At 39.4% G+C, this 267,804-nt stretch overlaps 3 protein-coding genes across 7 annotated transcripts; 1 reads left to right on the top strand and 2 right to left on the bottom strand.

Annotated features, from left to right (window-relative positions):
* Positions 1–55,750: 55,750 nt before the first annotated feature.
* LOC120537125 (long-chain-fatty-acid--CoA ligase 4-like) lies at positions 55,751–135,330 on the bottom strand. Its single transcript, XM_039765803.1, has 15 exons — positions 135,256–135,330; positions 103,278–103,511; positions 98,650–98,827; positions 97,784–97,893; positions 91,683–91,821; positions 85,776–85,926; positions 79,952–80,075; positions 77,374–77,445; positions 73,959–74,098; positions 71,199–71,371; positions 68,138–68,212; positions 62,167–62,355; positions 59,212–59,326; positions 58,903–59,060; positions 55,751–56,079 (listed from the first exon to the last, which is right to left on the bottom strand). Exons 1-15 carry the CDS (start codon positions 135,259–135,261, stop codon positions 55,916–55,918), a joined length of 2,028 nt encoding a protein of 675 aa, XP_039621737.1. The 5' UTR covers positions 135,262–135,330; the 3' UTR covers positions 55,751–55,915.
* A 2,464-nt stretch (positions 135,331–137,794) lies between these two features.
* Positions 137,795–145,032, bottom strand: pin4 (protein (peptidylprolyl cis/trans isomerase) NIMA-interacting, 4 (parvulin)). Its single transcript, XM_039765802.1, has 4 exons — positions 144,907–145,032; positions 144,252–144,322; positions 139,131–139,250; positions 137,795–138,263 (listed from the first exon to the last, which is right to left on the bottom strand). Exons 1-4 carry the CDS (start codon positions 144,944–144,946, stop codon positions 138,105–138,107), a joined length of 390 nt encoding a protein of 129 aa, XP_039621736.1. The 5' UTR covers positions 144,947–145,032; the 3' UTR covers positions 137,795–138,104.
* A 23,465-nt stretch (positions 145,033–168,497) lies between these two features.
* Positions 168,498–204,871, top strand: nek12 (NIMA-related kinase 12). 5 transcript variants are annotated; one of them, XM_039765798.1, is made up of 5 exons: positions 168,498–169,068; positions 182,249–182,396; positions 185,150–186,344; positions 196,164–196,361; positions 204,005–204,871. In XM_039765798.1, exons 3-5 carry the CDS (start codon positions 185,180–185,182, stop codon positions 204,157–204,159), a joined length of 1,518 nt encoding a protein of 505 aa, XP_039621732.1. In that variant the 5' UTR covers positions 168,498–169,068; positions 182,249–182,396; positions 185,150–185,179; the 3' UTR covers positions 204,160–204,871. The 5 variants fall into 5 exon arrangements, with proteins under 5 accessions (XP_039621732.1, XP_039621735.1, XP_039621733.1 ...); XM_039765799.1 differs by lacking the exon at positions 168,498–169,068 and adding an exon at positions 169,075–169,248; XM_039765797.1 differs by lacking the exon at positions 168,498–169,068 and adding an exon at positions 169,075–169,695.
* The last annotated feature ends 62,933 nt before the right edge of the window (positions 204,872–267,804 follow it).

Raw genomic sequence — 267,804 nt, 5'->3', positions numbered from 1 at the left:
TCCCAGAAGTACTCCAGGTGGTGTGAAATAACGAGTCTCAACACACTAAAAAAGGTTTGGGGCAGCCACCCGTATATTGTTCCTAGCTGCAGAAGGATTTAAAGTGAACAACTGATGTTGCTTGTTTGAGTTCCCAGTATGAACTACCCTTGGTTTGGCAATATGGAGGATTTATAGTCTGTAACCCAGAAGTGAAGTCAGTCTGGGAGCCGGAACCAGAAGTGACGTCAGTCTGGGAGCCGGAAATGGCGTCAAATCAGGCAGGTTTTCCCGTATTTGATCTGCAGAATTAACAGAAACAGGTTTAGAGCACCCCACCCCACCCTGGCCTGGTGGGTAATCCCCTCCACTTGGTCCATTCAGCTAGCTCCTAGTCGCACGTGTGTGGCAGTGGTAATTGGCCTAATCAGACTGCACTTCCGGGTGTGGCTGCATTCCAGCCCACAGAGGCTTGTTAAGCCATGCAGCTCCTCCGGGTGGTGGCCATGGAGCCCAACAGGTCTGAGTCCTGAAGTCCCACACCTGTGGCCCCGATGTAACCCAGGAGGGCTGCCACCAAGCATTCCAGGGGACGTAGCGTGCATCTCATGGCTGCTCCCCCGGATCCAGTGTTGAAGGGACGTCTCGGCCAGGCATGGGACCCAGCCGCCCGTCACACTCTGTTTTGTCTTTGTGCCAAACGAGTGGTTGCTCATGGAGTCCCAAATGAGACACATTACCTGCATTGTGAGGGAATGTCAGTCACAGTGCTACAGCCATGTGGCATGATTCCCAAGGGTGATCTGGCTTGCAGGGTCCTTATTGTTGAGGACCTGAGCGGCTAGACCAGGCCAAGGGGCTTCCACATAACACCTGGCTGCAGCAGATAGATGGTAATTTCCAGAGTGTAGGCCTGGATTCTGTGTCTCCCTGAGGGGTTGCCAACCGGGATCCTAGGCTGTTTGTTGTATGATCGGTACGGCAACACACTGTACCAGTGCATGCTCCCCAACCTGACCTGACCTGATCTAGGTGCTTATCTGAAGGAAATCAATCTTTAGGATTTATGAGACATTATTTCATATTGGACATGTATGACAAAGTCTGCCATTAAAAAGAATTATACTGTACAACTGGAAAGAGCTTGCTTAAATTAATGCACAAAATATGAATATATGAGTTAAACTATATTTACTGAGGTATTAAGCATGTTGTGTTTTATTACAAAGAGAAATGCAAAGTACAGACATATCACTTATAATATAACCACGGATTTATTAATAAAATTATAAAAAAGAATCAGTGAATTCATACTTATGTTTTTTATATTTACATAGTCAATGTTTTTATTCTGCCATAGTCTGCTAATCCCAGTACTAGAATTTAAATTTAAACATACTGCAAAGAAACTGTGTCAAATGTATGAGTCTGAACAATGCACAGATGTCCTTTTCCACATCATTTGGAGGTTTATGTTGCCTGCCCATTGATGTAAGTGGTACATCAGATCACAAATCACAAGAGGGACCCAATAGATTTCATTACTCTTGGACCAAATGTAAGTCTTACAGGGACCTTGAGGATGCATAAATATTACTTGCACATCTTGTTCCTCCTCTGATGTTGCACAGATGTTGCTTAACCTCCACGGTTCGTCACAGACACACAAAGCATACTTCCCAGGAATTGTGTCTGTGAGAATGACTCCTGATTTCACAGCAGTTTGATCCATTGCTTTGGGATAATTCCTACTCAAATCCACAATAAAACATAGGACCACCTGACACCCTGCTGACCCGCAGATGGTTTGGCATGTGTGGAACAAATGAGTGTGGAACAAATGAATGGTTGTCTCTTGTTCCAGAAATGATGGCTGACCTAGAAAATCTTGTTTGCCATTTTGTCACTCATTAACACTTCCTCTTTACTAATCCAGATGAAATGGATATTTTTGATGGTTTGGTTCAAAGTCCCAATTTCATATTTTTTGCATTTACTAATTAAACCATGCTTGTTTTAGTGGTATAATTCTTTTAGAACTTCTTTTATGTATGGGCTATATGAATTTGTAATATAGGAGTGATTTTTTTACATTTTTAATGCCTCATAAATCAGAATGGTTGATTTCTTTCAGACAGGCACCTAAGTTGCTAAAGAAGAGCTATAACATGAGTCAAAATCTGAAAGAATTCTAGAGATAGAGATCAAAAAAAGCAAAGTTGTACTCGAGAAGTAAACTTTTTCTGAAATCACCAATCAACTTTGTGTTACATGGTTCTGAAACACTAAAGTAAAACATACTGCAATTCAGATTAAACAGCACCCACACAAACAAGCAAAGAAGATGATGAATTTAAAAAAAATCCTCTTTAAAAGTATCTAAATGAGATACAGTAACAATTTATCTAACTAAACAAGCTTCAGGAATTGAATAGTCTTCTCTCATTTGTGAAACTTGTTATGGTCTAAGAAGACCTGACTTTAGTTTACATAATAATTTGCATCATCCTCACAAGTAACGTAAAAATTCACACGCATGTAAAAACAAAAATATAATATAAGCCATTGTCAACATGTATGTAAACTATTTCAAGACCATTGGTTTTATGAGAGACAATGGCCTATCTGTTAATGGTTGTTTTGCATGTAATAAAAAGTCTAGCAAAATTACACCTTTCATTGGCTAACTAAAAAACTTTACTTTGAATGAAATTATTGGCAAGTGTGATGCAGGCCATTGTATGTCAATATGTAAACTAGGTTACCACCATTAGTTTTGAGAGTGCAAATGAGCTGTTTATTAATGGTTGCTTTGCTTTTCCAAACAATGGGTGAAAACAGGTGTACAAGTGTAATTCAGGTGTACAAAATTAAAAATTGTAACATAAAAATACAAAAATAGTAACATAAATTTTAGCACTTATTAGCTGACTTTCCTGTGATCTGTATTTCCTTTACAGCATTCTCATGTGAACACAAGCACTTCTTCAAAGCCTCCCCATCCTTTTTACTGATTCTGCCTCCTGCTTCTGTAAAAGAATTGAATAGCACAGCAAAATCACCTTCTTTTCTAACATACACTGCTTAACTGGAGAGGCAGAGAAAATTTTCATCTATAAAGGTTATATATTTACATATAAGAGAGTATTTGTGTGGGGTGGAGGTCACTGTCCGATGAAGCCAATAGAACCACGTCATCCGCAAATAGCAGAGACTAGATTCTGAGGTCACTGAACAAGACCCCCTCCCCTCCTTGGCTGCACCTAGAAATTCTGTCCATATAACTTTTGAACAGAATCGGTGACAAAGGGCAGCCCTGGTAGAGTTCAACCTCTAATGTGGACCAAGCTCCTGCTCCTCCTGTACAGGGACTGGATGGCTCATAACAACGAGCCTTGTAACACCGTACTCTTGGAGCACACCCCACAGGATGCTTCGAGGGACATGGTCGAATGCCTTCTCCAAATCCACAAAACACATGTGGACTGGTTCGGCAAACTCCCATGTCCCCTCCAGGATTCTGGACAGGGTGTAAAGCTGGTTCAGTGTTCCACGGCCAGGACAGAATCCGCATTGTTCCTCTTGAATCCGAGATTTGACCATCAACCGAACTCTCTTCTTCAGCACCCCTGAATAGAACTTACCGGGGAGGCTGAGGAGTGTGATCCCCTATAGTTGGAGCACATCCTCCGGTCACCCTTCTTAAAAAGGGGAACCACCACCCCGGTTTACCAATCCAGAGGCACTGCCCCTGATGTCCATGCGATGTTGCAGAGACGTGTCAACCAGGACAGCCCCACAACATCCAGAGCCTTGAGGAACCCAGGGTGAACCTCGTCCACTCCAGGGGCCCTGCCACCTCGGAGCTTTTTAACTACCTCGGTGACCTCAGCCCCAGTTATGGAGTCCTCCAGCTCTGCTTCCTCTAAGGAAGACATGCTGGTGGGATTGAGAAGATCCTCGAAGTATTCCTTCCACCAGTCAATAACGTCTACAGTTGAAGTCAGCAGGGACCTATCTCCATTGTACACAGTGTTGGTGGTGGAGCACTGCTTTCCTTCCTGAGGCGCCTGACGGTTTGCCAGAACCTGCTCGGTGCCGACCGAAAGTCGTTTTCCTTGGCTGCCCCAAACTCCTCCCATGCCTCCGTTCAGCCACAACAGCCAATGCCGCCACACGCTTGGCCTGCCGGTACCCCTCAGCTGCCTCTGGAGTCCCACTGGTCAACCAGACCCGATAGGACTCTTTCTTCAGCTTGACAGCCTCTCAAACCTTAGGTGTCCACCACAGGGTTCGTGGATTCACGGCATGAGAGACACTGACAACCTTGTGGCCACAGCTCCGTTCTGCTGCTTCGACAATGGAGCCTCGGAACATGGCCCATTCAGACTCAATGTCCTTTGCCTCCCTTGGAATGAGGTTGAAGTTCTGCTGGAGGTGGCAGTTAAAGATCTTTCTGACTGGTTCCTCCACCAGAAGTTCCCAGCAAAAAGCCCAGAATATTTGAGTTATATGCATATGGAATTAAGTTGCAAAAGTGACATACTACAAGTGTATACATTTTACTAGCTGTATTGCCCAGCTTTGCATGGGAAATTGCATAAGACAATAGGCATCAGTTATAGTGCTGTTGGTTATCGGAAATAGTATGTTAACTAAGTACTTGTCTTTAAACAATGTTGTTTTTTTTTTTTTTTAGACAAAGGCTAATACTGTTGGCAGACAGTGTTTTGTATTGGTTATGGCTTTGGACCAACGACTTCAAACCACGAGGTTGAGGGCTCAAATCCTGCTACTGACACTGTGTGGCCATGAGCAAGTCACTTCACCTACCTGTGCTCCAATTGGAAAACCAAATGAAATGTAACCAACTGTACCCTAAATGATTATTGGTTAGTGGTGGTATTCATGTGGCCTGTCAATGACTTCTGCTGCATCCTCCATTTGCATAAAGCATGCTCACAGTGCAGCTCAGAGCACATAAGTTAGAATAATATTAATAAATGTTCAAAATTAAAAAAAGCTCATTTTTACACCTAAATATTGATATTTCAAAATTTTCTTTTCAAAATTTCAGCCTTTTAACTACAGGGCAAATAGTGTTTTGTTCATTAAGTGAGTGGGTCAAGTTTGCATTATATATATATATATATATATATATATATATATATATATATATATATATATATATATATATATATATATATATATATATATATATATACAGTGGTGTGAAAACTATTTGCCCCTTCCTGATTTCTTATTCTTTTGCATGTTTGTCACACAAATTGTTTCTGATCATCAAACACATTTAACCATTAGTCAAATATAACACAAGTAAACACAAAATGCAGTTTTTAAATGATGGTTTTATTATTTAGGGAGAAAAAATCCAAACCTACATGGCCCTGTGTGAAAAAGTAATTGCCCCTGAACCTAATAACTGGTTGGGCCACCCTTAGCAGCAATAACTGCAATCAAGCATTTGCGATAACTTGCAATGAGTCTTTTACAGCTCTGGAGGAATTTTGGCCCATTCATCTTTGCAGAATTGTTGTAATTCAGCTTTATTTGAGGGTTTTCTAGCATGAACCGCCTTTTTAAGGTCATGCCATAGCATCTCAATTGGATTCAGGTCAGGACTTTGACTAGGCCCATCCAAAGTCTTCATTTTGTTTTTCTTCAGCCATTCAGAGGTGGATTTGCTGGTGTGTTTTAGGTCATTGTCCTGTTGCAGCACCCAAGATCACTTCAGCTTGAGTTGACGAACAGATGGCCGGACATTCTCCTTCAGGATTTTTTGGTAGACAGTAGAATTCATGGTTCCATCTATCACAACAAGCCTTCCAGGTCCTGAAGCAGCAAAACAACCCCAGACCATCACATTACCACCACCATATTTTACTGTTGGTATGATGTTCTTTTCTGAAATGCTGTGTTCCTTTTATGCCAGATGTAACGGGACATTTGCCTTCCAAAAAGTTCAACTTTTGTCTCATCAGTCCACAAGGTATTTTCCCAAAAGTCTTGGCAATTATTGAGATGTTTCTTAGCAAAATTGAGACGAGCCCTAATGTTCTTTTTGCTTAACAGTGGTTTGCGTCTTGGAAATCTGCCATGCAGGCCGTTTTTGCCCAGTCTGTTTGTTATGGTGGAGTCGTGAACACTGACCTTAATTGAGGCAAGTGAGGCCTGCAGTTCTTTAGACGTTGTCCTGGGGTCTTTTGTGACCTCTCGGATGAGTCGTCTCTGCGCTCTCGGGGTAATTTTGGTCGGCCAGCCATTCCTGGGAAGGTTCACCACTGTTCCATGTTTTTGCCATTTGTGGATAATGGCTCTCACTGTGGTTCGCTGGAGTCCCAAAGCTTTAGAAATGGCTTTATAACCTTTACCAGACTGATAGATCTCAATTACTTCTGTTCTCATTTGTTCCTGAATTTCTTTGGATCTTGGCATGATGTCTAGCTTTTGAGGTGCTTTTGGTCTACTTCTCTGTGTCAGGCAGCTCCTATTTAAGTGATTTCTTGATTGAAACAGGTGTGGCAGTAATCAGGCCTGGGGTGGCTACGGAAATTGAACTCAGGTGTGATACACCACAGTTAGGTTATTTTTTAACAAGGGGGCAATTACTTTTTCACACAGGGCCATGTAGGTTTGGATTTTTTCTCCCTAAATAATAAAACCATCATTTAAAAACTGCATTTTGTGTTTACTTGTGTTATATTTGACTAATGGTTAAATGTGTTTGATGATCAGAAACATTTTGTGTGACAAACATGCAAAAGAATAAGAAATCAGGAAGGCGGCAAATAGTTTTTCACACCACTGTATATATATATATATTGTCAGGGATGCCAGGGGCAACGACCCGGCCGGGACGCCTTGAGGGACCGGAAGAGGCGCGCCACCTTGATCACGTGGGGGCCGCCACCCTGGTTGCTTTGGGGGCCACGGGTTGAGGGCATGGAGGCCCAACCCTGTAGGGGCCCGTGATCACTGCCAGGGGGTGCCCCAATGCCTTGAGAACCCTGAACCTCAGTACTTCCGCCACACCAGGAAGTGCTGGGGGAAGAGAAGCAGGGACACCCGGAGTGTGTCCGGGAGTACAGCCGGCACTTATGCCACACAGGCGCGTGTCGGCGGGGGATTGTCGGGGAGCACCTGGAGCATATCCGGGTGAGGATAAAAGGGGCCGTCTCCCTTCATTTTGGGCTGGAGTCGGGTGAGGAGAGGACGAAGCAGGAGAAGAGAGTGTGGAGGCGGCCCGAAGAAGGGCATTGTGTGTGGCCAGGACTTTGGGGGTTGTGTGAGCACTTATTATCTTGCATATATAATTGTAAATAAACATGTGGTTGGTGAAAAACAACATGTCTGCCTATCTGTGCCTGGGTAAAGTTCACTCGATCACAAAAATCGATCAAGAAATAACAGAGTTATAGTTATAGAAAATAATTAAGTGGCACATTTTTTTGGCCAACGGTGTAGTATGTTGTCGAATAATTCAGTCAACAACAGACCAGCAGCAGTCAGTCTCCCGGCTCCCACGAAGACTGAGCACAGTGGACTGAGAGGAGTCTGCACTCTTCAGCTCACGAATGCCGGGACGGGGCAGACCTCATTGACGTCTGTCAGACAACAGCTTTGAACAGCAACTTGAAATTGCAATGCATCAGTCTGTTGCATCTGCATTATCTGTGCCAACAAACTTGCCATCACAGAATGATGACAAGAAACTGGATGCGTCAGTAAAAGATGAAATGGTGGTGTTTCAGAGCAACAGCAAGCACGGGCGTTGTTTAGAACAAGTGTATCAGTATCTGATGACTGTGTCGCCTACTTCAGTGGAGGCAGAGTGTGCTTTCTTAGCGGCTGGCGTACTCTGCACGAAGGTGCGCTCTCACCTGGACGACCGCACGCTAGACACATTGTGCTTTCTTTGCTCTTATTACCACAACTAACTAGATACATGTACTTATATGACAGCATGAACTGCTTGTAGATAAGGTTAGTCTTGGTGTCAACATATTGCAGTAGTTTTATTAAAAATAAGAGTCAGTCATTCTAAAAACATTCACATGTGAGATGCCCGTGCACTGTTACATCCCTGGGAACCTGGGATTGACATGTGGGATTCCTGAATTCCTGGGAATGGATTCCCTAATAGTAACGGTGCAAGGAAATGATCGTAACTCGAGAGGGAGATTGTGGTGCCAGCTGACAAAAAAAAAACCTCTTTTATTTTCACAAATAATAACAGCAAAATAACGAAAATCGTCACTTTTCTTGTGTTGCTCAAAAAGAAACGAACATCTTTTTCACAAGGCAGGAAACAAAACAGGCTCCAGTATATTTCAGCCGCATCCAGTATATTTCAGTCCACATCAGAATGTGACAATTATCACTGTGGTCACTCTGCTCTTATATGATGAGAACCAGAAGGGGTGAGGCTTCTTTTGGCTCAATGCCCTCGAGGGTATCCCCAGGCTGTTAGGGAAGGAGACAAGTCTTTTAATGGCAGCGCCCCCTCTTGCCCGGGGGTGATATTACTTATTTTAAGTGAGCATGGAAGATGACCATCTGGCACACGTGACTATATATACATACAGTATATGCAGACTATGTAGTATGTACACATAATAATTCACTTGAACCTGTACTTGCTCAATTACAGCTCCAGAGTATTTTTTTTTTTTTGTCCAGGTACTGTGGTTTTGTTCGGCCATCTTGTGCAGTAGATGTGTGTATGAGATTAATTTGGGGCAGTAACACATTTTATATCCAGGTATCAAGTGTATATTTTTCATTAAATCATTCAATTTATGAACCTATTTATTCCAATGTAGCACATGTGGAGCTAGAATGTGTACTGAGAGCACTGATGCAAGGCAAGAACCATCCTGGGACAGAAAGTCACTCCAGACCACAGCATACATATTAACACATGGCCAGAATAGAGCCACCTAATGATCTAAGCTGAGTGTATTCTTATTGAGCAAGGAAACCAGAGCATTTAGAATAAACCCAAAATATAATGATTTGAATATGTAAATATCATCTAGGATGAATGTATTCTTAAGCCACAATACAATATTCCAGGAAATTTACTTAATAACTGAAATTTTAGGAAAATGCACAGATCTCCAAAGCTAATTAGAATGTAACCAAAATTTTAAATTGTAATTAAACCCAACAGTAGAAACAGAAACAGCTGTCATCTACTGTTCTTCATTTTGGAGGTTGCATTGCATGTCCGTGTAAAAAAATATCTTGTTAATGCCCATTGATTGCAGGAGTATGATAATCCATGATCGGTGTGATGTATTTGTACAGGGTGGTCCAGATCTAATTATGCAGATCCAGATCGTCTGGATGACTTTGATTTATGCGGGAATGATTCCAGTTCGGCGCGAAAACAATTCTTCATGTCGTCAGTTTGCACACTTCTCGATGGTCCGGGATTTTTCTGATGATTTTCTATGTAATAAACTTAATAAGTTATAGCATAATGAAAACTGCATAATTAGATCCGGACCACCCTGTACAAGTTAGTCTAGATTGGCTTTTTGGAACTATTTTTTTTATGTTTTTAGCCACTTAATAGTTCAGGGCTGCTTCCTGCCTTGTTTCCATTACTCTCAGGATAAAATGGAGCGTCTTGCATTCTAGACCATGTAGCAGCAGGTTACAGTCAATTTTGAACAAGTGAATCATGCAATTCTATGAAATATTAATACCTGATTATAATTACAATGCTCCTGAAAATATCAAAAAATATGCAAGAGAAATTAATAAAGAAAATAATTATTTTCATAACAGCAACAGTGCCCCCAAATGTATGATTCTGAAAACTCTTCTAATCCATTTTGGAGGTTTCATGCAACATTTTGGTGTAAATACTGCATTAGACAAGTGTAATGATACAGAAATAACATTCCGAAATCTGCTTAATCCAATTCAGGGTGGCAAGGACGAAGACTATCCTGGCAGCACTGAATGCAAGGCACAAATGAACCACAGCAAGGGAGATTAGTCCATCACTGGGCTAAAGACCCACGATCCCATCACCAACTAACCTAACACTTGCCAACTGAAAGATCTTTAAAAAGTCTTACATTTCATAGGCTGCCACACATCTATCCATTTTATAAACCCACTTACCCAAGGCAGGGTTGGGGGGCAGCTGGAGACTAACCCAGTAATCAATGGGTGCAATGCATTAACAATCCTTAGACAGGATGCCAGTCCATTGCAGTGTGACTGCCATATACCAGATGAGAATAAGTCATTCTGAAGGCTACATCAGGTACCCTTTAAGACACACATTTCTCATAAAGAACTCAACATAAATGATTATTATACTGTAGTATTAACTTTCCCTCCTTTTTCTAAGATTATCTCCTGTCTTCTAAATAGTGCAGTTTGTAGGTAAACTTAAATTTTTAAAATATCATTTTCGTTCAACTTTTTAGGAGTAAGCTGAAAATACTCAATAATCACTCTCGGTTAAAGGCTGGACATTGTAATATGAGCAGGTATACGTTCAATCGTAAAAAGCAATATAAAAGGTCTTAAAGTGACTTCACAGTCTAAGCATACTTGGATATAATCTGCTTCCTTTCCGTCTGGCTTTGAGGTTATGACAGTCACACCCTATGTAGCTGATGGTATCAGAGATTCTGTTGACTGCAAGTCTTTGAATCAACATTGCTGATCTCATTAGGATGCATGACACTGGTGACCATTTAGACCTGAGAACAAATGTGCTCATGATCTTTTATGTTATATTAGGTTCGGGTCACCTTTACAGTTTCTAATGCAAATACAGAAAATGCAATTTTTGCCAATACAGTACTCAGTTTTCCAAATACGGGTAGTCCCCAGGTTACGGCCATCCGACCTACGACATACAAACTTGGCCGCAGCTGCGACGCATGCGCCTCAGTAACTGCCGCTTCGTCATCTTCGGCCTGGGGACGTTCCAAGTGGTGGCTGGACGGAGGCTGGAGGGTTGCGATTTCACTGCTCGTGCAGTGTAGTTTCCCTGAAACAGCTCCCGGCGGCAAGCGGTTTCACTGCCCACCCACCACACATGGCTGCCCGTTCATTCTTGGTGGGTGGCTGGTAATGCTGGAAGTGGTGACCCGGTTGTGGCTGAACGGAGGCCATTGAGGGTGAACGGGGTGGTGGGGGGTAGCATTGTAGTGGGCCTCAGATGGCTGCGTGTTGAATGAGGGTGGTGGTGCGGCAGACACTGCAGGCAGCATACTGTAGTGGAGGTGACTGTGAGGTGGGCTGGTGATGAACCGCCCCTCGCTGCCCCCATTCATTTTCAATAGCAAACCTGCTTGTACTGTTACGCACATAGCAGGAAGTTGTCTCTTGTCAGTACAGGGTGGTGCAGATCTAATTTTGCAGATCCAGATCGTCTGGATGACTTTGATTTACATAAGGACGATTCCAGTTTGGCGCGAAGACGATTCTTCATGTCGTCAGTTCGCACACTTCTCGATTTTTCAGGTGATTTTCCATATAATAAACTGAATAAGTTATAGCGTAATGAAAATTGCATAATTAGACCTGGACCACCCTATACATCAGGCATATTGACGACTGCTGCCTTCCTGCTGAGATAACGTGGACAGTGCTGTGCAGAAGAGCTCATCTTAACCTTTTGTCTTCACCCTTCAAGAATGTCTCTGAAACAGAAATCTGATGCAAGTGCTGGTGATATAGTAAAGAAGAGAAAAACAATCACCATTGAAAATAAAGTAGAAATAATAAAAAGGTCAGAGAGAGGTGAAACTCTATCATTCATTGGCAGAGCACTTGGTTACAGTCGGTCAACAATAGCATTAATTAAAATAATGTACCTGTTCCGACTTACTTGCAAATTCAACTGAAGTACAGACCTACAGTCCCTATCTCGTACGTAACCTGGGGACTGCCTGTACCATTTTATGACAGTGACATGCTTTTACTTTCCCGAGACCTGCAGTTTTCCTTACCATGTCTAATGTATAGTTTTTACTTTTATGTTTTTTACAATGCTTTAATACAACTGAAGTTAGACATATATAGTGAAACTTACAGCTATTATTTGTGCTTTTGTTGATTTTTTCATGTCACTGACTACAATTCATAATGGTTAAAGGGTAGAACTTGCTGAAAATACAGACATTTAGGCATATTTCTGGATAATGTCCCCTTGAATTATCACCTTGACTGCTATCACACAGATCCAGTAGGCAGGGTCCATATCCAACTTTGGTTACTCTCCGTGCAAAGTTCTCCCCGTGTCTGCATGGAGTTTCCTACCACATCCCAAAGCCTGCCATGAATCAGATTTGGTTTCTGCCAGGTTAGGATATTGTTCCCTACCCTGCTCATAAATATATTGTGCTATTTATGAAAAACTACCACTTTGTATCAGTAACTATTAAACATCATGTCAATGTGACTTTAGTTTACCAAGGTTTTCACTAATGATGGGAAAGATTGCATAATTTGATACGGTCAGTATTTTTGGAATGAATTGTAACAGAAACTCAAATCAGCTCTTCTCATTTCTGGAGTGAATTTTAATTCAAGGTTAATGAATGTCCTTCTGCAGTGGTGCTTGTTTTAATTTATGACCATTATACCTTTCAATCTGCTTTTTCTAGTAAGGGTCATAATTCCACCACGCCAAGCTGGACTTTCTGTCTGGCTATCCTATCTCCAGCAACTTCTCCCAGCTTCTGCTGGGGAATTCCCAGACAACACTCCAGGTCGGTTGAGAGGTCTAATCCATTCAGTGCATACTGGCTCAGTCTGCCTCTTGGGTTTTTTTCCGACATGCCTAAATCAACTTAACTGGCAGATCCAGTAGATTAGTTCCAGGGACTTCACATGTTGCTGAGCTAATCAGCTTGTTTTTATTCCTTTTTAAACATGTAAGTGTACATTGTGCATTTTATCTTAGGTGCTTTCATTTGTATTACTGCTAGAACACACTAATAAAAGAGATTTTAAATCTCAATTTTTTTTTCTAAATCAATGATTACTGCAAACTGCTTCCCTTTTTTGGTAAATGAGGTAACTGGGTGTTTACAAACTAACTTTGTTCTTCCCCGTAAACAGGATTGCTTGTGGCATACAGCAGTGTGTATGTACATTACACATTGTACTCAAGTAAGCAACTTGATGAATACTTTAAAAGTAACTCAGTGGGACCAATCATTTAGTCCATACATCTCTCAAATCATAAACTTTATCTAGTTCATTGACCAACTAGTGAGTTTTTCCACTACTGGCCACTCAAAAAGTTTTTATTTGTCAGGGCTTTGACCCAAAAGTGTCATATAGTACCTGTCCATGGTTAACTCCAGTGTGTTATATACAGTAGTTGTTGAAAATTAACAATTAGAGGATCTCTGCTCTGAAATGTTTGTTCCACCACATTTCATACCATGTTCTTGGAACCATTTTAGGACTTTTCTAGTATTGACCTGCTAAAAAAAAGAAACAAAAACACGTTTGCAATTTTTTTTAAGAATGCATTTGATCAGTAATAATGCTTAGACATAATGTGGCATTCAGACATTGCTGTGCTGATATTAAGGGACTCAATGTGCCACAAAAACACACCTTACTGTTAAACCATCCTATATTATTGACAGCAGAAACATGGATCCATAGACTCTTAGAGATTGCGTTATATTCTACCATGTTTGTGTTTCTTAGCCCAATGCCATTACTCCTTGGATAGAAGGCTGTATGGATTGAATACTAGCATTTTACTAATTCACATATTTTTTTACAAAAAAGAGAAAAACCTGCACTTTTGACTAAGTATGATATGCCTTTTTTGTCACCGCTGCTCTCAGCTTTTTGCTGCCTGTCTGCCTGTTACTCTCAATTGTTCATATCAACTTTTGTCAACCCATTTTAATCTATAGTTTGTTTCTGACCACAGGAATACTGTTGATTGATTTTTGGTTTTGGTTGTGACCTTTTCACAATATGTATTTGTGATGCTTACGTAGTGACAACCCAAGCAAGGTTGCTGGATCTGAATCATTCACATCAGTTGTTGATTGCTAACCAAGCCATTTGTTTTGGAGATTGGTGCCTGCCTTTTGGGTTTAAAAATCACTCTCTGCTCATTTAAGGCTTCCACTAACTGATTAGACAGTGTGACAGATAGGGGGAGTTTTCATCCTCTTGAACCCTCAGACCAGACGCCAGACACCAGATAAAAGTCCAATAGTTGACTTTATTATAACTAAGTAAGTGCACAAAGCAACCTACACTCCACAATACTCATACAATAATCACTACACAAATCAATAAAATAACCAATCCTCCTCTCCCAGAAGCGTTGCCACCCTTCCTCCCGACTCAGCTCGTCTGTCTGGGATTTCCCATAGTCCTTTTATAGTCCCTGACCTGGAAGTGTTTCTGATCCTCTCAGTCCATGTGATTCTTATCACTTCCGGGTCAGATCAAAACTCTTCTTCTTCATCCCGGATGTACGTCATTTCCCCTGTCCCTGTGACTAAGACATACTTCCGGGTTATAGGGCAAATAATAGTCCCTGAGCCTCCCTACAGCGTCCTCTGGTGGCCCCCAGGGTGTCCAGCAGGGCTGTGAAGGAAAACTCCAATGTCCATGATTCCCTGCTGGCATTCGGGGCACCTCCATGCTGCAGGTAGGGCTCCATCTGGTGGCCTGGGGGTATTGGCCGGGATGACTGGCCGGCCATAGTCCACAACAGTTACATGAGAAGCACAGGTGAACACCTAATAAAGTGGGCATTGATCTATGAAAAAAGGTTACAAACCCAAAGCCATACAATCCAATTCAGGGTTTGAAATAGGGCATGTGGCATTAGCAACCTATCCTGGCAGAAGTGGCTAAAAGTCAGAAACCAGCCCTTGAAAAGGAAGATGGTCTATTGCAGGGCCTATTCAAACGCACAATCACACTCACACAGTGACAGGCTCAGTTGGAATCACCAGTCAACCAAACTTCCATGTCTTTAAGAATATGGGAGCAAATAGGAGCAAAATCAGAGAGCCCAGATGAAAAATCACAGAGACATGGATAGGATGACAAAATCCACATGGACAGTGATTGGGAAAGAGATTTGAACACAGGGCGGTGCAGTGGTAGCACTGCTGCATTGCAGCAACTAAACTGGGATTCACATCCCCAGGTGCCTCCCTGCAGGGAGTTTGCATGTTTTCCCCATGTCCCAGTGGAGTTCCTGCCACAGTCCAAAGCCATACAGGTTAGTTGGATTGGCAATGCTAAACTAGCCCCTGCCAGATGGTGTCTTTGTGTGTTCACCCTGCAGTTGGCTGGCACACTGTCCAGGGATTGCTCCTGCCTCGTGCCCATTGCCTGCTGAGATAGGTTCTAGCTTTCCCGCAAAACTGTTCTGGATAAGTAGCTTTAAAAGATGGATTTAGATTGGATTTGAACACAGAAAGATACAGACCAGTAGGATACTCACTACTGTATTTCCTTTTAAAATACATTGACATGTGAAAACTTTTTTTATATACTTTTTTAATCCAGTATATTGTTCTACGAAACAATACGGTTTATTTTTTTCAGTCTTCATTGTACTTAATTTTTCCAAATAATATTATGCAAAACGTGCATCCCTTTTGAGTTATGTCAGGCTGAGATTTTCATTATTTAAATCAAACCAAAACTCATCTAATTTCTACACATATTCCAAATGTTTTTTTCCCCAAATATGAATATAGGAGACAGAAATATAGCTGACTGAATATAGGAGACAGGAATATAGCATATCCTAACCGCAAAATAAGCATTTACAGTACGTCTGCATTCACATGTTAAGAATTCGGGTACGTTTTATGACTGGTGAAGCCTTCCAGAGTTAAAATTTCTTCCATTCCTTAACCAGTGCAGACAATAATGTCAATTATCTTTCCATTTTTTAAATCTGCATACTGACTGACTGCATATTAAGTAATAGCTAGATGATGGAGACAATTCTGGTTTCTGACTGGATTAGCTACAAGGCAGAAACCTCTGTTGACAAAACTATCACAAGACAATTGAAACCCAATACACACATATCTTTGAATGTTAGAGGCAATGGAATACTCTGAGAAAACCACAGAAATATGGGACAAACATGCAAACTATGGGAAAACTAGGAAATGAATATAGGTTCTTGGAGCTGAAAGACAATAGTGTTAAATGCTGACCACCATACTGCTCATTATGTAAATGAATTAATATTTAAGGAGCAAAACATTTATAACATTATGACTTTGGCAACTGTAATGAAAGCTACAATGTTTGTTTATTATTGGTGTAAAAGACATGGGGTGCCACCGAGCCCCAAAACTCCAGACACACCACACTAAGCAGTTCCAGGTACAAAATAAAGATTTTTATTGCACAAAACACCTTCTTTTACAAATAAATTCCACAACCTTTCAATAAACTACTCCTCCTTTTCCTCCTCCAGGTGAGCTTTGCCTTCTGCCTCCATACAAACACTTACTAGAGGAGGTTGGACAGCTCGCTTTTATGTCAGACCCTTGAATACTTCCAGTAATGGGTCATAGCCTGAGGGAAGCCTCCTGAAACAGGGAGTCCTCCTCCCTAAAGTGCCCCCTGATGGCACCCAAAGACCCAGACAGGACGGGGATTCCCATAAACCCTTGCAGGCATGTTTACTGGATCCACCAGTGGAGCACTGCCTTCTATTGTACTGGGGATGAAATACTTTTCATATCCCAGCGCCTCCATACGGTCTAATGATTTATTCCTTTGCATGGGATGTTGATTCTGCCCCATCTCCACTGTGTTATGCCTTCTTCCATGCTGTCCTTCCATTAAGAGCATCCTGGCCAGGAAAGGGTTCAGCACGGCATTCACATTGGTTTTACAGGCACCACTGTGGCATGGTGCTACCTCACAGCTCCACAAAATTGGGTTTGATTACTGCCTATCTCCTATATTCCGAAAAAATGTGTTAGGTTTAGTATTGGAGTGTACATGAATGTCTAATGTACTGCAATTAACTGTGATTTATCTAGATTTGGCTACTGCCTTGTACCTGATGTTTCCATCAATCCATTACTGAGCCCACTTAATCTAATTCAGAATGGCAAGGGTATGAGCTTATCCCAGCACAATGAGGGTAAATACCAAGGTTCACAAAATGTGCCCACCCAGAATTGTTATAAACCCAACCTGCACATTTTTGGGGTGTAGAAGAACAACTGGACTATCTAGAGAAAACAAACACATTCAAGGAAAACAATGCACTAACTTCACACAGAAGTAGCTAAACTGGGATTCAAATTCAGTCACTGTGCCACCCACCATTACTAATGACTTCATAATCAGAATTATAGTCATATTTACATTTCTATAACAGATTAAACTGTTTACCAGTTCAGCATTTTATGTAAAATGTATTTGCTTATGCAACTCTTTGTCCAGCTGCATAAAAAATGAAAGTGTATTTATCACTTGTACCTGTGTCTGTTCTATCTGACACTTGTACAGAAAACTGTTTAGGAGAGAAGCCCTAGCTAAAACGTTTATTGTTTTAAAATAACATACAAACATTGTAGTGAGAACATACATTTAACACCTAAAATTTTCAAATCTTTGAAATCTCTGATGAATATTATTAATACAAGAATGTATAATTATAATTTTTAGCAAAAACATTAGTAATTAGGTTTGTAAACAGACATGTAATTAAGGGAGTAAAAGAACTCTGGAAATAAAAGTGGTAGTAATGAAATCCTGTGGTCATCAGGGTCATGAAGGTAAAGTTTACCAGGCGGGCTATGGAGAGAAAAGTATACACACACAAAAGGTAGCAAATCTCCTCCAACCATTAAAACTTCAATTGCTGATATCAGACTGGAATATGACATTGGTCTCTAATTTCTATAGCGATGATGAACTGAAAAAATTTTTCCAAAATATAATGGCAGGTATGTCAAAATTAACTTTTTAAAACATACCTAATAACACATTTCTCTTTTGCTTTGAATGGTTTGGGTTTTGCAATATCCCATGAGCAATACAACCTTCTAACTTATAGCTTGTTAATTTTTTTCATTAATTTCTTTGGAATAAATCATGTATCCACTTTCTGAGCACCACTATTCAATCACAGAGTCCTGGGAATTTAGAGACATACTATAGTGACAATAGGCCTGACACATGGACACACTTAGTCATACACCTTCATCAAATATCCAGGTAACATTTCCTTTAAGGAAAAAGACAGGAGATTACCTGGAAAAAATGGGAACAGAGAAGCACAGACAAATTCCACATTGATTGTGCCCAGGCTGTGCATGTTCAGCTTGTATCCATTCATCTTGTATCATCATTATGTTGCGCTTTAAGCACTTTAAGTCACTAAAAAGGTCTACAGTAATAAATTATACAGAGATTTTAATGTACGGAAGCTGGAAATGAATGAATGTTCATCACTTATATCTGTTGCATTTAAGGTAAACCCTGCTTCTATGTTAGACAGGTTGTGCATTCATACACGGCATAAGGTTTGTGCAATGTGCAAGTTATAATAAAAAGAAAAAAAATTATCAATCAGTAGGAAAAAAATAAAACTGACTACTCAAGTTTCTGAAAACAATAGCAATGTCTCCTTTCTCTGAAATTTCCACAATGTAACCAAATCAGCCACACCAGGTATATTTGCACTCTTTTAGTCACATTTGTACTCAAGTGAATGGTTAGGTTTCCAAGAAAGAAATAACACAGAAAATGCTAGATTAGATTGCAGTGACATTATCTCAATCAGGTGGCAACACACCCATGAACTGATAGTAAGCCAGCTTGATGTCAGCAAACAGATCACTATGGTGCTATAAAAGACAATGGAAGTTCAAAAAATAAATAGCATAAAAGTATTTTAGCTAACTACAACGAAGTACTGCATTGATAACACAGTGTCAGTGGACCACATCAGGCCAGATCATTATAGGCAAAAATTTATTACAAGTCTTTAAAAAAAAAAAAAATCACCTGCCGCTTTGCATTTTAGCTAAACCTTCTACATCATATCCAAGGTCAACAATGAAAAAGACAGATGAATGTGGACAAAGTTAAAACTGTGTTCCCTGATCTTATGTAAATGATCCCTTTAAATTCATACTGTGGTTTAGACATAAAATATTGTAGCTTCTTAGGCCTGGTCATCTAGTTCAAAAGTAATCTGTGAAGAGGTGGACCTTCTTGAGCTAATTCAACATAAGAATGCTTGGAGTAGTGTGGCCAACCACCCGTCAGCTCGTTTAACGGTTTGGGGACAAAGCATAAATTTGGGTGGAGCCCTTTGAAGAACTGAATCCATTGCTGTTCATGCTCCTAAAACTTCCTTAAGCCTAAATATAAATGAATACGTTTTTAAGAACTGCTTTAAAAGTTAACTTTGTTTATATTCTTCAACTCGACCATGTATAAACAACTAATTTTAGCGCGGGCAGCTCGCAGTAGTTCATGGGTTCGCTTTCCGAGTCTTCCCAGCGCGGAGAGCGCTTTGAGTAGTGAGAAAAGCGCTGTGTAAATGTAAAAAAATATTAATTTAAAGGATTGTTAGGAATAATCAAAAATAGAATTTTACGCTTTATTTTTAAATTGCAACACACTGTACGTTTTATATATTATACACAATTTAAGTATGAAATGTTCAATTTCATATAAATAACTTAAAATACAAATTAATATTTGAATATAAAATATGATGTATGATTATAGAAAACTGAAAAATACCTGCTGTTCCTCTTATTTTAAAGCTAGCGTTTATGTACATATTTGGTTAAATGCGTTAGAACTGAAATCTATTAAAGATTAAGATTTTCTAAAATTACCCATCGATAACCAAAATAGTACACAAAAACAAGTAGTACAAAAGTAATACCTATGTTTAAAATGAACAGACATTTTAACAAATCAGCAAGCGTAAAAATGATCCCAACAATTTCTCTTTGGTCTTCACTCCCCCGTTTGCCTTCAAGACTGGACGTCCGTTTCTCCAGCTGTTCCCTTCTAGGCTCGATTCCGATTTAGGGGTGCGGTGATGGGCCGAGATTGTACACAGTTGCTGGTACACTATTTGTTTACTGGCTGAAAAGAAGAAACATGTACCGTGTAATGTCGAGCACACAGAGGAGGAGCCCTCGCTGTTCTTTTCGAGTGTCCACCGACGGCGCGGTGTGGCTCAGTCCGCCTCTCCCAGTCAGTTCAGCAGCTGCTCGATCTCCACGCTATCGCGGTCCGACTCGAGCGCTCTGGCTCCCTCGGCCACGTTCCAGTTTTTCTTAATATATATGTGGTAAGGGTCGTTTTTATTCTCGAGCTTCCTAGATTTGATGTAGGCAAGTAGCAGGGCCATGGCGATAGCGGCGTAGAATACAACGATAACAATGATGAATAAATGCGCATTTTTCTCCTTATCGGCGCTCGCAGTCTGTGTTCGGTTGCGGAATTCTTCGAGCAATTCCCTAAAGCAGGGGGCGAGACACGGGCTGACGGTGCAGTTCATCCTCTCGCTAGAAAATATCCGCACAAAAACTGCTGTCTCTCTTGCAAGGGGCTTCGTGAGCAAAGGGTGTCCGTAGCGAGCGGGTGCATTAAGTATAACAGTCGAAGGGGAAAGCCAGCATCCCGGCCACTTCTTCACAAGCACCCCGCGACTCCAGTTGAGTGAAGTGAGGGAAAATAATCCGCCGTAAGTGGTTCTGGGAGCTCTGGGTTTAATTAAAAACCGGACGAAGGGCATCCAGCTTTTGGGAGGTACCCAATTGCAGCACACGGATGCCGTTTTACTTTCTCTATATTTGAAGTATTATTTTCATGGGAAAAACTCGAGTATGTAGCGGAAAAAACACGTTGCGATCTCCCTGGAGCATATTTTGAGTACTGCTGGAAAGAAGCGTGTGTTTCTGGTAACAGAAAAAGTTTGTGGACAGCTTGTACTTGGGAACCGATTGGGTTTGGGGGAATTTTGAATTGTTCCGCTTCGGTCTTTTAAACCACAAGTACTATTTTAAGTCAGATTTGCCCCCGTTTTGTGATTGAAATCAGGAAAAGCATACTAAATGTATTTCTTCTGTTCAGTATGAGCCTTTTTGATTTCCCTCCCATACTTTGTACAACTTCAAAAAAAATGTTTTACCTTGCCAAGTCTTTCGAGTCAGTTTTGGGCAGGGTTGCCAGTTACTACAGTCAAAATCCAACCATCAGCAAATCAGTTTAACACAGTTTCAAGACATATCATATTACATATTATTTAATAATTTACATGCTTAATAGACGCTGTTTCAAAAAACAGAACACTGTTGTAGTGTAAAGAAAAGTCTTGTCACTTGTACAAGTAGATTACCTAACCCGATGGAGAGCTACAAATCTACTAGTCAGTCGTTTTCATAGTCCTGGTCAGGGTGGGGGTGCTGGAGTCTATCCCAGCCAGCATAGGACACAAAGCAGGACTAAACCCTGAATAGGATGCCAGTCCACCTTACGGCGATCACACACCCAGGACAGTTTAGCATGGCCAGTCCACCTAACTTGCATGTTTTTGAGCTATGCAAGGAAACCCATTCAGACACAATGAGGACCTGAGGCACGAACCCTGGACTCCTTGCTGCAAGGCCTGCACCACCATGCCACCCTACAATTTTACTATAATGTTAGGTGGTTTGCCCCTTGCTCGCTTTGTTTGCCAACCCCCCCGGCCTGTGCTATGCACCAACCACTTCATGTTTCTTCCGCTCACATTGTGAAGAGGGGGGCTGAACGAACCCCAAGGAGACGCGATCGCTCCTTTTAAAAGGTGATACAATGGGAAACAAAGTTTTTTAACCTCCTCTTTGCTCGATCAGCTGCTTGGATTGCTGCTACTGCCATGCCATGTGATCTGCATCTCGTGTGGCATTTCGAACATTTAAAAGACTGTACAGGAGCTGTTCTACTCTTTGTCTTTTATTTCCTGCCCCAGGCATGGTTAAATCTCTTGGCACAAAGTCTCGTCTCGCGGGATGTGAGTTCTTGCTATTTTTTTAGTTTATAATTTAAGAAACGGAATAAGAATCTGAAAATTTAACAACATCACATTAAAGTTGGATAAATTCAATTGATACCAAAAATATATACTTAGGTTTTAAAATAAGCCCAAATTTAAAACATGACAAAAAACTTGGCATAAGAATGTCACATAAAATCATTGCACAAAATCGTTGCACTTTTAGGCTTGGGATTTTATAGATGTAGATTATATTTTAAATTATTCTGATGAAACAAAATCCAAATGTCAATTTTTTTCCATTCCACCTGCAAAATCTGCAACCTCAGACTATACTTTCTGAGAAGGTTGGCATCCTTCAACATCTGCAGTAAGATGCTGCAGATGTTCTACCAGACGGTTGTGGCGAGTGCCCTCTTCTACGCAGTGGTGTGCTGGGGTGGCAGCATAAAGATGAAAGATGCCTCACGCCTGGACAAACTTGTTAAGAAGGCAGGCTGTATTGTAGGAGTAAAGTTGGACAGTTTAACATCTGTGGCAGAGCGACGGGCATTAAGCAAACTCCTGTCAATCATGAATAATCCACTGCATCCACTGAACAGTGTCATCTCCAGGCAGAGGAGTAGCTTCAGTGACAGACTTTTGTCACTGTCCTGCTCCACTGACAGACTGAGGAGATCGTTCCTCCCCCACACTATGCGACTCTTCAATTCCACCCCGGGGAGTAAATGCTAACATTAATTTTATTTTTATTTTTTTCATTTTTATTACTATTTAATTTAATATTGTTTCTTTGTATCAGTATACTACTGTTGGATTATGTGAATTTCTCCTTGGGATTAATAAAGTATCTATCTATCTATCTATCTATCTATCTATCTATCTATCTATCTATCTATCTATCTATCTATCTATCTATCTATCTATCTATCTATCTATCTATCTAAAAAAATGGCATGGTTTGGGCACTTTTTGTTATTCAAAACAGGTTTAGTTTTTAACTTGATAAAAAATATTCAATATTCTGTTTAATTATATTACATTTTAATTAACTTGCTGCATAATAAATCTCTAATGGGAACCACCATTGACAAATCATGTAAATGCAGTGTTGTGCTCTGTGACACGAACAGTTTAATTTTCAAATGGAATAACTCAGTATAACCTTTATCCCAGAATGTAATATTTAATCAGTTTCATTTGAAAGACAAACATTTTAGAAAAGCAAAATTACTCTCTCTATATAAAATAAAAAATCCTGGGAGGGATACTAGGGAGATGAGACGTGATCTTCTCGGAACACAATTTGACATCCCGCGAGACTAGGCAGTGAGGAAACATTTAAAACAAGTTCTCGAACATCTAACCTAGCGGTTGTTGGAATGCTTTTGGCAGACAGACATCGTGTGCTCCCAGCTCTTAAAACAGTGACAAGCAGAACACACAGCTCGCCAGCAGCAGCAAGCCAGCAGATGATCCGACTGCAACTCCTTAGCGTGCATTCAGCCCCCATCATAACGCGAGCGGCAGGGACATGAAGTGGCAAAATGACAGCAGCTTTACAGGCTTTTAAATGATCGATGTGCAGCGCAACAAACAGAACACTCAGCTCTCCAGCAGCAGCATAAAGACAGCAGCTGATCTGATGGCATCTCAGCGTGCATTCAAACCAACCCCCTTCACAACACAAGCAGCGTTATACGTCCTGTGAGAAAGATTTAACTATACCCGGGGCCGGAAATAAAGGACAAGTATTGTTTTTACAAAAGTTTTAAAGTAAAAGTGAAAATAATGCATATGTAGCAATTCCCATGAAAATAACAATCTCTTTAAATTGTATATCCGGTAAACCAAAGTTAAATAATAAAGACACTGTTTTATAATCTCTGGTTCTATACTTCATTTACTGATGATTCTCTACCAGTACCTTAATGCGTGTAGGAGCTGCCATTACAAAAAATAATTTTTATAAAAAATATACTCAAAAAATTTTGAGTCTAAACTGGCAAGGTTAATACAATGACTTCACAGAATTCTGAAAGCTAATTCCAGCCATAGGTCTGCTTTCATGTGTAGCTGAAACTCTGAATCTTGTTAATTAAATTAGAAAAATTAACTAGGCAAGGGCTAGGGCGGAATAAGTATGTAACAGTTGTGGCGGGCGGCAGGGGGTTGTGCCTAGCTGGGATGCCTAGAAGGACCGAGAGAGGGACTATGCCTCCCCAGGACCACGAGAGGGCAGCCGCCCTGGCTTGTATGGGGGCCACGGGAATTAAGCATGGAAGCTCAACCCTATAGGAGCCCATGGCCACCACCAGGGGGCACCTGGACGAATGTGGAGCCATGGACGTCAGCACTTATGCCACACCTGGAGTGCTTCCGGGTGCTCATGCAGCACTTCTACCACACTAGGAAGTGCAACAGGAAGTTCATCAAAGGGCACCTGGAGCATGTCCAGGTGGGTTAAAAACAGACCACCTCCCTCCAGTCAATAACCGGAGTCAGGAGGAAGAGGATAAAGCTCGGGAAGGAAGGCGGAGGTGGTAAAGGACCATTGGAAAGCCTGGGAAGAAGGGTGTTTGGTGCAAGAGGACTGTGTGTTGTGCAGGACTATTTGAGACTGTAAATATTGTAAATAAACGTGTGTGTTTGAGCCATCGGTGTTTGCCTGTCTGTGTCCGGACTGAACATCCACACAGTGAGATGGCACTTCAATCCTAAAGTACTCTGACCACTAACCTATCAAACATGAGCATCAAGATGAGTCATGACAGGTGGCTGTTGCGTTGTACAGTATTTTTTTATTGCTGGATGATGCTTTAAATGAGCATTTTGAAATGGAGAAGATATACAGTGGTGTGAAAAACTATTTGCTCCCTTCCTGATTTCTTATTCTTTTGCATGTTTGTCACACAAAATGTTTCTGATCATCAAACACATTTAACCATTAGTCAAATATAACACAAGTAAACACAAAATGCAGTTTTTAAATGATGGTTTTTATTATCTAGGGAGAAAAAAAATCCAAACCTACATGGCCCTGTGTGAAAAAGTAATTGCCCCTTTGTTAAAAAATAACTTAACTGTGGTGTATCACACCTGAGTTCAATTTCCATAGCCACCCCCAGGCCTGATTACTGCCACACCTGTTTCAATCAAGAAATCACTTAAATAGGAGCTGCCTGACACAGAGAAGTAGACCAAAAGCACCTCAAATGCTAGACATCATGCCAAGATCCAAAGAAATTCAGGAACAAATGAGAACAGAAGTAATTGAGATCTATCAGGCTGGTGACTAATGGTTAAATGTGTTTGATGATCAGAAACATTTTGTGTGACAGACATGCAAAAGAATAAGAAATCAGGAAGGGGGCAAATAGTTTTTCACACCACTGTAGAAAGTGTTTCTATAAGAAGGTCATTCACATAACAAAATTCCCCTATCTTGAAGAAATCAATATATTACCCAATAAAATTCTTTTCCCTATTTTTTCTCCCATGGTCCTGATTTCCCCCCAACCTTGCAAGTCTGGTTTTAATTGACTTTAGTGGATTTTCCAGCACATTGAATGGAATTGATTTGTTTGCATCCCTTAATGTCATCTTTTCGGGTCAGAAATGTAAAGGTTTTTGATTAAGTGCCCTAACTTTGCAACAAGCAAATACATTTCCAGATGTCTCATTTTTGTAAAGCTGCTACACATTTTGAACACTGCCATAACCTTTGAGTCAGTTTTGATTCCGGGCTCATATGCAGTACTAGGATTTTACTCTATTTAGGGTACTTTTTTTTTTCAATCCGTAAAATATACTAAATGTTAGCTTTTCTAAAACTTAGAATCATCACTTCTACAGGTTGAGTTGATCAAGCTATAAAATAAAAAAGGTTTGGTGTGTAAAATAGAGTATTTGGGACACATGAAGAGTCAGAATCAAGTAAGTAAAAATACACTTTAGGCACAGTGTTGAGTCAGCATTTGAAGACACTGTAAAGGTTAGAGCTGAAAAGTTTTTAAAAGCAGATACCAACAACAAAACCCACTACTGTCAGTTATTCATAAAATTTGTCTTATCCATTCAGGATTTTGTGTATTCTGAGTTTATATGAAGCTCAAGCTTTGAGCTTTTACAGTTCAAAATGTTCAATGCAGACATCACAGCAGCAAAACTCTTAACTACAAAGAAATATTGATTAGATGTTTTGCCTTTATTAAATTACCACAATGTCTGTTTATTTGTGGCAGGTATTTCCATTTAAAAAAAAAACCAAAAGGTTTTCCTCCATTGAGGTTTCAATTTTATGAATTAGGGGCACTAGTCCTAAGTCCATTTCTGTTGTGTACTTCTTCTTCTACTGGTTTAACATCTTAAATAAAGCAGATCAAGGATAAAAGAATTAATGCAAGATGCATGTGGTTATAGGTGGGATAATTCATTAACCAATTGTTTAAATTTAGGCCAAAAATGTAGGTCAAAACTCTTTGTATTTTTAATATCATAAACTTTTTATTTGATTTTTTAAAAATACTTTCATCTTTAAATATGACAAAAATGTGAAAAATGAACATAGGTGGTATTGCATCTTGCAAACTATACTCATGCTGTAAATATGGAGAAACTCATTTGCTTAGGTTTTTCAGTCAGTAGTTCCTTGAATCTTTTTGCATCAGATCATTTGTGCATTGTATTTAAATTTCCCTTTAAGGTGTCACTCAAATCAAACTCGGATGGTGTATTTTCATATTTTTGATAAAAAATCTTCTATATTCACATCTGTCCTCCCAGCAAATGAAGACTTTTTTGTTGTTGATACTTTAGAAAGCCATTTTAAACATCTCTACTCTTCCACTCTTGATGCTATGGCTCAATTAAAATACAACGCTATACATAATAATAGTGCATCTCACTAGATCAATGACATTTTTTTCTTAAAAGAGACTATAGGTAAGTTGAACATATGTGGAGGAAAACAAAGCTTGGGGTTCAATGTTTACAAAAAAGTTTAATGGTTAAGACTGAGAGAGCTAAATATTTCTCCCCAGTTTAGTTTTTCTTGATAAGCATGATCCAAGAATTTTAATTAATACAATTGGTCATCATTTAAATCTAGTCAATTTAATGTATGTGAATTCTCTACTGAAGAATGTCTTACATTTTAATAACTTTTCAATGATAAGATAAGAAGTATTAGATTCAGGATCTGTGTTTCTTTTTGTGAGGTATCCTGACCCTACGGCACCACATAAAACCACTTTTTGCTTTTTTTATCACTTAATGATTTAATGGTTACTGTCTCAAGCTTAAAAACTTCTTCCAGCTTTGTTGTGGTTATGCATCCCAAATTTCTGGTTGATGTTTTGGATTTAATAGCTACATTTACATTCCTCATTACTATTGTTTTTCTCTGTTCTGGCAATGTCCCAGAATATTTTAAGAGTGCTTGTGTTCAGCAACTTAAAAAAAACAACAAAAACAGGCCTTGACCCACCCACCTGCAATAATTATGGGACAATGTCAAAATTCTGGAAAATTATCTCCTTGATAGAAACCATTAGTGGCAAAAACATTTTTAGAAAATTTCAGTTTGGCTTTCTAAAATATTACAGTACTGAAAATGCTCTGCTTAAAATCACTAATAGTATTTAAATGAATGCTGATGCTGGTAACTCTTCTTTCCTTGTACTGCTTTACCTAAGCGCAGCTTTTGACGCAATTCACTACTTCATATTGAGTGACAGATTATAATGTTAGGTGGGTTTGTTGGGGATTGCATTGCAATGGTTCACTCCTTACTTGACAAATTGTAGTGGTGGTCAGAGTTCATGCTTCCCTTTTCTCAGCATTAACTAAGGTTCAATCCTAGGACCAATCCTTTTATCCATTTATATGATAAAGGGAGGCATTATTTTGCATTCATAGCACCCCAGCTTTGCAAGAGCTTGTTGGCGCAACTCAGGCTTGCTGAATCTTCATTTACTTTCAGATTCCTTCTTTAAATGTAGTTGTTTAATAAGGCTTTTCTGTATTAACCTATTTGTGGTTTGTTATGTGTTTTTCTATTTCTTTCTTGTTGTGTTATAATAATCTGAACCTAATTTGACCTTTTGAGTTTGAATTTATTGTTTTAATACCACTTTAGGATACATATTTGTGAAGCTTTATATCTTACTGTGCTTTTTTAGTTTTTTTCACTGATTGATGTGTGTGAAGCATTTTGCATATTTGTTATCTGGTAAGTGCCCAGTGAATAAGCATTATTATTATTATTAGCAAAATTCAAATTGTCTGCTGGTCATTCCCTTGGCTTATTTTTCAGTAGATAAACATAGACACGTGATATCTTGATACATATATGACCAGCTATTTAACGTGGAAAAGACAGTAATGTATGAAGTGTGGCCTGCAGGGGGTGCGCCATCTCCCCAAACCCAACACAGACAGACTTAGACCCAAGCACAGCAATACACAAGGCTTTTATTCTGCTGTGGGAAATTCTTCCATAAACATTTCCCACCTGCACAGAGTATAGAACAAACAAAGCAGTACACAGCACTCTGTCTTTCCCTTCTTTCTATCTCTTCTTCTTTCTTCCTCTGTCCATCTCCACTCCTTCTCCATCAAGCTTTGTTCTCCATCTCCTGACTCTGGCTCCCGGAATGAAGGCAGCAGGCTTCTTTTATGCCACACCAGGAGTACTTCCAGTGGCCTATTAGCATGGTCTGGAAACACTTTTGAGTGTGACAGAAGTCCAATCAATTTGGACTCTGCAGTCCCAGCAACACCTCCTGGTGGCATTCATAGTACCCATTAGGGCTGTGTTGAACTACAACTTCCATGAAGCCCTGTTGGATCCAAGGGGCCGATGCAACCCAGACGGGCTGCCATCTAATGCTTCGGGGAACATAATGCCATGTGCATTCTCTCCACCAGTCCTTCCTTTACGAAAGTGGCCTGGCAGTCTGCCACAGTAGAAAGAATCTTGTTAACATATTTGTTAAATTGGAGCTATTTGTGTGCTAGTTTACCATAATAAAGAACATTTGAAATTGTTTTTGTTGGGCGTTCATTGTCTGGTCAGACGTTACAAAAAACTAAGTTGGGAAAATGTGGCCAAAAACTGATGTGGATATTTGAGATACTTTCACACTTATACACTGTTGAGAACATAGGTATTTAGACTGACTGGCAGCTTGCCAAAGGGGATGAAGCTTTGAGTTAAAAGAATGAATGATGAAAAATACTGAAATGGAACACAGCATCTTGTTTAACAAAAAGTCAACAACATAGTGGTATATTGTATTTCAGACCAATGAACTTTAACCTGACACAGCTAATCTGAAATGCTTGCCATTCTGGTTCAGGCAAACTTAGTTATATCTGTTCCTCTTGTTCTGAATCTCTCAATATGATGTCATTGTTAAAGTTATATTCAACATGTATAGCTTACTTATTAAATCAAATACATTTAAACTGATTTGCAGAGCGTACCTGATTTGCAACTGTTGATTTCTCTTCATTTGTATCCTTTTAACATGGTGTTAGAATATTATCACCATCCATCCCTCTTGTGTGTTATGAAATTTGGAGAGCATCTGCCTGTCAAAACCACTGCCCCAGTACCCCCAAAATCTGGGCCCCAACTGGGTAAATCCAGAAAATGGCAGTTAAATCAGTGGAGAGAATTTCACTTCATTTGAAATTGGAGCAGATAACTTTTTTCTACACAGCAATCTCTCCAGTGCAGTACAATAGTTAACATCTTATCATTGCCACTTGCGTCTGAAAATCTTCAAAGCTTGTTCCCATTTGTACTGCACAGGAAACAAATGAAAAAAACACATGACGTGTAACGTTATCGTTTCATCTAAGCTTTATCCCATGGGGTGAAAAATGCAAAGCAGGTTTCCGGAGTATGAACAGGCTAGTCAAGAGATATAAGATACCGTTTTGCATTTATTTTTCGAGAAATTGTCAACTGTTTGTTGTGCATGTAAAGAAGATTGTGGTGGTTAGAATGACCAGTGTTGTAAAAAGTTGGGTCCTTATTTAATACTCTCCTATTTATTATGTTGTTTGTTTCCAAAGCAATAAAAAATGCATATGGAAATGTAGGGAGAATGTGCAGATTCCACACAGATAATGTCTGCAGTTCAAGCCCTGGTACTTTGCTACCATTTTCAGTTTAGGCTTTGGGAAAATAAAGATTTTTCAATTAGTATTTTAATATTAATTTGGTAAGAGTAACTGGTAATTTAGGTGTGTTAGGTTAGGTATTAAACAGTTCAACAAGATAATGTTGTATTTTATCTGTATCTGTTAACCATGTTTCCTTTGTTTTGTAGTGTTTTAGCAGTATTTTAGCCCTCTCTTCTGTAATGTTTGTTTTCAGCCATGCCACATTTGCATCTTCTTGCATGATTTGGCCTGGGCTCAACCCAGTGTCATGCCATTTTTGTCTTATACCCATTTGTGCATACTGTAAATAGTTCAATAGATTCTGCTTATTGCTTATGTCATAATATGCGATTTCTTCTTTTAAGTTAGGACTTAAGTGAACTTTAACACTGGTGCACTTGTGATAAATATGGTGCAATCACAAAATGGATAAGCATTGTGCTATATAAGGAAGAGCAGTGCTTGGAAGAATTGCTCATGACATTTATGGTCTGCACACCAACTCCTTGATGCTTTTCTATTTGCAAGCATTACTGCATTTAACTGTGAGCTTCTTTCACTTACAGTATAGGGTTTTGGGAATAACTGGAGTTTTACTCCCTTTTTTGTGTCATGATAGTACTGCTTACCCTTGCTATGATTTGGTTTGCCCTGGACTAGGCTGTTCTCATCCTGTGGTTCTTTTATTTTTAATTAAAATTCCTTGACAATTGAATTATGTTACTGTATTATTAAATTGTAATTACATCATGTTAAAGAATAAAATATGTTGTATGGTGGTGCAGTGGTTGCCACTGCTGCCTTGTGGATCCAACTTCATTGGTTTGAATTATACACTAGCTCTTTGTTGATATGAAATTTGGACTTCCTTCCCATACCTGCGAGAATTTGTCTGTGAGTGCCTCAATTTTCCTCCCATATTCCAAGTATGTTTATGTTGAATGGGCCCTGTAGGAGGGTGAATGTGTGTGTGTGTGTATGAGTGGGTCCTGAGATTAACTGGCTTCCGATCCAGGGTTTCTGCATTGTGCTTAGTGCTGCTGGGATAAGCTTCAGGAGTCCTCACAACCCCAGAACCCCCCAACCACAAATAAGATTAAGCAGGTTTGAGAATATTATGTTAAGGAATATATTTTTTATTTTTATTTGTTGAGCCTTATTTATAACCACTTACCTGGTTAGTTCAAATTATAAATATTCCCAATCTAGGCATTAGAATGCAACTGACTGAGTTTTTACTAAATGACAGCAACGTGTAAAGGCCTTATATTAAGGAGATTGTCACTACATTTTGGTGAACATGGGATTGCTGGATATGTCACAACTGCATTTATCAATTTATTTATTTAATAAATTTATTTATTTATTTATTTATTTATTTATCAATTAGGAACATTCCTCTTTTTGTGTTTACAATAAGGTGAAGCTCAAGTGGCCCTACCTGAAAGTTTTTAATGTGTCATTTTGTCATAAGCAGTATGTTTTTAAAAAGAAAATAAAAGAATTATAAAAAATGACACCTTGTTACTTTGTGGTACTACCACAATTACTTTGCACTGTTTATCAGTAAATGTGATGCATCAACATCTCTTCACTTAACATTTTCAACTCTTCTTAATCCATTTCAGGGTCAAGGGGGTCTTTCAATAAATAATGACAGTACTGGCTGCAAGGCCACTGCACAGCCTCAACATCTCATTTGAAAGCTAAACAAGTAACTGCCAATGAAAATACATTATCTCTGGAGACTTTCTCAATGTCAGGAGACCTTAACTCCTACTTTTTAAGTAGGAAGAACAGTAGGTAAAAAAGTAAGTTCTTGAAAGGTGCTTCTTCACTGGTCCTTAAATATGATGTGAGGCACCACAAAGCATCCGACTGATCAACAAGTTCATTGCAAATTCATATCGGAAATTTAAATTTATTATTCACAAGTTCTGGGAAGGTCATGGAGTAGACATTTCTTTTAGACATGAAGTTACAAAATTTCTTCATTTCTTCCCCTTTTTATTTAACACTTTCCGTGTGATGGTCTAAAGCTGCTTAACTTACAAGATCAGTGGTAAGTACTTTGTAAGCAATATAGAGTTTAGTCTTGCAGACAAACAAAAGATTTCTATGTCCTATATGGCCTAACAGGAACAAAATCCAGCTCAGCAGAAGAAACAAGTTTGATTTGGTCAGCCTTACCTACAACCAAACACATACTACACATTTAGAAATTAAAAAAGGCCTGCAGTTTTCTGAATAAAGAAAGTTTTAAACCATGAGGTTAGACGCTTTAGAAAGAATTTTAAACATCACTTTATAATAAATGGTAACATGAGACCATCCATCAACTTAATTCAAGGTACGCTGTACATTATTCAGTGGTTTTGGCCAAAATGAGTAATGAATCTCTAATTTTCTCCACATATACTGTGTAAGTCAAAATGTCCTCCTATCATCCTTTTATACTGCATGTTTGAAATATTCCCTTACTAGAGATTTAAAAATGCATTGATTGTTGGAATGATAATCAGGATTGCCACACTTCCTAGAAGGTCCTGCTTGTAGAATGGTATATTTGATCTTTGATTATCACCACACTTTCCAATTTGTGTGTTAGTATTCTCATATATTAGTTCACTCTTGTGTAATGGGCTTTTAGAATTTTACCTAGAATTATGCTTTTCATTAATCAGACCAGTCAATCATATGCAGTACTCTTTTGGCTTCATTTTGGATTTTTTTTGGTAGTAAATTCCTAAGTGTTTTACCTTCAGAGAGAGATAACATTAATCATATTCACTGAAAGTAGGGGATCCATTGATTTTCCATGCAATTGGAGTCCATCAACAAAATTTGTTCCTTGTAGAGGTAATACTTTGAACCCAAATAAGGTTAGGCTTTCTGTTACAAAGGCAATAGGTACTTTTTATGTGTTATAATTTCTGTTTTTCATTTTCATTTTTTATTAATGTTTACCATTTTTCATTTTCTTTGATATGTTGCGCAAAGGTTTGTGTAAAATACTTCTTCAAGGCAGCAAATGTATGTATATATATATATATATATATATATATATATATATATATATATATATATATATATATATATATATATACAGAAAACACATTGAATGAGGAGGTGTGTCCAAACTTTTGGCCTGTACTGTATATGTATATATATATATATATATATATATATATATATATACACACTCACCTAAAGGATTATTAGGGACACCATACTAATATGGCGTTTGACCCCCTTTCGCCTTCAGAACTGCCTTAATTCTACGTGGCATTGATTCAACAAGGTGCTGAAAGCAATCTTTAGAAATGTTGGCCCATATTGATAGGATAGCATCTTGCAGTAGATGGAGATTTGTGGCATGCACATCCAGGGCACGAAGCTCCCATTCCACCACATCCCAAAGAAGCTCTATTTAGTTGAGATCTGGTGACTGTGGGGGCCATTTTAGTACAGTGAACTCATTGTCATGTTCAAGAAACCAATTTGAAATGATTTGAGCTTTGTAACATGGTGCATTATCCTGCTGGAAGTAGCCATCAGAGGATGGGTACATGGTGGTCATGAAGGGATGGACATGGTTAGAAACAATGCTCAGGTAGCCCGTGGTATTTAAACGATGCCCAATTGGCACTAAGGGGCCTAAAGTGTGCCAAGAAAACATCCCCCACATCATTAAACCACCATCACCAGCCTGCACAGTGGTAACAAAGCATGATGGATCCATGTTTTCATTCTGTTTACGTCAAATTCTGACTCTACCATTTGAATGTCTCAACAGAAATCGAGACTCATCAGACCAGGTAACATTTTTCCAGTCTTCAACTGTTCAATTTTGGTGAGCTCCCGCAAATTGTAGCCTCTTTTTCCTATTTGTAGTGGAGATGAGTGGTACCCGGTGGGGTCTTCTGCTCTTGTAGCCCATCCGCCTCAAGGTTGTGCGTGTTGTGGCTTCACAATTGCTTTGCTGCATACCTCATTTGTAACAACTGGTTATTTCAGTCAAACTTGCTCTTCTATCAGCTTGAATCAGTCAGCCCATTCTCCTCTGACCTCTAGCATCAACAAGGCATTTTCGCCCACAGGACTGCCGCATACTGGATGTTTTTCCCTTTTCACACCATTCTTTATAAACCCTAGAAATGGTTGTGCGTAAAAATCCCAGTAACTGAGCAGATTGTGAAATACCCGTCTGGCACCAACAACCATGCCACGCTCAAAATTGCTTAAATCACCTTTCTTTCCCATTCTGACATTCAGTTTGGAGTTCAGGAGATTGTTTTGACCAGGACCACACCCCTAAATGCATTGAAACAACTGCCATGTGATTGGTTGATTAGATAATTGCATTAGTGAGAAATTGAACAGGTGTTCCTAATAATCCTTTAGGTGAGTGTATATATATATATATACTGTATATATATATATATATATATATATATATATATATATATATATATATATATATATATATATAAACTGCTCAAAAAAGCACAAAGGAACACTTTGAAAACACATCAGATCTCAATGGGAAAAAGAAATCCTCCTGGATATCTATACTAATATAGACTGGGTAATGTGTTAGGAACGAAAGGATGCCACATCGTTTGATGGAAATGAAAATTATCAACCTACAGAGCCCTGAATTCAAAGACGCCCCAAAAATCAGAGTGAAAAAATTATGTGGCAGGCTACTCCATTTTGCCAAAATTTAATTGCAGCAACTCAAAATTGTACGCAGCACTTTGTATGGCCCCTGTGTTCTTATATACATGCCTGACAACATCGGTGCATGCTTCTAATGAGATGACAGATGGTGTTGTGGGGGATCTCCTCCCAGATCTGGACCAGGGCATCACTGAGCTCCTGGACAGTCTGAGGTGCAACCTGGTGGCATTGGATGGACCAAAACATAATGTCCCAGAGGTGTTCTATTGAATTTAGGTCAGGAAAGTGTGGTGGCCAGTCAATGGTATCAATTGGCCTGCATACTCTCACCACATGAGGCCAGGAATTGTCATGCACCAGGAGCCACTGTACCAGTATAGGGTCTGACAATGGGTCCAAGGATTTCATCCTGATACCTAATGGCAGCCAAGGTGCCTTTGTCAAGCCTGTAGTGGTCTTTTTAATCAGAGTATAGCATAAAGTCAATGAAACTTATGGGATATGAATCTGGTCAATTAAGTAGCAGAGGGGGTTGTTAATCAGTTTCAGCTGCTGTGGTGTTAATGAAATTAACAACAGATGCACTAGAGGGGCAACAATGAGATGACCCCCAAAACAGGAATGGTTTAACAGGTGGAGGCCACTGACATTTTTCCCTCCTCATCTTTTCTGACTGTTTCTTCACTAGTTTTGCATTTGGCTACAGTCAGTGTCACTACTGGTAGCATGAGGCGATACCTGGACCCTACAGAGGTTGCACAGGTAGTCCAACTTCTCCAGGATGGCACATCAATACGTGTCATTGCCAGAAGGTTTGCTGTGTCTCCCTGCACAGTCTCAAGGGCATGGAGGAGATTCTAGGAGACAAGCAGTTACTCTAGGAGAGCTGGAGAGGGCCATAGAAGGTCCATAACCCATCAGCAGGACCAGTATCTGCTCCTTTGGGCAAGGAGGAACAGGATGAGCACTGCCAGAGCCCTACAAAATGACCTCCAGCAGGCCACTGGTGTGAATGTCTCTGACCAAACAACCAGAAAGACTTCATGAGGGTGACCCAAGGGCCCCATGTCCTCTAATGGGCCCTGAGCTCACTGCCCAGCAGCATGCAGCTCAATTGGCATTCACCATAGAATACCAGAATTGGCAGATGCACCACTGGTGCCCTGTGCTTTTTACAGATGAGAGCAGGTTCACCCTGAGCACGTGACAGAAGTGAAAGGGTCTGGAGAAGCCATGGAGAACATTATGCTGCCTGTAACATCATTCAGCATGAGCAGTTTGGTAATGGGTTAATGATTGTCTGGGGAGGCATATCCATGGAGGGTCACACAGACCGCTACAGGCGTGACAAAGGCACCTTGGCTGCCATTAGGTATCAGGATGAAATCCTTGGACCCATTGTCAGACCCTATGCTGGTACAGTGGCTCCTGGTGCACGACAATTCCTGGCCTCATGTGGTGAGAGTATGAAGGCAGTTCCTGGAGGATGAAGGAATTGATACCATTGACTGGACTCCACACTTTCCTGACCTAAATCCAATAGAACACCTTTAGTACATTATGTTTTGGTCCATTCAATGTCACCAGGTTGCACCTCAGACTGTCCAGGAGCTCAGTGATGCCCTGGTCGAGATCTGGGAGGAGATCTCCCACAACACCATCTGTCATCTCATTAGAAGCATGCACCGATGTGTCATGCATGTATACAAGAACACAGGGGCCATACAAAGTGCTGCGTACAATTTTGAGTTGCTGCAATTAAATTTTGGCAAAATGGACTAGCCTGACACATCATTTTTTCACTTTGATTTTTGGGGCGTCTTTGAATTCAGGGCTCTGTAGGTTGATAATTTTCATTTCCATCAAACGATGTGGCATCCTTTCATTCCTAACACATTACCCAGTCTATATCAGTATAGATATCCAGGAGGATTTCTTTTTCCCATTGAGATCTGATGTGTTTTCAAAGTGTTCCTTTAATTTTTTTGAGCAGTTTATATATACTGTATAAATAGTGAAAGGAACTAAAGAAAAACTTCAGAAAGGGTTGGGTTGTCACAAGCTGCCCTGTTTAATAGTAAAGCTGAAGAAAAATAAAAAAAATAAAGCACATGCCTGGTCTCTGAGGTGGTCCACTAATGGCAAGGATTACCTGTATGCATGCTGATTTATAAATGGCAGACTGGTGGTGGGGCTGGCAGTGATGTCACTAGTCTTCTGATTGATCAGAATCTTTTTTAAAATTTTAGTTATTTAAAGAACAGAATACCAGCAAAAACAGCAAAGAAAGTAATATAATCAGGAAAAAATCCATGAAACAGAATACTGAGCTACCACCCAAACCATATGATAAGATAACCCCATTCCTAAAAAATAAAACAGTTCAATGTCATTTTGATCTGAGGGAGTGAGAGGAAAATAGATAAGCTGCTGTGTAACCTTCCCATCGTTATTCCATGTACCCCGCAAAAATGAACCATTCCCACATGAGTAAGTATGTGTAAAGGAATATACTGTAGCACAGTGATTAGCACTCTTGCCTCACAACTCCAGAATCTTAGGTTTGAATCATGTGCTTTGCTATTTTCTGTGTGAATTTTGCAGATCCTGTGCATTTAATATGTGGACTTTTGTTATGGTACTCCATTCTTTTACTCACTCATTCCAAAGACATGTGTTTGTTTAACTGGCAATTATAAATTTCCTCTGTGTAAATGTGAGTGAGGGTCCTGTGGTGGACTGGTGTTCAGTGCTGCTGAGGCTGATGGCCATAAAAGTAAATAAATACATTAGAGAATGTTATATTTATATATATATTGTCACAGTTAGGAGTCCAAAATAAAAGTTGGGGAGCCACCCAGGCAACCCAGTTTAATGTTAGCAAAACAAAAGTATTATTACTGGTTAAAGAAAGAAAAATTGGCCAATCCAGCCTCTAAATTTGAACAGAAATGTTATAATAGGAACAGATTTGCTTCAGGCAGCTCGAGAGCTACTTTCGCATCTACTGTATATCTGGGGTCAGAAGGAGACGTGACATCTCCTTTTATTCGATCCTGACCCGAGGGAACGGGCCTTCTCCAAACTCCTCAATGGCATCACCGGAGTCCATTGCAGTTCTGCAGATGGAAGAGAAATGACAGCAACAGCACCTCCTCCTGGTCTCGGGTGGTTTTGCTTAACTTACTTAAGCCTTGAAGGTAATCCTCAGGTGCACTTGCATGAAAACTTTAGCAATAAAAAAACAAAGTAAGACTAAAAAATCTGGGACTCAAAACAGAAACTCTAAAACTAAACTATAAAAACAAACACTTCCAAAACAACACCTAACCCAGAAACATTTTTCTACTGTATATCTCCAAAAGCCACAGAAAAAATAATTGAGTGCCTAGACGGGTATTAAAATGTCAGGGGTGTGGAGGCTGTTCCGGCATATAAGGGTAACTCATTCTTGAGTTTTGGGGCAACCACTGCAAATGCTCAATCATATTTCTGTATGAAGGGCAAGGTTATTTGTAAGGCTACTAGTGGATACAGGAGGACCAAATAACAGTACCTCTGTCTTATTCTCATTTAACTGGAGGAAGTTATTAGCCACTCAGGACTTAACATCCTTGAGACAGTCAAGCAGATTGGTTATTGAACCTTTGTAGATGCAACTGTGTGCAAATCATAGCAATGAAAAGCAATGCAAGGATGTTAAGCAACTGAACCTGGAGGAAGCCTGTATAGGGTGAAGAGACATGAGGGAGCAGACATGTAATTTACAGTTTTCTTACAGATTTCTTTCCAAATGTTCTGCATGTAGTCCTGTCCCCAATTATAAGAGAAGGAGAACTTCAAAATGTAACATCTAAGGACTCTTTTAGTACAACATTCTGTCCTTCCACGAGATGACCTGACTTTGCACTTCTCCTGCTAATGTTACTATTCCAGGTCCATGTGGCTTGAAAGACCATTTCTCTCACTTTGTCATCTGCAGACAACTGATTTGTAGTTTCTTGTATGTTTAGATTTTCATCTCTGAGCATATTTGCATTGATCTGAGCACATTTTTGTTGCTGCTGTTAATGTCTTTCCTTTTTGAGTTATATCCCTGCCTTACACTAGAAATCATTTCTAGTAAACATTAACAATTTCAGCTTTCTTTCTTGCAGAAGTTCTTACTGATTGTCCTTCAAGAATCAAACCATTTTCAAAGTTACTGAACTTTAGTTTATTATTTATCATGGGTATATGTATCTTTTCTGCATACGTAACTGCTTTACCATTGACAAAGAACAGACACTGCCCAACAAAACTCCAAGATATATTGAACTGACCCAACAACTGTTTTTATACTCATTCTTTGAACATGCAGCATTCCTTGCTTTAGTAATTCAGGAACAATACATACTTTTGTATATGGCTGTATACTGTATACTGTACATGTTGTAACCTATGTATACTTTGTGTGTGAGTGTGTGCGTGTATTTTTTGTTGATATATTATTTATTTATTTTCCTTTTTATATTTTATTTTATTAAAATCAAAAAATATTCCATACATGCAAGTCAAGTTTAACAAAACAGGTTTGTTGGTATTTTTTTAGTGTCAACTGTTCTGAGGAGAAATGCAGGTAAGATAGACCTGATTTTTTAGTCAATAAATTTGTGTGGACACAGAATTCTGAATGTGAGGGAGCCCTGTGGAATCGGAATAATCAGTACATTTTATTTTATTTGGTTCTTACTCTCCTGGTACAGAGAACTGTATAGTGAAATTCTTACTTGCTTGTGCCAATTAACATGTAACACATTGCCAGTCTTCGGCACCTCTCTTCTGTCTTTCTTATCTGAAAAATCTTGGTATATTTGTTATTAACAGGAATATTATTAAAATAGAATTCTATATTTTGTATCTATTATTATAAAACTGATGTGAATTAATCTATCTATATTTATCTATATTAATCTATATTTCCGTGTTCTACATTACCTCAGTCGTCAGCTTACACAAACATGTCATTTGCTCTGTACTGACACCTAGCGGAGAATAAACATATAAACTCTGAACTGACAAAGCTTTATGGTCCTACAGTACTCTGGGAAAGATTAGCATGTTCCCCACAGAACAAAGAATAGAATAAAATCATCTTTGGCAGTTCTGTTGTGTTTTATCAGTCAAGTATCTTTTTTTGTTTGACTCGATACAACTTTCCAGTTTTCAAATCTCATCTGAGACAAATGCTTATTCTGATTGGTCTTCCAGAAACAGTAAATTCAAACTGAGTAAGACATTTTGTTGTGACATGAATGCTTATGAGCTGGAAAAATCCAGAGGTTCAGTTTCTTATTTTAAGTGACAAATGTGTACGTGGAGGGCTGCCAGTCACATTCTTAATGAGCGACTGTTTTATGCTCCTGAGCAGTTTGTTTAATGAGGCCTATCATTTCCTTTTTTCCACAAAGTGTCGGATGCAGAAATGCTGAACAGGTTTGCTTGACCACAGGATTTCATAAATGTGCATCCTGTTTTCACCACCTCAGTGATTTCTAGCCCCTGACTGTTTTTTTTGTTTTTTTTTTGTTTTTGTGTTGCTTACCTCATGTATCTTTAGGCTTTAATCCCACAGACATGCTTATTTGACTAATCTGATTTGGGACAAGTGTGCCCTACAGTGGACTAGTGTTCTGTACAGGCTTGGTTCCTGCCTTGTCTTCTTTGCTGCCATAGGATTCTGCTCTATTGAGTTTTTATTGATATAAATGGATTCAGAAAATTATTGAATGAATGATGGATGAGCCACCTTTAGGTTTTACATTTTTCATTTATTGAACTTATCTAAAGTACAACATAGATCCAACACTCTTTCTGAACACATGTAAAATGCAACAACAACAACAACAACATTTATTTATATAGCACATTTTCATACAAAAAGTAGCTCAAAGTGCTTAGTAATGAAGCATGAAGTAAAAGGAAGACCCTCAGTATGTGACCTGCTGAATGAGTCCAGTCCACTTGATGAAGATTTCTCTCTATTAGTAAAGTGTCTTAAGAATTACCACAGCAATATTAATGCAGAGGCTTGGATTTTAGAGGCCCGATTACACCTGCCACTTAGAAGAAAAAATGTGGAGAAAGCCCAATTAGGTTGTCCACCCTTTCACATTTATTAGACTTTGACTAAATCTCCATGCCCCTAATGGTTTGCTTTCATATGTTGATTTGTTGATCCACACTTCCATTTGTGCAGTTTTTTTCCATCAATCTGCACAGTATTGGGCTGTTGTTTACTTCCGTCACTGTGCCAAATGACTTGGAGGAGAACTTGCCCTTTTCTGTTTAGCCTAGCTAGGTAGCAGCTAAACAGACCTGATAAAAAGGAGAACAGTGTAGACTGTGCTTTTTATGTAAATGTATTTTATTATTTACTAAGAAAATGTTATAGAAGACTCAGAACATTCATGTCTTTGAGGGGGAGGACATGAGCAGCTCACACAAGGTTGCGTTTCAGTAGATGGGCACTAAGGTCACAAACCATAGTGGAAATCATGAAGAGTATGCCAGACCCATATGAATACCTGGTCACACCTGAGGTCAGAATACAAGAAAGGGACTGTCCCTAATCACACACACTGAACGTTAAAGCTCAAAAGGACTGAGTTCTGCACCAAAAGCTTTAATTTAAAAACCCACTGAGAGACCACTCCAGATGTCAAGAGAAGCAGTGAGTCATTATAGTCAGACAGTGAGGAGTTTTGTAAAGTGTTGGGCCTGACCTGTGATAGAAACCCTGCTCAGGGCCCATCTTTATTAAGTATGCTGGAATTACTTCTAGGAAGTGCACTAAAAGTTTACTACCTTAGGGCAGAGTGTGAGAAGTACTGTAGTTATGAAGTATCCTACTCTTACTCCCAGCAACGAGTAAGAGTCCGTGTTTGAGAATGAATGGCATCATTATTATTAGAGCAGCCTGAGCCGCAAAGTGGTACACATGATGACATTTTGTAGTTTCCTTGGAAACCATGATTATGCTTTCTATTTTTCTGATACTAACACTATGGCTTCACCACAAAGATAATAATCATAATAACAATAGAATTAAAAGAAGAAGAAAAATATAATAAGGTAGGATATTGCACTAAGCTGCATATAATTGTTGCCATTTTGAAGCAACATGATAAGTAATACTACAACAAGCACTGAGATGGAATGACTGAGGCACACACACCAAATGAGACTAAAGCCCCACAACGGGCATGTTTATTTAACAATGAATGGTCTGCAGCTGTCCTTTCAGACAAACTACCTTCCCACTGATATGGCCACATTAAACGCCTTGTAAAATAATTATATCGAAAGTAGTGCCACAGCTGTAAGCTGTGTTCACTCTTTCAGTTTACTGTGGCAGAACATGGCCTCTCCATGATTCCCCCTTATTTTCTGTGAGGCTGTATTTATCCAGTGCCTCAGGTGTGTGCACCTGTCTTCATCCATGACCACATGTGTGTTGATAGTGTGACATCGCTAGCCAATCACATATATATGCTTATCGTGATGTGCCGATTTGCATGAATTCAGCTTGCTTTAACATTATTTCTTGTGGACTGGTGGGGAAATGTATGAATCTGCATATTACCTCATGTGTTGTAAGGGTATTCAAAGTTTGGTGCAACATTAAAGAAATAGTTGGTTGTGACATACGCAAATCATCGCTATTTACACATTACGATACTAGCACTTCCACTTTAGCAAACAGTGCATGGCATAGACTGATCACATAACATACAAGAGTTGTTGTGGATGTTATTCCCTCTCTGTCAAATCGATATCTTTTTACAAATTCATTGTTGTCCAGCGTTTCCAGATCATTGCACCTTTCTTGGGATGTGCATGCTGATATCTGCCTGTATGCCATCTTTTGGCAGCTCCTAGCTCACAAGCTGTTCTAAATCTTGATGAAGTTAGGGGTAGTTTCCTAAATTAGGAAAACTGATGAACCAAATTTAAATTTGAATAGAACTAACTCTGATATTTTTTTTTACCAGTTAGGCCTGTTTTATTACTCTAAGATGCTTCATAAATAGGGTCACAGGTGGAGCGTGGAGTGGTCAGATATAAATCTGGCTTGAGTGGCAATGCACAGGGTTACTACAACAAGTACAACAGAAACTACAACACATCACCCTTGGGCCTGGGTGTGGAGCCACCAATGGAATTTCAATCACGCATGGTGCTAGGAAAAGTGTGACTGGTCATGTTTCACATAACACCAGGTGAGCAGTGTAAGGAGGAGCCACTGCTGAGAAAGTACAGAAAAGGGACGAGGAGGATCAGAGCATTATTGAAGAGCAGCTCAGGTAGAAATCGGTGGTCTTAGCTACAGAATAATCAAGGATCCTTTTAAGGGCTATCCACATCTAACATTGCCAAGAGAACAATCTACCCCGAGGTCAATACAATTCAAAGCTTGCTCATCACTGACTGGTGGTAACAATATGCTATGGTTATTCATATTTATAAGGGTAGTCATTTTTTTCTCATAGAATAAATAATGCTATTATCATGATTGTACATATAGGGACTGAGAAATTTACAGACTTCTAAGGACATACTGTACTTGTGAATGAGCGATAAATGTGCAGATGCAAGTCTTTTCTTTTCTGAAAATTATAACAGTTCTTTAAAAAGTTCAAATCCCAAAGTTCAAAGAAGATATTAAGTGGTCATTTTATTTAATGCATAATTTGAATTGAATATAAGTGGAAATACATATAATTTCTAAAGCATACATTCATTCATGCATAAACAATATTAGCTAAATGGGGTTTTCACATCATATAGAGTTGATAATTATTCTTCTACATATGCAGTCATTCCTCACTCAGCTAGGATGAGAACTCAAGATCTCATATGAAAACATGATATATTCAAACTTTGGATTCCCTTAGGCATACTTAATAAAAACATGCTTGATAAAAGTCTCCACTAAACTCATACCAACATCTTATATGCAGTGTTTGAAGTTGAAAAAAATATGTTATGTAACGCTTTGTCCCTAAAATGAAACATCTAAAAAAAACCTGCACCAGTCATGCAGGTTATGTCAACAAACCACAAGAAACATGCAGAGCATAATCCAATTCATGTAAGTTAGATTTTTTTTCCTGACAAGCTGTTACAGCTTTTTGTGTGCTTTTGTTTCTTTGTAAATATTTACAGTATCCTCTTTCTGTACTGCTACAGCAGACAGCGTGCTCAATCCATAACTGACTGTAAGTCAGTAACTTAAACATACTGCATCCTAGTTTATTATTATGAAGTAGCAGCCAGTCCTGCTGCAAGATTTTTGAAATTATCAAGTTGCTTCTTTGTCCAGCAATTTAAACGATCATCTTGCAGACATGGTGTCATGTGGCTTTCAGACTTTTCTGCATCAATACCATTATGAAAGGAGAGAGGAGATGATAAAAGATCTCTAGGGTCTGTGGTAAGTTTGCAGCTTGGCTCTGCTTCTTCAACCTTCTTAAATTTGTTTGAACCATGAAAACACATTTCCATATTTAGAAGCCAACAGTGCATTGCTACATGCATACTGAACAGTTCTATGCATCAAAGAGTTAACCCCAATCATATATTAAATTGACCTATCTCCTCAGGCTTGAACATTATCACAATCTGCCAATCTATGAATTAATGTGTTTTTTTTTCTTACTTATCCTCCACAGATTTGACCCTTAAGCAAGATATATAGCAGCTGACTTTAAAACTACAAGACAGAGAACCAGCACATGGCACATTGGAGCTTAGAAAGTAAAGGGATGCTATGAGAAGCAAGTGGACACTTTTAATTGAGAGAAAAGAATTGGTAATGTCTAGCATAATAAATATTTTGTAGATTGTCTTTATTTAAGTCTCTTTATACTATTTTTTTTAATCCAGTTCATTTATCAGATATGATTTCTGCATGCTTGCAGCCCTAGCTAAAATTCTAAAGGCTAGGACATTAGCAGGTCACCACCTGAATTGGGGAGGGATTGAAGTCTTTACAACAATCTACTTGCAAATGGTTTCACAAAGTAATTTTATATGAGCTCCAAATATCAAAGTTTTGAGAGGGCAGTTTATAAACTATATATGCCCTCTCAAAAAAAAAAAATAATAATAATAATAATGAATAATACATATATATATATATATATATATATATATATATATATATATATATATATATATATATATATACACTCACCTAAAGGATTATTAGGAACACCTGTTCAATTTCTCATTAATGCAATTATCTAATCAACCAATCACATGGCAGTTGTTTCAATGCATTTAGGGGTGTGGTCCTGGTCAAGACAATCTCCTGAACTCCAAACTGAATGTCAGAATGGGAAAGAAAGGTGATTTAAGCAATTTTGAGCGTGGCATGGTTGTTGGTGCCAGACGGGCCGGTCTGAGTATTTCACAATCTGCTCAGTTACTGGGATTTTCATGCACAACCATTTCTAGGGTTTACAAAGAATGGTGTGAAAAGGAAAAACATCCAGTATGCGGCAGTCCTGTGGGCGAAAATGCCTTGTTGATGCTAGAGGTCAGAGGAGAATGGGCTGACTGATTCAAGCTGATAGAAGAGCAAGTTTGACTGGAATAACCACTTGTTACAACCGAGGTATGCAGCAAAGCATTTGTGAAGCCACAACACGCACAACCTTGAGGCGGATGGGCTACAACAGCAGAAGACCCCACCGGGTACCACTCATCTCCACTACAAATAGGAAAAAGAGGCTACAATTTGCGGGAGCTCACCAAAATTGGACAGTTGAAGACTGGAAAAATGTTACCTGGTCTGATGAGTCTCGATTTCTGTTGAGACATTCAAATGGTAGAGTCAGAATTTGACGTAAACAGAATGAGAACATGGATCCATCATGCCTTTTTACCACTGTGCAGGCTGGTGGTGGTGGTTTAATGGTGTGGGGGAATGTTTTCTTGGCACACTTTAGGCCCCTTAGTGCCAATTGGGCATCGTTTAAATGCCATGGGCTACCTGAGCATTGTTTCTAACCATGTCCATCCCTTCATGACCACCATGTACCCATCCTCTGATGGCTACTTCCAGCAGGATAATGCACCATGTCACAAAGCTCAAATCATTTCAAATTGGTTTCTTGAACATGACAATGAGTTCACTGTACTAAAATGGCCCCCACAGTCACCAGATCTCAACCCAATAGAGCATCTTTGGGATGTGGTGGAACGGGAGCTTCGTGCCCTGGATGTGCATCCCACAAATCTCCATCAACTGCAAGATGCTATCCTATCAATATGGGCCAACATTTCTAAAGATTGCTTTCAGCACCTTGTTGAATCAATGCCACATAGAATTAAGGCAGTTCTGAAGGCGAAAGGGGGTCAAACACCGTATTAGTATGGTGTTCCTAATAACGTTTAGGTGAGTGTATATAGTGAAGCCTGGACATGTACAGCCACCTTAACCCCGACACAGACAGGAAGGGGACAGGTTTTTCACCCAGCACATGGTTTATTTATAGTACTGTGCACACAGTAAGCCAGCACCAAGACACACCACAAGTCCCTTGTCTGCCGCCAGTCCATCCGACTCCACTCCTCCTCAGGCTTTGTCCTCTTCCTCCCAACTAATGCCAATGAATGGTGGGGACTGGCCCCTTTTTATAGGGCACCCTGAAGGACTCCAGATGCCCAACGAGCCTCTTCTATCCGCCTCTTCTCCAGGTACTTGCGATAGCAGGCAATTGGGCATACGCTGTTTTCATGCTTTGTCTGGGCTTCTTTTTCCCCATCGAGTGGGAGCGGTCTTCCCACTGGCTTCCATGTCTCTCTTTTTTTTTTTCAGGTGCAACTTCAGAGACTGCCGCTGACAAGCCATGTGTATGTGTGCCATTGTGCTGCCACTGAGGGTTTGTGTCTTTGTGCTACTGTGCTGGGATGGGCCACAATAATTAATTAAGGGGCTCCTGCCAGAAGAAAGCCAGAAGTACCATCTGAGATGCCAAAGTGAAGCCCAGGCGTGTACAGCCACCCTAACCCTGACACAGACAGGCAGGAGACAGGTTTAGCACCCAGCACACGTTTATTTACAATTGGGGAGCATTTTACCCTGCTCTCTACAGCACAGTGCACAAATCACCACACAAGGCTCACAGCCCAACACAGTCTCTTCTTGCCACCAGTCCTTCCTCCTCCACTCCTCCTCAGGCCTTGTCCTCTTTCTCCCAGCTCTGGCCCATAAATGGTGGGGACTGGCCCCTTTTTATAGGGCACCTGGAAGGACTCCAGGTGCCCAACAAGCCTCTTCCTGGAGCAGTTCCGGGTGTGGTGGAAGTGCGGCCAAATAGGGGTCTGCAAATGTCCATGTGTGCCAACAGGGTTGAGCTTCTGTGCTCATGACCTGTGGCCCCGCTGCAAGCCAAGGGGGCTGTCCTCTGTTGGTGAGGGGAAGAAAGGTTCTTAAAAATATACTCTCTCCTGGTCCTTCCATGCTCCGGGCATCCCAGCCGAGTAAGGGCTCCGGCCGTCCGCCACTATATATATATATATATATATAAATATATATCCTTTCTTTCTTGTTTGTCCAAAACTATATTTGTGCATCTTTTTAAACTGGAGAAGGTGCTGGCATTAGGAAAGCATGGGTTGGAATGGAGGCTGAATCTGTCTGAGCTAGGTCACTGGGAACTACACATTCCCTTTTGGGGAGGATGCATTTCATGCAACAAGGCCTGCTAAGGTACGCTTTCTGTCTCTCTTTCTTTCTCTGACATTTGGAGGCCAAGTCATCAGTCACTCCATTCTAATGCCAGCTACAAGCCTGTTATTAAACTGCAACCTATTAGCACCAGGATAGGGTGAAGCCTGGAGGCTGAAATGGCTCTGAATGGCTGCGGGGGAAATGTGCAAGTCACATGGGAGTGTTATTGAGGGACCCAGTCACTTCGTTACAGACTATATTAACTTTTCTGTCAACAATGCTACCCTCAAAAACAATGTGTTGCTTTCTAAACAACAAGTCTTGGGTTACTAAGGAGCTAAAAGGTCTGTTGAATGAGAAAATGAGAGCATTTACAGTAAATCCAGTGACAAAAAGGCTCTGAAGGACACCCAGCGAGTGCTGAAGAAAAAGCTGAGTGAAAGAACTGAAGCTTACAAAGCTAAAATAGAAAACAAATTCATTCAGAATAACAGGGAAGATGTCTGGAATGGACTGGCCATAATTACAGGACTCAAGCAGTCCAGGGCTCAGGTGCTAGAGGGGATGTGGACAAAGCTAATGCCCTGAACCAAGTTTTAATAGATTTTCACTCCTATTGTCACCTTCTTCCAATGACCAGTTCATCCAGCACCATCCCTACTACATCAACAACTCCTACCACTGTCAATAACTGAGGCTATACACAAAAGAAAAAACGCACGGGCCCAGCTGCAGTCAATCCCAGAATTCTTAAGCCCTGTGATGACCAGCTTGGTTTTAGAGGATTAGAGGATGCAATTATCTTTCTGCTCCACATTGCTTGTTTTCACTTGAATAAATCTGGCAGCACTATGAGGCTTATGCTTTTTGATTTCTCCTGTACCTGGAGGTAGATGAACCTAAGGTGTCCTGGATAATGGACTATATGTTGAATAAAGGTGTGATCACTTTGTTCCCAGGACAATGTAGTATTCATGACCAGGATGGACCAGTTCAATGAGGACACAATCAAGTAAGATTGGTGCAAATGTGTAATGTCCTTTTATTCCATATCAAAAATACTGTGCAATAAATGTAGTTCAGTCTTCTTCCATACATAAATGACTAATAAATCTCTCTATATATAAAATCCAACATCTGTCTGTAGGATGAGCCCCGAATCCCTTTGGCCAGTCCTGCTCTCTGGCTGCTCTGCACCTTGGCTCATCTTGATTGTCTGCCTCAGTCCACTGCACTGGCTCAGGCTCCTGATCTTATGCCTTCTCGATTGTCTCTCTTCCATGATTTTAAATTCCCCTGTTCTTTTTCTTTCTGTACAATCTTTCTTCTCCCCTTCTCTGTCCTACTCATGTGCTTTATATTTTGTGGGTACGAGTGTGCCAAACGATCTGCAGAGCTCTAATGAGAGAGAGCTGCACTAACTACCTTTATGTACACTATGTTCAGCGCAGATTAGCAGATTCCCTCATTAAGAACTCTACAGCCGCATAGCTTTACAAAGTCATGCACCCTCACCCACTGAGCCGGAGCCACACTTAAAAATTTAGCAATGGACCCCTAACTTGTTTCACCACAAAAAAAACAAACAGAGGGTGCTGTCAGACTACACAGATATACAAAACAAAATTAGCTGCATGCAGTATGCAGTATACAGTATACAGGGCAGTTTTACACCAACTGGCTGTCCTAGGCCAGTGTCGTCATTATACTACAGTATACATAAATAGTCGTACAGGAACTTACATGCTTGTAAAATCACCTGGCAGCAACCTAAAACTTAATGAAAATTTACATGGAAATTGGGCAAAATGCTACTTTCATGGAAAGATCTGCCATTGGGAATAAAACCCTATCTGTCTTGAGCAAGCAGTAATTCACAGAGCTCCAAAAATTACTAAATGCATCAAGTGGAAGTAATCATTTTGTTCAATATATTCCAGTGCTTTTCTATTATATCTGATGTAATTAAATTGTTTTATTTCACCCTGAATTTAAACTTTAAAAATTTTAGATAAAAGCTATAGATACTAACATTGTATTGCTAATGAAATCATTGAGTCTATTATTACTGTTTTAAGTTAATGTGTGACACAAACATAAAGCACATTTTGTAAATGTCAAACAAGGATGCTGCATTTCAGAACAGACATGGCCAATGCACATTTTTACAGCTATCAGTCTGTTAATGGCTGGTTAATTCATGCCTGTAAATAAACTCCCTGCTTACTTTCTTTACCAATTTCTGGTTTCCACTTTCACTTCTGAAGTGCATGGCTGTGTGACAAGAACTTTTCTATGATACAGAATTATGTTTTCTGGCTTTAACACACCAGTTTTGGTCTAAGCAACCGGTATTAATAACAATTATATAGACATTTTTCAGCTGGAGAATTTTACTTATTAAATTTACTCTCATCAGAAGCAACGCACACTTGTTTGAACTAGATGCTTATCCTTTCTTCTAATGAAATTCTGTACCACCCCGTTCCTGAGTTCAGGAGGTTTACAACTCCACCACATTCCACTGATTTTTCTTTCCTGCCCACTCGCTTCATCAGATAAACTACATTCGTTCTCCTGACCCTTGTGTACTTACTGTACAAAAGTTTCTTCTGTTACATTTTTAAACCTGCAATTCTTCATAAAATTAAGCGATCGTCATGAATTTGTAGTCTCCAGGATGTATCAAGTTGATAAATCAGTACACCCACCCCCTAATTTATTGAAGGAATGGACCTCCAAAAAACAAACCAAACACTCTCTCCCACACAGGTCTTAATCAATTAAGATTATTTTAGTACATATGCTTTAAACAATGGGCCCAATAAAACAATTACAATCTCAATAAAAAGTTTAACTCCTAATAAAGAGTATTGGCAATATAACTATAACTTGCTTGCCCATTAACCCAGGGGTCCAATCAGCCAGGGTTATTAGGATAATTAAATACTTCAATCTAGATACCACCTGACAAGCACATTCTAAGTGAGAGAAAGTGTTTAGTGAAACAGCAAAAAAAAGTACAAAAACACATAAAACACATGTAACAGTAAAAGAAAGCTATCTGAAAACTACAGAAAACACAAAATCCGGTACACTGAAAATACTCACCCCAAAACTAGGCTGCTAGGTGGGTGGGTGCAAAACCCATATTGCCACTTCTAGTATCACCCAATCTAATCAAACATCTCTTGTACAACATTCAAACTAAACATGTGATCAATTTTAAACCCAATAGAACTATTCAAATTTTATTAGCTGCAAAAATAAATAATCCTATCAAACAAGCAATGAAGCAAAAACAGTAATCAAGTTAATAAGCCACAAATAAACAATAGATAAACAGTAATCAGTGCCACTTTTGAGTAGGGTTCAAACCTGCTATAGGTTGCCCAAAAGTTACTTGGTCTTAGACAAGGAGCTGTAGTTCACCGTAAAGAAAATTATATAGCCAACAAAAGAATTAAAACACTAAGAAAATGAGCCACCACATACTGTAGAAGGATCATTTAGTCCAATTACAAGGCCAAACTGTTTCTCCACAGCTCTACCTCCTGGCCTTAAATAGCTGTCATAACCCCCATTAAGATACTCTTGGGTGCTAGTGCCCCTGGGCTACAAAATGTTGCTTTTTTAAAAAATATATATTTTCCTCAAATTAAGGCAATCACATCTTCTCATAAAAAATGTATTTAGAAAAACAAAGAGTGGCAGGCAAAAAGGAAAGAGGGGATACAATTATTCAATGTGGCTAATTGCAGGTGCCAATACTGAAGTTCGCAAATGTCTGCTGTAGCTGTGTCAGTGTGGTGAAATTCCATATTCTGTTGGTCTTACACATTTTCCAAGATTTTCCAGGTTAGGAGGACAGACGTTTTGAGTTAGGGTAGTTATGATCACTAAACATGGCATCAGAGAGTGGTGAGGTGTTTCATACTCTGTGCATGTGACAATAACAACCCTAAATTTCTATATAACCTTAAATGCAGTGAGTTTATAGATTTCTTTAATACTAATCAGATAGCACCAAGACTGTATATTGATCACTTAGCTTCCAAATCACCTATTAAAATGACCACAAGCCGTCACCCAGCACAGTTACAGCCTGTCTCTCGAATCTGTGCAAATAAATTGGTGCCACAACTGAACTATAATACTTAGCATGATGAGACAAGTCACAAAATCAACCGGAATGTTCAAGCAATTTATAGATAAAAATCCAATCTAAATCCGTTAAGTAGTTCTCTCATGAACAGCATTAGATATACAGACGTTGGATTTTATATATAGAGAGATATGTGAAGGAGACAGCAGCATGTTAATATTTATAGTCTGATTTCAAACTTGCTCTTTTTTTAAAGGCTTAAAAACTTGAGTCTGGCAAGTGCTGTCTTTTCTTAAAAACCACACTCACGAAGAGAAATGCCAGGTAGGGTTTCACCCCTGTTGCAACACAGAAATTGTCTTTGTGTTAAATCCGTTCTTATATCCGGTGATGCAGGAAATGTTGCAGTTAGTATGGTTTTATGACTTAAAGGGGAAGTTCAGAATTTTTCACACAGTTTCATGATTACCAGTGTTGCTGTCAATACCCCAATTTTTTTTATGTTTGCTGCTTATAATTTTATGATTTTGGATTTTCCTTCCAAAACACTGCATTTTATTTTAACTACAACACTTTAAAATCTCTAACATGTTTCCTGCTGTTGACAGTGCAATGCAGGTTGGCACTGGAATTACAAAAAAAAGCCGCTGCCTCTCCACAAGGCCAGATCTCATCCAGGCTGTTGAAAGACTCGTCCAGTTTGGTCATCTCATGCTCATCCTTAGCTTTGCTAACACAAGTCCATCTACTGTAGATAGTTTCATTCTCGCCTGAGGCAGGATGTAGCAGCATGGTATAGCACTACGTGGCCCCAAATACTGGTTTGTCATTTCCAGGTAAGCCATCTGGACAAGTAGTCACTGAAACAATTTGAAGGCATATGTGCCATTGTTCAATTTCCAGGGACTTACATAACCATGTAAAGGGGTGCAAACATGAATTTGAATTGTGAGTATATGAGTGCTTTAGGGGTGTAGACAAAACAACAAAGCGACAGATGTGGCATGAAAATGGGCACTCACATATACCTGTCCAGTCAGCAATGACAATATCTTTTACCAGTGCCACTACGAAGTAAAAATGGAAGGGAAAATTTGTAGTGTCACAAATTCAGCTGTCAGTGCACAAGGTAAACCTTCTTGGACTCACTGCTGTCACCTCAGAACTTCTCTACCACTGGTTGTTGGCCACGATGAGAAGTTGATGACCTCATTGGGTTCCCCTCCTTATCAGGATTAGAAGAATCTGTCTGTCTTTGTTGCATAAGCAAACTCTGCAGACACAGAGCAATAGTCCAGAAGCAAATGGTGGAAAATTCTTGTTTTTCTTGAACACTGTTTCTGGTTTCAGGTTTCAGGTTTCAGAATCTATGTAGACATTCTGCTGTACGGACTCCAGAAGACATGTAACCTGGATCTTGGTAAGTCTGCATTATTCAACTATCTTTTACAGAAGCTCTGCATTTCGGTTTATTTATACAGCTTCTATAAAAAGATACATTTCCCCCTGGGAACAAATAAAGCTCTATCTATCTTTCTGGATAATCATTTTGCATTGAAAAGCCTGATTGTGACATAATATTATGCCATATCTGCTTCAAATTGCAGCTGGACTAAGTGAAGAGATCCTATTAGTGATAAGAAATTTGAAATTTGCAGTAAAACATTTTCTGTGAAATAAATTGTGTTCCTCAACTAGTGAAATTCACACCATTTTCATCTCAAAAGCAACCTTTTAATTTCCAGAAGTGTGGAGAATTTTACTCTGTTGCAGAAGGTCAAACTGGGAGTGCAGATAGAAAGCACTTACCCACATGTGTTTCTGGAGTTCTTCTACTCTGCTAAAACCCTATGATTTGGGCACGTGACCACTGGCAAGCCTCAGAAGTGATCCTGGCTTGAATTAGCCTGTAGAGTTGGGGAAAGTGAGTGTAGAGCGGATGGTTTTGCTTCTGACCTAAAATCAGCTGCATGAGGTGGAACTGGTGGCATGAATGTATAGACAGCTAGTGCATGATGAGAGGGCATGGAGCCGCATGGAAGGAGTCATGGAGAATCAGGACAGCAGCAGCAGCAGCAATGGAGGGTGGAAGTGAAAGTAGACAGCTCTTTTAGCTGTGGAATAACCCTTAGAGAACAATATTCTTTGCTTTCTACCCAAAGCACCTTGAATAAACATTTTTGCATGTCAAAATGAATTTTAGAGGCAATATTGAAAAAGCAAAACTCCACAGTTTCATTCCCCTATCCTGCTATATATACAGACTCAGCCTGATGGATATTTGTGCTTCATATTAAATTACTTATTTTTCACTTCTTATTGATAACCTGCCTCTAGTATTTTTCTTGTATCCTGTTTTGGACTAAACAGCATTTTAGCTGTAAGTCACTCTGCTGTAGATATCTTACTTAATTACTCTTAAACAAGCATTGGAGAGTACCATTAGTCTTGGTTTTGTAAATTCCCAATGTTTAATTTACATCGGGAGGTTGAGTTTTGCTGAATAGTGCATTACGATACTCTGCTAATGGCTTCCAGGACATTCTGATTAAACAAAACTTGGTTCAAGTCTTAATCGTTTTCTCCTTTAGAGAATTGTAAAGATCTCTACTTTAAAAGACATCAACATGTCCAATATATAAATGAATGCCCTTTCAGTTCTTCTGAAAATTGTTTAGCTGCCTTTAAAATGTGCACAGTAAGAGGCCAATGACAAGGTTCCAAAAGAAAATGAAAAGGTGCAGCTAGTCAAGGCTTATGGTAAGAGTGCCATGTCCAGAGGTCTGGGGGTGTATGAAAGAGAAAGGAGTATTAGAGAAGTCTTTGAGGGTTATTCAGGATATGTATGAGGCAGTGAGGACTTAAAAGCAGTGTTGGGGTAACAGACAAGATCCCAGTTAGAGCAAGTCTGCACCAGGGGTCTTCTTTAAGTCCTCACCTCTTTGATCTGGTTATGGATGTGTTGAGTCATGGGACAGAAGAACAATCCCCCTGGTGCAGGCCTTTTTGCTGATGGTATTGTGTTTATTGTGTTATGTAGCACCAGAAAAGAGGAACTGGAGAGTAAGTTGGAAGAATGAAGAAGAACCTTGGAAGATAGAGGGTTTAAGATAAATAGGAAGAAGACAAAATATGAGGATTAATGATGATCAGGATTCAGAAATTAGTGTGCAGGGAGAGCTATTGAAAAGAGAGGATTATTTTAAATATCTATGATCAGTGGTAGCTTGAGATGGAAAACCAGATGCAGAGATAACCCATAGAGTTCAGTGTGGATGGAACTACTGGAAGAAGGTACCATTAGTATTGTGTGATCGAAGAAATATGAAAGGTTAAAGATATGGTTTTTAAGACAGTGTGATAGGATCAGCAATTATGTATGGAGCCGAGATATGTGCTGTAAAGGGAGTGTAGGTTAGATGTGGCAGAAATTAGTAGGTTGAGCTGGCTGTGTGGTTTTACAAAAAAGGACAGAATAAGAAATGAGACTATAGGAGGTACAATAAAAGTGCGGGAAAGTAGGTTGCAGTGGTAATGGGTATGCAATGAGGAGAGACAATGAATATGTGGGCAACAGAATGATAACAATGTAAGTACAGGGCAAGATAAAGCAAGGGAAGCCAAAGCGGAGAAAGTTGAATCTGAAGGAAAAGGGGTCTGACTGGAGAGGAGGTGCAGGACTGAGCTGTTTGGAGAAGGTCGATGAAGCATATTGACCTCACACAGAAGTGGGAAAAGATGAAGAGGAAGAAGAAGAATCCTTAGTAGATGCTGAAGTAAAAAATAACCACAATATTATCAAGTTAAAAACTCAATGTGATAAATAAATAAAAAAACAAAATTAATAAAAGAATTGCTTACTTTAGAAAGACAAAATGCAATGGAAAAATATTAAATTAGACTTTTTCAAGGAGCACAAATGTAAATGAGCACAAATATAAACAAGAACACTTAGAATGTGTAGCATTTCTCTGTACATGTGGTTCTGCTTACAAGCTAAAATATTAAAACTAAACAAGTGGATGGCAGCCTTAGTTGTCTCACATCTGATTTATTTGGTACAATTACATGGTGACACCCTTCACACAACAGAACACAATGAAAACAAACCACTTGGACTGGCAAAAGAAACATTAATACAGATTTGAAAATTACCAAGTTGGCTTGGCTTTCTGAAAAACAGCTGAATATATGGGACAGATTTTTTCTCTTAATTTCTTCCATACATTTTTTCAATGTCATTAATAAAATGCTTTTTCAGCTCTTTCCGCTTTAATTTGAATGCATCTGTAACCAGTCCGCTGTCTGGGGTCCATGGCTCAGGACTCAATCGTACCTTCACTGGAGTTTCAAACCGCTCTAGTTTGGCAGCATCTGGGTAGAAAAAATGCAAATTTTTTTTAATTGCATATTGTTTACAAATTTAAGACACTTGATTGTAATCATTCTGTAACAATATAATGGTGCATGCAATGGCCAAACTATTCCAAATACCATAGCTGCTTTAGCAGTTACACTCTTTGCACCAGTCAGAGTAATTAAACTCACTGTATCTGAGTGTGGAATCACAGCTGTACAGCCCTGAAAGACATTTATAGCACAAACTGCTTCAGGAAAGCCACCAGCATCTGCATGGATTCCACTCAGAGCCATGCTCAATCTATTTCAACTTCACCAGTCTGGAAAACCCTTCAGAGCTTTTCCTGCACAGACTGAGGCTCAGAAACAGTTTCATCCCAAGAGCTATAAAGACGCTCAATCAGTACATCAAGTGCTCCCGGTAGAACCGTTTGTACTTATAATTACCTCACTGCAAACTTGCACTACATCTGTAATAATATTGCACAACCTGAGCCACTTTATGAACACCATTTGCACTATCTGCACTATATGTCTGTGAATATTGTACTAATGCTTTCATACTATATATTTTTAATTGTTTTTCATTATATTATTATTGTTATATCATTTTACAGGAAAACAAGTTTTTGAAGAATTTATATATTGAATTTCATTGTACCATACCATTCAATTTAATTCAATAGAAGGGAGCACATATTTACAGATGATGATGACCAGCTTCTAAGTCAATTTAGAGCTATCCTCCTGGCACTGTGTGCTGCTAGAATACTAGCATGTATACTTGATCTAGTTTTTATGATGAAATGCATTAAGAAATGCATTAAAGTATGTATATTGCGTGTTACAGATAAATTGTTAACTTCGTTTAAATAATGTATACTTTTAATAATTAAAGATGTGGGAGCATGGTAGTGCAGCAACAGCAGTGAGTTGGCGCTCCGTCCAAGTATTGTTCCTGTATGCTTGCTGGGACTGATGCAACCCTGGATGGATAGAAGGATGGAATAATTGAAGATTTTTCAATGTTCCTTAAAAGTTCTGAAGAATCGGTGTTCTAAGCTTACAGCTGGTTTTACATTTATTATAGAGCTTACTTGTATATTGTGGCGATTGGTTATGTGGAGAAAAAGAATGTAATAACAGGAATTAGGGGTTGGCATATTTGACAGCGACAGTACTGCTGCAATAGATTTCATCGGGGGTCATGCATGTCCCACCAAGCATCTTGCGGGAGGCAAGAACAATCCCTGGATGGGGCACCAGCTCATCACTACCACTGCACCACAGTGCCCCCCATGCTTTATACATGCTTAAATGCATTTAACAATGAAAATGACATAATGTATACAGTACATCATAGTATTCTAAAATGTTCAGAGAGCTGTAATATTATGAATGTAATGTATTCTATGGGGCAACCGCTGCCTAAGCGCTCCTGTCTACAAAAGAGAAAGCCCATTTAAGAAGCACGTAGTTGATTCACACACGTAGAACACATAGAATACAAAGCATTTTATTTGCTTTTTAGTTACGATGGAATTTGAGAAACTCAAGTTTACAACGTTCTACTTTAATGACAAAATAAAGTACAAGATTAAAATGGAAATTTCAAGATTAAAGTCGACATTTCAATTTTTTTTGTCTTCACTGTTTCCCTAATTTTTTTTTCTTTTCTCTGTGCCCTAATGTACTTCTATATGACACTCAGACGGTGGGCTACGACTTACAGTTTTTCCTTGCTGCCACTTGGCATTAGCTGAAATTCTTCTTTTTCCCCTGTGCTTTTGCCATTGTCTTTCCACAGAATGCTGAATTTAAGAGGCTATTTTTGTTGATTTGCATATTAAAAGAGGCATAATTTTAGGAGGAGTCAGGGTGGCGCAACAGGTGTGTGCACATGTGTTATATTTCACACAGACCAGGATTTATGTAGCGGAAGAATGTGGAAGTTGGTGTACACACATATTTATGCATCTGGATTTTTTTCTGCGAACCCACATTTCTGTTTTTGTCCGTATGCCATGTTTTAGTGTGAATTCTACGCACAGCGTTATACATGTGGCCCCTGGCCTTACAGTATCAGTGTACTTCGGAGCTGAGAATTTAGTGGGCAAGTACTACAGTAAGGAGACATAGCAGTCATAATGCCAGGATAAATAGGAAAAAGAACTGTTAAAGCTTGACGATATCCATATTTGACAATGTGAAATATAAGCTTTATCCTACAGACACAAAGCTGAAATTACATACCTTTATTTTATTGTGATTCATGGCCCTAATTAATTGTTAATCATGTTGAGATATCATATGATGGAGAGTATGAGTTAAGGAAAGAGTAGGAGGACAGAAACAAACAAAACAAAAGTTTGGAATGTAAATAGGATATTTTACACAGTGGAAGGAGGGTATTCACCCTATTTATAGAGAGGTGTATTATACAGGGGTGGCATGGTGGCGCAGTGGTAGCGCTGCTGCCTCGCAGTTAGGAGACCCGGGTTTGCTTCCCGGGTCCTCCCTGCGTGGAGTTTGCATGTTCTCCCCGTGTCTGCGTGGATTTCCTTCCACAGTCCAAAGACATGCCGGTTGGGTGGATTGGCGATTCTAAATTGGCCCTAGTGTGTGCTTGGTGTGTTTGTGTGTGTCCTGCGGTGGGTTGACACCCTGCCCAGGATTAGTTCCTGCCTTGTGCCCTGGGATTGGCTCCAGCAGACTCCTGTGACCCTGTGTTCGGATTCAGTGGGTTGGAAAATAGATGGATGTATTATACAGATTTAGAGCAATTGATTGAATTCTCAAAATGATGTAATCTAGGCTATTAAAAATGTATTTACTTACTGGAAGCTGCTACTTCTATGATTTCCTTAAGCACTTGGGCCTCCACGCAGGGGTGATTGCAGATCTCCTCCCATGACCCTCGAACACCTATCTTGTTTGCCAGGAGAGTAAGTTTATTTTGATTTGGCACCACAAAGCAGATCACGTAATTCTGATCACTACAATAGGGAGAATAGTCATTTACAGAAAAGATCCAGACACCCTATTATTGTTTAGTAATTATTAAGCACCATTTATGTACAGTACCTAAAAGAAAATATCTCAACAGACTTCAAAAATCTCTTCAATGAATGTTAGCTGTTATGTTACCTTTCGGCATAAACACAGATGTTATCTATCAGTGGACACTTCTTTAATGCAGATTCTACTTTTGCCAAGGACACATACTCTCCAGCTTGCAGTTTCACTAAATCCTTTTTACGATCTGTAATCAACATCACAAATATGAATACAAAATATTTTATATGTTAAAATATCTCATAGATGACCATTTTGCAAAGTACAAGAAATCATGTTCTACAAAAAAATCAACTTAACCTGATGTATCTTTTTGTTTGTAAATTTTTAGGTAAAATATCACTGATCTGAAGTAAAGATTCCCACAGTTTGGAGGAGTCTTATATCATCATGCCACCCAATGCAATAAAATATTTGGTTTAAGCCAGAGATAATTTGATTTTCAATTTACCTAACTATATACTACATATCTACTTTGCTTTCTTTTGTTTCTTGGACATTTTTAAACTACACCATTGCATCTCTATACAGTATATACAGTCATGTGAAAACATTAGGACACCCTTTGAAAGCATGTGGTTTTTTGTAACATTTTTAATAAATGGTTATTTCATCTCCGTTTCAACAATACAGAGAGATTAAAGTAATCCAACTAAACAAAGAAAACTGAAGAAAAGTCTTTTCAAGATCTTCTGTAAATGTCATTCTACAAAAATGCCTATTCTAACTGAGGAAAAAGATAGGACACCCTCACATGTATTCCCTCTTAAATTGGCTCAGATCTCACACAGGTATATCACACCAGGTGCACATAATTAGTAGATCGTTACTCTGCATGTTGAATGAGGCTTGCCCTATTTAAACCTCAGACATTTAGTTTGGTGTGCTCCTGACTGTTGAAGTGAGAGTGAGCACCATGGTGAGAACAAAAGAGCTGTCAGAGGACTTCAGAAAAGATTGTAGCAGCCTATGAGTCTGGGAAGGGATTTAAAAAGATCTCAAAAGATTTTGAAATCAGCCATTCCACTGTCCGGAAGATAGTCTACAAGTGGAGGGCTTTCAAAACAACTGCCAACATGCCCAGGACTGGTCGCCCCAGCAAGTTCACCCCAAGAGCAGACCGCAAGATGCTAAAAGAGGTCTCCAAAAACCCTAAAGTGTCATCTCGAGAACTACAGCAGGCTCTGGCTACTGTTGATGTAGAAGTACATGCCTCTACAATCAGAAAGAGACTGTACAAGTTTAACTTGCATGGGAGGTGTGCAAGGAGGAAACCTTTGCTTTCCAAGAGAAACATCGAGGCCAGACTGACATTTGCCAGAGATAAAGTTGACAAAGACCAGGACTTCTGGAATAATGTTCTTTGGACAGATGAGTCCAAAATTGAATTATTTGGACACAACAGCAGAGGACATGTTTGGCGTAAACCAAACACAGCATTCCAAGAAAAGAACCTCATACCAACTGTGAAGCATGGAGGTGGAAGTGTCATGGTTTGGGGCTGCTTTGCTGCAGCAGGACCTGGTCAGCTCACCATCATAGAATCCACGATGAATTCTACTGTGTATCAGAAGGTGCTTGAAGAACATGTGAGACCATCAGTTAGAAAATTAAAGCTGAAGCGGAACTGGACCATGCAACATGACAATGACCCAAAACATACTAGTAAATCAACCAAAGATTGGCTGAAAAAGAAGAAATGGAGAGTCCTGGAATGGCCAAGTCAAAGTCCAGATTTGAATCCCATTGAGATGCTGTGGGGTGACTTGAAAAGGGCTGTACGTGCAAGAAACCCCTCAAACATCTCACAGCTGAAAAAGTTCTGCATTGAGGAGTGGGGTAAAATTTCCTCAGACCGATGTCGAAGACTGGTAGATGGCTACAAGAACCGTCTCACTGCAGTTATTTCAGCCAAAGGAGGTAACACTCGCTATTAGGGGCAAGGGTGTCCTATCTTTTTCCTCAGTTAGAATAGGCATTTTTGTAGAATGACATTTACAGAAGATCTTGAAAAGACTTTTCCTCAGTTTTCTTTGTTTAGTTGGATTACTTTAATCTCTCTGTATTGTTGAAACGGAGATGAAATAACCATTTATTAAAAATGTTACAAAAAACCACATGCTTTCAAAGGGTGTCCTAATGTTTTCACATGACTGTATAAACTTCATGTCCTCCAGACAAATGTTGTCAAGAAATGTAAAAGAATGGTCGATGTTTTTGATATTATTCATTATTATGCCGAATATCCATACTCAGAACACATATGCTGTGCTCCATTTACCTCGGAAGTCGGATACTGGAGCTGGGAATGATGTCACACCCAAGCTGACTGAATTCCTGTTAAACATGGAATATGGATGTGTCCAGAAAACCTTTGTTGTACTTGCTCCATTGAAATAAATTGTAGTTGATAACAATGCATTATGTGGTATTCTGCATATCGAAACGTTGTTGCAACATGCCCACAGGTATAGGTTGAACAGTACTGTGTATACAACTGATTTAATGAGACACAAACTGACAAAGATACTAATGAACAGTATAATACAGCCTTTACTAAAGGTCGCTGTGCATATCGCCATTTTGGATTGACGCCATGACCTTAAGTCAGACAAACTCGAATTTGACAGACTAAACCCAGGTTCCTCAGAAATTTGACTTATGGGGCCATTCCATACTCACTATGATTTCAGAAATTCTGATTTCCCATTTCAAATGGAATACAGTATAACACCAGTACTTAAATATTGGGAAATATTTTCAGAAAATAACAAATACATCACACCATAGGTTGGTCATTTTCTATACATTCTTTAATAAAACAAATTGTGTATTTAATGAATTACATTATTTGTATAGGCAAAGTTTTGTAGTTTAAGCTGAACAGAAAAAGATAATAGAGAAAATAATGTAATTTCAGTCATTTTCAAAGCAAAGCAAAAAAAAAAAAAAAAGAATTTTAACAAATTAGATTTTGAAATACTGCTAGTTAAATTACATTGTAGAGAAGATACCATGACTACTGACCAACAATCTGAAGGCAGCCATCTGGGTGGAATTCTCCAATGTCTCCTGTGCAGAACCATCTCTGTCCACGTTCATCAACAAAATAATCTTTGTTGGCTTCTTCATTTTTATAATAGCCCATTGTTACATTTGGTCCACCAATCAAAATTTCCCCTCGTGGATTTGGTTTGTCCTTTTCAGTGTAGCCACCTAAAAAATTTAGGATAAGGATTACCCCTTTGGAGAAAGCTTCATACAGAAACAATGGTCTTGATGTGATCTGATTAAGTGCCACCTCCTAAATATTATTGGTTATAATACCTTAAAAACAAATTAAATTAAGGTTTCATTTCTATTCATTTTAAATATAAAAACATTGAGGCAATGTTGTGTTCATTGTTATTGCCTCGCTGTGTATATGGGTTTGAACGTCTGAGTGCTGTTATATAAGGAAGGTATGACATTAGATGTGTGTTGCTATTTGATATTCTTCATTTATTCAATGCACTAGTAATGATTTTGCTTATTTATTCATCAACATTCAAGATAAATGCTGTCCCCTGCTCTACCAGAATGAAGGGGTAGGTCTTATAGTAACAGTCTGGCTTCTGCCCCTGCCTCATCCCTTGTCTGTCAGACAACACCTGTTTTTATATGGTGACATATAACATCCAACCTTGCCTACATCTCATCCCATCCAGGAAATTGTTTCCTGTTCATATTATAATAGATCACTACTATTTAGAAGTAAGGTCATGCACATAAATGTAAGCTATTGCTACATGTGCTAACTGGGTTAACTGGGTCTAATGTCACAGCTATTATGGTTCGCTTTTCTACCCCTTATATACTTCAACTTTGAATTTCAAAGAAAAGATCTATGAGCTTGGACAGCCAAGAGGAGATTGTGTTCGAGAACTGGTGGAATGCATATAAAACAGTTGTTATGAGGCTGTGCTTTAACTATGCAGTGCTCTTTTTACCATTATAGTCATTTTTCTGTAATTGAGGCATATGTTGGCAGACAATCTAATGTCTGACTCACCTCACTCCGCTCACCTGGGCTCAGAACCAACTCACATGCAACACTCTCTCCCAAGTCAGTGAGCCAACCTAAGGTCATGGTCCCCATTTGAGAAGGTCAAAATTAATTGCAAGGAGTCTAATAAGCATCAGTTTTGAATTTCTTCCATTTCATACTTTATAATCTCTGAACAGAAGGTCTTCAGTGGTTTGAGGTAACATCTATGGTATCATTTTTAAACACCTGTGTTAGACTGAGAGCACTGTCAATTAAATTATACACAACAGTTATTTAGTGTGTGTTCCTGGGTAAGTACAGTGCCCTGTTATTGAAAATGATTTGACGCTGAATGTTTTTATACCTTCAAACAAAATCTAATATTAGATAAGTCTCCTAAATGAACAATTAACATTTTTAAGTAATTTATTGAATGAACAAAGATATCCAATGCCAACTGCCACTGTATTACACTTAATTATTGTTGGAGCCATCCAAGTTGCAATAACTGCAACTAAACACTTCCTGTAATTCAATATCAGTACTTTAATTCAGGTTTGAAGTATAAGCTGCAAGTCCTACGGCATAATCTCTATTGGGTTTAAATTCTGGACTTTAAACTATACCAGTCCAAAGTTTTAATCTTGTTTCTCTTCAGCCACTGTGATGTGGACTTATTATTGTGTTGTATGGTCTTTAGAAGTTTGTGATACTGAATAGATTTCATGTTTCCTTCAGTTATGGCAATTCATCCAAGTCCTGAGGCAGCAAAGAATCCCCACATCATCACCATATGATGTTCTTACTGTGAAATGCTGTGTTTGCTTTACACCAGTACTAATGGGACCCATGTAGTCCAGAAAAACTCATCTTTCAAAACAACATTGTCCCAAAAGGTTTCAGATCATCAAGGTGTTCCCTGGGAAATTGTCCAATTAAGTCCAATTTCATCCAGGATTTTTCTGATTGTGATGTGATAAACAATATCCTGTGTGTAGGCAGGAGAGGCTTGTAGTTCTCTGTATGTTTTTTTAGGATTCTTTGTGTCTCCCGGGAAGATCTTGAACTAGGATCTTGCAGAGCTTTTGGCAGACTGGACTCTCCTTGGAAGAATCATTCCTGTGTTTTGTTTGGTGATTATGGCTCTCAATCGTGATTTGGTGGAGTTCCAGGGACATAGGAATGGCTTTGTGGCTCTTTCCAGACTAACAGATATGAACATCTCTTCAGAAATTTCAGTTTATCCTAACTTTAGTTTATACAGAGCAGTGATGACTGTGAGCAATCAGATAACTCGAGTTATCCTCTTGATTAGCATGGTATAACTCAGTTGTAATTACTGACAGAGCCAGTTGGTGTTGGTTACCTTTCACTACATCAACTACAGTGGAGGAAATAATTATTTGACCCCTCACTGATTTTGTAAGTTTGTCCAATGACAAAGAAATGAAAAGTCTCAGAACAGTATCATTTCAATGGTAGGTTTATTTCAACAGTGGCAGATTGCACATCAAAAGGAAAATCGAAAAAATAACTTTAAATAAAAGATAGAAATTGATTTGCATTTCATTGAGGGAAATAAGTTTTTGAACTTAATGCGATTAAGTTGTCCTGTGCCCTTAGCAGAAAAACATCCCCAAAGCAAAATGTTTCCACCCCCATGCTTGACGGTGGGGACGGTGTTTTGGGGGTCATAGGCAGCATTTTTCTTCCTCCAAACACAGCGAGTTGAGTTAATGCCAAAGAGCTCTATTTTGGTCTCATCAGACCACAGCACCTTCTCCCAGTCACTCTCTGAATCATTCAGGTCTTCATTGGCAAACTTCAGACGGGCCTGCACATGTGCCTTCTTGAGCAGGGGGACCTTGCGAGCCCTGCAGGATTTTAATCCATTGCGGTGTAATGTGTTTCCAATGGTTTTCTTGGTGACTGTGGTCCCTGCTAATTTGAGGTCATTAACTAACTCCTCCCGTGTAGTTCTAGGATTCTTTTTCACCTTTCTCAGAACCATTGACACCCCACGAGGTGAGATCTTGCGTGGAGCCCCAGAGCGAGGTCGATTGATGGTCATTTTGTGCTCCTTCCATTTTCGAACAATCGCACCAACAGTTGTCACCTTCTCTCCCAGCTTCTTGCTAATGGTTTTGTAGCCCATTCCAGCCTTGTGCAGGTCTACAATTTTGTCTCTGACATCCTTGGACAGCTCTTTGGTCTTTCCCATGTTGTAGAGTGTGGAGTCTGCTTGATTGATTGATTCTGTGGACAGGTGTCTTTTATACAGGTGACTAGTTAAGACAGGTGTCCTTAATGAGGGTGACTAATTGAGTAGAAGTGTCTAACCACTCTGTGGGAGCCAGAACTCTTAATGGTTGGTAGGGGTTCAAAAACTTATTTCCCTCAATGAAATGCAAATCAATTTCTATCTTTTATTTAAAGTTATTTTTTCGATTTTCCTTTTGATGTGCAATCTGCCACTGTTGAAATAAACCTACCATTGAAATGATACTGTTCTGAGACTTTTCATTTCTTTGTCATTGGACAAACTTACAAAATCAGTGAGGGGTCAAATAATTATTTCCTCCACTGTAAATAAGCTTAAAATACATTATTTGTACATTCAAGACCTGAAAACATTTACTGACAAAAATTGGTAGTAATAGAGGAAATCAAGAAGGGGCAAATACTTTCTATAACAGCTTTGTATGTCTTGGTTGACTGGTATTCAGGATGGCAGTACCATCACGGAATTATTTTCACAACTCTGATGCAGTTATAACCAAGTACACATTCTCCCTTACTTTGCTCTGCTATAAGTATCAAGTATCAAAATCAGTGGTAAACATGTAGGTTTTTTAAATATCATTTGAGTATTTCTAGTATGTAGAAGAAAACAGATGTGCTTTGTATTTTTACAAAAGGTGTAAGTCATGCATATATTTAAATTTCAAGAACCATAAACCCATAAATACATATAAATTAATTTTGCAGCTCCAATGAACCTGTTGATTAAAGAACTTCATTATGAAGAACAAGTACAAGTAATCAGGAATCAGAAACATCTGTCTCCATATACAAGGACGAATGATACAATATTTAAAGACATGGACAAATTTGTTGGTGCCCTTATAGCTCATTGAAAAAGTGGAGTATGCTTCCTGAAAAGTGATGAAATGAAAAGCAGTTGTCCCCATGTATACCTGCATGCTTTTGATATTATCATCGAGTAAAGCATAGCAAGCATAAAATGAGATCAAGTATTGCTTATTCTACAAAGATATTTTAAAATGGCCTCAACAAAGAAAAGATCATAGTTAGAATTCTTCTTCAAACTAGATGCATTCTTTGATTAGTATCACAGATGTCTCCAATACCACAATCAGCTATTCAGCGTGTTAAATGGAAAAAAGTAGTCACTCTGTTAATCAGTATCATTGTGTGTCCCAAACTGAACACGGACAAGAGAATGCATAGCAGAGAGTTGTCTGAGGAGATCAGAAAGAAAATTACAGACAAGTACGTTAAAGGAAAAGGCTGAAAAGCCATCTCCAAGCAGGATGATGTTCATGCAGCAACAGTTTCGAATATTAAGAAGAAGTTAAAGGTCCATGGAGCTGTAGCCAACCTCCCTGGATGAAGCCACAAGAGGAAAAATCAACCCCAGAAAGGGCAGAAGGACAGAACGATTAGTAGAGACAAAGCCAGAGAATTTCCAAAGAGATACCAGCTGAACTCCAAGGTCAAGGTCCATCAGTGTCTGTTCACATTATTGCTTTTTGAGAAACAGTGGGATCAGTGGAAGAAGACCACTGTTGAAAGAATTGAACAGACTGGAATTTGCTAAAATGTATGCTGACAAGACACTTCCGGGGGAATGTCTTATGGATAGATGAGACAAAATTGGAGCTTTTTGGCAAGTCACATCAGTTCAGTGTCCACAAATAAAAAAATGAAGCTTTCAAAGTAAAGAACACCATACCCACTGTGAAACATGGAAGAAGCTTGGTTATATTTTATGGCTGCTTTGTCACATCTGGCATAGGGTGCCTTGAGTCTGTGCAGGGAACAATGAAATCTCAGGACTACCATGTTCTGGAGTGAAACGTACTGTCCAGTGACAGAAAGCTCTGTCTTTGTTGAGGGTAATCACTCAAAACACACAACTATAACCACTCAAAAATGGCTAAGAACAGAACATTGGACTATTCTCAAGTGGCCTTCCATGAGCCCTGATTTGAATCCTGTCAAACATCTATGCAAAGAACTGAAACATGAAGTTTGGAGATGGCCCCCTTCAAAACTAACACAGATGGAGCAGCTGGGTCAGGAATACTGGGTAGAACTACCTGTGGACAGGTGCAGAAGTGTCACTGAGAGCTACAGGAATCACGTGTTTTCAGTGATTGCCCCTAAAACTGTGCAACAAAATATTAGGTTAAGGGTGCCATAATTTTTGCCCGTGCTATTTACATTTGTTTTATTATTTTAAATAATCTGTTGAATCAAAGTCTGATTTTTGTTAAAAAGTAAATAAACAATGATGTGTGCGAATTATTTTTGTCAGTTTCAGAGACAAATGTATTTAGAAGATAATACAATGAATGGATAAATAATTATCTTTGGGAAACTAGCAACTAACTGTAGCCAGACTGAAAGGGAAAATACAGTATACAGTCTTTAGGTTGGCATGCTAGCTCCACCTACAGTCCAGCATTAGCATGCCTGCTAAAACTCCTTTCACTACTACAGTACTGACAGCCTGAACGAGAAACATTTCACTTGTTTTGTTTCTTAATTACTACGCTATCCACCTATTGAAATTAAATTATGAAATGACTTGAATAAGTGGCCATCTGTTTTTTATTCATGTTGAAAATGTGCACAATATTTTATTTTTTCTTCTCAGTAAAATTAGTAAGTAAAATGGCACAAAATTCAACTGGAATACCAAAAAGCATTCCATGTTGTTTTTACCTTCAGGCCAGTCTCGAAGAGATATTTCATTGCACATAAGAGGCGCTCCTACTCGACCGACTGTATTATCTGAACCTAAAACATTCAAAAAGGGTACATTAAGATATTAATATTAGCACACTCAGCACCTTACATATATAAACTGAAAGAAAGGAAATATCAGAATATTAAAAGGGGCCATCTTTAGGGAACAACTAATAGGTTACAACTTACAGATGTTTTGCAGCAATTACAGTAAATTAAGCCTTCTAAGTTAAAGCAAACAATTTGCACAGGTGTCTCAACTTCTGTTGATTACTTAAAAACCCTATGTCTGTCTTAAAGCAGAGTTGGAACTGACTGTGTTACTACACCCTGTGAATTACTACTTCAGTCAAGTGCAAATGTTTGTGAACACAGCACACAGGTGCAAATATACGCAAGTATTCAAAAGCAAAATATAAAAGTAAAATAAATGGTAATTCTTTAATTTTGCACAGTGAAATCAGTGAATGAAGTTACATTTGACAATAATGCAGTAACTGTTGGCACCACTACAAGCATTTTTAGTATTTTGTATGTCATCCTTTATTATCGAGTACAAGCAGGCATGGAATGGCAGAGTTGATGACAGTAGTCTTCTATAATCTGTGACTTCTAAACTTGTATGATCTTGTGTTTCAGGTCTTCCAAAAAGGTTGAATTTCAGGATGGGCTTTCTTCATTGTCCCCCATGCATTTTCAATTGGATTGATGTCTGTCAGATTTCCAGGTCATGGATATAACAACTGATACCTAGCCAACGCAAGCTACTGTCTTGCTTGTGTTGACAGGATGTCCCATACTGCTGAAAATAAATTGTACAATGTATTGCAAAATGTGTGAGCTTGTCCTTCAGCACCTACAAATAAATTGGTCCTGCCATTTAAGTGTTTTGTTGGCATTAGCCAGAGGCCTGTACACCTGAATGCTGAGATGGCATCCCAAACCATAGTGTTTTCACACTGTTTGACAGGTGGCACCACATATTTTGCATTGTACCATTGCTCAGCTGGTCTCCACACATGCCCAGTATAATTCTTAAACTGAGTGAAGGTCACGTCATCTGTAAACATCACCTTTTCCCAATCTGTGTTTTTTTGCAGAACTTGATGCGAGCAGCATTGTTTATTGCACTTAAAGCTGGTTTTCTTCCAGGACTTTCATAGTTCTGAATAAAATGGTCTGCAATAACTTGTCCATTTGCTGATTGTTTTAAGATGATCTTGTAAGCGTGATCGCAGCTGGCTTGCACTGACTTGTGGTGATCATTTAATGATCATTACAATTTTTCCATCATCAAGGCTTGTGGATGCACGTGAGCAACCACATCTGGTTCTGGAAGCAAAAAACCCTGTCTCCTGAATCCGTTTCAGGGTCGTATTCAGTACTCCAAGAGAGATCTTTAGGGGATTGACGGTAGGAATCACAGGGGGTTCAGGATGTAAACCATTAGCAATGTTGAATTTTCCACTACAAACCACTTTAATCAGAAAACAATCTGGACAAAAAAATAAATGTACCCATTTCTTAAAGCCATTACTAGTACTACAATGCATGGGTAGTACACAAATAACTTAACATATTACATACTAACAAAATTAATTCTACAATAGTAATAGTTACACACTTGTTTTTTAGTCAAAAATTAATTTTAAGTTTGTTGATAAACAATGTGACATTTATAACAGTAATCAGAACAGCTTAACAGAGTAGCCCAAAATAGCCCAAATGAAGTTGACACTTTATGTCTCATTATATGACGAAAAGGAAATATCAGCTGTGTGTTCACAAACTTTTGCACCTGTCTAATATATATAACTGTTTTATTGTTTTGAGTTTTAGTTGCATTAGAACATTCACAAAGAGTTTACATAAACTACAGACTTATTACTAAGGAATGAGGTTTGATATGTATGAGAGACTACAATTTCTATTGTTTTTTCTTGCAAAATCAAGCAATAGTATGAATTTAGAACTAATGAAAGATTGTGTTTAATATTTGCTTGTAATTTAGGATTTTCTCTGCCCCTTGATTTATCTTGATTTTTAAGAAATCTTTAATTATATGAGCAACACAGTCATGCAGTGGTAGTGCTGCTTTCTCGCAGTAATGAGACCAGGGTTCATTTCCTGGGTCCTCTTTGTATGGAGTTTGCATGTTCTCCTTATGACTGTGTGGGTTTCCTTCGGGTGCTCTGGATTCCTCCCTCAGTCCAAAGACATGTCGGTTAGATGTATTGGTGATAATAAATTGACCAGAGTGTGTGGTTGGTGTGTGTGTGTGTTCAATCAGTGATGGACTGGCACCCTGTCCAGGGTGTGTTCCCTGCCTTGCTCCCTATGCTAGCTGACCCTATTCATGACTAAGCGAGTTAGACAACGACTGACTGACCTTAAGTATATAGAATGTGTATAAAAATTTGTATGACATGTTAAATGTAAGATTAAACATCACCCTGTGTGGAGGTTTGAGCACTTTATTCAGCTGAAGTAAGGTCAATGTGTGATGATGTTATATTTTAAGCCAGGGACCTTTCCCTTGCTTGTGCTGAATGTCAATACTGTTCCATGCTGGTAATTCCAATATTTAGATTACTTTTGGCATGAAGAATATTAATTTGTTTGAATTGGAGAATCCTTGTCTAAAAAATTGAGTTATAAGAACAAACTAAACATTTCTGAATAAATAACACTGTAGGTTTAAAATCAAAAGATGATGGCAACTACTTATTAAATACTCTAAATCCAAACAAACCATAGAAACGTAACTACTACGTAAAATTCTAAATTGTGCCCCACTGAAATTTTTAAATCATTACACTGTGAATTGCAAATATTTTTTATGTTTACTACTTCTATGTAGTAATCTAAAATGTTAGTGTTGTTTTAAAAACAATTTAGAAACAGAAATTCACAGCTACAATATTAATTTTATCAAATGCATAAAATATTCAGACGACAACGCTTACCTGTGTCTCAACCTTCCTTAGCATCCTTATGCCACCATAAACCAGCTTGATGTATTTGTTTTATGACTTACTTTCCATGATTGTCCCTGCTCCACACGTTTCAGTCAGCCCATAACCTTGTCCAACTGGACAGCAGAAGCAGATGTTCATGAAGCGTTGGGTGGTTGGAGAAAGCGGTGCCCCACCTGAGAGCATCAACCGAATGTTTCCGCCCAGTAAGGACTTCACCTTTTTGAAAATAACCCTAATGTGGATCAAACATTACATTTAAGTTACAAAGAACTGTGTTACTTCTGTAACTGAAAGCTAAATATGCCACAACATGTTAACATTACAAACAATAAAAAAAAAAGATCCTTCCACTTCCTAGCCATTGTTACACATGCACGTCAGTGGATCACTCTGTGGGCTCATATAAGGTATGTACTACCACCCTGCGTCAAAAGGGGGCACCGGTGCTAACTGTGTCCCTCTGCTGTTCCCCCCACAGGTGCCCAGTGTGGCATGTGACTCCGCCCCTTTTGGCCCCCCATATATAAATCCCGAGGCTGCAGGAAGGAGGAGCCACTCTGTGTAAAGATCACACCTCAGGCAGGGGCTCCTACCTGGTGACTGACTAAAAACCCTCAACAAAGCCTGGCGGCTCCAGTTTGATTTTAGAGAGCTTTTTCTTCTATTTATGCAGCTGAGCACTTAGTTTTGTTTGGTTTTCTTCATCTGATTAAATAAGAACGACTGGATTGGCACCCTAACATTTCTCCCTTAGGCTTGCTGTTCTTCATTCTACTACACCATGTTTACTCAGTTACAGTAGATTGGAGAGACACAGCCCATCCCAATGGCATCAACAACAGTGGGGGGAACAAAACACCTGTTAAGTGGTCATTCGATAACAGGGCACACCCACAACACTTGCAAATTCACTCCCACCAGGTTAAGTAAGTAACACCAATTAACAGGGCACAGGAGGAAATGGGACAAATGTTGAACGCACATATGGAGAATGTGCAAACACACTAAGCCTGGATTTAAACCAAGGATCCAGGAACTGGAGGAAGTGAAACAGCTCCCTGTATCACCCAAAAAACAAAATATGTGAAAAATAAATAATCCTAAAAAGGAGACTGACTTGTATACAGTATATGGAATATGCTTAATATAACTCTAAAAAACTGAAAAACACTTTCAAAATTCAGCTGCCAGGCTTTTAACTAGAACTCGCAAGCAAGTTCATATTACTCTCAAATTAGCCTCTCTTTGTTGGCTGCCTGTTAGCTTTAGACTTGATTTTCAGCTTTTATTGCTTGTTTAAAAGTCTCCAAATGGTTTGGCACTGGTCTTCCTTACCAGTCTCCTGACCCATATGCCCCGTCTCAGTCTATGAGATCGTCTGACCAGTTGTTACTGCTGACACCTCGGGCAAGGCTGAAGCACAGGGTTGATTGTGCATTTGTGACGGCTGCTCCATGGCTTTGGAACAACTTGCCACTGCAGATTAGACATGCACCTAACTTGAGCATGCTTAAATACAGGCTGAAAACACACCTTTTCTCCCTGGCTTTTCATTCAAATTAAAAGGGTGGCTGGTTTGAATTTTATGCATTGGATAGCCAGTGTATTTCATACAAGATGATAGTAATTAGGGGATATTATTTTATTATATTTTGTTCTTTTACTTATTGTTATTTAATTGTACAGCACTTTGGTAAACATATCTGTGTTTTAATATAAGTGATTTATAAATAAACTTGACTTTATTTTGCAGTTTAGTGAACACAACTAAACTAAGTCAACTGTCTGTATATAACAATAGCTAAAGAAAGAAGGCAGACATTGTGGTGTATCGTTGAAGGCTTTGGACCTCAAACCCTGAGGTTGTGGGTTCAAATCTGCTGACACTGTGTAACCATTAGTAGGACACATGACCTTCCTCTATACCAATTGAAACACCAAAAGAAAAGTAACCAATTTTATCATAAATGTTGTAAGTCGCCTTGGATAAAGGTATCAGCCAACTAAATAAATGTGAAAAGGACTGAGCATTGAAATGCTTCTTGAGCTTGATTTTGTCCTTATTAGTTCGCACAGGCGATCAAGATTCTACCATTGTTAAAACAATGCTACAGCATTCAAAGTCATAAGCTTCTCGGTTCTAGAAAAGTGACAAAGATGTCTGCAAATCACAGCAGTTAGCTGAGTGGCATTTGTTTAAAATGTATTCAAAGCCGATGTAAAAATATCTCTGGAGTGTTTTGGAAACTGATATGATTACCTTCTTGGTTAAGTGCCTCCTTTACAAAGTATAAGTATCTTCTTCTTACTTGTTCAGCTGGCTTCCTCCCACAGTTTAAAGACCAGCATTTATGACGAATCAAAAAGACAACCTGGCACAGTACGCATATTGGGGGTGCATTAGTTCAAACCTGCAAAGTCTGGGGTCACAGTCACGACAGGCTTTTTCGGTTTGTAACTGCTGATTCCAGAATAGAAACTAACTGTCTGCACCTATCCTGGGTGCACCTCATTGAGAACATACACGTCTATCACCATATTAAGGTAAAGCTTTTAACAATTTATTTGATTTTAACACACATTGTTAAGCTCGTTGAAAGAAAATTCTACTATAAAATTCTTCTTCTAGGCCTCGAAATTACTGGATATGACTTGCAATTTATTTATGTTAACAATTTTCTAAAACATTGCTTATACATAAAAAGTTAGCAACATGTAAAATCACACAAAATTTCCCTAATTAAAATCATTGAATTCTTGTTATCATTTTAGAAATAAAGTACAGCTAGTTATTACAGTAAATATTTCTGATTACTTACTTATTACAGAGAGGTGTATCATGGCCATGTTTGATTTTTTCCAGTTTGTAGTTATAGGCGAATTTGAAGATTTTTCTCCGAAAACAGCTCATCTCCTGAACATTGTTCATGACATTATTGTAAATTCTGTCCATTATTTCCTACATAGTAAATAACATTTGAAAACTTTAGCTATGTTCATTTTATTCTATTATTGCAAAAACACAGTGGTCCAACAACAAATTATTTCAATCTTGCCTTTCATTTGAAAGCCAGTTTATATTTCACATTTTTTCATTGAAGAGTTTCTAGAAGTCAGAATTAGGCACAGGACAGAAAGCAATCCTGGAAGGAAAACAGTCAGTGGCACGGCATGCTTATATGCACACATACCTTTACTTACACCAGGCCAATTTAGAAGCTATAAAATCCATTATAAAAGGACTAGCCATGTGCGCCCAACTATGTTGCGCGTGTTAAAGTTGTCTGTGAAGGGTTCCCTGTTTAAATGCGACTGCCAGTCGTGAACTGGGCCCTTCGTCGTACAGCATTATGATTTTTTATAAGGGACACAAAATTACAAAAGAAAACCCTTGGATATTGATTCGACTGTCCAAATCGTAATTAAGTGGTGGTGTAGGAGCACTTCTGCTTCTGTTCGTTCACAGTCCGTCTCGTTTTCACGACGCTGTCGTTTCCTCTCACGATCTCTTCTCAACCTTTCTCCAATCTCGCAGGTTGCTTTGTGGCAATCCAAAGAGTAAGGCAATATACACGGAGCAATGGTTATAAAAGGGGGACACATAGGTATCCAGGCTCTTTAAAGCATAAATAGGGATCACTTCACTGACATGTGAGCAAGCCATGGTACAACTGTGAGACGCGCAGCACTACAACGCAACAATAATAATTTCCAGAACGTGCTGTTATGTTGTCATTCATTTTACCCACTGTCTTTCTTTCATTCATATGTTACATAGGCACGTACCTTTTATCTTCGGCAATCTCATTCTCTAACCAGGCCTCAGGAGCTAACCAGCGTAACACTGTCCACCACGTTATTCCGGCACATTGTTGACATCTGTGGGTAACAACAACGTACTAAACTGGAAGGTGGTCTACGCATGTGTGGAATTCGCGGACAAACAAAGATCAAGATCTAAAAGAAGTTCTCTTTAGTTAATTTAAAGCACAACAATTTGTTTAGTTTGAATGTCTGTGTTTTGAGGTGTGACTGGAGTACTACAGTCTTCAGTAGTATAAGCCTGGAGGAGATTCTTAATACAATGCCTATGTTTTAGCTGTCTCTCTATTGCCATCTAGTGCTTCTTCTTCTAATTCATTCGCGGGCAAAGATCAAGATCCAAATGAAGATTATATATCGAGATACTTGTGTGAGCAAACACCACATTTATTTAATTTACCAATGAATAAAGTGATCAATGCCAAGTGGCACTGTGTAAAAATAATTGCCAATTACTTTATTGTTAAGTGCCAGTGGGTGTTTGATAGCTTAAATAAAATAAACATAAGGAACACATGTATTAGTGCATTTGCTCACTGAGGTGCCATTTATTTAATATTAGATATTGGTGGAAGACCTGAAAATATTTACTGTGAAAAATTTTAAAAACAGAGTAGAATACACTAGTAAATATGTTTAATACACTGTCACACACGTGTGCATGGGAGGCAGCTAAAGGGCTCGAAAGAAGGTAATTCCTGTTCGAATCAGGGGGTGGCAGAGTGCATTGACCTTTTATCTTATTTCCCCGCAGACCAAATGTGGGAAATTCTGCCTGGGCCCTTTAAAATCACTTCTGGTTCCACCCCTGAAGACGTTACTTCCTCCTTACGCCTTTAAAACTCACCCTGTCTGTACTAAACTTCCATTCGGCTTTTGACTCTTGTCTGTAAAGACCACTATTCAGTAACCTCTTTCTTTAATTTTCCATCCATTTCCAAGTATACGGCTACCACAAACCTCTTTTTGTGTCATGGGTTGGGTGGTTATTTATCACAACATATGAGTACATACACACATTGGCGGCACGCTGGTTTCCTCCCACAGTCCAAAAGCATGTAGGTTAGGTGAACTGACGATATGAAATTGGCCCTTGTGTGTGGCTAGGGTGTATGTATGTGTTTGCCCTGTGAAGGACTGGCACCCTGTTTTGCACCCTATGCTAGCTGGGATAAGCTCCATAGGATAGGATTTGTAAGTTAGGAAATGATGGATTGACATACACACATACAATGTATACTGAAAGTCTACACATTCCCCTTGAAATTTAAATTTTTCTTGGATTTAAAAGCTGTAATCCAAAGAAATAATGTCAGAACTTTTTGCCATTAATAAGAACTTGTAACCTTTCAACAGTATTATTATTACCAGCTTTAACAACCATAACTCAGGTTTATCCAAACTTGTTTCCAATAATTGTTCCTTCCATTTTCCATGGTCCTAGCAATCCTTTGTGGTGAAACCCATTCTTTTCCTGTCATCCAACACCATCTCAAACCAAGCCTTTTTTGTCCCCTCTCTTGATCTCATCCCCTCCACCTCAATCTTAGTGCTAACTACTACTCTAATGGAAGTTAGTTTTTCTGCCAAAGGGCTGGAGTTACGTTGATGAGTGTCTGCAGGAAACAGCGAAGCACAATGCAAGTTCCCTGCAGGTCTGGGGCTGCATTTCCATAGACAGACAAACTCGATGGCTGCCTGACTAGTGAAAAGTACAGGCAGTGTCTGATCAGGCCCAACGTCATTCTGCAGTATAATAATGTTCCCAAACACATGGCCAACATCATAAAAAAATGATGTGCAGCGAAAAGGAAGCCAGCAACAGATGTTACGGCCCCTTATGATGTCCTAATATTAACATTTTGAGTCAGTATGGGATGCAAATAAGACAGTCAGACTTTTGTGTCAAGTTCTCCAAGAGGATGAGAAAAACTGACCACAAATATCTTCAGAAACTACATGTATCAAATATTTCCACTTTATAATATTTGTCACATGTTCCTGGGACTTCTGCACGGTATATACATATATTGTAATGACTCTGACAAGTTTTATCAGAGTGGGGATGAGCCACCAACAGAAAAATGAGCAGCTTCACAGCCAGTTGCAGGGGAGCCATTCAAAACAGAAGGAGTAAAAGACACACACCTGAGAAAAGTGATTTGTTTTCTGTTTGTTGTTACAAAAGCAGTGTTAAAGTGTTTGTGTATCATTCTTTATAAATCATATGTGGAAACTGCCCATGGCAATGCAAACATCATCATCGCCAACTTGGTGTTTCACTGGAGGAAAACAACCCCTCTGCACAAAATGCATATGGGAGAGGAGTATAGCAACATTCTAAGGTTTTAACAGTAAAGTGTCTGAAAAATTAAGAGAAAACATTTTCTAACATGCAGACATTTCACCTACCGGTACTGCAGCCATGAGAGTTGGCTTTAGGACAGTGCAGTCTCCTTGAGTTCCTGTTTTGATTTTTGCTGACTGTGAAGTGAAAACATGGAAGAATTTAATAATACGGAAATGGACTATCCACTAAAGTGAATAAACCAAACTTAATGCTCATCCTAAATTGTGTCTTTCTGAACAATAAAAAGAACACATTGCACCAAACCATGACTTACAATACATGCATTTCACTAACTTTAGTATTTTTAGAAGACATAAAAGATACAAAAAAATAAAATAAACTTGCTGTGGTCTGGTTGTGCACCATTTATTTATCCTACTCTGGCTTATTTCTACTTAGGTTTGAATCTTAGTATGGACCCCACTTTACAAATTGTAAACATCAATGTAATTAGAGCTTCTTAGTGGGTTTCAGGCTTTCTGCACTGCAGTTAAAAGGGGTCCAGACAGCAAAGACTGTTGGTTCTAAGCAAGACTTGTTGTCCCTCTGAGGGTTAGTTAAAGGATGAACTTTTTCATGACTTGTTCTTTTAAAATGAAGATAACGAAATCAATGTTTCATTTGATCAAGTTCTGTATTAGAGTTCAATTTGCCTTTCAGACAGTATTTTCTAGGCTTGTGCTTGCCAAGTGACTTTTGTGTTCCTAAAATGTACTTATGAATGCTTTTGTAATCACCTCAGCTGTTTTTTTTTTTATATCTGGTGCTTCCTGACTCATCGGTGAGAGAAAACCTCACCATTTGACTCTTCTTGATGTCTAGTTAATGCAGGATGTCAAGCTTTTTAGGGTTTCCTCCTATTGTTGGCCATCTAGACAAAACAACACCCTCATTTTTAGTCCGTTACTGCACCATATTCATGCAAAAAATTAAACTTATTATGGAGAGTAAACCAATAGTTGTCTTCGGCATTAATGATCAGAGCGTGTTGAAGTTATTTGTGTCAACTGACCCTAGGGGTTCACCCACTAAACGGATATCAGGGGTCAAAGTTACTCCTTTTCATAAAATGTTAAAGAAAAATGGGGAACAGTAATACGGACTTGTGGGGTGTTGGTTTTATGCTATTTTGAGGTTGCTGATCATGAATATATCTTTTGATATTTGATTCTTGCCAGTGGTTTTTCCCTCTATAAGCCACTCCCAGAAGGTTATTAAAAAATGACAAATTTGAAACATAAACATGCGAGATATTATTTTAGACTATTTCAAAGTCAGTGATTATAAATATGATGTTATTTTTGATTTGCGATCCTTTTCTAGGGATCTAGCCCTGCAGGGAACAGTTACACTTGCAGTTAGTTGATATTAGATCACTTTGTTCTTAAAATACATTGTAGTGGTCACATCGAAGAGACTGTGATTTACGATGTATTTATTTATTTTATTTTTTTGCTGGAGATTCCAGGGACGCACCCAGCCTTGGCCCGACCCTCACACACTCACAAGCAGAGACACAGAACCAACAAATGAATAAAAATATAACATATTAAATGAAAACCCAATACAAAACAACAACAATCAGACAAACCTCCCATTTCCCCTGTGGCGATACAGTTATAACATAACAAGCAAAAGCAGGTGAAATGGTATGATGTGAAGATGAAAATCCCAAGAACAGCTTTCATTTTTCATAGAAAATGAGTGAAACAGTCCTAACTGGTAGTCCTGAGTGGTGAGGAGTGAGATTTGCAGGACTGCTCCTTTTGAAGACACATGACAATTAATCCACCACTACACACACGAGAGGCAGGCACGAGACAGTCCATCCATCCTAACAGGAAATGATCCAGGGCACAATTGACTTTTTAGACAACATGTTGGACAGAATACACAAAAACACAGATCACTAGTTTCTATTCCAGGTGTCCCTTTCCTCCCCAGCAGCCCCTACTTCTGTTTCAGACCTCTTATGTGGGTAATCCCCCTTGGGCTGCTGGGAAATGGAGTTATACTCATTGCAGCACTGCTACAACACTAAATATGTTTAAAAACATGTTGTTTGTTCTTTTAGGTGCCCTTTATCTTTTGATTGGGGACGTGAAAACATTCAGGGCCAAAACTTTGCAGCAACAGAGAAAATCAGAATAAATACTTTTTTCAGGGCATTTTACTTAAACATGCTTTCAAATAAAGTTAAACAAATGACTTAAATTAAAACACAGCTAAGTTGCTTGCTAAAAAGGTATATCTTAATTAAACTAAAATGTTTAGGATGGCAGCAGGGCCTCAGTTCATCTCAAATCCCAGCTATCCATTTTCTAAACTTTTTTCTAATGCCTGGTGACAAGGAACTGTAAACACATCCTGGGGGTAACACAGTCAAGACAGGAAATAACTATGGACAGGGTACAGGGTACAAGGTGAAGAGATATACCAGGCCAATAGAATGTTTTTTGTCAACATTTGATTTTTTCTGACCCATGTGAGCAAGGAACTTGCAAATTTCACATAGAACAACATATTTATAATCAGAAAGTACCACTAGCAACATCAAGTTCACATCTTTAGTTCCATAACCATCCAAAATTCAATGACACACCAAAAACATTTTGCACTTGAAGTTGTCTTTAATTTTACCTTGTCTGACAGTGTTAATGGGGATGAATAGCCAATCCTACAGCCATTTGAAAGACAAGACAACTCCGCTGACAGTTCAAGAACATGAGCCAATGGCAAATAACCAATGTATGTGTCTCCTGGTCTGAAAAAAATAAGAAACACAATGACCATATTTTGAAAATTTATCTGTGGTAGTCACATGCACAGGCTTCACGGGACAATTTTAAACAGTTTTTGGGTGTATTTTATGCATTTTGGCCTGCTGATCACAAAACTCATCTGAGAGGTTTCCAGTTACATCCTGTTTAATGTAATCGCCTCTATGATTTCTCATGAGATTTCCTGTTATATAATAAGTATACATGTTCAGTAAAACTACTACAAATGGAATATCTGTGGTGATATAAAAGTAGTGTCACTGCTACTAGGAATGCAGCTCAGATTTACCAAGTTTTTTGCATGCTAAACAATTTCATTATATTAAAAAAATCTGTCGGCTCTATAAGAATTTTTTCTAGGGCAGGAAAGTGTGGCACATAAATGACTTGTTGACCCAACAACATTTGCCTCCTCTTCATGTAAACTTTGACTGTTGAAAAACTTTGTTAAAGCAATGAACAAGGCAGGTGAAGGATTTTGATGCTGGAGGTAGATGTTTCCATGAATAACTGATGCCAAGACTAAGGAAGGCAATTTTGTTGCTCTACAAATCAGATACTTCATCAATGTTAAGTGGTTCAAAGATTTGCTAGTGGAGCCGGTGGAAATCACAACAATGTTTTTGAGAATTTTTCTGGCAACTATAGAGAACCAAGCTAGATCCAGCTGGCTGACAACATGCTTCAGGCATACAAAACTATTAACTGTGACACATCCCTGACAATTCATCTTCTGCTTCCATCCTTAATAACCTGCTGCAGTCAGTGACAAACATGGCGAAAGGTTTCTCTAGGACATTGCAATGATGTAAAAGTTATAAGAGTATGTGGAGTCCATCATTGCTGACAGAGTATTATTGGACACTGAAACGAGAAGCATCAGATGTGGAGTGTAAATGAAAATCAGCAGCAAAATATTTTTAGCTCAGTTGAACAAATGCATTGAGTCAGCAACAATAAGCACTATACATTCCATTTCATTTTGTGCTTCTCCAAATCCCTACATGATGCAGTCAAGCTAAAATTATATTTGTGTTCAGCTTGAAGTCGTCTATCCTAATCAAAAATTTTTAAGAAAAGTTAATGTCCAGTGTAGTTAAACCCACAGATCAAAAATAAATAAATAATTAAAAATCTGAATGATTTAATTTAAAACTTAAGTGATATGGGCTGGTGATATACAGTATTTTTTTTTGGCTCAATCAAGCAACTGTTAAAACATCAAACCCAATGGCTATGATAATTGGACAATTATAGTCATTATAGAGGCAAATCCATCTGGGGAAGGGCACGTGCACAGCTTTACATTTCACTCACTGAGTTTAAAGAATAGGAGGCTCAGCAAGAAGGGTACAGGCAATTGTCTGATAACCACAGAATCAAGCAAAGCCATAATACTGCATCTGACTCAAGCCAAACCAGAAAAAAAAATTAACACATGTATTGCAGTTTCATTTTCAGACTACACATTATGAAAAATATAATCATATACACATCTGAACAAACGATAAATGCTGCTGCAGCTTTCTACAGTCTATTCATAAAAGCACAAGCACTACTACATTGAGAATTCAGTTCATACTCTTCTCTTACTGATTTCACTTGGACTTCTTAAGGTAATATACAGTATTTCTGGTACTTTCTGTAAAAGTTTTTTTTATGTGGGATATCTCTCTGAGTGCATTTCAATTCTTATTTGTCCCACTGGTCTGTTTTGTACTGAAGCAGCCAATTCCTAGTGTCTCTGGCTATCATTTCTACTTTAAATTGTTCTTACACTGAGACAATCTGCAGCGTTTTTTTGGTTTTCTAATAATTAAAATACCACTATTTTTGAGATTCTTTAAGCAACATTTTTTCACAATTAGTATAATGATCTGCTACATGCAAGACGAGTTGTGTAGTTGTCTTGTGATGGTTAGGGTTGACATACCCTTTATTGTACCAGCACTTGTTCAAGAAGTATTCCAGGTAGCTTTCAAATGTGTTTTTTGATTGAAAGACAACAAGAATTAATCTAAAAACAATCTCTGTGAATACTACACTTTTCCCTAATGGTATTCCTCACTTAAATCACAAACTTCAGTTTTGGTCCAATGTGTACTGAGTAATTTATACAATAGGAAGCACTAAAGGCTATGTTACATTAGGCGGCTTTTCCAGCAATTTTCAGTCGTAATATTAATTTACATAATTGTAGGGAGTCGGATCTGATCACCTACTGTGTCATAGCCGGCGACTCAGACCTACTAGTCAGTTACTCTTTCTGATAAAATCAAACATAATTAGCTGTAGGTGTGGACTCGGTTGCACACCAATGAATGCTCATCCAGAAGTATAATGCAGAGACTGTAGTGATGAGGAATAAGAAACATGTGTGTTTTGAACCCCACAAACTGAATACAAGGTTGTCTTTCTGATGTCTCATATTTAACATACTAAAAACAGAATGGAAAAAAGAATAAAGGGCTGAGGCTATGGCTGATCTCGCTATGCCTGTTAACCTTTCATACAGAACCATCTCTGTCGGGTAGCACATTATGTACAAATGCAGTAGATGGTCGGCACTCAGTAAATGTGACATTGGCAGCGATTTACCAGTTTCCTAAATTGGCATGGTCTAGCAACAAGATCAGTGACATATCGCACAGCTAGAAGTCACATACTGTAAGATTAAAGAAGCTTATGGAGACGGCTTATGGAGACTAAAACTATAACCATAGCCATTATTGTTGTTAGTAATGTAAATAATTTTGCCAAGGTTTAAATACTCCCTGAATGGAACACACAGCAAGCAATTATGTAATAAACAGAGCCATATACAGGCCAAGACAGAACAAAAAAAAAATTGAGTAAACTTGGGGAACTTGTTTAAGCAACAGATGAAAATGCAATCCATAACCAAATCTATAATCCTTCACTATTCAGTTCAATAGTATTAATAGTGAAATGTGGGAAATAGCCTTCTCCATATAGTGTCTGGACTTAAAAGATTATTATGGTGGTGTTGATAGGGAACGCTCTGGAGATGTAAGCAAAAAATATCAAGTGCTCAATGTGTTGTAAAGTTCATGTATGATTTTTCATTGCATAATAATAAGTCCTTCTCTATATACAGTGCATCCGGAAAGAATTCACAGCACATCACTTTTTCCACATTTTGTCATGTTACAGCCTTATTCCAGAATGGATTAAGTTAATTTTTTTCCTCAAAATTCTATACACAACACCCCATAATGACAACGTGAAAAAAGTTTTATTAAAAATAAAAAAATGTGAAATCACATGTACATAAGTATTCACAGCCTTTGCTCAAAACTTTGTCGATGCACCTTTGGCAGCAATTACAGCCTCAAGTCTTTTTGAATATGATTCCACAAGCTTGGCATACCTATCCTTGGCCAGTTTCGCCCATTCCTCTTTGCAGCACCTCTCAAGCTCCATCAGGTTGGGTGGGAAGCGTCGGTGCACAGCCGTTTTAAGATCTCTCCAGAGATGTTTAATCGGATTCAAGTCTGGGCTCTGGCTGGGCCACTCAAGGACTGAAGCCACTCCTTTGATATCTTGGTTGTGTGCTTAGGGTCGTTGTCCTGCTGAAAGATGAACCGTCGCCCCAGTCTGAGGTCAAGAGTGCTCTGGAGCAGGTTTTCATCCAGGATGTCTCTGTGCATTGCTGCAGTCATCTTTCCCTTTATCCTGACTAGTCTCCCAGTTCCTGCCACTGAAAAAATCCCCACAGCTTGATGCTGCCACCACCATGCTTCACTGTAGGGACGGTATTGGCCTGGTGATGAGTGGTGCTTGGTTTCCGCCAAACGTGACGCCTGGCATTCACACCAAAGAGTTCAATCTTTGTCTAATCAGACCACAGAATTTTGTTTCTCATGGTCTGAGAGTCCTTCAGGTGCCTTTTGGCAAACTCCAGACGGGCTGCCATGTGCCTTTTACTAAGGAGTGGCTTCCGTCTGGCCACTCTACCATACGGGCCTGATTGGTGGATTGCTGCAGAGATGGTTCTCCTTCTGAAAGGTTCTCCTCTCTCCACAGAGGACCTCTGGAGCTCTGACAGAGTGACCATCAGGTTCTTGGTCACCTCCCTGACTTAGGCCCTTCTCCCCCAATCTCTCAATTTAGATGGCTGTCCAGCTCTAGGAAGAGTCCTGGTGGTTTCAAACTTCTTCCAGTTATGGATGATGGAGGCCACTGTGCTCATTGGGACCTTCAAAGCAGCAGAATTTTTTCTTTAACCTTCCCCAGATTTGTGCCTCGAGACAATCCTGTCTCGGAGGTCTACAGACAATTCCTTTGACTTCATGCTTGGTTTGTGCTTTGACATGAACTGTCAACTGTGGGACCTTATATAGACAGATGTGCGCCTTTCCAAATCATGTCCAATCAACTGAATTTACTACAGGTGGACTCCAATTAAGCTGCAGAAACATCTCAAGGATGATCAGGGAAAACAGGATGCACCTGAGCTCAATTTTGAGCTTCATGGCAAAGGCTGTGAATACTTATGTAAATTTGATTTCTCAATTTTTTTTTATTTTTAATAAATTTGCAAAAACCTCAAGTAAACTTTTTTCACATTGTCATTATGGGGTGTTGTGAGTAGAATTCTGAGGAAAAAAATGAATTTAATCAATTTTGGAATAAGGCTGTAACATAACAAAATGTGGAAAAAGTGACGCACTGTGAATACTTTCCAGATGCACTGTATATAAAATCCAACGTCTATATGTCTTTTTGCTTTTCACTAAAGAACTACTTAACGGATTTAGATCTGGCTTTTTTTTTTTATAAATTTGCTTGAACATTCCGATTGATTTTGAAACTTCTCTCATGACGCTAAGTATCATAGTTCAGTTGCGGCACCGATTTATTCACGCAAATACGAGAGACAGGCTGCAGACCGAGAGAAGGGGGAGGCAGCACCTCAGAAGTAGAGAGCCAGGTGGAGCCATCCTCACTCATGCGCCAGCCTCCATTCGAGTCGCTCGAGTCGCTCTAACTCTCTCCACGTGTTGCAACATACTTTGCCTCTACTTAGCTAGAGATACCTGTTTGCTCAGCAGATGTTACCTAGAGATTGTTAAAGAGTAACGTTTGATGTTTTTGAGAGAGAGATCACAGCTACGTGTGTACCTGCACATTGACAGAGATATCACAGCCACATGCTCTTCTCCCCATGTGGGGGATACTCTCCCATCAGAGCTGAATTCAATCAGATACAGTGGCAGCGTTTGAGGTTGGAGCATACCTACCTTCAGCTTGGCCAGAGATACCTTGCCAACTTTTTACATTTCTGGCAAAGAGATCACAGCTACATTCTCACCCGATAGGAAAACCAAAAATATTGTATATCAAGAGGCCCTCTGATACAAAAGCTATCAATATAAATTCTTCTCAACACAAATTATTACCTTTTTTATCGATTTTTAAAGATTCTCCTGTTTCACTACTACACGGGCGGAGCTGAGGGGGACAACTAGTTAAATATACAGACTTTTTCCTTCACGCATGGATCCTACTTTGTTGGGCCCTTAAGCAAGGCCCTTAACCTGAAAATTGCTCCAATGGTGCTTATAATAGCTGACACTATGCTATAACCACAAAAGGTCATGAGAAAAGACAATTTCCCCTTGGAAATTAATAAAAGTATAAAAAAAAGAGTAGGTCCTTACCCTAGGTTTGGTATCCTTTCACACTGACCAGCCATTCCTGCTACAAGATTACTATGCGCAATCATCACTCCTTTAGGAATGCCAGTAGAACCACTGGTATACATAATAATAGCAAGATCAGATGAGCAAGGATGTGACGGTGGAACACTCGCTGCAAAATAAACAAGACAAAGGTGACACAGTGGTAAGCTTCTCACTTTATTTTGAAAGTCCTCAACTAGAGAACAAAATTAAACACATCTTTATTAAATAAGCCGGTGTTCCTGATTCTTACTTACAGTACTGTTAGTTTCCAGGATGTTGGTTTGGCTCATCTGTTTGGCCTTTGGTGACCAGGTGGAATAAAGTAGGCTAAACTCTAATACATGACTTCATAACCTCTCTTTGGGTGTACTATTTCAGATATATCCCCCTTCTGCATTAAATATGGCTCTTGGCAATCACTTCCTGATATTAAGATTTAATATGTTTACAAATTGCAAATGCGTACAGTGCACAAAGTGGACCAAGTACAAAAAAAGAAAATGTTGCTTCACTGGTGTATGTTCTTTATGTGGAGCATCATCCAGTATTACACCAAGTAATTTTCCCCTTGAACTCCCGTTATTGTCTCTCTCTCTCTTCCCATCTCCTCCACACCATCTATGTCAACTATTGCCTCTATATCCCTCACAAGTGAGCTTTGGGCCATACTCTCCTTCCTATCATCTTCCATTTTACCCAGGGTTAGAGTTGATTTTTTCAGTTATATATAGACACAAGAACTCCTCTTAGTTGTCCCTGGAGTCTTTGCAACTCTGAACCTTAAGCATCTCTTGAAAGTCAGGGGCTCTCAGAATCTGGGCGTCATGTCTAAAATGGACCATGTGCTAACATCTATTGTGCTGAAAGGTGATGGCCTCCTGCCGGTCTTTCCAATGCTCACCACTGAAATAGCAACATGGTCTCAAATCACTTCTCACATTGTCCATTACAAGACAACAAAAGTTATGACCATCTGGCAGACTTTCTTGGACTCAGCCAATTTCTTGTGCTCTCCTACAAACTTTTGCTTGAGCACAAAGTACACCTGCACTGCACATCCTCCCATATTAAACTGTAGAGATGAGCTCTGATTCCCAGTGTGGATTTTATTGGGCTGTGCTGGGTTCTTTCCCTGTACTGTGCCACTTTCACCAATAGTTACACTTTGTACACTGGGATACCCCCGATGTATGTATAGATATAGACTATTTTAGAACAGAGTCTGAAGAAACAAAGAGTGCATACTCATATTCTTTAAGGAAATTCAATTAAATTAACTCTTGTATAGAACTTTCACTGAATGCAAGCTTAAAGTGCATAAAATATATACTTACAATGTCCTGTGTCCACCAGGGGGCTTACAAGTTCCCCAAACACCTTTTAATTAGGTTTGGTAAACACCCTCCTTTCATTCCCACCACCCTCAGCACAGTTACAGTGAGCACAGCACAGCACACAATGCGTTTTCTTTTTTCTTCTCTCCTTTTCTCTTTCTCCTACCACCTCAACTCCGGCAAGCTTTGCCCTCTTCCTCCCGACTCTGGTTCCCTGAGTGAAGTGAGGCGATTCCTTTTATGCAGCACCTGGGAGCACTTCAGGTGTCTCATCAGCTTTATCTGTAGTACTCCCAGGTGTGGTGGAAACCCTAAGTAGGGCTCTGCAACTTCCCCTGCAGCCCCCCACAGAACCCAGCAGGTCTGTGACAAACTTCAAATCCCATGGAGCCCTGCAGGAATCCGAGGTGCTGCTGCAAACCAAGACAAGCTACCATCTAGCGCTGCAAGGCTGGCAGTGTCCTGTGCATATCTGCTCCCCCAGTCCTTCCAGTATATTGTTGTCCCGGCTGTCCATCACACTATACATACATAAACTTGCATAATAAGAAAGTGCAACAGAAATCAGTCTCAAAATTTAAACATTAAAGAGCCATGGTAACATAAAACATTTGGCCGATTGATCACGCAAGAAAACAAATCTGAAAAATTCCCGTTAGAGCCCATTTATAGAAAGCGAGTCAGAGTTTTGATGATTAAGCCAACTGGCGGTTGGCACAACATTGTACAGAGGAGGGAGGTGTTGCCAAAAACAGTGATTCATGCCACTTTCATTACGTTTATGTAACGACTGCAAGGGAAAAAAAAACATTTGTTAAAAAGCCTTACGTTTGTTTAGTCTAAAAATATGTTTTGAACACCAATTCCTGAATACAGCACTGAACTAGCATGCCACATACCATGAAGGATAACGTTGGGTTAGGCTGATCTTACCAACAATCACCCAATGTGTTTTTCTTTCAGAATGCTATTTTTCATCTAAACATAGAATAAATGATAATATAAAATGTTTTGTGTTCTAATTTACTTGGAAGCTACAGAGTTAAAAAAAATACACACTGATGGTCAAGTTGGGGGTCACATAGAAATTCTCAAGTTTTGGATAGAACATAATACCTTTTTATCAAGATACCATTAAACTGATTTAAAAACATAGTCAAATCATTACTAATGTGTATAATGGCTATTTTTACTTGAAATTATTTATTTTTAATGTATTATTCATATATGATTGCAAAGCCCCATTTTCAGTGACAATTCCTTCAGTATTCGAATGGTAAACTCTCTTAGCTTATCCTTCATTCGCCATGATTACAAGCTAATTAGTCATTAGAGAAACTTTTCTGATTGCATTAGCACCACTGAAACCTGTTATTCTTTTCATTTGTGTTACAAGGTACCATCATTTCTAAAGATCAATGGTGCTTTAAATCAGTTTAATGGTATCTTGATAAAAAAGGTATCAATTCCAACCAAAACCATAAAAATTTCTGGATGACCCCAAACCTTTGATTGTTAGTTGTCATGCATGCGCGCCAGTGGATTGCCTTCCAGTCTCACCTATGATATGTGGTACCACCCTGGGATGACAGGGGGCACTGTCACTAACAGTCTTGTCTCATTTTTCACACACAATGCCCAGAAAGTACCTTGAGGGCAATGAGGCCAGTAAAGCTTGCCCCTTCTGGTATGGCCAATATAAAGGTGGTGTCTCATTTAGATCCAAGAGCTTGACTGTAAGAAAAGACTCCAGACCTGTGACAACAGAGAACGCCACTAGAGGGTGATGTATTGTCTTGATAGCGCTATCATGCACCTGTTAAGTTCACTTTGTTTCAATTAAAACAGGGTTTGCCCGGTTGGCACTCCAACTATTATGGGACTCGCCCCCTATGTAGTGTATATAGGAAACATTTTAAACTCTCAAATATATATCTAATACAGGAATGTAAATACAGGATCTAATTTTTAATCAAGATTTTGTTATATTTAAATGATACATTTTTAATATAAACCATAGAAACTCAGTTTTTAGCTTATTTCACAACTCTTAATTAATACAACCATGTACCTTACATTCATTTATATCATTTGTTAGGTTCCCAATTTTAAAAAAGCACCAATGGATACTTCGATATAAAACAATAATGTTTCTGTTAGTTTATTGTGTGTTATAAAATCTGATGCTAAAAGAAAATATTTAATAGACAGAAATTGTATAAATTAAACAGACCTGAATTCACATTTCAGGATGTTCCTGGGAACTATCAGGAAAACATATGAGAAAAATGAGAATTCAAAACAGTATTTTTCTGTTAAAGCAACTTTTTCAGGAAATTTCTACCTAACAGGAAAATATTAACATTTTTCAAATTACCAGACAAAATATCATTATATTTAATTAATATCATTTATTATTGTTACATATGTTTTATGGATATTTTTGATTAAATGTATGTCCTTGCTTTCTACAGGTTTACAGGACGGTAGTGAGACCAGCTATGTTATATGGTCTGGAGACGGTGGCACTGACCAAAAAACAAGAGACAGAGCTGGAGGTGGCAGAGTTAAAGATGCTAAGATTTGCATTGGGTATGATGAGGATGGACAGGATTAGAAATGAGTACATTAGAGGGTCAGCTTAGGTTGGACTGTTGGGAGACAAAGTCAGAGAGGTGAGACTGCATTGGTTTGGACATGTGCAGAGGAGAGATGCTGAGTATATTGGGAGAAGGTTGCTAAGGATAGAGCTGCCAGGTAAGAGGAAAAGAGGAAGGCCTAGGAGAAGGTTTATGGATGTGGTAAGAGAAGACATGCAGGTGATTACTTGAAATAGAACAAGATGCAAAGGACAGAAAGACATGGAAGAAGATGATCCGCTGTGGCAACCCCTAACGATAGCAGCCGAAAGAAGAAGAAGTATGTCGTTGCTTTACAAAGTTACCATTTGAAAAAGTATTCCTCCCTTGAAAGTTTACATGTTTTCTTTATCACACAACATTGAACCTGTGGATTTAGTACAGCTTTTTTTGACACCAACCAACAGAAAAAGACTCTTTACTGTCAAAGTAAAGTGGTTTAAAACAAAAAATAACTGGTTGCACAAGTATTCACCCCTTCAAGCCAGTTTTTAGTTGATGCACCTTTGACAGCCATGACAGCACTTCAGTGTGTGTGTGCACAGGTCTCTGTCAGTTTTGCACATCTGGACATTGTAAATTTTCAAATTTTCCCTGTTCTTCTTTTCAAGGCTGATCAGACTCAGTAAGGCTGCATGGAGATAGTGAATGACCAGATATTTTGAAGCCCATACACAAATTCTCAATTGCACTGAGATCTGGACTACATTGTTGGTTTTATGCCAATCCTGCATAGATAGCTTAGACTTTTGGGGCTATGGTCTTGCTAGGAAACAAATCTTCTCCCTTGGTGCAAGTTTTTTTACAAACTGTGTCAGATTTTTATTCCAGTACTTCCTTATATTTTTCTGCATAATTTTCTCCTGAACCCTTACAAGCCTTCCAGGGCCTGTTGCTATCACCTTGCTTCACGGTTGTGCATTTGTGGTAACGTGGAGTGTTTGATTTACGCCAAACACGCCGTTTAGTCTGGTAGCCACTAGGCTCAGTTTTGGGCTCAACATAACAGAGAACCTTCTTCCAGCTGACTTCAGAGTCTCACAAGTGCCACCTGGAGAACTCTAGTCAAGATTTCATGTGCATTTTGTTTATCAGTGGATTTCTCTTTTTCAATCTCCCATTAAGCTGCAACTGACTGGTGAAGCACCCAAGCAACAGTTGTTATCTGCACAGTCTCTGTAATTTTCTACTGTAGCTTGTAACTTCTTCAAAGATCTTAGAGGTCTCTTTGTGGTTACCCTTCTTATATGATTACTCAGTTTTTATGGACAGCCTGGTCTAGGCAGATTTACAGCTGTGCCATACTTTTCCATTTCTTAATGACTGCTTTAACTGGACTCCACAGTCAACAATCCCCCGACTTGTGCTTTTCAGTCACTTTGTAACTGAGCTCCTTGGAGTGTCCTTTTTTATCTTCATTGTGAAGGCCCTTGACATTAACATACCACAAGTTGGACCTTCCAGATAAGGTGCATTTATACTGCAATCAACTGAACCTCCATGAGAACACACTGGTAATCTCCATTTAATTAATTAGGTGACTTCTGAAACCAGTGAGGATTTGGATGTGTTATATTTAAAGGAAATTTAAATTGCTTATACCAAGATTCTTCATTTTATACAGAACAAAAATTTCTACCATTATTTTTAAGAATAATGTACAAACATATTTTTAATGTATGGCTATGATTCAAAAATAATTTTGAAAATGCAATGCCCAGGGCAGCGTCAGAATGATTTTAAAACAGTGTATGTTGCAATTTTGGTTTGGTGCATATGGTAAAAATCTTTCTAAAGTAGCATTTCTTGGAGATTCTCCTTAAGAAAGGTTGGTATAAGAACACTTAACAATAATTTTGATTTATTTCAAATGATAGACATTGATTTAAATCATATTTTTCATTACTTACAGTGTTCAGGTTTGGCTCCAAGCTCCAGAACAGATTCAAAGCTGTGTATCTGAATTTCCTCAGGATAATCCGCATTATTGATGTTCTTTTTGTCTACATATATGACATGCTTCAAATTAGGAAGTTTAGAAAAGACACCCTGTTTACAGAGAAGAGACGCAATACAAAATATGAAAAACCTAGAGGTACATGAAAATGCTGTATACAAGTAATCAAATACAAAATATAATAAAGCAAGAGGTGCATGAAAATCCCATAGCCAAGCAATCAATGATTAGGGCCCACGATTTACCGCGGCCCGCGTAATTAAACGCCACGCTGCGGAATTTAGGGTTTTGCAGCGGTAAAACGCCAAGACGCGGAATTAACCTGACTGCCGCGGAAATACCAAATCTGAATGAAATCTCACTATTTGAGGCATATTGATATTAGTATGATTAGTTTTGATTACTTCTTTAAGTTCTTTGTTTAGCCTATTGCATCATCTCATTAATATCTCGTTCGTTGCTACAGGAGGCGTGACCACGGGGGGGCTGGGGTAAACACTGCCTAAACCCCCACCCCCGAGACAAGCCGTGCCCACCCTGCGAAATGCTCTGTCTGTCCAAAGAAAACTCTGGAGAAGAATAACATTTTATTTTCAAAGTTCACTTTGCAGCACGTTTTGAACCTGTTGACCGCATTCTTTAATTAAAACAGCGTATACGTTCCATTCTTCTTTAATTTTCTGGTTGGTAACACCAAAGTCTATGCATAGGTGGCTTATTTAAAAGTTGACATCTTCAACCTCTGTCCCTCTGCAAGCTGCTGGCTCCACGGTTGAGCCCAGCACCGCCGTTACCAACACAGAGCACAGCGCACCCACGTCGGGAACTGGCACTCTAAAAGATGTAGATAAGCCTACACAATCCTCCAGCTCTGCGCCTGTGTCAGGTACTCCAAACCTCTGCCTTCAACAAAATATACAGTCCGGTCTGTCTGACTTAAATATGGATAGCCCATCCCAGCCCATTTTAATTAATTATCCCAAGCGCGCATTCGGAAAGACACTCAGTGCAAGCTGGTATCAGTCTCGACCAGGGCTTGAATATTCTGTTGTCCGTGATGCCAGCTTTTGCTTTTCCTGCCACAAATTTAGTACAGTATTTCCAATTCAGACCGCGGAGGACATATTCACCAAACACGGCTACACTAATTGGAAAAAAGCTCTAGAAAGAGACGGTGGTGGCTTCCACAAACACGCGGGATCCACAAACACGCGTCTAGAATCCCGCACGTCAGAGCCATGTCTGCATGGCAAGAGTATCGGCGCCGGGCAGAGACAGGTGAAAGCATAGTTCAACTTCTGGGTCCAACCCAGATAGAAAAGAATAGATATTATGTGAAAAGCATTGGGGAGGCCGTTTAGTTCCTTGCAGTCAATGAACTGGCTCTGCGTGGTCACAATCACGAAGGTGGGGCGGAGGGAGTTTTCCTTAAGTTCTTTGATTACACAATCAAAAAAGATGCCAAACTTGCAGAAATTGTAAAATACATCCCAGAAAATGCAAAAATACACATCCAATGTAATTCAAAATGAAATAATTGAGGCTCTTGCCAAAATGGTGGTAAAAAATATCAGGACCAAATATGAAAAAGCTGACTCTCCTGGACTTTGTATTAAAAGTGATGGTACCAGGGATCGCTGTAACTTTGAGAACTTGTCTGTAGTGATTAGATTTGTCCAGATCTCCATCCCTGAATAACACCTAATTGGCTTAATTGAACTGAATCAGCTTGATGCTGAATATATTTGTAACCAAATTCAGTCACATCTCTCTGAGCTAGGTTACAGCCCAGACAATTTAGTGTGTCAGTGTTTTGATGGTACTTCTGTCATGTCTGGGGCAAGGGGTGGTGTCCAGGCTTTGTTACAAAACAAAGTTGGTAAGTACATTCCATATGTACACTGCTACAACCACCAGCTCCATTTAGCAGTGATACATGCAATGAAATCAGAACCTCTGGCTAAGAAGTTCTTTGACTGGTCAAATTCATTGAACACATTTTGTCACAGACATTATGTTTCACACACATACAATACACCCACACTGAAAAGACTTCTAGAAATACGATGGACCAGTCATTATGATGTCACAAAGTCCATTGTCAACAATGAGGAAGCTATAAGGGGGCTTCTCTCAGAGGTAGCAGAGGCTGACACTGCCCCTTTTGACATTTGCATAGAGGCATGTGGTCTTTTGACCCAATGAAAAAAGCAGAATTTCTTCAATACAGGAAAATTCCTCCTTCACGTGCTTGGTGTGCTGAACCAGCCAATGCAATTCTACAGGCACATGCAGTGGATTTGTGCACAGCTGGGGATGTGGTGACAGCTTCACTGGCCACACTGAAGGAGATGAGAAGCCACTCATTCTGGGAGGAGCATTTCTCTCAGTGTGAAAGTAGGCCTACCAATTTGCTCAAAAGAAAACGGAAAGTTAACTCACAGCTTGATGATAGTAATGTCATGTCTACACTTGGGCATGGTGACTCTGATGAACAAATTGCTCCTAATCAGACTTTTAAAAGGGCTATGTTCAGCATTCTTGATAGAGCTATTGTGGAAATGGAGACAAGATTCAGTCAGAGAAATGTTGAATTATTGAGGGCCACGTCGCTTCTCCTGCCAAAATCAGTATTATTTCGTGATCAATCTCTCTTGAAACCTCAACAGGCACTTGCAGGGACAGAGCAAAACATGAGCTTGCAAAATGAAATTGCTGTGGCAAAAGCAATGTTGATCAATAAACTGCCAGCTGATCCTAATCTCTCTGAAGCATGCAAACGCATTCAGCAGTACAAAGAGGCCTTCCCTATGTTGCATTCGCTATATGTCACAGCATTCATCATTGGTGTGTCTTCAGCTGCATGCAAAAGCTTTTTCTCTACTTTGAACCGCATTCTCACTCCACTCCGCCGAACAATGCTGCATTCAAGTAAAAGAAATTTAGTCATTCTGGCACATGAGAAAAACATCACAGAAAATCTAGACATGAAAGAATTTATTTCAGAATTTGCCAAAAGTAACCGCAGAATGGTCCTGTAGATAATATCCAGGTTAAACACTGGAAACGGATATCCTATAGCCTCCCTAATGACTACAATGAGCCACGTTTCTATTCTTGCTCTCATATGTTGTATACATTTGACTTTATTGATATTTACCTTGTAGATGTAGTTTTATATTTGTTCACAAAAAATAATAATACAAGTTCTACTGCCTCTGTTAATTTTATTGAACAATAGGTTATGATTTATTCCACAATTTTTGCTTTTATATGTTATATAAAACTATGATGTTATTATTATTTGACCCCCCCCTACAAAAATGGGGATGAATGGATGGATATTTTTTAGAACCCCCCCCCCAGACAAGCCAAATGCCCACCCACACATGATGTTCTGGTCACACCTCTGGTTGCTACTGAAATCGAACACAGTGGAGCTACAGTTCAGTTAAAGAATCTGTCGGCGTTGCTGCAAAGTACTGATAAACTTAACGAGCTGAGAGCTGAACTTGAATTTGTATCTGTTCAATGCCAGCCAATTATGAACACTCTGACTTCTTTTGAGGCACAGTCATTCATGGCTGTCGATGTCTACAACAAAGTGTCTGACTTACTGTCTTGCCTGAAATCGTCCGGATTTCCAATTGCAACCAGCAGCTGTGAAGATGTAAAGCTTTGATATACCTATTTGATTAGTATTACGAATTATGATTTATTATTAGGGATTAAGAATAAGAAAAATTGCATTTATATTGCTTGGGTTAAGAATTAGTCTTATGGAGTTCTGGTACTGCATGTGCCGAGCCGTGGTACGCCACGGAATTTAAAAAGACATGCCGCGGAATTTACCATTTCTTGCCACGGTAAATTGTGGGCCCTATCAATGATATACTTGTGTGCAGGCAAGTGGGTCACACCAGACAGACAATTCTGATTTACTTTTACTTACTGAGTATTTTATAGCTGATTGGAATACAAATTAAAATTAATAATTTTCATTCAAGTTTACTTTGCATTAAGGACTATTTTAACTAGTCTGGGTTCTGGACCTTTGACTCGATCATTTTGACAAGAATTTATTAGCATTTTGGGTCATGGTTGCAAGTTATTTTGTCTTCACCTTAATGACTTCTGTGTCCCCAATTGCATAAAATTATAAAACAACTGCATGTTCGGCAGCCACCTTGGCATTCCAAAATATTAGGATCAACAAAACTATCAATCCTCAAATGAAAAGGGTTTTCAGTAGGAAGGAACAGAAGGCTAAATTCTTTTACAACATTATGAAGTACAGTACTGGAGTTTAAAATCCTACAACAAAATTTTAGCCTTTATTGAAATGCCCAATTACTACTCCCGCCTTCACCATTTCCAACGAAAATATAGAAGTGCTGAAACTTTTTGAACATCCTTCGTGTATATATAGGCCTATATTATATAAAATTCATGAGACTCAAAATAACAAAAATAATTGTGCAGATATAATATTTGATATCCCAAACATCCACAAATGCTAAAAAAATCTCCAATTAAAATGTATTCAAAGCAACAAACATTTTTTTAACTTTGTCTGAATTGTAACTTAGTCCACAACTCAATACAAGGCCAGTACATACCCATCATTTTACTTAGCAGTAAGAATGGGATAACCGCAATAATCTGGGGGCATCTAAATCTGTACAGGTGACCCAAGACATAATCTCACTAATGTACCAAATATTCTACTACAGAACAACAACAAAGTGAGTGTAAAATGAGTTGAACTTCATACTCATTCTCTACCTCCATCTTCATGGAAGAAGGTGATGAGGCAGACCTAAAATAAGGACTGGAAAAGGTTGGTTTTAATCTAGAAACAGGCAGTATTTTAAAATCAGTAGGGAGTGCTAATTTATTACACACTGTTCCAAATACTTTTTTTAAAATACTGTATGATACAATATACTGGGTAGTTATAGTTAATTGTGGGGGGAAACTCTCAGATGAGTCGCACCTTTTGTTCTGCTCTCAATTCGAGAGCCAGTCAGCTTTTGTGATTTGCTAATTGTTTGGCAGTTATTGGTGTCTACTTTGGTTTTCTGGAACCATCTCCATGTTTCACATAACATAATGAGGTACAATGCCCAATTTGGTAATTTAGTGTGAAAGCATGAAGACATTCTTTTACTTACTTGGCTGATGCTTTTATCCAAGGTGCTTTACAACATTTATGATACATTTAGTTAAATTTCTTTTGGTTTTCCAATTGGAGCACAGGTAGGTGAAGTGACTTGCTCATGGTCACACAGTGTCAGTAGCAGGATGTGAGCCAACAACCTCAGGCTTTAAAGTCCAAAGCCTTATCCACCACACCACACTACTTTCAAAGAGCAATATTTAATGAGACAAGTGATATAGGACTTATCGTGTAAAATGGCCAAAGGTAAAAAAACACTCAAAATTACCACATATCAAAAATATCTGGTATGGTGACACTGTGTGCCCACACCAAAAAATGGTGATTACAGCCTGAACAAGTTAATTCATTAGGGGCTCCATTTATGAAAGTTAAGGAATGCGTGCCGTAGACATCAAGTGATGCACACTCCATATAGTCCACCTTCGGTACACAGAGTTGAAGGTGTATACCATGCAACATGGTTTTACACCTGACTAAATGTAATAAAATTATGTGCATTTTCTTCTTTGCAAATGATTAAATGAATTGTTAATTGAAAGTGGTTTCCTTCTAAATAGCAATATTCTCATGTAATCCTCTTCTTGTGTTTCAGCACTCTCATGTATTTAAGTGTATTGCTTGAATTAAGTAACACATACTTTTCATAAAGTATTGAAGTCAATAAAACTGACAATCCTAGTCTTTATTTATGTAATGAATATTAAAAAATTGGTTGTATAGCTAGTTATCAATGCAACCCCCATGTTCACTAGTGAGATATCCAGAAAGGGTTAAAGTTCTAAATATTCCAGTTCTATATAACCTAACAGTCTCAAGCCCTGTGATCCCATTAGGGCAATACCGTGGTTCTTCTGTCAAGTTTTACAACTTACCTTGAGTTTGGTATCAAGGAGTTCTACACTAGTAATAAGATGAGTGACACCACAATGATTTAGTCCGTAAACTATTGCATCCTGGCCAAGAGTCGCATAGAGTGTAACCACTGTGGAAAAGAAGTATTTAACTGTTTACAAGACATATATTTTAAAGCACAGTCTTAGACTGAAGGGCAACTTTTTACATTTCAAATAACACATCCAAATAGGCAGCCACCAACACTGGCCAACTCCTCTGATACAAAACATCGCGTTTATAAGGTCTTGGTAATTATTTGCATGTATGTCAACAACTTAAATGGAAAAAAGGTTTATACTGCATTATATCTTGATATACATGCTTTTGGCATCAAGAACAAAGGCAAGATTAATTATTTGTAAATTACTATCCCAAGAGTCAATAAGGTTTATACTGCATTATATCTTGATATACATGCTTTCGGCATCAAGAACAAAGGCAAGGTTAATTATTTGTAAATTACTATCCCAAGAGTCAATGGTAGAAATTGACCCTATGGTTTCTGCAGCTGGTTGACTGTCTTATCTTCATGCAATGCAAAATATGCCTCATCCTGATGCAGCCATTTTAAAATATATAACTATATTTAAAGCAAATCCTGAGCAGCTTTTTTATTAGCTCAGACTAACAACAACTGAAATAAAGAAACTGTTTTTACTAGATTTACTAAAAAATAGGAACCATGCCTGTTAGATGCCTTTTTAGCTTTGTACAACTATGTTATTGATTACAGTCTTTCAATTCTAATACTGCTTTGTCATTAATGGCTACATGTCTATCTAAATCTAAAAAATCAAATATTATTACTTTATGCTCTAAAAAAAGACACCAAAGTGTTACTTACATGGAAAGTTGTACCTGAAACAAGCATTAGCTGAAATCATCCACTCAGCCCTTGTTTCACAGAAAATACAAATTAGGCTTTTCGGCTTTTGGCCAAGTGCAGCCAACCCACTTCCAAAGTGACTGACTTGGATATTCATTTCTTCATAAGTAATCCATTTGTATTCACCCAGGATTAGCTGCAAAACACAATACATTAACATACTGCATTTTCAAAATTAAATATTGAATTCACTATACCTGTATATTTAGAATTGCTTTTTAAGATGCATTGTCCTAAGCTAAAAAATGGCAGAGTGATGATATCTCATATGAGTTTCACAAGCAAAGAATGCCCTGGCCAACTGTTCACATTTTCTGTGGGTTTTAACCTGTAATGTTAAGGGTGTGAAAAAATGCATATATATTCAATTTCTTTATTCACACATTCACTCCCAGTTATTGACTTTTACTGTTCACCACAGAAAGGCACTGTCCTTTAGCTGTTAGAGAATTAAAGCTCTTGCTACAAAATTGACTATTTTCATGAAATACCTTTTTAATTTTTTATTTTTTCAGCCAGTCATCTGAAAAGACTGATATTTAAGGAAAAAATGTCATTTTAAACTTAAGTTGTAAATGTAATTCATCATTTTTGAAGTTAAGTTGTAAACGTAATTGTTTTATATTTCAGTAACAGGGTGGAATGGTGGTGCAGTGGTAGCGCTGCTGACTCGCAGTTAGGAGATCCAGGTTCGCTTCCCGGGTCCTCCCTGTGTGGAGTTTGCATGTTCTCCCTGTGTGGGTTTCCTCCCACAGTCCAAAGACATACAGGTTAGGTGGATTGGCAATTCTAAATTGTCCTGTGGTGGGCTGGTGCCCTGCCCAGGGTTTGTGTCCTGCCTTGTGCCCTGGGACTGGTTCCAGCAGATCCTTGTAGTTAGGATATAGTGGGATGGATTTCAGTAACTCACACATCAGTTTAATATTTTTTACTTGAAACACTCACTTCTGGGATGGCAGCTGGATGAAAGGACCAGGAGAGAGACCACCCACAAGGCACTCACCACCTTCCCCGAGATGCTAGAGGGCAGCACTCCCCTGCAGCTGTGGCACCATGGATTCCCACAGGGCACTCTGGAAATTGGAGCTTGGTACAGCCCTGTTGGGCTCTATCGGGGTCGCCAGAGGGAGCTTTAAAACTCTACTTTGGGTTTCCATCACACCTGGAGTAGTTCCAGTTAATCCTGATGAGCCACATAGAACATAAAAGGAGCTTCCTCACTCCATTAGAGGAGCCAGAGTCGAGAGGAAGAGGGATGAAGCTTGCTGGAGGAGAAGTGGCAGTACAGAAGAGAACGATTATGCTGTAGACTGTGATGCTGGGTCTTGTACTGTACTGTTGTTGGGAGAGAGAGAGAAGAGCTTCCCTACTATAAATTAATGTGTGAGTTGCTGAACTTGTGGGCTCTCTGGCTGTTGTGTCCGGGGTTTGGGGAGCTGTACACCCCCTAGTTTCCACATTTCCTAAAGCAGCTCTAATTTGTGACCTTGGAACACTATATTCCACAGAATGTCACTGGTTACATAGGACTGACTGCTATTCCAAAATACTCTGCTGCCTGTCATCCTGGAAAGACTTGAAAAAAGGTAGCGTCACCTAGTGGCTAAGACTTCTGGCCTCCATGTTCAGAGTAAAGTTGGAGACAAGGAGTCCAAATGGACCCTGTTCAACAGGTCAGTTGTGGAAGTTAAAAGTTGTAGTCTTACGGTAGTTAGGGCATCAGGGTTTCAGAAGATGAAATGAGATAAGAAAAACATTTTCATGAACTATGGGCTCTATCAGTATGTCTGAAACTGGTCATTTCAGTCACTTTGACAGAGTTAACTTTTAAAGTAAGTATAGGAAAACATTTAAAAAAATGTCATTTATTATGGACCTATGCCATTGATGATCATGTTTGTAAATATATATCCATCATTTTTTATACAACTCTTCCCATAAATAAATGTAAGCAATCCACCCAAATATAAATAGCACAAAGAAGGAATCAGTGCTAGGTGGTATGGTAGCCTATGATTTGTGTGCAAATATTCTCATACTAAGTCAGTTATTTAGCATATACATATGGATCAAAATATCAGTTCACGTTAGTTTAGTTTAAACAGCTTCAAATCCAGAGGACAGTCTTAATATGCAAGTGATGATCAACCAGATTTTATTCTGCATGATCACAGTGCTATAATACCCTCCATAGGTATTGGGATAGTGAGGTGAAAAATTGCTTTTTAATTGTGTAGTCAAGTATTTTAAGATGACATCAAGAGCCACCCAGCTGAGATTTCTGGGTTAAGCATGAAATTCCCCTCAACACAATGCTCACTCTTACATGATGATCTTGTTAATAGATGGTGTGGTTGCATGGTGGTCGTGATGTGGCCTTGCAGTAAGGAGATCAGGATTTGTTTCCCAGATCCCAGTGCCCCAAATGCATGGAGCTCACATGTTCTTCCCACGTCTGCAAGGGTTTGCTTTGGGTGCTCTGGTTTCCTCCCACAGTCCAAAGACATGCAGGTTAGGTGGATTGGTGACGCTGAATTGGCCCTTGTGTGTGTGTATGTGTGTGTGTGTGGAGTGTGAGTGTGTTTACCCTGCAATGGAATAGCGCCTTTCGAGGGAATTGTTCTTGCCCAGTGCTCTGTGCTTGCTGGGATAGGTTCCAGGCCCCCGTGACCCTGCTCAGGATTAAGCAGCCTTGGAAACGGCATGGTAAAGTATGGGGTTTATGAATTTTTGCCTGTTTTTTTTTTTAGAATTGCTCCTTTTAGTTTCATCTTAATTTTGTTGCTCATTTTTTAACAGTTACAGTTTTATTTTATCACTAGGCATGTTACCCATCTTCGACTGGGAAACTTCTTTAGTCAATGGGAAACTGCTAAAAGCCAACAATTAATATTGCCTCAGTTCACAGTGGATTTGAATAAATGTCTACCTTCAGAAAAACAAGTTTCTAATTACTTTTACTGTTCTCTTATCATATTCTGAAAAAGAGCGCTGTATATACAGTATATATTTATTCATGATTCCATATTGCTTTCTATACAAACACTCCCATTTTTATAGGGCAGTTGCTTAGTCACAGGTGTCCATTGCTACAGTATATATCCTGGCGGCTGCGTGGCATAATGTCATCAGTGTGCCATCATTTAAACTGGCACAATATATAAAGCATTGTCCATGTTTGTGGATACATTCTTCCTTTTACAAATGCTTTCTTTACCTTTTGCAATTCTCTTTACTGACTTATTGACTGTAGATTTTTGATTTCAAGTTTTGTTGATTACTTAAAAATGTCTCTCTGTCTTAAAGTTGGAACAGACTTTGTTACTACACTCCTTGGGCAATAAACAAAAGCAAATAAAAACTAAGTCAAGATATCATTAATGTACACAATTTTACTCAAATTTTAGATTCATCAAAGTTGCCACTTTTTTGTGATGCAACAGCTAAAATGTGATAACCCTTTCGATTCAGAATGCCAATTATTCTGTACAAGTCACCAACACTGCCTCCAGAAGAAAAAAACCCAGACCATCACACTTCCTTCTTCATGTTTGACATTTGGTTTCAAACACTGAGGAACCATCCTTTCACCAACTTGACGGTGTGCAAACACCCTGCGTGGTAAACTGAAGATTTCAAATGTTGATTCATCTGTCCTTAAGACTTTGTCAAGTCTATGGTAGTCCACAGTCGGTATTTCAAGGGTCTATTTCGTCATTTAAGGAATGGCCTTCTTACTGCCACTTGTCCTATCAAACCTGCAGCACAAAGTCTCCTCTTCACAGTAGAAACTGAGACTTGCTTTTTTTGACTACTGTAAAGCTGTGCTTGAGGCTCTTGTGCTGTGAGGCACCCATCACATAAGCTGATGACCCTTAGAAACTTATCTTCTTATTGGGCTGTGACTTTGGGACTGCTAGATCTTTTTCTATCAGAGTTTCTTCCAGTTTCCAATTGCCTTTGGATTGTATAGGGCTCCATATTGACACTTGGATTTTTTTTTCAATTTCTCTACATGAAAGACCAACACTTCTAAGAGTAATAATGTTTTGTCTCATTTCACTTGTTAATTGCTGACTTCTTGGCATTACTATTAGAATACTGCCCAAATAGTACTAGTAGTAGTGTGTATAAACACAGTCTGTTTCAGGTCTGCTTTAAGACAGAGAGTTTTTAAATAATCAACAGAAGTTGGGATACCTGTGCAAATTGTTTTCTTCAACTTGCAAGACTTAATTTGCTTTATTTGCTGAAGAACATTTGTAGGTTGTAACCTATTAGATGTTTCCTGAGGAAGGCCCATTTGTAATATTCTTATTATTTCCTTTTTTCAGTTTTTGCTAATGTAAACTTCAAATTTAAACCTCTGGCAGTTTACTGCTTACCTCGTCACTATTTTAGGTCATTTGTTTCATTTCAACCGATTAAATTTGAAAAAAAAACTGGAAAAACGGAGGTGATCTAAGATTTTTGACCAGTAGTATACAGCTAACCTATAATTGTTTTGTACATACTATACATTTCCATTGAAAGCTCAAATATTATATTCACCCTAGGTGATATCAACAAACTGAAAGTTTGCTTACCTTTTTAAAGACTTTGCCTGAAGGCTGCATTTCATCTTCTTCACTCAGCAACTCCCTGATCCCTAGGCACTCTAATTTCTCAAACTTTTTAAACACGTGATCAAATAAGTTGTCCAAAGTGTCTATCCCGGGGAAGCCCTGTGTAACTAGAGAGTCAAAGTAATCCACACATCGATATGGGCCACAAGGTTTTCCAGATGTGGATTTAGCTTTTGTCGTATTTGTCATCTTTTTCTGAATATGAAACAGAAAAGGTAAATTATCACAAAAATAAAAAAAACTTGAGTTAAACATTAATACACTGGTAATGATACAAATTTTTCGGAATGTGAATCACATACGACTGCTTGTTTCTAAATACAGACCAAGATGAAGGAAAAGATCAGCTAATTGAACAGTGAGATCAACTGGAGGTACAACTGACTTCACTGACTGTAAAAGCGAATGGAAGAAAAACCTGCAGCCTCAGAGGACCTCTAGATATGAACTTGAGCACAACGGCTCCTTGGGGTGCACTATTATAGAATACAGCAGGGGACAAGAACCACGTATGTTGCTCCGAGTGCTGTAAAAGTCAAAAGGGAGGACTGTAGGTGTAAACACATTTTTAATGTTTTCTCGTATCAGGCTAGCCAGTAAAACAGTAATAATGTGTTAAAAGACATTGTTCTAAGGGCATTATACAGAGTTGAATACCTTAAGGGCATTAGGGCACTACAGTAGTTTTCTGCCTCTGTATGTTGCCTGCTAGTTTGAACTATAACTGAGTTCACTTGGGTTAGTGGTGCAGAATCCAGTATAATAGCAGTGCTTGCGCCTACACAAATTTTCAGATGCCACAGTCATAGGCTGTTTTTAATAATGGACATGAGTCAGTCTACAGGAAGGTAGTGGAGGATTTTGTCTTGTACTGTAAGGACAACAACCTGCAACTCAACATGAGTAAGACAAACAAACTGATGTTGGACTTCTCGGTTTGCCAAGGAGTCTCTGAGACTAGTCACCATACAGAGGGAGAACATGGAAGTGCCTACAGATTCACATAAACAACAAACAGGACTGGCCTGAGAACACAAAGATGCTGTACAAGAAGGTTAAGAGCAGACTGTACTTGCTGAGGAAATTCAGGTCTTTTGATGTGTGCAACAAACTGCTGAAAATGTTCTACCAGCCCATGGTAGCCAATGTGGTGTTCAAAACTGCAGTTTCATGGGGTAGCAACTTGAGCTCAAAAAAAAGCACAATGCCTGAACAAACATATCAGAAAAGGCTGCTCTATCACAGGGTGAACCAGGGGCATAATGGAAGCTGTCGAGGAAAAGAGAATGATGGCAAAACTGAATCTTAAAAAATCCCTTCCATCTGTTCCCTCTCTTGGAGCACTTTTACTCCAGGCTCAAATCACCAGTGTGCTAAGAAGCGTCTCTGGGGGTCTATTCTGCCCATTGTTATCAGGCAATTCAATGCTTCCTTCCGATGAACTCTTTAGTTGAAATTTCTGCACAATATACATTTATTTATTGATTGATTAATTGATTGGATGGATGTATTTTCTGCTGTGACAGTCTGTTTATTTGTTTTTTATGTTTCTGTTGCTGTAGGCATCTGAATTTCCAATTGGGATTAGTAGTAGTAGTAGATCTAATCTAAAACTGCTATTGTATTGTCATGCAGAATGACTGGAGATGTGCAGCATGCAACATTAACAAGTTAGACGTTATAAAAGCCAGCATCAGACATCTTCATATTGTCTAAGACTGTGTTAAGGCTGTGAATACAAATTCTAAAAACAAAGCAAACTGTTAGTTAACTTTGAGATTTGAATTACATATTGAAGCTGATGCTAGACTTTCTGGTTTATACTTTGGCTTTATTTTCTTGCTATACGTCTTTCTCCCAGTCCTTTCTAATTCTGCCCATGTTGTCTGTTATGTTCTTGTCTTGTGGCAGAACCAAACTGTTGATAAAATGTGCATGAATGCCCAGCTATAATTTTTTTTATGGAAAAGGTTAATATTTTACAAAAAGTCAGATACTTTAACAAAAAAACATAATGTCTGTTACTATGAATACAGGGAAATATATAGTTTTGAAATAATTCAGTAAAATTCAGTTTGCTACAGAAGCATTTGTTCATTGCTAACTGATTAGTGTTTGTTTTTTTTAAATTATAATATAAGTCAGTTTTCAAAATCACCCCTTTATCTGCTACATAGACACTACTGCTTAACAAGCCTACCATAGAGTTGTTTGAAAATTATATACAGCTTTCCTCTTAAAATCCTTTAAAACAAAGCTATAATGAACAGCTTATTGGTTGTAATCCAATATAATGAGTGAAATATCATCAGCCATATATCTGCCATATTTAGATAAATGGATGATTCTAAACTGGATCTTCATAAGTGTGTGTGTGCGTTCATAAGTAAGCCCTTTAATGAATTGGTGTCTGACCAGGTTAAGTGCCAAAATGCACCTGATTTTGAAAATAGTTGTAAGTAGGGCGTGACTTGAAAGAATCTCATGGCAAAAGTCTCAGTCTCGTGTGACTTGGTTCCAAAAAGTTTCTTCAAAAAGTCACGTCTTGTTGTGGGATTAGTCTTGTCTCAAGATTTTTTTATTATAATAGAGGGATACTGTAGATAGATAGATAGATAGATAGATAGATAGATAGATAGATAGATAGATAGATAGATAGATAGATATACATTTATTGGTTCTTCTTGAGGAAAATTTGTCTTTTACAGAACCTCATTAAACTTTATCTGCCATGTGCAATGTATTGTCATTTTTTGCATATACCATCTTACAGAGACACACAGGGAGGCTCAGAGAAGCTTGAGTTGAGAGCACAGGGTCAGCTATTACAGTAGCATTACTGGAGTAAAATTGCATGTTAAGGGGCTTGCTCATGGGCCCAATGGTGTAGCATTCCTTCTAGCACTGCCAGTATTCGTACCGGCAAACAAAGTTACCAGTTATCCTTCAAGCAGAGGGCCACTCCTAAAATAGACAAATAAATACATATATACACACACATCCAGAGTGTGTGAAAAAACAGTGTGATGTCGTTCCTAGTGATTTTATACATTGTTTTATTAAGGTAATTGTGGGAGGGACTGCTTTTTGCTTATTACATTGTGTTGTTGTATATTACAAAGCCTACAGAGAGTAACATTCACATCATAGCAGCGTTTTATGCATTGGTCGAGCATGCACACAAGAGTTTCTTTATATTTTGTACACATGACAATAAATCTGAAATGAAATATTTACATTACATTGCATTTTTTATCAAATGCTAAGATTTTTCAAATCATCTTTTAATGTTATTGGAGAAAATGAAAAGCTTCCCCTTTTGTGAAATTTTCTTTAATAAGCATACTTTTCCTTGTGTATCTTTGGCTTCTGTGGTGTCATTTTTGGATATGTTTGGGTCACGAGAACACTCTGTGCCTTTCGCATTTTAAACTGAAAGCATCAAAAAAATAAATGCACTATCATATTTTTAACGTAAACTTGATGAAATCTTGGGAAATTGCTTATTCTAAAATGGGACTGAAGGCACTAAACACCGTTCTGTTGAATGAAATGCACGTGGGATATAGCTAAATGAAATGAAATAACTGCAGGCTGCTACCTTTTACATTTAAATATACAATGGCACTTCATAACCTTATAACCCCATATTTAACAATACTAAGATGTCTATTTTGGCTGCAACTGACATGTTCCAGTCTGTCTTTAATAATTCATACAAAATTAAATCATCTTGCATCCCCAGTAAGATAACACTAAAATATTGCTGATTTATTTTAAACCAAAAGTAAAATTTTAAAAGTACAAGAAAAATGGATCTTCCAAATATTCTATGAAAACCTCAATAATTACATAAGTAAAGAAAGCCAGATTATTATTAAAGTTCTGTGATGTTATTAATACTACGTAAAAAAGACAAAAAGTGTGAATGCTGTAACAAATTCAAAAGCAGCATTTTGTTTATTTATTTTTAATTTCCATACCAACCTGGTATAGTACGATAAAATTCTAGCACAAAATCATAGTATTAAAATGTTAATACAGGAGTATATTTATAGCACATCATAAAGGGTCATAGAATCTACTACACAGTAAAACACTTAGGTCTGTGTGTCCAGTCCCTCTAAGCAATGTGATTGGTCAGGTTGGCTTTGGTGACAAAACGATAGAGGACATGCAAGTGTAAGACGCACACGAGGAGTAACCGTGCAATGCAAAAGAGTCACTGTCAAAGACGACAAGTATAAAACTGAACAGGTGGTGAGAAATGTACCACGAGAATAATGTAATGACAGAGTCTGAGAAGTGAGCTTGAAAAAGGGAGCGCTGGTGAACAAACTTTCACACACACAAATACAGAGGAATGGTGCCAGACTATGGCGTAGCAATGGATTGTGCAAATTGTGCAAAGTACAAGGGCCTACGAGCTTGGGGGGCCTGCTCTGGCCGTCTAGATTAAAAAAAAAAACTAAAAACTAAAACAACGGTAGCACAGTCTCGATATGGCTTCAATGTTCAGTGTCTTGTTACCATCAATTGTGACCTCAATGGCTGACGAGGAATTGTATGCTGCTGCTGATCTTCTCGTTGAATGCTATAGCATTTTACCGGCATTTTCCATTCAATTCTTGTCAATTCATGCATGTTTTCAATCCATCCTGTCAACCAAGTTGACTGTTTTTGAAGTAGCTGAACTGTTGCCGATAGATCACTGTGTGCTGTTGTCTACTTTCAGTGATGTTTGCATGGCTTACATGTTACTGCTGGTCACACCAGTGACTGTTGCTGCATGTGAACAATCATTCTCCAAGTTAAACTCATCAAAAATTACCTCAGAAGCACCATGTAGCAAGACAAACTTAGTGGCTTGGCAGTACTCTTAATCGAAAATGAGCGTGCCAGACAACATGACGTGTCAAACATTGTTGAGACTTTTACACAACAAAAGGCACGCGAGGAAGTATTTTAAGGTACTAGTAATATTAAAGTAATAGGATTTGTGACTTGTCAGTCAGTTATGTTTTTGTAAGCTTTATAATATTTTAACATATTTGTAACTTGTCAGTCAGTTATGTTTTTGTAGGATTTGTGAGTGTGAAGAATTTGTGGGCGTGAATATTTTATGATGTCCATTTTCTCAGAACTTGTGTAAAACAGGTCGATTGCGTAGTAGTATCCTGTCAGCTGGTGTTGTTGTTTTAATTCGTTACAAATTGAAATTGCTTCATTTTTATAGCACTTGTACTTTCTAGATTATGTTACATTTTAATCATCTTCCTACCCAAAGTTGTCTTGAAAAAGTAAGTGGGTCCACGTTTTACACACATTTATGTACTACTACCACTACCTACACCTCCCACATATTACTCCCACTATTTATTTTATTTTTGCTAACTTACAGCAGCTGTAATAAGGCGATTAAAAAACTTATTACAAATTCCAGTTAAAGAGGCGGTTTGTTTGTCACCAGCATGTGATCTGATAGTGATGCGGTCATGAACGCCACTGCTCAGCCAGCCCCTACGATCTAGTTGTAATTTACTAAAAATGAAGCTAGCTAGGAGGGGTCTACTTTCAGGGCGCTGCACAGGGGCCTTCAGCAAGCTAGCTAAGCCACTGGTGCAAGATATTGCAGATAAGATAGATAGATAGATAGATAGATAGATAGATAGATAGATAGATAGATAGATAGATAGATAGATAGATAGATAGATAGATAGATAGATATTTTATCTAACTATTCTATTGCTTGTCTTTGATAGGTACCATGGCTTGTATACAGTACATACTTTGTGATATTTTATCCTAGGTTACCCAAAATAAATGACAAAACCAGACTTACTATTTAAAAAATAGAAATGAAAAAGATTGCTTCTGGATAATTACATCTGACTAACTTTAAATCTACACTGTGTCTTCCATTACTCACCAGGGTTAGAGGAGCCTTATTTTTTTACCAAGTATGATTCTTTTATCAATCGTTATTTAGAGCTATTGAAAGGTTATGAAAGGCTCACATACTTAGACTCTATAAAGAAACTAATTAAATAAGTAAAATAAGTTAAACAATTCAATACGTTATTAAAACAATTTGTTTCCTTTTATTAAAATTGTTTGTAAACACCACAAAGTTCATTTATTGCAGTGACGCTTTCAGCAATTCTGTGATTAAACAATATACCACTATGCAGGCTAAGATAAATAATTAACAGTGCAAATACAGTTAATGTTCCTCCAGAGTAATTCCAGTAAATGATAACATTACATCAACAACTCTTCGGACTGTGACCATACTGTACAGAGCAACAGATCACAGAATAACTAAGAACCTCCCAATGCCAAGAAAGGTGTACGTCATTTCTGATTGTACAGAGAAAGCAAAAACTGCTTAGACTTGTGATTTTCTTTTTACTTTTATTTTTAACATTTTATTAATTTTATTTAAATCAAATAACATCCCATACATGTAAGTCAACTTTAACAAAAATAGGTTTGAAACAAATCGACCCCCACCCATAAGACTTGTGATTTTCAACTAAACAAGACATCAGGCTAAAAATATCTGTGGGATCACTCAGGGATTACTTTTTGGCACAGGATTGTGGGTATCAGCCCCATTATTTAAAAATTCAGCATGGTTTAAATTAATAAAGTGGGAAAATCTCATTGCTCCTTCAAGGAGAAAAAAAGGCATTTGTTATTGCGACTGTTATCCCATTATGGAATTTAGTACTTATAAAAATAAAGAATTCAAGCTTGCCTTGAGATCAGGATGATGTGTCCAGTCAGCTTTGATTTGCAATCATTTTAATTTCATAGTGTTATGTATTTCAATGCTAGTGAAATTAATCACTTTTTAAAATTCAGCACCTTGCATACAGTATCACAAACAAAATACAACCACATTCATCCTCTAAATGTAATAAACACGACTACAGGTGTCCACCCATTTTCAAACTGGCTTGTCTGTATCTGCAGCTAGTTTATAGCAGCAAGTAAATGAGCTTCTCTACAAAACATATTTAATTAGTGTTTCAGAACATCCACGCTGGTGAGCCATTCTTGTGCCTCAGATATTAATGCTTTAAAAAACAAGCCAAATTTCTCTAATCATACATCATGGAACAAATTAAAAGGAATGCATAAATAAGCAATATCTGGATAGCAGATCAAGTTATAGCATCATAATTCACTGCTGAAAATAAATTATTTCTCTGAGTCTGTCAGAGTAGGCCATGTCCTTATGTCCTGGGTTGCACTTGGTTGCTCTCCTCTGCACAGCTATGTCTTCCTTGTACTGTGTTGACCAGAACTGAACATGATACTCCAGATGTAGTTTCATTAGTTAGTATATATATATATATAGTGTATATATATATAATTTGAGTATAACGTCCCTTGACTTATATTCTATAGGTTTAATGATATAGGCTAACATTTTATTTGCCTTTTTAATTGCTTCTGTTCATTGCTTATTTGATGAAAATGCTGTGTCAACACATACCTCTACATCCATTTCAGAGGTTGCTTCTTACATGAGTGTCTCCTATCTTGTGTTTATAGTTGGCATTCCTTTGGCCCACATGTAGTACTTTACACTTTTCTACATGAAACTGCACTCTCCAAGTGTCCACCCACTGTTAGTGAGCACCACAAGCAGTTTTGCAATGTGGTACTCCTTGAACTGAATCCACGACTTTAAGGTTGACGCTGACATGCATACATTTAACATTAACTGTTTTATGCTAATTCCCCATTTCAGTTGTACCCATTTCCATGTTTTAATATATCCTCTGAGATTAAAATTCAAACTATGAATATTTTTAATTACTCTTTGGCTTGTGAAAACTGAGGATCTTTTTCCACTGTCATCTATGGCACTTTCAATTAGAAATATAGGTTATTACGTTTTGAACAAGTTTGGAAATGCAGATATCTTCAACGTGTTTCTATAAAACACATCACATCGAAAATCTGTTTGAAATATCCACAGACATGGACAACAATATTGGTATCTTTATTCTAATATTTCATAGCAGAGCTTTGAAGACATTAACTGTTTTATCAGTGTCACATCACTACTACACTTCTTGACTAGTTCTTTAGCCCACTCTTCCTCAGTTCTCTAAGGGTGTGATGGCCACCTACTCCCAATTGTAACTTTCAGCAGATGACCAGTGGGATTCAAATCAGGACTCATACCAGGCCATCTCAGAATGATCCAATGTTTCTTCTCCTCTATTCTGTGACTGAGACACAGCTTTTTAACACCCTAAAACACCCTAATGGTGTTCTGGCTTTGTTTCAAAGAGACAGCAAAGCAACTTTAGAACATCAGGGTCATCCCCTTGTTTCACAGTAGGGATAGTATTCTTTTTTTTTTTTTTTGAAAGCATTGTTTTTTTTTTGTGAACACAAGAGTTGGTGTGAATTACAAAAAAGTTCTCTTCTGGTTTTGTCTGTGCACAAGGCATTCTCTCAGAAGAACTATGGCTTGTCAACATGCATTGTGGCAAAACCCAGAAGCTTGCTTATGTTTCTGCTTTAGATGCGAGATCTTTTTTAGACGAAGGGTCTCCATCACCGGTCCTGGAGGGTTACTGTGGCTGCAGGTTTTCATTCTAACCCTTTTCTTAATTAGTGACCAGTTCTTGCTGCTAATTAACTTCTTCTCCCTTCATTTTAATTGACTTGGTTTTTACGATTCAGTCCTCTGAATTGCTTCATTTTTTCCCTAAAACAGTACCCAAACAGAAATGAGATGTGAAGTAAGCTGTCAGATGGGCCAGCTAAGTCTGTGTCTCAAACTTCAACGACTTTCACTTCAACCAGTTTCTCAATTAAAAGCCAATTCTTCTTCATTAAATCTGTTAATTTTATTCCATGGTTTGCTCAAATTTCAAAAACTGTTGATTTTCTATTTTCAAAATGTTTTGTGGACCTAAGCAGATCAACGTTTGTGAGACCTTCACCTTCCTTTATTTTCAAATATGTGATGAGCACAGTTTAGCCAGTTATGTGTTAGCTTGTTTTATAACTCTTTATTGTTTGGTTGCTAATTAAGGAAAAAGAAATTATTAAAAGGTCTGACTCTTAAACAGTAAGGCAATTAAAATGAAGGCAAAAAGAGTTCATTAGCAGCAAAAAACAAGTCACCTATTAAGAAAGGGTTAGAAATGAAAACCTGCAGCCACAACAGTGCTTCAGGACCACAGCTGGAAAATTCCTGGTCTAGATCCTCCACCATGCAGCCTGTTTTCATCCTGATGGTGACAATTGCTGCAAATCAAGACTGTTAAAACTTAACCTGTTAAACCTACTGTTAAATCTTGAAGGTTAGCTTGGACCTGTTTTGAAGTTTTTCATGGGTTCTTTCTCCACCATTCACACATGTGTCTCTTCAGTCTTTGGTTAATTTTCCTCATGCAGCCACATGCATGTTGGCTACAGTCACATAGTCCTTAAACTTCATGATAACACCAATAAGAGTGGGCAGAGGAAGATCAAGTTCTGTGGAGATGGTCTTAACACCTTTACACAGACCGTGCTTGGCTGTTACTGCATGTCCTGTCCGCTAATGGCCACACTACTGTGCAATCTAAAATGTAATCAAAGATGACCAGAATTACAATGTTCAAGACTGAAAATGTATAATTGAGAATTAAGACATGATTTTTGAAATCCTCCTCATCTATACTTAAAATTCTGACTAGCTTTTAGCTATTTAGTTTATTTTCACTTAACAGAATGTAATTATGACTACGCAAAGGTAGACAATGAATGTTAAAATGGCTTGCAAACACACCTCTTCTGCTAAAAACTATGACAGAAATAGTTTAAAACAGGAGTACTTGGAAAACAGAAAACAGGGGTTTAAAAAAATAAGTAAAACTGCAGGCACTAAAATGAGGTGCTGTTTTCACACAGTGAATAAAAATGATCACTGCTGAAAAGGACACAAAACACACTCTTAAAAAAAGTGAATACCAAAAATTCATTTTAACATCCTTCAGCCGATTATGTCCAACTGAAATGAAGCTTTCTTTGCTATGCTATAACTTGAAAATTAATAAAAGTCAGAGTTTCAGAAATCTCAAGCCTGCCTAGAGAGTGTAGATTTCTTTAAAGAAAAGCCTGCACAAACCAGGGATTGAAGTGGGCCCATACTCACTAATACAGAGTACCCAAACCTCTTAATTTCTTAAGTGTTGTGTATTGCCACTGCTTTCCAGTGTTAATGGTTCAGTTCACGCTAATCTCAGATGCCCTAATAACACCGAGTTGTGGCTGTTGAACCTCAAGCTGCTCCTTGATCTAGAATTAGTTTATCATGCCACTCGAAACTTCAAGGTGGCTCTTTTATCAACAGTGTGTGTGTTGCTGCATTCAATACTACCACTCTACATAGCCTTAAACATAGGGTATCGGCATTTGCATATATTCACTAAAGGAACTTGTATGAACCTCTTCAGACCAAAATAGTGTTTTTATGTAGTATTTGTTATTTTGTTTTTTCTGCTTTTCAGTAGTACATGGACATCAGAACAACTAGTGTCCATGTATATCAGCGTGAGATGCTAAAAACAAAGAATGATCTGTGGGACAATCTGTGCGACCTTGGTCTGTTCCGAGAACAAGACCTTCAGCCCCCGGCGTTGTTTGATGCCAATGGCCAAGGGAGTAGCACATGGAAGCGGTGCATTAGGAAGCGGAGATGCGGGAAGTGAGCCTGTCGCTCTGATGTCACATGTGATGAAGACAATGGAGCGGCTGTTGCTTCACCATCTGAGGCCACAGGTCCGCCACGCCCTCGACCCTTTGCAGTTTGCATACCAGGAGAAGGTGGGAGCGGAGGATGCCATCATCTACATGCTACACTGATCCCTCTCCCACTTGGACAGAGGCAGTGGTGCAGTAAGAATTATGTTTCTGGACTTCTCTAGCACCTTCAACACCATCCAACCTCTGCTCCTTAGGGACAAGCTGACAGAGATGTGAGTAGATTCATACTTGGTTGCATGGATCGTGGACTATCTTACAGAGAGACCTCAGTATGTGCGTATCGGGAACTGCAGGTCTGACATTGTGGTCAGCAGCACAGGAGTGCCGCAGTGGACTGTACTTTCTCCGGTCCTGTTCAGCCAATATACATCAGACTTCTAATAAAACTCGGAGTCCTGCCACGTGCAAAAATTCGCTGACAACACTGCTATCATGGGCTGCATCAGGAGTGGGCAGGAGGAAGAGTATATGAACCTAATCAAGGACTTTGTTAAAAGGTGCGACTCAAACCACCTACAACTGAACACTAGAAAACCAAGGAACCGGTGGTGGATTTTAGGAAGCCCAGGCCCCTCATGGACCCTGTGATCATCAGAGGTGACTGTGTGCAGAGGGTGCAGACCTATAAATACCTGGGAGTGCAGCTGGATGATAAATTGGACTGGACTGCTAATACTGATGCTCTGTGCAAGAGAGGACGGAGCCGACTATACTTCCTTAAAAGGCTGGCGTCCTTCAACCTGCAATAAGATGCTGCAGATGTTCTATCAGACGGTTGTGGCGAGCGCCCTCTTCTACGTGGTGGTATGCTGGGGAGGCAGCATAAAGAAGAGGGATGCCTCACACCTGGACAAACAGGTGAGGAAGGTAGGCTCTATTGTAGGCACGGAGCTGGACAGTTTGACATCTGTGGCAGAGAGTGATGGGCGCTTCAACATCTGCAATAAGATGCTGCAGATGTCCTATCAGACGGTTGTGGCGAGCGCCCTCTTCTACGTGGTGGTGTGCTGGAGAGGCAGCATAAAGAAGAGGGATGCCTCACACCTGGACAAACTGGTGAGGAAGGCAGGCTCTATTGTAGGCACGGAGCTGGACAGTTTGACATCTGTGGCAGAGCGATGGGTGCTGAGCAGGCTCCTGTCAATCATGGAGAATCCACTACATCCACTGAACAGTATCATCTCCAGACAGAGGAGCAGCTTTAGCAACAGACTGCTGTCACTGTCCTGCTCCACTGACAGACTGAGGATATTGTTCCTCCCCCACACTATTTTTCACCCGGTGGGGTAAATGTTAACATTGTACAGTGTTATTGACTGTTATACCTGCCTTGCACTTTCCACCTTGCATTTTTTAAGTTGCACTGCATTTTTATCACTCTTTAATTAATATTGTTCTTATTAATATGCTGCTGCTGGAGTATGTGAATTTCCTCTTGGGGATTAATAAAGAATCCATCCATCCATCCATTCATCCATCAGCCGGCCATATTACTTTCTAGTGTCTGCTCCCTGGAAAATAAGTTGGATTGCATTTGACTCCAGCGAACTACCCAGCGTGAGCTTAGAGACTGTTGTGTCTTTGTTTTCATGGAGATGTGGCTCAGCGACAGAGTTCCAGACACTGCCATTCAGCTAGATGGGCTAGCCGCATTTCAAGCCAACAGAAATGCTACTCTGAGTGGTAAGACTCGCGGTGGTGGTCTGTGTGTTTATATCAACACGGAATGGTGCAGTAACTGTGCTTGTTTCTAGCTACTGCTCACTGCTAGCGGAGTTTGTGATTGTTAAATGTAGACCTTTTTATTTGCCTTGGGAATTCACCACCATCCACATTATCAGAGTTTACATACCCTCCAGAGCTAATGCCAAGGAAGCGCTCTGGGAACTGTAAAGCGCCATCACAGACATACAAAACACACACCCGGATGGACTGGTTATTGTTGCTGGAGATTTCAATCACGCAAATCTTTAGTCAGTGCTCCCTAAATTCCATCAGTTTGTGGATTTTGCAATGAGAAGGACGAGCATGCTGGATCTTATTTATACAAACATCCCTGCTGTGTACTTCGGAAACTCAGATCACATCTCTGTCATGTTAATTCCAGCATACAGACTGCTCATCAGACGCACCAAACTGGTTCTGAAGCAGGTCAGAACCTGGCCAGCAGAAGCCATCTCTGCTCTTCAAGACTGTTTTGAGTGCACTGACTGGGACATGTTTAGAGATGCTGCAACCAACAGCGACTGTATCAACTTGGAGGAGTACACATCATCAGTGACCAGCTACATCAAGAAGTGCATTGATGACGTTGCTGTCTCCCAAGTACATCACTGCAGGCCCCAACCAGAAAGCGTGGATTACAGAGGAAGTGCGTGTGCTACTGAGGACCCGGGACTCTGCCTTCAGGGAAGGTGATGAAATCGCCCTGAGAACACTGAGGGCCAAACTATCCCGCACCATCAGAACAGCAAAGCGCGCACATGCCCAGAGAATCCATGGACTTTTCCTACATGACAAAGACGCACGGGGCATGTGGAAAGGCATCCAGGCTATCACTAATTACAGGACAACAACACCCACCTGTGACAGTGACGCCTCCCTTCCAGATGTGCTGAATAACTTCTATGCATGGTTTGAAGCAAAAAACAATGTAGTAATGACATTATATAATAAAGACCACCTCTCCTCCAAGCGACCAGGCATTAAATCTGACTGTGGCCGATGTGAGAAATACTCTACAAAGAGTCAACCCACAGAATGTTGCAGGACCAGACAGTATTCCTGGCATAGTACTAAAGGAATGTGGAGACCAGCTGGCAGACATTTTTACTGACATCTTCAACATCTCTCTGAGCACCACCATCGTCCCAACCTGCTTCAAAACAACCACCTTAGTTCCCGTGCCAAAAAAGTCACAAGTGTCCAATCTCAATGACTATCGACCCGTTGTACTCACACCCATCATTATTAAGTGCTTCGAGAAGCTTGTCATGAGGACATCAAAACCCTGCTTCCCTCCTCACTGGACCCCCTGCAGTTTGCTTACTGTCAGAACCATTGAACAGATAATGCAATAGCCACCACTCTCCATCTGGCTCTCGCTCATCTGGATAATAAAGACACATACGTTTGAATGCTGTTTATCGACTTCAACTCAGCATTCAACACGATCATTCCTCAGCAGCTGATGGAAAAGCTGAGCCTGCCGGGACTGAACACCTACCTCTGTACCTGGGTTCTGGACTTCCTGACTGAGAGACCTCAGTCAGTCAGGATTGGAAACAACATTTCCAGAACCACCACACTCAGCACTGGAGCCCCTCAAGGCTGTGTGCTCAGTCCATTACTGTTCACACTGCTGAATCATGACTGTGCAGCAATGCACAGCTCTAATCACATCATAAAATTCGCCAATGACACCACTGTGGTGGGTTTCATCAGCAACAACAATGAGTCAGCATACAGAGAGGAGGTGCAGCGGTTAACAGACTGGTGTAATTAGATGATTGTTGACTTTTGGAAGACTAAGAGTGACCATCTGCCACTGAACATTGACGGCTCAACTGTGGAGGTTGTCAATAGCACCAAGTTCCTGGGTGTCCACCTGGCAGAGAACCTCACCTGGTCCCACAACACCAGCTCTTTAGCCAAGAAAGCTCCGGCAGTGGCTCTGCTTTCTGCGTAGGCTGAGGAAAGCCCATCTTCCACCAGCTATTCTAACAACATTCTACAGAGGAACTATAGAGAGCATCCTGAGCAACTGCATCACTGTCTGGTTTGGAAATTACATGGGGATTGCAAAGCCCTACAACAGATAGTGAAGACAGCTGAGAAGATCATCTGTGTCTCTCTTCCCTCCATCATGGACAGTTACACCACACGCTATATCCGCAAAGCCGAGAAGTAGTGGCTCTATTTTGAGCTTCTCCTGAATGTTTGCCCTTCTCACCCAATCTGTAAGGCTGTGCTCAGACCCCTTGCGAAGGAAACTCTTTTTTGGTACTTGTATCCATGATCTATTTCTTTCAGTCACTACTCAAAGCTTGTGGCCATAGGTGAGGAGCTGGTATTGCTATAACACATTTTTTCAGTTATGTAAACAATACAGAAGAGGTAATGCTTGTCATTCATTATGCACTCAGCTTTTCCTAGTAACTTATTTAATCTAACAGCCACCAAAACATATAAAATTTCTAGTCAGGGACTGGAAAATATTTGTAAAGAATTCCTCAAGAGTGTGAACTTCATAGTAAAGCACAGGGGCTATACAATTCATACTGTGAGAGATCTTGTATCAGATCTGGAGACTACTCAAAAAGATACCTAGCAAACTAGTAGCATCTTTATTTGCACACTGCCTGAGCAGATTGCCAAGCAATTTCTTAATTAGAGACACCAACTCTGTGTCTTTCTACTGAAGATCAATGGTTAAATGTATGTTGATCCATATTTTTCTATTTCTTATACTATGCAATATAAAATATTTTCATTGTTTGTCTTTTTCTGTGGCAATGAACAAAATATATTTAATTCAGCATAATTCAAAATATAAATATAAAATATGGTTTCCATATTTTTAAAGGCATATTTGTGCTTTTTCATTTTCATAACAGTGTGTCTGCTGCATGTGGAATTCATTTTGTAACATTACATATTGTACTAAGTCAATTAAAACTGCCTACAAAGTAATCTAGTAAAATCTGAGAGAAAATATACCAATAATTATTTGTTAAGGATCTCTTTGTATGTCATGTTGTCAGTTCGGCCCTCCAGTTGTAATATGACCAAGCTGTGCGCTGAGCTTACTCTTGAGCATGCAACGTACAGTTGGCCATGTGAAAAGCAGTCTTGCCTCAAATCTCACAGCTTGGATTGCTACTGTCATAATCGGTTTGAGTTTATGGTTTGTTTCAATTACGTTAGTATTTGCAGGACATCTGTCAAACGTAAGCATACAACCGGTTTCATCGATAACTTGTCATCCAGCTTTTGAAGAGTTTAAACATTCATAAACATCAAAGTGTCCATTACTCAAATCGTCACTTGTGAATCTAAGATGTTTAAGAGGCATTGGTACTTGTCCAAAGGTGTAAAATATTTGGCCATTTCGGTACACTTGAAAGCGACAACCGAACAATTCAGCAGTAGCCATCAACTCACATGCAGAACCATAGGTGAAGGCATTTCACTCTTATAATGCTCCTGTGTAGTATAATTATCTCCTGTACCGTCATCAGTCCACACCTTGAACCTGTCCCAGTCATTGAATACATAAGATACAATGTTTCTCCAGATATCAAGAGTGATCCTGATATGGCCGTGCAATATATAGCACAGAGAATGGAAAAGGCAGGCGCCATCTCCGGGCATGGAAACCACACGGTAAGTGACAGTTCTTTGATCGATGGTGATCACCTCGATAAACATGTTAATGGGGGTACGGTTGGAACGATAAAGGAAATGGGTACCTGAACAGTATAAACTAAGTCTAAAATGCCTATACAATAACTATAATTGTAATAAACGAACAATAAAACAGTGCAGAAGCCGTGGATTAAATAAAAATACTGCAGTTATCAGCAGGGAGATGTGAATACCGCGGCGAAGCAAGGAAGGGAATGTAGAGACCGGAGCGACGGACGGTCTTATATAGGCAGGCAGACAACAATGTGGGAGGCATGGAGATGGGGGACCGAACGCTGCCTCACACGGCAACCGAGCTGCAGACTATGGACGTATATATGTACTTAAGTAGGATTCAGTTAGCGTTGGGAACCCGCGTACCAAATTTCTTGAAGATGGGCCCATAGGTAACAAAGACCGTTGGAAAGTGCAATATGGCAGCTGACAGTGGAATCATACAACTGAAATAAGTACGTACATCGGTTTCAGTTAGCGCAGGGAAGCTACCTACCAAATTTCGTGAAGATGGGGCCATAAATAAGAAAGTTTAACATGGCGGACGTTGTCGACCGTTATGACCATTACACGTAGAATTTCTAAATGAAACCTGCTTAACTTTTGTAAGTAAGCTGTAAGGAATGAGCCTGCCAAATTTCAGCCTTCTACCTACACGGGAAGTTGTAGAATTAGTGATGAGTGAGTCAGTGAGGGCAACAAAGACCATTGGAAAGTTCAATATGGCGGCCTACAGTGGCGTCATACCACCGAAATAAGTACGTACATCGGTTTTGGTTAGCGCAGGGAAGTCGCCTACCAAATTTCGTGAAGATGGGGCCATAAATAAGAAAGTTTAACATGGCGAACGTTGTCGACCATTATGACTGTTACCCATAGAATTTTTGAAAAGAAACCTGCTTAACTTTTGTAAGTAACCTGTAAGGAATGAGCCTGCCAAATTTCAGCCTTCTACCTACACGGGAAGTTGGAGAATTAGTGATAAGTGAGTGAGTGAGTCAGTCAGTCAGTCAGTGAGGGCTTTGCCTTTTATTAGTATAGATGAGGGGGTGGGGGAGATCAATAATGTGGGGTTCAGAAGCTACTGGTCATAAAGTCTTTTTTATCATTTAGGTGTTCTTTGTTTTAAGCCTGCATATGTTGGGTTCACGTTCAAATGTCTACTAATGGCGATTACGGTAGCTTTCTGGGACTATTAGTATTATTAGCCTTGAATTTTACTTGCACCGTTTCCCAGTGTCTGGGTGAATTTGTATGTGCGCATAGCAAAGATCGTGGGTCCTTCCTTCTGACAGCGTTGAGATATTCTTGTAAAATTCAAAAACTTTAGAAATACTATGTATACATCACCGTAAATTTTAACTTATTAACCAAAGGTCAACAACCTAGGAGATGAACGTCACTGCTTCATAAGCTACAAGTACGTAGTGCAAACCAAACAGCTGGACCTACTGATTGTGAGGGTCACCTCACAGATGTAGCACTACCAATTTTAAGGGCCTATTCACACTTGGGCATTGTCAATTTCCAGCATTTTACAAGCTTTTTTATGGCTTTCTATAAATGTTTCACAACATTTTTGTGACTTTTTTGGTGCTTTTCATGTGTTTTCAAGTATTTTCAAGCATTTTCAAAGAAATGGTTTTCAGGAAAAAATATCCTGATTTCCATTTTGTAGGCTTTAAGGTGGTTGTTAAGTTTTTGGAATGTCTCTAATGACTTTTGTGCTTTTATTCCTGGTGATCACAATACTGAAGAGAAGGTGTCCTTAGGCCGGGTTTATACTTCATGCCTTGCGATACGTGCTCCAGCAGACGCTGCTTCTACGCAAGCGGTGTACTGTTTATACTTGTGCGTGTACTTTATGCAAATCTGGAAGATGCCACCAGGTTGCAGAGCAAGATATCATCACGGACCTTTAACACATTTCATCATGAAAGTGATATCAAGTATCAAGAGAGTTGGAATATCATAAATTTCATGTGTTCTGTGTGGCAATCGCTGCCTGCTGCTGTGCTGGGTTGTCAGCAGCACATAGCGATTAAAAACTGGGTCGGTTTTAAGATTCCATTTATGACTATCTACTTTAATGACAAAATAAGCTGCAAGATTAAAGTTAAATTTTCCACTTTAATCATGAAATAGATTAAATAGATAGTCACTATTTTTTTTTCTCTGTGGCTCAAATACACTTCTGTACATTCTAATGCTGTTGTGAAGATGCAAAAAAATAAATATATAAATAAATAATAAAAAAAAGATGGCACAGAAGATGGTATGTGAGACCTTTAAAATGATTTGTGTCATTACAATGGGGAACATGCGACCCTTGGCCCTTGAAGAAAAAAGCAGCATTTACTATCTATATGTGACAGAAGATGGATTTGCAAATCCTATGATAGACCAAAGAGGCCATAAATCATATCATTTTCACATAATCTGTTGGTTTACATGTGATCACTACTGGTTTATGAATATTTACTATCGGTTTATGTGCATACTTAATTGGTTTGCGTGTGTACAATACTGGTTCCATTCATATGAACTGTATAGTTTTTTGTCCTTATATTATCGGTTTGTGTGTGAATTATATCCGTTTGTATATGCATATCACTGGTTTGCGGGTGAACTATATTGATTTGTGTGTGTATCACTGGTACCAGCGTGTTTGTTATTGGTTTGTGAGTGAACTGCAATGGTTTACACTCGCATATTTTTGGTTTGCGTATTAACTTTATTGGCTTTTGTTCTGTGCCAGTCTAAGAATGAATTTGTGTTAGCACTGTATTGATTTCATGCACATCTTATACTGCTTTCATGTGGTAACAAGTCGGTTTTGTGCTTGAGCTCTGTTGGCTGTATGATGTGTACTATGTTGGTTTCACGTCCGAAACATACTGGTTATGCACACGCACCCTATTGCAACTTTTGTATGAACTATATCGGTTCTGCATACAAACTATATTGGTAGTTCACATGATCTTCATCAGCAATGGGAGAGGCAAGAAACAGGAACTCAAGGGTCGGCAGAGTCATGGAGTGTGAAGAGAAGCGGGCAGGAGATGGACATGAAATAAAGTGGTGCAGTATTTTCTTTTTCTCACAATACATTTGTGAAAGGACTTGGTGGTAATTACTGCTATTTAACAGAATCTACCCTTGAGTCTGTAATGAACACAAGGCTGAAATTAGGTATGTATTTGGCTATCTTCTTGTTTGCTTCTAGGTCCATGTTTGCTTGCAACCTGCGACTGTACTTTTTCAAACAGCTTTTGCAAACCAGTTACTTATTCTAAAGGAAAATATTCTACTTTTACCACTGATGCCTTTATCCAAACTACAACAATTAGTTACTGCTGATTACATTTCTTATGCCCAGCGACCCACCGAGCCACACAGACAGGTGAAGTGACTTGCTTTTGAAACCAGTTACTTATTCGAAAGGCAAAATATTATACATTTACGACTAATGCCTTAATCTAACATACAATATTTAGATACTACTGGTTGCATTTCTTTTGCCCAGTGCCACCCCCCCCGCACTGCACAGACAGATAAAGTGACTTGCTCACAGTGTCATTATCAGGCCTTTTTTTTTTAATTTTATTGATTTTATTGTAATCATTCCATACAAATAGATCAATTTTTACAAAAAATAGGATTGAAAACAAATCAACCCCCACCCCTGAGAAAGAGAGCATGGCCAACGAAGTAAAACTTAAAGCTTGTAAAAATACATAAATTTATGAGTTTAATAGGTGGATAAAGGTAAATGGGGAAGAAAAAGAAATGGGAAGAAAATTACTTCCTCAGTGATTTAAGAGCTTATTCTAAAATATTATTGATTAGATCCTGCCAGGTTTTGAAAACGTTCTGCACCGATCCTTTAACTGAGAATTAGATTTTTTCCAATTTCAAAGAGTATAAAACATCAGTTACCTACTGATTTAAGAGAGTTAGGATTCTTCCACTTTAGCAAAATACTGTAAGTCTTCGTGCCAATAGTGTAATGAAGGCAATCACAGTTTGTTTGTCCTTCTCCACTGTAAGCCCATCTGGAAGAACACCAAACACAACTGTTAATGGGTTAGAAGGGATTGTGACACCATGGCTGTCTGAGAGGCACTTAAAATTTTTTGTCCAGAATGATGTTAATTTGGTGCAGGCCCAAAACATGTGACCCAGTGAGGCTGGGACAGCGTTCGCAGGTTGGATCTTGCTCTGGAAACATTTTGGACAGTTTTAAGCGAGATAGATGTGCTTGATATATAATTTTGAATTGAATAATTGTATGCTTTGCGCATATGGAGCTCAAGTGAATTCTCTGCATTGCTACCTTCCACTCCTTTTCTGATATGTTGAGTGATAGATCTTTTCCCATTGTCCTCTTGGATCTATATATTGCAGAAATGCTGTCTGAGTCCTCGAAACTGAGCAACATTTTTTCCAGCATAGAGGAGGGTGTCAGATGAGGAAAATCGGGCAGGTTCTCTTTAACAAAGTTCCTAATTTGAAGATAGTGAAAGAAATGTGTTGCTGGAAAGTTAAATTTGGGATGTAATTGTTCATAGGATGCAAAGATGTTGTCTACATAAAGATCTCTAAGCAATTTAATCCCAAATGTTTTCCAGATATTAAAAACTGCATATGTTTGCGAGGGTTGAAAAAGGTGGTTCTCATGCAGAGGTGTCACAGATAAAAAATTCTCCATCTTAAAATGCTTTCTACATTGGTTCCATATTCTGAGTGAATGAAGCACAACTGGGTTATTAGTATATTGGTGATAACTTGCATTTATAGGGACACAAAGCAGGGAATATAAAGAAGTACTGCAGGATTTTAATTCTACTGCGGACCAAGCCTGTGTATGTTCATCTATTTGTGTCCAGGTTTTTATAGCTTGTACGTTTGCTGCCCAGTAATAAAACTGAAAGTTAGGTAGAGCCATGCCACTTTCTGCCTTAGGTCTTTGTAGGGTCGCTCTTTGGATACATGGATGTTTTAAGTTCCAAATAAATTAGGTTATGGTTGAATCTAATTGCTTAAAAATGATTTATTCATGTATATTGGAATGTTTTGAAATACAAAGAGAAGCTTAGGAAGGATATCTTAATAATGTTAATTCTTCCAGCCAGAGTGAGATGAAGGGTTGACCATCTATGCAAGTCTTGTTTAATTTTTTCCATACAGATGGTGAAATTTTGTTGATAAAGAGCTTTATGTTTATTTGTGATGTTTACCCCTGGGTATTTAAACTGATCTGCAATGATAAAAGGGAAGGTGTCCAATCTAATAGTATATGCTTAAAAATTCACTGGAAACAGCACACTTTTATTCAAACTAATTCTGAGACCAGAGATCTTTTGAAATTCTGTAAGTGCTGTTAAGACTGCAGGCACAGTATTTTGTGGGTCTGATATATACAGTACCATATCATTGCATAGAGAAATTTTCTGTTCAAGTCCTTTTCTGATAATCCCCTTTATCTGATAAGCATTTCGACAGTGAACTGCCAGTGGTTCAATGGCGATTGCAAATAGTAGTGGTGACAAGTGGCATCCTTGTCTGGTACCACATTCTAGTTTAAAGTAGTCCGAACAAATGTTGTTAAAACAAACTGAAGCTTCTGGATTGGTATACAGTAGTTTGATCCATGTGCAAATGTTCGGGCCAAACCCAAATTTCTCTAATGTAGTGGAAAGGAAGTTCCATTCAATTATGTCAAATGCTTTTTCTGCATCCAATGATAATAATATCTCTGGGGTGTTTGACTTTGCTGGTGAATATATTACATTAAACAGGTGTCGAAGCTTGGAAGCTGTGTCGTCCTTTAATAAATCCAGTTTGATCTTGTGATATTACCGAAGGCAGCACTTTCTCCATTCTTCTAGCTAGGATTTTTGAGAGTATCTTAACATCATTATTCAGAAGTGAAATTGGTCTGTATGCTGTAATAAGTCCTTATTTTGTTTAGGAAAGATGGGGATTAATGCTTGTCAAAACTTTTGAGGTAGAATTTATTGCCTCTAGCTTCTGTAAATGTTGCTAATAAGAGAGGAGCTAACTGAGTGGAGAATTTCTTATAAAATTCTACAGGGTAGCCATCAGGGCCTGCTGCTTTCCCGCTTTGAGGTGACTTTATAGCATCTAGTAATTCTGATAGCGCTAGAGGTTTATCCAGTTCCTCTGCACTAAAAGTATCTATTTGTGGTAACTGTAATGTATCCAGAAATGCATTAGATTGTATGTTGTCTTCTTTAAACTCAGTAGAATATAAGGATTTATAGTAGTCTCTAAATGTTTGCATTATATTTTTATGGTCAATGATTTTATCTCCGTTCGAGTTGGTGATTGCTGGGATTGCATTGCGAACTTCTTCCTTGTGGATTTGTTAAGCTAAGAGCTTATTAGCTTTCTCTCTGTGTTCATAGTAATAATGTCTTGATTTAAAAATGAGTTGTTCAGTTTCATTGGACTGTTAAGAGGTTGAGCTCTAACTGTAAAGCCTGCCTTGCCCTATGAAGAGCCTCACTTGGACACCTGGCATGTTCTTCATCTATTCTAGTAATTTCGCTGGTTAGCTCTGATACCTTCTTGGTTTCTAATTTATTTTTGTGGGAAAGATATGAAATAATCTGTCCTCTTAAGAAGGCCTTTAGAGTTTCCCAGAGTATTCCTGCAGAGACCTCTCAGGATGTTTTTATCTCTAGGAAGAAACTGATTTGTTTGGATATAAATTCTGTACAGTTCTCGTCTGCTAATAGAAGTGGGTTAAGACGCCATCTGCGAGATGAGTGTTGTGGGGCATAATGATTTTAGCTCCAAGATCAGAGGGGCATGGTTGGAAATAACAATAGCGTCATACCTGCAAGATTTAATCGTAGGCAAGAAATTATTATCTATAAAGAAATAATCAATTCTTCAGTAGCAATGACGCACTGGTGAGTAGAAAGAATATTTTCTGGAGTTTGGGTTTAGAAACCTCTAGGGTTCTGATAGGTTGTGGTCAGTTAAAAACTGTGTAATTGTCTTTGCAGTGTTAGATGTCATCCCCCTGTGACAGGAGATTTATCCAAGAGTGGATTTAAAACACAGTTAAAGTCCCCAGCTATTATAATTTTATGAGTGTTCACATTGGGAATGGATGCAAATACATTTTGCATGAATTCCCTATCATCGATATTGGGTGCATAAACATTTATCAAAATCAATCATTATCAGGACTTGAACCCACAAATTCAGAGTTTAAAAGTGCAAAGTCGTAACCACTATAACACACTGCTTGCAAATATGCAACGTATACATTAATTGGCATAATATAAAAGTTGAGTTTAACATTTTTGACCCGTGCAGGACCAAAATGTGGTATATTTATTTTTTTCAAATAACGGACCAGTTTGTAATTATGCTGATTAATGTACATACTGTAGAATATTTTGCCTTGCTGTTGACATAGAAGATGAAGCAGGTTTGTGAGTAAGTAGGTGACAGCAAGCATATATGTAGCTAGGAGTGAATAAAAAGCCAGCTGAATGTGTACCTAACTTCTGTCCCATAATCATTTCAGATGTTAAAAATAATTACCACCAAGCCCTTTCACAAACATACAGTGGCATGCAAAAGTATTCAATCCAATTGAAAGTCATCATAGTTTTCTGCAAGACAAAAGATCTATACACAAATTCATTTATTCAGCAGTTTTTCTTATGCTGTAACAAACATTTCCAAAGTCAAAACAAACCATTTTCTGTAGATATTTAACTAAGGAAAAAAAACTCCAAAGTTAGTGTCTACACAAGTATTTAAACCTTTGTGCTTTGGAAGCTACATGTTTACACCAATGACAAGTTAATTACATAGGTGATAGACATAATTAAACATAATGAGGTGCTACTTGTGAGTTTTTTATATCTCTATGGATAAAAAAGCTCCCTTTATAACAGTTGTAGCCTTTGACAATCACCACAAAAATGAAGACAAAGGAGCGAGTATTTTACTGATGTGAGAAGCAAAGTTATTGAGATGCACAAGGCAGGGAATGACCATAAAAAATATTAAACAGTTTGAATGTCCCATTGTGCACTATTGGGTCTATCATCAGAAAGAGGAAGGTTCACCACAGCACCCAGACTCTTACTAGAACAGGCCATCCCTCAAAAATAAACATCACAGCAAGAAATCGACTGGTGAGAGAGGCAACTAGAATGCTCTTTGGCTGAAACTGGAGTTGAAAGTGCAGGGGTCCACAATTTCGAGAGCTCTCCATAAAACAGGCCTCTATCGGAAGGTAGCAAGGAAGAAGCCATTCTTTCAGAAGGTCCACATAAAAGCATGTATGGCATTTGCCACAAAGCATGAAAAAACCCAGTTAAGATGTGGGAGAAGGTTTTATGGTCAGATGAGACCAAAATATAACTTTCTGACCAGAATTCAAAGAGGTATGTCTGGCATAAAACGAATACTGCCCATGCCTCAAGAAACACCATACCTATGATGATATAGGTATATATAAATATGGTGGTGGCAGCATCATGCTATGGGGATGATTTTCATGTGTTGGGACTGAGAATCTTGTCAGAGTTGAAGAGATAACGGTTAAGCATTAGGCCAAAGTGACACTGGGATGGCTCAGAAACAGAAAGGTGAATGTTTTGGAAAGTCAAAGTCCTGATCTTAACTTTGTTGAGGATCTGTGTCACTAGTTGAAAACTGCTGCTCAGAGGTGCCACCCCACCAACACAGAGGGTCTCTAGAAATCCTGCCAAGAAGAATGGTGAATAATCATTCCTGAACAATTTGCAGAACTGGGACATACTTACATACCCCAAAATAATGAAGGCTGTTACTGCAGCAAAAGGGTTCTCGACAAAGTATGAATGTATTGGGTTTGAATACTTGCAAACACTCACTCGTATCTACAAAAAAGGGTTTATCTGGACTTTGGAAATGTGTTGCTACAGCACAAGAGATCATAAAAAAAAAACATAATCGCTAAATATGTGGACAAATCTTTTGTCATACAGAAAATTAGGATGACTTTTAAAGGGATTGAAAACTTTTTTATATTACTCTATGTTTGTTAAAGGGCTTGGTGGTAAATTATTTCTAACTGTATTTTCCCTTAATTCTGAAATGATCACAGGGCTGAAGTTAGGTACACATTTGGATGGCTTTTTATTCACTCCTAGCTACATCCAGTATATGCTTGCAGTCAGTTACTTTTTCACACAGCTTTTGCAAACCAGCTTTTTATTATATTTTAACAGCAAGGCAAAATGTTTTATAGCATGTACATTAATCAGCATCATTACAAACTGGTCAATTATTTGAAAAAATAAATATCCCACATTTTGGTCCTGCACTGGTCAAAAATGTTAAACTCAAGTTTAATTTAATAAAGGAATCTGTTAAAGGTGGTCCAACATGATTTAACCCTTTACAGTGCCCATTAAAATATCACAGTAAATCCCATTTATCGGATATTGGATATGGAATACTTTGTCAGTTTCACCCAGGTGCCTACACTGGGCAGGGCAAAACTCAGCTGCGTCTTAAATACGCATCTATCTGCCTTGTCACAAACCTGTGAAAGGTAAGGTAGCCCAATATGATGTAACTCACCCATGCCATGCAGGTCCTAAATGTGAAATATTTAGCTTTTCAAAGAACGGAGATGTTTATATTATGACAAATAATAAACACGTTGTAGATGTGCAAGCATTAGAATATTGTGGTTAGTGCTTTGAACTTTCTACCCTGCATTTGTGAATTCAAGTCCTGATACTGACACTGTGTGACCATGAGCAAGTCACTTCACCTGTCTGTGCGGCTCGGTGGGTCGCTGGCATAAGAAATGTAACCAGCAGTAACTAATTGTATTTTGGATAAAGGCGTCAGTTGTAAATGTAGAATATTTGCCTTTAGAATAAGCTGTGTGAAAAAGTACAGTCGCGGGTTGTAAGCAAGTATGCAGCTGGGAGCGAATAACATACCTAACTTTAGGCTTGTGTTCATTAAAGACTCAAGGGTAGATTCTGTTAAATAGTAATAATTACCACCAAGTCCTTTTGCAAGCATATTGAGTGAAAAAAAAATATTGCGCTGATTTAACGCAGATCTGTCTCCTACCCACTTTTCTTCACACTCCATAACTCTACCAGACCTTAAATTCCTGTTTCTTGTCCCTCGAAGATCACGTGAACAACCAATATAGTTTGCACAGAGAACTGATACAGTTGCACCCCCTTGTGGTCGACAAGTGGCATTCCAGATGGGACTTCCTGACTGTCTGCAGGCAGGAGCCCCATTTTAAAAAATAATTTTCTTGTGGCCAACCCAATGCAGCACTGCCAGTACCAGCACACTAAAAATGTGTCAGCAACCTCGCAGTGCCCATTAAAAAGGCTCACAGACGCAGTGTTCCTACTGATGGGGAAGAAGACTGCTAGGCGTGGTCCAAAGGCTGTGAGCAGCCAAGCACTCACCATCACAGGTATTTCCCTAAGGGGCGGGCAACAAAGAGTGGCCACCCAGGAAAAGGAAGTTCCGGATGATGGGATCTGAGCGGTAGGTGTCGGGCCCAGGGACAGCCTGCCCTGGGAAAATTTTGTGTCTGTTCCATATACCTACTTTATAGATGGTGAATGTTCCACGCCTGTGGCCGAAGGAGTGACAGTGAGGCAAGCAGCGAAGGCATGCTGTACTCTGAATACAGAAGCGAGGAGGATGATTGTCTGGAGTTTTGCAACACCAAAAGGCCGAAGCACTCTTCTTAATACAGGTAAAAGGGTTGATGGTGTATTTCCTTGGATCCTGCTGCGACATGGTTTGGGGGCATTGTTTGCGAACTTCCACCCTAAGACTTTCCCACCCTGAATGCAGCGGCGCAGGAAATGCACAGGCACAGTAGCTCCTGGCCATGGACGGGAATGAACAAAGCCCATATGGGCTGCTGGACAATAAAATGAATGATCTTGGGAGTGTACAGGAGTTGGAAAAAGTGCTCCAGCCCATATGTGATTTGTTACAGATCCTACAACCCCTGAAGAAGGCGATCAACGCGATGGAGCAGATAGCCGAGGCGCCTTTGAAAGTGTTATATCAATGGCTGAGGTGACATGGAACGGGATTCTCCAGCCAACTGGATGCAGCAGTACAGGCAGGTGACGCCTGTACCATACAAGAAACAGGGACGCAGAGCCAAAGGGTCCTGAGATTAACAAGTAGCAGGTACCAAGTAGCCTTGAGCTCTACAATGAATAAGGGTAAAATGACCAATTTTGTGGTAGAAGCAAAAATGTTAGAGGCGTGTAAAAGGAGCTGCGTTGTTGATGCCGTTGCTCAGAATGCCCTGCCTCAAATATCGGCAATGGTCGCATTTAAAAAAACGGAAGCACAGACAGCATGGGGCCTTTCTTATTGCCATAGGGAGACCCAGACTGTTGCTGCACCCAAAAGTAGAAGGAGGACTTGGAAATGAAGGGCCGGGTCTCCGCACAGTGCAGCATGTGAGCCAGGGAGCTTGCATGAGATGGATGATTGCTCTCTACGAGGGTGGAAAGACAAGCCGACGTCAGATGATCGTAAAACTGGGTACAGTTTCCCACAATGCTTTCTTTTCCTCAGGGAACTGATGTGAGGAGGGGAGAAAAGGTGCTATGAATTCTATGTTCTGGGACATGGTTGAAGGTGGTGTCCCAACAGAATGCTGGTAGACGTCACTTGGTTGCATTGGTGCAGCGATTCCCTGTCCTTTTCTTGTTGTTTTATTTCAGGACAGATTTTTGGATTTCCCATCCTGGAGAATGGTAGCCCTTGTGGGACAAGGACGCCTTGCCTCATGGTGCTCAGCTGAGGGAGGAGAACTGTGATGGATGGTCAGGACCATGACCCAGCCAGAATGTTGGCTGGGTGGAAGGACCAAGGCAAAGACCCTCTTTGGGACAGTATCCTCCCCGAGACGCTAAAGAGCAGCTGCTTCACCATTAGTCAGCAAGCCCAACTTTTGGGCTCCGTGGGTGCCACCACGGGGTGCTGTTGCAACAGCTGAAACCTTTGAGCACAATTTCCTCCACTCCCGGAAATGCAGCTGGAAGAAGGTCAAGAAACACTTGGGGCACTTCCACATGCACTATAAAAGGAGCTGATTCACCATCAGTTAGCAATTTCAAATTTGGAGGTGGAGGACAAATTTTGCGGGAGAAGGAATGGAGACAAAGAAAGAAAGAGGAAGAAAAGGACTGCGTTACATATATTTGGTGCTTTATACTGGGATGTGTAGTGGGGAGCAAAAGAAAAACATTTCCCCAATTAAATAAAGATGTGCTGCCTGGCAAGCCTTGTGTCTCAGCCTGTCTATGTCGGGGTTTGGGGAGTGGTATGCCCCCTGGTGGTCTACACAGTTCATACACAAAGTTGCAATAGGGTGTGTATGCATAACCAGTATGTTTTGTAAGAGAAAAAGACACACAAGTGCATACATACAACCAATAGAGTTCAAGTGCAAAACCAACATGTTACCCACATGAAACCAGTATAAGACGTGCATGAAACCAATAAAGTGCATACACTAATCCATTCTTAGAATGGCACAGAATGCACGCAAACAAATTACGAAATTACAGGCGATCGTAAACCTGTGCAGTTCATTCACAAACCAATAACATACATAGTGGAACCAATGATAATACACAAGCAAATCAAAATAGTTCATATGCAAAACAGTGGTATGCATGTACAAACGCAAATCAAAATAGTTCATATGCAAAACAGTAGTATGCATGTACAAACGGATATAGTTCACGCACAAATTGATCATATAAGGACACAAACCAATACAGTTCCTATGAATGAAACCAGTATTGTACACACGCAATCCAATTATGTATGGTGCAAACCGATAGTAAATATTCATAAACCAACAGTGTTCACATGTAAACCAATAGATTACGCACAACAATATATAATTTATGGCCTATTTGGCCCCTCATAGGATCTGCAAAGCCGCCTTCTGTCACACATAGATAGTAAAAAGAGACTCTGACATCATGTTCCAACTTGATCACAATGCGCCGCCTGACTTTTTGGTGGTACTTCAACTCGCGCATGCATTGCGTTAGGGCTTGTTTATACTTCACGCTCAGAATGCATAGTCATCATGGCTGCCACGCGTTTCCAGTGTTCAGTTAATGCGTCCTCTGAGAAGGTCCTCAGAAATAAACACTTTGCATGCACTAGTTGCAATACCAGCAAAAAGTCAGGGGGCACAGTGTGATAAAAGTTGGAATGTGATGTCAGTCTCTGTTTATAATCTTCATGTGACAGAAAGCCTCTATGCGGATCCTACGGGATTGATGTGTGCGCTTTGATATTTGATGAATGGTTTGATGTATGAGGGGTGAAGGAAAATGGCGACATGGAGATGCATTCATAGTGCTTTTATATTCAAGTGTTGCATATTACCGATTGTAATGACATGATACATTTTAAAAGCCTCACATATCATCTTTTGTGTCGTCTTTTTTTTCTGGGGCTTCCTCCTGACCCGACAGCAGCGGCAAATAGCAATAGATCACCACACAGAACACTGTTCTCACTGTGATAATACCTCGCTCTGCCACCTGCTGGATTCCTCCAGATTTCCGTAAAGTATGCACGCAAGCATAATGGTTCGTTTATACTTCATGCTCAGAATTTGTACGCGCACGAGTTGTAGTACCAGCAAAAAGTCAGGGAGCGCAGTGTGATAAAAGTTGGAATGTTATGTCAGAGTCTCTGTTTACTATCTACATGTAACAGAATGCCTCTATGCGGATCCTACGGGATCGATGTGTGTGCTTCGATGTTTGATGAACGGTTCAATGTGGTGAAGCAAAATGCATACAGATGCATCTGTGGTGCTTTTATATTCAAGCGTCGCATATTCCCAATCGTAATGACACAATTCATTTTAAAAGTCTCACATACCATCTTCTGTACCGTCTTTTTTTTTCTGGGGCTTCCTCTTGACCTGACAGCAGCAATCAGAACACATTAAATGTATGATATTCCAACTCTCTGCACATTTAGAATCCTTAGATTTATACTTGATATCACTTTCATAATGAAATGCATTAAAGTATGTATGTTACATTTTACGGATAAATGGTTAATTTTGTTTAAATAATGAATATGGTTAATAATTACACACATGGGGTGACACAGTGGCGGAATGGTAGCACTGTTGTCTCGCAGGTATTCCCTGTCTGGAGTTTACATGTTTTCCTGCTGGGTTTCCACAGTGTGCTCCGGTTTCCTTCCAAAGATATGCAGATTTGATGAAACAAAAATGACGCTTGTGTATGCGAGTGCTTGTATTCACCTTGCCAAGAGCAGATGCCCCGTGTAGGGATTGTTTCTGCCTCCTGCCCAATGCTTGCTGGAATGGACACAGCCCTGGAGTGATGGATTTAATCATTAAACATCCTTTTCTGAGATATTGGGGTAAGGTGTCATCAGAATTTAATGGGTGTTCCAGGCAATTCACAACACAGTGAAGCCGAACCTGTTCTCACCGTAATGGTATCTCCCACTGGCACTTGGTGGATTCTTCCAGATTTACGTAAAATACCCGCGCAAGTATAAGCAGTGAAACGCTGGCGTAGTTGTAGCGTCCGCTGAAGCACGCGTCACGTCGCGTGAAGTATAAACCTGCCCTCATACTTAAGAACTAAACGTGTTTTCTTAATTGAGGACAACCACTGACTTACTCAATCCAGAAAAGCACATGCAAATTAGAAGTGAAGATGAGCACTGCGCTACAACTCTATTTGTTGAAACGTCTGTACCAAAGTTTAACATTTTAAAAACTACGTGTGTTTTATGACTTCTGTCCAGTTGTCGTCACTTGATTATAAGCTACTTTTAATCTGTCTCCCAATAGCTGTCACTAACGGCGTTTTTTCCGCTTCTAGTTCAAGGAGCTGTTTCATTCAGGAAGAGACATTGAGTTCCTATCGAGTTGCTTTCAAACCGTCCTTGTGCGTGTGTGTGTTTTTTTAACCAGTGTTTTACAGTCACTTTCAATGGAACAAGCGTTTGGCCGAAGACGGTCGAAACCTGCTGTATGGTAGAATTTTCTAAACCGATCGCTGCGTGAATGCTTTAAGTGTGGTTAATGTCAAGCGGTTTAGGAGCGTTTCAGTCTAACGCTAGAAACGTGCTTAAGTGAGAAATGGACCCAGACACTCCAGGACTGTGACGTCGGCGGAGGGGTTTATAGATCTTGCGCTAGTTTGGTCAAGACGATACCTTAACTTGCTAAGTGCCGCAAAGATACACTGTCATTTTATAAAACTCGCCTGATCTGCTCATTTGAATCCCCATGTTCAAAAGATCTTCCTAGCGAATATCTTACAATATACGCTACCATTAAATAAAGGCATCATTTAACTAACACGCTTAGCTCCAACACAAGACCCTCGTACTTTTGGCGCCAGTCGTTCAGTTTTATTTTGGGCACTGGTTTGCCTAATGATGTTCTTCTATACTAATACGATAGAGACCACCAAGGATTGTAGTCCACAGTGGGCTCCGGCTCGAAGTTGCCTGATGGCACAGTATACCGATCAAAATTAATAAAACTTAATTCGCTAAATTCATATTTACAGTCACGAATCGCTGAGGAAATAAAAACCTACTAAAAGAAGCTTCATGTTAATGTCTGATTAGTACAAGAATTAAATAAACAATACTTCACCTCCATAGTCGCTCGCTCAACTCGAACTGAGATAAACCAACAGAACCCGAGAATTTTTCCGATCTTGCGGAATGCTCCAACCTGTAATAGGGGTATTCACAGTTAAATAATTAAACAGACTAACTCCGCTTTGAAGAGCACATTAATCATCTATTACTATATTAAACACTGGACATTGTATTGAGCGCAATTTCGACTCTTAAACATGGGAATTCGACCATCACTGAAATTACGTCAAAATAACGGACTATTTAGCGAGACATGAGCGATGTTATAGAAAATAATAAACAAATATAAATATAAAGTACATTATAAATAATTTACATTCTATAAATAAAGCATAAATTAATTACATTATATATGAATTACATTGTAAATAAAAAAACTGGATCGCTTTCAATACCGTCGCCATAGCCGACTTCTAACTAAACACATTAACAGTAAATTAAATAACCAGAAGCAATTAATTAATACATATTCAAACCTATTTCCACTGCAATTATTACTGTAAAAAGTGCAACATATGATTATTATGTAGTTAACTGGTTAAAATAACACAGTATGGTGTACCTCATTATTGATTAAATTGTGCGTGTTATATGCGTATGTGCAAAAAAATAACAGAAAAGCAAGCTAGCGAAGAGGAAAGGACACGAGCCGTGAGGGGCACATATTAATTAACGTTGTTAGCTTTTTTCGCAGTAAGCAAATAAAGGCGCCTGTTGCTTTTATCACGTTGTCTGTCAGCTATTTATGAAAGTGCACACTGAAAGTGATCAAAATAAGCATACAACAGCAATCTCGAATAGTAAACGATTGACGTTTGGAAAACGCTCAGATTCGCCGGGCAGCATTCATTTTAATTTCATTAAATATTGGCTCCTGAGGGTCTGGTGTCGATCTCAACAGCACAGATTATAAGGCAGGAAACAACCCTGGACAGATTGACAACCCATCATGAAGCCCACTCACATACACATCCATTCTCAAACTGGTTTCATTTGTCAGTTAACTTGAGTCTTTGAGATGTGGCAAGAAAACCAGAACACTCAAATGAAAACCCAGCAGAACATGTAAAACCTATACAGACAGCTAGGCGCAGGAGCTAAACTTTGCAAACCGTATATGTGAGGCACCACGACTAACCAGTGTGTAATGCAGACCTATCACCTTTCAAAATATAAAGAAGCTCCTTTTGTTTCCCAATGTAATTAAAACTATACAATCATTACTTTTGGCTCAGAAAATGCACCCTTTACTACCATCAACAAACATATTGCTAGAAAAAGTACAGAAATTGCTGTTCTTTTCCAATATGCATAACAGTCCAAAATTAATTAATTCATAAATCCTCAACTTTTCACTTAATCCTTCACTGTCATCTTGGACCAGTGATCTACATTAGTTTACCTAATTGGTTTTCTTCTGTCGTTTTTTTTTTTTTTACACTTTTGTTTTTTTTTCCCTGTACGTTAGCATTTGTACGTTAATCTATTTTCTAAACTGTGATTATTCTGTCATTGTCAGGCTGACCCAGCAAGCATTGGGTACAAGACAAGAAATATTAGTAGACTGGATAGCAATCTATCATCAACAACCATATGTCGACTTCACATGTAGATATGAAAAATGAGTTTAGCTTATCCTAAAAAGTGACACAGAACACTCTCTGAAACTCTTCTTAATATTCTATGACTTGATGCCCCTCTTAAGTTAAAGCATCTCTCGAATGATAAATCTGAAATTGTCAAAAATCCACACCTGGCCACTTCAGCATCTCATAATTCCGTACCTCATCATGTATTGCTCTCATCTTTGAAATACATCATTTCATCCTTCAAATCCTACATTTGTACAAACGCTAATAATCAGGAATTTATCAGCCTATGACTAATTTGGCTTTGCATTTCTGCTAATCTTCTAATATACAATTAATTCAGATATGTTGAATGCCTCTTTATTTGTAGTAAGGCCAACAATCACATAACATCTGTCCTATATAAAATCCAGAGACTTCCAATTAAATATCAATACGATTACAGTTCTCCTGCCTCTTACAAAACTTTTATGATCTAGCACCCGGGTTTACTGCATCATCTTAAAGATTATATTACATCTGGTTCACTCCATTCTTTCTTCCATCTTTGCTCCATGGACGGCCCAAGTCTTTAGTTCAAGTGCACTTCAAATCTGCAACCCACTCCCTCTTTATATATGAGGTCTTTAGACTGAATTTTATTGAAGAACAAAAAAAACAGAACTTAAAACTCATTTGTTCAAACTTGTTTTCCTTTCTAATATGCACTCTTAATTTCCATTTCTGTTATAAGAGTGTTTGCTTTAACCATTTTATTCTGTTTATACTTGAAGCCCACATATGTATTTTAGTATTTTACATAATGTCTTGAGAGGTACCATCACAAAATATGTAAGTTTATCAAATAAATGGTTCAAGTTAGCTTTAAATTATTTGGAATGTTAGTCTGTTAAAAAATAATGCCTTAACACTGGCATAGAAATAACACAAAAGTAAAATAACACAGATTTGGATTTTCTTTATTTAAAATTATTCCTTCAGGCAACATCTGCCTGGATGCCAACAGTAATCTTTCAAAGAGAAAAAAGTAAGCTAAAGGCTTAAGTATAGTGTATAGGGTTTTCTTTTTACAGTTTAGCCCATTTGTATAAGCTGAAGAGTTTATTTTGGCAAGAATCCTCATTTCTTTACAACTGAAAGGAAATGTTGAAAGGTTCTGTTTTCAGTAATCCTTAAAGAGTTAAGAATGTATATATATCCAAATAGATTTATTTATTTTACAAAAAAAAAAAAAAAAGAAAAAATTTCATATCTATTTCCTTCCTTCAACCATGATGATATGGTACCCAAACTTTGTTTTCACTGGAGGATCTGTATATACAGGTTTATCCATGGAGCTGATTTGTAAAGCAAAAGCTGCTTCTTGGAAGGGGCCAACCATCGAGCCTCTGGTCATCCATCCAAGATCACCCTGTTAAAAAGAGAACTGTAAAAAACTGTTGCTCTAAATGCAAAATGGTTAACAAATGTTGACCCTAAATATGTATCCTAATCCACTCTCTCACAGTGTTTCAACATGCAGTCTTAGGTTGGTAGTCTTTGGTGTCATTTCTACTGATAAACATTTGAGCTTGCATCTCCTTTCATGTGTTCATAAAATTAAGGTGTGTACTAAAGTATAGAAAAGTTGGAATTCCACTTCCATCAGTCCATCCATTTTTGTGCCTCAATATCCAACTAAGGATTGTTGGGGCTGGAGCCTACCCTGGCAGTAAAACCTGGGTAGTGCATTAATTTACTGTGGGGATCACTTATACTTCCCTCATATATACAGGGTCAATTTATATTGTCAATTAACCTAATACAAGTCTTTGAGATGTGAAATGAAAAAGGACCATCTTTAGAGAGAGAGAGTCAGAGAAGAGAAAGAAAAAGAAACAAAAAACACACAGGCAAACACAGCGAAGCCTGAGGAAAAAGTGCAAACTCCACATAGACAGTGACTGTGTCTGAGATTAAAATGCATTCTACTCAAGCTTTACAGCAGCCATACTAACCACTGTGCTACTTTGCTGCCTATGTTTTCACTACAACAGAAAAGCTGTTAGTCAGATGACAATTTGTATTGCCTCAACACAATACTACTGATATCTCTTTTTTAACTAAAAATGTAAACTACAATAACAAAGTTTTTCATTTTCACTGCCACTGTCTAGTCAAATCTGGTTATTTTCCCCACTTAAACTAGTCCACCATGCTTACCGGGAGGCACATGCAGATTTCCAAAATTAATCTGATCATTTTAGGTTTTTGCAATCTCACATTATTTAATACTTACTCCTTGCCTGGCTTTGTCTTCACTGTATTGTGATGCCACTTCACTGAATCGCATCCCTGATTTTAATTTTTCCATGGCTTCCATGATTTTGCTATGCTTTTCACACAAGATGTGTCGCACCTAAAAAATTAAAACCACTGCAGTGTAACAATTCAGTATAAATATATAAATATACAACACATTTCATTCACACAATAACTGCAGGCTTTAAATAACAATCACTTTTTAACATGTTGAATATGTATATTGTACAATTTTCATTTTCCTGATTTCATTCTTTTCTTCGCTACCAACAGCTTGTGACCCTATAGGTGGAAGGGGACATAGAATGACCATTAGACTGAAAGAGCTGTATAAAGATTTAGTTCCCCATTTGGCAACCACAGTTTGAAAGAATGGCTTGCAAAAATGCCATTATTGCAGAAAAGCATATGCATTTTTGTCAATCTCATGATCTACCCTCAATTGTGAATTAGACTATGGTGTACTTAAAACTCATCCACTTGGGACAGTGGCTTACATTAATCAAAAGAAAATAAGTTAGACCTTTCCTGGGCAGAACTACAACCTCAGACATGGGTATGCCAATCCTCACCACTACCACACTACATCTAGATCTGAATCACTCCTGTGCATAGTGTATGTCACAGTCTGATAAAGTCAAGGGACATCATCCACAAAGAGCAAATATACAATATTCAGATCCCTAAACTAGAAATTTTGTAAGGCTCAGCCACAGCTTGATTTGCAGTTCATAAATATGTTAAGACAAGAAAGAAAACAAGATTCACCACCGGTAGTGTCCTATGCCCTCCTTAAAAGGATTCAACTTAAAATGGACTCAACAGTACATAAAGGAAACCTTTGATCTTGTACCACATTTTACAACATATCACAGGAAGCACATGGAAACAGCCTTTTCCAAGTCAACAGATCACATGAACAGAGGACTGGTAAATTCCTGTGACCTCTTGATTATCTGTCCAAAAAGAGAGTGAAGGAGGAGAGGAAAAAAAAAAAAAAAGATCGTTGGTTCACTGTTCCGCATTTTGGGCCAATTTAAGGAGTTGGAAATGAAAATTAATCTTGTGAATTAGTTAGAAAATACAGATTTTTATATACTTGTACTTCATGCACATAAAGTACATCTATGAAGATGAAAATTGATTTCTCTCAACAATTCCACCTATATTCTTGATACCAGAATTCTTAGTGCATGGCCATTAAACAAGATGAGATGAACTTTTGGTTATTTGTCTTTTATGTTTACCAAGCCAATCAATGACCAACGCCTCTTGAGTCTAGTCAGCTACTCAAGTCTTTGATTGCAGACCACTTGCATTTACCTAAAAAACTTTACCAGAAAGGCACAACATTATATAAAACTTGATGGCTTCACATTTCATTCTGTGGCATGGTTTCAGCAGGATGCAAGTACAAAACATATGTATACTGTAGATATTCTCTTTAATTACCCAATAAATTATCCATCCATCCATCCATTCTCTTCCGCTTATCCGAGGTCGGGTCGCGGGGGTAGCAGCTTAAGCAGAGAGGCCCAGACTTCCCTCTCCCGCCACTTCTTCCAGCTCTTCCGGGAGAATCCCATGCGTTCCCAGGCCAGCCGGGAGACATAGTCCCTCCAGCGTGTCCTGGGTCTTCCCCGGGGCCTCCTCCCAGTTGGACGTGCCCGGAACACCTCACCAGGGAGGCGTCCAGGAGGCATCCTGATCAGATGCCCGAGCCACCTCATCTGACTCCTCTCGATGCGGAGGAGCAGCGGCTCTACTCTGAGCCCCTCCCGGATGACTGAGCTTCTCACCCTATCTTTAAGGGAAAGCCCAGACACCCTGCGGAGGAAACTCATTTCAGCCGCTTGTATTCGCGATCTTGTTCTTTCGGTCACTACCCATAGCTCATGACCATAGGTGAGGGTAGGAGCGTAGATCGACTGGTAAATTGAGAGCTTTGCCTGACGGCACAGCTCATTTTCACCACGACAGACCGATGCAGAGCCGCATCACTGCGGATGCCGCACCGATCCGCCTGTCGATCTCACGCTCCATTCTTCCCTCACTCGTGAACAAGACCCCGAGATACTTGAACTCCTCCACTTGGGGCAGGATCTCTCCTCCAACCCTGAGAGGGCACTCCACCCTTTTCCGCTGAGGACCATGCTCGGATTTGGAGGTGCTGATTCTCATCCCAGCCGCTTCACACTCAGCTGCGAACCGATCCAGAGAGAGCTGAAGATCACGGCCTGATGAAACAAACAGGACAACATCATCTGCAAAAGCAGTGACCCAATCCTGAGTCCACCAAACCGACCCCTTCAACACCCTGGTTGCGCTTAGAAATTCTGTCCATAAAAGTTATGAACAGAATCGGTGACAAAGGGCAGCCCTGGCGGAGTCCAACTCTCACTGGAAACGGGCTCGACTTACTGCCGGCAATGCGGACCAAGCTCTGACACCGGTTTTACAGAGACCGAACAGCTCTTATCAGGGGTCCGTACCCCATACTCCCGAGCACCCCCACAGGATTCCCGAGGGACACGGTCAAATGCCTTTTCCAAGTCCACAAAACACATGTAGACCGGTCGGGCAAACTCCCATGCACCCTCCAGGACTCTGCTAAGGGTGAAGAGCTGGTCCACTGTTCCGCGACCAGGACCGAAAACCACACTGTTCCTCCTGAATCCGAGGTTGACTATCCGACGGACCCTCCTCTCCAGAACCCCGAATAGACTTTTCCAGGGAGGCTGAGGAGTGTGATCCCTCTATAGTTGGAACACACCCTCCGTCCCCTTTTAAAGAGGGGACCACCACCCCGGTCTGCCAATCCAGAGGCACTGCAGAGACGTGTCAACCAAGACAGTCCTACAACATCCAGAGCCTTAAGGAACTCCGGCGATCTCATCCACCCGGGGCCCTGCCACCAAGGAGTTTTTGACCACCTCGGTGACTTCAGTCCCAGAGATGGGAGAGCCCCCCAGGCTCTGCTTCCTCATTGGAAGGCATGTTAGTGGGATTGAGGAGGTCTTGAAGTACTCCTCCCACCGACCCATAACGCCCGAAGTCGAGGTCAGCAGCGCACCATCCCCACCATATACGGTGTTGACACTGCACTGCTTCCCTCCTGAGACGCCGGACGGTGGACCAGAATCTCCTCGAAGCCGTCCAAAGTCGCTCTCCATGGCCTCTCCAAACTCCTCCCATGCCCGAGTTTTGCCTCAGCAACAACCGGCAGCGTTCGCTTGGCCTGCCGGTACCTATCAGCTGCCTCCAGAGACCCACAGGACAAAAAGTCCTATAGGACTCCTTCTTCAGCTTGACGGCATCCCTCACCGCGGTGTCCACCAACGGGTTCGGGATTGCCGCCACGACAGGCACCACCACCTTGCGGCCACAGCTCCGGTCAGCCGCCTCAACAATAGAGGCACGGAACATGGCCCATTCGACTCAATGTCCCCACCTCCCTCGGGACGGGTTGAAGTTCTGCCGGAGGTGGGAGTTGAAGCTACTTCTGACAGGGGACTCTGCCAGCCGCTCCCAGCAGACCCTCACAACACGCTTGGGCCTACCAGGTCTGACCGCATCTTCCCCACCATCGAAGCCAACTCACCACCAGGTGGTGATCAGTTGACAGCTCCGCCCCTCTCTTCACCCGAAAGTGTCCAAGACATATGGCGCAAGTCCACGACACGACCACAAAGTCGATCATCGACCTGAGGCCTAGGGTGTCCTGGTGCCAAGTGCACATATGAACACCCTTATGCTTGAACATGGTGTTCGTTATGGACAATCCATGACGAGCACAGAAGTCCAATAACAAAACACCGCCGGGTTCAGATCGGGGCCATTCCTCCCAATCACGCCCTTCCAGGTCTCACTGTCATTGCCCACGTGAGCATTGAAGTCTCCCAGCAAAACGAGGGAATCCCCAGAAGGTATGCCCTCTAGCAACCCTCCAGAGACTCCAAAAGGGTGGATACTCCAAACTGCTGTTCGGGCGATACGCACAAACAACAGTCAGGACCCTTCCCCACCCGGCGGAGGGAGGCCACCCTCTCGCCCACCGGGTAAACCCCAATGCACAGGCTCCGAGTCGGGGGCAATAAGTATGCCCACACCTGCTCGGCGCCTCTCACCAGAGTGGTAGAGAGTCCAGCCCCTCTCGAGAAGATTGGTTCCAGAGTCCAAGCTGTGCGTCGAGGTGAGTCCGACTATATCTAGCGGAACCTCTCGACCTCGCAGCACTAGCTCAGGCTCCTTCCCTTCAGAGAGGTGACATTCCACGCCCCAAGAGCCAGTTTCTGTAGCCGAGGATCAGACCGCCAAGGTCCCCGCCTTCGGCCACCACCCAACTCACACTGCACCCAACCTCCTTGGCCCCTCCCATAGGTGGTGAGCCCATGGGGAGGAGGACCCATGTTACCTCTTCGGGCTGTGCCCGGCCGAGCCCCATGGGTGCAGGCCCGCCACCAGGCACTCGCCATCGAGCCCCAACTCCAGGCCTGGCTCCAGAGGGGGGCCCCGGTGACCCGCGTCCGGGCAAGGGAAAACGTCGTCCAAAGGTTTCACTCATCATTGGAGGTTTGTTGAACCGCTCTTTGTCTCATCCCTCACCTAGGACCAGTTTGCCTTGGGTGGCCCTACCAGGGGCATAAAGCCCCGGACAACATAGCTCCTAGGATCATTGGGACACGCAAACCCCTCCACCACGATAAGGTGACGGTTCAAGGAGGAGCCCAGTAAATTATGCCCTCAAAAATAACAATGCTGTCAAACTTACATTACCCAAATGAGCATCAAAAATGCCCAGATCATATCCTAACAGCATCACATAACATACTTGTACACACATATATGGGTCCAAATAAAAATTACCTATCAACCAAACATGGACATGGGAGGCAAAGCCATGCGGACACAGCAACAGTGGGTCTCAAACTAAGATGCAGCAGCACTAACCACTGCTTCGCCATTCCACTCACTGTCAAAGATGTATTAGGTATAAATAGTTTTGAATCACCATGTGTTTCCGAAAACAGCTTTTCATGTTACATATAAGAAATGCTGTCCTTGAATACACGGTTTTGATTCCCTAAAATCAGAATACCTTGACTGCATTGCCACCCTTGGGTGTTTTCTCCTTTTTTTCACTGTCCCCAGCCCCAGAGGCACTAGCACCTAAAGGAATAAAAAAAGACACAACAACAATCAGAAGACTCAACAAAACGACAAGTCTCGATTTTGCACATTCCGTTTCAAAACCGTTTCCCAGTTATCACCAGGAGGACATTTTTAACTATTTGTAACTCTAGTTTCACTTAATAGGTTCTTGACATTTTACTTGAAAAAGTCACGCGTAAATGAAATGACTACAGCATTAACATACTTCATAATCGACTTACTTGAATAATCATTTTATTTAAAACGATGTCACTGTTAAGAAGCAATAAGCGCATTACGACTGGACATAATGGATGTTAATTTTTATGTTTTATTTATGGTGCAGTATAAAAGTGTGCTAATATTGCAGCTTAATGTCAAGACAGTGATTGCAAGCATAATCCAAACTACTGTACTTTTATTCATTCTGATAAATCTATAAATATTAACCTTTCCTCTGGACTCCTATATATGGTAAAATCGAACTCTTAAAATAAATAAGAAACAAGAAATTAATACAACATTTGCAAAAGTACCTTTAAATATGTGCATTTGAAATAAGAGTGGAAAACATGCACTTTAAAGAAGAGATATATTATTACCTTTCCCTCCTTTACCGCCTTTTCCTTGTTTAGGGGGCATAGCCAAGAGTCAATAACGAGGCTTTCTAATATTCAATACAAATCTAATCAGGCACCCGACTTACGTTTTCTTTCTACGCCGCGAAGCAGAAAAGACCCCATAACCTGATAAAGGTGACCAAAAAGATGCCTGAATTAAAAAAAAAAGTTTTATGTCTGAAATACAAAAAATGTTTAACAAAATTAATTAATTAGATGGGAAGTATTACATAATTCACCATCAATATATTTAATTCAGGCTTTTACGCTAAACATCACTGCAATATGAACGCGTCGCATCAGTGTTTTAGGAAGGACCTCAATTTTGTCTGCAGCTATGACGGACGCTTTGACTTGTGGAGCGAAATAGTCGTCTTATTGTTTATAAAAAGAAAACTCTACATGATTAAAATAGTCATTAACAACATTAAGAAAGACATAGCAAATAGGTTGAACGATAGATGTAAAACCCAAAAAGAGTATCCCAGCAGCAACGGCCACAATTCGGTTGGTGTTTGACGTCTGATGATAGCCAAAGCTCTGGTGTTAGTATTATCATCCGTTTTCTGTATTTTAAAAGTTTAGTCGCGTACTATTTTGTTTAATAGTTTATATTCATAGATGTCTGTATAGAGAGCTGCTAAATTAAAAGTGTAAAGGAAAGGACAGTTCTTAGAATATTTGCCATCATATTTAATGTATTCTCCTGCAGAGTGAATGAAATAATAGTCCTTAAGATACGTCATTAAAAATAAATATAAAACTAATATCAAATAAACATCAATTAAGGAATCAGATTAAATAACTCAATACTAATCCCGTAGTTTAATAATATAAAGTGTTATGTGTGTGTATATATATAGAGAGAGAGGGTGGGCAAAAGTAGGTTTACTGTTGTGAATACGGGAAACACAGTTTATTCTTGTGTTATTTATTAATTATTGTATTTATTGGTATTTTTCTTATGTGTCACCTTATTATTATTATTATTAACAAGCAGACTACAAGAATGTGTAAATAATGAAGACCAGTAATTTGAAAACTTACCACGTCATACCTATGTGCACTATGCAATTGTGACATTCTTTTGTTAATAAAGTTAATAAAGCTAAATGTAAGGGATGACTTGATGGCTTTGGTATAGAAAAAATGCAAAATTCCTGATTTGCAATTTGCTGAAATGGGAGAAGGAGTTAAACGTTGTAATATGTTATGTAATATATTGCTGAATTAATTCATAAAGTCATTACAAATATTAAGGTGAAATCATACAGATTACCTAAACATTAATGAAGTAAACAGCTATTGGTCTGCATCAAAATAGAACATTATTTTTTATTACATGTATTATTTTTGCTTTAATGTATGGGTTTGGAATAAAAAGTAGATTGACCATTTTATAGAACTTTCTCTTCTTTATCAGTTAAGTACTTTTGAGAGTGAATTGCATATGGCTTCAGAGTTTCATGTCACTTCCATGGTGCAATATTTTTTGTTTTCAATGCTGACATTTTCATCTGTCAATGTCAATTTATTTATATAGCACATTTAAAACAACATAGTAATGCTGTGGCCAAAAGTGCTTACAGTCTTGCATTATACTGCTCAATTTGCTTTGAAAAAAGATTTTTTATGTAGTACATACTACCTACTAGTTGGTTGTGCCTACGAATCTCTTAGGTGCATTCAAGAAATCAGCTTTTTTATGTAGTACTGGAAAATAATTAGTGGCTCTATAGGGTGGTCCAGATCTAATTATGCAATTTTCCTTATGCTATAACTTATTAAGTTTATTACATAGAAAATCACCCAGAAAATCCCGGACCATTGAGAAGAAACATGAAGAATTGTCTTTGCGCCAAACTGGAATCGTCCCCGCATAAATCAAAATCATCCAGACAATCTGGATCTGCAGAATTAGATCTGGACCACCCTGTATTTTAATGTACTGTATGTATTTTATAATAAGTATTATCCTAGTTTGCTGAAGCTGCACTATAAAATCCCTCAACATAGCCAATTGTTTTCTTTAATGTATGACAAGCTTTCCCTGAAGTGGCTATTACAATTAGCACGATCATTAAAAGTAAAATTCTGGACATGAGTGTCAGTAGACTTTGCGCCCTAGGCAGCAAGTTTCCCAAGCTATTCTATAACTTTTCAGTAAATATTTACCACTCTGAAACTGATCTTTCTGTTTATAAAATAGATCATTATGATAGCAATTGACGAGAAAGAATAATTAATTGCATAACTGCAGTATTTGAGAGTTCCTATAGTGTGCCTCTTGCACGATTTGGCTCAAAAACTAAACGGCACATCATTATCTCATAATAGGCTTTCGAGTTTGGTATTTTTCTGTCCAGTTGTTTTAGCTCCAGACCGTCCTTAAGAAACTGTGACACACAGACACTCATCCATCATCAAGATATCAATATTTTCAGTATCAGGGGACCCTAAAATGTCGAGATACATTGAAAAAAGTTCATGCATTTCAGGTAAGATATTTAAACAGCATTGGCTGATTTACCTGGCACTGCATAGGTGAGAAAGTGCAAAGATGAAACTAATTACAAATGACTTTCAAACTTTATTACACTTAACAATGTTGAATTTATTACATATGTCTTTTTATGTTCCAGGGAATTGGGCCCAAGAAAAAAATAGAGATGGAAATGGTTCATGAAAGAAAAAATTAAATATAATGTTACAGAATCACACCTGGAATTCTAGGTGGAAGGGCATGTGTAACACATCACGCCAAGCATGATGCTCTTCCACTGTCAGTTGGTCGCACTGTAGTATTTCATGCCAACTGCTATTTTTAAAACATCCTTTCCCAGCTTTGCGTGGGAATTGTTTTTAAACTCTGTAACTTTAAAGTGTGAAAACATATTGTGTTAAATAAATCTATGCTCTAAATTCTTTATGAGATTTTTATTAGCTGTGAGGTTACAACCACTCTCTCCAACCTGAGCTGGTAAAACTAAAAGTTGTTTGTCAGAAACCTGACTTCTGGTGACAAATACATGTGTGACATATATTTATGTCATGGCCTGAAAAATAAACTTATATATAAAATCCAACATCTGCCTTTTTGTATATCTGCCCGCTTATCACGAGAGAACTACTTAACGGATTTAAATCGGGTTTTTTTCTATAATTTGAACATTCCGGTTGATTTTGCCACTACTCTTATAGCTCTATGTATCATAGTTTGCTTACAGTACTGATTTATTTGCAAGAATTTAAGAGACATGTAGCAGGAGGCAGAGAGGGGGTGGGGCCCTCCTCACTCACGTCCTGGCCTGGGTGTTTCTTACCGCCGCTTAGCTAGTGAACAAGAGAATTACTTAGCAAATTTAGATCGGGTTTCTTTCTATAATTTGCTTGAACATGTTGGTTGATTTTACGACTTCTCTCATCGCGCTAAGAATCATAGTTCGCTGGCATGAGCAATATATTTGTGCTAATCTGAGACAGAGGTTGTGGGCTGAGGGGAGGGGAAAGTGTGATGTCAGGAGTAGAGAGCCGGGCAAGTCCCTACTTACTGTCCTGTTTCACTTCTACGCAGGCAGAGCCGCAGGGGACAGCTAGTAAAGAATAAAGAAACAGGGATTGTGTTTTATAGATTATTGTAGACTATAGAGATTTAGTATGATTTTTGAGAGAATGCTAAAAGATACTAAAAGATAAAAAATAGTCTTCTGAAAAATTTCAGCTCAGGTTTATTTGGTTTATTGATTCCTACTTTGTGCAGAAGAAGTGAATTTACTTAACACACTTTTGACTCCTTAGGAAGGCTTCACTTTACTTGGGCCATACCTTATTTATTATAGGCGATATTTTTCTTTCTTTGTGTCTCAATCTGTTTGCTTTCCATTCTTTTTCTCTATAAGAGTTTAATTACCTCATGGTTGTCAGTTATCAGTAAAATCCCTAGAGTTTAATCCTTCCGTGCAAGGATTTTGGATATGTTATGAAACTAAATATCAGAGTTGGGAAGTCCTTAGATAAGATATCAAAATAAATCACCAATACTATAGAGACTCTGTTTAAGCTGTAAACATCCTGTCTGATGACTGACTTATCTAGAGTATCAGGACATAATGTTATTATTAACATAGTAAAGTTCTTGTTTGTGTATCACTTATTTAACAAGTTTGGAATTTTTCAAGTCAAATTTATTTCTTCACAAACATAATATATGTGCATTTGCCACATAAAATTGTGTACTAAAATTAAGCATTTTTTAAAATGTATAGCCAGTCCTGTTGTTTTATAATAATAATAATAATAATGTATTTAGCTTATGGGGCACAAGGTGCCACCAGAAAATAAAAGCCTAAAAACCTAACCAAATACATAATGTTTGAAGTAGTATAAGAAAATGTGCCTTCCATGTTTCAGACGCATGTTTGTGGCAACAAAAGGCATCTGTATATAATCACTTTATCACATATTCCTGGCACTAATTTTCTCAAGGTAAGGACTCATTTTCTGTTCTCTTGTGTGATTAAAGTGGCCTTCCAGGGAGGAGTTCTCAGGTAAATTTGGAAGTAACTCAGCATGATACCAAGCATGTGGCACAGACAGTTTAGTGTGAATTTCTTTCGAGGGAAAACCACACTCCTGTGGGTAAAAGGTTATTGCAGAGGCAAGCAAGAGCAGAGGGACTGTGCACAACTGGTTTTCTTTTAAAGCATCTCAGTCTCATAATATTGATATTTTTGTTAAAAAAAGGACATGTATAAGGTATTTTACACTGTGTGTAATCTCAAGACGCCTGGTCAATGCTCGATAACTTTTCTTGGCTTGAAAAATGGACATATTCAGTATATTGTTGGCTTTTGTTTTCTGAGATTGTTCGATTATGAAGCACCAGGACTGGCTATATATTTTAAAATTTATAGAAAACACTTAACTTTATAACACACTTTTGTGTCATAAATGCATGTTTGTGGGAAAAAAGCCATTAACAGAGTCCCAAGTGTAAAGAATAGTCTGGAAAAGGCAAAGAATGTACAGTAATCCCTCCTCGATCGCGGGGGTTGCGTTCCAGACCCCCCCGCGATAGGTGAAAATCCGCGAAGTAGAAACCATATGTTTGTGTGGTTATTTTTATATATTTTAAGCCCTTATAAACTCTACCACCCTGTTAACATTATTAGAGCCCTCTAGACATGAAATAACACCCTTTAGTCAAACGTTTAAACTGTGCTCCATGACAAGACAGAGATGACAGTTCTTTCTCACAATTAAAAGAAAGCAAACATATCTTATCTTCAAAGGAGCGCCGTCATAAAGGAGCACGTCAGGAGCAGAGAATGTCAGAGAGCGCTCGCAAAGAAAAGCAAACAATCAAAAAATCAATACATGCTTTTAAGTATACTGAAGCACCGCGATAAAGCGGCATTTTGTAGAGGAGCGTCCGTGTCCTCTGTGCAAACAGCCCCACTGCTCACACCCCCTCCGTCAGGCAGAGAGAGCGAGTAAGATAGAGAGAAGCAAACAAGCACAGCGCGGGAAGCATATCTTATAGCATTGAGGAGTTTTAGTTAATATGCAATACATGCTCTGATTGGGTAGCTTCTAAGCCATCCGCCAATAGCGTCCCTTGTATGAAATCAACTGGGCAATCAAACTGAGGAAGCATGTAACCCAAATTAAAAGACCCATTGTCCGCAGAAAGCGGCGAACCAGTGAAAAATCTGTGATATATGTTTAGATGTGCTTACATTTAAAATCCGCGATAGAGTGAAACCGCGAAAGTCAAAGCGCGATATAGCGAGGGATTACTGTAACACCTTGCCTACATTTTTCAACTTGAAAAATACCAAACTCGCCCTTTAAATGGTTAGAAAGGACTAAACCTGATAGGGATTGTTCCTTTATAGAGGTTTTGCCTGTTTGTGTTTTCTAAATCATGTCAAAATACATTTTTAAAAGGTATCAAACTATAACAAAGTACATTAACAATTTAATAATCCTGTCACTCTGTTTTATTAAATAAAACACTAAACAAGCTAAATAACTAGCTAATAGTTTAATTAAATAGTGAAAAAACACTGCAATCTCTCATTTTCACTCTCTTCACTCTTCACTCTCTCGCCATGTGATGTGACTCATTTTCATTGCAATGAATTACTGTTTAATTTGAGTGTTAGCTTTATAAAGCACATATAATCAGCCACCACAAATGAGCTCCCCTTTACCGGAGCTCCTAAACTTTTCCTGATTATTGCTGCTACTTGGCTGCTTGCGACACTCTCATGTTGAATATGTGTTAACCTTTGACATTTTTTACAGTATGTCACTTTGAACCTAACAGTAAGTTATAACATGATTACTTAATAAGCAACCAGTTTTATGACTGCACAGCAAAAAAAAACAGATAAGCATTAATTTTCAGCATAGTTGAATTAATATTGCCAAGAGTTTGTATGAGTTCAAGTTAGCTGTTCACTGCAGTATCAGTAATGGTTCCTGCATTACAGATTATATACAGTTGTGCTTGAATGTTTGTGAACCCTTTAGAATTTTCTATATTTCTGAATAAATCTAACCTAAAACATAATCAGATTTTCACACAAGTCCTAAAAATAAATAAAAAGAAACCAGTTAAACAAATGAGACAAAAATATTATACTTGGTAATTTATTTATTGAGGAAAATGATTGAATATCACATATTTGTAAGTGGCAAAAGTATGCGAACCTCTAGGATTAGCAGTTAGTTTGAAGGTGAAATTAGAGTCAGGTGTTTTCAATCAATGGGATGACAATCATGTGTGAGCGGGCACCCTGTGTTATTTAAAGAACAGGGATCTATCAAAGTCTGCTCTTCATAACACATGTTTGTTGAAGTGTATCATGGCACGAACAAAGGAAATTTCTGAGGACCTCAGAAAAAAAAGTTGTTGATGCTCATCAGTCTGAAAAAGCCAATACACACTCAGACAGATTGTGTACAAATGGAGGAAATTCAAGACCATTGTTACTCTCCCTAGGAGTGTTCGACCAACAAAGATCACTCCAAGAGCAAGGCGTGTAATAGTCGGCAAGGTCACAAATGACCCATGGGTAGCTTCTAAGCAACTGATGGCCTCTCTCACATTGGCTAATGTTCATGTTCATGAGTCCACCATCAGGAGAACACTGGACATCAATGGTGTACATGGCAGGGTTGCAAGGAGAAGGCCACTGCTCTCCAAAAAAAGCATTGCTGCTCGTCTGTAGTTTGCTAAAGATCACATGGACGAACCAGAAGGCTATTGGAAGAATGTTTTGTGGACAGATGAGACCAAAATAGAACTTTTTGGTTTAAATGAAAAGTGTTATGTTTGGAAAAAGGAAAGCACTGCATTCCAGCGTAAGAACCTTACCCCATCTGTGAAACATGGTGGTGGTAGTATCATGGTTTGGGCTTGTTTTGCTGCATCTGGGCCAGGACAGATTGCCTTCATTGATGGAACAATGAATTCTGAATTATATCAGAGAATTCTAAAGGAAAATGTCAGGACATCTGTCCAGGAACTGAATCTCAAGAGAAGGTGGGTCATGCAGCAAGACAACGACCCTACGCACACAATTCGTTCTACCAAAGAATGGTTAAAGAAGAATAAAGTTAATGTTTTGGAATGGCCAAGTCAAAGTCCTGACCTTAATCCAATTGAAATGTTGTAGAAGGACCTGAAGCGAGCAGTTAATGTAAGGAAACCCACCAACATCCCTGAGTTGAAGCTGTTCCTTATGGAGGAATGGGCTAAAATTCCTCCAAGCCGGTGTGCAGGAATGATCAAAAGTTCCCAGAAACGTTTAGTTGCAGTTATTGCTGCAAAGGGGGGTCACACCAGATACTGAAAGCAAAGGTTCACATACGTTTGTCATTCACAAATCTACAGTATATATATAATTCACTAAGGCAAGACACCCATGGAAAGCACGCCGGAAGGGGCATGGATTCACTAAGCTTCCGACAAGTAAGACACCTATGGCACACGCAGGAAGGAGCCACGCCCACCAACTCCAAGACCATTGAATACGATGACAACTCGCAGAGCCACGTCCACCAACTCGGACACGACGACACAGAAAAACCGGCATCATTGATATTCGTCTGTCGTAGAGGCCACAAGCACTTCCAAGCCACGTTGACTGTTCATAGAGGCATGTTTCTCGTGGAGGTGAATCGCCATATGCAGCGTGTAAAAAGGTTTACGAGGGGTATCCCATGGGATCCTTAAAACGATCCTTTACAACTGAGGTTAAAACACAATGAAGTAAGCAGTCTTTAAAAACCGAGTTATCAGTTATGACGCACAACCGCGTGCACCATAGCAAACTGTTTTACACATACAGCAATTCGCATCCGCGACAAACATGCGTCTTCTTAGATGCTCCTGTAGGAACACGAAAGACGTTTTCCTGCCCACCAACACTCCTCTTTCACCGGCCCGCGTCTACCGTCGCTCTCTAGGCATTCACACTGCCTGCCCATGTGCCCGGACGCAAAAACTCATCGACCACCCAGTTAGTCCCTTTCGTCTGTCCTAGGAGCCACATGCACGTCTGAGCCACGTTGACTTTTCATTATTCTTTTCGGTTTCGACACCCGACCGCATCCACCATGAAAAACCATGTGAAAGGAACAACGAAGCCCCACCTCGCTACTACCGTGGTTGGGTGTCTTGGTGGATTATATAGGAAAAAGCAGCCACAACCGCACAGAGCAATGAAAACTCTACGTGAGTCACAGGTGCATCTGAACTGTGCAAAGACGACAACGACTCAAGTGCCGAGTTGGAGGTGGGCACATGAGCAGGCAGTGCATACTGAACGAGAAATTCAGTCACGGACGACTGTGTGTTGGTTCGTTCCGTGCATTGTTACAATGTTGCTTTTCTTGCGAGCGGGCACATGACCAGGCAGTGTGTATGCTTCGAGAGCGTGGGTGGACGCGACAGCACCATCCAAGAAGAATCATATTTGTCGCGGATGTGAATCGCTGAATGCGGCGTGTCGTGCACCATAGCAAACTGTTTTACACGCTACATACAGCAATTCGCATCCGCAACAAACATGCGTCTTCTTAGATGCTCCTGCAGGAACACGAAGGACGTTTCCCTGCCCACCAACACTCCTTTTTCACTGGCCCGCGTCTACCCTCGCTCTCTAGGCATTCACACTGCCTGCCCATGTGCCCGGACGCAATAACTCACCGAGCACCCATTTAGTCCCTTTCGTCTGTGCTAGGAGTCCACATGCACGTCTGAGCATGTTGACTTTTCATTATTCTTTTCGGTTTCGACACCTGACCATGTCCGCCATGAAAAACCATGTGAAATGAACAACGAAGCCCCACCTCGCTACTACCGTGGTCGGATGTCTTGGTGGATTATATAGAAAAAAGCAGGCAGTGTATACTGAACGAGAAATTCACTCACGGACGATTGTGTGTTCCTTCGTTCCGTGCATTGTTACAATGTTGCTTTTCTTGCTGATTTATTACATTACTGATTTTTCAAATGTTAATTTTCTCCCTGTGATTAAAAATCAATAAAAAAACAGCCTAATTATGCGGCGTATGGTACGCTGCGGGTTGGCTAGTATGTAATATTCGATCATTTTCCAGAACAGAACCTTCCAGATTTTCCTCATCTTCTACCCTCATCCATGCTGGAAAAAATATTGCTCAATCTCAAGGACTTAGACACCATCTCTACAATATATAAAATCACTAGCAAAATACCCACGCTTCGCAGCGGAGAAGTAGTGTGTTAAAGAAGCAATGAAAAAGAAAAGGAAACATTTTGAAAATAACGTAACATGATTGTCAATGTAATTGTTCTGTCACTGTTGTGAGTGATGAGTGTTGCTGTCATATATATAAATATATATATATATATATATATATATATACTAGCAGAATACCCAAGGCTTGGCAGCGGAGAAGTAGTGTGTTAAAGAAGGAAAGAGAAAGAAAAGGAAACATTTTGAAAATAACGTAACATGATTGTCAATGTAATTGTTTTGTCACTGTTATGAGTGTCGCTGTGACATATATATATAGCAAAATACCGCGCAGAGCGATGTCATGTGTTAAAGAAGTTATAAAAAGAAAAGGAAACATTTTAAAAATAATGTAACATGATTTTCAAAGTAATTGTTTTGTGTATTTGGCGGCAGCGCCACAAGTTGTTTTCGGTAGCTGCATCAGAAAAATGTACCACGACGCCTGACACGCCTCCTTTTTACTGTTTTCTCACAGCTTGGATTGCTGCTGTCATATATATACACACACACACACACATACATACATATATATATATATATATACACATACATATCTTCATATCTACATATCTATATACATATCTACATATACACATATATATAAATATATATATATACATACCTATCTACATCATATATACACACACATACATACATACACACACATACATACACACACACACAAATTATATATATGTGTTTATGTATGTATGTGTGTGTGTGTGTGTGTATATATATATAAACTGCTCAAAAAAATTAAAGGAACACTTTGAAAACACATCAGATCTCAATGGGAAAAATAAATCCTCCTGGATATCTATACTGATATAGACTGGTGATGGAAATGAAAATGATCAACCTACAGAGCCCTGAATTCAAAGCGCCCCAAAAATCAGAGTGAAAAAATTATGTGGCAGGCTAGTCCATTTTACCAAAATTTAATTGCAGCAACTCAAAATTGTACGCAGCACTTTGTATGGCCCCGTGTTCTTGTATACATGCCTGACAACATCAGTGCATGCTTCTAATGAGATGACAGATGGTGTTGTGGGGGATCTCCTCCCAGATCTCGACCAGGGCATCACTGAGCTCCTGGACAGTCTGAGGTGCATTGGATGGACCAAAACATAATGTCCCAGAGGTGTTCTATTGGATTTAGGTCAGGAAAGTGTGGTGGCCAGTCAATGGTATCAATTCCTTCATCCTCCAGGAACTGCCTGCATACTCTCACCACATGAGGCCAGGAATTGTCGTGCACCAGGAGCCACTGTACCAGCATAGGGTCTGACAATGGGTCCAAGGATTTCATCCTGATACCTAATGGCAGCCTAGGTGCCTTTGTCAAGCCTGTAGCGGTCTGTGTGACCCTCCATGGATATGCCTCCCCAGACAATCATTAACCCACCACCAAACTGCTCATGCTGAATGATGTTACAGGCAGCATAATGTTCTCCATGGCTTCTCCAGACCCTTTCACTTCTGTCACGTGCTCAGGGTGAACCTGCTCTCATGTAAAAAGCACAGGGCACCAGCGGTGCATCTGCCAATTCTGGTATTCTATGGCGAATGCCAATCGAGCTGCATGCTGCTGGGCAGTGAGCTCAGGGCCCATTAGAGGACATGGGGCCCTTGGGTCACCCTCATGAAGTCTTTCTGGTTGTTTGGTCAGAGACATTCACACCAGTGGCCTGCTGGAGGTCATTTTGTAGGGCTCTGGAAGTGCTCATCCTGTTCCTCCTTGCCCAAAGGAGCAGATACTGGTCCTGCTGATGGGTTATGGACCTTCTATGGCCCTCTCCAGCTCTCCTAGAGTAACTGCTTGTCTTCTTGAATCTCCTCCATGCCCTTGAGACTGTTTTAATTCTTTTGAGCAGTATATATATATATATATATATATATATATATAATGTAGATAGGTGTGTGTATATATATATATACTGCTCAAAAGAATTAAAGGAACACTTTTTAATCAGAGTATAGCATAAAGTCAATGAAATTTATGGGATATTAATCTGGTCAGTTAAGTAGCAGAGGGGGTTGTTAATCAGTTTCAGCTGCTTTGGTGTTAATGAAATTAACAACAGATGCACTAGAGGGGCAACAATGAGATGACCCCCAAAACAGGAATGGTTTAACAGGTGGAGGCCACTGACATTTTTCCCACCTCATCTTTTCTGACTGTTTCTTCACTAGTTTTGCATTTGGCTACAGTCAGTGTCACTACTGGTAGCATGAGGCGATACCTGGACCCTACAGAGGTTGCACAGGTAGTCCAACTTCTCCAGGATGGCACATCAATACGTGTCATTGCCAGAAGGTTTGCTGTGTCTCCCTGCACAGTCTCAAGGGCATGGAGGAGATTCTAGGAGACAAGCAGTTACTCTAGGAGAGCTGGAGAGGGCCATAGAAGGTCCATAACCCATCAGCAGGACCAGTATCTGCTCCTTTGGGCAAGGAGGAACAGGATGAGCACTGCCAGAGCCCTACAAAATGACCTCCAGCAGGCCACTGGTGTGAATGTCTCTGACCAAACAACCAGAAAGACTTCATGAGGGTGACCCAAGGGCCCCATGTCCTCTAATGGGCCCTGAGCTCACTGCCCAGCAGCATGCAGCTCGATTGGCATTCGCCATAGAATACCAGAATTGGCAGATGCACCACTGGTGCCCTGTGCTTTTTACAGATGAGAGCAGGTTCACCCTGAGCACGTGACAGAAGTGAAAGGGTCTGGAGAAGCCATGGAGAACATTAATGCTGCCTGTAACATCATTCAGCATGAGCAGTTTGGTGGTGGGTTAATGATTGTCTGGGGAGGCATATCCATGGAGGGTCACACAGACAGCTACAGGCTTGACAAAGGCACCTTGGCTGCCATTAGGTATCAGGATGAAATCCTTGGACCCATTGTCAGACCCTATGCAGGGACAGTGGCTCCTGGTGCACGACAATTCCTGGCCTCATGTGGGGAGAGTATGCAGGCAGTTCCTGGAGGATGAAGGAATTGATACCATTGACTGGCCACCACACTTTCCTGACCTAAATCCAATAGAACACCTCTGGGACATTATGTTTTGGTCCATCCAATGCCACCAGGTTGCACCTCAGACTGTCCAGGAGCTCAGTGATGCCCTGGTCCAGATCTGGGAGGAGATCCCCCACAACACCATCTGTCATCTCATTAGAAGCATGCACCGATGTTGTCAGGCATGTATACAAGAACACAGGGGCCATACAAAGTGCTGCTGCATAATTTTGAGTTGCTGCAATTAAATGTTGGCAAAATGGACTAGCCTGCCACATCATTTTTTCACTCTGATTTTTGGGGCGTCTTTGAATTCAGGGCTCTGTAGGTTGATCATTTTCATTTCCATCAAACGATGTGGCATCCTTTCGTTCCTAACACATTACCCAGTCTATATCAGTATAGATATCCAGGAGGATTTCTTTTTCCCATTGAGATCTGATGTGTTTTCAAAGTGTTCCTTTAATTTTTTTGAGCAGTTTATATATACACATACATACATATATATACACATACATATACTTGTGTGTATGTTTGTATGTGTCTATATGTGTGTGTATAGCTTTGGTCACTGAGTGCAAGGGAAAAATAAAATGTAGTGTATAAGTTATTAAACAGTAAAACATTAACGTTTTAAGAAGTACAGCTACATTGAGCACTACTGGAGTGGTTGCGGGTAAACTACATTTTAAAGACTGTGTAACAGAACAGGTAAGTAGAACTAACAGGTAAAATGTATATGGATCACCTCTCGGTAGTAGATCCCTTTTGAAAGGCGCTACACGACGGCTGTGGTATAGAAATTACATTTTCTATGTGAACGCTCAAATTTGTGCCTCTGGTAATGTGCCTTACCGGCATTTAAAGAAAATTAGTTTTGTGTCCTCTGCAGTGTTAAGAGAGAAAGGCTTTGGTTTAGGATAAAAGGAAAAAAGGTGTAAAGAAAGGAAAGCTGCCTTTTTCTTTTATATAGTATAGAGAGATGTGTTCGCTGACGTTATGATCGCCTTTTGGGGAGAGTCGCGGTGGGTCTTGTGTAGACTGGTGAGATGTCCCCGCCATTAATCGGCTGTGATGGCACTGTCAGTCCTCCACTGTATGTGTCTTCATAATCCGAGGTGAGGACCTCATAATCGATAATGTGCAAAAGAAAGTGTGAATCGCCTTAATATTATTTTGCCGTGGTGTAGAAAAGGGGTCCCGTGTTTGCAATTGTCTGGGCTATAGCGCAGGGGGAGGATGAAAAAAATTAAAAGTGCTCACTTTGGCTTAAGGCAGAAGCGCAGTCAGCGTCTCAAAGGCCAGCACAGCTATGCACGCGCGCTGGCTGCTCGACTTTTGCTGGGCAGGAGACCCCAGTTTTTGCAGACACGCTCATGATATCAAAAGTCTCAGCCTTTTGGAGGTCATTCATATATTATATGATATATATATATTTATCAAAATACCCGCGCCTCGCAGCAGAGAAGTAGTGTGTTAAAGAAGTAATGAAAAAGAAAAGGAAACATTTTAATAATAACGTAACATGATTGACATTGTCATGAGTGTTGCTGTCATATATATGCCTGCCTAAATAAGTAACCCTCGCTTTGCTCTTACTTTATTTACCGTTCATTTAATCATGGCTAATGGCGGAAAAATTATAAAATGGAAGGAGGATAGATTTACCAAAACAATTATTGATGGCTTAATCGATTATTCATAAAGCTTGAATTGGTGATCTGTTTTTCTGTGTTAACCTCTATATTTTTCATACTTCTTCTCAAACCAAGGTGGTGCGAGGGTAAAATGAATTGGGATGCGCTGATCAATGTAATCGGTGTACCAGGAAATCATGCATTGACAAAAGCTCCCTTTGCTTGTAATGCAAAGTGTGATTAAATGCATTATTTTTAACGCTATGGAGCACATGCATTGAAGCTTCTCAGCTGTGCTTGTGCTAAGAAAAGGAAAGATTTTAAAAATAACGTAACACGCATTGTCAATGTAACCTTTTGTAAGTAGTGCCTGGAGGATTCAGTGTGGAGAAACTCTAGAGAAAGCGTGTATTAACTTGTGGATTTTTCTGTAAATATTTGGTGGCAGTCTAACGAAGTTGCTTCGGAAGACTGCGTTAGCCACGGAGCTCAGCTCAGAGCGAAATGAGATGAATGGGAGGGGATATGATGACGTAACTCCCCCACCCGCCTTAACTGTCAATCCCCCACAAACACAGTCTATCGGAATTTGCATAAGCACACCCCTTCACCTACAATTTTAACTTAGTTACAAAGTGATCAAAACTCTCGCTTATATCCCGCGCCCTCTCATTAAACTTGTATCCCGCATTACCTGTGGGCATGTGAAACGCCAGCGTAGCCTGTCTATGAACTTAATTTAAAGTTTAGGTTTACACCTTGCTTTCTTTCTGAGGTAGCAGCACTCATGAATATGGTAGTATATGTCACTCGCTCGCTTCTTATTGTTTCGCTGCCTTCTCAATTATATAATGCATGTTTTATTCAGCGCTTTTGGAGGTCTTCCTGGTTTTCTATGTACTGCGTGATTACGGGAGGCGGATGATGTCACACGAAACTCCGCCCCCCACGGCGTTCAAGCTCATCTCCATTACAGTAAATGGAGAAAAATACCTTCCAGTTATGACCATTAGGCGTAGAATTTCGAAATGAAACCTGCCCAACTTTTGTAAGTAAGCTGTAAGGAATGAGCCTGCCAAATTTCAGCCTTCTACCTACACGGGAAGTTGGAGAATTAGTGATGAGTGAGTGAGTGAGTGAGTGAGTGAGTGAGTGAGGGCTTTGCCTTTTATTAGTATAGATTTACACACACACACATAAACATATATATATATATATACATATCTATACATATACACATATATATACACACAAATACATATATATATATATACATACACACACACATATATAAACATATATATACATATACACACATATCTACATATATACACACACAGCTATTTCAGATCAGTGCAATACGCTGCTTGTTAAAACGGATAACCCCGCCTTACGCGTAAGTCTGTGTGGATATTATGAACTATTGTATTTGTTCAAGTTCTATTTAAATTTTAAATAGAAGGAATTTTTATTTAGTCGACAGAAATATCTTTGGTAGGAATGGTAAAAACAGACAGGAGTATTATTCCTGAATAAATCAACTCAAACCTTAAACAACTTATAATATTTTGCTCTCCATAAAAATATATCCTGTCTAAATTATACAAGTTAGAAATAAAGTAAACGTTAAAAGAACAAACATTCAAATTTCTTTACTCTTATGTAATTTTATATAAAAATAAACTTAGATTTTAAATATCCCAAAAGATTTTGCTCTCCATAAAAATATATCCTGTCAAAATTATACAAATTCAAATATGAACATGCTGCATAACAAAACCTGGAAATATAAATAAAATGTGTTCCTTTCAGCAATAACAAATCAAATCATTCAGTTGTCTTTGCTCATATGTCATTTTAGAGCTGGACGCCTGGCATCTTTTTTGGCAACAAGTTCGTTTATGTTTGGTGTGAGGTTCTGTGTTGTGGAGATTCTCAGGATGGATTGCAGGTGCTCATCAGTGAGGCGACTCCTGTGTGCTGTTTTGTTAGTCTTTATCACTGAGAAGAGCTTCTCACACAGATATGTGCTACCAAACATGCACAAGGTTCGAGCCGCATGTAGACGGACTTTTTGTTCTTCAAAGTCACCAAAGCGCCGTGCAAACTCAGTGCGCCAGTTTATCAGCAAAGTGCGATTTGGGAACACCGTAGTGACGACTTGGTTTAACATTACTTGGCAACAGGGAAAGTGGGGCAAGTTGCACTGGTGCATTTGTGTCTCCCATAAAAGCAGCTTCACTTGAAATCACTTTGTGATTGTGCACGGGTAAAAACGTCCGCTGAAGTGTCAGATTCTTATTTAATTCTTCTGCTTTCTGTATCTTCTGCATTGCATTCAGGTCTTCAGGTTACCCTGATGTTTTGTCTCATAGTGCCGCCTTAGATTAAATTCTGTAATTACAGCCACATTAGCTCCACAAATGAGACACACGGGTTCAGTAAACATATACTCAGCCTCCCATCGGTTTTTAAAGGCTCTATTTTCAGAATCAACTTTTCTCTTCAGCATTGTGTGAGCTAGCTTCGCAATAACTTGCAGCATCATAAGCTAGACTTGATTAACGCGGAAGTGCGGCAAGGCAGCTGAAGCGCTGCATTATGGGATCTGTAGTTTATTGTGTTACCAGCGCTTCATATACCCGGGCCATTAATAACAATAATACAGTATATAAAATGATCTTGCGGGCCGGATATAATTACATGCCGGGCCGGATGTGGCCGCGGCCCTTGAGTTTGACACATATGGACTAAATAGAACTTGAAAAGATATATTTTTCAAATGTGATCGCAATTCAGATAGAGTTGACGCAAGACTACAGCCTGCATGCCTCAATAAGTCATCCTCCCTCGCTCTTACTTTTTACCGCTCATCTAATGAATACACTGAGTATGGCTTTACCAAAACAATCATTGATGGCTAATAAAGTATCCATTATTCGAGTATGTAGATCGGGATATATATATACATATATATATACCCGTATGCAGCGAGAAGTAGTGTGTTAAAAAGCTAAAAAGAAAAGGGAACATTTTAAAATAACGTAACATGACTGTCAATATACAGTATTTGTTTTGTGAGTGTTACTGAGTGTTGCTGTCATCAAGGATTTGATTATCATTATTTCTTTCAATCAGGTTCGTATTTGTAGGATGTGTTGTGTTCAAGTTACATTCCGTGTTTGTCAATCGCTGTAAAGATGACAGGTTTCATTCATCGATTCGCTTCTTACTGCATCAATAAACAGCTCGCCTTCTTCTTTATCTGAGACCTGACACACTGCATGCACGGGTTTTTTACACTGTCTTCCTTTAGCGGACATTGACTTTTTCCACGTGTGCTTTGTTTCCGCAGTAGCTGGATTTATGAATATGCTTGTATGTATCAGACGCTTCATATTTTTTGCTGCCTTTTCAATTGTGTAATTGGTTTTGTTCAGCTCTTTGGAACTGTTGCTTTATCTGTGCACTGCGCCAGTTCACGGAGCCGCCGTGTACATGCATCGAAGGTTCCCAGCTGTGCTCGTGCCATCTCGTGCTATGTCCATGGCTGTATTTAATGTTACCTTAGTCCTGGCACTTAAAACTTTCTCTTGTAGTTTCGCTGAGTTTGTGCCAAACACCACCCTGACCATCTCATCTTCCTCTGCATAAGCACAGTCCTTCACCCGTGAATATTTAGTGGAGTTTGCTATTGATTGCCGCTGACGGACGGCCTTATATGGGCAGGCACTAAATTACAAACGCCAGCGCAGCCTGTCTATGAACTTAATTTAAAGTGTAGGTTTACATCGTGCTTTGTTTCCCAAGTAGCAGAACTCATGAATATGGTTGTATATGTCACTTGCTCGCTTCTTATTGTTTCGCTGCCTTCTCAATTATATAATGCATGTTTTCTTCAGCGCTTTTTGGAGGTCTTCCTGGTTTTCTATGTACTGCGTGATTACGGGAGGCGTGATGATGTCACACTAAACTCCCCCACGGCGTTCAAGCTCATCTCCATTACAGTAAATGGAGAAAAACAGCTTCCAGTTATGACCATTACACGTAGAATTTCGAAATGAAACCTGCCCAACTTTTGTAAGGAAGCTGTAAGGAATGAACCTGCCAAATTTCAGCCTTCCACCCACACGGGAAGTTGGAGAATTAGTGATGAGTCAGTGAGTGAGTGAGTGAGGGTTTTGCCTTTTATTAGTATAGATTTTACAATCCATCCCTTTCAAAGATCCAAGAGGATACTGGGAAAAAGATCTCTCAATTAATATATCAGAAAAGGAGTGGAAAGTAGTAGCAGAGAGTAGCAGAGAATTCACTCGAGCTCCATATGCGCAAAGCATACAATTATGCAACTCAAAATTATATATTGAGCACATCTGTCTCGACTGAAACTCTCCAAAATGCTTCCAGGGCATGATCCAACCTGCGAACGATGCAACCAAGTCCCAGCCTCACTGGGTCACATGTTCTGGGCACGCACCAAATTAACATTATTCTGGACAAAAGTTTTTAATTACCTTTCAGATAGCCTTGGACTCACAATCCCTCCTAACCTATTAACAGCTGTGTTTTAGGGTTCTTCCAGAGGGGTATAAAGTGGAGAAAGAGAAACAAATTGTGATTGCATTTACTACACTTTTGGCACACAGACTTATTCTCATAAACTGGAAGAACCCAAACTCTCCTCTTTTAAATCAGTGGGAAACTGATGTGTTATACTATTTGAAATTGGAAAAAATCAAATACTCAGAGGATCCGTACAGACTTTTTTCAAAACATGGCAGGATCTAATCAGTAATATTTTAAAATAAGCTCATAAAGCACAGAGAATTTATTAATTTAGGTATGTTTACAAGCCTTAAATTTCATGCCATTTGGCTTGCTCTCTCTCTCAGGGGTGGGGATCGATCTGTTCTTAACTCAATTTTTCTTTTTGTAAAAACTTGATTGCTTTGTATGGTATTGCAATAAAATTAATGAAGAAAAAAAATATTCGATCATTTTCCTTAATAAATAAATGACCAAGTATAATATTTTTGTCTCAGTTGTTTAACTGGTTTCTCTTTATCTAGTTTTAGGACTTGAGTGAAAATCTGATGATGTTTTAGGTGATATTTATGCAGAAATACAGAAAATTCTAAAGGGTTTACAAACTTTCAAGCACAACTGTATAGCAGTGTTTCTTGGCCAAAGGGTCTGGTCATGAGCTGCCACTGATGGGTCTCGAGTTCCTATTCTTTATAATTTTAGTGGGTCACAAAGTTGGATGCAAACTGAGTTGCAGTGGGTTGCCTAAGCAATTGGCATTGCTCTTTGACATTTTTTCACTTGCATGCTCTGATGCGCTCAGTTCATGATGGGAGTTTCCTGTGCTGATACAATTGTATTTGATTTATTAAGTGCCCCCGAGTGAGTCACAAAGAAACTTATAAGCACGTCAAAAAGGTTGAGAAACATTAATATGCAGTCCCCTGATGACTGTAAGACATGAAAATACCATCCAGTTTCTATAGATATAAATAAAACAAATTCATAAAATGTTTAATTCAATTTATTTTAATGATACATATCATATGTACTGCACTGCAAACCGTTTCTAGTTATATTTGTTTTATTTAGGTGACATAGTAATGCAGTCATTAGTGCTGCGGCCTCACAGGGTCTTCTTGGGTTTGAGTCCCATCTTAGGCATTATCAATGTGGAGTTTGCATGTTTTCTTATTGTCTGCTGAAGTTTTCCTTCCATATGCCCAAGATTCATACTGTATACTAGGTTAGTTAGCAGCCCTAAATTAGATGTTTACAAGAGGGCATGTAAGTGGAAATCCCCTGATGTACTGGTGCCTTACCTAGGAATGATTACTGCCTTTCATTTGATGTTACTCAGATAGGATTTGACCCCTGAAATCCTGAATTGGATAATCATGTTTGATAATGAATGGGTGGATAAACTATATCTTTAAACATTTCTCAATGCATGTTAAACACGTTATTGTCAAGTTTAAGTAGTTTGGCACGATCAGAATACTACCTCAAGTAGTCAATAGCCATTAGTTGTAGAAAGTACTGAAGGCATCACTTTTGGACCTATAATTTCTTTAAAAGAAATTAGAGAGGACATTGACTGAGTCTTGGGAAATGTTGTAATGTTTAATTTTTCAAATATGCCATTTATAAGAGAATGGCAAGAAAAAAACAAGGGGCAGAAAGGGAAAGTGATTTTCTACAGTTTCTTCTGACCTTAACATGGTGCTGAAAATCACATGCCTTTGTACACCTAGGAAAAAAAAAAGTGCTTGGTCCTTTTATTCAGCAATTTGAACAGTGTCCAAAAGACAAAGTGTACTGTGGCTTCTGCCATAAATAAATGAATACATAGTCCCAACAAAAGTAGTGTTCTTGGAGACTAAAATTGAATTAAATAAATAATTTGACCAGTTTAAAATCCAGGAATAGTTTCTTTAAAAATCACAGGCCACTGTGCTTCCATCTAAAACAGGCATCTCCTCAGCAAAAGGAGATATCTTTCAACAGGTCTAGTTAATTCTTTTTCTGGCTTCGTCCAGCATAATTTGTGTCTTAGTGGACCCTGCAAGCTCTGCTCACTACTCCTGATGCCATTCCTCAGCGTCTGTGGGAAACTCTCAGAGTGGTTGGTGGCTGTTGCAACTCTGGATGCTCTGCAGGAAAGACCCTACCCTGAAGTGTCATTGATTTGCTTCAGGCAACATTCTCAACTGCCTGCCTCCCCTCTATAGCAGCAGCAGCTGAGCCTGCTTCTTTGTCTTTTTTCTTCTTTTCTATTCTATTCCATTTAACCTGTGGTATCTTTCTTGATTTTTCTTTCTTGTTCACCTGCCAGTCTTGCTCTGGCTCTTTTATACAAATGTGGACATAAGTGCCTCGATTACAATCCCCATAGCACTAATGAGGAAACCTGCTGGGCTGACTGCACTTACACGTGAATATGTGATCAGTTAATTTCCCCATCGACACCCGGCACCATTTGACTATGCTACTGCAAACACCAATACTACACCTGAGTCTGAGCACACTGTTTTTGCTAAAAACACGAATACTGCCATGGACCCCTAAACATGCTTTAGCACAAAAAACATATCTTGATGATATCTCCAAAGCTGACTTAAAACAAACTTATCAATGCGACCACTCTTGATGAAAGCCATTAACAGAGTCCCGAGTGTAAAGAATAGTCTGGAAAGGGCAAAGAATGTAACACCTTACCTACATTTTCTAACTTACTCTGTGCTTAACTTATATTTGTGTGTTCATGTATGAAAAGTCAGTAATGTATGGTTCCATAATTTCTGTCATCACATTTTAACTGAAAGCTTTTGCACATAGTTTAGCAACTACTCTATGTAAAAATGCTATACAAAAATACATTTAATTGAATTACCTTAAAGATATACTGTACAACAGTCAAAGCTACTCCGCGCACCAGATTTTTTTTATCCCTCATTTAAATATATCCATTGTACTTCTCACTGTAGAAGTTCTTACCCAAGCAAACGCCTGAACAAAATGCGCAGATGGTACAATTTTGGTAATTTTAGTAAAGGATGTAAGGAGTGGCATGGATCAAATTTAAGCAGCTTTGTTACATGATGCAAAGGTTTTTATTTAATGCTGAATGCAGAAAACACAAAGTTTGTGCCTGGTAATTGCAGGAAATATATAGTTATAGCAACTCAACAATGTGATGAAAAAACAGTCATAGATGCAGTGGCAGATTCGTATTTGGGGTCTGTTTCCTGACTGCAAGCTACAAGGTGAGAAAAATGTGTTAATTTTTTTAAGAAAGGGTAGCAAATGTTAGTTTTCTTAAGGAAAGTGGTCCCTATTCATTGTTTTACAAAAATGTATTGAAATGTTTTAACATTGTTCATTACTGGTAATACTACAATCTCAAAGAATAATGAAAGTAGTGGGTGCTGCTAAGCAAATAGAATGTGTTTATGTAGCAACTGGATCTGTAATTGGGAAAGACTTTAATCCAATAGCACGAGGTTAAAGCTTCCCTCAAAACTAGCAGCATTCATTTCTTCTGTCTCTTTGGTGGAAGCTGAAAGCTCAGGAGCCATTCCTTTTTGGGGGGACCTGAAACCTGAATCTCTTTGTGGGAGTAAAAGCTGATGATCCATTCTCTTGGTTAAGAAGCCACCCACTGTCAGTGGAGCAAAGAGCTCAAACACTTTCTATGGCCTGGAAGACCCTCTCCATAGGGACTTATAGCTGGACACCCTGAACTTGCTGTCAGATCTCTGCCAAGTGAAGTTTTGTTGTCAGTGGTTGAGTCCTATCTGACAAGACTGTGAAGCAGCATGGCACATCACCATGGACAAAGCACCATGTATCAAAGACAAAGACTGCAAGAAGAATGCAAGAAGAGTCAGAGTAACAGCAGCAATAACTCCTCACAACATTGGACATCATCCTTAAAGACTTAGTAAAATTATTTTTCTGAGCCAAGACAAATTAAAACTCTAAACAGGCAGCCTCAATTAAAGCAGTTATATGTTTGTTGGTTTCTTGAGTCCTACTTCTATGTTGATATACTATAGATGCAGTTGTCATATTTCTATAATCCATGTTTTTTTAATACATTCTGTTATTCTCTGTTTAAGATGACTGTGCTTTAGTTACTTCCATACGTGTCAACTGCTGGAATAACCACAGGAAAAGGTAAGGAAAATAAAGTGGGGTTTACCAAATTATTTAATCATCAACTGGAATTCCCAAAGGCAAAATGGATAATTGACTAATTAACATCAATCAATCAATTCTTAAGCTCACATTCATGCACCATTTCCTAAAGGTATTTGGTGACCCTAGATGGGCCACAAAACAGACATCCTTTACTCAGACATTTTCCTGCATTGATTTGGTGTCCCTGGGTTGGCCCAAGTTAAAATCGCCAAATTCCCTACACTGGACAATTTGCCATTTCATTTTAGTGCACAGTCAGACTTACAATTACAGTCGCTGACACTAGGCCTCATTGGGATCACCAGTTAAACTAACTTGCTAATTGTGATGAGAGGAAAGCACTTATATAGGGCCAATGTTAAGTTGCCAGTTAACCTAATTAACATACATTTGAGGATGTGGGAGGGAAAGCGGGAGACATAGACATAGAGAGGTCAGGCACACTCCACACATTTGATTCAAACCCAAAACTGACCATCTTTGCTGCCAAACTATCCAAAACGGTAAAATAATGTATACTAGCCATTGTGAGATGTAAAGTGCAGATCTTAAGGCTCGAGATTTATCAGGCAATCAACCTTTATTTGGAGCACCGTATATTGAACAACCCATCACAAACGTTTACAAAGCAAAACAGGATTACATTTCAAAAACGCATGAAGAATACAAGCTACTTTAATATATCATTCATGAAAACGAGTATAAAGTGGGTATTGTATATGGGATTTAACTGAATGAGGTGACAATCTCGATTAGTGTTACCTGTAGCTTTGAATATAAGTTTTTATTGGTGCTTTCATCCAAAGTCGTTCGATGTGCTTTTTTCCGCCTTCGAGCAGCAGATCCTTTGTGACGTACGCCTTTCCAGTCTTGTGACTGTGTCCCTCAGACACAACGGGCGCCGCCCTACGAGTTGTTCATCAACAGGTGCACAACGAGCCGAAGGAAAGTCTCGCCGAGAAAAGTAGGAGTCTCTTCTTACTTTTGAATAATAAATAGCTTATGTCATAAACCTCGACGACTCGATTTAGTCAGCCTCTGCTTTCATCTCCAGCAATTTCGTTGTTACGAACAATGTAAAAGGAAAAATGAATGGATAAACATGAAATGTCTCGTTGTATGTGAAAGGAGCATTAAAATACAAGTACGGGTTTTTTTTTCTTTTTAAATTGTCGTTGCTGGTCTCACGATTGAGTCACAGCAACTAAAATACGATCACATTATATAACTTGTAAACACTTAATTTCTAGCTATTTGACCGCCTCTTAGCTGACGCACACAACCATACTCGTTTTGCTTGTTTATTTATGTCCGAAGCGGCCCATTGAGGTTTAGATGCGCTTCTGTTCTGCTGAAGCAAGTAGCGTCGGCCTGGTTGCCATGGTGGCGGCGCTTGTTAAACCAGTAACCATAGTGATGAACAAAAAAATGGACCGTCGCAGCAGAAAAAAGTAAAGGGCAATGAGTGACGCGACCTGGAAAGTCAAACGGTACATACAGCAGAGAGGGGAGAACTGAAATCGATGGGTGGATACTAGGAATTCATTGCGGAGACCTGGACGTCACTTTTTCACTCTTGCCATTTTAACAAGTAAGTTAAATCACATGCATTGGACAGTGGTGTGCGGTGCAGACTTCCTCTTGCCATTCCACTGAAAGTTATTTCGATATTAAACGAGATGCATGGAATATAACGGCAGTTTGTGTAACCGAAGGCGATATTTCCAAACGTTTTGAAATGAGTCTACAAAGCAGCTGTTTACGTTTTGAGAATCGAACATTTATTATGTGTTACTGTTAGCATGTTTATGCATTTTAAAATGACTCTCATATCCTTATTTACTGGGCAGATAAACGATTCCTTCTCATGAACTTCAGCACTGTATTGATGATGTATAAATGTAATGAAAGTAGTGTATTTACCAATGCTAAATTCGGATATCTAAGCTACAAGTGTTCATTTTATTTGTTTTATTTTGCTCTCTTTTATTATTTACTTGCCCAATTTAAGATCAACATGGCAATGTCTCTCTAATCAGTGTTTTGGAATTGTTATTCATTTTTAGTTCAACAAAAAAGTAGAGAAATGGTATTATTTGATTATTTATAGTATTTGTTGCCTTCCAGGGAGGAACAATCTCAGTACTGAGTTGCCTGACAGCTTCATGCTTTCAGCACCCTAGTTTGAAGATGTATTTTTTTCCTGTTAACTGTAAAGTTTCTAAATATATATAAAAAGTCATAGTTTTCACACTAATTCGGGGTGTTCTTAACAAATGTAATAACTTGTGTGGTAGAAGTACATAGCAAAGAACAAAAGTCATATTGAATATTTGAAATATTAAAGTATGTGCTTAAACTTAAATATTTAAAATGTAAATATTCTCAATTATAATAGAAATTTGTCATTTTCACCTACTGATAGAGGTCCATAGAGGGTAGATTCCTAGTAAAGAATAAAAAATAATGTCATATTCATAATCAGTAACTTTGACATAGTTTTAAACAATACCTTACATGCTTATGTTTGAAATTTATCATTCTGAACCTTCTTGGCTTGGCTCTTAAGAGGGCTAGAAAAGAATCAAATATCAAAAAATTATATTCACTGTCAGCAGGCTCAAAATAGCCTGAAACGACGCCAACACTCCACGTGCCTATGTTGCCTATCCTATTTTTTCAAACTTTTGTTAAAAGGAGTAGCTTTGATCTCTTGTATCCCATTAAGCTGTGAACCCCTGGAGTCAATTGCCATGGCGTGCACAACTTCAAGACCCTCTGATCAGTTTTGTTAAGGACACCAACTGGTGTACTTTTTATTACAAAATTGCAATTCCCTACCCAAAATATGATCCAATAATAGGCTCAAAAATAAGGGGTTTTCAGGCCTAGAGGGTTAAAAATAGGGGGGAAATCCCAAAAAGCAAGCTTGATATCTTATATAACTAGTTGTTAGGACACATCAAACAATATATCGTATATGGTGCCAGACAAAAAAAAAAAGATGATTTCAAAGCATTTATAAGTAATTCTTATGAACACAATAAAGTGATTGATATTTAAAATTATTTCTTGCTGTGATGCTGCTTTTCAATTCATATATAGAAGTGTAGAAAACAGGGATATTACTCACATTGCTTCTGAGAAGGCATCATTGCTGGCTTTGTTTGTGTTTACTAGTCAAAATACTTGATGATTTTTTTTTTTTTTAGCAAAATCAATGTCATGTTGAAGCGTGCTCGGCAGATTAGTATTCCTGTTTGGCACGGGTTTCTTCTGCCTTGTGTCCATTCTTTCTAGAATAAGCTGACAAGGAAAAAAGAGGTATATAAAATAAAAGGCTGGCTATTTTGGTGTAAGATTCTAAAAGTGCTATTGTAGTTGTGCAATGGACACTCGAGCTTCAGTGTAGAATATGGAAGTACATTTATAGTGAAGTGAACATTAGTTTCTCGATTCTGCCATGTGGCCTAGTGGCCAATGCACTGAACTTGAATGTAAAAGGTTGCTGGTTCAATCCATGCCACTCACTGTGGAACTGCAAGTAAGAAATTTGAGTTGCCAGTTGTATTAAAATATAAAAATAACACTTCACCTGTTCCATGAAAAAATATGTTAATTATGTTAGATTATTTAAATATGTCCCCCTTTCAGGACACGTAAACTATGGCATTAGTCATCATCTGTGCAGGATAGTATTCAGTAACATTCTGTATATATAGAAAGTTGATTCTCAAATGTTGGCTGGTTCGTTTTAGTTGAATCTTCTATTTTTTTGTGTTTTTATAAAATGATGTAAAATGGCTCATGATTATGGTCTGGATAGGATATACAGACAAAAATGTTTCATAAAGAACCAGCAGAAAAGACAGGCAAAATCATAAAAGGGAAAAAAAACACAGAGATCAAAATGAAACTGAAAGGAACAATTGTGAAATATATGAAATAACACTCTAAAGTGTCTAGCTCTGATTAATTTCTTTACTCTTTCCACCTAACTCCATGAGATGTTTGTTTTTAAGAAGGAATCCAGAATCATAGACAAAAGTGTCATGTGACATTAAATGGAATGTATTGCTATCTACAAGCTGGCCACAAAGACCAGAACAACATGGAAAAATGATGGTGACTAGGAAACACACAATGGTGTCCAAAGTTAATAACAAAGTAATGAAACTCACAAAAACCAAAACAATACACAGTAAGTCCATTATGAATGGAAATGAAATAATGAGCCACAAAATCCCCCCAGAGTCATAAGTGGTTTGTCCCAAACTCCCATTATTCTAAATAGAAAACTTCAATGACATTCCTTAAGAACAATGTACTTTTATTATAGTACCCAGTCTGTCAACGATGTTAGATTTTCATTCATAAACAGGAGGTTGGTAGAGATGGAGAGGACACAAGACAGTAAAGCTGATTGTTTTTTTTGGTTTAATTTTATTAAATTTCTACAATGAAATAAATGACAATTATGAAACATTACAGTTAGCCATTTAGTTATGACACAGGAACAATTAATTAAAAGGAAGGATTAATAGATGAAAGGATGGTGTCTTAAAAAGTTCAATCATTTGCAGCAACCTTTTCTAAGTTTGCCTGGGATATACAGAAACTTGTATAGGTTTATATAGTCATTACTGCCATGTGTACAGAGTACAGTTCGGTTCTTACTTGCATATGCTAATCAATATGTAACACATATTATAAAAGGTATCCATTGAATGATTTGTGCATTCTTACCAGATGACCTCATTTCTTAAAATGTTGTGCGAGATAACTTCACTCAGGAATGAAATCTGCCATGTTGTCTTATTTTTTATTTTTTACTAAAATTTAGCTTGTGTCTATTTATTATTTTCTTCCATTAAAATGACAAAACTAAATGGTTGATTTTTTCAAATAATTTTAAACAAGTAATCCAATCCCATTATCCTCTCTTACTGTCACATCTTCGAAACTGTTCTGAGGAGCCATGTTCAAAAAATATGATTTCAAACGAGCTTCCAGACGTACTGCTGCTTGATATTGTATTGTATTCTGACTTGATGACTCTTGTGTGCCCTTGTTTTCTATATGGTTTGTACCATTACAAGGGGTCCATAGCACTTGTATTAAGACAGACTGGAAAATAAACTAAGGTACAGCCAAAATAGATAAAATAATATATCATTAATACTCAGTAACACATAATTAAATGAAATGGATTCTGAAAGCATCAAGCATATATTCATTTGTTTATTAAGATAGGGGAAAAAAATATATGCTCTCCCTATACACCATATAAATTGTGGACCTGGCTTTGGAACGCTAGAAACATCTTGAGTTGCTACAAGATCATGTCAGTCCAGATGTGAGCGTGAGGTAGAAGTAATGGGTCAGTTTTTATTTTGTGCCTATTTTACCTGTTTTTCTCACAATAAATCATTGTATAAACATGCATCTATTTATTAATGGCTATCCAAAACTTTCAGCTGTCAGAGAAGCCTCAGGTGTAAGGGAGAAGTCAGTAGTAACTTAATATATAGTGTTTTATTTTCAGAGGATAACCTAATTGTGACCAAGGGCGTAACAGGACCAAATGTAATGTAATGTAAATTTTGCGTATGACCAAATGTTACGTAAATATAATTAAAACTGAATGAAATTATCATGAATACTTGTAATAATTATATTTCTAACAATGTATCTGTCACTGTATCTTTCATTTTTAATGAACATTGTAAGTGGTTTAAAAAGTTAATTCATACAATAATTGTAAATCCTTAATCAAAACTATGTTAATCGTACAACATTATGGGAATAAAGTAGTAGCAACCTCAAAGTAATTTGAAGAAGCAAAAAATGTTAACAAAAGAAAATGAAGCATTACATATTGAGTATAAAAATGTTGCTTTCAGATTTCAGTTGATAAGAAATTGATAAGAGATGGTGATTTAACCAGGATTTGAATGTTGGAACAGACACAAAGACAAAGATCCTGGGAGTGGTGCTACGAAGCCTAGTGAGCTTTGCTAAGAGTCATTGAACAAAGCTTAGAAATTGTGAGAAACCGTGGTATCTGATGTTCTCAGGTTTCTCAAAGGTTTCATGGGGTAAGCTTTTTGGGAGTGTTGGATTTCAGGGCATTGTAAGTCAGAAGCAGATTATTTAAAATTAACAGAAAGCCTCTGTATTTTGGAGGAATGAAGTGTAACTTAATCATGATGACTGTTTTCAAAGAGGATTCTGGTAGGAGTAATTTTGAAGAACCTAGATAAAATAATATGCTAAAGCGATATTGTAGTTCAGTAATTGTTTTTTTTATTACAGTTTGCATCTTCTTTGTTAGTGTAGTGGGGAGCTTGTCACTGTGATCACCTGTTTTACTTGTTGACTTGACTGTGCATTTTTAAACTGTTGGAGGAACTTCATCTTGGAGGCAAAATACAAAGCACATTAACAACGTACACATTTCACAATCACAAGGCCAAAGACCTTTAATGACCAGATGCTGCCTGGTTTACTGCCACTGTGCTTTTCTTTATAACAGACAGAATAACTGGCATAGTGTGGCTATTACAAGTATTTAAATACTCAAGTTATCCATCCACCCAGCTTTATTTCTTATTCGGGTAATACTGCTACCAACTATAGGCCATTTCAAAGGTTTATTTCTCTCCAGGGATGATGTCAGATGGATTTTTTTTATTTCCCTGTTGTCTTCTGGCACTAACTCTTGTAAGAATTACACATTTATTTAAAAATCCTACAACAGTTTAAACTAATAAGGACAAAAATTGAAATCAAAGGCAGACATTACTGCTAATTTTAATTGCTTATGATGTGTGATTTTTTTGCATAAAAATAAATGTTTTCTGCTTGCTTTTAAGTATGTGATGACATATCAGCTCTGAGTACCAAGTATTTTAATTTTTACTGCCATATGGTTAGCAAAGCTTGTATGTTTTTGTAAATGAGTAATTAGAAAAGATGAATAGCTTACAAATTAACAACAAATCTAACAATTATATATACTTCCTATAGGTTCTTTGCATTAGTCCTACAAATGTAATAGATCTACAGTTGTCGCAAATAAAAATGGAGAAAACTTTCAAACTACCATAATTTAATATTCAGTGGTGTTATTCATACCAAAACAAAACACAGGCTGTTACTGGCATAACTAACATGAATGCTGGAGGATCTTCATCTCTCCTAAAACAGTGGCAGTAATGAACCTCTGGCCAGAATAACTCAAAGGACAAACAACAGCACACTGAACTTTTTCACTTCCTCTCACTGCATTGTTTTCATAAACGGGAGAAAGAATGACATTCTTCAACATACTCGGAGCACAGCAGAGTTTTTCAAGGATGCAACCATGTGGGCATTGTCCACTTTTATCAGGTCTTATTGGTTTAAGGTTCTAAGTGTAGAGACCACATTTGTCTTGGAGCACAAAAGGAAATATGCTCACAGTGGGTCAGACTAGAGTCACTAACTCACTTACGATCTTATCTTTAAATTTACACAGTAAACGTCCTGTTATAAAGTAACCCCCATTGCATGCATGTACACTTTTTGAAGGTGTGTTTCTTTCAACACAGACCAACCACATTGCTGAGTACAGGAACCCCACAAGAAAAAGTAGACATTCCAGCTGGATTGGTAGCAGAGTTAGCCACAATGAAAATGCATCCATAGCACCTCTTATATATATATTTTACCAATCCATCCATACTTTTGCATGGATTTTTCTGACTTTCCATGTTTACGCAGGTATTAGTGCCATTCAAGATTATATTCAGTGATAATAATGCAACATTTGCAGGAGACTAGGTGGTTATAAAATTGAGTATGTTTGGAATAACACAACACAGTTTATAGCTACTGCCTGTAAAGTGCTAGGTCAGTATAGTTGTAAACTTCTCACTAACAGTTTGACTTCTACCCTCCTTGCTGTATCATGTGCCCATCTTACATAATTATGAGTACTTTGCCTGGTGTCAAAACATGAAATCAAAAACTGAGAAATAAATATTTGTGCTATGCAAAAACTGGTTAGTCTAGTTAACTGAACAACATTTTTGTGTTATAAGGCCAAAATATCAAATACTAATCACCAAGTAAGAAAAGAAACAGAAGATGGTCCAAAATATACAGATAAAATTATACAATTGATACCATGTAGCATAGAGCAGAGAAAATGTTATGTTACTTGTTTGACTCGTTAATGACGTCTGCTCATACAGTTGATGTAAATCTTTATTTTTCAGTTCAAACACCGAGTCACTGAGTTTAGTGCAGGAGTGTCAGAGTCTCAGAAGTCTAGTCTAGCCACTAGATGCAATGGTAATGCTTTTATTTTATTTTCATTACACTTTTTATTTTACCTTTATAAGTAGATTGGCTCCTTGTCCTTGAGAGCTTTATTGTCTAATCCCAAGCTTTTCACTCAATAATTGTTACTGCTCTTATCACACAGTATAGGTTTAAGTATACAAAGTGCAGAATGATTCAGTTTATTCTCATAAAACTAAAATCACATTCATATTTACATTTACATTTAAAGAGTCTGTTTTATAATTGCTGACATCACTAGTTAATAAGTTCTAAGGAATTACTGTAGATTCTAATCTGCATCCACAATAAAGGGGACAAGATTAAATTTAGATTTAAATTTTTGAGTTGTGGTGCTAAGTAATTCTGTTATATAAAACATTTCATTTTTATATTTTTTTGTAATTTGTACATATATTATGGTGAAAATCAATTCTAAGACAAAAATATTTAAGAGTTTCAGCACAGGTAGTGTGTATCCCCTGATGAATAGCTGGACGAGAGAAGCAGGGGAGTCACCAGTAGAGAGGCGCCGGGATCTGTTTTTAAAAGGACGGCTTCCAGCCATTATTTTAACCTCGTTGTTTTTAAAGAATTTTTTCTATCGTGTTTTAACCTCCACCCTTTCACCTGTTTTTATTGGATTATTACTATATACTATACTAATATACTATTACTATAAAAAGGCTCCCTTTGGATATTTTTATTGAATAACTAGACAGTTAAAATAGTATTTATGGGGGGAAGCAATTTCTTCATAAATATCATACTTCGATTTATAATTTTATGTACAACCTTGACTTGCTGCCAAGGTTCTTATAAGACGGTACCACAGATTTTTTTTCAGGATTTATTCAGATAAATATAATTGCCATTAAAGAATTTCCTTCATTAAGACCAAACAATTGTATTTATTGCAAAGTAGAGGTTAATATTCTAAGATTAGAAATGAAAAGATAAAATTGGCTTCTAATCACATTTCACAATGATAAATAATATACAGCAATAAAAAATAACCTAGATGCCAAATATAGATTGGTGTCCCATCTATGTGTTTCCTGCTACGTGGTTGAAGATGCTAGAACAGTCTCTGACCCCACAAATCTGAACTAGATGAAGCAGAAGGGGGAAAAGGTGACATTTGTTATTCACTGATCATGAAAAAATAACAACATTCAAGTTACTTTGACTATAGAGTAATGATCCTTACATTAAAGCCCAAATGATTGCAAGATGTCTGCATGGCAGCTTTTTAGCTAAGCTGTCTTACTTTACCTGCAACATTCTTGTAACATTCTGTGTCTGTTGTACCACTAACGTCATTGTCAGTCTTCATCTATGTAGTACCATGTTATTCTTAGATAGTCCTGAGACACAGTAGAATGACACAGGATTTCTTTGAAATAAAAATACACTGGTCTTGTTTTTAGCACACTCTGCTGACAGAACAAGGAGTTATTATGGATAACTTAAGCATTTCTATTTATTTAGTGTTCTCTGTTTCAAAGTCAGTTGTGAGTGCATTCTTAATGCCCATGGTTAACTATGTGTGAACTCTTAGTGATTATCAGAAAAATGACTGGTAAAGTAATGTGCTTCCTGGTCTCAGGATAATTGAGTATCTGTCAATAACCTTTGCTGTCAGCTATACTGATTGGTAATATGTCTTGCTTACTGATTTGTTGGGAATTGCAGTGACACCTTGCAAGTGACACACTTTCATCTGAAATGGTCCCAATCCAAGTTGCATTTAGCATGCTTCGTTATTGCTGAAGTGTTTGTTCAGCTTCCGGATGTAAAATTATGTCTCACATTACTATTTAAATTAACAAATTGTCTCAAAGAAGGTATGTATAATGTGTTGCAGTGCAACAAAGTAATTACATTTCCCAATGCAAATTTACAATAATCATGTAATCATCAGGACTGTTGAGTTTACATGCTTAATATACTGTAGGTTAATTGAACAAAATGTAATAGTTAACATCCAACTGTGAAGTAACCTTCTTTCATTTTTATAACTTCAGCAGCAATTCTACAATTTAGGTATCACCAGTGTCTTTTGAAAAAGTGTTAATCTTCCATCACAAAAGCAGATTTAAGATGCTAACTTTTTACAGGTTTATTAGGTTATTATTGTCACTGTAGAAATTGTCAGCTGTATTTCTTTTTAACAATTTTATAACTGTTCATCTGCAAAATCAAATTTCTCCCTAGATTTAGAATGACAGTATGTGTGTACTGGAACATTGAAATAGTTAAGATTGGTTCACTGCTCTGTTTTTTAGGAACTTGGCCGTGTTTTCCCCAGTGTGGAACCTTCATCAGATTTTAGGAAACCAAACTCTGCAGCAGGAGAGGCAGTAAAGTGATTTATTTACACATTATACATCCATATTTTCAAACATTAAGAACTTTCATAGATAAATCGTCAAATGGAAACAAAGCTTTGGAGTACTACATACTGTTGTAAATCACGTTAACTATCTTGGATCATGAAAGCTTTCTCCTACACCATCAGTTAGCCACTCAATTTGGCAGCTCTGTGGCATCCTAATTTGCTTCACCATTACACAATAACTTCACAACAATAAGAGAATAAACCTTTAGCGTATAGTATTAGTATATAGTTAATTATATGTTTATATAATTTTTTCTTTAAGTTGCATTCTAAGATTATAGGGTAGGGCATTGGGAAACTGACACATTTTTAAAACACACTTGAAACTTTATTAAATTCTTTTAAATGATCAATTTCTATATTCTTTCTTATTAAAGTCAAATATGTAGGCATTTGTATTAGTGTTAAAAATAAAAGTACTTATTTGTCCCCTATTTTTCCCAGTGTTCTTGTGTTTTCTTAAATTCTGCATGAAGCATAGTTTTGAAGTGAGGTCACTTTTGTTACCTTCCTTTGTCATTAGCTCTTTCAGCAGCTGTTTGACGTTTATTTCTGTAAAGTCTTGACTTTAGATGGCTTCACAAAAAGACATTATGGCAGATGACTAACAACAGCAGCTTACAGTCTTTAGGTCTATACAAGACATTTGGTGTTTAACTAAAATAATAAAACCAGTTTACCACAGGTGATTTATTCAAGAAACAAAAGTTTACAAGTGCTGGTCATAAAATTAGAATATCATGACAAAGTTGATTTATTTCAGTAATTCCATTCAAAAAGTGAAACTTGTATATTAAATTCATTCATTACACACAGACTGATGTATTTCAAATGTTTATTTCTTTTAATTTTGATGATTATAACTGACAACTAATGAAAGTCCCAAATTCAGTATCTCAGAAAATTAGAATATCAATTAAGACCAATGCAAAAAAATGATTTTTAGAAATGTTGGCCAACTGAAAGGTATGAACATGAAAAATATTAGCATGTGCAGCACTCAATATTTAGTTGAGGCAACTTTGGCCTGGGTTACTGCAGCAATGCGGCGTGGCATGGAGTCGATCAGTCTGTGGCACTGCCCAGGTGTTATGAGAGCCCATGTTGCTCTGATAGTGGCCTTCAGCTCTTCTGAATTGTTGGGTCTGGCGTATTGCATCTTCCTCTTCACAATACCCCATAGATTTTCTATGGGGTTAAGGTCAGGTGAGTTTGCTGGCCAAACAAGAAAAGGGATACCATGGTCCTTAAAGTTCATCAGCAGTAGGAAGCATGAAGTGCTCTAAAACTTCCTGGTAGACGGCTGCGTTGACCTTGGACCTCAGAAAACACAATGGACCAACACCAGCAGATGGCACCCCAAACCATCACTGACTGTGGAAACTTTACACTGGACCTCAAGCAACGTGGATTCTGTGCCTCTCCTCTCTTTCTCCAGACTCTGTGACCTTGATTTCCAAAGGAAATGCAAAATTTACTTTCATCAGAGAACATAACTTTGGACCACTCAGCAGCAGTCCAGTCCTTTTTGTCTTTAGCCCAGGTGAGAAGCTTCTGACGCTGTCTCTTGTTCAAGAGTGGCTTGACACAAGGAATGCGATAGCTGAAACCCATGTCTTGCATACATCTATGCGTGGTGGTTCTTGAAGCACTGACTCCAGCTGCAGTCCACTCTTTGTGAATCTCCCCCACAGTTTTGAATGGATTTTGTTTCACAATCCTCTCCAGGGTGCGGTTATCCCTATTGCCTGTACACTTTTTTCTACCACATCTTGTCCTTCCCTTCGCTTCTCTATTAATGTGCTTGGACACAGATCTCTGTGAACAGCCAGCCTCTTTAGCAATGACGTTTTGTGTCCTGCCCTCCTTGTGCAAGGTGTCAATGATCGTCTTTTGGACAACTGTCAAGTCAGCAGTCTTCCCCATGATTATGTAGCCTACAGAACTAGACTGAGAGACCATTTAAAGGCTTTTGCAGGTGTTTTGAGTTAATTAGCTGATTAGAGTGTGGCACCAGGTGTCTTCAATATTGAACCTTTTTCACAATATTCTAATTTTCCGAGATACTAAATTTGGGACTTTCATTAGTTGTTGAATGGAATTACTGAAATAAATCAACTTTGTCATGATATTCTAATTTTATAACCACCACCTGTATTTTGGGAGAGCTACATGTTTACAATTCACAACAAATCTCTTGCAAAAAATGTGCTGTATTTGGTATTACCGATTCAATATTAATATAACATGCCACTCAAATAACATTTTCCCAAAACCCAGCTCTCCATGTTTACACATGATCTTCCTAGAATGGCACAGGATTTCTTTGAAATAAAAATGCACTGGTCTTGTTTTTAGCACACACTGCTGACAGAACAAGGAGTTATTAGTAAAACAACTCTACACGGTGAAACCAATCCAGACCAGTTGTAACTGGTCTACAAACATGCTGCACTCCCCTCCACAACAATGAGTGTGTAATTTGATCTTTCACTATCCCGCTATATCACAATTCCGGGAACTTTTTGACTGCCCCTTGCATACCTGCAACAATGTGCTTTTCAGTATCCTTTAAATTGTCAATTCTCTCAAAAAGCTTTGTGTTGACTCCTTTAAACGAGTTCAAACAGTCATAGTGCCAAATAATGAGTTGGAGGGTTATAACAGGCCTCTTGGTAGATCTGCAAGGTCCCATGTTTATGAGAGCAACATGGTCTCAGTTTTCCATCCTGTCACCAAATGTATTCTTCTCTTCTATTTATACTCTGTTGCATCTCTCCAGTTGTTATGTAAAGGTTAAGGTATATTTAGCAGTCACTGTATGAACTCCACCCCCTAGTGTCCCAAGCAAGAATAGCATGCTTCTTGTTCCCCTCCTTTCTCTCTTACTGATGCCAGGGCCTTTTGCTTTAGCAGGACCACAAGTTCACGCACCACAGTTAACTTCACTTTTGTGGCACCTTACATCTCACATTAACCTATACAATTTTTCTCACTTTGAAGAGAAGGGAACACAGGACCTAGTCCCAGTCTTGTGCCTTCATTTCTTCCCTGGTAACTCCTTATCCAACCAGTCAACTCAAAACTACATAGTGTACAAAGAGAAAAAAGGTAAATCCGGTGAAGAACCACGATTTATTTCACACAGGAAGAAGGGTATCATGTCATCAGAATGGAGTACTGAGATTTGCTCTGATGTTTAATTAAAAATGATCAGGCTTGTAAAACAGAACATTATATCAAACCTCTTTAAAGCCACCTGTAATTTATTTACCTGCTCTGCTCTGCATGAATGTGGGAATCCAAGGATTTTCCTAGCAGCAGTTGGTGAACAGTAGTACCTATTCATCAAACTGCCTCGGTCGATCAAGCCTTTTAAAACCACTGAATGAAATTTAATTGTTGTTTGTTCTTTTAGGCAAATAGAAGTTGTACTGAAACCATCCTTGCCAATCTCTTTTCCTGGTGAGGGTCATGGTAGTACTACCTTGAGCTGGGCTGACCAGGCCTGCCCATTCCCTTCAACTTTCTACAAACATTCCTAGGGAATTCTCAAATGCATCCAGGTAACCAAGATAATCAGTTTTTGCTGTATACACAGTAGCTGTTTTCTAAGTTAACGAATACACGACACAATGTGATAGGAGGTAATCTTTACGGCATCTAACTTTGCTAACTAACTCTCTTTGGAGCACTGAACATATTTTTTTTTACCTTTTTTGTCTTATATGTATTTAAACTTAAAAGCCAATGCAATAATTGATAGTTACATGTAACTCACAATCAAATGGTTTAATAAGAGAAATACCATTATACTGTATATTGTGGTAAGACTTCCAGATGATATAATTTATATTTTTCAGAACTGTGGTCATGAAAAGGGGGCTGGTGCAGTTCTTAGCCTCATAGTTTCCCAAGTTTGGGCTCACATCTCAAGATGTTGGCTGGCAGTAGAGTTTGGACAATCACCCAGTGCCCTCTAGTTTCCTTTCACAGATGTGGAGGCTAAGCTAATCGCTCACTCCTAACAGACATGTTGCATATGAGTGTAGATACAGTTGCTGCGTGATGAGTGTACTCTGATAGGTTCCCTGACTAGGATAGCGATCATTCCATGTTAATTAACTTGCACTTCATGTTGATTTTACCCAGCCTCATTTTTCCATCAAATTTCACAAGTCCATAATTCAAGAACTAAACCACCAAGCAGGCTCAGACTTTGCACACCGGTACATTAATTGGTGTAGTATGTGACAAAAAATGTTTGGCCCAGATGACCTTGCATGATCTAAACAGCCCCTTGAAATTGACCAAAATTTAATTTGAGTTTTTGGCTTAGCTACAGTATGTTTAGACCTCAGAAATACATATTTGTAACTAACAGAGACTTTTGAATTTTCTATAACTATATAGGTTTTCTGAAGAAGCGATAAACAAAAAAGTAACTGTGTTTGAAAAGCAGACCTCTCAAATCCAAAAAATCATTTTGGATTTCTTTTTCAGAGCACCCCAACGACATGTGGGAATGTATAGATAAGTTTTTAATAGTTTTCATTTCTTCTAAATTGTCACTTGTTCTCAAAACACAAACCTTACTTTTATTATGCAAATCTTTCATGTTTATTTTCCATCCTAAACATAGTCTGAATGCACCATGTGTCAATAAAGGTAATCTTTGAGTTTTCAATCAGTAAGTTATCAAAAATGTTAAACTTTTTTCATATCAAATGACAATGTCCTATTTCATGTTGCTGAACAGAGAATGTGATTCTCAATGGCCAAAAGAGTACCTGGTACTTGAGAATACCACTGTTACATCCCAACAGGATATGGCAAACTCAAAGTCAGCTGGGTGTCTGGTGAAGACGGTCAATTGACTGTCCGAATATTCACCACTGAAGCTGCAGCTGAGATCCTGCCCTTTCATGATCACACTCCTGATGGATCAAATGTGTCCCTCACATTAGACCAGTGTCCTATTGGAGTGCATGTATTGATGAAAACATGTTGGACTGGTTGTAACTGATTTTTGATAAAAGTGAAGCGTAATCAGACATTTGTTTTTATGTATCCAAACTATCCTGCACAGTCTTTCCATTGGCCACCTGGAGATGATATTTGTTGGGTGCCATTACAGTGTGACATTGCACTGCTTAGTGTACCTGCAATGGTCAGTGGGAGGCAGTAACATCTTGATCTCAAAGACAAAGATGCCGTACATTCTGTACTTCGATTGAAACAAGAATGAAATGGGTCACATTCCTGCTGCTGCAATACCTACATGTTAACATTTCATTATAACTAGTGTTGTATTTAATAATAAATCAAGTAGCCATTGTTCGTGTGTTGTGTTTAATGTGCCTTTGGTGATTTCTTTTTTTTTTTTCCCCATTATTCTTTTACCCAAGTTAGTGATAAAGAACTTGATGATTATCATTACTGACAAAGGGTGAATGTAACCCATGTTTAAAAAGGAAAATATAAATTAAGGATTCACATAGGACTTGTATGACTTGTTTTTTTGAAAAAAGAAGGGACCATGTAGGATATCTGGAATTTTCTACAGCATATCAAGCTGGTCTGAAAATTAGACCCAAAATGATTTTTTCACATTGGAGAAGTCTTCTGGTCAAACCCTGATGCCGTTTTTCGTTTGTTTATAACATTTTGAAAAGTTGGTGTCTAAACGTGAAAAAAAATTCAGTAGGCTGTATCAGTTAGAAGTCTTGTTAAATTGATGACAGAATAAAGCCGTGTCAAATTTGACACCCTGCTCCTCTCCCTTCTTACATCAAAATAATTTTACAGGGTGTCTCCTGGATAACATGAATACATTTAATTTTTTTTTCATAGTTTTTTGAGACTGAAATGCGTGGGATTTGTGGAAAAGCGTTTGATGTGACATGGATGACCCATAGGCAGTTACTCAGCACCTGATGCTGCCATGATAGTCTCCAGACAACACTAAAATTGGATTGATTTGGTTAGCAAAATGAAGTGCAGACAGAGCACAGTCTGAGCCCTTATTGTATTTATATTATTGTAATAAGGACATGTGATTAAAGTGCTAATTACGCTATTAAATATTCATTGAATAATGCAGTACAGAAAAATCAAACTTGTTTTGATAGACATTATTGGGATTAAGTAGGTTAGAAAATGACTGAATTTATATCAGACTTATATATGTGAAAAAGAGTACGAGAATAAAACAGTACTTTGCAAGTTTCTAGCTGAAATGTATTTTTATTGTGGTGTAAACTATATGTTTAAAATGTTTTCCTCAAGTTAAAAATATTCAATATTTGCCTTTTTGCAGATTATTAAGTTTAGTAACCCAAAGAATGCCATGGACATATATGAGAAGGTATTGACGATAGGCCGTGGAGCAAGTGCTGAGGTCTTCCTAATGAAACATGGTGAAGTAAAGAAACTCTTTGCTGTCAAAAGAATACAAATAGATTCATCTAAAAAGACCAGAACAAGAGATGCAGTTCTACAAGAAGCTGAAATTTTGCGGAAACTCAAGCACCCCCATATTGTTACCTGCCAGGACCATTTTTTTGATCCTGAGAATGAATTCATTTACATTGTGATGGATTACTGTGATGGAGGGACTTTAGATGACCGTGTTAAAAGTCGAGATGGTCAGAATTATTTTTCAGAGAATGAAACAATGAGATGGTTTGTCCAATTGGCCATGGCTGTCCAGTACATTCACTCTATAAAGATTCTTCACCGAGATATCAAGACGTCCAATGTCTTCCTCACTAAGAAAGGTGTGGTAAAGTTGGGAGATTTTGGTATATCTAAAATCATGAGCAGTACGTTAGATATGGCAAGCACCTGTGTTGGAACCCCAAGCTACCTGAGTCCAGAACTTTGTCAAGATGTACCCTACAGCTCAAAGTCTGACATTTGGGCTCTTGGGTGCTTACTGTTTGAAATTTGCTCATTGAAGCCTCCATTTGATGCTAAAAATTTAATCAGTTTGTTTTATAAAATTGTTAAGGGTGAATATAGTAAGGTTCCTGATGTTTTCTCTGAAAATTTACACAGTTTAATTCAAATGATGCTGAATGTTGTCCCTGAGGAAAGACCTAGTGCCAGCTGTATTCTCAATGTACCATATGTTCAGGAACATCTTGCAATGTTCATCAAGGAGCAGGAATCTCAACTGACAATACATCATCTTGCATCCAGGCGATCTGGAAAAATTAGTGTGGGAAATGATGAGGCTGCATTTCTTCGGAGCAAAACTGCTTTTTGCAATACTGATAAAGAAGGTAAAGATTTTCGTGCTGTCTCAGCTCCTCCATTCTGTCATGATGAATCAAAGGACATTGATCTCTCTGCCGATATTGATGACAGAGAGTATGCTGCCAGTCTGGGAGACAATGCAGAGTATTCTGAAGACTTTGATGATCAGGATAGCTTGTCTTCAATAGAGGAACAACTAGATGATGAATTACCAGTGACAGTTCAGAATGAAGAAATTCCTGAGGAACTGGAAGGTATGGAAAATATGAATTATAGACTACTATTAATTTCATCATTATTGCATGCATTTAATTGGCACAGCCTATTTGACACATTGTGATATACAGTTACGTCCATAAGTATTTTGAAAGTGAAACACTTTTTATAATTTTGGCTCTGTGCACCATCACAATGGATTTCAAAAGAAACCATCAAGATCTGTTTGAAAGTGTAGACTTACAGTTTGAATTCAAGGTGTTTAACAAAAAAAAACATTGTATGAGCGATTTAGAAATTACAGGGCAGCAATTTTTAGGGGCTTAAAAGTGTTTGAATGAACTAACATAATAATGAATTTAACGATTGTTTTCAATACTTGGTTGAAGGTCCTATCAAGTCAATGACTGCCTGAAGTCTGGAACCCTTGGCCCTCTCCAAATCCTGGGTTTCCACATACTGTTGCTATGACAGTCCTCTACTGCAGCTGTCTTTCTGTGCTACTACTTTGTTGGACTTTCTGCCTTCACTTTTGTCTTCAAGTGAAATGCATGTTCTGTTGGGCTCAGGTCAGTTGATTGACTTGGCCTTTGAAGAATATTCCATTTCTTTGCCTTGAAAAGCACTTGGTTTGCTGTCACATCTGTTACGTGAAGCGTCATCCTATCAATTTTACAGTTTTAGTCTGAATCTGAGCAGACAGTATAGCCCTACACATTTCATCCCACTACTTCAGTCAGCAGTTATATTATTAGTAAAACATTAGTGACTGAGTTTCGTTGGCAGTCACACATGCTACAGATCAGGAGCCGTTCCTTCTCTTCTCTATCCATCATTCTGGTATATATTGATCTTAGTTTCATTTGTCCAAGGAAAACTGTTCCAAAACTAGACTGGTTTTTAAAAATATTTCCTGGTAAAGTGTAATCTGTCCTTTCTATGCTTGAGGCTTACCAGTAGTTTGCACCTTGTGGTAAACCCATCCCTTTACTTTCATGAAGTCTTCTTTTCATTGTGGACTTTGGCAATGATATGCCTACCTCCTGGAGAGTGTTCTTGGTTGGGCTAAATTTTGTGAAGCCGTTTTTCTTCACCCAGGACAGAATTCTGCAGTCATCCAGCAAAGTTGTCTTCCATGGTTGTTAAGGCCTTCTGGTGTTGCTTAGCACACCAGCATGTTCTTTCTCTTTAAGAAATACTCCTTTATCTTCCTCTAGTACACCTTAGTTTATTGAGAGGTTTACTTACCTTGGTAGCGACATTTATGTCTCTGGTGAATCTTCCAGTGAAGTCAGTAGATAGATTGGGAGAGGATAGGGGGTCATGAGGTTGCTGGAAAGGGGTGTGTGGTGCTCCCAATATCTATACAAAAGGACGAATGTCCAAGTTTTTAGAGTCCTGGTGCTTCCTGTTTTGCTTTATGGCTGTGAGACATGGACGCTATCCAGTGACCGGAGCTGAAGACTGGCCTTATATTACCTGCATTGTGAGGGAACATCAGTTATGGCACTACAGCCATGTGGTGTGATTCTCCAAGGGTGATCCGGCTTGCTGGAATCCTCATTGTTGAGGACTCGAGCAGATGGACCAGGCCAAGGGGATGCCCTTGTTACTTTTGGCTATAGCAGATAGATGGCCATTTCTAGAGGGTGGGACTGGACCACATGTCTGTCTGGGAGTTGAAAACCAGGATACTTTGGTGTTTCATCGTGTAGTGGGTGCGGCATTGTATTGTACCAGTGCATGCTTCCCAGCCTGACCTGACCTGATGTTGGAAATAAGATGAAGAATACAAAAAAATCCCTATCATGTGTAATACACTCCAATGTGTTTAAAGACTTATAAAATGTAACACGGGTGAGTGCAAATTAATTCCTTGATAAAATAGAAATGCCACAGCTGCATACACTATTCATGAATGATTAGTAAGCCACTGAGGCTTTCTAATGTACAGAATGTTATACATTCTTTACAAAACAGGAGAGACACAAATCTGGATGATAAAGCTATAAAAAATGCTGTGCCACACTTTTAAAAATAAAGTTGCCAAAGTAGCTCTTCAGAGTGATGCCATAGGGGAAGAATTTTTGGGTCTGAGAAAAACCACTCACATGAAGGTTCCAGAAAGGACTTATATTTATTTAAATACATACATATTCCATAAATAACCATGAATACATAATAACATTAATGAAGTGCCAGTAGGTTCATGATTTCAAAAGGACTCCTGCTGCATACAGTAACAGAAGCTAAGCTCAGGTATTCTTGATCTGTTAAGGTAGCCCACTTTTCATTAAAGATTTTTGTTTTGTTCCCATATTAGGGACCATGTGTTAAAGCCTAGAGAACCATATGCAAAGAATCCATCCCAGAATGTTTTTTTTGTCAGGCAATGTTTCTGCAAGGAACCATACAACCCAGTTAAGAGCCATTTTAGAGCCATTACTTTTAAGAGTATAGACATCAATTACTGCCATATTAAAGAAGAATAATGAAGTTTTTGAATATGCATCCCACAGACCAAGGATATTAAAGGAACACCATCCATCCATCCATCGTCCAACCCGCTATATCCTAACTACAGGGTCACGGGGGTCTGCTGGAGCCAATCCCAGCCAACACAGGGCACAAGGCAGGAAACAAACCCCGGGCAGGACGCCAGCCCACCGCAGTATTAAAGGAACACTCCACCCATAATTTTTTTTATGTTGCTCATTCTTTGTGGTTTCAAGTGATGGCTGAAAAATTGAACAGTACTGATGGGCGCATTCTGCTGAAATAGCTCTGCCTCGAATTGTCCGGAAACTTTGCCAAAGTTAGTGAAATGCATTGAATTCAATGAGCTAGTTTTGAGTATATTATAAACATGAATTGTCTTTTAAGTGTGTCTGAGGTCTAGTGAAACTTCTGAAACTATGCTAGACTAATTATTGTGACCAAAAATATTGCCTGAGCTGTGAGTCAGCAGCTCCTCCCTGAGATACTGGCTGCTACATCTTTAATGTCACTCTGGCCGTGCAAAATATCATGGAGTGCCTGGGGAAAAAAGTGATTTTTGCAAGCCAGGAACAGCGAATTTCCAGGAAAATATTTAGTGAACAAGGTCATTGAAAAGATGGCCCCGAAATGCCGGTCTAGGAGGCAGAGTTTCATTGAAAAGCCACATCTGAAACTAGTAAATAATTAGAAAAGATTTAAATGGGCAAAATAACACAAGTATTGGATAAAAGATGACTGGAAAAGTATATTATGGTGAGCTACCTAGAATCTTCCTTTCTCTGTTGTAGATGACAATAGGTTTGTGGCGTGTATTTAAGGAAGAAGCCAGCTGAGGACCTCAAAAGTGTCTGTTTCTCAAACTTCAGACTCTGATGTAGTTATGCTCAAATGCAGCAATGCATCTGTGTCTTCCCCTTCTTTTTAATTCTGGTTAGATTCAGTTTGCCCTCTTCTCACAAGACAGTAATTGACACCTTTGTATGAAATCTGCAGCTTCTTGGCAGTGTTTCACATCGAATAACCTTCTTTCTGCAAAAAACAAAAAAAAAACCAAAAAAACAGACCGACATGTTTTTTGAGAAAGCGTTTTCATTTTTGGCAATTTTTAAACTTTATCAACAGAAGTAAACAGAATAACAGGTTTCAGTGGTTCTGATGAAATTGCTGCGTTTCTCTAATAATCATCTGGCATGTAAAATGACAAGTTACGGATAAGCTAGGGAAGTTGGCCATTAGGACACAAAGAATAGCTGAAGGCTGATATGATATATGTGTGTAGGATAGAGGTCGGGTTTTTATATGCGGTGGAGAGGAAGAAGAGGAAGTGAGACCAGGAGGAGGGCAGGGTCTGGAGGGGAATGAGGAAGCTTGTTAAGGCTTAGGTCTTCTTGTCATCTGGTGATCTGCAGAGGAAGAAAAAGAGGCATTAATGCACAGCGTCAACCCCTGGCTCACCCAGTGAAGCCCTTTGACTGCCTCCCAAGCGCATGTGTGAATATATATATATATATATATATATATATATATATATATATATATATATATATATATATATATATATATATATATACACGCACATATATATATAAAATCAACCCTAGCCACCAAACACTGCTGCTTTTTCCGGCAATCTATTTAAGAAGTGCCAGTGCTAGAATAGTCTTTTTTAATAATTAGTGCAAACTGTGCTACTCTAACTCAATAACAAGGTCTTGCATTTTAATTCTGTTCCAGCAGTTTCAAATTTTCCTGCATTCAATTAGGTTTGCAGTGAAGCTCACAAACTTACTAGTTCAAAATTTCCAAGACACAGAAATGCCATCATTAGGCTGCCGGTTTAAAAGACTAGTTAGTATTTCTGATGCCTTCATAACCTGACCTCAAAAATGTGGTGATGTAAAGACATGATGCACACTTGGCAGTTATGGCCCAAGTTAATTTTATCAAAGCGGCCATGCTGTCATTTGAGCAGGCGTCTACAAATCCTCACACATCCATGGAAGGTAAAAGGCCTAACTCACTGTTCTACAGACCTGCACTGATTTCTAGAGCATGTCTTATCTGCATAGTATTTTTTGCTTTCTAATTACCATATATACTTGCACATAAGTCTGGTCTTGTAACTCGAAAAATTGATCATAAAATCATGGTGGCTCTGAGGCTAAGGATCTGTGCTGGTATCCTGAAGCTTGCCTGTTCGAATCCCTGTCACTGCCAAAAGAGATCCTACTCTGCTGGGCACTTGAGCAAGGCCCTTAACCTTCAATTGCTCCAGGGGCGCTGTACAATGGCAGGCCCTGCGCTCTGACCCCAAGGGGTATGCGAAAACGAATAAATTCCTAATACGAGAAATTGTGTAAGGCGAAATAAACAACAACAAAAAAAAATCAGACCGGACTTATACGCCCTTTCAAAAATGCAACACTTTGATTTTTTTTTTTTTAACATCTTCTTGCTTCCTCCAATCTTCCATCAGTTTCTCAGACACATTGAATTTTGTTGCAGCAGCGTAGTTACCAATTTCTTTCACCACTTTAACGAAGTTTAATTTAAACCAGCTTCATATTTTCTTCTGAACGAATACTCCATTGCAGATAAGGGATGCTCTTACGATAAAGGTGTATGAGGGTGTGAGATACAAAAAACACAAAATAGTGCAAATGGTGCTTCGGAATAATTCTGGTATTACTGTATGGTCATGTAGGCACAATACATAGAAAAAAAAAAAGGCAGTGCGCTCTGTGGTTACTCTCTCAGGTGGGTGTTAGCATATCATAATCTCTTGGACCAATAGCGTGAGTTTTCTGTATTCGACATATACGACAAACATTATAAAATTTTTCCGGTTGATTTTATACGATAAAATCAAGTTCCGACTTATCCATGAGCAAATACGGTAATGTTTTTTTAATACCTATGAGCATTTACTACACTGAAAGAAATTTCAAGTAGAAAGCAATAATCATTTACTAAGTGACATGCAAAAGCTGTAAATAGCTTATGAAATTTTTTTATAAACCATTTTACTGGACAATAGTCAACAAGTATAACCAATTTATCCATCCATCCATTTCCTAACCCGCTGAATCCGAATAGGGTCACGGGGGTCTGCTGGAGCCAATCCCAGCCAACACAGGGCACAAGGCAGGAACCAATCCTGGGCAGGGTGCCAACCCACCGCAGGACACACACAAACACACCCACACACCAAGCACACACTAGGGCCAATTTTAGAATCGCCAATCCACCTAACCTGCATGTCTTTGGATTGTGGGAGGAAACCGGAGCGCCCGGAGGAAACCCACGCAGACACAGGGAGAACATGCAAACTCCAGAGGGAGGACCCGGAAGCGAACCCGGTCTCCTAACTGCAAGGCAGCAGCGCTACTACTGCGCCACCGTGCCGCCCTAACCAATTTATCTAAATGAAAAAAGAGTGCTAATTAAGATTTATATTTAATTAAAAATTTTAGTGTGCAACTCATCATGTGAATTTCCCCTTGGGATTAATAAAGTATCTATCTATCATCAGCAATGTACAGTATAGTATATTTGCAATAAGGATTGGCTGACTGAATTAATTCAATGCATTTGTCTATTCTGTTCATGATTGCACAGATATTAATTTGGTATCTTCAGAAAATCAATTTTAGTCATAACACTTTCCAGTTTGAGATTTTATTTCATTTTCTCAATTACAAATTTCAATAATACATCTTTTAGTTACTTTTGGTATTTATTTACCATTTCTCATAATAACCACTGTATTGTCAAGCTATATTTTTATTAAAAATTTAGAACTTTTATTTGAAACAGGTATTTGTTTTTGCAGTATTGCTTTTAAAAATTTTGATTAATGTTATGCATGTATTTAAGGATCTGTAAACTGATGATGACTGTTGTTTTGTGTGAATGTAAATGCAAGTCCTTGAAAGATTGTTCAATTACAAGCACTGCGAAATGGTATTTTATTGGTAAAATCACCATTCCAAAATATTTATTCATTATAGTTGACACATATTCATATTTTTAATTGTTTCCTAATTCTTTTGGCTATTACTGAATAAAAAAAGACATTGGTTTATAGAAAAGTTTTTAGAGGTTTTACATAACAGCATGGAACTCCACCTTTATCAGAACTGAATTAACAAAGTTGGATCTTTTTTTGATAGTAGAGGTTAAGTAATGTTTTTAAATTGAGTTATTTTTGGAAAGACGCTCTTGCCCTTTTCTTCTTGCTAGCAGTATAAACACTGTCGGACTCTCAGCACTATTTGAGCCCCTGTTGTGTATTGTGCAAGTCTTTGCTCTCACATCTTTGGCTGGCTACAGTCTTGTTATTTTCTTCTCTAAGTGGAGCCACTTCTAGGATCGGGGTTAATGCCAAATCTGCCTGCACAGAACTGTACCTATGGAAGTCTCCTCTGCAAATTTGAGTGTCCTTTCTTGGCTGCTGAATGAAGAGGTTGTTTATTACATTTTCTGAGTGGGCTAGAAATGGGCATGTGGGCAGTTCAAACAGATGGTCATGGTCAAAAAACTGGTTTTATTAGCATTGAAGATCATAGGTACAAGCCTATTAGGCCTTGTTCACACGGGCGTTAAGTTTTTGGATAAACGAACTTGCTCTGAATGTCCTAGACGTTTATGTTTCATTTTGTGGTGGCGATCGATTGACTTCTACACCAGCGTTCGTTTGTCTCTGTCTAACGCCAGCCTGCAGCCCAAATTGTAGTTTGTGTGTTAACTTGTGGAGGCAGTGTCGGGAACTGGATATGAAAGCCCTTGTCGTTTTATTTTAGGTGCCTCCTTTCAATATGGACCATTTTGCTATGTTAGATATTAATCTTCTTGTTTTAAAAATACTCGTAATAGGGCGACGTAGGGAGAGAAAAAATCGCCGCCGCTACTGGGTTCATCCTCTGACTGCACAACGTCGGGTTAAAGGAAGTTTTTTGTGCTTTATGAAGAAATGCGAAAATTTCCGCACAAGTTTTTTAATTACTGTCCACTTTTGATTGTCTGCTGCAGCTGGTGCAATGCCACATTGCACGCCGATCAACCAATATGCGACTTGGTGTTAGCCCCGAAGAAAGACTACTTGTCACTTTGAGGTAAGGAAACAGTAGTCAAGTGTGCGCTTACACCGGTGTTATGCACTGAAATGACAACCCCCCCGCAGCGTAAAATAACCGTGCAGAAAACGAACTAGAAGTGGTTTCCTTGCGTTCGTTGGGTTTTGAACGGCAAGAAAAAGCTGCATGCAACGTTTTTTTGATGCCGTATAAACGCGCAGCCGGACAAACGCACGTCACCAAAGCCCGTGTGAACACTCTCATTGACTCCTATGTGTAGAAAACACTCGGCGCTTGATCCGCGCTCACCGGACACTACGAACACAAAAAAAAACGCTCGATTTTAACGCCCGTGTGAACAAGGCCTTATTCTGCACTTTCCAAAATAATCAGATTAATAAAGCCCCTTACACACATGCTTTATAGTATTCTCCCAAAATAAACATTCTTTGAAATTACCATGTCCTGCTTCATACATACCAGAGGGACTCAGCATTTCCTTGGGTTCACACCTGAAACTCTCATCCCAGCTAATGGAGCAGAGTGTGAACAGAGCACAACATGAACACAGCCACAAACTGCAAAGATGTTTTCTTTTTGAGTTGAAAATACAGTGATGATGTGCAGTGTTCCATTTTCTCTTTTGAAAAATTTCCACTAAGTATCTGACATATTTGAAACTTAAATTATTTTGGATGGGAAACTTAAAAAACTTCAAAAATTATTACGAATCTCAGTTTCCAGTGGACAATACCGTACATCCTGCTCTCCACAATGTCAGCTCTTCTACCCGAGTACATAGCTTCTTTCACCAGAGGAAAACAACATCTCTGAATCAAGCATTTGAACATCTGTGTTAGGTGGGAGATGGATTCAGTGGTTTCCTTCTTTGGTTGGATGCTGAGAAGCTCCTTTATTCAATTCAAAATCCGGCTAATTGTCATTTCATCACTTGATACCTTTGTATGATATGAGAACAGGTAGAGGCAGATAAAGTTTAATCTTGATTTTTGTTTATTTTTTTCATTCATGGGCCCATCCTGGAAATTGCTTGTCATTTTATTAGGTCTCAGTCAAGGATAAAATTGTTTGTTTGACTGTCCTTGGATTTTTATGGAAGCTTCATAACAGAGAGAAGCACTTAATTAAGGGATTTACCAGTACATTGTTTGGATAGCTTGTTTGTGTAAAGAGGCTGATAATCAACCAAAGACATGTTGAAAAACTGGTTCTGCAACTTGCACTGTTTTGATGTTTTGTGTTTCAGCTAAGGTTCAGTTAACTCAGTTTTTTGTCATTGGGTTTTCCTCATTATTAATTGTATACCGGCACATTTTAAACCTTATACTACAACGACCAACACAAAAATGCCTTGACAGGACTTAACACAAGACATGTAATCATAACTGAATTTTCCTCTTCAGTTTAAACTTCTATATCTTCTGAAAGAAACATGGTGCTAATATGCTCGATGAGGCAGTGGAGCAACTAAGTGGCACATCTCCATATGCTACTCTGTCCAGGGTGGTGACTCCACACCACGTTCCTTGTCTTAGGATAGTAGGTCTGGTTTCTGGCATGATGATCTTTGTCAATATTAGTGAACTGGGAAGCTGCTAGATTATGAGCGTTCATTTTATTCTCCTAGTGCACCATTAGTCATATCCAGTGATTTGAGTTGAAAAAAAGAACTGTTAGTAATCCATTTTGTTTCTGCGTCTTCACCCTCCTAGATAATGTTTTAGATGCAATGCTGATGTTACAGTTTCATTCAAAGGGAAGGGGGTCCCCCCTTGGAGGTCAGAGAATGTGCTGATACATAGAAATAATTTGGGATAGTAGTGGGGCAGGTGCTGTTCTCCTTTGGAAGTCTAAAAGCACAAAGCTTGTAGCTGTACAGAAAGTAGTTTGGAGAATGGAGGGGAAGGACCCTCTTAGAAGTTCAAAAGCTCTTTGAAACAACCTTTTTTTAAATCTATATAATTCGCACATTGTGAGAAATGCTGGTAGGCAAACATTAACTGCCGATACGTCTCTAATGGCAAAGAATGGAAGAACTGGCCTGCTTCAAGCACTACAGCAATGCTGAATGTATTATGTAACAGTAAGTTAAATTGCATTATTTAACATATATGTTGATCATTAAAACTTTAAGAAGGATTTCCTCTATTTGATTGTGTTATATGTTTTTATTTCAACATTGTAAAAAAAAAAAAAAAAGGTTGTATTCACCTTCTCCTCTATCTAAACTAATATTGTATTGCCATCATATTTATTTTTCAGTTGCAAATGATGAAGTGGATTTTAATTATCCAGATGATTTTGAAGAGCCTGAGGAAGACAGCCTTACAGAGGTTGTCGTCAATGCCCGGAATGCAATGGAGGTTGCGGCTGAGAATGATGCCTTCCATGAAGAGAGGGAGAGAGGACAAGAGGGTGCATTGTCTGCTACTTTAAAAACTATACGGAATAAATGTATAGGTAAGGAAAAATCATCTGGTGTTTTCTGGTTTTATTGACTTGTTAAACTGGAAACATTTAAGGAAGCTTGGATGAGGAGCATGTCACTTAAAAAATCCTCAAGTCAGTGGTGCACTTTATATAAAATAAAAGTAACTTTTAAATATATTTGAAAGAAAACACTAATCTGGATGTGTTATATTTAGCTAACAATATTTCAATAAACTACAATTTTATTTCAAGATTGAAGTGAAAGGTGGGATTACATATTCCATAAAAGCATAGTCTTTCAATTTTTGTAATGTCAAAAACAATGAGGAAAATGTTTAATGCAAAAAAACAAGTATGTTACATCAGTCATAGATGAACATCAAAAAGTTCAAGAGATACTAACATTACGCAACATAACATTCTCTAACCTTCTTAGAGAGAGCGTACACTGATACGGCGCATTGCCGCACTTGGCACACGATAAACCACCTTAGAATCCCACCTCAGCACCCAAGCGCAGCCGTGCAATGGGTGACACCTCAGCAGCACACTAGTTGGAATAGAGTGGAACAGCAGGAGGTTTTTTACTGTGGCTGGAGTGCCAATCCTGCCACCAACCTCCGCCAATTTATATTTTTGCATAGCTCAAGTCTGTTTCAGCAGCTTATAACATAAGGAAAGAATCAGTCCTGACAGAGTAGTCTGTTGCAGGACCCCTAAATTAAATATGCTAGATTATTGAGACTTTTTTTAGATCCCCTTTGCATGTCTGTTTTTAATACTTTGTTGTGTACAATAGCATATGGTTAAAAGCTGATCAATTAGTGGCTTTCCACTCGGAAATGGAGCTCACACTGTGCAGCAAGTAGATTTAGTAACACATACTGTATTAGAAACAACTTAAATCATATTAATAGGCTAATGTGGTATTAGCCATTCAAGCGAGCATACTTTTTAAATTTGTTTGCTGTAAAAGCACTTCATAATCTAATGAATATCTCTGTGGTTGTATTGTATGTATTTGCTACTGTTTATAATTTTACATGCAGTTACCAAATGATCTGTTTATCATTAGCAAGTGAGTGGCTAATATCTAATACTTGCCAGATCACTGTGTCCAATTGTTGTCCGAGTACACCAGGGCAGTGCCGTGGATATGTAGGTATTATTAAAACGCATTCGACTTTAATAATGTGCCCAGGGATTATCAAACTATACTGTAAGTTATAAACTACACTATACATATATATGTATAGTATATAGTATATATAGTATAGTGTGTGTGTATATATATATATATATATATATATATATATATATATATATATATATATATATATATATATATATATTGTGAACGCTGGCCCCGGCACAGACAGACGGACATCATTGTTTCACCACACACCATTTATTTACATTCACTATTTACAAGGTTTGCTCACGTGCACCCCCAGTGCCTTCTTGCACTGATTCCCCAAAGTCCAGGGCCCACAGTCTTTGTGCCTTCCTGGCGCCTCCGTCCTCTCTCCAGTTCCGTCTGCTTCCTCCCGACTTCCACCAAATGACTGGAGGGAGGCGGCCCCTTAAATAATGCTCCGGATGAGCCCCAGGTGCTTCCGCCATCTGTTCCTTGGCCACGCCCCAGCGTGGCGGAAGTGTCGGATGCCTTCCTGGTAGCTCTCCGGGCGCCACATAAAGTCTTCCCCCCGGCACTTCCTGGTGTGGCGGAAGTGCCGGGCTCCTGGGATAATTAGGCACCGGGGCGCCGCCTGATGGTGGCCACGGGTCCCTACAGGGCTGGGCTTCAAAGCCCTGTACCCGAGGCCCCTGCCTAACCAGGACGGACGCCCCACTCTGTCTGGAGGAGGCACTCGCCCCCTCCGGTCCTCCAAGCGCCCCGGCCGGGCTCCTGCCCGACCGGCAACCGCCGGGATAAACCGGCATCGGGCGCCGCCTGGCGGTGACCACGGGCCCCTACAGGAAGGGCTTCCATGCCCTCAACAAGTGGCCCCAACAGAACCAGGGCGGGCGCCCCTCGCGGTCTGGAGGAGGCACAAGCCCTCCTCACGTCCTCCTGGCCCCGGCGGGCTCCAGCCCGGCGGGGCCACAGTGCCCCACCGCTAGCGAGGACACGGGTCGAGCGGCACAACCGAAGGGCAGCACGTCCCGGTGAGGGTCCTACTATGCCCCAGGGTCCAACACGGCACCCTGGGACATCCGTCTTCGGCACCCCCGCCCGGCGCAAACGCGTCCCTGTGGTCTGCGCCACTCTCGCCCCCGCTGTTCCCCGCAGTTGGGACACTATTGGCCTCTCGGCGTGGAGCCCTCCGAGCGCCCGTTTCAGGAGGGCAGGTCCCTGGCGGCGTTGTCCTCAGCGCTCGTCGGGGCTTGGGCCTGTGGAAAAAAGGAAAAGAGGGCCAGAAGCACTGCCAGGACACTCACCCCGAGTGCCCTGCCGGTCTCCGTACCCGCAGTGCTCCTGCCCCCTCCGACAGCCCCTGACTTGCCTGCTGAAGTCCTCCGTCGCAGGTTCCATGCCCGTCCGCCTGTTGTCCGCGGCACTGCTCGCAGGCGGCTCGCCCAGCCGCCCAGGGGATCTCCTCTGCCCGCACAGAGGACGGCCCTTCTCCGGACGCGCGCACCCAGCGCGCGTCTCTCCTATCGGAGGAACCGGCATTCACCCCGGTTCCTCCTTCTTTTCTTGGACGCGCTGGCGGTCTGGGTCTGAGCACAGCGAAAGCTCAAATCCAGCCCGTCTGCGTCCAGGCAAGCGACAGGAGACAGCTGCAGGCTTGGGCGCAGGCGCTAGGACCCAGGGCACTCAGCAGCCCCGATCCTACCAGCCCCTGCATATTCAAGCTCCTCGCCACGCTAGCTGTCTGCACCGCCGCATCCGTTGTTGGGAGGTCGCCTACTCGGAGCCGGTCGTCCTGTAATCGGTCACGGCCATGTTCGGCGAACCCCCCCACTTGCTCTACGGGAACGGCAACACTCACCACTCCCGCCGTGTTCTGCCTGCCTCCGGTTCCAGCGCGCGCCCGATCCTCCGTCTCACTCGGTGGCTTTCTCGCGACCGCCACCTCCATCAGCTGCTCACACTGGCGGCGAGAACACGTAGCAGCTCCTCTAAAGACGGCTTGGCGGGCCGAAGGGACTCCTCCGACACACGCCGAGCCGCTGGTGGAGAGAGAGACAGACGTCGGTGGGCTTACCTGTCCATCAGCTCCACGCGACGCCTGCCTCCTCTGGGCCACTCCCTCTGGCCCAATCGGGTCTCGGTTTGGCACGAGACTGGCATTCCTTGGGCCCGCCTCTATCCAATCATCGGCGGGCACGCAAGACACACCGGCCAATCCCGTGCCTGTCAGCGGGCGGGACATCCGGCCCGCGGCCATCTTGCCTTCCCTGCTCGAGTGCGGAGGCGTGCCTCTTCGCGCGTTGTGGCTGCGGCGATTCCTTGAGCCGCAGCGGCTCCGTTTCCGCAGCCTTCTTTGCTGCCGCCGTCGCCGCGCTGCCGACAGCCCGTGGCCCGGCGTGCTCCTGCCACGGACGCGGATCCGGTTCGTCCCTCCCTGTAAGAATAGAGGTAAGACCGACCCCGAAGGGCCGATGATTGCAGGGCAGGGCACTTACCTCCCGGATCCCGTCATGCGAGGCCCCGCCCGGTGTGGCCTTCTGTGCTGCCACGCCGCCTGGCTGTCCGTCTCGACAGCGCGACTGAGCCCGCTGCGCCCGGCGATGTCGGGTTCTCCTCCGCACTCGGGGAAAGCCATTCCGCTGTCCGGAGGCGGTTTCTGGGGCGAAACGCTCCCGCGGGGTCGTGCACGGGCCGCTCCCGCGGCCAGTGTGTGGGGTCCGCTGTTGCGCCGGGCCGTTCACAGAAATATTTTGTTTAACTGCAGGTCCCCGCCTTGAACCAGGCGGAGTATCCTGCCGACTACGCCACTGTGAACGCTGGCCCCGGCACAGACAGACGGACATCATTGTTTCACCACACACCATTTATTTACATTCACTATTTACAAGGTTTGCTCACGTGCACCCCCAGTGCCTTCTTGCACTGATTCCCCAAAGTCCAGGGCCCACAGTCTTTGTGCCTTCCTGGCCGCCTCTCGTCCTCTCTCTCCAGTTCCGTCTGCTTCCTCCCGACTTCCACCAAATGACTGGAGGGAGGCGGCCCCTTAAATAATGCTCCGGTTGAGCCCCAGGTGCTTCCGCCATCTGTTCCTTGGCCACGCCCCGCTGGGCGGAAGTGTCGGCTGCCTTCCTGGTAGCTCTCCGGGCGCCACATAAAGTCTTCCCCCCGGCACTTCCTGGTGTGGCGGAAGTGCGGCTCCCGGGATAATTAGGCACCGGGGCGCCGCCTGATGGTGGCCACGGGTCCCTACAGGGCTGGGCTTCAAAGCCCTGTACCCAGGCCCCTGCCTAACCAGGACGGACGCCCCACTCTGTCTGGAGGAGGCACTCGCCCCCTCCGGTCCTCCAAGCGTCCGGCGGGCTCCTGCCCGACCGGCAACCGCACGGGATAAACCGGCATCGGGGCGCCGCCTGGCGGTGACCACGGGCCCCTACAGGGAAGGGCTTCCATGCCCTCAACCCGTGGCCCCCAACAGAACCAGGACGGACGCCTGCGGTCTGGAGGAGGCACAAGCCCTCCTCACGTCCTCCTGGGCGTCCCGGCCGGGCTCCAGCCCCGGCCGGGGGCCACAATATATATATATATATAGTAAAGCTATACTATACACCAGTGCATCTATTTGTCTTTGATAGTAGTGCTGTTTTTTCTTAGCTCTTCTCCCTTATATTCAATTGTGATGTAGCAGTTCTATCAAAAAAGCACTAACTTGACATAAGTTAATCACAATATTTGTCAGCATTTTTGCCTTAAGGAAAATAAAATAAAAAACTCTATGCAAGGTAATTATTTCATAATTTCAAAAAGTTTATTTTCACATTCTTGCCATATTTACTTTTAAAATGACATAGCATAACATGAATGTGCGTACTCATATTGTTTTTTTAGATGTGTAAAGCAAAGACATTATGCAGCTTGGTAAAAATAAAATTGGTGCTAAATTAAGAATCTTTACACTAAATACAAGGCTTATTTAAACTATTTAAAGGTTAGTTTCAGTTTGTTTTCAAAGTTCTTCAGTTCCCACTATTTTCCTAAGGAACCAAGAGAAAGCATTCTTCATTTAAAACTTTCACAAATACAGGATATGGCAGGATTTTATCAAATTCTTGGGTCAAGGCAGTGTTGTGTTTAATTTGCCTTATGCAGTCAGGTTATTTTTTTAATTTATATGTAACCTAATGCAATACTTATTTTATAGAAGCACAAATACCTGCATTACTTTAAAAGCAAAAACAAAAAAAATGTATTCCCAACAATCCAAGTCATGACAAAATACTTTATTTTGTCAGATGTATTGGCTGCTGAGGTTGGTAACATCATGCACGTGCTTGATCTGACCATCCTGTAACAGCTAGTGAGGATGAAGTTAGGCAATCATGTGAAAAGAACTGAATAAAAGTAATAGGTAATCCTGTTGGGGTAAACTTAATATACCCAAGTTAGGGTCACAGTGTGTGCTGCATGCAATCCAATAATGGAAACCAATAAATAAAGTGTCCCTTTAGTTTTCATCCAGCTGTTTGCTGTAGACATGCTGAAACAGTGTGATCAAGGTAGCGCACTGACCATTGTTCATATTGCAAATCTTCAGGAGTTCACACTGGGGCTGGAAAAAGGGGATGGAAGTTATTTACTTAACAGCACATGAAGAACTAGATATATTTATAAAATACAAGATATTTATAAAATTCTGGTCTGTTTCATGAAGGTTCGTATACGAGTTTAGGAGTTAATACCAAATGGTGGCCCAGTGAAATGAGCAGTTTTTCATACAAAAGAAGTAAAAGTAACACACTGTGACATATTGCATGTTATAATAAGTTACATGTATTGAGTAATAAAACTAAGCTACTTTTAAAAGTAACCTTTTCCAACGCTGATCCAGGGCATGTATGAACAAAGTCAAGTTAATGAGGAAGGCAGTTTCCCAGGACAAGGCCTAGTGTAATCCCTGGGAATTTGCTGGTCTGTATATGTAAGAATAGCGGTTAGTGGATTAAACAAGCAAAATATCACAGCACGACCATGTAGGACACACTGATATTGTTGTGAGCGAACTAAACATAGGAGGCCCCAGCAAAATGTTCACAACGTTACAGGTAGCTTCACTAGTTTGTGGAAGTGATGTACTTGAATGTCAGTCAAAACAGCATGGAAATGGGGAGTCTGTGGCACTTGTGCAGTGTGAACTGAAAACAGAACAAACGTGGCACTTCATTAGTGCTCACCCACCTATTTCCAAATTCACTCTTTTCTGCTTGGGTGTGCCATGGAGACCTGCAAGGAACCATGATACCATTTAGCACGGTTAATTTTTGCCTTACACCTAGTGCTGCTGGGACAATTTCTGTCCCCGTGTGACACGAAACTGGGAGGATTACATTAATCCTTTAGCACATTAGAATTAATGTACAGTACAATATCTGCCTATATCATCTCTTCAATTCCTGTCAGTTGATTACGCACTATGCACATATAAGAAGACACCAATGGCAGCAGGCAATATTTTTGCCAATTAATGTAATAGTTGTTAGGAAATAACACAATTCTTTTGCAACATACTATAGTTGTGTGCAACCATCAGAAAAATATGACAGGGCTACAGAAAGCATGTACAGTTTGTAATCTCTCTAACATTCAATAGCAATTAAGGTGAAGATTCGATTATCTGACTTGTATAAAGACGTGTTAGTTTTTTTGGAAATTTTAAAGATTCGTAATGAACAAATCTAATTGCATCTGGATACGGTACTATACTTTACAACACAAGGTGCTTTCAGCATTTACATTTCATTGTTTATGGAAGTCATTTTGCATCTGTAAGATGTGTTTCTTATGAGTGGTTTGTTTAAAAAGGCACACATCACAGTGAACAAAAATATTAACATATGTTAACATTGTTCAGTGCACCCACCATCTGTCACATAACATTCCAATGAGACAAACTTCACATCCATAAGTCAAAATCCCAGATATATACAGCAGCCATCCAGGGGCTGTTGCGTATCCATGCACTTTTCTTATTTGGAGGCATTGCAGAATTCGAGAGATCATCTCAAATTCAAAAGTCTCAGTCTAGTTTTTGTGCTATGCATGAAGATATATATATTTTAATTTTCACAAAAGTTCTGTCTTCTTTTCCTGCAAGTGAAATGTCCCTCTCCTCTATAATTAAGCGCACATGCCTAGAGCCCAGTTTTCTACTCCTTCACCTAAACATGAGCCAGTGTTTAACTGTAAATGCATTATTTTTATTAGACTTTGCTTTTGATTTGAATATTTAGGATTGTTCTTTGCGGTTCCCAATCCAGTTTCTCAGTCTAATAAATAACAAGCCACAATATTTCAGGTTGAGTCTACAATATTAACAGTGAAACAGTCTCTCCACTCAGACAGAGTGCTTGTTTTTGATTATTAGTGTAGTTAGATTAATTTAGATAGCAAAAGTATGCTACATGTTTGTATATTGGCCTGAAAATGTGGCATTAAAAGTTAACAAACATGATTTTCTTTTTTTTTAATCTTTTTTTTGCAGATGATGTTGGTGAAACACTTTATGAAGAAATTAGTTTGCATTTCCTGATGGGATTGACTCCAGAAGACTTGCAGCCTCAGTTTGAACATAAGATGGGTTTGGATCACCTGGAGACTTGTTATCTTATATTCAGCATTGAAAAAGAACAAGCATAGAATGAGACATTTCATAAATCTAAACACACTGATCAACAACATGGACATTGAACAATCGTGGGAATAGGCTCCGATAATTTTGGAATATCAGTCTTTGGGTTATATAGGGCATTAAATGAGTTTTTGAGAAAAGTGTTCATAAATTTAAATTTCTAAAAGCATTTGTGATATACAAAACTTATTAATGTCTTCAGTTCTTTTTTGTGTCATATTTACACAAGCATACTGCTATGACCCTGTATTGTAATAATTACGTTTGGAAAATGAAACAACGATTGATTCATACAAGAAAGTTATCCTGTGGTGTAGCTGGTAGAGGTGCACTTGGGCTTTGTTACCTTCTCTGGTGGGTCACAGGCTGTCCTTAATGTTGATGTGTGTTCCTTCTAGGGTCTTCAGTCATTCACCACAGTTGACGGACATGCTGCCAGGTTTATTGATGTCATTAAATTGCCCATCTGTGATTGTGTGCACGCGCCGCTATTTGAGTGTGCCGTGTGACCAGCTGGCCTTGTATTGTGGGCATCAGTTGGTGTCAGAATAGACCCTACATTGGGTTAGAGTGGATAAAAATACAATGGTTCCAATTTTCCTTTTTGTCCTTAAATGTACGTCAATAAATACCATGCTGAAAATGTCATTTTTGCCAGAATATACATTATGCTTAAATACGGTTTATAATCATGAAAAAAAAAACATGATTTAAAAGGACTGTTACATATTTTCCAAGGGTCATACACTGAACTGTCCTTGGAAAAAATCTTTCATTGTAGCACTGAAATTTGTGTAATAGTTTGCAATGCAATGAAAATATACCAGAATATATTTTGTGCTTTTTAATATTTGACATTTTACATAGTGTATTTTATTGTCTGTAAGGGAGACATGCTATCCAGAGTCTCTGAATAATAAACCTTTGTACTTGTGTTTTTATATTTGGGTCTTTAAAATAGATTTAAAAATATGTTTACTAATATGTTATGGGTTTAGAAATGCAGTTATTATTATTTAGTATTTCTTAAAGTTCTTACATTTTTCAGACGAATGTATATGATTGCCATTGCAACAATGTTTCTTTAAAGTTTTTTTTTAATTAACTTGATAGGAATTGTTACGTATTGCAAAAAAGAGAAGTGGAAAAAAATCACAATGCTTTAAGGCACTGGTTTCACAAATGAACTGATGCCATGATACGATGGTACAGTATAACATCGACTGTTGCTTTTGTAAAACTAGATTATGACTGGGAGAAAGATGCAGTAATTACTCTTATAATAAATAAGTAATATGCCTTAACAATATGAATGCTTCATTTTATATGGCATACAGTGGATACTGAAGTTTATCTTGTTTTGAAGAGGTGTAAGTCAACACTATGAAAGTGGGACATTTTTTACAATTTTGCTTTGTGAGTCAATTATGTAATAATTGGAATTTTAGTGATGTAGGTTTGTCACACTTTTAATGTTTACCCCTGTTACTTCACAGCTGTAAAATCTGACCTGAACAGATCCCTGTCACTGCTTCTCTACACTTAGTCAGCTCGGTTTCTCTAAATGCTGACATTTAAATGTGGCAGAAAACTAAAGTGGCCCAGTATGAGTGAATACGGATTGGTGTTTACCATAATGTAACATTCTCAGACTTTCTTAATCTAACTGAAGGTCACAGGGCCCCAAGCCTTTGGTGCAAGTCAAGAATGGCCATGGACAAGTCGTCAGTCCATCACAGGGCTTACTTGGGCAGACTCCTATATTGACACACACACTGGGGCAAATACAGAATCTCCAATTTACCTAGCACATAAATAAGCTGGAGTGTCAGCAGACAAACCCCAGGAGACAAGGAAAGAAAATGTAAACCCAAGAAGGAAAACGATCTGGTGTGAGGATTTAAACCCATGGTACTGGATCCATCCAGTACCATTGTGGCAATCTTTATAGCCTATATATGAATAGAAATATTTTCAGACAATTTTAAAACAGGCTAAACTGCAATGGTAAACATATTAAGGAAGCTTATTCCTGTCGCTCAAAAAACAAAAACAAACATATTTGGCTTGTTTCACAAAAGTATTGCTATCTTTGGTATCATCATGCACACCCATGCTTCGATTGTCTAGTGATTGATAATGAGGGAGAGAGATGAAGCAAGTGTGTAGTGTGCAATAAATCATGGTGCATCACACCATTTCAAAATAGCAGCTGTAGTAAATAATTGGATTTAAACAAAACTGATAACTTTATTTGTCTTATATTGGATTGCACACAGCACAATCTTCCTGCTTAGGTGTGCCGTGGAGACCTGAAAAGAACTGGAGTACTGTCCACCATGGTTAATTCTTGCCTCACACCCAGTGCTTCTGAGATAATCATTGTCCCTGTGTGTCTCGAAACTGGGATGATTAAATGAATCCCTTAGCACATTAGGATTAATGTACAGCATCTGCCTATATCGTCTATTCAGTTTGTGGCACTTGATTATGCACTATATACAAACATGTAGACCCCAATGGCAGCAGGCAATATCTTCCAAATTCATGCAATAATTATTAGTAAATACATTAACACAATTCTTGGTGGGAACATAGTATAATTATGTGCAACCATCAAAAAGATGGCAAGGTTATGGAAAGCATGTACATTTTGTAATCAACTCTCTTAACATTCACTGAAAGTAAATGTAAAAATTCAGTTACCTGTATAAAGACTTCTAGTTTTTTTGGGAAAGTTAAAGAGACGTCATGCCTGGATACAGTACTACGTTTTACAACACAAGGTGCTTTCAGCATTTACAGTCATATGAAAAAGTTTGGGAACCCCTCTCAGCCTGCATAATAATTTACTTTCAACAAAAAAGATAACAGTGGTATGTCTTTCATTTCCTGGGAACATCTGAGTATCGGGGTGTTTTACGAACAAAGATTTTTAGTGAAGCAGTATTTAGTTGTGTGAGTTTAAATCAAATGTGAAAAACTGGCTGTTTAAAAATGTGGGTCCCCTTGTAATTTTGCTGATGTGAATGCATGTAACTGCTTAATACAGATTACTTGCAACACCAAATTGGTAGGATTAGCTTGTTAAGCCTTGAACTTCATAGACAGGTGTGTCCAATCATGAGAAAAGGTATTTAAGGTGGTCAATTGCAAGTTGTGCTTCCCTTTGACTCTCCTCTGAAGACTGACAGCATGGGATCCTCACAGCAACTCTCAAAAGATCTGAAAACAATAATTGTTCAGTATCATGGTTTAGGGGAAGGCTACAAAAAGCTATCTCAGAGGTTTAAACTGTCAGTTTCAGCTGTAAGGAATGTAATCAGGAAATGGAAGGCCACAGACAGGCACAGTTGCTGTTAAACCCAGGTTTGGTAGGCCAAGAAAAATACAGGAGCAGCATATAAGCAGGATTGTGAGAATGGTAACAGACAACCCACAGATCGCCTCCAAAGACCTGCAAGAACATCTTGCAGCAGATGGTGTATCTGTACATTATTCTACAATTCAGCGCAATTTGCACAAACAACATATGTATGGCATGGTGATGAGAAAGAAGCCCTTTCTGCACTTACGCCACAAACAGAGTCGCTCGTATGCAAATACTCATTTAAACATGCCAGATTCATTTAGGAACAAAGTGCTTTGGAGTGATGAGACAAAAATTGAGTTATTTGGTCATAACAAGCTCTTTGCATGGCAGAAGAAGAACACTGCATTCCAAGAAAAACACCTGCTACCTACTGTCAAATTTGGTGGAGGTTCCATCATGCTGTGGGGCTGTGTAGCTAGTTTAGGGACTGGGGCCCTTGTTAAAGTCGAGAATCGAATGAATTCAACCCCAATAGCAACAAGTTCTTGATATACTATAATAGGATAATGTTCAAGCATCAGTAACAAGCTTGATGTTACACAGGGGTAGGATATTCCAACGAGACAATGACCTAAAACACAGTTCAAATTCTACAAAAGCATTCATGCAGAGGGGGAAGTACAATGTTCTGGAATGGCCACCACAGTCCCCTGACTTGAATATCATCAAAAATTTATGGGATGATTTGACGCAGGCTGTCCATGTTCGGCATCCAGCAAATTTAATTGAACTGGAGAGATTTTGTATGGAAGAATGGTCAAAAATATCTCCATCCAGAATCCAGACACTCATCAAAGGCTACATGAGGCGTCTAGTGGTTGTTATATTTGCAAAAGGAGGCTCAACTAAGTATTGATGTAATATCTCTGTTCGGGTGCCCAAATTTATGCACCTGTCTAATTTTGTTAGGACGCATATTGCATATTTTCTGTTAATCCAATAAACTTAATGTCACTGCTGAAATACTACTGTTTCCATAAGGCATGTCATATATTAAAAGGAAGTTGCTACTTTGAAAGCTCAGCCAATGATAAACAAAAATCCAAAAAATTAACTTGCACAATCACAAAGTGATTTCAAGTGAAGCTGCTTTTATGGGAGACACAAATGCACCAGTTCACCTTGCCCCACTTTCCCTGTTACCAAGTAATGTTAAACCAAGTCGTCACAACGGTGTTCCCAAATACGCACTTTGCTGATAAACTGAGCGCACTGAGTTTGCACGGCGCTTTGGTGACTTTGAAGAACAAAAAAAGTCCGTCTACATGCGGCTCGAACCTTGTGCATGTTTGGTAGCACATATCTGTGTGAGAAGCTCTTCTCAGTGATAAAGACTAACAAAACAGCACACAGGAGTCGCCTCACTGATGAGCACCTGCAATCCATCCTGAGAATCTCCACAACACAGAACCTCACACCAAACAGAAACGAACCTGTGGCCAAAAAAAGATGCCAGGCGTCCAGCTCTAAAATGACATATGAGCAAAGACAACTGAATGATTTGATTTGTTATTGCTGAAAGGAACACATTTTATTTATATTTCCAGGTTTTGTTATGCAGCATGTTCATATTTGAATTTGTATAATTTTGACAGGATATATTTTTATGGAGAGCAAAATCTTTTGGGATATTTAAAATCTAAGTTTATTTTTTATATAAAATTACATAAGAGTAAAGAAATTTGAATGTTTGTTCTTTTAACGTTTACTTTATTTCTAACTTGTATAATTTAGACAGGATATATTTTTATGGAGAGCAAAATATTATAAGTTGTTTAAGGTTTGAGTTGATTTATTCAGGAATAATATTCCTGTCTGTTTTTACCATTCCTACCAAAGATATTTCTGTCGACTAAATAAAAATTCCTTCTATTTAAAATTTAAATAGAACTTGAACAAATACGATAGTTCATAATATCCACGCAGACTTGCACGTAAGAGCGGGAGTTATCCATTTTAACAAGCAGCGTATTGCACTGATACGAAATAGCTGTGTGTGTGTATATATGTAGATATGTATGTATATGTATATATATGTTTATATATGTGTGTGTGTATGTATATATGTATTTGTGTGTATATATGTGTGTGTATGTATTTATGTGTGTGTGTATATGTATGTGTATATATGTAGATATATATATATGTATGTATATATGTGTATATGTATAGATATGTATATATATATGTTTATGTGTGTGTGTGTAAATATATATATATGACAACAACACTCATCACTCACAACAGTGACAAAACAATTACATTGACAATCATGTTACGTTATTTTCAAAATGTTTCCTTTTCTTTTTCATTGCTTCTTTAACACACTACTTCTCCGCTGCGAAGCGCGGGTATTTTGCTAGTTCTGTAATAATTATGCATATCAATTAGAAGATCTGTTGTTACTTTCTAGTAGATAGATAGATAGATAGATAGATAGATAGATAGATAGATAGATAGATAGATAGATAGATAGATAGATAGATACTTTATTAATCCCAAGAGGAAATTCACATGTAATCCAGTAGCAGTATACTGATACAAAAAACAATACTAAATTAAAGAGTAATAAAAATGCATGTAAAAACAAACAATAACTTTGAATAATGTTAGCATTTACTCCCCTGGGTGGAATTGAAGAGTCGCATAGTGTGGGGGAGGAATGATCTGCTCAGTCTGTCAGTGGAGCAGGACAGTGACAAAAGTCTGTCACTGAAGCTACTCCTCTGCCTGGAGATGACACTGTTCAGTGGATGCAGTGGATTCTTCATGATTGACAGGAGTTTGCTTATTGCCCGTCACTCTGCTACAGATGTTAAACTGTCCAGCTTTATTCCTACAGTAGAGTATATACAATAGAGTAGTATAATTTGACCTCAAGATATTGATGAACCTTGACGTTTTAGGCCTTCCTGAGTCTGAAAATACCATTTTTGAAACTACCTCTATATCTGTCTTTGTGTCTGTGTGTAAACATGATAACTCGAAAACGCTTTGACCTCAGTCAATGAGATGTTGTACACATGCTTTATATAAAAAATAAGGAATCCTGTCAACATTTGGGCCACTTCTGGTTGTCGGTTGTACTTTAGCTGAATACTTTCTTTAACTGAATACTTTTGAGAATTTTTGAAGTAAACTGTGGTTATAATTATAGATAGATGATTCAAATTTTGTATAGATATTTATAATGATAAAAATCAAACAGGTATGTAATTTGAGAAAAATTACTCAACCGGAAGTTGTATTTTATTTAAACATCCATCCAAATTTTTTGTATCATGGAAATATAAATGTGTACAAAATATTAAAAACTGTATTCAGTATAACATATTATCTGAACTATTATTAATTTTATTTAAATTTTTACATCATCAGTTTAACAATAATGTGTAAGCATTGAACATGCCATGTAAATATAAAGATGTAATAGGAACAATAAGCTGCTACAGTCATGTGAAAACATTAGGACACCCTTTGAAAGCATGTGGTTTTTTGTAACATTTTTAATAAATGGTTATTTCATCTCCGTTTCAACAATACAGAGAGATTAAAGTAATCCAACTAAACAAAGAAAACTGAAGAAAAGTCTTTTCAAGATCTTCTGTAAATGTCATTCTACAAAAATGCCTATTCTAACTGAGGAAAAAGATAGGACACCCTCACATGTATTCCCTCTTAAATTGGCTCAGATCTCACACAGGTATATCGCACCAGGTGCACATAATTAGTAGATCGTTACTCTGCATGTTGAATGAGGCTTGCCCTATTTAAACCTCAGACATTTAGTTTGGTGTGCTCCTGACTGTTGAAGTGAGAGTGAGCACCATGGTGAGAACAAAAGAGCTGTCAGAGGACTTCAGAAAAAAGATTGTAGCAGCCTATGAGTCTGGGAAGGGATTTAAAAGATCTCAAAGATTTTGAAATCAGCCATTCCACTGTCCGGAAGATAGTCTACAAGTGGAGGGCTTTCAAAACAACTGCCAACATGCCCAGGACTGGTCGCCCCAGCAAGTTCACCCCAAGAGCAGACCGCAAGATGCTAAAAGAGGTCTCCAAAACCCTAAAGTGTCATCTCGAGAACTACAGCAGGCTCTGGCTACTGTTGATGTAGAAGTACATGCCTCTACAATCAGAAAGAGACTGTACAAGTTTAACTTGCATGGGAGGTGTGCAAGGAGGAAACCTTTGCTTTCCAAGAGAAACATCGAGGCCAGACTGACATTTGCCAGAGATAAAGTTGACAAAGACCAGGACTTCTGGAATAATGTTCTTTGGACAGATGAGTCCAAAATTGAATTATTTGGACACAACAGCAGAGGACATGTTTGGCGTAAACCAAACACAGCATTCCAAGAAAAGAACCTCATACCAACTGTGAAGCATGGAGGTGGAAGTGTCATGGTTTGGGGCTGCTTTGCTGCAGCAGGACCTGGTCAGCTCACCATCATAGAATCCACGATGAATTCTACTGTGTATCAGAAGGTGCTTGAAGAACATGTGAGACCATCAGTTAGAAAATTAAAGCTGAAGCGGAACTGGACCATGCAACATGACAATGACCCAAAACATACTAGTAAATCAACCAAAGATTGGCTGAAAAAGAAGAAATGGAGAGTCCTGGAATGGCCAAGTCAAAGTCCAGATTTGAATCCCATTGAGATGCTGTGGGGTGACTTGAAAAGGGCTGTACGTGCAAGAAACCCCTCAAACATCTCACAGCTGAAAAAGTTCTGCATTGAGGAGTGGGGTAAAATTTCCTCAGACCGATGTCGAAGACTGGTAGATGGCTACAAGAACCGTCTCACTGCAGTTATTTCAGCCAAAGGAGGTAACACTCGCTATTAGGGGCAAGGGTGTCCTATCTTTTTCCTCAGTTAGAATAGGCATTTTTGTAGAATGACATTTACAGAAGATCTTGAAAAGACTTTTCTTCAGTTTTCTTTGTTTAGTTGGATTACTTTAATCTCTCTGTATTGTTGAAACGGAGATGAAATAACCATTTATTAAAAATGTTACAAAAAACCACATGCTTTCAAAGGGTGTCCTAATGTTTTCACATGACTGTATGTCCCCGTCATGTTCCTGGTAATACGTTTAATTTTATGATTTTTTTTTTATTTATGCGATCATTATCATAATTAAATGTAGGTAAATACAGTTTTACCTATACCAATTTATTGCAGCAAATCTTTATATATAAACATCTATGTGTGCAAGTGTGTGTGTCTGTATGGCCCAGAAGTGAGAGGTGGAGTTGGAAACAGAAAATTTGCTTAGCCACTAATAACACAAGCTGGGGCAGCATGCCAGCAAAATGAAACCTCAGATGAAAGACAGCTAAGCCACTAACATTGGCATTGCGGTATCCCTTTTACTTTTCCTCCCACCGCTAATGCACATGTGAGGCGAGCACGTCAGCCAAACGAATCCCCCTAGGAGGAGACATACCCAGAGTAGTTCCTTTCAATTACCTGACATCTCTACATTTTAATTTTCTTTCTGACGATTTCAATAGTTTCTAGGACTCCAGGCTTTTTACAGCACGGGCTTACACATCTAGTATTATATAATACTAACACTTTTCCTATGTTTTTAGGTGTCTACTGCTCTTTTTACTTTGCACGTAATTAAAGTAATGCATATATAATCATGTAAAAATTCCACCACCATTTTTGACCTCCCTAAGTTCGAAAATATCATTTTAATATAAAGTTTGATTATAAATAGAAAATTAGTTATGATGAGAAACAAACAGATACATTATTTGAGAAATATTGCTCAACTGGAAGAGGTTCTGATGACCTTTTTCTCTATCTCAGTATACAATAAAGTTGAGGGGAGTGCACTCCCAATTTTTTAATTATAATTTTCTTAAAATATGTTTCTGCTTCATCTTGAAACAACATAGGCCTTTGCAAGTTTTTAATCAATTTCTGTGGTTTCTTCTATTTAAAGGCCCACATCTAAGATGAATTTCTTTCAAACTCTGAGTGGATGGATGGAATACTGTACATAATGTGATACATTATTTTTAGGTTATCAAATCTATCTTTAGTTTTCAGTCCAAAGTGTATATTTTTCTTTACGGAGCAGTTAACAGAAGGAACTTGAACTCATCCTGTCCTTTGTTACAGCTTTGGTGTTGACCTTGTTGTTTATAATTGGGGAAATCGTTCCATTTACTAATACTTTACAGTGTTTAAATGTAAAAGAGCTTTGTAATACTGTTCACCATGTATGTAATACTTATGTAAGTCACATTTCCACTACCTAAAGTTCAGGAGAGAATACATTGTCTTCATATATTCAGATAATTCACACCAAAACAGCAACCTAGCAATTTGAAGTATTTGGTTTGATGATAAACCCATCTACACAAAACATAATTTGGAGCCATGAAATAAATAGCATCATAATGTGATTACTGAACATGTAAAATGTTTGCTTTTGTTAAAAAACAAAACAAAAAAGAATACTTGAAGTTGTACTAAAGAAAGGAATACTTGGAAGTTGGTTCATTGGTTTCATGAATAAATTGTGCACAGATGGATAAATGGCCATAATATCAAATCAGACTAACAATGTAAATGACAGTTTTAATATACGTCTCTTAGAATAACATTATAAAGGCAAGTTATAGTGGGATATTGTAGTCATGGTGGGATATTAACTACCCAGATCTTAACTGGGCTAACCTTACAAATAGTGGAGCAACAAGAACTGAGAGTTTCCAGATGTAATCAGTGACTGTTTTTTAACACAGCATGTTAAAGCACCATCTTGGGGTGGGGGACCTGTCTAGATTTAGAACTTTGTAATAATCAGGAAATTATTCAAGGGTATATGTGATTAAACTATTAGGATGCAGTGACCTTAACATTATACATTTCATGGTGTCTTTATCAGAGCTTGTATTTAAAAACTAAAACTGTTAAGATTAATTTTAGTAGGAGCAAATTGTGAGTCGATACGGCAAAGCCTAAATAAGATCTGTATCCAGCAAAGGGTGCTTGCTCCATGGGATTGTGTTCTTTCTTGATGCAGAAACAAACTTGAGCCATACCCATCCCTTTTGTTACCATGGCGGAAATAATCAGACAAGAGAAATATGGTACAAAAAGAGATATATGTATTTAACTTTCTTATAAATGTAACTTCCACCCCCAAAATACAATGCATAATTATTCATACATACTTATCCAGGCCAGGCAGAAGCCAATGAAACATACAGCCGCCATTCATTCTTCAGTAGGGAATGCTGTACGAGTCCAGTCCAGCAGGATGTTCACCGGCATGAAGACAGCTTCTGGCTTCTCCGTGGTTTCTCCTCATTTTATATACTTGAGTTTTTATGAGTCTTGCCAGTGTCACGCACGTGCGATTAGGGGACCGCGTACGGACCCAAACTGTAGCGTGAAGTCGCATGCCAGGGATCTGATCACTGTTTAAAGTAAAAACTCTTGCCCCTCCTTGATCCTCCACAGACGCCTGACACACTGGAAAATACCTGAAAGCTTTTTATTCCACGTGTGCAGAGAAGAGATGCTAGATATATTGGGAAAAGGATGCTAAGGATAGAGCTGCCAGGCAAGTAGAAAAGAGGAAGGCTTAAGAGTAGGCTTATGGATGTGGTTAGAGGGGTGCAGGTGATGAGTGTAACAAAGCAAGATGTAGACAAGAAGATATGGAAAAAGATGATCCACTGTGGCAACCCCTAATGGGAGCAGCCAAAAGAAGAAAAAGATTTTGATGAATGAAATTTCTACAACTTCCTGACATTCTGATCTTTCCCGCAGTGATAACATCACAACATTCTTCTGTTCCTCCAGATGATTGTATGTCCCTGTGGTAATGCGCGGGTCGCGTCTTACCAAACTTAAGTAAGTAGCAGCATTTATATCGCTATAAGAAAGTGCACTTACTGTTGGTGTGTTCAGGGCGCTGTCGCGGTAACATGGGGCCGTCTAGCGGGTGAGCGCTGTGAGGCGCGGGGTGTTGGACACACGTGGGGCCGGTATAATGGCCAGTACGGGCTCCGCCGCATGTGTTCATTTTTACACACCGGTGTCCTCGTAGCATGCCCTGTGCAGGCGGTTTAAAGTGCGGCGCGCCTAAAGGAGAGGGCCGGCATTTGTTTGAATCAGAGATGGGGATCCCATAACGTCAAAAATGGTTTATTTACTGGTGAGACAGCAACGAGCGTGCTTGAGCTCAGCATTGCCGTTGGCTGTACTGGAGGGTTTATACGCGCGCGACCCACAGGAGTTAGGTTTTAAATACCTAATTACCCAGGGCGTGTCTCGGCGCGTGGCGTGAATGCGCTACCGTCTACCGGGATAGGTGCATGAGGTAGACGTGTTGGCAGATTGGCTGGACAATCTTGCCGGTTATATTTAAAGAGTTACCGCCAACAGGGGTCGCCAGTGGAGAGCTGAAGTAGGAATAAGCACTGCTGAGCTATTTGTAGGAGCAGTTGTAATTTTGGTGGCTTTTGCATATATTCTTTTGTATATAGAGTTATATATCTCCTAGTGATTATTCTTGGTGGAGGTATATATACTTATTTGGTGCTGGGATAGTTTTTGATTTTGGGTTTGGTGCAATTGTTTTATTTTTGTATATATGCACACTTGTTTTTGTGCATTTTCCTTTCCTGCTGGAGGAACGTCTTGAACCCGGGATAAGAGAAGACAACCTTCATTATTGGAATGTGTGTGTGTAGTTTTTGTAGGAGTACACTGTTTTTATAAATACACCATATTTTTCCTTTTTGTTTGTTTTTATTTTCTTTTTGAAGTGTCAGGGTTAAAGGACTGTGTCTCAAAGCCCACCTGACACTACTGCATTTTTTTGTGTACAGCACTCTTGTAAATAAACTTGCACCATTCACCCTTCAATTTTTGTCTGTGTCTCTTCTCTCCATTGATCCCGTTCGGTTCATGAACTATCAGATGTCCAGAGTGTAGGCTGGGGCTACTTCCCACTACACGGGATATCACAGTCCTGCTCTCATATATTCTGCCTTGTTGAAGCCGTCTATCTACTTTCTTTGCTGCCTTTGTAGAATTTTTACATAATATATAGTAACATTTTACAATTTATTACAAGTATATATATATATATATATATATATATATATATATATATATATATATCACGCGACGCTGAGTAGGGGACCCATGGACGGACCTTGATACGCTGGGAAGACATTGCGGCAGGGAGTGGCGGGTACTAACCTTTCTCCTTTTATTTCTTACAGAAAAAAAGACACTCCGCCGCCATAAGCCTCCTTCTTCCCGCAGCACGTTACTTCCGCCCTTCCTCCGTCTACTACTACTGACGTCATCAGTCCCATCTTCCACCACGGTTCCTTCCCAGCATTCCTCCACTTCCGGCTCCTCCTCCATAAAATGTCCGCCAACGCCATCTTTGGTGTCGTGCAAATGTGAAAACTATTATTTCATGTATATGATCTGTATTTCTTTTTTGCTGTGGATAATTTTCCAGTATACGGGGCCGGAAATGCCAAACCTTTATGTTGTCTGTTGCTTCATCTTTTACTATATATATATATATATATATATATATATACACTCACCTAAAGGATTATTAGGAACACCATACTAATACGGTGTTTGACCCCCTTTCGCCTTCAGAACTGCCTTAATTCTACGTGGCATTGATTCAACAAGGTGCTGAAAGCAATCTTTAGAAATGTTGGCCCATATTGATAGGATAGCATCTTGCAGTTGATGGAGATTTGTGGGATGCACATCGAGGGCACGAAGCTCCCGTTCCACCACATCCCAAAGATGCTCTATTGGGTTGAGATCTGGTGACTGTGGGGGCCATTTTAGTACAGTGAACTCATTGCCATGTTCAAGAAACCAATTTGAAATGATTCGAGCTTTGCGACATGGTGCATTATCCTGCTGGAAGTAGCCATCAGAGGATGGGTACATGGTGGTCATGAAGGGATGGACATGGTCAGAAACAATGCTCAGGTAGCCCGTGGCATTTAAACGATGCCCAATTGGCACTAAGGTGTCTAAAGTGTGCCAAGAAAACATCCCCCACACCATTACACCACCACCACCAGCCTGCACAGTGGTAACAAGGCATGATGGATCCATTTTCTCATTCTGTTTATGCCAAATTCTGACTCTACCATTTGAATGTCTCAACAGAAATCAAGACTCATCAGACCAGGCAATATTTTTCCAGTCTTCAACTATCCAATTTTGGTGAGCTCGTGCAAATTGTAGCCTCTTTTTCCTATTTGTAGTGGAGATGAGTGGTACCCGGTGGGGTCTTCTGCTGTTGTAGCCCATCCGCCTCAAGGTTGTGCATGTTGTGGCTTCACAAATGCTTTCCTGCATACCTTGGTTGTAACGAGTGGTTATTTCAGTCAAAGTTGCTATTCTATCAGCTTGAATCAGTCGGCCCATTCTCCTCTGACCTCTAGCATCAACGGCATTTTCGCCCACAGGACCGCTGCATACTGGATGTTTTTCCCTTTTCACACTAACTTGTGTGTCTTTGGGATGAGAGAAGAAACTGGAGAAACTGGAGCAATAAATAACCCACCTGGATATAAAGCAAATGTGCAAATCTGATCCAGATGGTGAAAAGGCTAGGATTTACATACAGACTCCTGGAGCTGTGAGGCGCAGATTTTAACCACTATGGTATCATATAACTTAAAAAAACACTTTGCAAACTGTATAAGTCACTTACATGTGCCATGCCCTTCTTTAATCATTGTGGTTATGTCACTTGAATTTTATTGCATGTAACAGGTAATAAAAAACAAAAGTACACAGATTCAGAATTCAAAAACACAGTCCCTCCGAGAAATGCTGAGCTTTACACTCCAATTGAACTCAGAATGAAAGAGGTCACCCCCATAGAGGATTACTTCACATTTCATACAACTTTTAATATGATTTCTGCAAAATGCATTTTCTACTTGTCTATCTGGTCCCTATTCCTCGGGGAGCATGCCAGAGGTGGTGCTATGTCATTTGGAAACTGTGCTCTCTTTAAAGGCTTTGATCCTCCACTCCCCAGACACTTTTTTTACCACTTCCATTTTTTATTGCAAAGCACCCCGCCAGATTGATATGCAACAGTTGAAGCAAGAGATCCATCAAGCATGCTTTTTTCAACCCCTTTTTAATGCCAATAAATATTTCATTGAAAGGGAATAAAGTGACTTTGAAAGCAAATGGCTTCATCTTATGAGCCATGGATGGTAACTGTAATTTCATTGCCCTGTAATCCCATGTCCTTGAGGCCTCTTAAATTTTTTATGCATTAAGCCAATGGTTGAGGGAAATCTTCTCCTTTTACTACATGCAGAAAATCTTTTCCATTTCAATATTTTTCATTACAGCCAAAGAAACATGGAAGATTTAAGAAATAAAACTAAAAAGGAGAGTTTATGACTTTCAGGGGTGTACCACTCAATTAATCAATTTGTAATATGTACCAACATGGACAAAATGATTTCAGTAAAATCCACCTTTTTCCTGTGTTCTCAAGATAATAAAGTTAATGATAATAACATTTTGGGAATAACAATTTTCAATTCAAATGTGTTCTACATCATGCCCATAATGCAAAGACAGCCATCTCAAAAGAAAAACGTCTTGCAAAATTACAGCACAGGCTGTAATGTATTCCCTACTGCTCTCACTTTGCTCTCTGCAGAGTTTATTTTCAAAATGATTTATTTAAGCCCCTTTGTTTGTTATCAGGATATTCACTGCACAAAAAATTGTCAACGCTTAATCATCACCGTCTAACACCAAGTAAATTAAGCTTCAGCGATATCAGTCTGTCCAGTTAGGAAGCATAAGCAAATGTGAATCAGTCTGCTCTGGTGCAAATGAAAGTGATGACAGGCGTACTGGAGGGGCAACAGCAAGACAAACCCCCAAAAGGGAATGGATTTACAAGTGGTGGCCATAGATAATTGCTCTCTCCTTATCCTTCCTCATTGATTCTTCTCTAGTTTTGCATTTTGCTAGTGCCCATGTTGTCACTACTGGTAGCATGAGGTGGTACCTACATGTTGCACAGGCAGTCCAGTTGATCCAGGATGGCACATCCATACATATCATTGCAAGAAGGTCTGCTGTTTCTCCCAAAATAGTCTCAAGATCATGTAGGAGATACCAGGAGACGGTCTGTTACACAAGGTGAGCTTGTCAGAGTCATAGAAGGGAATCAACCAACTAGCAGGACTGGTGTTTGTTTCTTTGTTTGAGGAGGTACAGATTGAGCACTGCCAAAGTCCTATAAAATGACCTCTAGCTGGCTACTGGTGTGCATGTTTCTGTCCAAACTGTCAGAAACTCCATGAGCGTGTCTTGAGGGCCAAACGTCCTCTAGTGGGACCTGTGCTCACAGCCCATCATCATGTAACTCGATTGGCATTCAATACAGAATATCACAATGGGCAGCTCTACCACTGGCACTCTGTTCTCTTCACAGATGAGAGCAGGTTCACACTGGGCACATTTGACAGACGTGAAAGAGTCTGGAGATTTCTTGATGAACGTTATGCAGCCTGCAACATCATCCAGCATGATCGGTTTGGCAGTTGGTCAGTGATTGTCTGGGGAGGCATATCCTTGGAGGGTTGCACAGACCTCTACGTGCTAGGCAACGGTATACTGACCACTGCTAGATACTGGGATGAAATCTTCAGAGCCATTGTTAGACTTTAATCTGGCGGAGTGGGTCCTGGGTTTTTCCTGGTGCAGGAAAATGCCTGGCCTCTTGCAGCCAGAGTGTGTAGGCCTGTGGTTCTCAACCTGTGGGGCGTGAAGTAACAAAAAGCTCACTGATGTCCTGATCCAGGTCTGGGAGGAGAGCCCCCAGGTCACCATCCATCACCTCATCAGGAGCATGCCCAAACTTTGTTCGGAGTGCATACAGGCACGTGGGGGCCATACACACTACTGAGTCACATTATGAGTTGCTGTGATGAATTTCACACAAGTTAGATAGATAGATAGATAGTGTCACACACGTGTGCATGGGAAGCAGCTGAAGGGCTTAGGAAATACTGTTTATACATCTGCCCAGGGGCGGGGTACACTGACGCTCTTTCTGAGTTCTCTGCAGGTCTTACCCGGGAAATCCCACCAGGAGCGCCATTTCCAGGAAGGACACATCACTTCCGCCCCAAGAATGAGGTCACTTCCGGTTCCGCCCCAAGGATGATGTCACTTCCAGTTCCGGCCCAGAGGACGACATCATTTCCGCCCTCTGTGCTATAAAGCTCACTGCCTTGCTTAGGCAGGCAGTTCTGTTTTGGACTCTGTTGTGTAACAACTGTTAATTATGCCTCAAAGACTTTTGCAGCCGGGAAACCGAATTAAACGGGTGGCTGCCCCAAACCTTTCTACGTCTCTGGTCTCCTCTTGTTACAGTGGCGTAGCCGGCAGGATGGTGTCCCCGATGAACCAGGGACACGAACTTTCATGGAACCAGGTGGGTGAGTACCGGGGCCGAGTTTCAGGGCAGGGAGTGCGCCGGAGGGTCAGGAAGGACGCGGTGCAGGCTCTGCTCCATGAGCATAACCCGGGGTTGACCACCCATCTCGTGGAGAAGGTAGAGGGGACCCACAGGCGTGGGCTGGCTTCTGGGGAACACACTCGAGTGGCTCAGTATGCTCTCCTTGGCAGGAAAGCCGAGCTGCCCATCGGGACCAAGGTCCCTGTTAACGATGGGTTGTCCCCAGGCTGGCAGGTGAAAGAAATAATAAACTGGGAGTTTAACCCAAACAAAGGGCTGTCAGAGCAGGCTATGGCTCTCTGGCAAAGGTGGGTGAGTGGCTACGCCATTCGAGTTGACCCCTACAGATGGTGCAGCAAGTGGCCTGTTTTTTGCTGCTAAAAAAGCTACCCCAGGATTTTGCCCAGCCGGCCTGGGGCGAATTCCATTCTATGGACGAGCTGCTACAAACCTTGCAAACCCAGAAGCCGGCTGTGAAACCTGGGAAGGCAGAACAGCCGCTCTGCGGACTACCCGGGAGCTATGTCCTACTAAAGCAGTCCCTTCCAGGCAATCCCCTGGCGGATAGACATACGGGGGAGCTTCTTATTAATGGTCATAAAATAACAGCGCTGTTCGATTCCGGCAGTAACGTGTCTGTCGTTGCTCGCCGTTTTATTCTACCGCAACAGTGGATTAAAAAAGACCAGTCTAAAATGTATACACGGAGATATCCGCACATACAATACCGCCCGGTGTTACGTATGTCTCGGAGGAACCCTTCGACAGCTTACCGTGGCGGTGCATCCGGATCCTCCGTTTCCCGTAATCCTCGGGCGAGACTGGTCTGATAGTAACGGCGGTAGTTTAGAAAGCATTCCCCGAAAAACTTATGGCCTCGTTATAGATGACAACGATTCATCTCAAGCTGCTTCCACACCTGTAATCAGCCGACAGGGAGTGGGGCGGTAGGCCAAGAGAGTGACGAAGACACTCCCGGACCGTCGCGGGCTACTACGTCATCCACTAGCGCCCCGGCAGCGAGGGAGGAATCTCCGCCCCTTGAGGTCAGACCGGACCCGCTCTCTGAGTTGCACTTTCAGTTTAGAGCGACGCCGGCTTCTTTCAAGAGAGAACAGTGGAATGACGACTCTCTGAAACACATAAAGAATGCAGTGGTTCTCGTTAACGGCCAACGCACGCATTTGCCCATGCCACAGGGACCTCACTTTGTCATTGATAATGATTTGTTGTATCGGGTCGCTGAACATGAGGGGAAGGTCCGGAAGTTGTTGCTAATCCCGCGGACCTACCGGCGGCAGGTTTGCGAGTTAGCACACTCCCACCTTCTTGGAGGCCATCTCGGCTCCGATAAAACATTAGAGCGAATTAAGCTCCGCTTTTTCTGGCCGGGATTAATGAGGAGGTTAGCGCTTTTGCATTTCCTGTCCGGAATGTCAACTGCGGCAAATTCCTAGGAGGACCGTGCTCCTCTGATTCCCCTTCCCCTTATTGGCGTTCCTTTGATAGGATTGGGGTTGACATAGTAGGACCCTAGAACCCTCAGCCGAGGATATAAATATATACTCGTCCTCGTGGATTATGCTACCCGATTCCCTGAAGCCGTTCCGTTCGCTTTCGGCTACCACAAAAATATTGCACGGGAACTAGTAGGAGTCTTTTCAGTAGGCATTCCTAGAGAAGTCCTGACGGACCAAGGAACGCCTTTTACCTCGGAAAGCGTTCAAGGAGACTGCCAAGTTACTGAAAATAAAGCATTTAAAGACCTCGGTGTATCATCCTCAAACCGATGGCTAGTGGAGAGATTTAATCAAACTCTCAAGCAAATGCTACGTAAGGTAGTCAGCAAGGATGGGAGGATTGGGACCAACTCCTCCCCTTGTCCTCTTTGCATATCGGAAGTTCCTCAAGCCTCTACGGGGTTCTCTCCATTTGAATTACTGTACGGAAGACAACCCGGGGTTTATTGGATATTTTAAAGAGGGCTGGGAAGGGGAGGCACAGCCCTCCACTAATATTTTGGAATATATCGCCCAATTGCGCGTAGATTTGATGCAATAAGACCGATTCTAAAAGTCATATAGAGGAGGCAATCAGCACAGGCCGCCTTTATGACCGTGGTACGACTCTCCGGGAGTTCCAACCGGGGATCGCGTCATGGTATTGGTACCAACTTCTCACTCTAAACTGCTCGCCATTGGCTAGGCCCCTACGAAATTAAGGAAAGGAAGGGATTGGTTGACTATTTGGTGAAACAGCCCAATCGCCGACCAGCTGAGCGAATATATCATGTAAACCTGCTGAAACCGTGGAAGGAGAGGGATCCCGATCCCTCCTCCGGACAGCCCTGCTCTCTTCGCTGAAGTAAGTTCCCTTAATTTCGCGAGCAGCTATCCCCAGGCAGAAACAAGAGCTCGAAGCAGCTATCCGCTCTGTCCCAGAGGTGGTAAGTGAAAACCGGTCGGACCTCTCTGATTGCGCATGACATATTGACTGACCGGGGTGATCGTCCGTGGCGACCCTACAGACTCCGGAGGCAAAGAAAGTAGAAGTGGAACTGGAAATCAAGCGAATGCTGGCACTAGGAGTAATCGAGGAAAGTAGTAGTCCCTGGTCCAGTCCCATCGTCTTGATTGCTAAGCCTGGCGGCAGTTGGAGGTTTTGCAATGACTTCCGTCGGCAACCAAGTTTCCGATTGATGCTTATCCCATGCCTCGCGTGGATGACCTCCTCGAGACTGGGACCAGCCAAATTCTTGACTACACTTGACATGACAAAGGGGTACTGGCAGGTTCCTTTAACGGAGTCCGAAGGAAAAACGCGTTTAGCACTCCTAGCGGACACTGGCAGTATCGTGTCCTTCCATTGGGTTACACGGGCCTGCGACTTTTCAGCGTCTGGTGGACAAAGTGCTCCGCCCCATAACTCGTTCTGTGCTGCCTATCTGGATGGCGCGTCATCTATTCCAGCACCTGGAAGGAACACATACAGCAGGTCACAGCAGTATTACGGACACTGGGAGAGGCCGGGCTCCGAATCAACCCCAAGAAATGTTTCTTTGGATTGAGGAAGCCAAATATTTGGGCTACCTAGTGGGCGGGGTACTGTGAGGCCACAGTGTTCCAAGTTGCAAGCCATAATGGCCTGGCCCGTCCAAACCAAGCGGCAAGTCCAATCCTTTCTCGGTTTGGCGGGTACTACCGCCGGTTTGTGCCTCGCTTCTCCGAGAGGCGCCCTTGACCGACTTGACAAAGAAAAGAGCTCCTAATACGGTGGTATGGTCTGATAAAGCGGGGGCTGCATTCAGTGACTTAAAAAGGGCTCTGACTTCAGCACCTATCTTGATCTCCCCTAACTTCTCTCTCCTTTTATCCTCCAGGCGGACGCTTGGACACAGGCTTGGGTGCCGTGTTGAGCCAAAGCGTCGGCGGTGTTGAACACCCGTTATGTACCTGAGCGGAAACTGTTGGACAGGGAGACCAGGTACGCGGCGGTGGAGAAAGAGGCTCTGGCGATCAAATGGGCGGTAACTCAGCTGCGGTACTACCTCTTGGGTCGCGTGTTCACTCTGGTGACGGATCATGCACCTCTGAAGTGGATGGCCCTTCACAGGGAGTCGAATCCACGGGTCACGAGGTGGTTTCTTGACCTGCAGCAGTACAAGTATACGCTCGTTCATCGACAGGGGTCTCTTCATGCCAACGCCGATGCCCTCTCCCGGGCCCACGACCTCTCGGTGCAGGTCGCCCGACCCACGGGTCTGGGCTGAGGGGAGTCTTGTCACCTGCGTGTGCATGGGAAGCAGCTGAAGGGCTTAGGAAATACTGTTTATACATCTGCCCAGGGGGGGGCGGGGTACACTGACGCTCTTTCTGAGTTCTCTGCAGGTCTTACCCGGGAAATCCCACCAGGAGCCGCCATTTCCAGGAAGGACACATCACTTCCGGTTCCGGCCCCAAGAATGAGGTCACTTCCGGTTCCGGCCCCAAGGATGATGTCACTTCCAGTTCCGGCCCACGAGGACGACATCATTTCCGCCCTCTGTGCTATAAAGCTCACTGCCTTGCTTAGGCAGGCAGTTCTGTTTTGGACTCTGTTGTGTAACAACTGTTAATTATGCCTCAAAGACTTTTGCAGCCGGGAAACCGAATTAAACGGGTGGCTGCCCCAAACCTTTCTACGTCTCTGGTCTCCTCTTGTTACAATAGATAGATAGATAGATAGATAGATAGATAGATAGATAGATAGATAGATACTTTATTAATCCCAAAGGGAAATTCACATAATCCAGCAGCAGTATACTGATACAAAAAAATAATAAATTAAAGAGTAATAAAAATGCATGTAAAAGCAGACAATAACTTTGAATAATGTTAGCATTTACTCCCCTGGGTGGAATTGAAGAATCACATAGTGTGGGGGAGGAACGATCTCCTCAGTCTGTCACTGAAGCTACTCCTCTGCCTGGAAATGACACTGTTCAGTGGATGCAGTGAATTCTCCATGATTAACAGGTAATCATCCTGTGATTTCAATTTTTGACATTGATTATCTGTGTGATTTTGAATCCAGCCCTCAATGGGTTGGTGTTTTTGGTTTCCATTGACAATTATTACATTATTTTGTTCTCAACAAATTACGCAGTATTACTCAGTAAAGAATATCCACTTGAATATTTCATTCATTGAAAATCCGATATCTGATTTAAGTGTTCCCTTAATTTTTTTGAGCAGTTTAGTTGTAGATCTACTGGAAGACTAGCAGGTTCATAGTTAATAATTTAATTTCTGATCAAAACCCAGTCAGGTTTTACTTTGAAGTTAACAAAAAGCTACCATTTGTAGGTCTACAAAATAATGGGTCTTCTCATTTAGACTGTAACAAGGCTTCTTTTGTTATTCATAACACTTACAAAACATCAATAGATATCCATAGATACATTTCACAGTCTATGGGATGATTAACTGCTTTCTAGCTCTCATTTCTTATCTATGTCTATACAAACTTTGGAATGTCAGAATGCCTAGTCAGAGTGACTCAAGCAGAATAAGAGTAATTTATTGAAGAAATCCACGACAATAGCAACACTGCACTCTAAGAGCCTATCAACTCCAATGATTTCATTTTACCAATTTTATGAGTCACAGGAAAACACCTCCTAACCTGATAAGATCTGGGAACACGAAAGGTCTGGCATATGCAACTCTGAACCTGAACACTGTTGGCATCTCAGTATTATCAACTTCTTAGATGATATCCAATAAAGTCAAGCACTAATACCTTTATATTTCCTAAAAAAAAACACCTTTGTCCTTTTTCTCAAACCTTTCTGATTTAAAGGATGCACTCTCAGTCCATGCTGGTTTACTACTGCCACACACTCATCTCACACTGTCCATCCTGTGAAGCGCTTCTGTCCAATCCTCTCTGTAAAGAGCTTTCTGCTTGTATAATTCTCAAAGTTTTGCAATTTCTTTCTGGTTTTAGAATATCACTATCTACTTTCTTTTGCATCAAGAATGAGAAATGCCAACATCCTTTATACAAATTTCCAAATTTAATTGAACTGAAAGGTCCTTCATGATAACTAAGGGTTAGGGTTTTACTTACTACTAGCTATTACTGTTGTTGAGGTTAAAAAGTTAAATGTTACCATCATCTGGTCCCAGGACAGCTTCTTAGCCTCATTGTTATACCTTTACAATGATGTGGGTCATCACCTCCTCAAACATTGTAACTTTGGCTCAAGTAACTTTGAATAAAGTCACAACCACATTACAATATGTAACAACTTGTTATAAACAAAGTACTGGTCATAAGTGTATGCTAAATGTATTAATAGAAGTACATTAGAAATAATGTACTTTTAATTGTATTTTTAATTCTATATGTAAACTTGTACAGTTCTTTAATCCCATTGGCATTAAGTCTTTCTATGGTGTGGAAATGAAAAGCTTTAAAGCCAGTTTTAGAACAAACTGAGACTAAACCATTAGTTGAATCAAGCGATAGTGATTACAATGATCATTAGATGTCAAAACAGAAACTCAGGTGTACGGCACTGTACAACTGAAAGGCTGCGATATACCTGTTCAATTCTGTTGCATGAAGCTTCACTGTGGTGCAAGTAGCTGCGTGGCAAAAATGCAAAATGACTGAGATCATGTGGAAGGACAAGAGAAACGTTAACCTCTGCACACTGCTCACAATGCCGCATCTGCGTACATGTCTGGGGACATGCAGATTTGGAAACCACTAAATGTTGTGCTGCGGTAGCCTACAATCAAAAAATCGGTGTAATCAATTGTGCGAATCAGGCACTGACAGTCTACCCTCGCATGCACAAGTAACAGAAAAAAATATTATAATAAAAGTGCACAAAGAAACATGCTTCTACTGTCCCGAGTGCCACATCGAGCTGTGCATTGGTGACTGTTTCAAAACATTTTGTACAATCAGTACAGCAGTGGACACCAGACATACCTCTATTTATATTGGTGTTTTGGTGTTTACATTTTTCTGTTATAAATGTGTAATAACATCTCTTCTTTTTGAAAAAAATGCAACATTTTTGGCTCATTTTTCCAGGAGTAAAGGTAATGCTAAGGAGTTTAATAAACATTAAGTAAGGTTAATAAGCACTAAAGTAAGAAGTGGGTTGAAAGATGACTTTAGTATTGAACATCACATTGTAAATGTAAACTGCATCTCTATTTTAATATTTGAGTATATTATACAGAATAACAAAAATGCATCATATTTTGATTTTGAAATGTTCACAATAATTTGTCCTATATTTCAATAAGTTTTTATCATAAATATTGTTTCATATATACATTAATGTAGAGATGTTCATATGCAAACATCTTCATCTAATTTACCTTTTTAAAACTGTGAAATATTATTGTTATTATTATTATTATTAATGATATACTATGCCTCAAAGACATTTTTAAGTTAAAAAATTGTATTATCTTGATATCATTTTTATTTTAGATATATATAGTTAGAGTAGGTCTGCACCAGGAATCTTTTTTAGGTCTTCGCCTCTTTGATCGGGATATGGATGTGTTGACTCATGGGATAAAAGACCAATCCCCCAAGTGCATGTCTTTTGCTAATGATGTTGTGTTGTGTAGCACCAGAAAAACAAGAAGTGCAGAGGAAGTTAGAAGAATAGAAAAGGGCCTTGGAAGATAGAAGATTGGAGATAAACAGGAAGAAGACAGAATATATGAGATTTAATGAGGATCAGGATTCAGACATTAGGCTGCCGGGAGAGCTATTGAAAACAGTGGAGACAATTAAATATTTAGAATTAGTGATAGCCCGAGATGGAAAACTAAGAGCAGAGATAACCCATAGAGTGCAGTGTGGATGGTACAATTGTGAGAACATATCAGAAGTATTCTGTGATTGAAGAATTCAGGCGAATGATAAAGGTCAGATTTTCAAGACAGTGGTAAGACCAACAATGAAGTATGAAGCTGATACATGAACAGTAAAGTGAGAGCAGGAGAAGAAGTTCAATATGGCAGAAATGAGAACGTTGAGATTAATGTGTGGAGTTTCAAACAAAGTACAGAATGGGAAACAAGACAATCAAAGGTACAGCAAAATTTGCACAGATATCTAAGTATAGGAAAGAAAGTTGAAATGGTATGGACATGTGATGAATAAAGACAACGAATAAGTGGGGAAAAGAGTGATGGGATTGGAAGTACAGGGCAAGAAATAACAAGGGAGGCCAAAGAGGAGGTGGATGAATAAAATAAAAGAAAATCTTAAGGAAAGGGATTGACTCTCAAGGAAGTGTAGGACCGAGCTGTTTGGAGAAGGTTCATCCAGCACATGCTCCCATATAGAAGTAGAAAAGATGAAAACGAATAAGAAGAAGAATTATATAAATAAACAGTGCAGTGAAGGGCAAGTTGAAATTTTAAGAACAGAATGTTAGCGTCTGGTGTTAAATACAACACATCATTGAACTCTTTGTTTTTATTTCCTTTAGTTGAATGTAATCAAAAAATTATATTTATTTCATTCTTTATTTGACAAAATTGCCAACACTCAACCACATTTGTGGTTCAGCTAACATTAGCTAGCAAGCAGTGAACAGAAGCTTACTTAGGACTGAAATGGAAGTTTGTTCAAGTGTTAAATCCTCACACATTTGGAATTTTTCGTCAAAGCTTTGCGCATTGTCACATCTACAGAAGAGCAGAACATAGTTGGTGAGAGGCAGGTGGACAAAGCATCTGCAGGAGTATCAGAGAGAGTCACGGGGACAGTGAAGCACTTGTACATCCTGTGCTTTTATGCTAGTCAGTATACTGAACAACTACTTTACTCACAAATTAGTGAAGAAGGTTAGGTGTACGTGCACTGAAGGGGGTACAAGGATAGACTTGTGTCCAGATGATTGTAGTGGGCCAGTCTGGACCAAAGCCCATTTCTAATATCTGATCCCCAATCCTTCCCTGTGATTATGTTAATATAAAAAAACCCACAAAATTTAGAGAAAATATTTGGAACGGTGCTTAGGGCTGCTGCCTGAAGGATCCAGTGGCCAGGCTAAGATCCTGTTCCTGATTATCAGTCAGTTTGCATACTCTCCCTGTGACCCTCGTTTTCTCTCTGGTTAGCTTTCTCCTTCCAGATCCTTAGAAATATGTGTTATCGTAATTGGGCCTATGTGGGTATATGCATAAGTGTGCCCCATGACAGACTGGTGTAACATCCAGGCTGGTTCTTTTATTGTGCTCTTTGTTACCTGAAAAGGCTTTGGCCCCTCTGTGACCCTGAATTGGATTAAGTGGGTTTGAGAATGTTGTTTTATTTCATGGTAAAACCGAACATATAGAAAAATACAAAGGGCAGTATTCTTTTTTTATCTTTTATTGAATTTGTTAAAAGCTTACAATCAAGTCAAACTTAACAAAACTAAGTTCAATTCAACCCTCATCCATGAGAAAGAGAGGAAGGCCAACAACCAGAGTAAAACTTTGAGAGTAGTAAAGAGAGAAAGAAGTCCTTCTCCCCACAAAAAGCAACGTTACTCTGTTGAGTCCAGTATTGTCTCAACAGCCAGTAGCTGACCATTATACCTTAATCTATGTGTGTTTGTTCACAAAATACAGTACATATTTGTATTTACTCTATCTACATGACCTCCATTGAAAGCTAATTGAAACAATCTAGTTGGTTGCCTGTGAAGCCTCATCTGAAACAGAGAATGTTAAATGTCTTAAATATTTTCATTCAAGATTAATTTATCTTTCCTCAACAACCAGTCCTAGGGTTTTATGAGCTGCAATTTGCAACACCTTAACTGTCAGAGGGTTAAAATATCTGTTACAAATCTTGAACCAGTTTGTCATGGAATAATCAAAATAAGCTGTTTTACTGGGCATGAAATAAATCATCATCATAATTGGAAAGCTCATTTATTACGTAAACGTGTCATAACAAGGGCAACCTAAAGAAGTCCTGATCTATTTTTCCTTAATATATAAAGTGGCAGTTTATAGATTTATTTGAGCAAAGCAAAAGCATCATGTGGAGGATGCTGCATCCCCTCAGTTCCTGGGAATTTGTCTGCTAGTTGGGATATTTTAATATCAACTATTGTAGGTTTGTACAAGTGCCTCACTGACTCAAATTGCTTGGCTCAAACATTTTACTTCTTTTAAAATCTCAAAATGATTTAATGTATGTCATTATGTTTTTGCCTGCAGAACACTTTCTGCTTGCTTTGTAAAGGTCAGAAACTTAGACTTTAATACCATTCATTTTTTTTTACCACAAAAACATGTGGAAGCTTTCTTTTGTTTTTGTATTTGCTTCACTCCCAGCAGGTTTCTGCTTTTCCAATAAACAAGCTGCTTCATCTAGGAAAGAGAGTTCCTGCCAGCACCTCTGGAGACGATTCGTGGTAGTGTGGGCGTGCAAAGCTGACAGGACGCATTTCATTAGATGAGGATTTTTGAAGGCTGTTACTGTCTGTAAGGTCACATATGATACACAGGAAATTATGATGCATCATAAATCAATTTGCCATGGTTTATGGCAAAAATGATTTATATGTCTGTGCTGGATATACCTAATGAACGTTATTTCCAAATGTTCTTTGAATGAGAAAATGTCAGGAAGTTATAGTGAGTAAAAATGAATTGAGAAATATATACATATATAATATAAATATATACTGTATAGTGCTCAAAAAATTTAGAGAAGGCAGCAGTCAGTGTATCATTGCCTAGCATATGATGGTTTGTGTGACCCTCCAAGGATATGTCTACCCAGACCATCACTCACCCACCACCTAACCGGTCAAGCTGGATGATGTTTCAGGCTGCATAACAGTCACCATGGAGTCTCCAGACTCTTTCTTGTCTGTGACATGTGCTCTATGTGAATCTGCATATCATGTATGAAGGGAACCATGCACCAATGACAGGACTGCCAATTGTGGTATTCTCTTGTGAATGGTCCCACTAGAGGATGTCAGACCCTCATGCCACCCTCATGGAGACAGCTTGCTCAGAAACATGCACACCAATAGCCAGCCAGAGGTCATTTTGTAGGACTAGTAGTGCTCCACCTGTTCTTTCTTGCATAAATGAGCAGATACCAGTCCTGCTGCTGGGTTGATGACCTTCTAAAGCCCTGTCCAGCTTTCCTTGTGTAATGGCCTTCCTCCTGGTATCTCCTCCATGCTGTTGAGACTGTGCTGGGAGACACAGCAAACCATCTTGAGGTGGCACGTATGGATGTGCCATACTGGAGGAGCTGGACTACCTGTGCAACCTGAATCAGCTGCAGGTACCGCCTCATGCTGAAAGTAGTGACAAGGACACTAGCAAAACACAAGCAATTTGGCTCCACACAACCCACTAGAAGACAAAAAGTTGTACACTTAGAGAAAAACTGTAATCTAATGAGGCAATGAAATTGTTATGCAAGGTGTTTGAGAAAAAAAGCTTCTCCCGACATAATAGACAAAATCCAACTTTTGATGGAAATCCTACTTAAATTTTGTGCATGATGATGAACTCGTCCTTCCCAAAACTTTGATTCATTATTTATGCCTGATGGGAATTGTAGTCCTCATCATGGCACTACCACAAATTTGCATATGTGATAAATATACTTGAAAAAATGTTTTTATGCTGTGTATAGTATAGTATGTATACTAAATACCATTCTTCCTGGGTCAATGGCCTGAAAATCATTGGTTCCAAATGGGTATAGTTACGCAGCTCTTTTTGCCAAGCAAAAATTAAATTAATTAAAATTCACTTGAATGACTGGTTCATAATTAATAACAGATCAAAACAGCCCAGGCTCGGAAGGTCCTCCTAGGTTCCATGGTCTATGAATGTTTACCATACTATCACATAGCTAAACAGTGTGAAAACTGAAAACAAACTTAAAGGCATCGATTTCTGTTTTATGGAGTAGTTAAGATAATATAAAGAGTAATAAAAACACCAAACACTCATAGCTGAAAATCTAAGCTTTTATGCAAGTAAGTGAAAAATCTTTCCATGCTCAGCATGTCCAAGCCTGTAAGTACACATATTCTTCAGAAGATTGTACTCAGATGGCAAACTCAGTGGCATTGTATCAAACGTGTAATAACAGGACAAGTCAACATTCCAGATAAAATAGCCGTACATTAACACTAGCTACAGTTAACTAGACCAGGAGTGGGCAATGTCGGTCCTGGAGAGCCACAGGGGCTGCAAGTTTTTGTTCCAACCCACTTTCTTAATGAGAAGTCAATTATTTCTGATGAAGCACTTATTGCTTAAGTAACATTTTGATGCTTCATTTTGGAGATCTCACTTGTTAAGTTTCTCAACCCATAATTGCTTAATTCAATCTTAAAGAGCTGCATTCAGTGTTTTTAATGGCTCCTTATCTATACTAATAAAAGGCAAAGCCCTCACTCACTCACTCACTCACTCACTCACTCACTGACTCATCACTAATTCTCCAGCTTCCCGTGTAGGTAGAAGGCTGAAATTTGGCAGGTTCATTCCTTACAGCTTCCTTACAAAAGTTGGGCAGATTTCATTTCGAAATTCTACGCGTAATGGTCATAACTGGAAGCTGTTTTTCTCCATTTACTGTAATGGAGATGAGCTTGAACGCCGTGGGGGCGGAGTTTCGTGTGACATCATCACGCCTCTCACGTAATCACGCAGTACATAGAAAACCAGGAAGACCTCATAAAACATGCATTATATAATTGAGAAGGCAGCGAAACAATAAGAAGCGAGCGAGTGACATATACAACCATATTCATGAGTTCTGCTACTTCGGAAACAAAGCACGATGTAAACCTACACTTTAAATTAAGTTCATAGACAGGCTGCCGCTGGCGTTTGTAATTTAGTGCCTGCCCATATAAGGCCGTCCGTCAGCGGCAATCCAATAGCAAACTCCCACTAAATATTCACGGGTTAAGGACTGTGCTTATGCAGAGGAAGACGAGATGGTCAGGGTGGTGTTTGGTACAAACTCAGCGAAACTGCGAGAGAAAGTTTTAAGTGCCAGGACTAAGGTAACATTAAATACAGCCATGGACATAGCACGAGATGGCACCAGCACAACTGGGAAACTTCGATGCATGTACACCGAGCGGCTCATGTGAACTGACGCAGTGCACAGACAAAAAGCAACAGTTCCAAAGAGCGCTGAACAAAAACCGAATTACACAATTGAAAAGGCAGTAAAAAATATGAAGCGTCTGATACATACAAGCATATTCATTAATCCAACTACTGCGGAAACAAAGCACACGGTGGAAAAAGTTAATGTCCCGCTAAAGGAAGACAGCGTAAAAAAAAACCCGTGCATGCAGTGTGTCAGGTCTCAGATAAAGAAGAAGACGAGCTGTTTATTGATGTAGTAAGAAACGAATCGATGAATGAAACCTGTCATCTTTACAACGATTGACAAACACGGAATGTAACTTGAACACAACACATCCTACAAATACGAACCTGATTGAAAGAAATAATGATAATCAAATCCTTGATGACAGCAACACTCAGTAACACTCACAAAACAAATACTGTATATTGACAGTCATGTTACGTTATTTTTAAAATGTTCCCTTTTCTTTGTCTAGTTTTTAACACACTACTTCTCCGCTGCGATACGCGGGTATATATATATGTATATATATATCCCGATCTACATACTCGAATAATGGATACTTTATTCGCCATCAATGATTGTTTTGGTAAAGCCATACTCAGTGTATTCATTAGATGAACGGTAAAAAAGTAAGAGCGAGGGAGGATGACTTATTGAGGCATGCAGCTGTAGTGGCGTCAACTCTATCTGAATTGCGATCACATTTAAAAATATATCTTTTCAAGTTCTATTTAGTCCATATGTGTCAAACTCAAGGGCCGCGGGCCACATCCGGCCCGGCGTGTAATTATATCCGGCCCGCAAGATCATTTTATATACTTTATTATTGTTATTAATGGCCCGGGTATATGAAGCGCTGGTAACACAATAAACTACAGATCCCAAAATGCAGCGCTTCAGCTGCCTTGCCGAACACTTACCGCGTTAATCAAGTCTAGCTTATGATGCTGCAAGTTATTGCGAAGCTAGCTCACACGATGCTGAGGAGAAAAGTTGATTCTGAAAATAGAGCCTTTAAAAACCGATGGGAGGCTGAGTATATGTTTACTGAACCCGTGTGTCTCATTTGTGGAGCTAATGTGGCTGTAATTACAGAATTTAATCTAAGACGGCACTATGAGACAAAACATCAGGGTAACCTGAATGCAATGCAAAAGATACAGAAAGCAGAAGAATTAAATAAGAATCTGACACTTCAGCGGACGTTTTTACCCGTGCACAATCACAAAGTGATTTCAAGTGAAGCTGCTTTTATGGGAGACACAAATGCACTAGTGCAACTTGCCCCACTTTCCCTGTTGCCAAGTAATGTTAAACCAAGTCGTCACTACGGTGTTCCCAAATATGCACTTTGCTGATAAACTGAGCGCACTGAGTTTGCACGGCGCTTTGTTGACTTTGAAGAACAAAAAAAGTACGTCTACATGCGGCTCGAACCTTGTGCATGTTTGGTAGCACATATCTGTGTGAGAAGCTCTTCTCAGTGATAAAGACTAACAAAACAGCACACAGGAGTCGCCTCACTGATGAGCACCTGCAGTCCATCCTGAGAATCTCCAACCAAACAGAAACGAACTTGTGGCCAAAAAAAGATGCCAGACGTCCAGCTCTAAAATGACATATGAGCAAAGACAACTGAATGATTTGATTTGTTATTGCTGAAAGGAACACATTTTATTTATATTTCTAGGTTTTGTTATGCAGCATGTTCATATTTGAATTTGTATAATTTTGACAGTATATATTTTTATGGAGAGCAAAATCTTTTGGGATATTTAAAATCTAAGTTTATTTTTTATATAAAATTACATAAGAGTAAAGAAATGTGAATGTTTGTTCTTTTAACGTTTACTTTATTTCTAACTTGTATAATTTAGACAGGATATATTTTTATGGAGAGCAAAATATTATAAGTTGTTTAAGGTTTGAGTTGATTTATTCACGAATAATATTCCTGTCTGTTTTTACCATTCCTACCAAAGATATTTCTGTCGACTAAATAAAAATTCCTTCCATTTAAAATTTAAATAGAACTTGAACAAATACGATAGTTCATAATATACACGCAAACTTGCACGTAAGAGCGGGAGTTATCCATTTTAACAAGCAGCGTATTGCACTGATACAAAATAGCTGTGTGTGTATATATGTAGATATGTATGTATATGTATATATATGTTTATATATATGTGTGTGTATGTGTGTATGTATATGTATGTGTATATATGTAGATATATATATGTATGTATATATGTGCGTGTGTATATATATGTGTATATGTATAGATATGTATATATATGTTTATGTGTGTGTAAATATATATAAGGTAACATATATATATTAACATATATATAAGGTAACATATATATACTAAGGTAACATTAAATACAGCTATGGACATAGCACGAGATGACACCAGCACAGCTGGGAACCTTCGATGCATGTACACCGAGCGGCTCACGTGAACTGACGCAGTGCACAGATAAAAAGCAACAGTTCCAAAGAGCTGAACAAAATCCAATTACACAATTGAAAAGGCAGCAAAAAATATGAAGCGTCTGATAAGCATATTCATAAATCCAGCTACTGCGGAAACAAAGCACACGGTGGAAAAAGTCAATGTCCCGCTAAAGGAAGACAGCGTAAAAAAAAACCCGTGCATGCAGTGTGTCAGGTCTCAGATAAAGAAGAAGACGAGCTGTTTATTGATGCAGTAAGAAACGAATCGATGAATGAAACCTGTCATCTTTACAACGATTGACAAACACGGAATGTAACTTGAACACAACACATCCTACAAATACGAACCTGATTGAAAGAAATAATGATAATCAAATCCTTGATGACAGCAACACTCATTAACACTCACAAAACAAATACTGTATATTGACAGTCATGTTATGTTATTTTTAAAATGTTCCCTTTTCTTTTCTAGCTTTTTAACACACTACTTCTCGCTGCGATACGCTGGTATATATATATGTATATATATATCCCGATCTACATACTCAATAATGGATACTTTATTCGCCATCAATGATTGTTTTGGTAAAGCCATATTCAGTGTATTCATTAGATGAACGGTAAAAAAGTAAGAGCGAGGGGAGGATGACTCATTGAGGCATGCAGGCTGTAGTGCTGGCCAACTCTATCTGAATTGCGATCACATTTGAAAAATATATCTTTTCAAGTTCTATTTAGTCCATATGTGTCAAACTCAAGGGCGCGGGCCACATCCGCCCCGTGTAATTATATCCGCCCGAGATCATTTTATATACTGTATTATTGTTATTAATGGCCGGGTATATGAAGCTGGTAACACAATAAACTACAGATCCCATAATGCAGCGCTTCAGCTGCCTTGCCAACACTACCGCGTTAATCAAGTCTACCTTATGATGCTGCAAGTTATTGCGAAGCTACAGTTATTGCACACTGAGTTTGCACGGCGCTTTGGTGACTTTGAAGAACAAAAAAAGTCCGTCTACATGCGGTTCGAACCTTGTGCATGTTTGGTAGCACATATCTGTGTGAGAAGCTCTTCTCAGTGATAAAGACTAACAAAACAGCACACAGGAGTCGCCTCACTGATGAGCACCTGCAATCCATCCTGAGAATCTCCACAACACAGAACCTCACACCAAACAGAAACGAACTTGTGGCCAAAAAAAGATGCCAGGCGTCCAGCTCTAAAATGACATCTGAGCAAAGACAACTGAATGATTTGATTTGTTATTGCACGTAAGAGCGGGAGTCAACCGTTTTAACAAACAGCGTATTGCACTGATACGAAATAGCTGTGTGTGTATATATGTAGATATGTATGTATATGTATATGTTTATACAGTGCTGTGAAAAACTATTTGCCCCCCTCCTGATTTCTTATTCTTTTGCATGTTTGTCACACAAAATGTTTCTGATCATCAAACACATTTAACCATTAGTCAAATATAACACAAGTAAACACAAAATGCAGTTTTAAATGATGGTTTTATTATTTAGGGAGAAAAAATCCAAACCTACATGGCCCTGTGTGAAAAAGTAATTGCCCCCTTGTTAAAAAATAACCTAACTGTGGTGTATCACACCCGAGTTCAATTTCCGTAGCCACCCCCAGGCTTGATTACTGCCACACCTGTTTCAATCAAGAAATCACTTAAATAGGAGCTGCCTGACACAGAGAAGTAGACCAAAAGCACCTCAAAAGCTAGACATCATGCCAAGATCCAAAGAAATTCAGGAACAAATGAGAACAGAAGTAATTGAGATCTATCAGTCTGGTAAAGGTTATAAAGCCATTTCTAAAGCTTTGGTACTCCAGTGAACCACAGTGCGAGCCATTATCCACAAATGGCAAAAACATAGAATAGTGGTGAACTTTCCCAGGAGTGGCCGGCCCGACCAAAATTACCCCAAGAGCACAGAGACGACTTATCCGAGAGGTCACAAAAGACCCCAGGACAACGTCTAAAGAACTGCAGGCCTCACTTGCCTCAATTAAGTTCAGTGTTCACGACTCCACCATAAGAAAGAGACTGGGCAAAAACAGCCTGCATTGGCAGATTTCCAAGACGCAAACCACTGTTAAGCAAAAAGAACATTAGGGCTCATCTCAGTTTTGCTAAGAAACATCTCAATTATTGCCAAGACTTTTGGGAAAATACCTTTTGGACTGATGAGATAAAAGTTGAACTTTTTGGAAGGCAAATGTCCCGTTACATTTGGCATAAAAGGAACACAGCACTTCAGAAAAAGAACATCATACCAACAGTAAAATATGGTGGTGGTAGTGTGATGGTCTGGGGTTGATTTGCTGCTTCAGGATCTGGAAGGCTTGCTGTGATAGATGGAACCATGAATTCTATTGTCTACCAAAAAATCCTGAAGGAGAATGTCCGGCCATCTGTTCGTCAACTCAAGCTGAAGCGATCTTGGGTGCTGCAACAGGACAATGACCCAAAACACACCAGCAAATCCACCTCTGAATGGCTGAAGAAAAACAAAATGAAGACTTTGGAGTGGCCTAGTCAAAGTCCTGACCTGAATCCAATTGAGATGCTATGGCATGACCTTAAAAAGGCGGTTCATGCTAGAAAACCCTCAAATAAAGCTGAATTACAATAATTCTGCAAAGATGAGTGGGCCAAAATTCCTCCAGAGTGCTGTAAAAGACCCATTGCAAGTTATTGCAAACGCTTGATTGCAGTTATTGCTGCTAAGGGTGGCCCAACCAGTTATTAGGTTCAGGGGGCAATTACTTTTTCACACAGGGCCATGTAGGTTTGGATTTTTTTTCTCCCTAAATAATAAAAAACATCATTTAAAAACTGCATTTTATGTTTACTTGTGTTATATTTGACTAATGGTTAAATGTGTTTGATGATCAGAAACATTTTGTGTGACAAACATGCAAAAGAATAAGAAATCAGGAAGGCGGCAAATAGTTTCTCACACCACTGTATATGTGTGTGTGTATGTATGTATGTGTGTGTATATATGTAGATATATATATGTATGTATATATGTGCATATGTATAGATATGTATATATATATATGTTTATGTGTGTGTGTGTAAATATATATATATATATATATATATATATATATATATATATATATATATATATGACAACAACACTCATCACTCACAACAGTGACAAAACAATTACATTGACAATCAGGTTACGTTATTTTCAAAATGTTTCCTTTTCTTTTTCATTGCTTCTTTAACACACTACTTCTCCGCTGCAAAGCGCGGGTATTTTGCTAGTCTACACTAATAAAAGGCAAAGCCCTCACTGACTCACTAGTAGGTAGAAGGCTGAAATTTGGCAGGCTTATTCCTTACATCTTACTTACAAAAGTTAAGCAGGTTTCGTTTCGAAATTCTACGTGTAACAGTCATAACGGTCGACAACGTCCGCCATTTTGAACTTTCTTATTTATGGCCCCATCTTCACGAAATTTGGTTCCCAACGCTAACTGAATCCTACTTGCGTACATATATACGTCCATAGCCTGCAGCTCGGTCACCATGTGAGACGGCGTTGGGTCCCCAATCCCAACGCCTTCCGCGTTGTTGGCTGCCTGCCTGTATAGGGCCGTCCGTCTCTCCGGTCTCTACATTCCCTTCCTTGCTTCACCACTGGATTCACATCTCCCTGCTGATAACTACAGCCTTTTTATTTAATCCAAGGCTTCTCTGGTGTTTTATTGTTCGTTTATTACGATTTTAGTTATTGTGTAGATATTTTAGACTTACTTTACATTGTTCAGGTACCCATTTCCTTTATCGTTCCAACCATACCCCTATTAACATGTCTATCGAGGTGATCACCATCGATCAAAGAACTGTCACTTACAGAGTGGTTTCCATGCCCAGAGATGGCACCTACCTTTTCCATTCTCTTTGTTACATATTGCACGGCCATATCAGGCTCACTCTTGATATCCGGAGGAACATTGTGTCTTATGTATTGAATGACTGGGACAGGTTCAAGGTGTGGACTGATGACGTTACAGGAGATAATTATACTACACAAGAGCACTATAAGAGTGAAATGCTTAAGCCCTTCATCTATGGTTCTGCATGTGAGTTGATGGCTGCCGTTGAATTGTTCGGTTGCAACTTTGAAGTGTACCGAAATGGCCAAATATTTTACACCTTTGGACAACCGCCAATGCCTCTTAAACATCTTAGATTCACAGGTGCCGATTTCAGTAGTGGACACTTTAATGTTTCTGAATGTTTAAACTCTTAAAAGCTGGATGTGAAGTTATTGATGAAACCGGTTATATGCTTACAATGCTTGACAGATGCCGAATGTCACTTCAACACAAATTCCTGCAAATACTGTCGTAATTGAAACAAACCATTAAACTCAAACCGATTATGACAGCAGCAATCCAAGCTATGAGATTTGAAACAAGATTACTTTTCACATGGCCAACTGTACGTTGCATGCTCAAGAGTAAGCTCAGCGCACAGCTTGGTCAAATTACAACCGGTGGGCCAAACTGGCAATGTGGTATACAAAGAGATCCTTAACAAGTAATTATTGGTATATTTTCCCTCAGTTTAAAAAGGTTTAATTTTCTTCTTAATAAAAATTTTAAGGCAGTACTTCGCCGCTGCGAAGCGCGGTATTTTGCTAGTCTATAATAATAAAAGGCAAAGCCCTCACTGACTGACTGACTGACTCACTCACTCATCACTAATTCTCCAACTTCCCGTACAGGTAGAAGGCTGAAATTTGGCAGGCTCATTCCTTACAGCTTACTTACAAAAGTTAAGCAGGTTTCATTTTGAAATTCTAAGCGTAATGGTCATAACGGTCGACAATGTCCGCCATGTTAAACTTTCTTATTTATGGCCCCATCTTCACGAAATTTGGTAGGCGGCTTCCCTGCACTAACCGAAACCGATGTACATACTTATTTCGGTGGTATGACGCCAATGTCGGCCACCATATTGAACTTTCCAACGGTCTTTGTTACCTATGGGACCATCTTCAAGAAATTTGGTACGCGGGTTCCCAAAGCTAACTGAATCCTACTTACTTACATATATATGTCCATAGCCTGCAGCTCAGTCGCCGTGTGAGGCGGTGTTGGGTCCCCCATCCCCACGCCTCCCACATTGTTGGCTGCCTGCCTATATAAGGCCATCCAACGCTACGGTCTCTTCATTACCTTCCTTGCTTCACCACGGTATTCACGTCTCCCTGCTGATAACTGCAGCCTTTTTATTTAATCAACGGCTTCTCCACTGTTTTATTGTTCATTTATTACGATTATAGTTATTGTGTAGGTATTTTAGACTTACTTTACATTGTTCAGGTACCTATTTCCTTTATCGTTCCAACCATACCCCCATTAACATGTCTATCGAGGTGATCACCATCGATCAAAGAACTGTTACTTACCGAGTGGTTTCCATGCCCGGAGATGGCGCCTGCCTTTTCCATTCTCTGTGTTATATATTGCACGGCCACATCAGGCTCACTCTTGATATCCAGAGGAACATTGTTTCTTATGTATTGAATGACTGGGACAGGTTCAAGGTGTGGACTGATGATGGTACAGGAGATAATTATACTACACAGGAGCACTATAAGAGTGAAATGCTTAAGCTACTGAAATAGCCAAATATTTTACACTTTTGAACAACCGCCAATGCCTCTTAAACATTTTAGATTCACAGATGACGATTTGAGTAGTAGACACTTTGATGTTTATAAATGTTTAAACTCTCAAAAGCTGGATGCGAAGTTATTGATGAAACCGGTTGTATGCTTACAGATGCCGAATGTCACTTCAACACAACAAGTCCTGCAAATACTAACATAATTGAAACAAACCATGAAACTCAATCCAAGCTGTGAGATTTGAAACAAGATTACTTTTCACATGGCCAACTGTACGTTGCATGCTCAAGAGTAAGCTCAGCGCACAGCTTGGTCAAATTACAACCGGTGGGCCAAACTGGCAATGTGGCATACAAAGAGATCCTTAACAAATAATTACTGGTATATTTTCCCTCAGTTTAAAAAGGTTAACTTTTCTTCTTAATAAAAATTTTAAGGCAGTACTTCACCGCTGCGAAGCGCGGGTATTTTGCTAGTTAGTAATAAGATGTAAAAGACAAAGCAGCCAACAGTTCTCCATTTAGCTTGTTTCCAGTTACATCTGTGTGTGTTCATCATGCACTGTTTGATTTGATAAAAAAATTAATGAAAAATGGGCACCACGGTGGTGCAGTGGTAGCGCTACTGCCTCGCAGTAAGGAGACCCGGGTTTGCTTCCTGGGTCCTCCCTGCATGGTGTTTGCATATTCTCCCTGTGTCTGTGTGGGTCTCCTCTGGGTGCTCCGGTTTCCTCCCACAGTCCAAAGACATGCAGGTTAGGTGCATTGGTGATCCTAAATTGTCCCTGGTGTGTGGTGTGTGTGTGCCCTGTGGTGGGCTGGTGCCCTGCTTGGGGTTTGTTCCTGCCTTGCACCCTCTGCTGGCTGAGATTGGCTCCAGCAGACCCCCGTGACCCTGTGTTAGGATATAGCAGGTTGGAAAAGGACTGACTGACTGACTGAGAGAGGTTTCTTACCTGCATCACAGATATAAGCAGACAGCACAGAGACTGGTTTGGATTGAACCTGATTGTAGTAACAACACTTTAAAAACATAAAAGATGAACTACGGGAGGAAAACATTCAACACTATTTAGTTTACTTTTGTATAGCACTCTTCACTGAGTGCAGGTGCAGAGCACAGTGATGAGTTTTCTGGTAAAACGCAAGTATAAAATACAAGTATACTGTACAGTTAAGAAATTGTTCAATTTAAAATTAGTACACATAAAGATTCAAATCTGTTAAAACACACAGAAAGCAGAGTAGAAACTGATTAATATACAAGCAAAACAACATTATCTGTCCATTAATTAACTGTAAAACTTAGGCCAATTTACAGAAGAGGAGAGGAAAACAAAAACTCCAGTCAGCAGCTTCCCTAGAAAAAATAAACCTGTGGGGGTTCACGATCAGCGGTAAGAGAGAAAACCAAAAAACAAAGTCAGATAGTCACAGTTCTGGAGACCATGGCCAACTAGCCACTCACCCAATCCTGGGCATTCTACAATAGAATCAGTGTTGAGCCATCCTGTCCGATGACAGAATCTTTCCATCTGATGATTCTAATGGTCCTAGTATCTCAGATATCACTTCTGTGGGCAGGAGAATAGCTTGGCAGTAGAGCAGTGGTACCAAGTGCCACATCAAGATGCCAAGAAGAGGATCAGAATAGAGGAGGATTAGTAACATTTTATAAATGCTGTTTTATTTATATTTTGTACAAATGACTGCTGAACAGAAATGCAGTATGCATAGCTAATCAATACCCAATGCTAGACCAAAGCAATGAGTCTTAATGTAGTCCCTACATTGATGGGACACTAATATTGGGGAAGAACCATGAGAGAGAATATCAACAAGGCATTATCTCCCCTGACACACTAATGGGCAGCCCCCCTGGGTTGATGTGGAACCACAGATTCCAGTATAGCATGCTGGGAGTTGGAACTCACTGCAGCCCTACAGAACCCTACTTTGGTCTTCTACCACACCTGGGAGTGATTCCAGACCACCCTAACAAGCCACCTGGAATACTCCCAGGTGCGGCTTAAAAGGAGCCAGCAGCCACTACGCTGGGAGCCACAGTCAGGAGGAGGTGGATGAAGCTTGCCAGAAGAGGAGAAGTGGTGGAAGATGAGAGAGAGTGAGAGAAAGAGAAAGAGGAAGAACAGCCAAGAAGGAGACAAAGAAAAGTGCATTATGCCATGATGTATTGGTGATCTGTACTGTACTGCTGTGGGGAGTGAAAGGAAAGTGCTTCCTCACTAAATAAACTTGTGCTGTGTTGCTAAACTTGTGCCTGGTGTCTGCTTGTGTCAGGTTTGGGTGGCTGGAGTGTACCCTCAGGCCACATTAGGAACAAACCTCAAAGCCGAAGCAGCCATTTCATCTGCTGCTTCCCCTTAAATAGCAGTTGAGGTGAAAAAATGCAACTAATGCATTAGGTGGTGCCATCCCTCAGGGTTTAACTAAAGGGAAAAAGATAACACAAAGATTAAATAAACGAACCAGATTTGAGCCATGGATAAAACCCATACTGATCCGTCACAAAACATGGTTACTTCCGTTACCCCAAATCTCTTTGACATGTCCTCCATCTTATGTTGTATTTTATTATGCTTTCCAAGACCTAGAAGAAGTCTTGTACTGACCTTGTTTTTTATTTGTAAGTTGTTATTTATCCCAGGCAGTTTGAAAACCAGTGTGCCTCAGGGAACCTCCATGGTGAAAATGAAGCAATTTGGTGTGAGGCATCTCAGGATGGTCTCTGTTGGTGGGAGATCAGATCTTGTCTACAGCCCTAAAGATAATTTTATTTTAGAACTGAATAGACCACAATAACAATCTAGTGGAATTGACAAGAGGTTGTCGGACTCATAACCTGTTGTTGTATTACTTTTGCAGCTGATTTCTTGACACTAAACAGACATGCCTTTATAAAAGTCTCTGTGCTACCAAGAGGAGTTAACTGTAACACTAATGGCAGACCTAGTTTATTTCATAATTCATTTCCACAACCATTGCATTGGCCCTGCTTGGTTAGGATGTAGTAATAAAAGAGTTATTCAGAATAACAGTTAAAACAGATGTTCAGCAAATAAAAATTTAAGGGCTCATTGAGCATCACTCATGTCAAACTGGAAGATGCCAAAAGTGCCTTCTGAAAGAAATCGACTGACAGCCAGCATGGAAGAAATTAAATTGAAATTGCCAACCTGGCACATGGGAAGCTATACTGGTTCAACCATTCTACTGTTGAAAAGCTATGAAAAAATTGGAATTGACAATGGGTAGTAAAGGAGAAGTACCGTTGTTGTATCCCACACAGAAATTGCAAGAAAGTTTTGCACCTCCAAAATGGTTAGGAAAGCAGGCCAGAATCTCCCCTGGTCTGCCCAAAGGGTTAGCACACAAAGTCAGCCTGAGATCATCCAAGACTGCTTGGCTTCAGCCTACACCCAGTGCCAGTGCTGTTATTTTGAGATCTAGGCCAAGTGTATTAGTGTGCCAACCAGCTGATTGGTAGCTAACCCATACACCTGGGTATCCCCCCCCCACCTTATGATCTGCGCCCTAATGCACCTTAAAGGTGATGCCGGCCCTGCCTACACCCAGGCAAAATGTGATTCCAAATTAAAGTTTAAAAAATATATTTCTTGAATGTCCCAATATATCAGAAATGCCCATTTACAGAAATGCACTGCAAATCCTTGGTTAACAGATGAAAAGTGCAAATGAAGAATCCTTATAAATAACAAATTAAAGCTCCATGGAGAACACGAACCAAAAGGAGTTGACATGAAAAGGCTAATGCACTCCAAAGCAAACAAAATCCCAATATGAGATGAAGAAATCATAATCCAAAACAGAACAGTAAAATATCCAAACCCAAAAAATCAAAAGAATTAGCAGGACCAAAAAGAAGACACTCACTAACCAATAAGCACATACAAATGTACCACAGAGGGACTCCAATTCCCATCATTCCTTATAAGGCTGGGAGCAGTCCCTCTGTGGGGATTTACAAGTGGCCCACAAAACTATCCACAAAACACAAGGGGTAAGACAGAAAATTGATCCACACATAGAAACCAAACAATTAGCAAACATGACAAAAATACATAATTATTTAAAGAATAAAGAGAAATAATACTTAAAAAATAAAAATAAATGAAAATCACATTAAATAAAAGGAATTTAAACACAACCTGGAGAACCCCTGGCTTACACATGACATAGCTCCCTACTCAAAGGGTGGCTTCAACTCATTCTCAAAAGTCAATAATAGAAAATAGTTGACCCCTTTGGCCTGGCAAGGCAAATGAGGTAACTAAATAATCTCCTGCTGGGTACAAGAAAGCAGCCCACCTTCCAGTTGCAGAAAAGTGGTTGCTGCAGCAGCATCAGAATCATCGCCTTGTATGGAGGATAAAATGCTGGGAAAACATAAACTTAAGAGGTGAGTTTTTGAAGAGAATACTCGCCTCACAGCCCTCTGTTGACAGAGCAGGCACTAGCTCAATACACACAGGAAATACCTCGCTTCCTCCTGGGGTCACAGGCAGCAACTCGGTGGCACCCCCTTCTAGAGACACAGGCAGAAACCCCTCCTAGGAATGCACATACCTGAATTGCCAAAGCAAATCACAGCTTGGTGGTCTTGGGCATTCAATGTAGTTAGAGCCAAAAGAGAATCACCATTCAAACAAAATCACTTTAGCACAACTAACCTCACAGTTGCATCATTTTGAGCCACCTGTATTTTCAAGATTTTGTATCATGAAAAATTCAAAGAATTAAAGTTGAATGTGGCCCAGCCCAACATGGAGCACACGTCAAATTGACTGGCACACTTGGCAAAACCCAACTTTAAATTAACAAAGAAATATGTCTTGTCACAAAACTGTAAAATTAAGATGGTCCAATGTGATTTAGCCATTAATAATACATATTAAACATCAGAGTAAATCCCATTCATCAGATATTGGAGTGTGAATCCTTTGTCAGTTTGACTCTGGTACCTGCATTGGCTGGACAGAACTCAACTGCATCCTGAAATGAGTAGAGGAAGGAGGGCGCAGAGCAAAATAAATGTATGCAAATGTAACCAGTAATATGCCGGGCAATGCCTTAAAAGTTTTGTCGCCATCTGTTTTAAAAGGTGCAAAGTAATGGCCAGCATTTTTTGTGTGGTGGCCACGCCCACCTTTTGAAGTGACATTGGTCCTAACATTATGTGGCTCTTTTAGAGATTTTGTATTGAGTCTGCCATTATATATGTTCTGCTGGCCTGGTTTGGAAATCTTAATGTCAGCAACATAACAGAATAAATCAAATTGTATAAAGGAGCAAAAAAGTATAAAGTATCTACAGCAAAATCTCAAAGAGCTGTTAAACCAAGCAAGTATTGTGGAAAGCTGAGCGTATTTTGTCAGAAAGGCCTCACCCTCGACATTCTGAATTTCAGGTATTGCCATGAGGTCACAGCTTCAAGATTCCAAGGATAAAAAGCTGCCAGATCAAATGTTTTTCTTCCCAAATGTTATTAATCTATACTAATAAAAGGCAAAGCCCTCACTCACTCACTCACTCACTCACTCACTCACTCACTCACTCACTGACTCATCACTAATTCTCCAACTTCCCGTGTGGGTGGAAGGCTGAAATTTGGCAGGTTCATTCCTTACAGCTTCCTTACAAAAGTCGGGCAGGTTTTATATCGAAATTCTACGCGTAATGGTCATAACTGGAAGCAGTTTTTCTCCATTTACTGTAATGGAGATGAGCTTCAACGCCGTGGGGGCGGAGTTTCGTGTGACATCATCACGCCTCCCACGTAATCACGCAGTACATAGAAAACCAGAAAGACCTCAAAAAGCGCTGAAGAAAACATGCATTATATAATTGAGAAGGCAGCGAAACAATAAGAAGCGAGCGAGTGACATATACAACCATATTCATGAGTTCTGCTACTGAAACAAAGCACGATGTAAACCTACACTTTAAATTAAGTTCATAGACAGGCTGCGCTGGCGCTTGTAATTTAGTGCCTGCCCATATAAGGCCGTCCGTCAGCGGCAATCCAATAGCAAACTGCCACGGGTAAATATTCACGGGTGAAGGACTGTGCTTATGGAGAGGAAGATGAGATGGTCAGGGTGGTGTTTGACACAAACTCAGCGAAACTGCGAGAGAAAGTTTTAAGTGCCAGGACTAAGGTAACATTAAATACAGCCATGGACATAGCACGAGATGGCACCAGCACAGCTGGGAACCTTCGATGCATGTACACCGAGTGGCTCACGTGAACTGACGAGTGCACAGATAAAAGCAACAGTTCCAAAGAGCGCTGAACAAAACCGAATTACACAATTGAAAAGGCAGCAAAAAATATGAAGCGTCTCATACATACAAGCATATTCATAAATCCAACTACTGCGGAAACAAAGCACACGTTGGAAAAAGTCAATGTCCCGCTAAAGGAAGACAGTGTAAAAACCCGTGCATGCAGTGTGTCAGGTCTCAGATAAAGAAGAAGACGAGCTGTTTATTGATGCAGTAAGAAACGAATCGATGAATGAAACCTGTCATCTTTACAACGATTGACAAACACGGAATGTAACTTGAACACAACACATCCTACAAATACGAACCTGATTGAAAGAAATAATGATAATCAAATCCTTGATGACAGCAACACTCAGTAACACTCACAAAACAAATACTGTATATTGACAGTCATGTTACGTTATTTTTAAAATGTTCCCTTTTCTTTTCTAGCTTTTTAACACACTACTTCTTCGCTGCGATACGCGGGTATATATATATGTATATATATATAACCCGATCTACATACTCGAATAATGGATACTTTATTCGCCATCAATGATTGTTTTGGTAAAGCCATACTCAGTGTATTCATTAGATGAACGGTAAAAAGTAAGGGCAAGGGAGGATGACTTATTGAGGCATGCAGGCTGTAGTCGCGTCAACTCTATCTGAATTGCGCGATCACATTTGAAAAATATATCTTTTCAAGTTCTATTTAGTCCATATGTGTCAAACTCAAGGGCGGGCCACATCCGCCCGCGTAATTATATCCGCCCGCAGATCATTTTATATACTGTATTATTGTTATTAAAGCCCGGTATATGAAGCGCTGGTAACACAATAAACTACAGATCCCATAATGCAGCGCTTCAGCTGCCTTGCCAACACTTACGCGTTAATCAAGTCTACCTTAAGATGCTGCAAGTTATTGCGAAGCTAGCTCACACGATGCTGAAGAGAAAAGTTGATTCTGAAAATAGAGCCTTTAAAACCGATGGGAGGCTGAGTATATGTTTACTGAACCCGTGTGTCTCATTTGTGGAGCTAATGTGGCTGTAATTACAGAATTTAATCTAAGACGGCACTATAAAACAAAACATCAGGGTAACCTGAAAGACCTGAATGCAATGCAGAAGATACAGAAAGCAGAAGAATTAAATAAGAATCTGACACTTCAGCGGACGTTTTACCGTGCACAATCACAAAGTGATTTCAATTGAGCTGCTTTTATGGGAGACACAACCACTTGCCCCACTTTCCCTATTACCAAGTAATGTTAAACCAAGTCGTCACTACGGTGTTCCCAAATCGCACTTTGCTGATAAACTGAGCGCACTGAGTTTGCACGGCGCTTTGGTGACTTTGAAGAACAAAAAGTCCGTCTACATGCGGCTCGAACCTTGTGCATGTTTGGTAGCACATATCTGTGTGAGAAGCTCTTCTCAGTGATAAAGACTAACAAAACAGCACACAGGAGTCGCCTCACTGATGAGCACCTGCAATCCATCCTGAGAATCTCCACAACACAGAACCTCACACCAAACAGAAACGAACCTGTGGCCAAAAAAGATGCCAGGCGTCCAGCTCTAAAATGACATATGAGCAAAGACAACTGAATGATTTGATTTGTTATTGCTGAAAGGAACACATTTTATTTATATTTCTAGGTTTTGTTATGCAGCATGTTCATATTTGAATTTGTATAATTTTGACAGGATATATTTTTATGGAGAGCAAAATCTTTTGGGATATTTAAAATCTAAGTTTATTTTTATAAAATATAAAATTACATAAGAGTAAAGAAATTTGAATGTTTGTTCTTTTAATGTTTACTTTATTTCTAACTTGTATAATTTAGACAGGATATATTTTTATGGAGAGCAAAATATTATAAGTTGTTTAAGGTTTGAGTTGATTTATTCAGGAATAATATTCCTGTCTGTTTTTACCATTCCTACCAAAGATATTTCTGTCGACTAAATAAAAATTCCTTCTATTTAAAATTTAAATAGAACTTGAACAAATACGATAGTTCATAATATCCACGCAGACTTGCACGTAAGAGCGGTGTCATCCGTTTTAACAAACAGCGTATTGCACTGATCTGAAATAGCTGTGTGTGTATATATGTAGATATGTATGTATATGTATATATATGTTTATATATGTGTGTGTGTATGTATATATATATATGTATTTGTGTGTATATATGTGTGTGTATGTATGTGTGTATGTATATGTATGTATATATGTATAGATATGTATATATATATGTTTGTGTGTGTGTGTAAATATATATATATATTTATATTTATATTTATATATATATATGACAACAACACTCATCACTCACAACAGTGACAAAACAATAACATTGACAATCATGTTACGTTATTTTCAAAATGTTTCCTTTTCTTTTTCATTGCTTCTTTAACACACTACTTCTCCGCTGCGAAGCGCGGGTATTTTGCTAGTCTTCTATATAATTTAAATTTTAATGAAAATCTAGAGGCTTAAATCACAACATAAGCAGTTGCTTTTGCATCAGTCATCATTCAAGTTAAATGTTGGTTACATTTTATGTCTAATATATTTGATCCAATTTTTCCACTTAAGTATTATACTCATTGCTATATTTTATTTATTTGTACTAAGTTTATAGCTGTGCTTAATGTGATGTGTTTTGAATGTAATGTTATGGTCTCTCTGTAAAACCAGCTGACAAACCAAATTCCCCTGCTGAGACAATAAAATTTAATTCAATTGAATTGAAGTGGTTAGCACATTTATTAAATATTTCTGCGTCAGTTTCCAAGTGAGTGTATTTCTTCTCGGTAGACATTGAACTACAACGTTTGGTTGTTGCAGGAATACAACAATGGAAAATAATTAAATAACCATAATCCAGATCTCCTGAAGGAAAACACATGCAGCCTTGTGTGTAACTGATGATCCAAGATTCAATTAATCACACTCTTCACAATACACTGACCCAAGCACAGATTGAAGGACTTATCATTTAGCTCTCCGAGCCTGACATGGGGGGTATTTTTCATACTTGGATTACTCGTTTAGCCAGATGTAATTGTTGACAATCTGGCATGATCCTGGATCTGTCGGTTTTTCAGAACTCTTGCTGGATGTGTTGTCATAGCAGCAGATCCAAATCCTTAAACCTGCTCGGAGCAGGTTTGTTCTATGTAAACAAGGATTAGCTCACACACTTAATCAGTTTCCGTACATGGAATTCATTCAGTCATGGCTTTGCCGTTCATGAATAAGCGATCAATTAATATCGGTGCGCAAATTATAAGAAGAGAATTTCATATAGAGCGGGTTTTGCATGATCGGCAAGATCCTTTATTGCTCCCGGAGGAAATTCTTTTCGAAAGATACCACTTTAGGCGTGGGGGTTTGGATATTGTACCTCAAAGATTTAATAGCACCTTATATTCGAGTCAAATTAGGTGAAGTTGGGCTCTCACAACCACACAGACAGTATGCATTGCTTTGAGGTCTTTTGCAAGCGGCACTTTTTTGATATATTGTAGGCAATGCGGAAAATCTATCTATAATCTATTTATAAGTGCAGTTTGCCAGCAATTCGTAAAGTCCGTTTGGCTCTGAAATATTTCCTTCGGGTTTTCTTACTGTTTCCTGGACACCTGCGTGTGCAGACAATAAAAGAGGCGTTTCATGCCATTGCAGGTAGGTAATACACAGACAAAAACACCTACAGTTCCATAAAGAATCTCACAATCAGCCTAACATTCTCATTACCCTGGATTTCCAAATGTGATTGGGGCACATGGGACTGATCAGAGTGGAGTTTGTTCAAACATTTGGAACATTTACCTCTCCTCCTGATGAATAGTCAGACACAGTGTCTTCATCAAATATTTAACATTCGTCAATATCTCGTTGGTAAAACACAGATTCTAGGGATATGACATTCCCTGCAACTGACCTAACAAAAAAAGAGGGCTATATGGAACATACCTATGGCACACATTGAGGACAAATAAATGCAATGACCATCCTTTACCTGAAATGAGGTGACCACTGCATCCTGCCACTGACTCTGAGGAGGAGCTTCCCCCTGGAATACCCTCAGAAACAGGGCGATGGGCATTTTGCTGGAGAGACAACTCTTCTGCGCGTGACCGCGTGGTCCTCCACCTGTTTTTTACTTGTCTGCCTTCTTATTAGCTTTAAAATTAAAGTTTTTTTTATATTATATATGATTCTTTATGTCAACAATTCTTTAAATAGTTATATACCAATATATACCAGTTTGAAGTATATTCTTGTACTTCACTTTAACCTCTTCTCATGTTCTCCTTGTACTCACGTTTGATCTGGAATTATGACATTAAATACTAATTTATCTGACACATAGGAAATGAAATGCTGCAGTCAGTAAGTACAATGCACACTACTTACGTGTTTAATTTGTCAACCACATTTTGCCAGCTGTCTTTTCTGGTTTGGGCTGATTTGCAGTGTTTCCCCTTGTGCATATTAAATCTTGAAATTCTTCATATTCTTCGAATAAAAGGTAATGCTCCGCTTGTGTGAAGAAAAGAAAAAAAATGCGCCCGTTCTTTCGTAATTTTGTTACAGCCTATCAAAGACTTGCTGATCATGTTTACTAGACTCAATATATATGGGCTTTTCAATCAGCGCAGGCTCGCGCATTCATCTCGGATGATTAGATCCAGCTAGACTAATCTATTACATCGCTGCGTGTGAAAAACCGACTTATCCCGGCATTAACTCATCCAAGATGAGGCATCTGATCTCAGGTGATTTAAGCGAAATACGGGAAATACCCCACTGGTGGAGTGTTTTGTATAAACACCATGCTGTGCCAGATTTTTAAAATATTTATAGCAAAAGTTAACAAATTTTCCATAATTATGGATTTTTTTCCAAAATCCTCAGAAATTACAAAATTACATGAGAGAGCATGCAGACCTAATACAGCTCTTTCCAAATTTCCTAGCTATTTTACCCACTACAATTCAACATATCTAATGTTACCATTCTTTCACAGATTGACTTTAGGCTTTGTGACCACAAGAGGGTGCCAGAGAGCACCAAACCACACATACAGTAATACAGCACACACCATACAAATAAAATAAAGGATTTTTATTCTACCAAAGCACGTTCCACAATCACTTCTTCAATAATAAGCCACAATAATACAATAAAGCACAATAAACCAACAATTTTTCCTCCTTCTCCACCTGTGCTCAATTTTGCCCTCTACCTCTGACTGACTGACTCATCCATGTGTGGCAGCTGGCTTCCTTTTATGCTGGACCTGGGAATGCTTCCGGATCCATTCTGTCTTCTCTAGGAAGCACTTCCGGACTTCATTTCCCTAGCATCTCTGCAGGTGTCATGACTGGGTTCTCATATGAGGACCACTACCAACTAGTGCAAGGGGGATGGAACAACTCCCAAGTTCTGGCTTCTGCTGGTCCATCCTTTATTTTATACTGGCTGGGTACAGAGTTATCCTTCTGCCAAGCCAGCCAATCCTTCCATCGTTCCTCTCAGGCCTCCTGCCCAGGGAATAACCCATGCTCCTCCCTGGCAGGGATGCCCATTCTCTTCCTACAGCTTATTTTTTTTTTTGCAACCAAGAGTAAAGTTCAAGGAAATTAATATGTATACATTGATTTATGAATGTGGATAGATAATTATGTCAGAAAACATGAAAAAAATGCACTTGAGGCAGTAAATATTCTTTCAGTGCATCACCTAAGGTTTACATCTCCTACCATCTGAGCATACTGCATCAAACCTTGGCTTCCACCAAAAGACTACTACATTAAACACATCTGCCCATCCCTTCTGCATCACGCTGTATGTGCATACAATGCTGCTTAACTTAATGTATGTAAGATTTAGCAGCTTTGTTTGCATTGTGGAGACAAGAATGTTCTAGGATGAGCATATTGGGTCTTTATGGATGAGAGTGACACAATAGTATTAAGTGTATCACCCAAAGGTGGTCCATGGATTAGAAATGGTTTTTATTGTAGACGGTCAATGCAAACTTAAGGATGGACCACAGAAAATTAGCAATCATAAGCGAGTAGTGTGAAAATAATTCAGGAATACCACAGTGGTTGTGTCTGTAGAGATCATCATATGCTGGAAGTCCTGGAGTCATTATTCTTTAAAAATGAATACAAGATTAATGAGTTTTTGGAACAGAAAATTAGAATTTAAATAAGTAATTGGAAAAAATATGTGCTGTCATAGAGATAAATATCGATTAGGAGTCATCCTCACTATTTCGGTAATAAGGATCTGCATAATTTGTGGACCTGAATGAGGCGACTAATTGAACTTTAGCCATTTAATAATAATAAACTATTTAGGGGGTCGTGAAATCCAAAGAACAAAATAAGGCAGCGTACATGAGTGACCACTGGTGTAACTATGTGCCAGGACTATATAATCTTTTACTGGAAACTAAATTCCAATATTTCATAGAAAAAAAAACAACTGATCTACTGTCAAATGGGATGGACATAAGACATTCTGTGGGGTATGAAATAAAAGCAGTCATGGATGGACAGGAATCCCGACCTGCATGAACACTATTCTCTTACCTAGACCAGAGGCCAATATAATCAATGGTGACAAATAGAGGTAAAGCATTCCATGATTAAGCCAGGAAGCTGGCATGGAGGGCCACTGACTCAGAGGGTATGCTGGGACTGGCATCCTGGCAGCAAGGAACGGAAAGGCCTTAACTTAAAAGAAACGAGTGACGGTGGGTGATCGCCTCCCATGCTCATGTAATTTGTCCATACACTGGGTGGCAGTGTCTATCTTGGCAAGCACCAGTCTGGACACCTGCTAGGCAGCATGGAAATTGTGGTTTTATAGGGCTACCCCGTTTGGCTCTGTGGTGGTGCCAGGGGTAGTATTCTGGAGGTGAATCCCCTGTTCAAGGGTGGTTCTGTTTGACCCAGAAGTGCTTCTTAAAAACAAAGGTGTTGGTACCTGAAGTAATCTTGGGTTGGGTTCAGAAAGGTACTTTTTACTTTGACCAAAAAGCCAGAGTTGAGAGTGGAGTTGGGCAAAGCTCACATGGGAGAAGTGTAGAAGAAAAAGGTATTACAGATACCACAAATAGATACTCTTAGGGCAGAGAAATTGGATAAAACTCTGGCACTATCACAATTACTAGATGCTATAAAATCACTGCAGAGTGGGAAAGCAGCAGGCCCTGATGGCTATTCTCCTGAATTTTATACAAAATTCTCAACTCAGCTAGCTCCCCTTCTATTAGCAACATTTACAGAAGCTAAACAAAATAAAATTCTATTTCAAACTTTTCACCAAGCATTAATTGCTGTCTTTCCTAAATAAAATAAGAACTTATTAACTCATTAAAATGTGCATCGTACAGACCAATCTCACTTCTGAATAACGATGTTAAGATATTCTCCAAAGTCCTAGCTAGAAGGATGGAGAAAGTTCTACCTTCAGTAATATCACAAGACCAAACTGGATTTATTAAAGGCAGACACTTAGATTCCAATCTTCAATGCCTGTTTAATGTAATATATTCTCCAACAAAGTCAAACAACCTGGAAATATTCTTATCATTGGATGCAGAAAAAGTATTTGACATGGTTGAATGGAACTACCTTTTCACTACATTGGAGAAATTTGGGTTTGGCCCGAATATTTGTGCATGAATCAAATTACTATAAACCACTCCAGAAGCTTCAATTTGTATTAAAAACATCAATTTAGACTACTTTAAAACGACAGTGTGGTACCAGACAAGGATGACCCTTGTCACCACTGCTTTTTGCAATAGCCATTGAACCACTCGCAATTCACTGTAAAAATGCTATTGAGATAAAGAAGATTATCAGAGAAGGACTGGAACAGAAAGTTTCTCTATATGCAGATGATATGGTACTGTATATATCAGACCAACAAAATACTGTGCCTGCAGTCTTAACACCACTTACAGAATTTCAAAACATTTCTGGTCTCAGAATCAATTTGAATAAAAGTGTGCTCTTCCCAGTGAATTCTCAAGTAAACATCACAAGTAAATATAAAGCTCTTTATCAACAAAATGTCATCTGTATGGGAAAAGTTAAGCAAGACTTGCATAGATGGTCAACCCTTCATCTCATTTTAGCTGGAAGAATTAACATTGTTAAGATGAATATCCTTCCTAAGCTTCTCTTATTTTTCCAAAACATTCCAATATACATTATTCGATCGTTTTTAAGAAATTAGACTCAAAAATAACCTAATTTGTTTGGAATTCAAAATATCCACATATCAAAAGGGCGACCCTACAAAGACCTAAGGCGGAAGTCGGCATTGCTCTACCTAACTTTCAATTTTATTACTTGGCAGCAAACATACAAACTATAAAAACCTGGACATGGACAGAAATAGATGAACATACACAGGCTTGGTCCGCAATAGAGATTAAATCATGCAGTACTTCTTTATATATGGGCGGCATGGTGGCGCAATGGTAGCGCTGCTGCCTCACAGTTAGGACACCTGGAGTTCGCTTCCTGGGTCCTCCCCTGCGTGGAGTTTGCATGTTCTTTCTGCGTCTGCATGGGTTTCGTCCGGGTGCAAAGTCCAAAGACATGCAGAATGGTGTGGTGTAGTGGGTCTACAGCTCATGTAAAAAGGGCAACTTTTAAATAAATAATCACCGCACTCGCGGTTTAGCAAGGGGGCATGGTAGTGTGGCTGAAGCAGGTCCTGGGATGATTCGCAATGTGGGTGTTTCTCACCTAAGTGCACAGGTGGGAAACTGTCCGCATCTGTGATTGTTCCTGGGGCTGCTGATTTACCACAGCTGCCATGCCCTCTTGATAAACAGAAGCGTGAGTCAGCTAAAGCGGGGAAAAAAAGGAAACAGAGAGAGAAGGAAATGGAGTTGCTGGAGAGCAGGAAGCAGTGGGGCGAGAGAGCCAGTGTGAATGAGCGAGCAAGCGAGTGCAGGCTCGCCAGTAGGCAGCTGGGAGGTGAGCCCATGAGGGGAATGTTTGGCCAGCACTCGGTGGGGCTGAAGGAAGTGGTTGCTCCAGCTGAGCTATTAAGGAGCTGGAGTGACCAGTTGAAGGACGACAGGCCGTTTAAGGCTGTGAAGGCAGTGGGAGTTGGGAGGCTTGGTTGGTGAAGTCTTTGATGTAAGCGTTCTGGTCGTCAAGGAAACCAAGTCTCGGTCTGAGATGAGTGCGTGACCGAAGCCAGGGATCGGGAGGCCTCCAGATCAGTCGAGCGGAGAAAAGGTCAGCTGCTGAGAGGGCGACTCTTGTTGCGGGGCCCAAACGGGAGAAACAGGAGAGACGCCAAGTAAAAGATACAGTGGAACCTCGTTCCAAAACTCTGGTCGTAAACCGAGTTGGTCGTGAACCGAAGCAATTTCCCCCATATGATTGTATGTAAAAACAATTAATCTGTTCCAGAACGTACGAACTATATGTAAATATATATTTTTTAAAAGGATTTTTAAGCACAAATATAGTTAATTATATGATAGAACGCACATCTAATAGTAAACTAAATGTAAAAACATTGAATAACACCGAGAAAACCTTGAACAACAGAGAAAACTAACATTGCAAGAGTTTGCGCTATAGCCTTATGACCCGATTGCTGTAAACACTTTCTTTTAATGAGTTTTAAGCACGGGGAAAAAAGGAACATTTGAAAAATCTGTAATTTAATAAACCACCAAGAAAAGTAACATTGCAACAAATCACGCTACGAACCACTCCCTGTAAACACTTTTTTTAATGAGTTTTAAGCACAGGGAAAAAAACGAACATTTGAAAAAAGAGAAAAGTAACATTGCAACAATTCACGCTACAATCTGAAATATTAACTTTCAAAAAATCCGTAATACAAAAACCATAAACCACCAAGAAAACTAACCTTGCATGAGTCAAGTTCTGGCATGAAGTGAGGAGGAACTGGGTGGAGAGGAGGTTACAGTTTTCAAGGAGAGTCCGGCTCCACGATGGAGGGATGTTTTCCTTCAGGTGTTTTCTCTGTTGTGATTCTTGGGTTTCTGGTGTTTTTAGCTGTTTAGCTGGTGGATCAGTGTGATCAGTTTTTCACGAATTCTTTCGCAGCTTCAGTGTCAGAACTAGCAGACTCTCCATGCCTTACCACAGTGTGAAGTTTTCACTTCTTTTGCAAAATTTTTCTACTGGCTTTAAATTCCTCACTTTCGGCACTCGTAGAAGGATAGTTTTGCAGCAAATCGCCATGAATCTTCCTGGTTTTCTCGCAAAACATTGCCTCACTTACGCTATCCCCTGCAAGTTGCTTCTCGTTCAGCCACACTAACAACAGTTTTTCCACCTCTTCCAGCACTTGAGGCCTCTGCCTGGTTAACGCTGTAGCTTCTTTTGCAACATCAGCTGCTTTAATAGATTCTTTCTGCTTTAGAATTGTCGAAATCGTAGATTTTGACTTCTTGTACTTGGCGGCAAGATCAGTAACATGAACGCCATGCTCAAACCTTTTAATAATTTCTTTCTTTACTTCGATTTCAATTTTCTTCAAATCTTCTTCTCAGCACTCTTCAGTTGCTTAGAAGCCATGGTTTACTGCAAAAGCATACGAAATACTGTACAGCACAGAGATCACAGGTAAAGCACGCGCGTCTGACTGAGAACAATGAACAGGGAGTGGCTCAACACGTGCCTAAATACAGTAATCGGCGCGTACGAACCAGAAGGGAAATGGAATAGAGCACAAAGAGTTCACATCGAAAGTATGCACGCACGTGCAAGCACACACGTCTGACTGAGAACAATGCAACACGTGTGGAAATCATCGGCGTGCACAAACCGAAAGGGAAACTGGCTTGTTCGTATACCGAGTGTGTGGTCGTGAACCGAGGCAAAAGTTTGGCGAACTTTTTGGTCGTAAACCGAGTTGTACGTGTACCGAGACGTTCATGAACTGAGGTTCAACTGTACCGGGCTTTGGATTGTGTTTTAAAAGACTTCTTCTGCATTGTGTTATTGTAACCTCATTGTTTTTAGAAGATTTTTCTATTTGTTTTTAACCTCCTCTTCACTTTTGTTTTATGGATTATTTATTTAATGACTATTTTTGAAGCACTGTACCTATTTATTTGAACATTGTTTTTGTTGATTGTTTTTAATAAAAGCACTGTACACTTTTGCACCATCCCCTTGCTATGTTGTTGCCACACTGCTAAGCTCATCGGTAACATTACCGACAGTGACATGTTCAAGGGCTCCCAGACAGAAGATGGGAGCATGCAACAAACCTACATCGTCACAGTTGGGTGCATTGGCGATCCTAAATTGTCCCTAGTGTGTTCTTGGTGTGTGTGTGTGTGTGTGTGTGCCCTGTGGTGAGCTGGTGCCCTGCCAGGGGGTTTGTTTCTGCCTTCCGCCCTATGCTGGCTGGGATTGACTCCAGCAGAACCCAGTGACCCTGTGTTAATATATAGAGGGATGGAAAATGACTGACTGACGTCTTTATATTCCTTGCTTTGTACCCCAATAAGTTATTGACAATATACTAACAAGCCAATTGTGCTTCACGCATTCAGAATATGGAACCAATGTAGAAAGTATTTAAAGATAGAGGAGCTTTTCTCACCCTCTCAAATGTATAGTTTTTAATGCCTGGAAAACAATAACTTACCAGAAACACATTTCTTTCACTACCTTCAAATTCAATACTTTGTTAAACAGAACCTGCCCAATTTTCCTCCCCTCTCACCTACCTTTATGCCAGAAAAAATATTGCTCAGTCTCGAGGACTCAGAGAGCATTTCTGTAATATATAAAACTATTTTACAGTCCCTCGCTTTCAAAGATCAAAGAGAACAGTGGGAAAATGATTTCTTACACAATATTTCAGAAAAGGAGTGGAAAGTAGCAATACACAGAATTCACTCGAGCTCCATATGCGCAAAGCATAGAATTATTCAACTTAAAATCATCTACTGAGCGCATCTCTCTTGTTTAAAATTGTCCAATATTTTTCCTGGGCAAGATCCAACCTGCGAACGCTGCAGTCAAGCTCTGGCCTCAGTGGGTCACATGTTTTGGGCCTGCACCAACATCATTCTGGACCAACATTTTTAAGTGCCTTTCAGACAGCCTTGGTGTCACAATCCCTCCTAACCCATTAATATCTGTGTCTGGTGTACTTCCAAATGGGCTTAAAGTGGAGAAGGACAAACAAACTGTAATTGCCTTTATTACACTACTGGCACACAGACTTATCTTGCTAAACTGGAAGAATCCTAAGCCACCTCTTTTAAGTCAGTGGGTAACTGATGTTATATACTATTTGAAACTGGAAAAAATCAAATTCGCACTTAGAGGATTTGTGCAAAACTTTTTCAAAACCTGGCAGGATCTAATCAATAACATTTTAGAATAAGTATTTAAATTGAGGAAGCAGGTTCTCTCCCCTCTTTTACTCCATTTATATTTATTATTTTATGTATTCATTTGTCTTTTCTAGCATAAAGTTTTAGACTGCTGGCCTAGCTCTCCTTCTCAGGGGTGGGGGTTTATTTGTTTTGAACCTTTTTGTTTTTTTTTTTCTTCCTTTTGTAAAACTCAAGTTATGTGTATGGAATGTTATTTGATTTTAACAAATTCGTTATGCCCCATACAGGCCACAAAGCCTTTATCTTTTATACCGTGATCTGTTAGCATTTTCTTTCAGATCCTGGCCTGTGACACTCTCCCCATGCTGGAAGCCCTTTGGCCTGGACTAAAATTGAAGTACGGTTTTGGGGAAAAAAGAAGAACTCAAGGCTGAACTGTTTGTTTGATAGATGGCTGGAGAATAACCAGCTGAAATAGGCAATCCCTTCAGGGGGACTCCATCATTATGGCGGATGCATATTATTTTGTATTTATACGATACATCTGTCTCCTTCTGGCGATGGATATAAATTATAGTCACCCTCATTGATTTAACAACCTACTGAACTTCATGCTGCTGATATACACTGGTCATTTTTCTAATCACACTTTAATTTTCTTTGTAAAAGTCAAATAAGGACCTGTATCTAATAAAAGTAGCCTTTAATTTGCCATCATGTGGCAGATAAAGAAGTAATATCAGCATGAAAGACCATTAAAGCAGTTTAAATATTTAAAAGTAATTATACAATTTTCTATCGTTGACTTATATAGGCAGGTGGGGTTTGAAATCCTAGCTTAGCTCAGCCAACCATCCTTATTTTCAGATCAGAAACTCTTATGTGCATCAATATAAAGTTAAATGAGAAACAATAAGGGTGTTCTTTATTTCATTTTGCTGCAGGCCACTTGTTACTAAAGACTGACATGATTTGTTGCATTTGATCATTGTAGAAATGGCTGTGCGCAGCATGTGGACCTTAAACAGCAGGATCCTCATGGTAGGTATCTTTCACCATGAAAGAGACATGCATAATAAATAAAAGACAAGGAGCCAGCTAGCACTGAAATTAGGCTCTGGTTCAATTTCAAGGGGCTTCTACTCCAGAACTACTAAAGAAATCCTGAACAATTCATAACAAAGTTAAAAAAAATGTTTAAAAGAACTCTGCTGACCACTTATACCAAACATCTGCTTTAAAATTGAGTTTTTGACTTTGTCTTTAGAGTCATAAAATCTGTTCCCAATGGCACAAGTAGTTTGTTGATTTCATAATCTGATGGTGACCACAGATCCATACTCATATAGAAAGGGTTACTGGGACGCATTGCAAGAGAGCATTGTGTGGTGCAATAACATCTCTACCTCTGCAGTCCACTACGGTCACTACAGTTTACCAGATGTCAGAAAGGTTTCTTTAAGGCCTTGTTCACAGGGGCGTTAAAATCGAGCGTTTCTTTTGCGTTCGAGCGTCCGGTGAGCGCGGATCAAGCGCCGAGTGTTTTCTACACGTAGGAGTCAATGAGAGTGTTCACACGGGCTTTGGTGACGTGCGTTTGTCTGGCTGCGCGTTTATATGGCATCAAAAAAACGTTGCATGCAGCTTTTTCTTGGCGTTCAAAACCCAACGAACGCAAGGAAACCGCTTCTAGTTCGTTTTCTGCGCGTTTATTTTACGCTTCGGAGGAGCGGGGGGCATTTCAGTGCATAACGCCGGTGTAAGCGCACACTCGACTACTGTTTCCTTACCTCAAAGTGACAAGTAGTCTCTCTTCGGGGATAACACCAAGTCGCATATTGGTTGATCGGCGTGCAATGTGGCATTGCACCAGCTGCAGCAGACAATCAAAAGTGGAAACCGACATCCGACAGTAATTAAAAAACTTGCGCGGAAATTTTCGCATTTCTTCATAAAGCACAAAAAAACTTCCTTTAACCCGACGTTGTGCAGTCAGAGGATGAACCCAGTAGCGGCGGCGATTTTTCTCTCCCTACGTCGCCGTATTACGAGTATTTTTAAAACAAGAAGATTAATATCTAACATAGCAAAATGGTCCATATTGAAAGGAGGCACCTCAAATAAAACAAGGGCTTTCATATTCAGTTCCCGACACTGCCTCCACAGGTTAACACACAAACTACAATTTGGGCTGCAGGCTGGCGTTAGACAGAGACAAACGAACGCCGGTGTAGAAGTCAATCGATCGCCACCACAAAATGCAACATAAACGTCTAGGACGTTCAGAGCAAGTTCGTTTATCCAAAAACTTAACGCCCGTATGAACAAGGCCTTATTCAGAAGATTAAATTGTTGGGTTGATGGCTTCCAAACTGAGCTAATCACCACAGGGTTATAGGTTCAAGTGTAAGAAGGGAACTGACCAGGCATTGCAAAGCTTTAGTTTTCCCAAAGCAATCTGTGACATTGATAACGTTAAGGTACCGTGAAATGCTATCTGATTAAAAAGACAGAAACTTTTTCAGAATATTTTAGAAGGCAAGAATCAATGACTTGCTGTAGGGCATGTATTACTAATTTATTGCTACATAACACAAACAATGCCCTGTTATGTGGCAGCAAGGCACTAATAGATGTAGCATAAGTGGTTCTTATTCTAAAATGTAGTTGGTGCTCTGGAAGTCTTATTAATACAAAACAAACATTTGTTATGATCTTCTAAATAACAACAACTAACTAATTGTTGCTTCTAGACACTCTAAAGCAGGGGTCTCCAACTCTGGTCTTGGAGTGATACTGTGGCTGCAAGTTTTCACTCTTAACTCTTTTCTTAATTACTGACCATTTTTTGTTGCTAATTAACTATTTCCCTTTATTTTAATGAACTGTTGTTGAGACTCTGACCGCTGAATTGATTCTTTTTTCCTTAAACGGCACCTAAACATAAATGTGATGTGAAGTGAGCCAACAGATGACAAGCTAAGTTGGGGCTTCAAACTCCAACCAACTTCAGTTCATTCAGTTTCTTAAATTGAAGCCAATTCTCGTTGCTAATTAAACCTGTTATTTAATTCCATTGCTCTAATTCTGACATTTCCAAAACTGTTGATTTTTTTTTTTAAGAGAGCTGTCAAAATGTTTTGTGGACCTCAGCAGATCAACATTACTGAGTCCTTCATCTTTCTTTATTTTCAGTTATTGTATGATGGATGCAGGTTCTTGTTCATGTTTTGGCTCATTTTGTGTCTCATTATTGTTTGGCTGCTAATTAATTAAAAAATAAATAATTAAGGAACCTGAATAATATGTCATATATAATTAAGGCAAAAAGTTAATTAGCAGCAAAATCTGGTCACTAATTAAGAAAAGGGTTAGAATGAAAATCTGCAGCCACCATAGCTCTCCAGGACTGGAGTTGGAGATCCTGGCTCTAAAGCAGGGGTTTCCAACTCCAGTCCTGGAGGACCACTTTGGCTGCAGGTTTTCATTCTAACCCTTTTCTTAATTAGTGACCAGATTTCGCTGCTAATTAGCTTCTTTTGAACTAATTTTAATTGACCTGGGTGGTATTGTCCGTACGTCGCTTAAAACGTGAGCACAAGGAGAACATGGGAACAGGTTAAAGTGAATTACAAGAATATATTTCAAACTGGTAAATATTGGTATATAACTTTTTAAAGAATTGTTGACATAAAGAATCATATATAATAGAAAAACCATTAATTTGAAAGCTAATAAGAAGAAAGCAGACAAGCAAAAAACAACTGCAGAAGAGTTGGCTCTCCAGCAAAATGCCCATGGCCCGGTTTCTGCGGGCATTCCGGGGGAAGCTCCTCCTCAGAACCAGTGGCAGGATGCAGTGGTAACTTCATTTCAGGTAAAGGATGGTCATTGCATGTATTTTGTCCTCAATGTATGCCATAGGTATGTCCCATTTAGCCCTCTTTTTTATTTTGTTTTTTTGTTGGGTCAGTTGCAGAGAATGTCATATCCCTAGAACCTGTGTCTGACCACCGAGCTATTGATGAATGTCAAATATTTGATGAAGACACTGTGTCTGATTATTCATCAGGAGGAGAGGTAAATGTTCCAAATGTTTGAACAAACTCCACTCTGATCAGTCCTATGTGCTAATCGCGATATAACTGTGTTGCAGGAACCTGTAGCCAGCACACATGTACCTTTTGGAACATCCACATCAAAAAAAGGAGATGATGAGGTTGGTTGAGCCATCTGTTGTATTTGATATGAAATGATTCAAAATGATATACTGTGTATACAATATAGAGGAAAAAAGGCATTTGTAATTGTGTATTTATTTGCAGAAAAATGTGAGGGCTCTATACATGAGATATCTTCAGCAGAAAGTCACGTACAGGAAACTAAAAATCAGGAAAATACAGCAGAACATGGAACTTCATGAACTGAAGACAACCAAAATGAAGTTGCAGATAAAAATACTAGAAAAACAATTGGTAACAAAATTCTCTTCTCTTTCCCATGATGTGTATGCGTGACTGTATCCTTAATTTGGACCTGATGGGGCCTTTATTTGGATCTGCGTACAATCCAGTGCCCCAATCACATTTGGAAATCCTAGGTAATGAGAATGTTAGGCTGATTGTGAGATTTTTTATGGAACTGTGGGTGTTTTTTCCTGTGTATTACCTACCTGCAATGGCATGAAACGCCTCTTTTATGGTCCTCACACGCAGGTGTCCAGGAAACACTATGAAAACCTGAATGAAACATTTCAGAGCCAAACAGACTTTACGAATTGCCTGGCAAACTGCACTTTTCGATAGATGTTCTGCATCGCCTTCAGTATATAAAAAAAGTGCCGCTTGCAAGAAACCTCAAAGCAATGCATACTGTCTGTGTGGTTGTGAGAGCCCGACTTTGCCGAGTTTGACTTCGAATATAAGGAGCTAATAAATCTTTGAGGTACAATATTCCCCTCGGCTAAAGCGTTATCTTTCAAAAAGAATTTCCTCCGGGAGCAATAAAGGATCTTGCCGATCGCGCAAAACCCTCTCTATATGAAATTCTCTTTGTATAATTTGCACACCAATATCAATTGGTCGCTCATTTATGAACGGAGAAGCCATGACTTGATGAATTCCACGCACCGTCACTGATTATGTGTGTGAACTAATCCTTGTTTACATAGAACAAACCTGCTCCGAGGAGGTTTGAGGATTAGGATGTGTTGTTATGACAACACTTCCAGCAAGAGTTTTGAAAAACCAACAGATCCAGAATCAGGCCAAATCATCAACAATTACATACGGCTAAGCGAGTAATCCACGTACAAAAAATACCCCCCTGTTCTGGAAGACTTAGACCCCTTGATTGTTTCTTTTTCCTTAATTAGCTGCCAAACAATAATGAGATACAAAATGAGCCACAACAACTGGTGTCCATCATATAATATCTGAAAATAAAGAAAGATGAAGGTCTTAGGAATGTTGATCTCCTCAGGTCCACAAAATATTTTAACAGTGTGCTCTTACATAGAAAGAGAAAATCAACAATTTCAGAAATGTCTGCCAATGCACCACCAAAAAGCCACAAAATTAAAGATCGGGTTTAATTAACGACAGGAACTGGCACTTCATTAAGACAGCTGGCTGAAGTGAAATTGGTTGGAGTCTGTGGCCCTGACTTAGTTGATCTTCTGTTGGCTCACTCACTTCACATTTCATTTCTGTTTGGGTGCCATTTAAGGAAAGAAATGAAGCAATTCAGAGGAATGATGAAGAAATTCAGGGGAACATATCTTACAAAGGCAATTCAAATAAAATTAATTCAGAAGTTAATTAGCAGTACAAACAGGGCAATCATTAAGAAAATGGTTAGAATGAAAACCTGCACCCACGGTGGTCCCCCAGGACCGGACTTGGCAACCCCTGCTCTAAAGTGTTTGCACATTTTTAATGGCAACACTTAATTTTATGCTGCGTTCCAATAAAAATGACTGCAAGTAAGATGGCGAGCTGCATAATGAAACCAGAAGCCTCTGTAATATGATATGTCTCTGAAATTTGGACCCTTTATTATAAAGTGAAACAGATGGCAATCAGGTTATTGGTTTGAAGCAGTGGGTGTACCACTGCATTATTCATTTTATTAATTTAAAATTGTAAAGTTTTGAAATCATTTTGACTATGAAAGGTTATCATATAAAACAAGGCTGAACAAGGAATTGCATTGTCATAAAGTTCATGTCAAACAACACATTAAACAGTCTCCTGAAAAATAATCCCATAATAGAAATATCATCATGAAAAAGGAAAACACATGTTGGGTAAGTCTAATGTTGGCTCACTTCATTATACTGAACGGCAAGTAAAGAATTTAAATTGCAGTTTTGTAATCTAATTAAAACACTGCATGTTGAACTATGGAAAACACTAAAAGGCAGGAGCATCCTCAACTATTGGATGTGCTTTCTGTTAAAATTTACATAAGTATTACAATATTTATGAGCATTCAAATTGGGATATGATCATTTTTCTTGTAGTGGCATTCTAATGTCTGTATTGATTGATGTGCTTTACAAATTGTGCTGCAACGTACGCATTTATAGTGATATCCATACTAAATGCTATCTTTATGTGTGTTTTATCCAAACATTCAACAGTCATTTTAACTAATAGGAGAATGCCAAGCTAAGTTAGAGTGTATAATGAATAATTCATTGTCATCAATGGTGCTAATGACAGCCAAAGCTGATTAAGGCTAAGATTGATTAATTCACAATGCTGGCCCTCTACAAATCTTTATTTTGCATAATTGTCATTTGATGTTAATGCTTGCATAGACTTTGGGTCAAACTGACTATGAAATAAATGAGCATTAGTTGGTTCAAACCTTAAAATTTTAAAAGGTCCTAAATAAAGTATCTATCTATCTATCTATCTATCTATCTATCTATCTATCTATCTATCTATCTATCTAAATAGCTATCAGCCATACCACACACACACTTCAGAACAAGTCATCCAGCTGAAGTTAAGCATGTTTGGGCCCAGCCAGTGTTGGATAGGAGAACATCTAGGAAATGCTTGGGTTGTTGCTGGAAGAGGTGCAAGTTGAGGCCAGCAGGGGGCGCTTACTCTATGGTATGTGTCAGGATTCCAATGCCCCAATGCAATGATGGGGACACTGTACTGTAAAAATGGCAGCGTCCTTCGGATGAGATATAAAATCG

This window comes from Polypterus senegalus, chromosome 10, assembly GCF_016835505.1.
Source record: "Polypterus senegalus isolate Bchr_013 chromosome 10, ASM1683550v1, whole genome shotgun sequence".
NCBI classification, from domain to species: domain Eukaryota; kingdom Metazoa; phylum Chordata; class Cladistia; order Polypteriformes; family Polypteridae; genus Polypterus; species Polypterus senegalus.
Note: the sequence above shows the minus strand (reverse complement) of the source record. Positions and strands in the feature narration are given on the sequence as shown.

Bases quoted from the DNA above. Each gene is read 5' to 3' on its own strand.
- LOC120537125 (XM_039765803.1), bottom strand. The intron at 91,822-97,783 runs GTAAGTTGTAAA...CTCTGTAAACAG, and splicing joins TCCTTGATACCAAACTCAAG to GGTGTCTTTTCTAAACTTCC. The intron at 59,327-62,166 runs GTCAGTAGTCAT...TGTTGATTACAG, and splicing joins TGGCTGCCTTCAGATTGTTG to ATCGTAAAAAGGATTTAGTG.
- pin4 (XM_039765802.1), bottom strand. From the start codon at position 144,946: ATGCCCCCTAAACAAGGAAAAGGCGGTAAAGGAGGGAAAG. The intron at 144,323-144,906 runs GTAATAATATAT...TTATTCCTTTAG, and splicing joins AGGCGGTAAAGGAGGGAAAG to GTGCTAGTGCCTCTGGGGCT. The intron at 138,264-139,130 runs GTAAGTATTAAA...TCTTTTTAACAG, and splicing joins AAGACAAAGCCAGGCAAGGA to GGTGATCTTGGATGGATGAC.
- nek12 (XM_039765801.1), top strand. From the start codon at position 185,180: ATGGACATATATGAGAAGGTATTGACGATAGGCCGTGGAGCAAGTGCT. The intron at 186,345-196,163 runs GTATGGAAAATA...TTTATTTTTCAG, and splicing joins AATTCCTGAGGAACTGGAAG to TTGCAAATGATGAAGTGGAT. The intron at 196,362-204,004 runs GTAAGGAAAAAT...TTTTTTTTGCAG, and splicing joins TATACGGAATAAATGTATAG to ATGATGTTGGTGAAACACTT.